Below are 252,207 nucleotides of genomic sequence, written 5' to 3'. Positions count from 1 at the left end.
AAACAAGAAACAAAAAACTTCGCTTTTTATTATTGTTTTTAAACTTTCATATATGATAATATATTACCTTGAGAAAACGTAGAGCTACTTAGTCAGTATGCCTCAAGTGTCTGTAGTTTGGGAAATGCTAGGCGCTAGATTACTCCCCAGAGAGCCCTGCCTTAAAGCAAAGTCCTCAAAATGCCACTGTGACAGTCATTGTATATGTGAATGCTGGTAACCATTCTCCTTTCTTTGGTCAAACTGATTTTTACCATAGATGTCATTCAAATATATGTAGGCCTTTCCTGTTTTTGCTGCAAGGACTCTAGTCTGCATTTAGACTTTATGTGCTTGTTTTAGTTTTCCTTTTCTGGGACCTTTCAGTCCCAGTGACTGATTTAAATATCTCAATTATTCCCAAGTCTGGCTTCCAATAGGAGTAAAATTTCCTTCCCCACTTCCCAGGCCCTGTATGCAGATTGCTTGTAAACACTCAGATGCAATCTGCTTAAAGTTATGGAATACCAAGTAGTTTGTTTTTTCAAGCAGCTCTGCAACCTGGAGTCAAAAGGAAGGAAAATCTCGGACTAACAGAAAAGATGAAAGTGGGAGAAGTGTCAAGGGGTGAGGGAATCTAGAGTACAGACAAGAGTAGGGCCCTAGGATCCAGGGAGGTCAGGGAGGCAAGAGAAACCAAAATGGCTTGACTGGGAAAGGGTGGGTAGATGAAGCAGAAACACTTTGTCTGATTATAGTGTTACATAACTTAGTATTTTTTTGTCTAGTCTCCTTAATGGAAGTACCATCTACTAGAGAATGCAATCTTCACCTTACAATTAATTGTATCCGTATAGGGCATCATATTGTCTTAGTCATGAAGAAGGATCTTATTAAGTAGTTTTCTGCTTGTTTGGGTTTTTTTTTTTGGCGGGGGGGGGGGGAGGAGTTGGCTGCACTGGCAGCATATGGAGATTCCCTGGCCAGGGACAGAATCTGAGCCTCAGCTGTGACCTATGCCACAGCTGCAACAACAGGGGATCCTTAACCCCCTGTGCCACTGTGCCCACTCTATTAAGTAGTCTTAAACTTTAAATGAATGAAAGTTTACTTATATATAGTTAATTCTTTTCCTTATATCCAAATCTTGCATCCTTTCATCAAAGAGAAATGAAACTCCTTATTCAATGAGAAACATCTTTACTGTAGCATCTTCTAGAAGCTGTCTTTGCACATTGCCATTTATATAATCTGCTCAGTGATGCATCGTCGGGTTCAGAGTTGCCTCTGATTTTGGATTTGGATGTTGGCCAAATACAGTAATTGTCTGAAAATTCTGTTACAGGAGAAAGCAAGAGATTCAATAATTCACTAAACAACCTGCTAGGTCAAGGGCAGACAGTACAAAGCATGAGGAGAAGAATGTGGGAGAGCAGAGATATCCCAGAAAAAGGGCTTATAATTTTACTAGTGGCTTAATATGGTGAGATGACAAAATGAGAAACATGGTTCTTCTATTCTCTTCCCATTCCCAACCCCATCTTTGTCCTAGCTAGAATAAGCACCATGAAAATTCACTGCTGGATCCCTAGTACTAAGCTAGTATCTGGCATATAGTAGAGTCTCCGTAAATATGAATATTGAGTGGGTAAATGAATGACTGAAATTAATCAGGATCTGACTGTATCAAGGTGCTAATAGAGGCTCCAGGTACTTTTTGAGACCTATAGATAGATAGATAGATAGATAGATCTTTTTTTCTTTTTTCTTTTTGGCTTTTTAGGGCCGCACTTACGGCATATGGAGGTTCTCAGGCTAGGGATCTAATTAGAGCTACAGCTCAGGCCTACACCACAGCCACAGCAATGCTGAATCCTTAACCCACTGAGCCAGGCTAGGGATCAAACCTGAAACCTCATGGTTCCTAGTCAGATTTGTTTCTGCTGTACCGCAATGGGAACTCCAAGACCTACTGATATTAGCAAAAGATATCTTTTGCCCTGAGACCTCCTTTGTCCCTTATAACAGGACGGAGCTATTCTAGATCTTTTATGTAATTCATGAAGTGAACATCTTTCATGTAGTCAAATATTTGAGTGATTACTCTCTGCCAGGCATTCTTATAGCCATTAAGGATACAGCAATAAACGCAACACATAAAAACCTCCATACTTCATGGAACTTATATTCTAGTAGGAGGAAAAAGAAAACACTTAACTATCTAGTATATTAGATTATATAGATGCTAAGAGAAAAATAAAGCAGGAGAGGGTGTTAAGATGTTTTAGGACAGGAAAGGCCTCATTGAGAAGGTGACATTTGAGTAAATGAAGATATTGAGAGGAAAAGAGGCAAAGAACTGTTTATTCAAGGACACCAAGGCAGGAGGGTGCCTGGTACGTTCTCAGAACAGTAGGACCAGTATTGGAGTGACTGTGAATGACCCCCTTTTTAAATTAATGAATTACAATTTTTACCAATGTGACAAGGAGTATGTTTGTTTGTTTTGGTGTCCATTATGTGATGAAATCCTCTCAAGAAACCTAGGCCATAAGTACTCTTATTGTAACCCTCATTTTCCTATTCAGAGAAGTTAGGTAATCCAAGTATTTCCCTTACGTGACCCCATGGGCCCTATGTAAATCCAAAGCATCCTTTTCAGTTGAGCTCCTGAATGTTTCTGTTAGGGTTTCCTGAACACTGAGATGTAAAACTCTGAAGGTTAGTCTATTCCAGAAAACACAGAGGTGATCTGTGTTTTGGTGACAAATCAGTTCAAGAAAGTCTCATCTGTGGCCACATTCCGTTCATCACATTCTTGTGAGCTTGGATCAAAAGATCATTCCCTCTAAACTAATAAATTTTGGATACATTGTCAAAATCGAGTTTCTTACTTGTAAAGCCGAAGTCCAGGTCCTGAACTACGTCATTGTAAGGGCCCGAGCGGACCATTAGCTGGCATCTACCTTTGGCATTATCATCTCTGCTTTCACTTCAACATTCCTTGCCTGCAGGGAGCTTAAGATCTTTTTCAACAATAAGATCCATGCATGTTAAACATTCTAAAGGATAGCGAATTTGTTTATATGCCTACTATGTACAAGGCCATATATTTTGTCTTGGTCATTCAGAGACATGCAATACACAATCTCTGCTGTCAAGAGCCAGTGATTGGTGGAGAAAGCAAATTAGTACAACACAATACAATGGAAGTGAGCAGGAGTTCAAACCTCAGTCTTTCCTCTTACTACTTATGGATCTTTGGGTCCTTGGGTAAATGATTTAATTTCTTTGGCACTTTCCTGTTTTGTAAAATAAGAGCAACATTTACCTCACAGAGTTATCATGATGATTAAATAAGATTATATATATATATATGTATATATATATATATAGGCCACAACAGCAGCATGTGGACATTCCTGGACCAGGGATCAAACTTGTGCTGCAGCTGTAACCAAAGTGACAGCAGTGACAACGCTGAATCTTTCTTTTTATTTTTTTGTCTTTTTGTCTTTTCTAGGGCCACACCTGCGGTATATGGAGGTTCCCATGCTGGGGATCTAATTGGAGCTGTAGCTGCCAGCCTATGTCAGAGCCACAGCAAAGCCAGATCCCAGCCGCGTCTGCAACCTACACCACAGCTCATGGCAACCCTGGATCCTTAACGCACTGAGTGAGGCCAGGGATTGAACCTGCAACCTCATGGTTCCTAGTTGGATTTGTTAAACACTGAGTCACGACGGGAACTGCAGGAAAATATTTTCATTTGACATAGCTTGAATGCTGAATAAATGGCCTTTGTTACCATGCAATTAAGTTACAGTAAAACAATAATCCACTTTCTGATTTAATTCACTTAGTATGAGAGTCTCTAGTTCCATCCATGTTGCTGCAAATGGTATTATTATTATTATTTTTTTTATGGCTGAGTAGTATTTCATTGTGCATATATACCACATCTTAACCCATTCATTTGTTAATGGACATTTAGGTAGTTTCCATGTCTTGGCTATTGTGAATAGTGCTGCAATGAACATATGGGTGCATGTATCTTTTTCAAGGAAATGTCTGTTCAGATCTTTTGCCCATTTTTCAATTGAGTTGTTGGTTTTTTTGCTGTTGAATTGTATAAGTTGCTTTTTATATTTTAGAAATTAAGCCTTTGTCAGTCGCATCTTTTGAAACTATTTTGTCCCATTCTGTAGGTTGTCTTTTTGGGTTTTGTTATGGTTTCCTTTGCTGTGCAAAAGCTTGTCAGTTTGATTAGGTCCCATATCAAATACCATATGATATCACTTATATCTGGAATCTAATATACAGCACAAATGAACCTTTCCACAGAAAAGAAACCCATGGACTTGGAGTACAGACTTGTGGTTTCCAAGGGGGAGGGGGAGGGAGAGGGATAGACTGGGTGTTTGGAGTTAATAGATGCAAACTATTGCATTTGGAGTGGATAAGCAATAGGATCCTGCTGTATAGCACAGGTAACTAGTCACTTGTGATGGAACATGATGGAGGATGATGTGAGAAAAAGTATATATATATATATATATATATATATATATATATGATTGGGTCACTTTGCTGTACAGTAGAAATTGACAGAACACTGTAAATCAGCTAAAATGGAAAAAATAAAAATCTTAAAAATAATAAATACCAAAAAAACCCAATAATTCAAATAGACTAGAGGACAGAGATGTCAAGAAGAAAACTAAAGAGTCATTTCCATCATGGCACAGAGGAAACGAATCCAACTGGGGAACCGTGGGGTTGCGGATTCTATCCCTGGCCTCGCTCAGTGGGTCAAGGATCTGGCATTGCCGTGAGCTGTGGTGTAGGTCGAAGGCGAGGCCCGTATCTGGTGTCGCTGTGGCTGTGGTGTAGGCCAGCGGCTACAGCTCTGATTAGACCCCTAGCCTGGGAACCTCCATATGCCATAGGTGTGGCCCTAAAAAGCAAAAAGCAAAAAAAAAAAAAAAGAAAACTAAAGAAATGTGGAACAAAACTGACACTGCCTGCTTCCCCTGAGGGTAAGCATGCATATCACATCCTACAGATGGGAAACAAACATGCACACGCACCACTCTGCGCACTGAAAAAAAAACAAAAACGAAACATGACAAGACCAGAGTTTAGTTCTAGATCCCAAATTAAATGAAACCTTGAGCCTTCCTGTAAATTACTGACTCTCAAGCAAAAACAATTCTATTTCTGACTTTTGTAATGCTTATATCTGAGGATATGTGGGGGGAAGCTTTACAGATAAGATAATTGTGTGAGAAATTGCTATTTTTCCCCTGTTAACAGACTGTTAACTTGGTAACTTTGTAGGTATTTTCCTTTTAATACATTTTTGTTTATTTATTCTATTTTTTTTTTGTAGTGATCAAGCCTTTTAAATATTGACCTCCTTAATAACTTTCTTGGCAATTAATTTTTTTTTTCTAAATTACTTCCTCGCTTGGTCTTCATTTGGCAGTTTTTTGTTTATTTTGGGATTTTATTTTGTTTTGTTTTTGTCTTTTAGGACCACACCCACCGCATGTGGAGGTTCCCAGGCTAGGGGTCGAATTGGAGCTGTAGCTGCCAGCCTACACCACAGACGAAGCAGCGGGGGTTCTGAGCTGAGTCTGTGACCTACACCACAGCTCAAAGCAATGCTGATCCTTAACCCACTGAGTGAGGCCAAGGATTGAACCTACGTCCTCATGGATGCTAGTCAGATTCGTTTCTGCTGAGCTACGATGGGAACTTCTTTTTTTGGAAGTTTTAGATTCCACTGAAAATTCCAGGTGGATTTTACTTATCAGATCTGAGTATACTGCATTGCCAGAGAGAGGGCTATTTTCACCTAGACATAATCTTTCTGGTTTCTGAGTTCACTCTCATCTGGCAACAGAGCTTTACTCTGACTAAATCTCCTTCTGTGTTTTTGGTACAATGTTTCCAGTTTAATGGCCAAATTGGGATGTAGTTCTGGTTTTGATTTGTGCACAACTGCTGGTGGCAGAAACATGGAATGTGACATTTATTTGTTTGTTTGTTTATGATATAACCATTTGGTCTATGCCAGATGGCAGACAGACACAGGGAATCTGGTTATGATTGGGTAGCAGAAGTCAAAGTATCTGTCTTTTTATGTTTGGTTTTTTAAAATTGTTTGTTGGTTTATCTTTCTGTTTGTTTGTCCTGGCACTCTGTGTTGTTTGTCTTGTCTGTAGGTCATTACGAATTAAAGAACTGAAAATATTTTATGTCTTTCAATAGAAAACAGCTTTTTGAGGTTTGGAACTGCTATAACCAACTGGTGAGTGTTGTGCTCTGTTTCCCCTCAACCCTTGGCTGACGTTAGAGCATTACAGCTACTGGTTTTCTGTCTGTGTGTGAATGAAAAAGACTTTTTCTTTCCTTGCAAAAGAAAGGTGGCTACGAGTCTGAATTGCCTGTTCTGTGGTCAGCGCAACGCCCAAGGCCAAGGGGAAGACCCGGAGGCAGAAGTTTTGTTGCAATATTAACCTGAAGCGCCTGAACAGGAATGCTCCACGGAGGGATCCAGTGCTCCCACATCCATTACGCCTGGGACCAAACCAAATCGGTGCGGCAGAACCTGGCCGAGATGGGTTTGACTATGGACCCCAACAGGGCAGTGCCCCTTATTAAGAGAAAGGTAAAAGCCATGGAGGTGGACGGAGAGGAGAGGCTGAAGGAGCTTGTGTGGAAGCCCTATGTGCTCAATGACCTAGAGGGAGAAGCCAGCCTTCCAGAAAAGAAAGGAAATATGCTGTCTCGGGACCTCATTAACTGCGTTTGCTATATGGTGGAGAACCATGGAGAGGACTACAAGGCTATGGCGCTGGAGGAGAAGAATTACTAAGACACCACAAAACAGATTCAAAATAAGATCAACGTCTATAAGTGTTTTTACCCAGCAAAGTGGCAAGCCTTTGTTGATTCTTTACAGAAGAATAAGATGGAAGTTGATTGACTGGCTTACCCCTGCCCCAGGTTGAGTCTTCCTCCTGGACCAGAGAAGTTGGAGCCAGAGTTTATTAAAGCAAGGAGGGGTATGCAGCTCCAGATGAGGCTGACCAGACCTCATGGGATCAAAACGTTACATGCACACATATACACACACAGTCTCTCTCACACTTCCCTTTGGGGAAGGTACTGTCTCCCAGAGGCTCCCATTTCTGTTCTTTTGGGGGCTCTGGGAAAAGCCAGAACTTGCTGTCCTCAGAGTGAGTAGTTTGGTTGCATGTAGTCTATAGACAATAAAATATTGTATTTTACGTCTCAAAAAAGAAAAAAAAGGAAGATAGCTTGTCTTTAAAAAGTTAATTTATATTTCTGTATCTGTGGCCACCTAATCTCTCTCTGAAAACTATTAGAAATCAATTGGCCATAAAAATCTGTCATTTGCTTGTGATCAGAAAGATCACCATCAAAAGGGAGAAAATGTATACAATGAAAAAAGTGGATTTTTTGGGGGGGGATTTTTAAGGCCGCACTTGTGGCATACGGAAGTTCCCAGGCTAGGGGTCTAATCAGAGCCTCAGCAACTTGGGATCTAAACCTCATGTGAGATCTACATGACAGCTTATGGCAACGCTGGATCCTTAACCCACTGGACAATGTGTTTCTTCCATTGGCTGATTTTGGTCCATATCCTTTCCCTGTAATAAATTGTAACCATAAGTATAACAATTTTCAATAAATTCTGTGAGCCCTTTTAGTAAACCATCAGATCTTAGAGTGGTTTGGAGAACTCTCTAAATTTACAGTTAGTGTCAGAAGTGAGGGCAGTCTTATGGAGGACTATGTGCTCTCTAAACATGACAGTTGGCTCTAAACTCTTTGGTTTGGCTAACTCCAGGCATATGGATTTAGAACAAAGAAAAGAGAATGTTAAAATGGATATACTTTAACAATATGTGGTTGTTACTATATGCAACTATACTCCAAAAAAATGGAAAATCTTGAAGTTCCCATTGTGGCTCAGTGGTTAGCAAGTCCGACTAGGAACCATGAGGTTGTAGGTTCGATCCCTGGCCTTGCTCAGTGGGTTAAGGATCCAGCGTTGCTGTCAGCTGTGGTGTAGGTCACATATTTGGCTCGGATCCTGCGTTGCTGTGGCTCTGGCGTAGGCCGGCAGCTACAGCTCCGATTCGACCCCTAGCCTGGGAACCCCCATATGCCGTGGGAGCAGCCCCAGAAAAGGAAAAAACAAAAACAAAAACAAAAACAAAAAAATGGAAAACCTAGAAGAAATGGACAAATTCTTAGAAAAGTACAATCTTCCAAGACTAAACCAAGATGAAATAGAAAAGATGAACGAACCAATCACAAGAACTGAAATTGAAGCTGTGATTTAAAAACTTCCAACAGACAAAAGCCCAGGACCAGATGGCATCACAGGCGAATTCTATCAAACGTTTAGAGAAGAGCTAACACCTATCCTTCTGAATCTATTCCAGAAAACCACAGAGGAAGGGACACTCCCAAACTCATTCTATGAGGCCACCATCACCCTGATACCAAAACCAGACAAAGACACCACAAAAAAAGAAAACTACAGGCCAATTTCACTGATGAACATCGAGGCAAAAATCCTCAACAAAATACTAGCAAACCACATCCAACAATACATTCAAAGGATTGTACATCATGATCAAGTGGGATTTATCCCAGGGATGCAAGGGTTCTTCCATATCTATAAATCCATCAGTGTGATACACCACATTAACAAACTGAAGAATAAAAACCATATGATCCTCTCAATAGATGCGGAAAAAGCTTTTGAAAAAATCCAACACCCATTTCTGATAAAAACCCTTCAGAAAGTGAGCATAACTGGAACCTACCTCAGCATGATAAAGGCCACATATGACAAACCCAGTGCTATCATCATTCTCAATGGTGAAGAGCTGAAAGAATTCCTGCTGAGACCAGGGACAAGACAAGGATGTCTGCTCTCACCACTACTATTCAACATAGTTTTGGAAGTCCTGGCCACAGCAATCAGAGAATTAAAAGAAATAAAAGGAATCCAAATTGGAAAGGAAGAAGTAAAACTATCCCTATTTGCAGATGACATGATCTTATACCTAGAGAATCCTAAAGACTCTACCAGAAAACTGTTAGAGCTCATCCACGAATTTGGCAAAGTCGCAGGATACAAAATCAATACACAGAAATCGACAGCGTTTCTATATACTAACAATGAAAAAGCAGAAAAAGAAATTAGGGAAGCAATCCTGTTTACCATCGCATCCAAAAGAATAAAATACCTAGGAGTAAACCTACCTAAAGAAACAAAAGACCTGTACTCTGAAAACTACAAGCCACTGATGAAAGAAATCAAAGATGACACAAATAGATGGAAAAACATACCATGCTCATGGATTGGAAGAGTCAATATTATCAAAATGACTATACTACCCAAGGCAATCTACAGATTCAATGCAATCCCTATCAAAATTACCAGGGACATTTTTCACAGAACTAGAACAAGATATTTTAAAGTTTGTTTGGAAATGCAAAAGACCCAGAATAGCCAAAGACATCCTGAAAAAGAAAAATGGAGCTGGAGGAATCAGGCTCCCGGACTTCAGACTATACTACAAAGCAACAGTCATCAAAACCATATGGTACTGGCACAAAGACAGAAATACAGATCAGTGGAACAGGATAGAAAGCCCAGAATTAAACCCACGCACCTACAGCCAACTAATCTATGACAAAGGAGGCAAGGATATACAATGGAGAAAAGACAGATTGTTCAATAAGTGGTGCTGGGAAAACTGGACAGCCACATGGAAAAGAATGAAATTAGGACACTCCCTAACACCATACACAAAAATAAACTCCAAATGGATTAAAGACCTAGATATAAGATCAGACACTATCAAACTCCTAGAGGAAAACAAAGGCCAAACACTCTCTGACATAAACGACAGCAACATCTTCTCAGATCCACCTCTTAGAGTGATGTTGGTAAAAACAAAAATAAACAAATGGGACTTAAACTTAAAAGTTTCTGCACATCAAAGGAAACCCTAAACAAAACCAAAAGACAACCCACAGAATGGGAGAAAATCTTTGCAAATGAAGCGACTGACAAGGGATTAATCTCCAAAATTTATAAACACCTCATACAGCTTAATAGCAAAAAAACAAACAACCCTATCAAAAAATGGGCAGAAGATCTAAACAAATAATTCTCCAAAGAAGACATACAGATGGCCAAGAAACACATGAAAAGATGTTCAATATCACTCATTATTAGAGAAATGCAAATCATTTCACTATGAGGTATCACCTTACACCAGCCAGAATGGCCATCATCCAAAAGTCTACAAACAATAAGTGCTGGAGAGGGTGTGGAGAAAAAGGAACACTAGTCCACTGTTGGTGGGATTGTACATTGGTGCAACCACTGTGGAAAACAGTGTGGAGATTCCTCAGAAAACTAAAAAGGGAATTAACATTTGATCCAGCAATCCCACTCCTGGGCATCTATCTACAGAAAACCACGACTGGCAAAGACACAGGTACTCCAATGTTCATTGCAGCACTATTTGCAATAGCCAAGACATGGAAACAACCTAAATGTCCATCGACAGAGGAGTGGATCAAGAAGAAGTGGTACATATACACAATGGAATATTACTCAGCCATTAAAAGGAAAGAAATACCGGCATTATTAGCAACATGGATGGACCTAGAAATTATCATGCTACATGAAGTTAGCCATACAATGAGACACCAACATCAAAAGCTGTCACTGACATGTGGAATCTAAAAAAAGGACACAATGAACTTCTTTGCAGAACAGATACTGACTCACAGACTTTGAAAAACTTATGGTTTTCAAATGAGACAGGTTGTGGGGTGGGGGAATGTGCTGGGGTTGTGGGATGGAAATCCCATAAAATTGGATTGTGGTGATCATTGTACAAGTATAAATGTAATAAATTCATTGAGTAATAAAAAAAGTTATAAAAGAAACCCAACATGTGGATGAGCCTGACTGTGTGATATAATGGAAATCTAAATAGAGCAGGACTTATTGTTTATGACTTGTCTGGAGCTTCATGATCTCCTGAGAAATCTAAAAGTTTCTGGAAGCATGACTTTTTCTCTCTCCTTTCTCTAAGGGAGAAAGAAAAGTCCCATAGAATATACAAATGAACTGAGTCAAGGTGTGAGGGAAAAACTCCATGTGTAGACAAAGTACTAATACATCCTAAAGAAGTGCCCCTAGATTAATCCATAATCTGATTGAACAAATATTACCAAACAGTGCGTAATGACTCAAGGAGAGATCTAATTACAAAATTCTTCAGAAATCCCTAACTTGCCCAGAATTTAAATTTTAAATAAGATTCTACCTTTGTTTGAGTGTGAAATATTGTCTGAGTAAATATATTGATATACTTTTGCCTATCTCCAGGAAAAAAGTAATAAAAATTATCTCAAGTTTAACAGAGCTCCTATATTGTCTCTTCTGGTAAGTTTTTTTTTTAATATTTTAATGCAGTACTTTATTTTTTTAAATTACTCAATGAATTTGTTACATTTATAGTTGTACAATGATCATCATAATCTTATTTTATAGGCTTTCCATATCACAACCCCAGCGCATTCCCCCACCCCCCAACCTGTCTCCTTTGGAAACCATAAGTTTTTCAAAGTCTGTGAGTCAGTATCTGTTCTGTAAAGAAGCTCATTGTGTCCTTTTTTCAGATTCTACATGTCAATGATAGCATTTGATGTGTCTCATTATCTGACTGACTTCACTTAGCAAAAATATGGAACGCTTCACGAATTTGCCTGTCATCCTTGCACAGGGGCCATGCTAATCTCTGTATCGTTCCAATTTTAGTGTATGTGTTTCAGAAGCGAGGCCTGGTAAGTTTTTAAATTATGATCTTTTTCAAATTCAAACAAATACAAAATAATACAACTGTTCAAATGTCTTTTACATCTAACCCTTGTTTGGAGTTTCCTAGACAGCAGTATACAATCACAAAGAAGTTTTCTTGGGAATTCCTGTTGAGGTGCAGCAGGTTAAGGATCTCTATGGCAGCTCGGGTTGCAGCTGGGGCTTGGATTTGATCCCTGCCAGGGAATGTCCATATGCCTCAGGTGTGGCCAAAAACAAAAAAAGTTCTCTTTCACCTGATAAAAGGAGATGATGCCAATTATAATTAAATATGTTTGGCATTCTCCAGATATTTAATTATTTCTTTCTTTCTTTTTTTTTGTCTTTTGCCATTTCTTGGGCCGCTCCTACGGCATATGGAGGTTCCCAGGCTAGGGGTCTAATCGGAGCTGTAGCCACTAGCCTATGCCAGAGCCACAGCAATGTGGGATCCGAGCTGCGTCTGCGACCTACACCACAGCTCACGGCAATGCTGGATCGTTAACCCACTGAGCAAGGGCAGGGATCGAACCCGCAACCTCATGGTTCCTAGTCGGATTCGTGAACCACTGCTCCATGATGGGAACTCCCAGATATTTAATTATTTCAACATTACTATCAAAGTTCTCTTACTTCTCAAGCTCAAAATTGGAGAACTGCTAAATAAAAAAGAAAAGCTCATCTTTTATAAGTATGTAAAATCAAAATAATATCAATTATTGGTATGATTATGATTCAGTAATTCCGTACTTTTAAGGTTATCTAGAAACACACTTATACAAAGACAGTGTATTAGTTTCCTATTGTTGCTGTAACAAATTACCACAAATTTAGTGGCTTAAAACAATACAAATTTCTTATAGTTTCAGAAGTCCAAAATGGGCTAAAATCAGAGTGTCAGCAGGGCGTCTAGAGTTCGAAGACTCCAGGGAGGAATCTATTTCCTTGCCTTTTCCAGCTTCTAGAGGTTTCCTACATTCATGGTCCTACTTCAATTGTCACATCTCTCGGATCCTGACTCTCTTGCCTCCCTCTTATTTACAGGGATTGTTGTGATAGTATTGGGCCCATCTGGAAAATTCAGCATAACTTCCCCATCTCAGGATGCATAGGAGTTCCCTGGTGGCTCAACAGATTAAGGACCTGGCATTGTCACTGCTGTGGCTCTGGTTACATTTGTGTTGCAGGTTTGATCCCTGGCCTGGGAACTTCCATGTGCTGAGGGCATGGCCAGGAGGTGTGCGTGTGTGGGGAAGATGCTTAACTTAATCACATCTGTGAAGTCCTTTTTGCCCTGTACATTCACAGGTTCTGGAGGTTAGAAATAGACATTTGGGAGAGGGGCATTATTTTTCCCCCACCACAGACAAGCATTTTATCTGTCAACAGATTGTTTACTCTTTTTAAAAGAAGAGTGATTTTATTTCCAGGTATCTAGAAATAATATAGTAACTTAAGAAAATATCCATTTTTTTAAAAAAAGCACTGCATTCTGAAGTATATAGGAGTGAGACGACATGTCTGGGTTGCCTTAAGAGAATTCAGCAGAGAAAGAAAGAAGGTGAGAGAGGGGGACAGGAAGGAACTGTTCAAATTCTTGATGATGTTTGAGACTGGATGATATACATTTGGGGAAGAGAAAAGGTGACCGAAGGAGCTATCATTTGAGTCCTGCTAAATATAGAGGAATGATACAAGGGAAGTGAACTAGGAAGGAGATAGGACTGTCTCCTATAGTCAGGGAGTGTAGGTTTTTTTTTTTTTTTTTTTTCCTTTTTTTAGGGCTATACCTGAGACATAAGGAGGTTCCCAGGCTAGGGGTTGAATCAGAGCTACAGCTGCCAGCCTTTGCCACAGCCACAGCAACGCCAGATCCGAGGAGCGTCTGTGACCTACACCACAACCCTGGATCCTTAACCCACTGAGCGAGGCCAGGGATTGAACCTGCAACCTTGTTTCCACAGACTGTTTCCACTGCGCCACAATGGGAACTCCAGGGAGTGCAGTTTTATATTAATCATTTTTTTTTCTTTTCTTTTTTTTTTTTTGGCTGTGGCATGCAGTGGTTTGATGTGGCATCTCAGTTCCCAGATATGGAATGCAGGCCAGAGCACTGAAAGTGCTAAATCCTACCCATTAGACCACCAGGGAACTCCCAATATGAATCACTTTTTAAAAATGTTCTATATTTCATTTACTTATTTTTATGGCTGCACCTGTGGCATATGGAAGTTCCCAGGCCAGGGATCAAATCCAAGCCACAGAAGTGAACGATGCTGCAACTGTGGCAATGCTGGATCCTTAATCCACTGTGCTATAGTGGGAATACCAAAATGTTCTATATTTTATGATGCTTTGACACCTTAAGGGCCCAGGGAGGGATTATCTCTAATTCCTAGAGATAGTGAAGAATTTGCCTGGGAACAGGCCTTTACATATGTCTGTCGGCATATGCAAGTCAACCAATCCTGAGTTCACGCTTCCACTCACCTCCTTCTTTCAGGCTTTTGCAGTTTAGGATGCTATCTTCCTGCCCTATACCACCCCAGGATGAAGCACCTAGGGACCACCAGAATCAAACTATTCAATCCTTTTTTTTTTTTTTTTTTTTTTTTTTTTTTGCTTTTCAGGGCCACCCTCGTGACATGTTGAAGTTCCCAGGCTAGGGGTTGAATTGGAGCTACAGATGCTGGTCTTCGCCACAGCCACAGCAATGAGGGATCTAAGCTCCATCTGTGACCTACACCACAGCTCATGGCAACGCTGGATCCTTAACCCACTGATCGAGGTCAGGTATTGAACCCGCATCTTCATGTATACCAGTTGGATTTGTTTTCGGAACTCCTCGAATTATCCAATCCTAAACCTGCTCACCTTACATACCCTGCCTCATTCCTTCCTTCCTATGAAAAACACAATAAAGTCTTCACAGTTTCCCCTTACTCCCTGGCCTCATGGTGCTTCTCCAAGTGGCTCTGTGTGGTGTACCATACCTCTTGCTTCTAGGGATCTTCGAGGATAAAACCTTCTTCCTTTGGGAAAGTCATTTCCATGTCTGCATGTCTTAGTGACTAAAACATTTCCTGAGCATATATTAAAACAAGAATGTCCCTCTCAAGATAAAACCATATGAAGAGTTAGAAGAATACTATAGAGTGTAAGCTTGGGGAGAAGAGATGCTTTATCTTTTTTGTTCACTACTTGAAGTGGAATACTACTGTAAAGAAATATCAGAGTTCCCGTTGTGGTGCAGCGGAAATGACTCCAACTAGGAGCCATGAGGCTGTGGGTTCGATCCCTGGCCTTGTTCAGTGGGTCAAGGATCCAGCAGATGCTCCTTGGATCTGGCGTTGCTGTGGCTGTGGCATAGGCTGGCGGCTACAGCTCCGATTAGACCTCTAGCCTGGGAACCTCCGTATGCCATGGGTGTGGCCCTAAAAAGACAAAAAGACACACACACACAAATCTATGTATCTATGTGGCATTTATAGAGCAGGTGGGTAGTGGGCTGCAATGAACCTAGTGTCACTGGCTGAAAAGATGATTAACCATAAGATGCAGAGGCAAAACATTTGACAAAATTGTTGCCTGAGATTATCTGAGCAGCAGACCATGTGTCTACTGAGTCCTGGGGGATGGGAATAGAAAATAGAAACTTAATAAAGGTTATTTTTAGCAGTAGCAAGATATTATAAGAAAGAGATGAAATCAGGAAAGAATTCCCACATGGGATTGTAAGAAATAGAAGAGAATAGAGTCTAAAATTTGGGGTCTTTCAGGTAAAAACTCTGGCTGCTTCTTGACCTCAATAATAAGAGACAAGAAAGGCTTTAAGGAGTTCCCAGGTGGCACAGCTGGTTAAGGATCTGGTGTTGTCACTGCTGTGGCTGTGGTGCAGGTTCAAGCCCTGGCCTGGGAACTTCTGCATGTCTTGGTGCAGACCAAAAAAAAAAAAAAAAAAAAAAAAAAAAAAAAAAAAAAAGAAAGAAAAGAAAGGCTTTGAGGTTTTCTTTTCTTCTTCCTCTATCCCCTTCATTTTTATCTTCCTTTTTCCTCTCTTTTCCTTCCTGAACTACTCCATTCAAGTCATTGAGTGGAGTTGAGAAACTGTTAATCTGGTGTCACCTAAACAGGAATGTCAGAGCTTGGGGTGAGAATGGTGTCCTGTGGAAGGGAGACTTAGCAAGGGGTGTCAGAACTTGGGCAGGGAAAGGAAACATTCATGTGGATGGCTGCCCAGCACAGGATATTAGAGCTTGAGTGGAGTGAGGGCATCCCTGTGGGATAGCAGCCTGGGGTGAGGCATCAGAACCACCAGAGGGGTAGACCTACCCCATAAAAGGACACCTTCACAGTATTTACCTAGTGGAATTTCAGAATTGCTATGACCCAACAGTTTTTCCTTGTTCTGAATGGGAATGTTTTTCCATCTTCCTGTGGCTGTGTCTGGGCAGATTACTTGATTACTTTTTTTTGGACATGCCTGGAACATGTGGAAGTTCCCAGGTCAGGGACTAAACCCAAGTCACAGCAGTGACCCAAGCCACTATGGTGACAAAGCCAGATACTAACATGCTGCACCATAAGAGAACTTCAGATTACTTGTATTTTAGTTCATAGGTCACCAGGCCATAGAGAGTCATATCTGAGCCTGATGAAAACTGGAGAGTTCAGACTTTGAGCTGGATGTATTTACTGGGTGGGACTTTGGGATTCTCTTTGCAGATGGAGAAAGCATTTTCTGTTTTGTCTTTTCTAGGGCCGCACACGTGGCATATGGAGGTTCCCAGGCTAGGGGTCCAATTGGAGCTGTAGCCACTGGCCTACAACAGAGCCAGAGCAAAGCAGGATCTGAGCCACGTCTGTGACCTACACCACAGCTCACAGCAACGCCAGATCCTTAACCCTCTGAGTGAGGCCAGGGATCGAACTTGCAACCTCATGGTTAGTAGTCAAAGTTGTTAACCACTGAGCCACGACGGGAACTCTGAGAAAGCATTTTCTATACAAAGGAAAAATAGTGAATAGAATACATGGTGAGAAAAAGAGCTAATTGTGCCACAGGCTTGCCAGAGGGTCAGCAATCTCTTTTTCTTCCATTGAGTCATAAGAAAACTATATATTCTAGACTCATTTGGTTGAGGACATGTGACTGGGTTCTAGCCAACAGGATAAGAGTTGAAGTTCTATTTCTAGGCCTGCCTCATTCTTTCTTTTGGAACATGCGAATGCAGAGGATCCAGTTCAGGACTCTGAGAAGACCCTGCAACTAAGATTGGTAAACTATGGCCCATGGGTTAAATCTAGCCCACCATATGTTTTTGTAAATAAAGGTTGATTGGAACACACCCACGCCCATTCACTTATACATTATCTATGGCTGTTTTCATGCCACAATGGTAGCATTGAGTAGTTGTGACAATACATCCCACAAAGCCTAAAATATTTGCTATCTGTCCCATTATAGAAAATATTCACAGGAGCTCCTGTTGTGGCTCAGTGGTAACGAACCCAACTAGTATCCATGAGGTTGCACGTTTGATCCCTGGCCTTACTTAGTGGGTTAAGGATTCAGTGTTGCCATGAGCTGTGGTGTAGGTCACAGACAAGGCTCGGATCCCATGTTGCTGTGGCTGTGGTGTAGGCTGGCAGCTGAAGCTCCGATTTGGCCTCTAGCCTGGAAACCTCCATGTGAGGGTGTGGCCCTAAATTAAAAAAAAAGAAAAAAGAAAATATTTGGGGATCCCTGCCTGAGAAGATGGTGCCACCACTAGATGATTGGAGACAGAATCCTTAAATCAAAATATACTTGCTGAATACTCAATTTAGTCTGTGATGTGAATGAAAAATAAAGCTTCATTTTGTTAAGACATTGAGATCTTTGAGTTATTTGTTAGTAGCTAGTTACCTTATTACTAAAATACTGCTCTCACTGGTACCCAGAACAGTACCTGGCTCATGGCAGGAACTAAGTAATTATTATTGTTTGTTTGTTTGTTTGTTTGTCTTTTTGCCATTTCTTGGGCCACTCCCTCGGCATATGGAGGTTCCCAGGCTAGGGGTCCAATCGGAGCTGTAGCCACCGGCCTGCGCCAGAGCCACAGCAACGCAGGATCCAAGCCTCGTCTGTGACCTACACCACAGCTCATGGCAATGCTGGATCGTTAACCCACTGAGCAGGGCCAGGGATCGAACCCGCAACCTCATGGTTCCTAGTTGGATTCGTTAACCACTGTGCCACGACGGGAACTCCAAGTAATTATTTTTTTACAAAAGCAGTATATTCATGGAGTTCCCATCGTGGCGCAGTGGAAACGAACCTGACTAGGAACCACGATGTTTTGGGTTTGATCCCTGGCCTTGCTCAGTGGGTTAAGGATCTGGCATTGCCGTGAGCTGTGGTGTAGGTCGCAGATGCCCCTTCGATCCTGTGTTGCTGTGGCTGTGGAATAGGCTGGCGCCACAGCTCTGATTCAAACCCTAGCCTAGGAACCTCCATATGCTGCAAGTGTAGTCCTCAAAAGCGGGGTGGGGGGGGTGGGGGGAATGAATATGTTCATGTTTTAACAAAGAATCAAAATGTAACCCCCCAAAGTAACAGAATTTGGAAGTCCCTGTAATCCTTCATTGATAAAGTACCATTATTTGGGAATTTCCACCATAGCTCAACAGGTTAAGAACCTGACCTAGTGTCCATGAGGATGTGGGTTTGATCCATGGCCTCACTCAGTAGGTTAAGGATCCAGCATTGCCGCAAGTTGTGGCGTTAAGCCTGCAGCTGCAGCTCTGATTTGACCCCTAGCCTGGGCACTTTCACATGCCAAAGGCAAGGCCTTAAAAAAAAAAGAGTTTGATGTATATGATTGTACACTTTGTGTGTATATGATTACACACATATATCAGGTAACTTGGCATAGTGGGTTAATATGATGGATGCCAGAACCAGACTGCCTGGGTTCAATTTCCAGCTTTTCGTCTATGAGATCTTGGGCAAGTTAACTTGACCCATTGGTTCCCCATTTTGTTCATTTGCAAACAGTGTAATCTCATAGGGTCATTCTGAAGATTAAATGAAATAATTTATATACTTTGCTTAGGTCAGGGTCTTAACGAATGGCAAGTGTTTGCTATTATTAGTAATAGTACTACTTTAGTAGCAGGTTTTTTTCCCTACAGAAATGGAAATCGTAATAAACATACAAGTTTGTTTTTTTTTTTTTAAACACTAAATATACCTTGGACTTTTTTCCTCCTTACTTTTAAGAGCTGCATTTGAGGCATATGGAGTTCCCAGGCTAGGGGTTGAATCAGAGCCTATGCCACAGCCATAGCAATGCAGGATTCAAGCCCTATCTGCGAACTACACCACAGCTCAAGGCAATGCTGGATTCTTAACACACTGAGCAAGACCAAGGATCGAACCCACATCCTCATGGGTATTTGTTGGTTCATTACTGCTGAGCCACAATGGGAACTTCATAGCTTGGACATTTTTTTTTTTTTTTTGCTATTTCTTGGGCCGCTCCCGCGGCATATGGAGGTTCCCAGGCTAGGGGTCTAATCGGAGCTGTAGCCACCGGCCTACGCCAGAGCCACAGCAACTCGGGATCTGAGCCGCGTCTGCAACCTACACCACAGCTCACGGCAACGCCGGATTGTTAACCCACTGAGCAAGGGCAGGGACCGAACCTGCAACCTCATGGTTCCTAGTCGGATTCGTTAACCACTGTGCCACGACGGGAACTCCGCTTGGACATTTTTAACATGTCAATACCTATAGATTAATCTAATTTAAAAAAATGAGGGCATATAATTCTATTCTAAGGATGTAGTATAATTTATCTCATTCCCAATTGATAGACATAGAATTGAAAACAGTTTTTTAGCTATCACCACAATGCTACAAAGAACTTCTTTGAATATATATCCTATAAACAATCATGTCAGCATTACTAAAGGATAAATTCCTAGACTAGGAATTGCCACATCAAAGTTAGGTATGTAGGAGTTCTCTTCGTGGCTCAGTGGTTAATGAACCCAACCAGGATCCATGAGGAAGTGGGTTCGATCCCTGGCCTCAGTCAGTGAGTTAAGGACCTGGCATTGCCATGAGCTGTGGTATAGGTCGAAGATGTGGCTTAGATCTGGCATTGCTGTGATGTATGCCGGCAGCTGCAGCTCCAATTTGACCCCTGGTCTGGGAACTTCCATATGCCACAAGTGCGGCCCTAAAAAGCAAAAAAAAAAAAAGTATGTATAAAATATAGATGGATATTGTCAATTTGTCCTGCAATAAAACCATCATTTATACTCCTACCATCCATGATTGAAAGTATTCATTTTCCAACCCTCAGCAATACTGGGTATTATCTCATTTTAATCTTTGTGAAACAGGTAGGTGAAAGATTGTATCTCTCGCTCTTTTTTTTTTTTGGTCTTGTTTTTAGGGCCTTACCCACAGCAAATGGAAGATCCCAGGCTAAGGGTAGAATCCGAGCTACAGCTGCCACCCTACACCATAGCCACAGCAATGGGGGATCCAAGCCTCGTCTGCAACCTACACCACAGTCCACAGCAACACTGGATCCTTAATCCAGAGTGAGGCCAGATATCGAACCCACGACCTCATGGATACTAGTCGGATTTGTTACTGCTGAGCCACAAAGGGAACTCCCTGTATCTCATTTTAAGTGCATTTATTTTATTAGAGATGCTGACCTTCTTTTCATGCGGTTGGACATTAGGATAAAAAGAATCAGCTGTCTTTTTATCATATTTGGTTAGACTTATTGAGAACAAAGGAAGTCCACAATTCCTTCAGTTTTTGAGCAAGTGAACCAATAAAGATGCAACTGATACTCAGGAAAGATTATCAACATTTGTACCACAGCAAAAGTTAACATTCATTCATCCATACAGTGTTTTTTTATTTTTATTTTTTATATTTTTTACTTTTTAAGGGCTGCACCCGTGACAGATGGAAATTCCCAGGCGAGGGGTTGAATTGGAGCAACGGCTGCCAGACTGCAACACAGCCACAGTAACACCAGATCTGAGCTGTGTCTGTGACCTATACCACAGCTCACAGCAGTGCCAGATCCTTAACCCACTGAATGAGGTCAGGGATTGAAACAGCCTCCTCATGTACACTAGTCGGATTTGTTTCCATTATGCCACAACAGGAACTCCTTATACAGTGTTTTTTAAATGACAGTTTCACATTATTGCAAGGTATCTCCATTATAAATACCTTATCCAACATTCCCTGGTGGCCTAGTGTTTAAGGATTCATTGTTGTCACTGCTGTGGCATGGGTTTGATCCCTAGGCCAGGAACTTCTGAATGCTGTGGGTGCAGCCAGTAAACAAACAAACAAATAAATACCTTATCGAATCAATGATGTTCAAATCACTATGAGACACATCACATAGGGAAACTACAGATTCCTAACCTAGCAATCATGTTACATTAATTTTGTGATGGGCATTTGAATTCTTTCACCTCTCGGTTACTGTGGCTAATGCTGCTATATATACTCATGTACAAGTTTTTGTGGGGATATATGCTTTCATTTCTTTTGGAGTGGAATTGCTGGGTCATATATTAGTTCTACATTTAACTCTTTTTTTTTTTTTTTTTAGGGCTGCACCTGTGGCATATGGAAGTTCCCAGGCTAGGGGCTAAATTGGAACTGCAGCTGCAGGCCTACCCCACAGCCACAGCAATGCCAGATCTGAGCTACATCTGCAACCTATGCAGCAGCTTGTGGCAACATCTGATCCTTAACCCACGATGTGAGGCCAGGGATTGAACCTGTATCCTTGTGGACACTATGTCAGGTTCTTAACCTGATAAGCCATAGCAGGAACTCTGTAAAGTGGTATTTCACAGTGATTTTTACTTGCTCTTTTGTTTGTTTGTTTGTTTGTTTTTTGTATTTTCTAGCGCCGCACCCATGGCATATGGAGGTTTCCAGGCTAGGGGTCGAATCAGAGCTACAGCTGCCAGCCTATGCCAGAGCCACGGCAACGCCAGATCCGAGCTGCGTCTGTGACCTACACCACAGCTCATGGCAATGCCGGATCCTTAACTCGCTGAGAGAGGCCAGGTATCGAACCCGAAACCTCATCGTTCCTCGTTGGAATCATTAACCACTTAGCCATGACAGGAACTCCTTTATTTGCGCTTTTAATTTATTAAAATGATTACTTTCTCGGAGTTCCTGTTGTGGCTCAGCGGAAAAGAACTTGACAAGGAACCATGAGGTTGCAGGTTCCATCCTTGGCCTCACTCAGTAGGTTAAGGATCTGGCATTGCCGTGAGCTGTGGTGTAGGTTGCAGACATGGCTCAGGTGTAGGCCGGCAGTTGTAGCTCTAATTTGACCCCTAGCCTGGGAACCTCCATATGTCTTGGGTGTGCCCCTAAAAAGCGGAAAAAAAAAATTACTTTCGCCTGTAAAGAATCACATGAGCAGCACTTTTTGTATAAATGTAGGGTGAGTAGGTAATTATTGACTATAATTAGAATACAGTAGTAGGAAGTCATGATTTCCTTAAGACTGTTAGTCAGGATAGGCTAGATCATGCAGCAGTTAACTCCAAAATGTCAGTGGATTAAAACAATAGTGTTATTTCTTGCTCACATGATGTGTCTCTTGCGTCTTGGTGAGGGAAGGGTCTCTACTCAGTCACTTAAGCTCTTATGCTAATGGAGCAATCCTCATCTCCAAAGGAGCTGAACTTTGTACCAGAGGAAAACAGGGTTTTGTGCTTTGTAGATCATACATCCCAAGTTCTCCAATAAATGACATCTGTCACTTCCAATCACAACCTACTGGCCAATACTAGTCACATGACCTCACTAAAATAAAGGGGAGCCAGTAATCCTCTCATGTGCTTGAAAGGTTGGGAGTTCAAATATTTGGTGAATAACACTCAAATACCCAAATCTGCCTTTCTGGTTATAAAATCCTTGGCTCACTCTTCTTCCTGCAGGTAAAATACACTCACCGTCCCTCTAGGGAAACAAACCAAAGTGCCATCCAGTCACAGCACCAAGTTCACAACCCAGGACTTCTGGGTAATACACAGCAGTTTCTACATCAGGGAAGCTGTGGGGACATCTCTTGAGTATGTCCAGATCTAGGTCCCTTTTGATCTAGAGACTTATGAACTACTGGGGCAAAATACCTACACCCAGATACTCAGAATGCCAAGGTGGAGCAGGATAGGGGAAATTTATAAAATTCTCATTTGGAAAGGGGGAAGAATGAGAGGCACCCAGCAGTCACTTGTCTAAGGACCCCCTGATCTTTGTGGTGGAGAATGTGGTCTTTTTTTTTTTTTTTTTTTTTTTGCTTTTAGGGCTGCACTCATGGCACATGGAAATTCCCAGGCTACAGGTCTAATTGGAGCTACAGCTGCAAGCCTATGCCACAGCCATAGCAACTCAGGATCTGAGCCATGTCTGCAACCTACACCACAGCTCACGGCAATGCCAGATCCACAACGCACTGAGCAAGGCCAGGGATTGAACCTGCATCTTCATGGATACTAGTAGGATTCATTTCCACTGTACCACAGCTGGAACTCCAGGAATGTGATCTTATTTATGCCTTAGTTCTGGTCTTTGGGAGGGACTCCCTTGTCCACTGCTCCCAGGCCTCTTGCTGTTGCATTCTGGGAGGTTCTTTATGTTATTCTTCTTGGTCATTTGTGAAGTGATCACTGTAGAGCATGTATTTTGGGGGGGGTCTGCTCTGCCGTGTCAGTCTACTCTCTGCACACAAAATGTTGGGGCCCCCAGGTTTGTTTAAAGACTCCATAGCTGTAATTTTTTCAATCCAGGATTGTGGTTTCTTGGAGCAATACAACTCTCTCAAGAACCCAGGTCTCTTGGGAAATTCTACTTCTAGTAGTGAGAGTTTGGCTTGTTTGGACTAACTCATTTGTTAAAACCAACTAGAAAAGGTGTACCAAAAAGAAAAAAAAATTTAAAAAAGAAAAAAAGAAAGAAAAAGACACACTTTTTAGAAGGCATCTGAGGCTTACCAAGACAGTGAAGATTTTCAAGGAAAAGAAGTCAGAGAGGAGGGAAGTCTAGAGAAGTAAGCCCTACTTCGGTGCCACTTTTCATGGTGGAATTTGCTAACCCAAAGGTGATGACTAGGGGGATGAGAAACTGAACAGAAAGCAGTGGCTGAGAGATGGCAAAGCTAAACAGAGCTTTTGGAGGGGAGGGGGGACAAAAATTGGAATTCAGTTGAAAAGTAAGTATTTTTTTTTCCTAGCACATGTGTGTTAAGTAAGTGTACTAAAACTGACCATATGCTGGCTTTAAAGCAAGTCTTAATAAACTGCAAAAAACTGAAATTTTGCAGAGTGAGTGTATTCTCTGACCACAGTGAAATTAAGCTAGATAGTGATAACAAAGACACATACAAAATGCCCATACATTTTGAAATTAAGGAATACACGTTTAGGGAGTTCCCAGTGTGGATCAGTGGTAACAAACTGGACTAGTATCCACGAGGATTTGAGTTTGATCTCTGGCCTGGCTCAGTGGGTTAAGTGTGGTGAGCTGTGGTGTAGGTTGCAGATGCTGCTCAGATCTGGCGTTGCTATGGCTGTGATGTAGGCCAGCAGCTTCAGCTCCAATTTGACCGCAAGCCTGGAAACATTCATGCCACAGGTGTGGCCCTAAAAAGCCAAAAAAAAAAAAAGAATACATTTCTAAATAATCCATGAGTTAAAGAAGAAATTACAGTGAACATTATAAAATATTTTGAATTAAATAATAATGAAAATATTACTACAGTATGTCACATTTTATGGGATGAAGCTGAAGCTGTGTTTAGAAAGAAATATTTACCATTTATGGGAGGTAAAGAAGAAAAAGTCAGAGTTCCTGTTGTGGCTCAGTGGAAATGAATCTGACTAGTATCCAAAGAGGATGCAGGTTAGACCTCTGGCCTCGCTCAGTGGGCTAAGGATTCGGTGTTGCTGTGAGCTGTGGTGTAGGTTGCAGATGCAGCTCGGATCTGGCGTTGCTGTGGCTGTGGCATAGGCTGGCGGCTGCATGTCCGATTTGACTCCTAGCCTGGGAACTTCCATATGCTGAGGGTGCAGCCCTAAAAAGACAAAAAAAAAAAAAAAAAAGAAGAAGAAGATAAAGTTAAATCTCAGTATTAATTTCAAGAAGCTAGAAAAAGAAGAGCAAATTATACCCAAAGAAAGCAAAAGGAAGGAAACAGGATAGAAGCAAAAATAAAATAGCAATAAACTGGAAGTTCCCATTGTGACGCAGTGGAAACAAATCCGAGTAGTACACATGAGGATGTGGGTTCCATCCCTGGCCTCGCTCAGTGGGTTAAGGATCTGGCACTGCTGTGACCCAGCTCAGATTCTGAGCTGCTGTGGCTGTGTTGTAGGCTGGCACCTGTAGCTCCCATTTGACCCCTAGCCTGTGGACTTGCATATGCGGCTCGTGCAGCCCTAGAAAAAGCAAAATATAGTAAAATAAAACAAAAATAAAAAACAATAAACCTACAATAGAATCTTTTTTTGAAATAACTAATAAAATTAATACAATCCTGATGAGACTGTTCAAGAAAAAAGAGAAAGTGCAAATAATATCAGGAATAAAAAGAGGGGCATTTTATTGATTCTATTGACATTAAAAAGATAACAAAGGGAGTTCCCTGGTGGTCTAGTGGTTAGGATCTGGTACTTTCACCACTATGGCCCAGGTTCCATCCCTGGCCTGGAACTGAGATCCCACATCAAGATCCCATGCTGAGACCACACACAAAAAAAGATAAAATATTTATATGTTTTACTCTATACTAGATACAACAGTTTCAGAATAACGATGCTAACATTGTCATTACTATTAAATTCATTTAAGATTGTGCTTTTTGTCTTTTTTTTTTTTTTTTTTTTTTGCTATTTCTTGGGCCGCTCCTGCAGCATATGGAGGTTCCCAGGCTAGGGGTTGAATCGGAGCTGTAGCCACCGGCCTACGCCAGAGCCACAGCAACGCGGGATCCGAGCCGTGTCTGCAACCTACACCACAGCTCACGGCAACGCCGGATCGTTAACCCACTGAGCAAGGGCAGGGACCGAACCCACAACCTCATGGTTTCTAGTCGGATTCGTTAACCACTGCGCCACGACGGGAACTCCTAATTCCTCTTTTGATTAGGTCTGTGGCATGTAGAAGTTCCAGGGCCGGGGACTGAACCATTGCCCCAGCTGTAACCAGAGCAAGGGCAGTGACAATGCATAATCTTTAACCCAATGAGGAACTTTAGAATAATCCTTCACTAAACATTGGGTCATTGATTTCATACACAGTTTAGGTTGAACTGTTTTTTTTTTTTAAAGATGAAAAAAATAAGATATAGTCACTATGTCCCAATTTTTATGAGGTATAGTAACTTAGCTAAAATATTTTGTTTATATTTCCCCTTGTTAAATTTATCTGTTCTTTTCATCTGCATGGGCTATTTCCTTTTCGACTTCCAAAAAAATTTACTCTGACTTTAATCAATATTAAATACTTTTTAAGATGGATTTGTTGAGGAGTTCCCTTCGTGGCACAGAGGAAACAAATCCAACTAGGAACCATGAAGCTGCAGGTTCGATCCCTGGCTTTGCTCAGTGGGTTAAGGATCCAGTCTTGCTGTGAGCTGTGGTGTAGGTCGCAGATGAGGCTTGGATCTGGTATTGCTGCGGCTGTGGTGGAGGCCGGCAGCTACAGCTCCGATTGGACCCCTAGCCTGGGAACCTCCATATGCCGAGGGTGCGGCCCTAAAAAGACAAAAGACAAAAAAAAAAGATGGATTTGTTGAAATGAACGCAATATACTTAAAATTTTGAAATCAGAAAGAGAAAATAGATCGTCTCAAAATCACCATTCCAAAGAGCATTTAAGTCTTTTTTATCTTCCTTATCTGCTGCACATGGAAGTTCCCAGGCCAGGGGTTGAATCATTCAGAGCTGCAGCTGGGACCTAGGCCACAGCCACAGCCACACTGGATTCCTGCCACATCTGGGACCTATGCAGATCGTAACACACTGAGTGAGGCCAGGTTTTGAACCCACACCCTCATAGACAATGCCGGGTCCTTAACCCATTGAACCACAATGGGAAAACTCCACTAAATTGTATTTTGACTCTAAAAATCAAGTGGAAAAGAAGTCAAAATTTTCATTTGGTGTATTTTCCCCTTTCACCCAATTTTCTTTTTCTTCTTCTTTTTTTTTTTTTTTTTTAAAGCAAACTTCTTTTTCTGACTTCTTTTCTCTTCCCAGTGAGAAAATACGAGGGTGGGGATTGCAGGCTTCACTAGTTTCTAACTTTATGTACTGTTTCTATACATAGAAGACATATGTTAATGGCACATGTAGTTTTATTGAAAAGGCCTCTTCTTCAGAGCTACTGATAATATAATAGGGAAATTATTAGAAAAATTGAAATAGCTGAAGTTCTTCTGAGCCTGTTGAATGATCTGCCAATGGATGGGAAATGCTTCCATTTTTTTGCTTCTTTGCTTTTGAATGCACCTGAGACAAAAGGTGGGGGTGCCACCTCCCAAAAAAGGCAACTCTCTTTACTGCTTGCTACTATCCCTTATTTTTTAGCTTTTCCGCTTTTTCCAGCTCTTAAAAATGTCTCAACTACCAATGGCTTCCACAGACAGGGCTTACCTCCCTCAGATGGCAAAGAAGCTGTTTATCCCTCAAGGCAGGAATTTACACTTGGCTGGCTTGTCCACCAATTAACACAGCTATGGAATTGTGCCTTACCCACAGGGCCACCCTCGTGTAGGAAAAAACTGTCGTCATTCTTTTGACGGGAAGGGAAGGAGAGAGGAGACAAAGAACCGGTGATACAAAAAAGAGAAAAAAAAAAAAAAAAAAGCCCAGATGTGGAAGTAATGTTCATTTTTAATTTCTCCAAGAATTTTGCATGAGAAACCCTAGGAGATCGTTCAAAGTTCTTTGTATTCCCTGGTCTCTCTATTACTTTCAGACCAGCATTCTTCTGTTTGGTTTAAAAACTTGTTTTTCCTCTTTACTAACATATACTAAACTCATTTACTGGTGCACTGGCTTTCCTACAAGTACTGCTGTCATCTAGAGTGACTTCAATTTTTATGTTATAACTCATCCAACACACTAACCTTACATTCCTCTAGCTCCTCATTTCTCAGGACACCTTAGCCAGTCAATGCCAAGGCTACACCCTACCCCTTGTTATAGTCAGGAATTTCTCACCTTTGAAATCTTCAATTCAAGCCACTGTCTTATTGCCATAACACACCTGAGGAATGCAAGACCTCTGGCAATAACTGTGCTTTACCTTGACTGTTATTTTCAAGGTGAGGAGTGAGGAAGAAAGGAGTAAATTCCTTAGGGCATTCATCTGAATCTCAAAGGTTTGCCAAATTTGAAAACCCTCACAGATAATTTTGATAGGCATCCTATAGGTAGCATTTCTCCTGCCCCTTCTACCTGTTATAGATCATTAAAGGAACTGGAGTAAAGATCTGGATTCAAATACTGACTCCATCACTTATTTGGGTGAGTACAATCCCTCTTGCTTGTTTTCTCATCTGTAAGATGAGGATAGTATTATTACTTACTTTATAGGGTTATGTAAAATAATAATGTATAGTACTTGGAAGCGGGTCTGCAGCTCAATAAATGTAAGAATGATCATCACAATAACATTTATATGCCGTTGATTTCCAAATCTGTCTTTTTTTTTTTTTTTTTTTGTCTTTTTGTCTTTTTGTCTTTAGGGCCGCACCCTTGGCATATGGAGATTCCCAGGCTAGGGGTCCAACTGGAGTTGCAGCCACTGGCCTATACCACAGCCACAGCAACTCCAGATCTGAGCCGCATCTGTGACCTACACCACAGCTCACGGCAACGCCGAATCCTTAACCCACTGAGTAAGGCCAGGGATCAAACTCACGTCCTTATATGGATCCTAGTCTGGCTTGTTAACTGCTAAGCCACGACAGGAACTCCCCCAAATCTCTTAACTCAAGCTTAGATTTCTTTCAGTGCTCCAAATCATATCAACTGTCTGCTGGACAGGTTTCCTTGGGTGACTCTGGGCACCCTGCACACTTACAGCTAGAACTAATTACTTTTTTCTTTGCAAATCTGTTCCTCCTGTCCAAGGTTTTCTATTAAGTCTTAAAATGATATCGTCAAGTTATCCAAGTCAGAATCTAACAAATTTCTAAAACATGTTGATAGCATCATCTTCGTTTTCCAACTCTACTATCATTGATCTATTTTACTATCGTTCTCTTTTTTTCTTCTGGTCTACTCCTACAGCTTCCTAACTTATATCACTTCCAACCTAATGCCTTTCAGGATTAAGTCCAAATTTCAAATATGGTTTACTAGACTTTCTGTAAAGGAAGGACTCTTACTTTTCTTTTTGGTGTTTGTTCTAGCGTCTACTTTCCAAACCATGCTCCTACTTCACAGAACTTGTTATGCTTGCCTCTTTCCCTCTTGTCACTTGCCTAGGCCAGGAAAAGCTTTTACTTTTCTTCCTCTAGCTCGAAATACAGTCTGTAGACTACTGGAGGACCTCTTCAGGGGGTCTGCAAAGGCAGAAACTATTTTCATAATAGTATTAAGACATTATCTGCTTTTTTCATTGTGTGGACATTGGCACTGATAGTGCAAATGCAATGATTTGTTGACATTTTAGCATGAATCAAGGCAGTGACACCAATTGTACTGGTAGTTATTGTATTCCTCACTGAAATGCATTTAGAAAAAAAGTTTCATCTTCAAATGTCCTTGATGAAACAGTAAAAAATCAATTATGGTAGTCTAATTAAGGGCCTCTCAAAGATATCCACTTCCTAATCTCTGAAACTTTCGCTTGGCAAAAAGGATTTTGCTAATGTGATTTAAGTTAAGGATCTTGAGATGAGGTGGTTATCCTAGATTATCTGGGTAGTTTATTGTGACCACAAGAATCCTTTAAAGAGGAAGACAGAAGAGTCAGAGTCAGAGAAGGAGACATGACCACAGAAACTAAGGAAAGGGAGAGAGGAAGAGTAGGGAGAGGAGGGGGAAGGAAAGAGGGGAGTTATTAAAGATCCAGTAGGCCTTGAAGATAGTGGAAAGGGCCATGTACTAAAAAAATGCAAATGGTCTCTAGAAGCTGAAAGAAAATAAATTTTCCCCTAGAGCCTCCAGAAGAAATTTGGCCTGATAACACCTTGATTTTAGGATTTCTGACTTCCAGAGGTATAAGATAATAAATTTGTGTTGTAAGCCATGAAGTTTGCGGTAATTTGTTAGCATAAATAGGAAATTAAACCTTTTTTTTTTTTTTTTTTTTGTCTTTTTAGGGCCCCACCTGTGGCATATAGAGGTTCCCAGGCTAGGGGTCCAGTCAGAGCTGTAGCCGCTGGCCTATGCCACCGTCACTGCAGCTCAGGATCTGAGCCTCGTCTTCGACCTACACCACAGTTCACTGAAATACCAGATCCTTAACCCACTGAAAGGGATGAGGGATTGAACCTGCATCCTCATGGATGCTAGTCGGCTTCATTAACCGCTGAGCCACTAGGGAACTTCAGGAAACTAAAACATTTATTTTGCTAAATTTCAATGCTTGAGTAACATTTTTTTAATATCCTATGTGGAGAAAATCAGCCATTTGTGCTCTATAAAATGGCTATCTCCAGGAAAAGCTCATAAGAGATAGAATTATAAGCTTACATAGCTCTTTAAGAAAAGGAACACTATTTTTATGTGACAGAACAAATGGCAGGTCAATAGTGGTTATTCAGGAGTTCCTGCCATGGCTCAGTGGAAATGAATTTGACTAATATCCATGAGGACACAAGTTCAATCCCTGACCTTGCTCAGTGGGCTAAGGGTCATGCCATGGGCTGTGCTGTAGGTTGTAGATGCAGCTTGGATCTGGCGTTGCTGTGGCTGTGCCACAGGCCAGCAGCATAGCTCTGATGGGACCCCTAACCTGGGAACCTCTATATGCTGTGGGTGTGGCCCTAAAAAGAAAAAAACAAAAAGAAAAAATTAGTGGTTATTCAGACTTGGAAATATAGCAGATATTTTCTCAAAAAAAATTGAGCAGATGAGCCTCACACTTAAAGAAAACAACTATTTGTCAATGACAAAATTTGAGCTTTCACATAAAAATTAGCATTTTGGAAAAACTGGATTTATCACTATGAATTTGACAGTTCCCAATACTTAAAGACTTTTTCTGATAAGTCTGTGAAAACAAAGAATATGACTTAAAAACTTTTTTATTTTATTTTTTTATGTTGTACCCACAAGGCATATGAACGTTCCCAGGTCAGGGAGCCAATCCCAGCCACAGCTGCCACCTATGCCGTAATTGTGTCAATGCTGGATCCTTAACCCACTTCGCCAGGCAGGGGATTGAGCCCAGCTGCCACAGAGACAACATCAGATCCTTAACCTGCTGTGAAATAGCAGGAATTCCTGAATATGACTTTTTAGATATTGTATAATGAAATGTGTCAAGAGATCTGTATAACTCATGAATCAATGTTTTCTACATGATCAATCTATGATGTTACAAAATTATGCGTGGGTAAAAGATCTATTCAAAGTGCAAGACAGAACAATGGATTTTTAATGCAGCAGAGCATAAAAAGTTCATTGATATTGTTTCAAGTTTCACATTTCAATTAAGAAACTGGCGGCATCCCTGCAGTGCCAGGACACAGGCTCCGTCCCCAACCAGGTACAGTGGGTTAAAGGATCCGGCATTGCCAAAGTATAGCAGTGTTCATAACTCAACTTCATGTGCCATGGGATGGCCGAAAAAGAAACAAACAAGCAAACAAAAAAACTATATATGTCGAGGTTGTATGTGCTATGAAAGAAAATATTTACAGTTATCAACAAAGCCTATTAAAATAGTCCTCCTCTCCTGCTCCATTCACATGTCTGCATAAGGCTGGATTTTCATATCTTAACCAACTCCAACCAATATGGCAACAACTTAATGAAGAAGAAGGTATCCAGTGCTGTCACTCGACCCAGTGTTGTGACTACTGTGGCTCAGCCTGCTGCTGCGGTGTGGGGCCTGGGAATTTTTGTGTGCTGAGTGTGGTTTAAAAAAAAAAAAAAAAAAGGGACGGGGAGCTAAAAATTATGATGCATTTGTGAAAATTTTTTTTCTCATTTTTAATTTTTAAATGGTAAATGTCAATAGACACATAAACAAAAATAAATTAAAAAGTCTTCAATAGATTAAAAAGTTTAAAGGAGTCCTGAGACCAAAATGTTTAGAAAATTGCTGCTCTAGCTTATTTCAATTTCCCCTTTGGATTTCTTTTTTTTTTTTTTTGTCTTTTTGCCTTTTCTAGGGCCGCTCCCTCGGCATAAGGAGGTTCCCAGGCTAGGGGTCTAATTGGAGCTGTAGCCACTGGCCTACACCAGAGCCACAGCAACGCTGGATCTGAGTCGCGTCTGCAACCTACACCACAGCTCACAGCAACACCGGATCCTTGACCCACCGAGCAAGGCCAGGGATCGAACCTGCAACCTCATGGTTCCTAGTTGGATTTGTTAACCACTGTGCCATGACGGGAACTCCTCCCCTTTGGATTTCAATTTAGATTTTGTTTATTCTTTTGGAAGCTTTTCATGACCATGCTGGTTGGATGTGAGAGTCCTTATATGCACCCTTAATGATCAGTATACTTCACTCCAGTATACAGTATACTTTACCTATTAGCAGCTCTTCACTTATTAGCATTGCATTTTTGTTTTTGTTTTATATAATATTAGTTCCATTGAGATATAATAAGATACACCGTTCACCTATTTAAAGTGTACAATTTTTAGCTTTTTAGTATATTTATAGAGCTGTGCAATCTTCATTCAATTTTAAAGCACTTTCATCACCCTCAAAAGAAACTGTGCCTTTTTTTTTTTGGTCTTTTTAGGGCTGTACCCATGGCATATGGAGTTTCCCAGGATAGAGGCTGAACTGGAGATGTAGCCACTGCCCTACATCACAGCCACAGCAACGCCAGATTTGACCCGCATCTGGGACCTACACCACAGCTCACAGTAATGCCAGATCCTTAACCCACTGAGTGAGGCCAGGGATTGAACCTGTGTCCTCATGGACACTAGTCAGATTCGTTTCCGCTGAGCCACAACGGGAACTCCAAAACTGTGCCTCTTAATAGTCACTCCCTATTTCCCCCAAGTCTTCCAGCCCTAGTAGAATGCTGGAGCAGCAGCCCACTGATCTCTTTTCTGTCTCTACAGATATGCCTATTCTGGATACGTCATATAATAAACAGAATCATACCTTGTGACTGGCTCCTTCCATTTTGCATGATGTTTGCAAGTTTCATCCATGTTGTATGAGTACTTCATTCCTTTTTATAGACCAATCATAATCCTTTGTATGGATATACCACTTTTGTTTATCCACTTTTGTTGGTCCATCCATATTGATGGATAGTTGTGTTGTCTTCAGTTTTTTGCTATGGTGAATAATGCTGCTGTGAACATTTGTGTACATATTTTTGTGTGAACAGACGTCATCAATTCTCTTGGGCAAATTGGGTATATATCTAGGAGTAGAACTGCTGGGTCACTGTAACTGTATATTTACCAGTCTGAGGAACTGCCGGAATGTTTTTCAAATGAAATGTTTTCCAAAGTATTTTATGTTGCCACTATGTAGTATACAAGGGTTCCAATTATTCCATATCTTTTTCAGCACCTGCTATTTTTCTTTTCGATTATAAACATCCTAATGGGTCTGAAATGATACCTTATTGTGGCTTTAATTTGCATTTCCCAAATGGCTAATGATGCTGAGCATTTTTCAAATCCATTTGTATATCTTCTTGGGAGTAATTTCTATTCAGATCTTTGGTCCATTTAAAAATTGGATTATTTCTTTTTTTATAGTTGACTTATAATAGTCCTTTTTCATATTTTTAATATTAGACCTTTATCAGATATATTATTTGTAAACATTTTTTCCTATTCCTTAAGTTGTTTTTTCAACATAAAAGAAAGTTTTAATTTTGATGAAGTCTTATTTATGTTTCTTTGGCTGCCTGTGCTTTTGGTGTCATATCTAAGTAGCCTTTGCCTAATCCAAAGTCAAGAAGATTCATACCTACGTTTTCTTCTAAGCGTTTATAGTTTTAGCTCTTACATTTAGGACTTGATCCATTTTAAGCTAATTTTTCAAATGTTGGGAGATAGTGATCCAAATTCATTCTTTTGCATATGGATATCCAGTTGTCCCATTAACATTTGTTGAAAGACTTCTTTTACCATTGAATTATCCTGGCACTCTTGTCGAAAATTAATTGATGTGTGAAGATTTATTGATTTGTTCTGGAATCTCAATTCTATTCTATGCTTTTGCCAGTAGGGCCACGATATTTTGAAGACCTCATAGACAGACCATTCTTAAACTCAAAGCAACAAATTCAAGTATTGAAATTAGCTCCACCAGTTTAGAACTTTTCAGCAGCACCGTTTTCATCTATAGCCATCAAAATCGTGTCCAATGGGATGGTGTTTTATTTCGTTTAATGACGGTTCTGTGTTGGCCAGGGTTGGTTAACCAAAAATGACAGCTCTAGGGTAAGAAGTCCAATTGATTTTGGGAGGTTGTCAAACAAGGCCAGGGAGAGACAATAGAAGTATCTTGGCTCAGCCTTCAGAAACGCGCAAGGTGTCCGAGAGAGAGGGAGGAGTCGGGGCTGTCAGTACGGTTCCGAACGCTGACTTAGGCACCTGGAACTTTTCCCCGGGGGATGGGCTCGGGACCGAGGCACAGGGCCTGGTCTCAGGGCTGCTGAGGGGGCCTCGTTAATTCACTCGCGCGGCCACCACTAAAGCCGCCCTCAGCCCTCCCGCCTCCGGGAAGCCCCTCCACCCGTTTTCCCGCCTCGCCTTTCCTCTTTTCCCTATCCCTCCCCACAGCGCGTAGCGGAAGTGACGCGAGGCGTAGCGGAAGTCCCTCCAGCCGCGGTGTTGTGCTGTGGGGAAGAGAGACGGATTTGTAAACCCCGGAGCGAGGTTCTGCCTACCCGAGGCCGCTGCTGTGCGGAGACCCCGGGTGAAGTCACCGTCACCATGTCTGACCAGGTACTGGGCTGGGAGCAGTCCGATGGCGGTGGCGGAGGCCTTACTCCGTAGGTCCGTCTGCTGCTCGGCTGGGGCGGGGGGGGGGGGGATGGAGGCGCGGGGGAGGGGAGCGCGGAATGGGGGGAGGGGGTGGCCGGTGGGGACTTGGCTGGCAAGGGAGGGGAGTGGACTAGGGCTGGAGACGCCGGGGCCTGCCGCGGGCCTCTGGGAGCCGCCCTGTCCCTCACTGGGCTCACTCATCACCCCCTGTGCCCCAGCGCCTCTGGCCGCGGCCTCACTTAAGTCGTCCCCCTTCTTTCTCCGGGGCCGACCAGGTGCAGAGCCCAGCTTCCACTTCCCGGAGAGGGTCCCTGCGGAACCCGTCGTCTTGCCTCTCCAGAGGACTGGTTGCAGAAGCAGGGCCCTAGGCCCCAGTTATGTAACGGGAGAGAATCCCTGCCCAGGAAGCTCTGTGGCCCTGAAATGCGGGTGGACTCCACTTTCTGGTTCTTGGTCTTTAGATAGTCCCGGAGTGGGGGCGTGGGGGCCGGGGGAGGGAGACGCTGTCTCTCGTGTTGCTGGGAACCTAGAAAGCTCTGCTTTCCTTTGGGATTGCAGCTAGGGCCGGGCCGCCGCCGCTCTGCTCTGAGTCTTTTCCGTGTGGGGGTGCAGAGCTGTCGCCTCTTTTCTTGTACTTTCCCATTTCTTACTCGGGATTGGTTCAGCAGCTCTCCAGTTGCAAGAGAGCACTCAGAATAACCGAGAAACAAAGTAGAACAGAACTTCTAGAGCAACAGAAAGCATTTCATCTGGGCGTTAATCTGAAGATGACTGATACCTTTGAGGAAAGGGATAGGAAAACTTCTTGTATGTAGAGCAGTTGCAAACATTTGCAGAAAGGTACCTGTTACTGCAAAATGCTCTGTCTCATTAATATCAGGAGTTTATTTGGAATTTGCACTCAATCAGGAGTGTTCGATTTTCCGTGGTAAATTTTTCTTCCTCGTCCTTTTCTAGGTAACCATGTTTATGACCGATTTTTACATTTTAGAGTTTTTGGTCTGGACTTTGTTTTGTCGCTTAGATGACTTTGACTTTTTAGAGTAATTTTGGACCTTGCTTGTTTAGTGATAGTTACCTAGAAAATTGTTTTTCATTCAACAGTATAAGTTACTTGAACTTTTAAATTTAACACACTTATTCCCTTGGCTTTTAACCTAGTTCAGTTTTGTACCACTTGGTGATAGCAAGTGAAACTTTTGTGGATTTGTACTGTTGGGCAAAATGTACATTATTTTTTAAAGTTAAACCATAATTTAGATTGGTTTTGGGTCGATTTTCTTACTAACAGTCTAGATTAATTCTCAAATTGGTATAGGAATGGCATTATAACTATCTCCCTAGATAGTTGTTTACTTGGTTACCAGACAGGAAAGAACAGGTGTAAATGCCTAGTTTCATCAGCCTTTTATTTTGATGCGCAGAAGTAGCTAAGAATCATGTTGAAATTTTACTATAGTCTGATGAAAGAGCAATGTACAGAAGGAATTATAAAGTCAATTGTAGAATTTATTGCTCCAGTTTGAATTCCAGCCATTTAAAAGTGACACAAAGGAAGAAATAAAAGACCTAGGATACTAACAGGTGGCTCTAAGCCAGAGGTTCTTCAGATTCTTTTCAGGGGGTCCTTGAGGCCAAAACTATTTTCATGATAATACTAGAACATTGTTTGTCTTTTTCACTCTCATTCTTTGATGAGTGCCCAATGGAGTTTTCTAAAGATGGGCATGACCTGGAATACCACAGCAGATTGAACTGTAGAAGTAGATATGGAAATCCAGTTGCTTTCTATTAAGCCAGGCATTAAAGAGATTTGCAAAAATGCAGAACTTTGGCACTTTTCTTACTTTTGATTTTGAAAAATATTTTTAATAAAATATTATTTGCTAATATATTAAAATGAATTAACATGCATTTAAAACATTTCTCAGTTTCAGTGTCTAATACTTAAATCTCAATAGGTATAACCAACCTAACAAAAGCTTTATGAGGTTCTAAATAATTTTTAAGAGTGTAAAAGAGTCTTGAGTGCATAAAATTTGAGGACCGTTGCTCTAGGCTGATTGACCAGCATCATTATTAATAATCAGGACCCAGTACAATTTTAGTGTTGCAGTGCTAAGGATTTAAAGATGTATGAAGCTGAACACTTACTCTGACGAGGCTTATGAGTGAGAGTAAGACTCATATCAGCAGCATGAGTCTAAACCACTGTCCCCAAAGGACAATCTTATAAACCAAGTTGTTTTAGAATGACGTACTTTCTGAGACACCTCTCAGAAGTTTATGTGTGGTGCTAAAATAGTGAAATTGAGTAATAATTACAAGTTAAAATAGGTGGACATGAAAGTCACACAAGACTTGAATTGCTGGATTCTCCACTGATAAATGAAAAATGATTATTTTTGGAATTTGAGTGAAATACTTTAATTCTAACAATGCCAGCATTATCCAGTGGACTGTTATTGAATAATCCTCTAATACAGGTTCTAAACCAGAGGATTATGAACCCTAAGGGCTGAAAATCCATTGAAATCGTATGGAAGTTGTATTTGTGCCTGTGTATTTTTTTTAGGGAGAAAGAATCTGTTGCTTTTATTAGGGGTATATGATCCCTCAAAAAGGTTAAGGACTAGCCTTTGAGCAGTAATAGAGATTTGATTGAGTGCTCACTTTTAGCTATATCTCACCTTGGAGTAAATCTGAGCACTTATATAGAACCAGAAGCTTAATATCAAACTGATAAGGTAATTTTTACAGGTATTTTTCCTACCTTCTTCCCTGTGTTAATGTTTATAGTGTTTCTTCCCATACCAAATCATCAAAGGCAGCATGGACTGCCACTGTTCAATTCAGGTCTGTTAATATGTAATAATTGGATGGCTGATTTGCTTCAAATGCTGACTGAATCTGTTGTAGCAGGTTAACTCTCTTTACTCACACCTCAGAGAGAGGGAGAAAGGGGATGGGGAGAGAGAGATTGAATGAATCTTCAGTCAAGGATTTGGAAGCATTATGTAATTCCAGTTATCTGTTGGTACCTAACAAACTCCCTCAAAACTAGTAGCTTAAAACAACAGTCTTCTGTTTTGCTCATAAATCTGTAATTTGGGCAGGGTTCTAAGAGTTGGACTCATCACTGCTCCTTGGCGTGTGGAGCCTCTGCCAGGATTACTCACATGATTGTGGGCTGTAATAGATGGGTTCTCTAAGTGGTCTTGTCATCTATTCCCTTCAGCATGGGGACCTCAGGATATCCAGAGTTACGGCAGCTCAGGGCTCCCGAGAGAGTGTTCCAGAGAACCTTGGGTGGAAACCCCAAGCCTCCTAGCAACTAACCTTGGAAGTTACATCTGCATTCTGTTGGTTAGGCAGATCACTAAGTCCAGCCCAAATGCAAGGGAAAGGCATTTATTTATTTTTATTGAGATATATTTGACATGTAACATATGAGTTTCAAGTGTACAACATAATGATTTAACATTCATTATTCACATTCAATATTCAATATATCATGAAGTGATCACCACAGTAGGTCTAGTTAACATTTGTCCACATGTAATTACGTATTTTTCTTGTGATGAGAATTTCTTTTTTTTTTTTTTTTTTTCTTTTCCCACTGTACAGCAAGGGGGTCAGGTGATCCTTAGATGTATACATTGCAGTTACAGTTTTTTCCCCCACCCTTTCTTCTGTTGCGACATGAGTATCTAGACATAGTTCTCAATGCTATTCAGCAGGATCTCATAAATCTATTCTAGGTTGTGTAGAGAATTTCTAAGATCTACTCTCAGCAACTTTCAAATATATAATACAGAATTATTAGCTATAGCTACCAAGGGAAAAGCATGTCTACCCCTCCCCCCTTTTTTTGGCCATGCCCAAGGCATGAGAAAGTTCCTGGGCCATGGATTGAACCGTTCCACAGCAGCGACCTGGGCTGCTGCAGTGACAACACCGAATCCTTAACCTGCTGCTCCACAAGAACACTTCTGTAATTATCTTTAATATACTGCATTAATTGTATTTCATTTGTTGGGATAGCATCATTCCCAGGTGTAGCATTCTTTTTTTTGGAAGTGCCCAAGACGGTGATTGAACCCACACCATAGATCCTTAACCCACTGCACCACAAGAGAGCTCCCCCTGCAGCATACTTTACATCTCCTTGTTGATGTTACTGATCTTCCTGTTAGCTTGAGATAGGAGGAGAAAATGATAAACTGGGTGTATGTTAAAATTCATAATAATGTATACTGTTCATATATAGAATAAGTGTGTTAAACTGGACTTGAGCATGTAGTTAGTGATACACATACTAAGCATTCCATGCCCTAGGAGAGGAATGATGTATTCTTTTTTTTTTTTTTTTTGTCTTTTTTTTGCCATTTCTTGGGCCACTCCCTCGGCACATGGAGGTTCCCAGGCTAGGGGTCTAATTGGAGCTGTAGCCGGTGGCCTACACCAGAGCCACAGCAACACCAGATCTGAGCCGCGTCTGCAACCACAGCTCACGGCAACGACGGATCTTTAACCCACTGAGCAAGGGCAGGGATTGAAGCCACAACCTCAGGGTTCCTAGTTGGATTCGTTAACCATTGCGCCACAACGGGAACTCCCTGGAATGATGTATTCTGACCTCTCTGGTAGGTATATGTATTAGGTACTGCTAGTAGATGTTGCAGACATGTAGATTATAATACAGCATTTCAGATAAAATGTTACCTGAACATTATTTAATAGTGTTTTAAAAACTGAGTATGGTTGTTATGGTTAGAATAATCATGAGGTTTAGTGGAGTAGATCAGATTTGAGAACTTTAAAGCAGTTGTCAAATATCTCTTGACACTCATTAGTCCCCCACCCCCCCACCAGTTAGAATGTTTCTGTTGTAGTGTTTATATATAGTGTTGCAATTATTTATTTAAATCCCTTTATCAGGAGTTCCCATCGTGGCTCAATGGTTAACGAATCTGACTAGGAACCATGAAGTTCAGTCCCTGGCCTTGCTCAGTGGGTTAACGATCCGGCGCTGCCACAAGCTGTGGTGTAGGTCGCAGACATGACTTGGATCCTGCGTTGCTGTGGCTCTGGTATAGGTCAGTGGCTACAGCTCCAATTAGACCCCTAGCCTGGGAATCTCCATATGCTGCAGGAGCGGCCCTAGAAAAGGCAGAAAGATTAAAAAAAAAAAAAAAAAGAAGAAGAAGAAAGAAAAAAGCCTTTGTCAGAGAATATGACTAAGAACCATGAGGTTGTGGGTTTGATCCCTGGCCTTGCTCAGTGGGTTAGAGATCTGTGGTGTAGGTCGAAGATGTGGCTCGGATCCTGCATTGCTGTGGTGTAGGCTGGCAGCTGTAGCTCCAATTTGACCCCTAGCCTGGGAACCTCCATATACTGTGGTGTGCCCCCCCCAACCAGAAAATAAAAAATAAATGCCTTTTTCTATTAGACTGCTTTCCAGGATCTGGAATCAGGCTTTATTCACCCTTTTTTTCCTGAAGTGCCCAGCACAGTGACTGAATACGCAGTAAAAGTTTTTGAAGAAATGAATGGTTAGATTCATTCATTTAACAAGTATTTATTGAATGTCAGTATGTTTTAGGCACCATTCTAGGCCCTAGAATTGGAAGGTTGCCTCAGAAATGTGAAATCAGGTATTTACTTCCTCCTCTTTAAATTCCCATGATGTCTTCTTATTGAGAAGGGGTTGGTTGTCATACAGTAGTTTTCCTTTTATAATGCGTTGTTGTATCTTCTTGATCTTTACTTCTATTAGCAATAGACCTAGTAACTTCATGTTCAGTGCTGAATCATTTGCTTCTTCCAGGACACTGGGATTGTTATGGGTAATTTTCTCTAAGTCATGTTTGGTATCCTGTTTTGGAATTTATTGAGTGTGGTTTTTTTGGTAGATAATTCTCTGATATTCTATTAAAAGGTCATGTGAGTAAATTCACACAGATCCTGTTATTGAGCACCTTAGTTTTACAGTTTAAAATTTGGAATTCCTGCAGCATGACTTAAGCTTATTTATGTTGTATATGTTATCATTTTACATGTTGATCATTCTTTTTGCATTTGATTGCCTTAACTGAGTAATCGAGACTATTACTCAGAAGAAGAAGACCCGAAGGAAGAAAGGGTGGAGTCCTGTTTGCTGGACTCACTGTTCTCAACATCTAGGGCCAGTTATTTTTAATGGTTTTATTGAAGATTAATGTATGTATGAAAAAGTATATGTGTATAGTTTGCTGTATTTTCACAAACTAGTCACATCCATGCAGCCAGCACCCAGATTAAGAACCACTGTCCTGGAGTTCCTCTTGTGGCGCAATGGAAACGAATCTGACTAGTATCCATGAGGATGCGGGTTTGATCGCTGGCCTTGCTCAGTGGGTCAGGGATTGGTGCCTTGAGCTGTGGTGTAGGTCACAGACGCAGCGCAGATCCTGAATTGCTGTGGCTGTGGCATGCGCTGTAGCTCCGATTCTGCTCCTAGCCTGGGAGCTTCCATATGCAATGGATGCAGCCTTTACTAAAAAGCAAAAACAAGCAAACAAAACCCACTGTCCTGATGCTAACACGTTTTAGTTTTGCCTATTTTTATACATTATAAAATTATGTAGTGGAATCATGCAGAATGTACCTCTCTGTAGAGCTTCTTTTGCTTAACATTGTTTTGAGATTTGTCCATATTGTGTGTAGTTGTTATGTGTTAAATCTCACGCTATATTGCATTCCATTGTGTAACTGTACCACAATTTAGCTGTTCTTCTTTTGATGCAAACTGAGGTGGTCTTCTAAGAACTGTTTATTTATTTATATTTGTTTATTATTAGCCTTACCCATGGAATATGGAAGTTCCCAGGCCAGGGATCAAAGCCGTGCAACAGCGGCAGCCCAAGTTGGTGCAGGGACAATGCTGGATCTTTAACCCACTGAGCCATAAGAGAGCTAGGAACTGTTTTTTGTTTTTGTTTTTTTAACATAATCCAAATGCTACCTATTTAAAGCATCTCCTTTGTCAATTTGGATTGCTTTTGGACTACCAGAAAATCTGAACTATAGTACATTAAACAAATATTCAGTTTATTTTTCTTGTGAAACAGGAAGTTCAGGGATTATAAGACAGCTCCACTGTGCCTTCATACTCATTTCTCCCTCTGCCCTTAGCAGATGTCTTCACTCTGATGCTTGTGTCCTTTTAGGCACAAAGATTTTTGTGTCTTGTTCCATGAAGAAGAAAGGGATGGAGCAAAGGGAAAAAGTATTCCAAAAAGTATGTCACGTTTTATCTCGATGGCCAGAAATGCATCACGTGCTGCTGTTGTTTGTTTTTACTGCAGTTTGTTTTGTTTTTGGGGGGCTGGCAAATTTAGGCTTCCCTTTGTAAAACAAGAAGGGTAAAATGGACACTGGTTAGGTAGATGACAATGCCTCTAAAATCTGTCTCCTAGTACTTTTGGATATAGTGAAGCCAGTGTGTTCTGGGCTTTGCATAGGTCCACATTGTATCTGCAGAAAGTTGGATTTGTACAACCAGTGGGATTTTCAGTTTTAATTTTTAGTTCTTGAGAAGTTGTCTGTGTATATCTAGCATATTTTTTTTTTTTTTTTGGCTTTTTAGGACCACACTTGTGGCACATGGAGGTTCCCAGATGAGGGGTCAAATTGGAGCTATAGCTGCTGGCCTCCACCATAGCAACGCAGGATCCAAGCCACGTCTGTGACCTATACCACAGCTCACAGCAACGCCGAATCCTTAACCCACTGAGCTAGGCCAGGGATCAAACCTGTGTCCTCAAGGATGCTAGTCAGATTTGTTAACTACTGAGCCATGATGGGAACTCCTCTATCTAGTATTAACTGCAGTTCTGGGGTTGAATGTAAATTTACAGAAGTCCCAGTGTCTTGACAGCTTGACTTAAATCTTGAAGTTACGGAGCTAAGTCTGGTCCCTTTTTTTGTTTTGTTTTGTTTTGTTTTGCTTTATAGGGCTGCACGCAAGGCCTATGGAGGTTCCCAGGCTAGGGGTCAAGTAGAAGCTACATCTGCCAGCCTATGCCACAGCAACATCAGATCCGAGCTGCATTTGCAACCTACACCACAGCTCATGGCAGTGCCGGATCCTTAACCCACTGAGCAAGGCAAGGGATCAAACCTGCAACCTCATGGTTCCTAGTCAGATTCATTTCTGGTGTGCCACAATGCAAACTCAAAGTCTGGTCACTTTAATTCCAAATGTCTAGTACTGTCTTATTAAGTTTGAACATATGTATCATGAGCTGAAAATATATGCGTATGTTTGTGTTTTTAGAATTGTAGTAAATCTGGGAGTTCCCTTGTGGCACAGTGGGTTAAGGATCTGGCATTGTTACTGCTCTGGCTTGTGTTACCGCTGGTTCTATCCCTGGCCTGGGAACTTCTGTATGCTACAGGTGTGGCTAAAAATTCTTTTTTTTTAAATTTAGAATTATAGTAAATCTATTTGAAATATTAGAGAAATTATGTTATTGTAATGGGGGGGTTGTATCTTTTTTTTTTTTTTTTTTTTTTGTCTTTTTGCCTTTTCTGGGGCTGCTCCTGCGGCATATGGAGATTCCCAGGATAGGGGTCTAATTGGAGCTGTAGCCACCGGCCTATGCCAGAGCCACAGCAACGCAGGATCCAAGCCATGTCTGCAACCTACACCACAGCTCATGCAACGCCGGATCCTTAACCCACTGAGCAAGGCCAGGGCTCGAACCCGCAACCTCATGGTTCCCAGTCAGATTTGTTAACCACTGAGCCACGACGGGAACTCCTCTTTTTTTTTTTTAAGGGCTGTACCCGCAGCATGCAAAATTCCAAGGCTAGGGGTTGAATTGAAGCTGCAGCTGCCGGCCTACATCACAGCCACGGCAATGCCAAATCTGAGCCGAGTCTGACCTACGCCATAGCTCATGGCAACAACAGATTCTTTGGGGTTTTTTTTTTTTTGTCTTTTTGCCTTTTCTAGGGCCAGTTCCCGTGGCATATGGAGGTTCCCAGGCTAGGGGTCTAATTGGAGCTGTAGCCACCGGCCTATGCCAGAGCTACAGCAACTCGGGATCGAGCCGCATCTGCGACCTATACCACAGCTCACGGCAACACCAGATCCTTAACCCACTGAGCAAGGGCAGGGATTGAACCCGCAACCTCATGGTTCCTAGTCGGATTCGTTAACCACTGTGCCACGACGGGAACTCCTCTGGGGGTTTTTTGTTTGTTTGTTTTCTAGGGCTGCACCCATGGCATATGGAGGTTCCCAGGCTAGGAGTCAAATTGAAGCTACACCTGAGGCCTATGCCACAGCCACACCAACTCCGGATTCTTAACCCACTGAATGAGGCCACGGATCAAACCTTCGCCCTCATGGGTGCTAGTCAGATTTGTTTCTACTGAGCCACGATGGGAACTCCCGGTTTGTATGTTTTAATAATGGATATAATAATTAGAATTATCCAGTGTAATTCTTGTTGAGCTGTATCATTAGGAAATGAAATAAGCTGATGTATAGTAAGACCTATGGTTAACAGAATTTTTGGAAAGTTTTCATTTTTCATAAAATATTTTATGAAAAAATTTAATGTATATGTAATTATACCTATACACCCATCTCTTGGCCTATCTTATTTCGTCTACATGACCACACTCCATTACTTCATATTATTTTGAAACCAATCTCAGACATTGTATCATTTCACCCATAAATATTTCAATATGTGTTTCTGAAAGACAAGGACATTTTCTTTTAACCTAATTAGGATACTGTTATCAGACCTTTAAAATCTAACAGGTTCATTAATGTCATCAAATAAGAGTAAAGGAGTTCCTGGTGTAGTGCAGCGGGATTTGTGGTGTCTCTGCAGCATTGGAATGGTAGGTTCGCTCCTTGGCCTGGCACAGTGAGTTAAGGATCTGGCATTGCCATAGCTGTGGTGTAGGCTTTAACTGTGGCTTCAGTCTGATTCCTGGCCTGGGAACTTCATATTCTGTGGGGTGGCCAAAGAAAAGAGTAAATAACTTCTTTATTTTTGGTTTTCTCCACAATTCCCCCTCTTCCAGAATAATGCATAATCCTTGTATAACTGAAAGGGTCAGTGACAGATTGAGGGTAGTTAAGTGTGCTGCTCTTTCCCTGTGATTGAATTGTCAACGTACCGATTGCCGTAGTGGTTTTTAGCAGTGTTTTGTTTTTTTTTTGCCTGCATCTGTGATATTTGGAAGTTCCTAGGCAATGGAATGAACCTGTGCCACAGCAGCCTCTTAAGCTGTTGCAGTGACAACACCAGATACTTAACCTGCTGAGCTACAGGGAAACTCCAATTCTTATTCTTTTGACTTGGAAATGGCACCAAAAAATGATTCTCTTGAAATTTGTACATTTGTAAATTGTGTTTTCTGTCCTTTCTTGTCTAGTTCTCTTTTCAGATCAAGCCATCTACTATTTCTAAGCTGTTTCATTTATATCTTGGCAAGAAGAACTGGTAGTGCCTGGTACTTGATAAATTGCTTTTACCATTTCCAGTTACTATGATTTAATCTCCATATGACACACACCTGAAAATTTGGAGGTTTCTAGTTCTGTCTTTGATCGTGTACATACATTTACTTTTCTTTACTAGTTTTTTCTGTTCTGGGGCTGTGTAACCTTTCCAGCCAAACCAACTAGCCCTCTTTGGGATTGTCTTTTCTGTGATGACCTACTGTTCCAGACCAAGTGCTGAATGCTTTCACTGTTTGGTGACTAGTGTGCCATACCATTCTGTATTGGCTGCTCTTTTACGGGGGAGAGAAGGAAAGAAGGCATACAAAAGACACTGAGGTCACTGGAGACAAACTTTGGCCTTTTTTGCCCAAGATCTCATTTTCCAGACTAGTTTGTCAAAGGAAAAAAAAAGACAGCATGTGAAAGGTTGAATGACTGCGTTAGGCGAGCATGAGGCTATTAAACAAGAGGGTACAGATGTCATTGCTCTAGTGCTTCAGGGTTGGGGAGAGATCACCCGAATTAAGTGACTAGAGAAAGTGGCAGCTTATTTTTGGAAATTTCAAATCCTAGGGTTGTTCACATGTTCTTATGAAATTGAATTGAATTGCCCGTTATTCCCAACTGTAAATATAAAACACAGAAAGGATTTTTGTTTGGACTGACTATTCTGTACAGTAGAAGTAGAAGTATGAAGCATTGGTAAGATCTGTGGTATGATGCAGAAAATAGTGCTTTCAGCTTAATTCAGCAAGCAATAAAAAGTTATCTGGCATTTGACACTACAGAGATTATTATAAAGATGAAAAACCTTGATCCTCTCCCTGTAAACTGTAGGGAAGAGCATACCAAGCTTGCCCTTTCCTGCAGTTCTCAGTGAGAATTGAACTTGGACATGGAGGAACCGAATGTGGTGCTGTGGTGTTTGGTTCTAGGCCTGAAAGTACTGGAGGCTGTGAATACTTTTAATGGGCAGTTCCTCGGTCAGAGAAGCTGTGCTTTAGAGAGTTCTGAAGCAATGTGGACAATGGATCGGAGATGGGGGAAGAACTCTTTTGTTCTCAGTATCCTCTGTAGCTACTCTGTCTAGGAAACACTGGAGCAAAATCACTCCCATCATGCTGATGTATTGCTGCTCTAGTTGTGCAAACTCAAATAAAGCTTCTTAACCCCTTTCAGTTAAAGAGGACTCAAGGTTTCTTTGCTCTTTATTCTTCAGTGCGTGGGATAAGCTGCCCCTGTCCTCTCTGGATATTTAAAGGAAGAAGCAACTGTGTACTTTTAATATAAATTCATAGAAATATGGTGGTGAGACTGTGTTTGAAAACAGTCTTCTAGTTTTCAGATGAAATATTGTCTCACTAAAGAAAGTTAATTTTGCCTGCTGCTGTAATATGGAGTAGTCAGCAAATGTTGAAAGTACTGCAGAATGATAAATAGGTAAGCATTCACTCTAATGAGGTCAATTCTGTTATCTAAGCATATCCCTGGACTCTAGCCTGTATTTTAAAGTTAAAAGCTACTTCTGGTTTAATATGGTCTGTTAAATTTTGAATGTTAAATAGTTTGTTAGTTCTAAGTTATGGCATGAAGTGATCAGGTAATTGCCTCGTTAATTCTGAAGTGCAGTGTAGTTGGTTATATTCTTATCAAGTGTGGATTAACAGTTTGAAATTGCTATGAATAATCAAAAAGTATATATTTAAATAAGTGGATATTTACACATCTGCAGCATAGGTTGAAAATGCAGCTTGGATCTGGTTTTGCTCTGACTGTGGCATAGGCCTGCAGCTACAGCTCTGATTCTGCCTCCAGCCAGGGACTTCCATATGGCGTAGGTGCAGTGGTGAAAAGAAAAGGAAAAAAAAGGGTATACAGCTTCTGCTAGTCTGAAATGATAGCTGGCAGTTCCTGTCATGGCTCAGTGGTGACGAATCTGACTAGTGTACGGGAGAGTGTGGGTTCAATCCCTGGCTTCTCTCAGTGGGTTGGGGATCCAGCGTTGCTGTGGGCTGTGGTGTAGTTGGCAGACGTGGCTCACATCTGGCTTCGCTGTGGCTGTGGTGTAGCCTGGCGGCTACAGCTCTAATTTGACCCCTAGCCTGGAAACTTCCATATGCCACGGGTGCAGCCCTAAAAGAGACAGTAAATAAATAAATAAATAGATAAAATGATAGCTGATATAAAACTGATTTGTTTTGACTCAGAGTACAGTAGGCCAATACTTTGCTGTTTAATTTTCTCTTCCTAAGTAGACTTTGCTTATGTTTATATGATTAATTTATGTTTCTTAGTAGTTTTGTAGTTAAAGTTCTCCCAATAGGCTATGAGAAAATAATCTTGGATTCAAAATATTTGATTAGGAATTTATGGACAACAAGCTTTCTTTGACTTCATAGGCGTTGACTGCAAAGATAATGGTTTCCACGTTGTTCCTTTGCCCAGCAGCATTAGCACCACCTGGTAACTAGTTAGAAAAGCGTATTACAGCCCTACCCTGGACATACTGAATGAAAATCTGGGTATATGAGGCTTAGCAGTCTTTTAACAAGTCCTTCAATGATTCTGACGCACAATGAGGTTTTAGAAGCATTCTTGTAGGATTATGATAAAAAAGAATTTTTCCTTGATTTTATGTAAACTGGTGTTTGAAATAGTAATTGACTTAGGACCTTTTTTGTGTAATTGGCTGTCAGAGAAAAATAATGCAATTTTCAGGTACAAATTTTGTACCCTAAGCGAAAGTAATGGCCACTCATAAGTGAGTAATTAAAATAGCATATAGGAACTTGTAACTTTATATGTACTTTTCTTTCAGGAGGCAAAACCTTCAACTGAGGACTTGGGTGATAAGAAGGAAGGAGAGTACATTAAACTCAAAGTCATTGGACAGGTGAGTTTCATTATTTTTCTCCTTTGTACTGTATGAGTAATTTTTGACACAGGAAAAATGATTTAAGTAAAGCAAGTTATTTAAAAATGGCATTTTATTTACCATGTCTATTGGAGGTAGAAAAGAGTGATGCTGTTTTTTAATTTTTTTTATTTTTTATTTTTTTTGTCTTTTGTTGTTGTTGTTGTTGCTATCTCTTGGGCCGCTCCTGCGGCATATGGAGGTTCCCAGGCTAGGGGTTGAATCGGAGCTGTAGCCACCAGCCTACGCCAGAGCCACAGCAACGCGGGATCCGAGCCGAGTCTGCAACCTACACCACAGCTCACGGCAACGCCGGATTGTTAACCCACTGAGCAAGGGCAGGGACCGAACCCGCGACCTCATGGTTCCTAGTCGGATTCGTTAACCACTGCGCCACGACGGGAACTCCGATGCTGTTTTTTTAAATTGCTCTGTTAGGCAGATTTAGATCATCTTAATTTCTCCAAATAAAACCTTTTTCTTGGTTAGCGTGCTTGAGTGGCAAATACAGTGATAATGAGTGATAAAATTAGAGCCCTTTAAAAGGGCCTCTCAGGCCTTTTTCTGACTCCTTTTTCTTTCTTGGCACCTTATTTCTTCGGCTTCTGGCCTGTATCTTATTGACCCTTTTGGAGATGTGTAAGTTAAATTAAGGTTAGCTGAAAGTTACTAGAGGAATGAGTCTTCATAGTTGTTTTTTAAGGAACAAAAGACAGAATTGGTAGACTTATCATCAAAGTGTGAGAGCAGCATTTCTCCACATTCTCTGAAACATGAAATATTAAGTCTTTCAATTTTGGGTAGTATAGTAGCTAAAAATTTTAGCTTGCATTTCTCTAATTATCAATGAGGTGAAATTTTTTGGTGTTAATCATGTGTTTGTATCCTCCCATTTTCTGTGATCATTTTATTTTGAAGATTCGTATTAAGATATAATTCACATACCATAAAATTCATCATTTAGGAGTTCCCATTGTGGCGCACTGGAAACAAATCCGACTAGTATCCATGAGGGTGCGGGTTCTATCCTTGGCCTTGCTCAGTGGGTCGGGGATCCGGCGTTGCCATGAACTGTGGTGTAGGTTGTAGAGATGGCTTGGATCCTGAGTTGCTGTGGCTGTGACGTAGGGTGGCGGCTGTAGCTCTGATCTGATCTCTAGCCTGGAAACTTCCATATGCTGAGGGTGCAGCCCTAAAAAGCAAAAAAAAAAAAAAAAAATTTAAAATTATAATTACAGTGGCTTTAGTGTGTTCACAGGCTATGTAACCATTATCATTATTTTTTTAGTTTTTTTTAAGTTTTATTTTTATTAAAGTATAATTGATTTACAGTGTTGTGTCAATTTCTCCTGTACAGCATAGTGACCCAGTCATATATATATATATTCTTTTTCTCATACTTTTTCCGTCATGTTCTATTCCAAGAGATTGGATGTAATTCCCTGTACTATATAGTAGGACCTCATTACTTAATCATTATCATTATATAATTCCAGAATATTTTCATCACCTCAAAAGAGGTGCACACTATTCATTAGCAATAACTCCCCATGTTCCTTTCTCCCCCAGGCTTTAGTAACCACTAATCTACTTTCTGTGTTTTGTTTTTTTTGTTTTTTTTTTTGTCTTTTGTCTTTTTGTCTATTGTTGTTGTTGTTGTTGCTATTTCTTGGGCCGCTCCCGCGGCATATGGAGGTTCCCAGGCTAGGGGTTAAATCGGAGCTGTAGCCACCGGCCTACGCCAGAGCCACAGCAACGCAGGATCCGAGCCGCGTCTGCAACCTACACCACAGCTCACGGCAACGCCGGATCGTTAACCCACTGAGCAAGGGCAGGGACCGAACCCGCAACCTCATGGTTCCTAGTCGGATTCGTTAACCACTGCGCCACGACGGGAACTCCTACTTTCTGTGTTTATGGATTTGCCTATTCTGTATATTTCATGTAAATGAATCATACGATATGTGACTTTTTGTGTCTGGCTTCTTTCATGTGGCATAATATTTTCAAGGTTCATCCAAGTTGTAGCATGTTTCAGTATTCTATTCCTTTTTATGGCTGAATAATATTTCTTTGTTCGGATATACCAAGTTTGTTATCTGTTCATGGGTTGTTTCCATATTTTGGTCATTATGAATAATGTTGCTGTGAACACTCATTACAGGTTTTATGTGGGTATGTTTTCAGTTCTCTATATATCTAGGAGTGGGCTTGTTGGATCTAATATAGTAGTAACTATGTTTAATTTTTTTGAGGAGCCTCCAAACTGCTTTTAGCAATGGCTATACCATTTTACATTTCCAACAATAATAAATGAAGGTTTGCTTTTCTACATTCTTTTTTTTTTTTAAATTCTTTCTTTTACTTGCTTTTCTACATTTTAGGTAGTTAATCAATATTTGCTGTCATCTGTCTTGTTATTTTAATAGTCATCCTAGTGAATGTGAAGTCGTTATCTCATTATTTTTGATTTTCATTTCCCTGATAGCTATTAATGAGTATCTTTTCATGTTCTTACTGGCCACTCTACATCTTCTTTGGAGAAATACCTATACAGATCATCTGTCCATTTTTAGATTGGATTATTAGTCTTTATTTTTGAGTTGTAAACTCTTCATATATATTTTGGATGTTAGATCCTTATCTGGTAGATGGTTTGCAAATGTCTTCTCCCACCTTTGTGTTGTCTTTTCACTTTTTTGGTTGTGTACTTTGCAGTAGAATTTTTAATTTCAGTGAATTGAATTTATTTTTTGTTTTGTTGCAGTCATTTTGGTGTCATATCTAAGAAACTTCTACCTAATCCAGGGTCACAAAGATTTATACTTATAGATTCTTTTGAGGTTTTTATAGTTTTAGTTCTTTTTTTTTTTTTTTTTGTCTTTTTGCCTTCTGTAGGACCGCTCCCGCGGCATATGGAGGTTCCCAGGCTAGGGGTCTAATCGGAGCTGTAGCCTCTAGCCTACACCAGAGCCACAGCAACTCAGGATCGAGCTGCGTCTGCAACCTACACCATAGCTCACGGCAATGCCGGATCCCTAACCCACTGAGCAAGGCCAGGGACCGAACCTGCAACCTCATGGTTCCTAGTTGGATTCGGTAACCACTGCGCCACGACGGGAACTCCTAGTTCTTAAAATTAAGTTTTTGATCATTTTGACTACTTTCTGTGTACTTTTTATATGGGGTTTGAAAGTACATTCTAACTTCCTTCTTTTACATGTGGCTATCTGTTCCAGACCTATGATTAAAAATCTGTCCTTTTCACATTGAATTACTGGGCTGCTTTTTTTTTTTTTTTTTTTTTTTTTTTTTTTTTTTTTTTTTTGTCTTTTTGCTATTTCTTTGGGCTGCTCCCGCGGCATATGGAGGTTCCCAGGGTAGGGGTCCAATCGGAGCTGTAGCCGCTGGCCTATGCCAGAGCCACAGCAATGCGGGATCCCAGCCGCGTCTGCAACCTACACCACAGCTCATGGCAATGCTGGATCGTTAACCCACTGAGCAAGGGCAGGGACGGAACCCGCAACCTCATGGTTCCTAGTTGAATTCGTTAACCACTGCGCCACGATGGGAACTCCTACTGGGCATTTTTATTGAAATCAGTTGACCATAGGTATATATGAGTTTATTTCTGGGCTTTCAATTTTCTTCCATTGATTTTATAGGCATACCTCAGAAATATTGTGGGTTTGGTTCCAAACTACACAGTAAAGTGAGTCACGTTTCATTTTTTTTTTTTTTTATTTTAAAAATTTTATTGGCATATAGTTGACCTACAAAGCTGTCTTAGTTGCAGGTGTACAGCAAAGTGAACCAGTTATACATATAAATATATCCATTCTTTTTTTCCCTTATAGGTTATTATGAACTATTGAGTAGATTTTCCTGTACTATCCAGTAGGTTCTTGTTAATCATCTATTTTATACAATAGTATGTATATGTTATACCCATCTTCCCAATTCTTCTTTCCCCCAGTGGTTTCACCTATGATAACCATAAGATTGGTTTTGAAATCTGAGTTAGTTTCTGTTTTGTAAATATGTTCTTTTGTATCATTTTTTTTATTAAGCTCCACATATAAGTGATATCATAGGATATTTGTCTTTGTCTGATTTCACTCACTTCACTCTGGGTCCAGCTCCATTGGTTGCAAATAATATTACTTCGCTCTTTCTAATGGCTGAATAATATTCCGTTGTATGTGTGTACCACATCTTCTTTATCCATTCCTCAGTCGATGGACATTTAGGTTGCTTCCATGTCTTAGTTATTGTAAATAGTACTGCAGTGAACATTGGGGTGCATGTGTCTTTTTGAATTATGGTTTTCTCTGAATATATGCCCAGGAGTTGATTGTTGGATCATATGGTAGTTCTGTATTTAGTTTTTTAAGGAAACTCCATACTGTCCTCCATAGTGGTTGTACCAATTTACATTCCTGCCAGCAGCATAGGAAGCTTCTCTTCTCCACATCCTCTCCAGCTTTCATTGTTCGTAGATTTTTTTTTTTTGTCTTTTGTCCTTTTTTTTAGGGCTGCACCTGCAGCATATGGAGGTTCCCAGGCCAGGGTTCTCCGAGTCATGTCTGCAACCTACACCACAGCTCCTGGCAACGCTGGATCCTTAACCCACTGAGCAAGGCCAGGAATCAAACCTGCAACCTCATGGTTCCTAGTCGGATTCGTTTCCACTGCAACATGATGGGAACTCCACTTGTAGACTTTTTGATGCTTGGCCATTCTGACTGATGTGAGGTGCTATCTTGTTGTAGTTTTGACTTGCATTTCTCTAATTATTAGTGATGTTGAGCATCTTCTCATGTGTTTTTTGGCCATCCGTCTTCTTTAATTAAGTGATTCCCATGAATTTTTTTGTTTCCCAGCACATACAGAAGTTGTATTTACTCTATTATGTAGGTTAAATATGCAATAGCGTTATGTCTAAAACACCAATGTATATACCTTAATTAATTAATTTATTTATTTATTTGGTCTTTTTTGTTGTTGTTGTTGCTATTTCTTGGGCCGCTCCCGCGGCATATGGAGGTTCCCAGGCTAGGGGTCGAATCGGAGCTGTAGCCACTGGCCTACGCCAGAGCCACAGCAACGCTGGATCCGAGCCGCGTCTGCAACCTACACCACAGCTCACGGCAACGCCGGATTGTTAACCCACTGAGCAAGGGCAGGGACCGAACCCGCAACCTCATGGTTCCTAGTCGGATTCGTTAACCACTGCGCCACGACGGGAACTCCTATATACCTTAATTTAGAAATATGTTATTGCTAAAAGGCAGACCATAATCTGAGTCTTCAGGAAGTGTTTTTTGCTGGTGGAGGGTTTGAAATATTGCGAGAATTAGCAAAATGTAAACATAAAGAGACATGAAGTGAGCAAATGCTATTGGGAAAATGGTGCCAATGGATTTGCTCAATGTAGATTTGTCACAAACTTTCAATTTGTAAAATACACAGTATCTGCAAAGTGCAATAAAGCATAGTGCAATAAAATGAGGTATACTTGTGTATGTCTGTCCTATGCCATGGATTACCTTTTTTAAGAATTACTGATTTGTAGGAATTTTTTTTTTTTTAGGGTCGCACCTGTGGCCTATGGAAGTTCCCAGGTTAAGGGTCAAATAGGGCCTGCAGCTCTGGCCTACTCCACAGCCATAGCAACCCCAGATCCAAGCTGCATTTGCAAAACTACACCAGATCCTTAACCCACTGAGAGAGGCCGGCAATTGAACCCACATCCTCATGGATGCTAGTCAGGTTCTCTCTCTCTCTCTTTTTTTTTTTTTTTTTGTCTTTTTGCCATTTCTTGGGCCACTCCCGTGGCATATGGAGGTTCCCAGGCTAGGGGTCCAGTCAGAGCTGTAGCTGCTGGCCTACGCCACAGCCACAGCAACACAGGATCCGAGCCGCCTCTGCAACCTACACCACAGCTCATGGCAACGCCGGATCCTTAACCCACTGAGCAAGGCTAGGGATCAAACCTGCAACCTCATGGTTCCTAGTCGGATTCATTAACCACTGTGCCACAATAGGAACTGCTCTAGTCAGGTTCTTAAAACACCAAGCCACAACAGGAACTCTGATGTGAAGGAATTCTTAATATTTGTTTGATTTTTCTTGTCTGCTATGTATATTGTGACTATTTTCTTCAGGGTCTCAACATTTTTGGTACTTCTTACTGTATAGATGGTTTTATGTTTTTATTAAGTCACATTTATGAATCTCATTATTTATTTATTTATTTTTGTCTTTTTCCCTTTTCTAGGGCCATTCCCGCCGTATATGGAGGGTCCCAGGGTAGGGGCCTAATTGGAGCTGTAGACACTGCCCTATGCCAGAGCCACAGCAATGTGGAATTCAAGCCTCGTCTGCAACCTACACCACAGCGCATGGCAATGCCGGATCCCTAACCCACTGAGCAAGGCCAGGGACCAAGCCTACAACCTCATGGTTCCTAGTCGGATTCATTAACCACTGTGCCACAACAGGAACTCGTGAATCTCCTTTTTTAAAAAGTGGTTTCTAAGTTACAATTTTGCTTGGAGTTCCTGTCATGGCCTAGTGGTAACAAACCTGACCAGTATCCATGAAGACATGGGGTTTGATCCCTGGCCTTGCTCAGTTGGTTAAGGATCTGGTGTTGCCACAAGCTGTGGTGTAGGTCACAGACGTGGTTTGGATCTGGCGTTGCTGTAACTATGGCTTAGGCCAGTAGCTGTAGTTCTGATTCTACCCCTAGCCTGGGAACCTCCGTGTATTGAGGGTGTGGCCCTAAAAAGACCCCCTAAAAAATTTTTTTTTGCTTTATTTTTATTTATTTATTTATTTGTATTTTGCCATTTCTTGGGCCTCTCCTGCAGCATATGAAAGTTCCCAGGCTAGGGGTCTAATCGGAGCTGAAGCCGCCGGCCTACACCAGGGCCACAGCAACGCTGGATCTGAGCCACGTCTGCAACCTACACCACAGCTCACGGCAACACTGGATCGTTAACCCACTGAGCAAGGGCAGGGATCGAACCTGAAACCTCATGGTTCCTAGTCGGATTCGTTAACCACTGTGCCATGATGGGAACTCCCAAAATTTGCTTTAAAATAAGGTTTCCCCCAATTTCAAGATTAGGGAAAAAAATTCTCTCCCTAAGAAGAGAAAATATTTAAAAAAAATTTTAATGTTAGCTCTTAAATTCATTTGGAAATGATTTCAAGCTTGTGGTGTGAGATACTGCTGATAAAATTTTCTCTGTCATGAAATCCACAGGACAAGAATTTTTTTTTTTTAAATAAAAGCTACAAACAAAAATACTGTGAATGTGCAACTCCCACTAAAATAATGTGTGTGGATGTGATATGTAATCATAAGGATTGGTTTTGAAATTTTTATGCAAGTGCCAGTATTTTTTTCTGATGGTCTCCTGATAAGTTTGCTTGGTAGTCTGGGTAGAAGAAAACTCTCGGTGAGCCCTTATATCAGTTTGACTAACTCAGGTTATTGCTCATTTAACTCATGCAAGAGTATCAGACTGTGGGATGACTTTTTATGGCAGGAGTGTCTCAGTCTGTTATTTTATGGTATATGTCTCTCTTGTAGGTTTGACCACCCTCAGTGACACTTCAGTTACTGTATCTTTTGTTTTGAGTTGCTTTTGGAGTTTGTGATAGTTTCAGCTTTTTGTTTTGAAATAGGAGATATGCAATTCTGAAGGAATGCATTCTTTAACACACATACTGCTGATTTTAATACCCCAAATAGATTGTTTGCTTTATTAGATTTATTTTGAAATGGATATAAAGCAACTTTGAGGATAATTAGAGTATTTTAATAAAACTTGTTAGGAATGCTTAAAAGAGTATTTTGGTGGGAAAATACATGTGACAAGGTATATGTTTCTCTTTATAGTATAAGTGTAATTAAATAATTTGTCTCAAGCAAAGCAAATAGTTTACACAAAGAGTGATGATTTTTTTCTTCTTATCTCCTTAGGATAGCAGTGAGATTCACTTCAAAGTGAAAATGACGACACATCTCAAGAAACTCAAAGAATCATACTGTCAAAGACAGGTTTGTATGTTATGGTATTAAATTCAGTGCCGTATGTATCATTAATTTTTCTTTTAAGAAAGCTTGTCAAAAAAAAAAAAAGTAATCTTGGGATTTCTGCTGTGGCGCAATGGGATCAGTGATGTCTTAGGGGCATTGGGACATGGGTTTGATTCCCTGGTCCAGCACAGTGGGTTGGGGATCCAGTGTTGCTGCTGGTGACTGTGGCTCAGATCTAATCCCTGGCCCAGGAAGTCCATGTGCCACAGTGCAGCCAAAAAGGAGAAAAAAAGTTATCTTTATAAATTTTCATTATTAAGCAGCTCAAGGAAAAAACTCTTTATACTCTATGTAATTGTCTTTTCCCCCTTGTGGCCCATTCCAAAATTTGAACTTATAAGATATGTGGAACTAATTTGAAAAATAACTTGGAGTAGTTGTAAAGATGGCTTTATGAATATTTTTATCTTAATGGCTTAACTGATGTTTATAACAAGAAAGGCAAGGAAGTTCCCTTGTGGTACAGTGTGTTAAGGATCTGGTTGCTACACCTGTGGCACAGGAGGCAGCTGTGGTGTAGGTTCAATCCCTGGCCTCTGGCCCAGGAACTTCCACATGCCCTGGGTACAGCCAAAACAAATAAGCAAACAAAATAATAAAGGCAAGTAATTTTGGGTGGTTACTATGAAATTTCCTGTTGCTAACCATGGATGTTTAGCCATATGTTAAATTTAAGTACTAATATTATTAGTTTCATATCTTTATACATAGTGTTGTAAATTACTGCTAATCATATTCTATATTTTTTAACATCAAGGAAGTTTTCCCCTTTTTAAAAAAAAATCATAAAGAGGTCTGATTAATTTATTGATGCCAGATGCTTAGATTCTGACCTTCATGAACTAGATTATTAGATAAATAATTCCTTTAGCCTACTGGATTCCAATTCAAACTCCACCAGTGTTGGACTGTGAGACCTTGGACAAGTTATGTGCCTTCTCTCCCTCTTAGTAAAATGAGAATATTATGGTACCTACCTCATGAGGATGAAATAAGGTGACCTACATAAAGCTCTTAACATGATGCCTAGAAATAATAAATGTTATCCATTGTTATTATTGCTAATAAAAGACTTTTGAAATAAGTCTAATTGGAATTAGATTAATATGTAGGAGACAACTAAAATACATTGTAATAATTGAATTCTATGACTCTTAACTCAGATATTATAGGTTTTAGTTTTAGAAGATTTGCTTTTTACAATTGGAATTTGTAACTTACCTAAAATCACTTTTGCCAGAAGAAAAAGAGATCACTTAGATGTTAGGATAAGTAAAATGCAAACATTAGTCTCTGTTTTTTATGTTAATTGTTACACTTAGTAAAGTCTTACTAATAGGGGCTAATTAGTTAATTATTGAGGAAAAAATAGTGCATGGTGAAAACTAAACTGATCCAGAATTGAAGGTGCTGGATTTGGGGATATAATATAACATCAAGTTAGAATCATTTCTAGCTTTTTTTTTGCCCCCTGCTTTTTATTTATTTATTTATTTTTAGGGCCACGCCCGTGGCATATGGAAGTTTATGTTAGCTTACAGATTTGAGAGAAAACTATATAGTCTAGTGGTTAAGAATATTGGAGTTTCCGTTGTGGCTCAGCTGTAGTGAACCTGACTAGTATCCGTGAGGATTCGGGTTCAATCCCTAGCCTCGCTCAGTGGGTTAAAGATCCTGCATTGCTGTGGTCATGGCATAGGCTGGCAGCTGCAGCCCCAGTTCGATCCGTAGCAGAGAATGCACACAGGCTTAAGAGTAGATTTGGCAGTTCCCGTCGTGGCGCAGTGGTTAACGAATCTGACTAGGAACCATGAGGTTTCGGGTTCGATCCCTGCCCTTGCTCAGTGGGTTAATGATCCAGCGTTGCCGTGAGCTGGCTGCAGACGCAGCTCGGATCCCGCGTTGCTGTGGCTCTGGCGTAGGCCAGTGGCTATAGCTCCGATTCAACCCCTAGCCTGGGTACCTCCATATGCCGCAGGAGCGGACCAAAGAAATAGCAAAAAGACAAAAAAAAAAAAAAAGAGTAGATTTGTCCTTAAATTCTTGGCTAGCTTGTGTGCCCTCTTCATGTTTAGATTCCCTAACTATAAAATGAAGATAAGCTGATAATACTTACCTTCTAGGGTTGTTGTTACGAAAATTTATTATTATGTATATTAAGTATTCAAGTACAGTATACTTGAAGTCCCTAGCAAAATAATTGGTACTTGATACATGGTAATTATGATAGAATTAGCTGGGTAGTTTTATGTTCCATGTATTCTGTTGAAGTTTTCATACTTGCTTTTTTTGTAAAAATTCATATTATCTGTTCCAAGATTTTTATATTTTTATGTTTTTTACCTTTTCAGGGCGTTCCAATGAATTCACTCAGGTTTCTCTTTGAAGGTCAGAGAATTGCTGATAATCACACTCCAAAAGAAGTGAGTATAATTTCTTCTCTAAATCAAGATAGATTTAAAATTTGCATTCAGCGATTTGGTTCACTGGTATTAAACTGCCCTTTTCTTGGATATTCTCCTGATTTAAGTGGTATATCATTTGTCAGAAAAATAATCTTTTTTTTTTTTTTTTGGTCTTTTTAGGGCCACAGCATATGGAGGTTCCCAGGTTAGAGGTCAAATCAGAGCAACAGCTGCCAGCCTAAGCCACAGCCATAGCAATGTGGGATCCAAGCCAGGTCTGTGACGTGCACCATGGCTCACCGAAACGCCAGATCCTTAACCCACTGATCGAGGCCAGGGATTGAATCTGTGTCCTCATGGGTGCTAGTCAGATTCATTTCCGATGAGCCATGATGGAAACTCTGGAGAAAAATAATCTTTTGAGTTGAACTTCCCTTATATTGCCTTCAAAGGTGCTAGTAAAAAGAGTGGGAATGGAGTACTGAAATTGTAATAAAGCATATATTATGTCTTTCTGAAGATAGACAGATGGTCCTCAGATTTGGCACATTTCTGGTATACTTTCATGGTAATGATGACCTTTACAGTTTGATTTTGACTTCTGACCCATTTTGAGAATTTAATACAGAAGTTTAGTGTATGTTAATATATTTGGCTCTGTCATCTTGGTTCATGTGTTTAAATACCTCTGTGCCTTTGTTTTATTGTATGCATGTATAGACTGTTTTTTTAAATATATTTCACCCTCCCTAATCCCACTGCCACCCACCCCCCAGGCATCTGAAAGTATTAAAGTGTGAGAGAATATGTATATATGTATTTATATTTATACAGACCCCCTCTTTTTAACTTGACCTGGGATCCCATCTGGGATATACATTCTAACTAGTCTTTTTTTTTTTTTTTGCTTTTTAGGGCCGCATCCATGGCATACAGAGGTTCCCAGGCTAGGGGTCAAATCGGAGCTACAGCAATGCAGGGTCTGAGCCGCATCTGCAACCTATGCCACAGCTCATGGCAGTGCCAGATTCTTAACCCACTGAGCAAGGCCAGGGATCGAACCCACAACCTCATGGTTCCTAGTCGGATTCGTTTCCTCTGAGCCATGACAGGAACTCCATACATTCTAACTAGTTATCACGCTTCTTAGCTTCCTTTAATGTGTAGTTATGCTGCAAGCCACACGGGAGTCCTGCTTCCTTTAATGTGGAATAGTCTTTGTTTTTCATCACACTGACATTTCTTTCTTTTTTTTTTTTTTTTTAAAGAATTCAGGCCAGCTACCTTTTAAAATGTCCTTCAATTTGGGTTTGTCTGTTATTTGCTCATAATTAGATTCAGTTTTGCATGTTTGGTAGGAATAGCACAGAGTGAATCTTTGAAATTCTGAGCGCATCTCATCAGGCACTATATGATGTCCATTGGTCCTGCTATGGGTAGTATTAACTTTGGTTCCTTAGTTAATAGGGTAACTGCCAGATTTTTTATCCATTGTAAAGTTATCATTTTCCTTTGTAATTAATAAGTAATTTGTGGGGAGATACTTTGAAACAGTGTGAATGATGTTCTTTGGATAATGGCCAATAGAGGCCCCTTCAAGTTGGCATCTGTTCTTTTTGACATCTCTTCATCTTTTAAAAAGTATTTTGGGGAGTTCCCGTCGTGGCTCAGTGGTAAATGAATCCGACTAGGAACCATGTGGTTGCGGGTTCGATCCCTGGCCTTGCTCAGTGGGTTAAGGATCCAGCGTTGCTGTGAGCTGTGGTGTAGGTCCCAGACGCAGCTTGAATCTGGCGTTGCTGTGGCTCTGGTGTAGGCCAGCGGCTACAGCTCCAATTAGACCCCTAGCCTAGACACCTCCATATGCTGCAGGTGCAGCCATAAAAAGCAAAAATAAAATAAAGTAAAATAAGTAAAAATAAAAATATTTTCTTTTGAAATAATTTTCAGCTTATAGAAAAGTTACAAGAATAGTACAAAAAATTGTACCCTCTTCCAGCTAGATTCACCAGTTTTTAACCTTTTGCTACCTATGCTTTATTATTTCCCTCCCCTCTATATTTGTGTGTGTATATATATATCACCCAAACCACTTGGGAGTAGGTTGTGTACACCACAGCCATTTACTAAATATTTTAGTGTGTATTTTTTCTTTTTTCTTTTTTTTTGCTTTTTACGGCCGTACCCATGGCATATGGAGGTGCCCAGGCCGGGGTCCAATTGGAGCTACAGCTGCCAGCCTATGCCACAGCCATAGTAACACAGGGTCTGAGCCGTGTCTGTGACCTACCCCACAGCTCACGGCAACACCGGATCCTTAACCCACCGAGCGAGGCCAGGGATCGAATCCGAATCCTTATGGATACTAGTTGGGTTCATTACCACTGAGCCATAATGAAAACGCCTAGAATACTCTATAATCTACAACCTAATTTTGTCATTTGTCCCAATTAGGTTTTTTATAATAAATTTTCTCCCGTCACCAGATCCAGTTCAGTGTCAACATTTTATTTAGATGTCTCTTTAGTTACCTTTGATTTGGAACAGTTTCTCAGCCTTTCTTTGTCTTAAGGACATTTTCATTTTTGAAGAATACAGACCTATTATTTTCCATAAAATCTCTCAATTTGGGCAGTTCTATTTCCTCATGACTCTATTCGGATTATGAATTTTGGGTGGAATACTACATAGATGGAGATGTGTCTTTCTCAGGTTGTTCTGTCTGGAATACCTGAAGCCCCTTCTGAGTTTATATCTTTTTTCTGTGCTTTCTAGTTACTATTTTTTGTGTGGTAATTGAATAATTTGTGGGCACTTACTTTGAAACTATGTGATTATCCTTTCTCATCAGACTTTTCCTTGAAGGTTTAGTATCTATCCACTTTTCTTGAGTACTTCCTTACTGTCTAGCATAAGATATTCCAAACTCATCTTGTATTTTCCCTGTCCTAGGTTGGCATAATCTCTACAACACAGGAGATACTGAATATATTTTAGTGACAGCTCCTTCACTATCAATAAGAGATCATCTTTTTAGAAGAATAATGGGGCAGTAGGACAGAGTAGGTATTTAGGGAGCAACCTCTCTGCATTGCTGTGTACTCATCTTTACTGATGTACTACTTTTAAAGTTGATAGCTTCATATTCTCCATAGTTTGAGGACATGTGCTGCCTTCCTGATTTAAAGTTTCCTTAGAATGTTTGGAATTTTAATCTCTGCAGTATTTACAAGGCTGTATGTGCAATTAATATTAACTTTTAGGGAGTTCCTGTTGTGGCTTAATGGTAATGAACCCAACTAGTATTCATGAGGATATGGGTTTGGTCCCTGTTCTCGCTCAGTGGCTTAAGGGTCCGGTGTTCCCATGAGTGGTGGTGTAGATTGCAGACGTGGCTTGGATCCCACGTTGCTGTGGCTGTGGTGTAGGCTGGAGGCTGCAGCTCCAATTCAACCCCTAGCCTGGGAACTGGGAACCTTCATGTATCGCGGGTGTGGCCCTAAAAAGCAAAAAAAAAAAAAAAAAAAAAAAAGCAAAAAAAAAGGTATTAACTTTTTATAGCATCTTTAACAATTATTTTAATATTTAAATATTTAATAACTATTTTAATATTCACATATGTATCACAACCAAGATATCGTAACACTAAGAAATTCTAAATCCACGTAAGTCTGTGTTTTATTTTTACATTTCTTAGTATATTTTAATTTTCACATTTTGTAATTCTGCACACATTTGTCACCTATAAAATGTAAAACTTTTCTTATTAGAGATTACTGAACTTGGACTTTCCTTTAAAATGTTACTTTTCATTTGTTTCTTGATTCATTATAGTTCACTGGAAACAATGCTAGTTTTGTTTTCAGTCTGCCTGTTACAGTGCTTCTTAACCCTGGCTGTAAACCAGAATCAACAGATTTATGGTTCTTTACAAGCCCAAGGGCAACACCTGGGTTTCTGTGTGACACCAAGCCCTTTATGTACTGTTCTGTTTTTTAATTAAAGAATCCTTGTGGTTAAAAATAAAAGTATTAAAAAAACCAACTACCAAAGTGCATAAAATGGAAAATAAATACACTCTGGGTATCTGCATTCCCATTTCTCAAAGGCAACCATTATTAATAGTGTCTTTTTTTTTTTTTCTTTTTTTGCCATTTCTTGGGCTGCTCCCACTGCATATGGAGGTTCCCAGGCTCGGGGTCGAATCAGAGCTGTAGCTGCCGGCCTACGCCAGAGCCACAGCAACACGGGATCTGAGCCGAGTCTGCGACCCACACCACAGCTCACGGCAACACCGGATCCCTAACCCGCTGAGCAAGGCCAAGGATCGAACCTGCAACCTCATGGTTCCTAGTTGTATTCGTTAACCACTGAGCCACGACGGGAACTCCAATAGTGTCTTTAAGAAAAAAAAATCCAGGAGTTCCTATTGTGGCTCAGTGAGTTAAGAACCTGACATAGTATCCCTGGGGATGTGGGTTCAGTCCCTGGCCTCGCTCAGTGGGTTAAGGATCCGTTGTTGCTGTGAATTGTGTAGGTCACAGACGTGGCCCAGATCTGGCATTGCTATGGCTGTGGTGTAGACTGGCTGATGTAGCTCTGATTCCAACTCCTAGCCTGGGAACTTGTATATGCCTCAGGTGCAGCCCTAAAAAGACCAAAAAAAAAAAAAAAAAGATTGGAGGTGTCAAATAAGAGTAGATGCATAGTAACTCTTTTGCATTGAGAGTGGTCACTATCAAAGAAAATAATAGTTATATGCCAGAAGGAATTGGAGATGGCAAAGCACACCACTTAGAAATGAATCCTTGGGCAGTATTTTTCTAACTAAAATATTTCAGAGCAAGATCAGGTTTTTTGAAAGAGATGAAAGATTCTATTAAGTGATTACATCTAGAATTAAAATTCTTTTTAGAAACTATGCCATCAAACTATTAAATACATGTTTCGTTAGATTTAAACTTTTAAGGTACTTTTCAAAAACACTTAAATTTTATTATTATTATTATTATTATTATTATTATTTGGTCTTTTTAGGGCCCCACTTGTCTATGTAAGTTCCCAGGCTAGGGCTTGAAATGGAGCTGCAGCTGCCGGCCTAGGCCACAGCCATGGCAACTCCAGATCTGTGCCACATCTGCGACCTACATCACAGGTCACAGCAATGCCAGATGCTTAACTCACTGAGCGAGGCCAGGGATCGAACCCACATCCTCATGGATCCTAGTCAGGTTCGTTAGCGCTCAGCCACAATGGGAACTCTATAAAACATTTAGATTTTATATGGCGAATAACCTGGGAAGTGGAATTGGCTCAGCAGAGTGACATGAATGACTTTGTAGACATTGTCAGGAGAGATATACCTACTGCTCTTTTCTTTATTTTGTCTTTTTGCCTTTTCTAGGGCCGAGCCCATGGCATATGGAGGTTCCCAGGCTAAGGGTCCAATTGGAGCTGCAGTTGCCAGCCTACGCCAGAGCCAGAGCAACATGGGATCCAAGCCACGTCTTTGACCTACACCACAGCTCATGGCAATGCTGGATCCTTAACCCACTGAGTGAGGCCAGGGATGAACCCGCAACCTCATGGTTCCTAGTTGGATTCTTTAACCACTGAGCCACAGTGGAAACTCCTGCTCCTTTCTTTAGAATAAAGGAAACAGTGCCTAATTTTAGAACAGGATAACTGTGGATCACTTTTATATCTCTTTGCACTTTAAAACAGCGACCACATAATTGCAGCCAGTTAAAAATAGTACTTTTTTATTCTGCTACTAACACTTTTCATTCTTTTTACAGCTGGGAATGGAGGAAGAAGATGTGATTGAAGTTTATCAGGAACAAACAGGGGGTCACTCAACGGTTTAGATATTCTTTTTATTTTTTTCTTTTCCCTTAATCCTTTTTTATTTTTAAAAAATAGTTCTTTTGTAATGTGGTGTTCAAAACAGAATTGAAAACTGGCACCCCATCTCTTTAAGACATCTGGTAATTTGAATTCTAGTGCCCATTATTCATTATTGTTTGTTTTCATTGTGCTGATTTTTGGTGATCAAACCTCAGCCCCCTTCATATTGCCCTCTCCTTTTTAAAAATTACATGTGTGCACAGAGAGGCCACCTTTTCCAGGACTGTGCATTTGCAGGCTTGTGATAAATAGGATCGACTGATTTGAGTGTTCAATTGACTTTCCAACTGGCCCTGAAGTTCTAGCATGTGATTGCTTCACTCCTGGACTATGACTTTCAGTGGGAGATGGAAGTTTTTCAGAGAACTGAACTGTGGAAAAATGACCTTTCCTTAACTCGAAGCTACTTTTAATATCTGAGGGTCTGGACCAAAAGAAGAAGAGTATCAAGTTGGAGTCAAAAATGACAGAGATCGTGAGAATAATGACTAACTCCAAAGATGGCTTCACTGAAGAGAAAGCATTTTAAGGTGAAAGAGAAACCTTGTCAGAAGATCCCAGAAAAGTTCTAACTTTCATTAGCAGTTAAAAGTTATTCATGCAGAAGTGTATACAACAGAACACTGCTCTTTTTGATTTTATTTGTACTTTTTGGCCTGGGATATGGGTTTTAAATGGACGTTGTCTGTACCAGCTTCATTAAAATAAACAAAATATTTGTAAAAACCGTACAAATGTTCATTTTATTTTTAATTGTATAGAAAAGAAATTGCTTAAAAACATAAGGTTTTCTTGCATAATACTGGAAATTACTGTTTGTACATAGTACAAATGTTTTCTTCAGTACTGTACAGTGATGATCATGACTTTGAAGCACTGAAAGTTACTGAAGTGCCTTCTGCATTAAGGATTTAATTAAGGCCACAATACCTTCTTAAATACTCAGTGTTCTGTTTTTTTTTTATTTAAAAAAAACTTGGTATTCCTGTATGGTGCATATATATATGATACAGTTACCCAATCTGTTGAATAAACGGGCACGCCAAAAATTCTTAAGTGATTGACATTGATAATTTCAGTTTTTCCCGTAACAATTTATAAAATGTTCTCTGTTTAAGGTTTGATGCAGTTTATTTTTTTTTATTTCTTTATTCTATTTAAACTGTAAAATATCAAATTAGTTCCTTAATTAGAGGGTTTAACATTTTCTTTTAATTCTTTAATGAATCACAGAAATCAGTATACATGCATATGCATAATCCAATTTCATGTTATCCCAAATTGAATGTCATCTAACTACTTTAGAAGAGCAAATAAAAGCCTCTCACTAATGCATTTTATAAACTGTTATACTTTGAATACATTCTCAAGTTACCTATTGAAAAATAATTGGCTTGCCTTATAAATTTATATTTGACCCTAAATGAAAAAGTATTTGTATTGTACATGGGTATTCTGGGTAAATTAGAGCTTTTAGACCATCACTTGGTATTTATCATTAGATTGAACAGTAATTAGGAATTAAGCCCATTTCTAAAAAGTCCCCATTGAGTTACACACTTCTGTCTGGTCTGGGTGACAAACCTGATAGGCTATTTGAGCTATCCAGAATGTGTGAATGTGTAGTTTGCTATCTTACTTTTGTTTACATCTCTCTCTGAAGGCTCTCAGCATTTAGGTTTTGAAGCTTAGCTATTAGGGATATAATTTTCTTAATTTTAGTTTATTGGATTCTTCTAAATCTTTGCATCTTCCTCGTCAACTGAAAAATGTGCTTATCTGGTTAGCAGTGCTGATAAAAATAGGCCTTTCACAGCAACAATTTAATAAGAATATCAGATTTGGAAGGGATCTCGAATAACATTTAGTGTAGCCACTCTACCTGGTGCTTGACTACAACATCCTAAATTTGTAAAAGACAGAAAATAAAACAGTAATGGCAATTTCCCCTACAAGGATGTTTTCCTTGAGTGTTTTCTTTTCTTGGTTGAACTACTTGAGATGCTCCTTTTTCATTTAAGTATCATTGAATGAATTGAATGTATGAATGAATGTGCAAGTACTGTTGACAAGTTCAAGAAAAGTTTTAAGAGACATATTTAAATTCACTATCATAGCCAGTGTTTGGGCCATTTTATTTCTATTTTACATAAAGCAAGGAGAAAATGAACAAATCTAAGCAAGTCCAATAACACAGCAATACAGACTAAAAGTTAAGCTTGACTTCTGGATTATGGTGTGGAACTGCAGTTTCTATAGGAAGCAAATACCTTACAAGCATCAGTGGGAAATATGAGAGAATCATCTGGAAATATTAAGTTTTTTAGCTGCAGACTGAAGTATAGGGTATGGCCAAAGGAGATGTGTGGGAAAATTCAGGTTCAGATACTGCTTACTTTAATATCCTTTTATATGCCTTGTTTGCTGAAGGTCTTTCATCCACTTTAATGATCATTCTATGATAAAGATACTTATTGGTACTAAAGAAATATTAAAGACAAATTGTCTTTTTTTTTTTTTTTTTGGCCATGACCGAGGCAGGCAGTGGTCCAGGGCTAGGGTTTGAACCCACACCCCAGCAGTGACCTGAGCTACAGCAGTGACAGCGCTAGGTCCATAACCCGCCAAGCTACCAAGGAACTCCTTAAAGACAAATTATTTAATCAGGACTCTTCCACGATAGAGTCAGTGTGATTTTAAAGATGAGGAAATTATGCGACTGGTTCTTCAAGGCACAGGAGCAAAACCTCAAGACTGGTTGGTTTTCAGGGCTCTAGAATAAAGTGTTGTCCAATAGAACTTTCTGTGATGATGAAAATATTCTATGTCTGTGCTGTCCAATACAGTAGCCAGTAGCCACATCTGGTTATTGAACACTTGAAATGTGCTAGTGTGACTGGAGAACTGAATGTTTTGGGGGCTTTTTTGGCTGCATCCATGGCATGTAGATGTTCCCAGGCCAGGGATTGAACCTGCGGTGACCAGAGACAGAGCAGTGACAACCCGGGTCCTTAATCTGCTGTGCCACCAGGGAATGCCTGAATGTTTTAATTTATACTTAAATAGCTACATGTGGCTACTTACTGGACACTGCAGCTCTTAATCTATGCTTTGAGGATATGAGAATCCCCACACAGAACAGCTTATTTTGCTCAAATGAACATTTCTCAAGAAATTACCTTGTTTGAAATAGACATTAAATTTTAGAGTCTTAGAAAATGGATGTGGTTTATGAATTAGCTCTTAGCTGATTCAGACTTACTGCATTACAGAATTTACATTTACCTGCAACTCTCAACATATTGACTGAAATGAAATACTTCAACTACCATAAGATTATGTTAATATCTTTTTTATTTTTTTAGGGCCACAGGTGCAGCATGTGGAAGTTTGCAGGCTAGGGGCCAAATTAGAGCTACAGCTGCCAGCCTACCCCACAGCCACAGCAATGCAGGCTCCGAGCCGCATCAACAACCTAGACCACAGCTCATGGCAACTCCGGATCCTTAACCCACTGAGCAAGGCCAGGGATCGAACCCACATCCTCATGGATAATAGATTTGTTTCTGCTACACCACAATGGGAAATTTGTATGTTAATATCTTATTAACTGAAATTAAACTGAAATTTACTAAAATTCAACCAAATTATGAAGTCACTGGCCAATTTTAGGCACCAAAGCTTCTGGATTTTAAGTGGTTCTAGGAAACGTAACGGATTTAGGTGAGTGAAGAGTTTAACTGGGTGGAGTAATGATCGTGTGGTGGGGGGGGGTGAGGGGGATGGAAGAGCCAGAGGGAAGTTAGCTGTGGGGTGAGGTGAGCCAGATGAAATGGAACTGGGCTTGGTATGGAACTTCATTATAGAAGGAAGTTTCTTCTTCTGTTACCACCTCCCAACTTTGAGTTTTCTTCTGGTCTTAAGGTCTGGGTATTTGTAGGAACTGGAAGTAAGAGTAGACCCATGGTCTAGAAATGTTCTGTGTCCACTGTAGGCCGCTGGCTTCCTTATGGAGTTCTTGATGGAAATGAAGATGTTTCTTCAAAGCAGCTTTTTGCCTAAGGAAACAACCCCACCCACAATCACAATACTGATTAAGCATCCTAGAAATTGCTTATGAGCCACTGGAAGAATTTGGGATTTGAATAATCATCAGTTAGACTTAGGGCTATTGATCTTACATTTTAGTGGAAGATCATACTCTGTTCCTTTAGTAACTTTACTGGTGTGATTTAGAGTATCATGAGCTTCCTACTAGAACAGTAAAAGGAAAGGTGTACTAGTTCTTAAAACTATTACTGGAAGGGTCTCCCTTGTTTTAGAGGTGAAGAAGCAAGCCAGAGAAGTTAAAGTACCTGGGTCAAGGTCACACAAGTGAAAATGTAATGAAACCACGTGGCATCAGGTTCTCGTAATCCCTGGAATGAGGCTCTACCCCTCACACACCTGATTAATTACTTGTTTTTTTGCTTTCAGCTACTTGGATTGGTGTTACCTAATTGCTCAACTTCCCTCTTACTACTTGCCGGTTTTCTTTTTGTGGAAAATTGCAACTCCAATAGCTTGCTTTTGGTTTCAGTATTTATGACCCAGCCCTACTGATATGATACATGGAAGACATAATTTTGAAATTGAAATTTGAAATTGAAGACTTCTTCTAATGATCTGTTTTGTAATTCATGTCACAGCAGGGATGTTCAGGAGAGGAACAACTCAAAGTTGGGTGGAAAACCTTGAAATAGAGTTGTTCTGGCTTCCTTCTTTTTCTGATCCTCTAAAGACTTTATTAGCTTAGATTCAGCTTAAGTTATAGGAAATAAATTCAAAGGGTAAACGATTTACAGTTAAGATTGGAATCACATGGCTTTCTGGGAGTTCCCGTCATGGTGCAGTGGTTAAGGAATCCGACTAGGAACCATGAGGTTGCGGGTTTGGTCCCTGGCCTTGCTCAGTGAGTTAGGGATCCGGCGTTGCCGTGAGCTGTGGTGTAGGTTGCAGACGCGGCTCGGATCCCGCGTTGCTGTGGCTCTGGTGTAGGCCGGCGGCTACAGCTCCAATTAGACCCCTAGCCTGGGAACTTCCATATGCTGTAGGAGCGGCCCTAGAAATGGCAAAAAGACAAAAAGACAAAAAAAAAAAAAAAAAAGATTGGAATCACATGGCTTTCTGTGTTGGGCTTTACCCTTCAATTTTGATGCTTCTAAAGGGGAGTGACTATTTGTTGCTTTGATTAAGGAGGGAAAGACATGATAGAGCAACTACAGAGGACCTAGTTTTTTTAAAAAAGAGTTGATTGAAACCACATTACTCAAGAGATTCTATTATTAGAAAGATGCAATGATCATTGCTACTGTAAGAGAATAAAGGGAATGCTGTTGACCCCTGATGGCTAAATCTATGCTGTTTCTCCTGACAATGCCTACCTCTCTGCCTACTTCATCTGGAAGTATTCTTTGTGCCTTATTCATTCCAGCCATGCTGACTTATTCTTACACCATGCCAGCCTCATTCCTTTCTTTGAACTTTTTTTTTTTCCCCTTTTAGAGCAAAATGGATGTTTTTTTCCCTTTTAGGGCAAAATGGAGCCACATCTGCGACCCACACCACAGCTCACAGCAGTGCCAGATCCTTAACTCACTAAGCAAGGCCAGGGATCGAACCCAAATCCTCATGGATTCTAGTTGGGTTCTTAATCTGCTGAGCCAAAAAGGGAATTCCTTTCTTTGCATTTGCTGTTTACCTACTAGAATATTTTTTCTTCCAAACGTTTACATGGCTAACACCTTGTCATTCAGATTTCATTCTGAGAGGATTTGCCCTGGCCAACCTGTCTAAACTAAGCCTCTTGCAATCCTATCACATCTTTTAAAGTTTTTTTTGAATAACATTTATTTCCAGCTTAAAAAATCTATTTGTTTAGAGTCTGTTTCTAAATCCCCCATCCCTAGAATTTAAAGGCCATGGGAAGAGAGACATCTGTGTTGCTTACTTCTGAATTCCCAGTGTCCAGAACAGTGTTTAGCATATAATAGGTACCCACTAAATACTTATTGAGAAAGGCAGTGGTTCAGAATCAGGGGTCTTACATCTGGTCCTGGCACTGCCCCTAACTCACTGCTAGCCTTGATCAATGGAACTTGCTTTTCTCATCTATAAACCGGAAGGCTGAGACAGACAATCTCTAAACTCCCTTCTTTTTTTTTTGTTTATTTTATTTTATTTTCCCACTGTACAGCAAGGGGGTCAAGTTATCCTTACATGTATACATTTTTCCTCCCACCCTTTGTTCTGTTGCAACATGAGTATCTAGACAAAGTTCTCAATGCTATTCAGCAGGATCTCCTTGTAAATCTATTCTAAGTTGTGTCTGATAACCCCAAGCTCCCGATCCCTCCCACTCCCTCCCTCTTTTAAACTCCCTTCTAATTCCTTCCTTCCTTCCTCCCTCCCATCTTTTTAGGGCCACAGCATATGGAAGTTCCCAAGCTAGGGGTAAAATCAGTGTTGTAGCTGCCAGCCTACACCACAGCCACTGCAATGCCAGATCCGAGCTGTCTTCGACCTACACTGAAGCTCGTGGCCATGCTGGATCCTTAACCCATGAGGGAGGCCAGGGATTGAACCCATGTCCTCACGGATATTAGCTGGGTTCTTAATCCGCTGAGCCGCATGAACTCCCTTCTAATTTCAATATGAGTTCTATAAGCCATGAAGAAATTCTGTGACATTTGCAGCAGCAAAATTTCTATTTGCTTTTTATTTATGTATTTATTTTGTCTTTTTGCTATTTCTTGGGCCGCTCCCACAGCATATGGAGGTTCCCAGGCTAGGGGTCTAATCGGAGCTGTAGCCACCAGCCTACGCCAGAGCCACAGCAACTCGGGATCCGGGTTTATAGATGAGAAAAGCAAGTTCCACGTCTGCAACCTACACCACAGCTCACGGCAATGCCGGATTGTTAACCCACTGAGCAAGGCCAGGGACTGAACTCGCAACCTCATGGTTCCTAGTTGGATTCGTTAACCACTGCGCCACGACAGGAACTCCCCTATTTGCTTTTTAGTTCTTCCAAACCATGCTTGTGCGAAGTGGGAAAACTTCTCTAGCAGTGCAAGGCTAGTGCCAGAAGCAGGCAGTCAAGGCTTTGAACAATCCCCCTATAGCAGCTGTTGCCCAAATATCAAGTACCTGGCTTGTTCCTGGGCTTGCTTCATGGCTTCCTCCAGAGCCAGCCTTGCTGCTTCCTCTTCCTTTTGCCGTCTCTCCTCTGCTTCCAACCGAGCCTGCTCTTCTGCTTCCTGTTTCCGTCGCTGGTACTCTAGCCGGTCTTCTTCAGCCATTTCCATCAGGCGCTTTTGTTCTTCTGCTAATAGCATTTCCAATTCCTTCTGCCTTTGCTTCTCTGCCTCTGCAGAACAGAAAAGCAGGTAGGGCTCAGCAGGCATCTCACTATCAGGGAGAACATTTCTCTGATCCGACTCTCAATTCTGATTCTCAGGGACTCCCAATGACATATTCTCTAGCTTACCTGACAGCCATTTGCCAGGTCCTCTGTAGGGATTACTTTGGGTTAATTTACCATCTTGAGTCCTTTATCAAGCACCTACTATGTGCAGGGCACCCTACAATTAACATAAAACCTGGGGGGAGAGTTTTCCAGAACCTGGTATTCTCATGGGTAGTATCAGATAGGTCAGGGACAGGTGTCAGAGCAGGGTCTGGAGAAACTTGCTGCTAATGCAGCTGGACTGACGAGTCTCAAAGGTGCCCTCTGAATGTCTTTCCTATTCCTCAAACATGAGGCTGTAGGGAATCCACACATCGGCACCTGCAAGGCTGCCCTGAAGCTCTAGGTGTCTGTCTGTTTCCATCTGCTAGGGAAGGAAGGGAGGAGCAGGGCTGTCTCCAATTTAGGCAGCCCCTGAGCAACGCTGGAAGGGCAATGAGAGGGGCAAGATCCCACTTGGGAGATTACTGAACTGGGAGTGGGACCAAAGAGTCTTTCATTTCCACAAGAAAGTCTTTGGTATTTTGATCTTTTATCTCAATTCACTAGAGTCACACATATTAATCACTTTGAAAAAAAAAATTATCTTATCCATTTATTGTTTCACACTGAGACCTGGGATAGGAATAACTGGGATGAATCAAAGAAACACCCACAGTGGAATAACGGTATTTCTGTCCCAGGCAGACAGGAGATGCAGAGAGTTCCCGAGTCCCCCTCACCAGCCCTCTGGGCTTCCTCCTGCTGCTTCTTTCTCTGCAGTTCCTGCAGTTTCCTCTGGAACTCCTCCTGCTGCTGCCGAGCTCTCTCCTGGGCCATCTGCACCTGAAGCCACTGCTTTCTCTCCTCCTCCTCCTGCCGCTGCCGTTCTTCTTCGAGTCTCTGTTTCCTCAAGCTGAGAAAACCCACAGATTGGTCAGGGAAATGTCAGCAAACACTGAAACGTCTTTGTGGGACAAGCTGTGCCTCCGGTGGAGGCTTTGCAGGCCACACATTTCCAAGGGAAGCCTGATTGAAGAGCAAGAACACAGCAGGCCTGGAACTAGCAGCCTGGAAGTTAAGTTCTGTGCTCTGGGGTGTGGGCCTTAAGTTCTCAGAGCTTCATTTTCCATGCTTACCAAAGGATTTTGAAATTCCTGTCTCATGGACTGTTGTGCAGAATTAATAAGTCCAGAGGCTTATGAAAAGGCCTAGTGCAAGGCAGAAAACGCCGCAAGGGGTGCACCAAATATTTGCTGGACTGGATCACAAAGCCCTCCTGGGAAGATCCCGTGAGCATCTTTCTGGAGGAACCTAACGATTTAAGCTGCTACATCTTATCTTTGGTCCAGGTTGTTCCTTGGATAAGGAGACAGGCTGTTTTATTCAGGACACGAGCCTCAGAACCGACTCAGCCCCTAGTGGAGGTCAATGCTTGCCTTGTCTTCTGCTTCCTACCGAGGCCTTGGCCTCTGTGGCTGCCCCACCCACCGGATCTCCTCGGCGCGGTTCCGCTGCTCCAGCTCCAGCTCCTCCTTCATCTTCTCGGCCCTCTCCAGCTGCTCCTGCTGGAGCCGCCTCTGCTCCTCCTGCTCCCTTCTCTTCCTCTCCACCTGCAGCCGTCTCATCTCCGCCTTCTCTGCACGCAGCCTGTCCTGGGAAGCTTTCTCTTGCTCCCTCTTAGCGAGGAGGACCTAAGGAACCAGAGTGTTTTTTTTTTTTTGTTTTTTTTTTTGTCTTTTTGTCTTTTAGGGCCGCACCCGTGGCATATAGAGGTTTTCAGGCTAGGGGTCTAATCTGAGCTGTAGCTGCTGGCCACAGCCATAGCAACTCAGGACCTGAGCCATGACCTACACCACAGCTCACGGCAACGCCGGATCCTTAACCCACTGAACAAGGCCAGGGATTGAACCTGAGTCCTCACGGATGCTGGTCGGGTTTGTTAACCACTGAGCCATGACAGGAACTTCCAGAGTGTTCTTAATGCAAAGGACAACGCAGTGATCCCAGCTGACCTTGTCTCAGCAGCAAGCCCTCCTCCATCCACACAATGTAACCTCTAATCAGAGATTACGCGGTTTCCACACCCTGAGCCCAGCTAAATAAACTGCTACTGTGGGCCTGGGCTCTGGTGTCTGACTGACCTGGATCTAAGTCTCTCTTGCTTCAGGATTGGGGGATAACGACTTAATTTCTCTGATATTGTCTTCCTCTTGGCTGGCTGTTAACCAGAATTAACTGACACGATGAAAGTGCCAACATAAGGTCTCACACATCATTTGTCTTGACACATTTTAGAATCGCCCAAGAAACTTTTAAAAATTACGTGAGGCCACAGCCCCACTCAAACCAATTAAACGAGAATACCTATGTGGGAAGCCTGGGGAGTTTTAAAAAGCATCTTCCTGTGGTTCTAACAGGAAACCAGTGTTCAGAAACAGAAGTTCCAGATAAAGGACAATCTTAGGTATAGATGTGTCAGACTCATAGTTCATCCTCTGAAAATCCCCCTTTGCAATCAAAAGTTCTCTCAGTTTATGTGAAGGGTGTCTTAGCTTTCTTTTTCTCCATGATGCCTCCCCTCAGATAGAAATATGCCCATGTGGGGAACCCAGAATGGCAACTCTTCTACAGGAACTCTGTGTCCAACTTGGGGCAGGTACGTCCTTGCTTTTTAGCCTTTACAGAAGCAGCCCAGTACTGTGGATTGACAATAAATCTAAAAATTGTGACTCCCGGGAGTTCCACTGTGGCTCAGTGGTAAGGAACCCAACCAGTGTTCATGAGAGCTGGTGTTTGATCCCTGGTGTTGTTCAGTGGGTTAAGGATCTGGCATTGCCGTGAGCTGTGGTGTAGGTCCAGACACAGCTCAGATCTGGTCTTGCTGTGGCTGTGGCTGTGGCTGTGGCTGTGACCAGCAGCTGCAGTTCCAAACATTGACCCCTAGATTGGGAACTTCCATAGGCCTCGGAACAAGACAAAAAAAAAAAAAAAAAAAAAAAAAAAAAAAAAAAATTCTGACTCTCTAGCAGGTTCAGAAAAGTTCTGCCCACAGCTCAAAATTTTCATCCGCTGCACAGAGCAGAATTCTGCAGTCTAGGCAGCTGGGAAGATTGAGAACTAGAAAGGAAAAACTTTCTGAAACTCGTTTGAAGACCATGGTGCTATAAAATAAATACATGGTAATTTATTATTATTACTATTTTCTTTTTTTGGCCACCCCACAGCATATAGAGTTCCTGGGCCAGGGTTCAGATCTGAGCTGCAGTTGCTGCAGCTGCAGCAATGCAAGATCCAGGCTGGGAATGGAACCTGCGTCCTGGCACCACAGAGATGCCGCCAATCCCGTTGCACCACAGTGGGACCTCCCACATAATAATATAAAACAGAGACAAAAGCTTTAATTTTGGAGTCAAAAGTTCTGAGTTTAGGTTTTTTAAAAAAATTAATTATTGTCTTTTTGTCTTTTTAGGGCTGCACCCTCGGCACATGGAGGTTCCCAGGCTAGGGGTCTAATTGGAGCTACAGCTGCCAGCCTACACCACAGCCACAGCAATGCCAGATCCGAGCCGCATCTGCGACATACACCACAGTTTATGGCAACACCAGTCCTCATGGATGCTAGTCAGATTCGTTTCTGCTGTGCCACGATGGGAACTCTGAGTTTAGGTCTTGACTCTACCACTTGATGGTTGTGTAACTTCTGACAACAAACATCTAACTTCTTTAAGCATTAGCTTCTAGGTCTATAAAATGAGACTAGTTATACCTGGCTCACGAGTGTGTCTGTAAAGATTAAATGAAATTCAGCAGGTTTGTACCATATGTGCATGTAACTTATGCAAGTTTAACCATAGTGCTTTAGCTGTGGGTACATTTGTAGTTTTAAAAGATATTCCTTTTTTAGGGCCGCACCCATGGCATATGGAATTCCCAGGCTAGGGGTTGAATCAGAGCTGCAGCTGCCAACCTACGCCACAGCTCACGGCAATGCCAGATCCTTAACCCACTGAGCAAGGCCAGGGATCGAACCCAAGTCCACATGGATACTAGTTGGGTTCTTTACTGTTGAGCCACAATGGGAACTCCCTAAAGGTATTCTTTTTTTTTGGTACAACAAGATCTCTAAATTCAGTTCAGCACCTTCATTGTAATAGAAGAAATAGTGACTTATTCCAACAACAAGAGGAAAAATTGGCTGTGTTGGTCTTATCGAGTGATGTATCCATATGGTATTTTTTGTTAATTGCAAGGATTTTTCAAGAGCAATTTTCCTTACACTCACTTAGTTTTTCTCTTAAATCCTTGACATTAGAATCAAAGTCCCATGGAACCAAATGACTCTTACATGCAAAACACCTTGTAAAGGCAGATGTGTGTGTATTAGTTGCCTGCGGCCCAGCCGTGTGCCACAGAAAAGCAGATTCGGAATGGAGGCATTTCTACAGCCTCTGGGAGGCAAGCAATGCGTGAGCTTCAGACCAAGTCAAAGATATGCACTTTGGAGTTCCTGCTGTGGCCCAGTGGTAACGAATCAGACGAGTATCCATGAGAATGCAGGTTCGATCCCTGGCCCATCTCACTGGGTTAAGGATCCAACATTCTGTGAGCTGTGGCTGTGGTGTAGGTTGCAGATGTGACTTGGATCTGGCGTTGCTGTGGCTGTGGTGTAGGCTAGCAGCTGCAGTTCCAGTTCAACCCGTAGCATGGGACTTCCATATGCCTTGCGTGTGGCCCTAAAAAGCAAAAAAAAAAAAAAAAAAAGCTTTGAGGCCAGAATCCATCTTTCCCTGAAACTGTGAGGCCTGTATCTCTCACAAATGAGTGTTGTGCCAACTTCCTGCCCTTTAAGGAAGGGATGAGTACATGATCTGGCAGTTTGGGAGCCACACAGAATGCATCATTTCAGAGGGGCTTTGCTACCCTGGGTTTTTGATCAGGTCTGGCTTCTTAAAGGGTCAGAAGGTACTAAAGCAGAACAAATAAAACCATTATGTAAGAAGAGCTGTTTCAGGAACTGCGCTATTATCTGGGGCAGATTTTCCCACCTCTGCAGTTGCACCCGTGAGGACAGAAATCCCTCTGGCCAAGGTGAGGATTCTGGACCTACCTTGGAAGGGTCCTCATGGCTTTTCTTTTCTTCAGATTCCAAGTTTCCAGTGATGGTTGTAGTCTGGGTGGGCGATGACCTTCCATCTAGAGAGACTTGGCTCTCGGGTGCATCAAGTTTGGAAGAAAGCCAAGGGTCCTCTTCAGTGGAGCCCGAAGGAGAGAAACCTCCATCTGAGGTGCCTTTCATTTCCTTAGAGTTAAGTTCTGCTTCCTTCTGTGTCCTTTTCCTTTTGGCGCCTTGTTTTTTTTCTCTAGGAATAAGTTCTGATTTCCTTTCAGCCTTTGATTCCTTTGACTTTCCTGGGGGAGAACAATTGGGGGATAGAAGAACAGCTAAGTAAACACAATCCTTGCATCTTTTCAGTAACTTTAGAACTTCCATATGCAGTGCAATCACTTGGGTGCAGATTCCTGAGCCCTGGCCCTAGAGACCAATTCTGTAGGAATCTGCATTTTAACAGCCACTCCAAGGGTTTTGACAAGAATAGTCCATAGACCACCTTTGAGAAACTGCCTTATCCCACTCGGATCAACTATAATTCAGCAGTCTTGCTGCTAAAAAAGTTCTGATTCACCCTGACCTATGAAGGGGGCAAGACTTTCCAGAGGAAGACCTGTAGACACAGCTGGAAAGTCATGCCTTAAAGTCTAGCTGGATCATGTAGCTTTATAACTTGGCAAAGTTTAAGTCTTCCTTACTCTAAGGCCTCTTCCTCAATCCACCTCTGGGGGCTACAAGTATTTCCTTTTCCAGTCCTGCCAAGGCTCCCCGAATCATGGGCTACAACAATGTAAATTCAGCAAGACTTTAAAAAGCAAATCTTGGAGTTCCTGTTGTGGCTCAGCGGGTTAAGAACCAGGCTAGTATCCCTGAGGATTTGGGTTTGATCCCTGGCCTTGCTCAGTGCGTTTAGGATCTAGTGTTGCCATGAGCTGTGGTATAGGTTGTAGATGTGGCTTGGATCTGGCATTGCTGTGGCTGTGGCACAGGCCAGCAGCTGCAGCTCTGATTGGACCCGTAGCCTGGGAACCCCTATATGCCGTGGATGTGGCCCTAAAAAAAAGAAGAAAAAAAAAAGCAAACCTCAAAAATAAATCTGGCCCAGGAGACTATCCAATATCCTCCTTTCTAACAGCCTTTGATTTGTTTCAAGGGTTTTCTGCATCATGTGGCCGGGGAAGATCGGGTGTAGGTTTTAGGTTAGAGAAAGTCTTCAGAGGCATAGGAACCTAAATTCTTTGTAAGATGCAACACAAGGAACCAAGAAGAAAGATGGTAGCTGGGGTCCCCACTCAGAGCACATTGTAACCTTCCCCTTCCCAAATGCTCTCACGGCCCAATGCTCAGATGATGATATAGTTATTATTTATAGGGGCGGTGTTTGTTTGAGAGGGATGAGTTTGGAATCAAATGGTAGGTCCAGACCCTGGGTCCACCACTTGACTGTTTGATCTGTTTGATGTTATGCAAGTCACTCAACCTCTCTCAGCCTCAACTGCTACATGATATTCTAACAGTGCTTACTTTATGGAGACGTTGTGGGGATATCATGATGTCATAAATGCAGAGCTCCTAATATAGTGGGTGTTCACTAAATAGGTGCTAGTGTTATTATCATAATTTTCTTTCTTTTGCTCACAGATCTAGGCACTACGGGTTTCTTCCATCCCTGTCTCCTAAAATACGGACATGAAGTAAGGCTGTAATACTATCTTAGCTGTGATAGTCAAGGAGACTCCAAACAGATATTTCATTCCACTGGATCCATGCTGATTCCCTTGGACATTTCCTGCCCCTGCCCCCCTACCCCCGAAGGTGTCTTCTCCTGAGTGGTCCCTTACCCACAGCAGCCTCTGCTTCCCTGCGGAGCTTTCCTTTTCTCTCCCCCATGGGTGCCTTGGACTTATCTGTCTTGGTCCTTTTCTTTCTCTTGGCTTTGTCCATCAATTCCATTTCCTAGGGGTGAAAAATTAATGAAAGGGCCTGTGATACATATAGAAAGCAACAGAAAAAAACCAAAAAACAGGAGTTCTCATCGTGGCTCAGTGGTCAACGAATCCGACTAGGAACCATGAGGTTTCAGGTTCGATCCCTGGCCTCGCTCAGTGGGTTAGGGATCTGGTGTTGCCGTGAGCTATGGTGTAGGTCACAGACACGGCTTGGATCTGTCACTGCTGTGGCTGTGGTGTAGGTCAGCAGCTACAGCTCCATTTAGACCCCTAGCCTGGGAACCTCCACATGCCGCAGGTGCAGCCCTAGAAAAGACAAAAAAAAAAAAAACAAACAAAAAAAAAACCCAAAAAACAAAAAAACAGCTGATCAAAGTAAGATTATGTTGAACAAGACAGAATGGCTTAGGATGGAATTCATGTGGTTTTCCAGATGAAGCAGAAGAGTGAGACTTAGAGAGTGTGCAGCTGAGGGGGCGATGCTAAGGTTCAGCCTTTTTTGTAGTTTCAGTAACTTCATGGGAGAAAAAAGAAAGATAATATACTTTATGATCTGTTCGCCTTTATTATTTTATTTATTTATTTGTCTTTTTAGGGCCACACCCACGGCATATGGATGTTCCCAAGCTAGGGGTCAAATATGGAGCTACAGCCACCCACCTACACCACAGCCACAGCCACGCCAGATCCGAGCCGTGTCTGAGACCTACACCACAGCTCATGGCGACGCTGGGTCTTTAACCCACTGGGCGAGGCCAGAGATTGAACCCGTAACCTCATGGTTTCTAGTCGGATTTGTTTCCACTGTGCCATGATGGGAATTCCTCCTGTTTCCCTTTATTTTTGATGCTAAACTATGATCTACAGAGCTGGATCAAAGTGAAAGCAGTTTTCACCTTTGATAGATTGCTGTCGCCACAAGTAATGCTTAGCTAATTTAGGTCAAAGTCAGCTTTATTCACCGTTGCATCATTTGCTGACTTTTGGGAACCTTCAAGCACATGACAACAAGTCATGTCAGTCTTCACCTTTCCCCAAGGGCTGGGGACAATGTGAGTTTCTTCCTAAGAGAGGATGGCAGAGTGGGGCCATGAGTACTCAGGACCTGTGATCGTCTGACACAACAAGAAGTATCTGTGGTCTTCATCCCTAGCGTCCAACCCAGAGCTCCTGAGACCCTTGTACAGGCATATGTCAGAGATCTTGTGAATTTGGTTCCAGACAACTCTGATAATGTGAATATTGAAATAAAGTAACAAGAATATTTTTGCTTTCAGGGCATATGTTTACTTATATGGTCTATTAACTGTGCAATAGCATTTTATCTAAGGAAAACAATAACATACTTGAATTTAAAAATGCTTTATTACTGAAAAATGCTAACCATCCTCTCAACCTTCAGTGAGTTGTAATCTTTGCGCAGCGGAGCGTCTTGCCTTGATGGCTGCTGACTGATCATGGTGGTGGCTGCTGAAGGTTGCAGTGGCTGTGGCAATTTCGTAAAATAAGACAATTTGCCACATTGATTGACATTTTCTTTCATGAATGATTTCTCTGTAGCATGCAGGGCTGTTTGATTACATTTACCCACAATGGAAATTTCAAAATTGCAGTCAATCCTCTCAAAACCTGCTGCTGTTTTATCAACTCAGTTTAAGTAATATTCTGCATCCTTTGCCATTTCAACAATCTTGGGAGTTCCCATCGTGGCATAGCAGAAACAAATCCAACTAGGAACATGAGGTTGTGGGTTCGATCCCTGGCCTTGCTCAGTGGGTTAAGGATCTGGTGTTGTCATGAGCTGTGGTGTAGGTCGCAGACATGGCTCAGATCCTGCGTTGCTGTGGCTCTGGCAAAGGCCAGCGGCTACAGCTCCGATTCGACCCCCTAGCCTGGGAACCTCCGTATGCCATGGGTGTGGCCCTAAAAAGACAAAAAAGAAAAAAAAAAAGACTTGAAAATCTAAATGACTCCTTCATCTGTGGGCTGCAGGGTCTTGTGTTAGCAGGGATGAAAACAACATTAGTCTTGTTATGCATCTCCATCAGAGCTCTTGGGTGACCAGGTGCATTGTCAATGAGCAGTGATGTTTTGAAAGGAATCCTTTTTTCTGAGCAGTATATCTCAACAATGGGCTTAAAATATTCAGTAAACTATTAATGTCAACAGATGTGCTGTCATCCAGGCTTTGTTGTTCCATTTATAGACCACAAGCAGAGTAGATTTAGCATAATTCTTAAGGGCCCCGGGAATTTTGGAATGGTAAAGGAGCACTGGCCTCAATTTCAAGTCATCAGCTGCACTGGCCCTGAATAAGAGAGTCAGCCTCCTTCTGCCTCCGCTGCCGCCATGGCGCTTGTGAAAAAGCTTGTGGCGAAGGGGGGGCAAAAAAAAAGAAGCAGGTTCTTAAGTTCACTCTTGATTGCACACGCACCCAGTGGAAGATGGAATCATGGATGCGGCCAATTTTGAACAGTTTCTTCAGGAAAGAATCAAAGTGAATGGAAAAGCTGGAAACCTTGGAGGAGGGGTTGTAACAATCGAAAGAAGCAAAAGCAAGATCATTGTAACTTCCGAGGTGCCTTTTTCCAAAAGGTATTTGAAATATCTCACCAAAAAATATTTGAAGAAGAATAACCTACGTGATTGGTTATGTGTCGTTGCTAACAGCAAAGAGAGTTATGAATTACGTTACTTCCAGATTAATCAAGATGAAGAGGAGGAAGAAGATGAGGATTGAAATTCCTTTATCTGTAACATTTTGTATGAATTCTTGAATTAAAGTAAGGAATCAAAAAAAAAAAAGAGTCAGCCTGTCCTTTGAAGCCAGGCACTATGAAAGTTCTAGATGGCATCTTCTTTCAATATAAGACTGTTTCATTGACATTGAAAACATGTTGGAATTCTCCCTGTGGCACAACATGATTGGTGGCATTTTGGGAGCACTGGGACACGGGTTTGATTCCCTGCCAGACACAGGGGGTTAGGATCCAGCATTGCCACAGCTGTGGCTCAGGTTGTAACTGTGGCTCAGATCTGATTTCTGGCCTGGGAGCTCCATATGCCTCGGGGCGGCCAAAAAAGAAAAAAAAATGTTGTTTAGGGTAACCACCTTCATTAATTATCTTATTGCATCTCCTGGAAAAACTGTTGCAGCTTCTACATCAGCCAGCTGTTAGGGAGCTGCTTCTTTCCTTAAACCTTGAGAATCAGCCTCTGCTAGTTTCAACCTCTTCTTCTGCAGCTTCTTCACTTCTCTCAGCCTTCAAAGAATTGAAAAGGGTTAGGGCCTTGCCCTGGATCAGGCTTTTGTTTAAAGGACTGTTGTGGCTGGTTTGATCTTTTTTGTTTTGTTTTGTTATCATCATTATTTGAGTTTTTATTTTTAAAATTTTTTATTCAAATTATTTTAATTTTTTCCACTACAGTTGGTTTACAGTGTTCTGCCAATTTTCTACTGTGACCCAGTCACACATACATACATGTACATTCTTTTTCTCACATTCTTCTTCTCCATCATGCTCCATCACAAGGGACTAGATATAGTTTCCACAGCTATACAGCAAGCGGTTTGATCTTCTATCCAGACCACTCAAACTTTCTCCATAACAGCAATAAGACATCATTCGAGTGCTCATGGGAGTAGCACTTTTAATTTCCTTCAAGAACTTTTTCTTGGAGTTCCCATAATGTAGCATTGGAAATACATCTGATTAGGAACTGTGAGGTTGCAGGTTTGATCCCTGGCCTCAGTCAGTGGGTTGAGGATCCGGTGTTTCTGTGAGTTGTGGTGTAGGTCGAAGACGTGGCTTGGATCCAGCATTGCTTCGGCTGTGGTGTAGACCGGCAGCTGTAGCCCCTATTAGACCCCTATCCTGGGAAACTCCATATGCCATGGGTGCAGTCCTAAAAAGCAAAACATAAAAATTAAAAAAAAAAAAAAGAAACTTTGCATTCACAACATGGCTGTCTGGCACAAGAGGATAGCTTTATTATTTTTTTAAAATTACTTAATGAATTTTATTACACTTATAGGTGTACAACAATCATCACAACCAAATTTTAAGCATTTCCATCCCAAACCCTCAGTACATCCCCCCACCCCACAACCTGTCTCATTTGAAAACCATAAGTTTTTCAAAGTTTGTGAGTCAGTATCTGTTCTGCAAAGAAGTTCATTGTGTCCTTTTTTTAGATTCTACATGTCAGTGATAGCATTTGATGTTGGTGTCTCATTGTATGGCTGACTTCATGTAGCATGATAATTTCTAGGTCCATCCATGTTGCTAATAATGCCAGTATTCCTTTCCTTTTAATGGCTGAGTAATAGTCCATTGTGTATATGTACCACTTCTTCTTGATCCTCTCCTCTGTCGATGGACATTTAGGTTGTTTCCATGTCTTGGCTATTGCAAATAGTGCTGCAATGAACATTGGAGTACCTGTGTCTTTTTGAGTCATGGTTTTCTCTAGATAGATGCCCAGGAGTGGGACTGCTGGATCAAATGTTAATTCCCTTTTTAGTTTTCTGAGGAATCTCCACACTGTTTTCCACAGTGGTTGCACTAACTTACATTCCCACCAACAGTGTAATAGGGTTCCTTTTTCTCCACACCCTCTCCAGCACTTATTGTTTGTAGACTTTTGGATGATGGCCATTCTGGCCGGTGTAAGGTGATACCTCATAGTGGTTTTGATTTGCATCTCTCTAATAATGAGTGATATTGAACATCTTTTCATGTGTTTTTTGGCCATCTGTATGTCTTCTTTGGAGAACTGTCTGTTTAGATCTTCTGCCCATTTTTTGATAGGGTTGTTTGGTTTTTTGCTATTAAGCTGTATGAGGTGTTTATAAATTTTGGAGACTAATCCCTTGTCAGTCGCTTCATTTGCAAAGATTTTCTCCCATTCTGTGGGTTTTCTTTTCGTTTTGTTTAGGGTTTCCTTTGCTGTGCAGAAACTTCAAAGTTTGATTAGATCCCATTTGCTTATTTTTGTTTTTGCTGCTATTACTCTAGGAGGTGGATCTGAGAAGATGTTGCTGTCGTTTATGTCAGAGAGTGTTTGGCCTGTGTTTTCCTCTAAGAGTTTTATGGTATCTGGTCTTATATCTAGGTCTTTAATCCATTTGGAGTTTATTTTTGTGTATGGTGTTAGGGAGTGTTCTAATTTCATTCTTTTCCATGTGGCTATCTGGTTTCCCCAGCACCACTTATTGAACAAGCTGTCTTTTCTCCATTGTATATTCTTGCCTCTTTTGTCATAGATTAGTTGGCTGTAGGTGCGTGGGTTTAATTCTGGGCTTTCTATCCTGTTCCACTGATCTGTATTTCTGTCTTTGTGCCAGTACCATATGGTTTTGATGACTGTTGCTTTGTAGTATAGTCTGAAGTCCGGGAGCCTGATTCCTCCAGCTCCATTTTTCTTTTTCAGGATGTCTTTGGCTATTCTGGGTCTTTTGCATTTACAAACAAACTTTAAAATATCTTGTTCTAGTTCTGTGAAAAATGTCCCTGGTAATTTTGATAGGGATTGCATTGAATCTGTAGATTGCCTTGGGTAGTATAGTCATTTTGATAATAATTTTGACTCTTCCAATCCAAGAGCATGGTATGTTTTTCCATCTATTTTTGTCATCTTTGATTTCTTTCATCAGTGTCTTAGAGTTTTCAGAGTATAGGTCTTTTGTTTCTTTAGGTAGGTTTACTCCTAAGTATTTTATTCTTTTGGATGCGATGGTAAACAGGATTGCTTCCCTAATTTCTTTTTCTGCTTTTTCATTGTTAGTATATAGAAACGCTGTCGATTTCTGTGTATTGATTTTGTATCCTGCGACTTTGCTAAATTCGTGGATGAGCTCTAACAGTTTTCTGGTAGAGTCTTTAGGATTGTCTAGGTATAAGATCATGTCATCTGCAAATAGGGATAGTTTTACTTCTTCCTTTCCAATTTGGATTCCTTTTATTTCTTTTAATTCTCTGATTGCTGTGGCCAGGACTTCCAAAACTATGTTGAATAGTAGTGGTGAGAGCAGACATCCTTGTCTTGTCCCTGGTCTCAGCAGGAATTCTTTCAGCTCTTCACCATTGAGAATGATGATAGCACTGGGTTTGTCATATGTGGCCTTTATCATGCTGAGGTAGGTTCCAGTTATGCTCACTTTCTGAAGGGTTTTTATCAGAAATGGGTGTTGGATTTTTTCAAAAGCTTTTTCCGCATCTATTGAGAGGATCATATGGTTTTTATTCTTTAGTTTGTTAATGTGGTGTATCACACTGATGGATTTGTAGATATGGAAGAACCCTGTATCCCTGGGATAAATCCCACTTGATCATGATGTACAATCCTTTGAATGTATTGTTGGATGTGGTTTGCTAGTATTTTGTTGAGGATTTTTGCTTCGATGTTCATCAGTGAAATTGGCCTGTAGTTTTCTTTTTTTGTGGTGTCTTTGTCTGGTTTTGGTATCAGAGTGATGGTGGCTTCATAGAATGAGTTTGGGAGTATCCCTTCCTCTGTGGTTTTCTGGAATAGTTTCAGAAGAATAGGTGTTAGCTCTTCTCTAAATGTTGGATAGAATTCACCTGTGAAGCCATCTGGTCCTGGACTTTTGTTTGTTGGATGTTTTTAAATCACAGTTTCAATTTCAGTTCTTGTGATTGGTCTGTTCATCTTTTCTATTTCATCTTGGTTTAGTCTTGGAAGATTGTACTTTTCTAAGAATTTGTGCATTTCTTCTAGGTTTTCTGTTTATTGGCATATAGTTGCATATAGTAGTCTCTTATGATCCTTTGTATTTCTGTGATGTCTGTTGTTACCTCTCCTTTTTCATTTCTAATTTTATTGATTTGAGTCCTCTCTCTTTTTTTCTTGATAAGTCTGGCTATGGGTATATCAATTTTGTTGGCCTTTTCAAAGAACCAGCTTTTCGTTTCATTGATCTTTTCTATGGTTTTCTTCGTTTCTATTTCATTGATTTCTGCTCTGATCTTTATGATTTCTTTCCTTCTACTAACTTTAGGTCTTGTCTGTTCTTCTCTCTCGAGCTGCTTTAGATGTAAAGTTAGCTTGCTTATTTGGGCTTTCTCTTGTTTCCTGAGGTGGGGCTTGCATTGCTATAAACTTTCCTCTTAGAACAGCTTTTGCTGCATCCCATAGGTTTTGGAGTGTCGTATCTTCATTGTCATTTGTGTCTAGGTATTTTTTTTTTGTCTTTTTTTTTTTGTCGTTGTTGTTGTTGTTGTTGTTGCTATTTCTTGGGCCGCTCCCGCGGCATATGGAGGTTCCCAGGCTAGGGGTTGAATCGGAGCTGTAGCCACCGGCCTACGCCAGAGCCACAGCAACGTGGGATCCGAGCCGCATCTGCAACCTACACCACAGCTCACGGCAACGCCGGATCGTTAACCCACTGAGCAAGGGCAGGGACCGAACCCGCAACCTCATGGTTCCTAGTTGGATTCGTTAACCACTGCGCCACGACGGGAACTCCTAGGTATTTTTTTAATTTCCTCTTTGATTTCTTCAGTGATCCATTGGTTGTTTGGTATCATGTTGTTTAGTCTCCACGTGTTTGTGTTTTTTGCAGTTTTTTTCTTGTTGTTGATTTCCAGTTGTACAGTGTTGTGGTTGGAAAAGATGCTTGATATGATTTCAGTTTTCTTAAAATTACTAAGGTTGGATTTGTAGCCCAGGATATGATCAATCTTAGAGAATGTTCCATGTGCACTTGAGAAGAATGGGTATTCTGTTGCTTTGGGATGAAATGTCCTATAAATATCTATTAAGTCCATCTTGTCCAATGCTTCATTCAGGGCCTGTGTTTCCTTATTGATTTTCTGTCTGTTTGATCTGTCCATTGCTGTAAGTGGGGTGTTAATGTCCCCCATATGATTGTGTTATTGTTGATTTGTCCTTTTAAGGTTGTTAGCAGTTGTCTTATATACTGTGGTGAACCTATGTTGGGTGCGTAGATATTTAAAATTGTTATATCTTCTTCTTGGATTGATCCTTTGATCATTATGTAATGTCCTTCTTTGTCCCTTAAAATATTCTTCATTTTAAAGTCTATTTTGTCTGATATGAGTATTGCTACTCCATCTTTCTTTTGATTTCCATTTGCAGGGAATGTTTTGTTCCATCCTCTCACTCTCAATTTGTGTGTGTCCCTAGAAGTGAAGTGGGTCTCTTGAAGACAGCATATATATGGGTCTTGTTTTTGTATCCATTCAGCCAGTCTATGTCTTTTGGTTGGGGCATTTAGTCCATTCACATTTAAGGTAATTATTGATATGTATGTTCTTATTGACATTTAATTAATTGCTTTGGATTTGTTTTTGCTGCTCTTTTTCCTTTCCTTCTTCTCTTGTTCTTTTCTGCCTATAGAAGTTCCTTTAGTATTTGTTGTAAGGCTGGTTTAGTGTTGCTGAATTCTCTCAGCTTTTGCTTATCTGTGAAGGTTTTGATTTCTCCTTCAAATCTGAACGACAGCCTTGCTGGGTAGAGTAATCTTGGTTGGAGTTTTTTCCTTTCATCACGTTGAGTATATCATGCCACTCCCTTCTGGCTTGCAGAGTTTCTGTTGAAAAATCTGCCGATAGCCTTATCGGGGTTCCCTTGTATGTTATTTGTTTCTTTTCCCTAGCTGCTTTCGATATTTTCTCTTTGTCTTTAATTTTGGTCAGTTTGATTAGTATGTGTCTTGGGGTGTTCCTCCTTGGGTTTATTTTGTATGGTACTTGCACTTCCTGGATTTGAGTGAGTGATTCCTTCCCCATATTAGGGAAGTTTTCGGCTATTATCTCTTGGAATATTTTTTCTGTCTCCTTCTCTCTGTCTTCTCCTTCTGGCACCCATATAATACGGATGTTGGTGCGTTTCACGTTGTCCCAGAGTTCTGTGATACTCTCCATTTGTTTTCAATCTTTTTTCTCTTTTCTTTTCCGCATGAGTGATTTCTACTAATCTGTCCTCCACCTCGCTTATTTGTTCTTCTGCCTCCTATATTCTGCTGTTGGCTGCTTCTAATGAATTTTTTATTTCAGTGATTGGATTTTGCATCTCTTCTTTCTTAAGTTTCATATCTTGTATCTCTTTGCTCAGTGTTTCCTGTAAGTTATCCATTTTGCCTCCAGTTTATTTCCAATGTCTTGCATCATCTTCAGCATCAACAGTCTATAAAGTCTTTTTCCTGGAGGCTGAGACTCTCTTGATCACTTAGCTGTTTTTCTGGGTTTTTTTTCTTTCTCTCTTATCTGAGTTACAGTTATCTGTCTTTTCATTTTTATAGCTTTTTGGTGTGGTGACCTTTTTGCAGACAATAGAGTCATAGCCCCTCTTCCTTCTGGTGTCTGCCCCCCTTGTTGCTGAAGCTAGTATGGGGGCTTGCTATAGGCTTCCTGATGGGAGGGACTGGTGCCTGTCCACTGGTAGGTGGAGCTGATTCCTATCCCTCTGGTGGGTGGGGCTTTGTCTCTAGGTGAGTTTGGAGGTGGCTGTGTGTCTGAGGGGGGGGGAGTCTTTAGGCAGCCTGTTTCCTAGTGGGTGGGGCTGTGATCCCACCTGGATTTTTGTTTGGCCTGGGGTTCTCAGTGCTGATAGGCAGGGCCAGATTTTCCCAAAATGGCTACCTCCAGAGAAATACATGCTAATGAATATTCCCAAGAGCTTTGGTTCCAATGCCCTTCCCCTGTAACAAGCCACATTCACCCCCGGTTTTCCAAGGAGATCCTCTAAGAACTGCAGTCAGATTTGACCCAGATTCCTCTGGAGACTTTGCTTTGCACAGGGATCCAGTGCACGTGTATGTCTGTGTGTGCCTTTCAAGAATGGGGTTTCCATTTCCCCCAGTCCCATGGAGCTCTTGCTCACAAGCCCCAATGGCCTTCATTGCCAAATGCTCTGGGGGCTTTCTCCCAATGCCAGATCCTCAGGCATGAGTCCTTGATGTGGGGCTCAGAACTCTCACTCCTGTAGGTGATTCTCTGTGATACAGTTACTTTCCAGTTTGTGGGGATTCCCAGCTGGGAGGTATGGGGTTGCTTATATCACATAATCACCCCTCCTACCTCTTCATGTGGCCTCCTCTTTGTCTTCTGGAGTAGGATATCTTTTTTTTTTTTTTGCAATATACAAGAGACATTAGGATATCTTTTTGAAAGTTTACAGTACATTTGGTTGAAGATTGCTCAGCATTTGGTTGTAATTTCATTGTTTTTAGGAGAGAAGTTGAGCTCCAGTCCTTCTATTCTGCTATCTTAATCCCATCTTGAGACTAGCTTTTTGGCCTCTCTCAGCTTTCAACATGCCTTCCTCACTAAGCTTAATCATTTTGAAACAGGAGGGAGAGGGCAGGGCACAACATTTAAAAAAAATTTGACGAAGGCCCTGAGGACACAACTAGGTCCAAGATGGTGGATGCTTTGACTTCCAGGAGACCCTGAGCCTCATTATAGCTCATTTCAATACAGCAGCTAAATGACACACCTGCCCTGTGGCCGCTGCACAGCAACCCTGTGGCTGCAGTGTATCAGCTCTTTAACCCAGCGAGAAACCAAGTGAGCATTTGGCGAGTTGGAGAACTCAGGTTTATTATGCTCAGAGGAGGTCACTCTCTGGAGTCTGAGCCTTGAAGAAGGGTTTCACAAGGCTTTTATGGGCTAGCTCTTCTGGGTCGGTTCTTGGCAGGATGGCCCAGAATGAGAACAGGCAGAGTCCTGGCTGTGGCTGCAGAAGCAACTTTACAGAAGCTGATGTGTGGAGGAGGGGATAGTTAGCTGGATTCTGCTTAGTCATCATGGCCAGGGTGGCTCCTCCCTAGCTTTTATCCCAGGAGAGTTCCTCCTTCACACCCTCAGGCACCATGACAGTTCCGAGGACAACCACAAAAGGACAAAAAGTGCGTGGGTGGCCCAATTCCTGGAAATCCCTACTTCTTCCCTGAAATAATTGGAATAATCCTCCCACTTATTAGCCTGTGAAATTATCCAGCCCATAAAATCCCAACACCCCATATTTCAGAACTTCTCGCCTTCTATCTCTCTCAATAAATCTACTTCTTACTCGTCACTTTGCTTCTCACTGAATTCCTTTGCACTGAAACATAAAGAACCTGAATTTCAGTAAGTCCCGAGGCCAGGTGTGTGTTTTTAATTTTTTTTTTTGCTGTTTTAGGGCCATACCTGTGGCATATGGAAGTTCCCAGGCTAGGGGTTGAATCGGAGCTACAGCTGCTGGCCTAAGCCACAGCCACTGCAACACAGGATCCCAGCCACGTCTGCAAGCTACACCACAGCTCATAGCAATGCTGGATCCTTAACCCACTGAGCAAGGCCAGGGACCAAACCTGCATCCTCATGGATCCTAGTCGGGTTCGTTAACTGCTGAGCCGTGACGGGAACTCCTGATTTTAATTAAAAATTGTGCGTTCAAGTCCCAATCTGGGTTTTGGCAGGGTTCAAGTCCCAGCCCGTGGGTTCCAGTCTGAGTCTTGGCTGGGTTAGAGTCCCAGCACATGGGTTCAAAGTCCCAATCTGAGTTGTGTGGTTTCAATTTCTAGCTTTTGATTTAAAGCGAGAGACATGAGACAGTTCCTTTTGAACTTGAACACTTGGAGGCCACTGTAGGGTTATTAACTGGCCTGCTTTCAATATTGTTGTGTCTTAGGGAAGAGGGAGGTTTGAGGAGGGGAACAGGGACTGGGAATGGTGGGCCGATAGAGCAGTCAGAACACACGTATTTACTGATTAAGTTCACCATCATATGGGCACGGTTCATAGTGCCCCAAAACAATTATAATGGTAACATCGAAGATCACTGATCACAGATCAACATAAGAAATAACAATGAAAAAATTGTAGATATTGTGAGAATTACCAAAACGTGACACAGAAACAAGAAGTGAGATGATGCTGTTGGAAAAATGGTGCCGACAGACTTACCTGAGGCAGGGCTGCCACAAACCTTCAATCGGTAAAAACATATTATCTGCCACATGCAATATAAAGTGAAGCGCAATAAAATGAGGCGTGCTAGTAATTTCTGGAGCAGAGGCGTGTCTTTGGTTATTTATTAACAAGCCCCTTTCAACCATACCTGAATTATGTTAATGAGGTTATTTTGCAAAGTCCTTAATAGGGAGGACTTGTTGCCAGAGAAACCAACCAGCGCTTCGAGGGCTGGACCTTTCAGTCCCTCCCCTTCCCCTCCCCCCCCACCTCAGAGGAAAGGACAAGGCCTAGAAGTTGCATTAATCACCATTTGCCAGTGTAATAAAGCCTCCATAAAAGCCCTAAGCAAAGGAGTTCAAGTTGCTTCTGGGTTGGTGAACTCATCCGTGTGGGAGGAGGGAGGCACACCCCAAACTCCATGGGGGCAGAAACTTAGGACACTTCCGGGCCTTGCCCCAGGTATCTCTTCATTTCGCTTTTCATTTGTTTCCTTTAAAATATCCTTTGTAGGAGTTCCCGTTGTGGCTCAGTGGTTAACGAATCTGACTAGGAACCATGAGGGTGCGGGTTCGATCTCTGGCCTTGCTCAGTGGGTTAAGGATCTGGCGTTGCCATGAGCTGTGGTGTAAGTTGCAGATGCGGCTTGGATCCTTTGTTGATGTGGCTGTGGCGTGGGCTGGTGGCAACAACTCCAATTGGACCCCTAGCCTGGGAACCTTCATATGCCATAGGTGTGGCCCTAGAAAATACCAAAAAATAAAAAAATTCCTTTGTAGGAGTTCCTGCCATGGCTCAGCAGTTAACAAACCCAACTAGTATCCTTGAGGACATGGGTTTGATCTCTGGCCTCACTCAGGATCCTTCACTGCAGTGGCTGGGGTGTAGGCAGGCAGCTGCAGCTCCAATTTGACCCCTAGCCTGGGAATATCCATATGCCTTGATTGAGGCCCTAAAAAAAAAAAAAAAAAAAAAAAAAAAAAAAGACAAAAAATAAAATAAAATATCCTTGTAACAAATCTGTAGTAGTAAGTAAATGTTTCCTAAATTTTGTGAGCTGTCCTAGCAAATTATTGAACCTGGGGATGGGTGGTAGGAACCCGTTATTTACAGCTTGTTGGTCAGAAGTACAGGTGATTACCTGGGACTTGAGGCTGGTGTCCGGTGTGGAGCAGGGGTGTGGGACTGAGCCCTTAACCTGTGGGGTCTGTGCTAACTCCATGCAGTTCATGTCACACCTGAACTGTAGGATACTCTGCCGATGTCCAGAGAGCTGGAGAGTTGGTTGATGTTGAGAAAACTTTCACACATTTGGGGTCAGAAGTCATATGAGTGTAGGAAAGCTGGGTTTCCTTTTAGTACCTTTGTGCCTTTAGTACCTTATAGTACTTTTGAAATTAGAAATGGGTACCCCAATCCTTCAGAAGGAGCCAACCCAATGGTGGTGTGCGGGGCATGGTGAATGGACCACAGAGCGAATTTCAGCTCCCACATCCCCCCTTTGCAGGTGCCCTTGTATAGTGAGCAATCTATACAACTGTACACGGTAACCCTGATGGAAGCACCTTCCAGGTAGGCTCCTAGGACCAAGCTTCTAGGTGTTTATACTCACATGGGTGATGTTGGCTGGTGTCTGCTGGTTGAACAGTCTTGGTTCAGTCTTCTCTTCTTTTCCTTTTGTCAGAAGAGATGTGTGTACAGGACCCAACCTCTCTGGGGACTTAGACTCCTGTCCTGAGAGTTCTCGGTGCAGACAGTGCACATTATCATCTCTGCCCCTTCGAAGAAAGAAAACCAACAGGACCAAACTAAAGAAAAACTCTGGGAGTTCCTGCTGTGACTCAGTGGATTAAAAACATGACTAGTATCCATGAGGATGCAGGTTTGATCCCTGGCCTCTCTCAGTGGGTAGGTTGCACATGCAGCTCGGATCTGGTGTTGCTGTGGCTGTGGTGTAGGCCGGTAACTACAGCTCCGATTCAACCCCTAGCCTGGGAACCTCCATATGCCACAAGTGTGGCCCTAAAAAGAAAAAAAAAAAAAAGAAAAAAGAAAAACTCTGGAGTACACACCACTATATATTAACTCGATAAACAGCAAGGATTTACTATATTGCACAGGGGACTACATTTAATATCTCATTACAACCTACAATGGAAAAAACCAGGAAAAAAAGATGTATAACGGAACCATTTTGTTGTACACCTGAGACTGCTGCCATATTGTAAATCAACTATACTTCAATTAAAAAGAAAAAACAAAAAGCTCCGGTGGACCAGGAAGAGGGCAGATGAACCAACATTAACTGAGCACCTGTTTTTTCCGAGGCGCCGCACTGTGGGCATTTCCAACGCTTAGTCCGCCCTCTTTCTGTCACCACTTCCCAGAATAAAGGAGATTAGACGGTTTAGTCTTCATTTGGGGGGGTTCTCTTAGGCTAAGTTCTAAACTTGAGGGAGAAGGAGAACTAGCTTGCCTCTTTGAAGTTGCGTACTTATGCTGCTAATCAAGTGACATAGGATTATCTAACTGAAATTTCTTCTATCAAAGGCTTAGATGAAAAAAAAAAAAGACCTTTAAGAAAGATTGCCTTAGGGACATTCACCTATATATTCATTTCTTTATGCCTCTGAATTCTGTTCTGGATCAAATTTAGCTACCAAAAGGTCATGTGCTGTGGAAGTGTGACCCACTGTAGAACTGCTGTCACTAGCATGTGCCTTGAGGCTGACTTATGTTCTCTGGGTAAAAAGGTCACCAAGAGAGAACTGCATGGGTTTTGGGAACAGCTGCAGCAGCGGCTACTGTGTGCCAGGCCTGGGCCTGGATATTTTATGTTTTAGCTAAATCAGCATTATATTTACTGTGCTGTGCTATGGCAGGCCTTACTATAGAAACTTGAGAAATATTTGTCGAATGAGGTAAACGGAACTTCCTGTAAATATATGAGTCTTTAAATCACTCCATGTCACTCTATAAAAACCCACAGAAGTATTCTTTAGAATTCAGTGCTGGGAAAACCTTTATTTCCCCTGAGGAACAGGCATGCTGCAAATGAGAACCACAAACCTGATCGTGTTGCTCCTTTTTTTCTTTTTCTTTTCTTTTTTTCATATTCAGTTGGAAAGTTTGAACTTTAATCGCCATGACTATAATGATATTTTGGGGAGGGTTAGGTGTTCTTTGTTCTTTTCTTCCAGGTTTTTTAAAAAAATTCTTTTTGATACTCTATTTTTTTGGCTTGGGGGTTGTGGTTGTAAGTAGTTTAAATCCATTTGGGAAAAGATGAGATATAAAAGTTAAAAGTGGAATTCTTTGGATAGCTGCCTTACCACCCAAGTGTCCTTCTCCTTTTGTTCTTAGGGGGCACCTAGTCTTTCTTTTCTTTTCTTTTTTTTGTCTTTTTGTCTTTTTTTAGGGCTGAAACCATAGCACATGGAGGTTCCCAGGCTAGGGGTCTAATTGGAGCTGTAGCTGCCAGCCTATGCCACAGCCAAAGCAACGTGGGATCCGAGCCCCATCTGCGACCACAACTTATGGCAACACCAGATCCTTAACCCACTAAGCGAGACCAGGGTTCGAACTTGAGTCCTCATGGATGCTAGTCGGGTTCGTTAACCACTGAGCCATGATGGGAACTCCACACCTAGCCTTTCTGACCCAGGAAGGAATCTTTATACCAGGAGGCAGGTAAGGGCAGGTTCTCAAGTCACTGAGGCTCATGGAATGTCACAAGAGCCTATTGTTCCAGCTTCCACTGCCAAATGGGGCTTCGTCAAATGACGGGGCCCAACTGGCCAAGCTCCTCAGTTAGCACAACGTGAGCACATAGGAAGCACTTAAACATGTTAGCAATTGGCATTTTTATTTTCCCAGAGCTGAGTGAATGCTAAGAGGCGAAACCAAGCTTGAGTTTTCGGACTTCAATTTTCCTTCTTTTTTTTTTCAGGGCCACTCCCATGGCATATGGAAGTTCCCAGGCTAGGGGTGGAATATGAGCTACAGCTACAGGCCTACTCCACAGCCACAGCAACGCAGGATCCGAGCTGCATCTGTGTCCTACACCACAGCTCACGGCAATGCCAGATCCTTAACCCACTGATCAAGGCCAGGGATTGAACCCGCATCCTCATGGTTCCTAGTCAGGTTCATTAGCCACTGAGCCACAAAGGGAACGCCTCTTTTTTTTTTTTTTTTTCGGCTTTGCCCATGCCATGCAAAAGTTCCCAAGCCATGGACTGAACCCACGCCACAGCAGCAACCGGAGCCACAGCAGTGACAACGCCAGATCCTTAACCCACTGTGTCACCAGGGGGCTCCTGACAGACCTCAACTTTCTAGGCAGGTTTGCAGAGCTCAGATATGTGGCCAAATGGAGAAAGCTGCTTCCACACTGTTAGAGTTCAAGTTTACTCTTCACTCACCCAACCAAAGAAATACGTTTAAGTAGGAAACACATCTCAATATAATGCTCCCCAAGAATCTTTGTTTCTTAGACAATAATTTAATTCTGGCTGTGAGAGCAAGGGGTCGGTTAGCTGAGAATCTTCATGCCTCTTAGAAAAAAACAGACACAAAGTTAATTCAAAACAAAGAAAAACAAAAGTAGAAAAGTCCATGTCATGACGGCTTTGAATACTTACGCCTTTTGGACAGTGTCTGCCTCAGGGGTCGGGATGTCCTCAGCCAGGGAAGCACTAAGACAGTCAAGGGTCATACTCCTGAGCTCTGGGTCTGTGAAGATAAATAGCATCCTTAATCAGCAAAGGACAGCAGGCAGTGATCCCAGACATGGGAAAACGTCTACCTGGTGAGTAGTCAACAGCATGCAAATTAGTGAAGCAAGGTATGTTATACCTAGGAAATTAGCAAATTCTGCAGAAACTAGTGCTGATGCATGGCAAGTGACATTAAAATCAGTAAGCCCCTTTGGGAAAGCGATATGACAGTACATATCAAGACTAAGAAAAACGTTCTTGTCTTTGATCAGGAATCTTGCTCCCGAGTATGATCATAAGGAAATAATTCAAACGAAGAAACAGGCTTTTTGTACAAAGTTACTTATTACAACATTATCATTAATAATAAAAAATTAGAAACAGCCAAACAATGGGAGATTGGGGAAGTTATTTATGATGCATTAATTTGACATTTAAAATTATGGTTGAAAAGATAAATCAGCAATATGGAAAGTATGGCATAATGACAGTGAAAGGAGTTCCCGTCGTGGCGCAGTGGTTAACGAATCCGACTAGGAACCATGAGGTCGCGGGTTCGGTCCCTGCCCTTGCTCAGTGGGTTAACAATCCGGCGTTGCCGTGAGCTGTGGTGTAGGTTGCAGACGTGGCTCGGATCCCGCGTTGCTGTGGCTCTGGCGTAGGCCGGTGGCTACAGCTCCGATTCGACCCCTAGCCTGGGAACCTCCATATGCCGCGGAAGCGGCCCAAGAGATAGCAACAACAACAACAAAAGACAAAAAAGACAAAAAAAAAAAAAAAATAATAATAATAATGACAGTGAAAATGTAAACTATAGCACTGTGTTAAAACCCTGTAAAATATGTCTGTTGATGAATAAGAGCTAGAAGAGAAAACAGAAAAAGGAAATAATATGTTAGATTGAGACATTTATATGTGTTTAAATTTTTTCTTAAAACCCCTCTGTGGTTATAACATTGAAAAGAAAATTAAGAAAAACAAATGTTATAGTATGAGGAAAGCTTATGCAGCTACACAGCTACCCCTTTGCTGGGTGCTCTGAAGACCATAGTGGGTAGTTTTAAGAATGAGAAGAGTCTCCAGACTAAAACTTCTTATTAGACTAGGCTACTTTTTTAGTTACTTTTTTTTTTTTTTCTTTTTTCTTTTAGGGCTGCACCTGTGGCATGTGGAAGTTCCTGGGCTAGGGGTTGAAACGGAGCTACAGCTGCCAGCCACAGCCACAGCCACGGCAACGAGGGACCAAGCTGCATCTGCAGACTACACCATGGCAATGCCGAATCCTTAACTCAATGAGCAAGGCCAGGGACTGAACCCATGTCCTCATGGATACTAGTTGGATTTGTTACTATTGAGCCACAATGGGAACCTTCATACTTTTGTAGTTACTTTTAACACTTCAATTATGAAAGATATATTTCATTGCAAAAAATTTGGAAAACACAAGCATACAGAGGAAAAAAAGCCCCACAGTCAACACATAATTATTAAAATGACTAAAAAGACTGACTATACTAAGAGTTGACAAGGATGCAAAGGAACTGGAGCTCTCATTCAGCACTGGCTGGAATGTAAAATGGTATAACCACTTAGGAAAAGAGTTTAACAGTTTCTTAAAAAATTAAATATTAAATATAACATATCCTCCAACCATTACACTCCTAGGTGTTTTGCTTAAGAGGAATGAAAGCATATGCCCATATAAGGACTTATACACAAATGGTCATGGCAGCTTTATTTATAAGTCAAAAACTTGAAACAGCCCAAATGCCCAACAACAGGTGAATGGATAAACAGTCTAGCATATATATATAATGCAATACTACTCGGTATTAAGTAGAAAGGAAGTACTGATATGCTCAGCAACATGGATTAATCTCTAAAGGATTATGTGGAGTAAAAGTAACCTGCCAAAGGAAGAGTATATATGGTATATGTTCATTATAAAATTCTGGAAAGCGCAAACTAGTTTATAATTACAGAAAGCAGACTGGTGTTTGTCTAGAGATGAGGCAGACTGGAGTTGGAGGTGGGAGGCATGAGGAAATGCTGAGGAAAGATTCAATGTTTTTTTTTTTTTTTTTGATTCTGGTGATAGTTTCATGGGTGTATTCATATAACAGAACTTACCTAGTGGATCTTTTTTTTGCTATTTCTTGGGCCGCTCCCATGGCATATGGAGGTTCCCAGGTTGGGGGTCCAATCGGAGCTGTAGCCACCGGCCTACTCCAGAGCCACAGCAACACGGGATCCGAGCCGCGTCTGCAACCTACACCACAGCTCACAGCAACACCGGATCATTAACCCACTGAGCAAGGGCAGGGACTGAACCCGCAACCTCATGGTTCCTAGTTGGATTCGTTAACCACTGCGCCACGACGGGAACTCCCCTAGTAGATCTTAAAAGTTCTCATCACAAGGAAAAAAATTGTAACTATGTGCGCTGATGTTAACTAAGTTTATTGTGGTAACCATCTTGAAATATATACATATATCAAGTCATTGTTATATATCTTAAACTAATACTATATCATATACCAACTATATCTCAATAAAACTAGGACCCCCCCCCCCAGCCATAGCAATGTTTAATGTTGCAATGATAGAAAACTGCTGGTTGAATAATTTTATATTCTACCAAATAATTACACATAATTAAAATCTAAGGAAAAGTGAAGTTGATTGCATTCAAATCTTTACAGAAAGAATAGTAATATTTAACACTTAAAGAAAACTTATCTAGAAGTTCCTGTGTGGCTCAGCGGGTTAAGGATCTGGCATTGTCACTGCAGTGGCTCTGATCCCTGGCCTTGGAACTTCTGCCTGCTGTGAGCATGACCCAAAAAGAGATGTTAAGAATAGCATAATATTTCATCATACATATGGATATACCATAATTGGCTTAACTAAAAATGTAACTTTTGTCTTTTTTTAAGGCTGCACCTTTGACATATGGAGGTTCCCAGGCTAGGGGTTGAATCAAGCTGTAGCTGCTGGACTACACCACAGCCACAGCAACATGCGATCTGAGCCATGTCTGCGACCTACATCACTGTTCACAGCAACGCCGGATCCTTAAACCCACTGAGCGAGGCCAGGGATCGAACCCTCAACCTCATGGTTCCTAGTCAGATTCGTTTCTGCTGCGCCACAGGGGGAACTCCCCAAAATGCAACTTTTAAAGTTCAAATTCTTTCAAATTTTTTATAACTAAAAAGAACTTTGCATAGCATATCCTTGAAGGAATGCTTTTGATATTCAAAGACTTAATGGAGTTCCTGTCGTGACTCCACTGTCATGAGCCTGATTGGCATCCATGAGGAAGTGGGTTCGACCCTGGGCCTCACTCCAGTGGGTTAAGGATCTGGTGTTGCTGTGAGCTGTGGTGTAGGTTGAAGACACTGCTCGGATCTGGCATTGCTGTGGCTGTGGTGTAGGTTGGTGGCTACAGCTCCGATTCAAACTATAGCCTGGGAACCTCCATATGCTGAGGGTGCTGCCCTAAAAAGACAATAAATAAATGAATAAATAAATAAATTAAAAAAGACTTACTTTTTATCTATGGCTATGATTACTGAAGAATATAGAGTCTTTTTTTTTTTTTAACTTCCGAGCCGTGATGGGAACTCCAAGTTTTTTTTTTCTTTTGATGTACCCATGACTTCCTGAAATTCCTAGGCCAGGGATCACACCCATGCCACAGGAGTGACTCCAGCCATAACCCATAACATTGACAATGCTGGATCCTTGACCCACTGAGCTAGGGAACTCCAGGATGTAGTCTTAAACGCACAATGTCTACTGCTGAACTACTCCCCAGAAAATCTGTACTAATTTATACTCCAAGGAAATGATTATTCATTCCTTCATTTATCACATGTTTACTAAATGCTACATGATGGTCATTGTGTTAGGTGCTGGGGATACAGCGGTGAGTAGGACAGATACACGGCCTAGTATCAGGCGGCTAACATTTTAGTGGGGAAGATGGGTATTAGCACAGAGCAAAACCAAATAATTTTAAAAAATAAAGGAATTCCCACTGTGGCTCAGCGGAAACAAATCTGAATAGCATCCATGAGGATGCAGGTTTGATCCCTGGCCTTGCTCAGTGGGTTACAGATCTTGCATTGCCGTGAGCTTTGGTGTAGGTCGAAGATCTGGTGCTGGTGTGGCTGTGGCATAGGCTGGAGGCTACAGCTCCTAATGGACCCCTTGCCTGGGAACCTCCATATGCCACAGTGAGGCCCTAAAAAGCAAAAACAAAACAAAAAAAACAAACAAAAACCAACTTCTTGGGTGTTCCTGCTGTGGTTCAGCGGGTTAAGAATCTGACTGTGGGTTGCTTTTGAGGCTTGGGTTCAGTTCCTGGCCGGGCATAGTAGATTAAATGGATTTGGTGGTGTTGTGGCCATATGCACCAGGTGTAGCCATAAAATTAAAAAAAAAAAAAAAAGAAACAAGAAAACTTTTTGAAAGGAAGACTCTAATAGTCAATCTATGTCTCTTTGAGCAGTAGCTTCTTGCATGAATTAATTTATTTTATTTTCTCTCAATTTTGTTTCTTCAGGTGGTATTAGAATGTTAAAGAAAGATCCGAAAGAAAAAATTTACCTGTTATCCCACCAGCCTCATTTCCTTAATTCTAGGGTATCCATTTTTCAGTGTTCAGTGGTGTCCGCACCACCACCCAGAGGAACCTGAATTCCCTCCTGCTATTCCCAGATGATAAAGGTGGCATCTACTGCCTCACACATCAACCTCTAGACCTTGGAGGGAGGACAAAATTGCTAATGTACACGGTGGTTGAGGAAACTTGGAACGGGTGATTGGGGTGGTGCTCTGGATTTTATTTTGTCTTGGATAATATGTGATCTTAGCAGAGAATGGAAGCTGATTTTAAGTATTTTTGTGACTAAGAGGAATTCTGGGAGGGTTTCTTTCCCTCACACAAAAGCTGTCTCCCTGAAGATACCCACTGCTTGTTCTTCACTGCTGTTTGGAACTTTGGAACAGGGCACCCTAGGACCAGCAGAGGGCGCGTGTGTACTGCCCAAAAGCTGGCAATGGTGTCATTTCACCCTTTTGATTAGAATTGAAACCCTGTCACTGGGAATGTGGACCAGAGAAGGGTGTTTTGTTTTGTTTTGTTTAGTTAAATGACCTCATATTTAGGAAGTAAATCAAGGCAGTACTTTGTATAATGTCCTACAACTTTTAACTGCTTTTTTAAAAAAAATCTGTAAAATATTTTAGGAATGCAGGGTATAGAAAAACTTATATATAATGATTACCAGTGTACCTACCACCTAGCATTGTGAAATCTTAATTTTTGGCACTTTTTTTGGGGTCTTTTTAGGGACAGACCTATGGCACATGGAGGTTCCCAGGCTAGGGGTAGAATCGGAGCCACAGCTGCCGACCTGCACCACAGCTGATGGCAATGCTGGATCCTTAACCCACTGAGCGAGACCAGGGATTGAACCTGCCTTCTCATGGATGATAGTCAGATTCATTTCCGATGAGCCAGGATGGGAATTCCTGCCACATTTGATCCAGATTTTTTCTAAAGAAATAAAACATTTCAGATGTAGTCTAAGACTTCACAGAATCACATATAATTCTATTTCCCTCATTCCCTCCCCAGAGGTAACCATTCTCTTAAATTTGGCATTTTTCAACTGACTGGTTTCTGAACATGCTACTCCAAACACAGCACCTTGGCATATTGAATATTTTAAGATGAAGGAATCTGAGAAAGGACAGGTGCAGGTTATAAGACCTGCTACTCAGGTGAGAGGTACCTCTTAGAGGAAAGGGAAGCCCTTATCTCTGAAGACAGAGGGACTCTGAGAAGAATCCAAAGAAACAGGACTTGCTCTGTTTCCCCCAGTTTATTATCCTTCTCTCATACCCTTTTGTCTATGATATTTTCCACAGTTTTCCACTCTTTATCAAACCTATAAAAACTCAGGCTTAACCATTTCTTTGAGTCTTCATTTCCTTATGAAAGTTCCTGTGTCACCTAAAGCTTATATTAGTACATACCTTTTTTTTTTTTTTTTGGCTTTTTAGGGCCACACCCTTGGCATATGGAGGTTCCCAGGCTAGGGGTCCAGTTGGAGCTACAGCCGCCGGCCTACACAATAGCCACAGCAACACGGGATCCGAGCCGCTTCTGCAACCTACACCACAGCTCAGGGCAACGCCGGATCCTCAATCCACTGAGCGAGGCCAGGGATGGAACCTGCAACCTCATGGTTCCTAGTTGGATTCGTTAACCACTGAGCCACGACGGGAACTCCCTAAAGCTTATATTAAATCAATTTGTGTGCTTTTCTCTTGTTAGTCTGTCTCCGTCAGCTTTAATTTTCAGGCCCAACAAGGGACTCTAAAAAAGCGGGAGAAATTTTTTCATCTCCTACACAGTCCTCATGTATATTTTTATATCTTTGCTACATATAAATGTACCTATAAACATTAAATATTATAATTTTGTATCAATGTATTATTTATAATGCTTTTCCAAGTTGCTTTAGTTTGCTTAACATCTTGCTTTTGAGATTAATGCCTGTGAATACGTATAGCTTCCATTCGTTTATTTTAAGCTGCTATACATTATTCTGTTGTGTAAATATACCATAATTTATTTGTCCATTTTGCTATTGAGGGCTGTTTTGACTATTTCCAATTTTTTTCTGATGACATAAAATGCTGCAATGAGCCTTCCTGAATGAGTCACTGTTCATACATGAAAAAGTTTCTCTCAAGTACACTTGGAAATGGACTTGTTGGGTTGCAAGGTATATGCATCTTCAGTTTATTGGGGATTTCCAAATTACACCGAATTTCTAAAATTCCATAGGCTCATCAATAATGGGTGTTTACAGACTTTAATTTTTTTGTTAATCTGATATATATGAAATGATCTTTTGTTTTGCTTTGTTTTAATTTGAATTTCCCTGATTAGCAGCAAATTTGACTAATAAATACATGGTCATTTATTCAGGTTTTCCCTTCTGTTAATTGCCTGTTAATATATTTTACCCACTTTTCATTTGGGGTGATTGTCTCTTTCTTTTCCTTTTGTAGCAGTTTTTGATGCATTTTGGGTACTAATATTTTGTTGGTTATATGCACTACAGATAGCATCTTCTAATCTGTATTTCTCTTTTTTTTTATGGCCACACCCATGGTATATGGAAATTCCTGGGCCAAAGATGGAACCAGTGCCTCCGAAGTGACCAGAGCCACTGCAGTCGGATTCATAATCCACTGCGCCACAGCAGGAACTCATTTTTGAACTTTGTTTAACATGCCAAAAACTTTAATTCTAATGTAATTGGGTTTGTCAATAACTTTCTTTATGGTTTGTGTTTTGAATCATGGGTAAGAAAATTTTCCCTGTCTCAAATTCATATAGATATTATCGTCTATTTTCTTCTAAAAGTTAAAAAATTTTTCTTTTTCACATTTAGATCCTGAAGACATCTGATATTTTGTGAGGTAAGGATTTCAAAAGCGGATAACCAGTTATCTCAAAAATATGTAGTGAATAATAGCTCATTCTTTCCCCTCTGTTTCATAATACCACTTTGCCACATATCATTTCTATATATGGGTGCATTTATTTCTGGATTCTCTATTCTGTCTGTCCTTAAGTCAATATCACACAGCCTTAAAGTAATTGTGTTGTTGTTGTTGCCTTTTGTCTTTTTCGGGCTGCACCTTCGGCGTATGGATGTACCCAGGTTAGGATTTGAATCAGAGCTATAGCTGCCAGCCTATGCCACAGCCACAGCAACATGGGATTGGAGCCACATGTGTGATGTACACCACAGCTCATGGCAATGCCAGATCCTTAACTCACTGATCAAAGCCAGGGATCAAATCTTCATCCTTATGGATGCTAGTCAGATTTGTTTGTGCTGAGCCATGATGGGAACTCCTGAAAACTGGAGTTGAGTTCTTCTTGTGGCACAGCAATGGGTTAAGGATCTGGCATCGTCACTGCAGTGGCTGGGGTTGCTGATGTAGTGTCAGTTTGATTCCTGGTCCGGGAACTTTCAGATGCTGTGGTGCAGCCAAAAAAAAAAAGGAGTTGAAACGAATTTTTAGATTAATTTATGGAGAATTGTCATCTTCCTGTCTATGAAAATTATACAAGCCATTATATAGAACATTGTATTTATTCAGACCTACTTATTTTTTTGTTTGTTTGTTTTTTAGGGCCATACCTGTGGTTCCCAGGGTAGGGGTCAAATCAGAGCTACAGCTGCTGGCCTGCACTACAGCCATAGTGATGCCAGATCTGAGCCATGTCTGCAACCTACACCACAGCTCACGGCAACACCGGATCCTTAACCCACTGAGCGAGGCAGGGATCAAACCCGCAACCTCATGGGTCCTAGTCGGATTTGTTTCCACTGAGCCGTGACAGGAACTCCGGGCCTATTTTTTTTTTTTTTTTGGTGAAAGCAAGTTTATTTAGAGCGATACATTTTCCATAGGCAGAATGCAGACCTTCTCAGAAAGTGACTGTGGCCCAGGCCTACACTGATTTAGTAAAATTTTATAATTTCTTCATGAAAGTCTCACAATATTCTTTTATTTATTTATTTTTTATTTTATTTTTTTTATTTTTTGTCTTTTTTTTTTTTTAGCTATTTCTTGGGCCGCTCCCGCGGCATATGGAGGTTCCTAGGCTAGGGGTCGAATTGGAGCTGTAGCCGCCGGCCTACACCAGGGCCACAGCAACGCGGGATCCGAGCCACGTCTGCAACCTACACCACAGCTCACGGCAACGCCAGATCCTTAACCCACTGAGCAAGGGCAGGGACCGAACCCGCAACCTCATGGTTCCTAGTCGGATTCGTTAACCACTGCGCCACGACGGGAACTCCTCACAATATTCTTTTAGATTTAATATATATTTTACAATTATACTTCTCCTGCCTCCCTGTATAAGTGTACCACTAGATAACTAAATAGCAGAAGATAAAACTTTTTTGGTGGAGGGTGGGGAGTAGGGGTTTTACAAATTAATGAGTGAAGAATGAATGATAGAATTTCAATATCATTATTTAGCAACCTCTAATGAATTAGTGGATCTGTAGCTGCTGGCAAGGTGAAGAGACTTTCAAATATTATGTCTCCTGATGGAAGAACACAGTGCCCTCCCTACAGTGCTCCTGACAAAAGGAAAAATCAAACCTGAATCCGATCAAGTCTCTAGATCTGAGTACTACCTTACAGAAAGTACTGAAGACAGAGAAACATGTTAAACTATGCAATAGGAAAAATTAGCAAAATCTAGATCGTGGGAAACTATAGGACAAGTGACCTCCAATTTCTTAAAAGTAAACTAAATGAGGGGAAAAAAAAAGGAGTAAAACCTGTAAATTAAAGCACACTTAAAGGCCATATCAACCAATTGCAAACAAACTAAAAAAATTACAATTATGAGAATATTGAAAAAACAGATTGGATATTCAATTAAAGAATAGTCCTGGAGTTTCCGTCATAGCTCAGTGGCAACAAACCTCAAACAGTATTCACGAGGACTCGGGTTTGATCCCTGGCCTTGCTCAGTGGGTTAAGGATCCGTTGTTGCTATGAGCTGTGGGTAGGTTGCAGATTTGGCACGGCTCCCGTGTTGCTGTGGCTGTGGTGAAGACTGGCAGCTGTAGCTCTGATTTGACCCCTAACCTGGGAACTTCCATATGCCCTGGGTGTGGCCCTAAAAGACCAAAAAAAAAAAAAAAAAGAATAGTTCTAATTTTTAGGTACAACAGTGGTATTACAGTTATGTCAAAAGAGTCTTTTCTTGTCTTTTAGAGACATACTCAAGTGTAATGGGTAAAATGATGTGAACTTGGAATTTGTTTCAAAATAATATGGAAGGGAGGAAGGAACAGGGGATGCAGGTGAACAATGTCAGCCAGGAGATGGCTGCGTGGGATGTGTGCTGTTTCATTCACCTTTTGTATGTTTGCAGTTTTCCATAACAATTGTTTTAATATTGCATTATAAATCATGGGGTTTTTTTTGGTCTTTTGTCTTTTTAGGGCCACACCCCTGGCATACGGAGATTCCCAGGCTAGGAGTCCAATCAGAGCTGCTGTAGCTGCCACCTACGCCACAGCCACAGCAACTCGGGATTGGAGCCACATCTTCGAGCTACACCACAGCTCCACAGCCTCCTGAGCAAGGCCAGGGATTGAACCCACGTCCTCATGGATAATAGTTGGGTTCCTTAACCACTGAGCCACGACGGGAACTCCCTAAATCATGCTTTATGTTTTCAAACACTATTTTTTCCACGTTGATTTTTGTGTATTGATCTCTATTTATTTAGTAATCTCGTTGAATTCTTTTGTTTGTCTTTGAATAGCTTGCCTGTAGGGGCCCTCGGGATTTTCCACGTAAGTAATACTATTGTCTGAGAATAATGACAGTGTAATTTCCTCCTTTTTATCCTCACCTGTTCCTTTCTTCAGCATTCCCTACTGTGCCGGCACAATGTTGAAATAGAAGCAATGATAGAGGGCACTTTATACCTAGTCCTGCCTCTAAAGAGAAGTTTTACCATGAAAGAGTGATGGTACTGGAGGTTTTGGTAGCTACTCTGTACCAAAATCAGGAAGTCCTCTCTGTTCCTTCTTTGATCATTTTAAATCATGAATGGGTAAAATTTAAAACTGATTTTTCCTTTTGCATGTGTTCAGGTGATCCTAAGTACGTACACAGATTTTTAGAATGTTAGGGCATTTTAAATTCCTGGGGGCAAGCTGAATTCAATCATGGTGTAAAAGCCTAAGGACGCGATTGGCTCATATTTCATTTAGGAGTTTTGCATCTTGGATCATAAGTGAGACTGATCTATAAAATCTGCTCTTATCTCTACTTGCAATTGCTTTTTGGTTTTGATGAATTTGGGTCTCAAGATAGAAATGAGCTTTACTTCCTTGAAGGTGAAGAGAATTTTCAGGATCAAAAAGCAACAGCTAGGCATTCCCGTTGCGGCTCAGTGGTAATGAACTCAACTCATATCCAGGAGGATGTGGGTTCCATCCCTGGACTTGCTCAGGGTTGCTCTGGGGTAAGGATCCAGTGTTGCCATGAGCTGTGGTGTAGGTCGCAGACGCAGCTCAGATCCCTTGTTGCTGTGGCTGGCTATGGGAGGAGGCCAGCAGCTGCAGCTCAGATTTGACCCTCAGCCTGGGAACTCCCATATGCTGCAGGTGGCTCCCCCCCTCCTCAAAAAAAAGGGTAAAAAAAAGCAGCAGCTGTATTTGGGGGTTCTGGGGACTTTCCTGGGGTTTCCATCCTGAACAGTCTTAAGGATTTGCCACTTCCCTCTATAGAGGAGAACTCTGAAATACTCCCCAGAAGAAAAAATATTAGAGCGTGTAGGTCATCTAGGCTGCTAAGAACTAGCAGACTATTCTGAACCCAAGACCTGGGCTTCAGATAGCAGGGCCTGCAGTGTTCATTAACTGTACAGGCCTCTCTCAGAGCAACTCTGGGAAAGAGGGGCCCCTTTGCAGGTACCACCTTCCAGGCTGTGAATTCTGGTGTGGTGGTACCTCCTCAACTCCTGGGCGCACACTTCTAGTCTATTTTCTCCACAGCATGAAGAAAAACTTTTGCATCACTGGCGGCTCTTCACGTCTTGGCACCGATTGGGCCGTCATTATATTTGCTCCTTTTGGAGCTGTTTATTCCTGGAGTCAGGAACTGCCTCTGAGGAAATGCCTTCAAAACCAAAACTAAACGAAACACCTACAGACACTGAGCTGAGAGAGACTCGGGTTACCTTTTTTTTTTTTTTTTTTTTTTTGCTGTGCTGGTGCCACAGCAGTGACAATGCCAGATCCTAAACCACTAGGCCACTAAGGAACTTCCAAGGGTTACCTTGGTTTTAATAATTAGCCACAATTTTGTATAATTATCTTAACTTCTAGACCTCAGGTTCCTTTATCTACAATATAAAAGGACTTCTAGAGATTCTAAATAATAATTCCCAAGTTTCACGCTGGCTTTAAAAAATTGCTGCCATAATTGTGTGGTGTTTCTCTGATAATGTAACTTTTTCTTAATCAGAAACACATGGGTGGTTTTACAACTCTTAAAGAGCTAGGGGCATGGAGGCACCACAGAAACCTGAGTTCCTATCTCAGCTCCTCCACTTACAGGCTGTGTGACCTTGGGCTAGTTACTTAAATTCTCTGAGCCTCATTTGTCTTATCTGTGAAATAACAATAGTTTACTTTATCTCATAAGGTTGTGGTGAGGATAAAAGTGAGATAAAGGAATACGTATATATATATGGCACTTAGCAAAGTGTCTTGCTTCAGAAGAAGTGCCAAAGATTCCTTCCCTTTTTTTTCCACCCAAGCGACCATGTGTGGGAACACTAGCCAAAAGATAACCTTTATCAATTGAAAAGTTTAAATTGTTTGGCTGGCACTTCAGGGTGTTTCCCGTTTGCCTGCCTCCCACCTCGTCCCCAGCGTCGACATCGGCCAGTTTGGCGGATTTTGAGACCGTCTAGCTCGGCGAGTCTCCACCCAGGCCTGGGATCCGCAGGAGATCCCAGCGGGTAGAGACATCACAAGCTACCGCAGAGAGGGGAAGAAAAGACTGACAGATGGGCCCGGGAACGGACCGTTTGGGGCGGGCCGAGCCTGCAGTCTCGAGCTCCCTGCAAGGAGCTCCGTTTGCAAGGAGGTCAGAGGCGACAGGTGGGGACGCCTCACGCCGGCGGAGCGGCGGCGCCGGGCGGGTACCAGCGAGGGAGCGGGCGCCGCGGGGCCCCAGGAGCCGCCGGTTGGAGGGGGGCGAAGGGGGGAGGGGGCGGTGTTTGGGGGCAGGGTGCGGGGGAGGTGTGTGTGGGGGGACGAGGGCAGCCGCGCCCCGCCACCGCGCGGGCAGATACCCTGCTGATGGGCCCTTTCGTCATCTCCTGGCTCTCTGATTAGCGCCCCCCCCATTTTTTTTTTTTTTTGAAACTCTGCTTGAAGATTCTCTTCTTTCCGATTTCTCCATTTCATGTGTGTGTGGCGCATTTCTTCTCTATTTCCTCTTGGCCTTTCTAATTTCTCCCTCTCTACCTACTAGCACTCCGCACTCCAGGATCAACAAACATAGTAAGGTTAACAACCGGGAGAACTGATCTTTACAAAGTCTGGAGAGGTCAGTCAGATCTGCAGCCTCACTTCTGCCCAGCTCTGTAACCTCGCTATGCCTCAGTTTTCTTTTCTGGGAAATGGAGATAATAAGAGCTGCTTCTTTATGGGATTGTAATAAAAGTTAATGAAATGATTTACAGAAAATGCCTCGCACACAGTGAGTGTAAACCACTGCCCTGTGTTTTTGGGGTTTTGTTTGTTTGTTTTTTGTTTTTGTTTTTGCTTTTTAGGGCTGCAGGTATGGCATATGGAAGTTTCCAGGCTAGGGGCTGAATCAGAGCCACAGCTGCTGGCCTATACCACATCCACCACAACTTGGGATCCGAGCCGTGTCTGCAACCTACGTCACAGCTCACAGCAACGCTAGATCCTTAACCCACTGAGCGAGATCAGGGTTCGAACCTTCATCCTCATGGATACTTAGATTCATTTCTGCTGCTCCACAGCAGGAACTCCCTGCTGCCCCTCTCTTGATGGCTACATTGCAAATGGGTAAATGCACTCTGGGTTCGGTACACTTCTTCTAGTATGTCCAGCATCACCTCCTCCAGGGAGCCCTCCCTGACCTCTTCTGGGTGCTAGTCTGGATCAGTTTTCCTTCCTGTGTTCTCTTGCAGCCCTAAACACACAGATGGTTGGAACCATCTGTACCATGTCTGGCTCCTCCACTAGAGTAGCAGTTCCATAATGAGTGTGTCTTGTCCAATCTCAGAGGGCCTGGCACTTGGTAGAGGATCACCAAATGGTTGCTAAGTAAATGAAGGACATTTCCCTTCATGCAATGAGGGGTTAAAGACTTAAGGCCCGAACCTGGTGGCTGAACCTTGGCGCCATCTTAGTGGGTTCTGCTTTTTCCCTTACAGAAGCAACTGCAAGGTCGCTGGGTCACCAAAAAAGAGAAGTAGATGGGAAGGTCAGTTTTGCTCTTTTCAGATGAGGAAGCGGAAGTGGGTTTATTGAGGGCTTGGGCTGGTACAGGAGGACCGCAGTGAAGCCATTGTTCTCATTCCTGACCCTATGCCTTCTCACCCACGTGCTGCCTGGGGACCGCTGGTCTCCTTCCAGATTTTCTTGGTCAGAGCGCACCCAAAGGTGACTGGGAGGCAGACTTGTGTGTGACACAGTGAAAAGGCAGCTGGCTTTCCCTGGGAGCATTTATAGTGGAAAGAGCTTGGGAGGGAGAGGCCCAGCCCTAGGCCTGCCTCTGCTGCTGACCACTTATCCCTGTGCAAGCTGTAGGGGTGGGGGTGGGGGGGCCTGAGAGATTATCCAATCCAACCTTTGTAGTTTATGGAAAAGGAATCCATGGCCCAGAGAAGTGATGTGTCCTAGGCGATGGGCCTAATCAAAAGCTGAGCTGGTAACTGAACACATGCCTTTCTAATTTGAAACCCAGTGTCCTCAATGAGTCTCTTCTAGGATTTCTCAATAACGGACATGCAAGCCACTTGAAGATCTTGTTAAAGTATAGGTAGGTCTGGGGTGAGACCCCCCAGATTCTGCATTTTTTTTTGTTTTTTTGCCTTTTTTAGGGCCACTCCTGTGGCATATGGAGGTTCCCAGGCTAGGGGTCAAATCGGAGCTGTAGCTGCCAAGCCTACGCCAGAGCCACAGCAATGGGGGATGCGAGCCACATCTGCAACCTACACCACAGCTCACGGCAACGCCGGATCATTAACCCACTGAGCAAGGGCAGAGATTGAACCCGAAACCTCATGGTTCCTAGTTGGATTCGTTAACCACTGAGCCACGACAGGAACTCCAGATTCTGCATTTCTAAAAGGCTCCCAGGTTCTAGCTTGAAAGAGTCTAGACCAGTGAGTCTCACAAAAAATAGGGTGAGACCTAGCTCTTCTATGACGTACCCACTTAGTGACATAACTACTCATCTTCAACTCCAAATGGAAGTTCCTGGGCCAGGGCTTGAACCTGCGCCACAGCAGCAGCCCAAGCTCCTGCAGTGACAATGCCGGATCTTTAATTCACTGAGACACCAAGGAACTCCAGTTTTGGCATCTTTGAATCTCCTGAATACCAAGACATCCATTTTTCCATTCATTTGATTCATTCACTTAAGGAACACCTGCTAGGCCTAGCTGACTGAGGCACAGTCCTTGCCTTCAAGAAACATACAGAACATAGAACATGTGGGCTATAACGTGGTACTTCGTAGTTGCCCAATAAATATGTGTGAAATTGAATCAGGCTTCAGTACTCTGGGGGAAGTGGTAGAGAGTGCAAGAGAAAGCAGCTGGTGTGGGCCACTTTCTCGTAAGGGGCTTGCTTTCAAAGAAGAGAGCTTTGGAGTTCCCGTCATGGCGCAGTGGTTAACGAATCCGACTAGGAACCATGAAGTTTCAGGTTTGATCCCTGGCCTTGCTCAGTGGGTTAAGGATCTGGCATTGCCGTGAGCTGTGGTGTAGGTCGCAGATGTGGCTCGGATCCCGCGTTGCTGTGGCTGTGGCATAGGTTGGAGGCTATAGCTCTGATTAGACCCTTAGCCTGGGAACCTCCATATGCCGCGGGAGCGGCCCAAGAAATGGCAAAAAGCCAAAAAGCCAAAAAAAAAAAAAAAAAAAAGAAAATGAAGAGAGCTTGGCTCCCTAGGCAGTTCCCATCAGGGGAGGAGGAAATGACACCACTCAAGCTTCACAGAAGTTCTTCCCACTTTTAAAAGTTATCAGGCAAATTCACAAATATGTAATTTTTAGCCCCCCCCCCTTTTTTTTTGCCAAACCCATGGCATGTGGAAAATGCCCAGACCAGGGCTTGAATTTGTGCCACAGGAGTAACCAGAGGCAGGGTGACAATGCCAGATCCTTAATCTGCTGAGCCACTAGGGAACTCCCTTTAGGTCTTCCTTTGATGCTAAAGACCAAGGGAGGAAACAGGGATATTCTAGCTCCTCTTCTCAGGCCAGTCACAAAGGGGGCGGCTGAAAATGCACAGGGTTTGTAGCAAAGCGAGAAATGACCCACAGTGGTGACTCTCAGTCCACAAGGTCGGAAAGTGGTAGCATCTGCAAGACAGGGTCATGTACCCACATGTGGCAGAGATGCTCACTGCCACCTAATGACCATTCCCCTCTGCTCAGGTGGCAGATCCCCTCAAGTGTTAGTGCGGCACATGGACACCAGGCAAGAGACTATCCCCTGACCTCGCTTATAGCCGGGTGGGTCCGTGGGATGGGAGGTGGGAGAGGTGCAGTTCCTGAGTCGGGCCCTGAATAGGCAGCTGTGGGCCCCACACTGTCTTTTTCTGTCCTGTCCTGCAGGGCGAGGAAGATGCTGAGCCAGCTTTGAGCATGCAGACAAGGGTGATGGCAACGGAGGTGGCAGAGAGATAGTAAGAGAGGAGAAGCCTGGGTCCCTGGGCAGCCTTGTGGAGCGGAGCTGTCCTACCTTCTGCCCTCCAGCTTGGACTCCTCTGTGAGAGAGAAATAAACCTTCCATCTCGTTTGAAGTCACTTTATTTTGGTCTTTGTTAGAACTGACATCCTAATCACTACGCCTGTGTCTCTTGAATAAAGCAGTAATGCTCTGAGCCTTTTTTTCCTGGTCAAATAGAAATGGCTCATTTGTTTCCAAGGTTTTCTGTAAGATTTTCTTTCTTCTTTTGTCCCCATACCCCATTGCTTCAGGCTGCTCACGAGGGACCCCCTGCACCTCCTGTGGGCCTCCCCCAAATCCCTCAAAGTTCCTCAGAATGTCTTCAGTTCTGCCACATTCCAAGGGAAGGCTTGTAAAAATAACCTTGCAACATAACCTTGTTCAGAGTCTGCTGCCCACGCCTGGACTTGAGCAAAAGAAGGACTCACACCAAGGCCCCCTTTAGACCCCCAGGAGCAAGCAGCCAACTCCCCTTCCTGCAGTTGAGACTGATTTGAAAAGAAATGATTTTATATCATGTTATCACCTTGGAACAAATATCTCCTTATCAAGGTGCAAATTATGGCTACAAAGTTAAGGGTTTTAAGAAACAGACTAGGAGTTCCTGGTATTGCTGCAGGTGTGGTGTAGGCTGCAGCTGTGACTCGGATTTGATTCCCTTGCCCAGGAACTTCCATATGCCACAGGCGTGGCCAAAAAAATAAAAAAATAAAATAAAGAAGAAGAAAAGAAATAGACTAATTGCTAACCTTTAGTGAGCACTTACTCTGTGCCCGGCACTCTAATAAGCATATCACCTGTATTAACTCCTTTATGTCATAACCATCTCATGAGATAAATACTATTAGTATTCCCATTTTACAGATGTAGAAAAAAGATGCCTAGAGAAGATTAATAACTTACTTAAGGATACACAGTTAGTAAGCGGTGGAACCAGGATTGGAACCCAGGGACTCAGACAGGATAAAAGATGCTCTTGATCACTGTGATGCTGCCTATCTTCCTACCTGTTTATGTTTAAAAGAACAAATTAGGGAGTTCCCTGGTGGTCTAGTGGTTAGGATTTGGTGCTTTTACTGCTGCAGCCTGGATTCAATCCCTGGGCTATGAACTGAGATAAAAAACACGTCAAGCCACTATATGCCACAGCCAAAAAGAAAAAAAAAAAAAGAAAGAAAGAAAAAAAAGAACAGATTAAATTGAGTCATTACCAAATTCAGAGAAGCATATCTGTGAAGCAACGCAGCAAAGTCCAGGGCAGTGTTTCTCGAGGTGTCATCCCTGGACCACTGCATCGGAACTGCTGAGAAACTTAGTAACATCACAAATTCTATACAGAGTTCCCACTGTGGCTTAGCGATAACGAACCTGACTAGTATCCATGAGGACTTGGGTTTGATCCTGGGCCTCGCTCACTGGGTTAAGGATCTGGTTTCCGTGAGCTGTGGTGTGAGTTGCAGACACAGCTCAGATCTGGTGTTGCGGTGGCTGTGGTGTAGGCCAGCAGCTATAGCTCCGATTTGACCCCTAACCTGGGAATTTCCATATGCCACAGGCGCAGCCCTAAAAATTCAAAAAAAAAAAAAAAAAAAAAAATCCTACTACCTCAGCCCAAATCTGGGTATCAGAAATTTTAAGGCAAGGCCCAGGCGTCTTTATTTTTACAAGGCTTCCAAGTGGTTCTGCTACACACTCAAGTTTAGAATCACTGGACTAAGAAATGAATAAGAATGGATATTTTATTCTTTCCTTGGACTTGGAGGGTGTGAGAGATAAAAAGAAAAGTTTTGTGTTTAAAACAAGAGCAATTTCCCAAACCTTCTTTGATTTGGAGGTTGCTCATTTTACCTATTTTGTGAAAACTTGCATGCTGTATTCTCACCAAGTCCAAGAGTCATGGTATTCTCATTGGACGTGGCCCCAGCTCACTGCTTATAATCAACCTTGTAGATCACTGTTTAGTTTAGAGCAGGAAAAGAATCCTGATAGTCAGTTGTAAGGCCTATGAGGGGAAAATTGATCCTTAAATAGTTTTAAAAAATTTGTTGGCATACCCTCATTTTTTTCCTGCAAAGATTTGAAATCCTTTGTAAACATTAGCATTTATCATTCAGGACAGGCAAATGCCTTCTTTAATTTTCTGCAATGATATTTCACTGCATTAAAGACTATTTGAATAACCTTTATGGAACTCAGCTGGGGCTTGTCCCTCTGTCAGGAGACAGAAAATATGTTTTGACTAAGTTGGTCATTGCTTAGATTTGGCCATGTTCTGTGCTGCCTAAAACCTCCACTGCACTTGGCCAAGACCTTGGAGACTTGTCAGCATTCACAATCTGGATACGTGATTTACATTATGGAAGATCTGAAGACTGGAATGAATTTCCCTGGCTGTTGTCACTCAGCTTCGGAAATGGAGGTGGCAGGAGATTTATGTTAGCAGAAACCTTGTTTAGATGCTTAACTGGACACAAAGATCAGGCTACCAGAGTATTTTATGGTCTGATATCCAGAAGCAGTGAAAATTTTTAAAATGAGTATAAAAATTAATTATAATGAATGCACAAATTAATTTTTTTTGGCTTGTCAATGGAAAGAAATAATAAAAGATATAAATAAAAAGATCAGGGAGTTCCCATCATGGCTCAGCAGAAACAAAGCTGACTAGTATCCATGAGGACGCAGGTTTGATCCCTGGCCTTGCTCAGTGGGTTAACGATCTGGCATTACTGTGGGCTGTGGTGTAGGTCACAGATGCGGCTGAGATCTGGTGTTGCTGTGGCTGTGGTGTTGGTTGGTGGCTATAGCTCCCATTTGACCCCTAGCCTGGGAAACTCTATATGCCATGGGTGTGGCCCTAAAAAGCAAAGAAAAAAAAAAAAAAGATCAAGTTAGGGTGAAATCTCAAACCGTGACTGCACATTTATCTCCATTGAGCACTCTGGTGCCTCTCATCCAATGGGGGTCCAGCTGGGATAGGAAGAATCGTGGTATCATTTCACAGATTGATAAACTGTGACCATGAGAGGGTAGGTTCTTATTCATTGTGATGTCCAAGTTGAGATTAATATTTATTAAAGGGTTGCAGTACATGAATTACTTCCTTTGTGGCTCATGCAACCTTGTAAGGGCAGTACTGTTTTCAACCTCAGTTAAAGCAGAGGTATTTCAACTGCAGAGCCTATGCTCCCCACTCAGCTGCTCGGATCTGCTGCTGCTAGCCTATATAGAGCACCTTGCATGATGTCCAGAAAAGCACCTCAGTAGAAGGGCCAGGTGGGAAAAGGAGCCTTCTCTGGCTGGATGCACCCTGTGCTGGATCGCAGGGCTCAGGGAGCAGAGCCCAGGCTGGATGTCAGCCCCCACTTGCTCCCTCTGCTGGGTGCCTCTGTACAGCAAACAAGAAGCACAATTCTGGCAGGCAGGCCCTGCATCCAGTCCTTGAGAACACAAGTCTCTCACACATGTGTTCCCATTCCTGGAAGAAGCAGTGAGAATAAAGACCAGCTCTGCTACCTGGTCCTAGCTAACTGAGGCACCACGTAGCATGCCCAGGTGCCCCCAGGGAGGAGCTTAGAGTCAAATTCATGGTATCAGAATATGAACAAAAAGCCCAGTTCTGGGCCCACGCTTTCCAAGAATCTCATCATTATTAAATTGAGCATTATTTTTGGAGGAGGCCACAAACAGCCCTGGCTGCTCAGAGCTGTGGGTGACAGGGACTGGGTCTCTAATGATGCTGGCCCCTCCTCAGTTGGACTGTATCCCTCTAGGCAGGAAACCTCAGCTCCCCCACCTGCATATCCAAGCCCCTGTGAAAGCAGGAGAAACCAGAGATAGAGCTGCTTTTGGGGTCTTTCTGTAATGCCCCCCAAGTCTCCACTGTCTTCTATCAACTTGTGGCTTCTGGCAGGAAATAAATCTTTCAATAAGTCCACGGACATAAAAGCATGTTTATGATGCATTAGGAGCACATAGGGTCTGTATTCTGACTCCCAACCCATGATCTGAGAGGAAATGGAAGGTCATTCCTCATTAACACCTTTGAACATGCAAAATTCATCCCACAATGAGCACAAACAGATTATAAACCCAGTTCAGCCATCTCTACCTTGAGCATCTGGATGATTTTCGTGGTGGGGTCCTCCTTGTTCTTCATGACAGTCCGGTTCATCTCCACTTCCCTGTTAGGTTGACAACAACAAATAAAGCATAAGACAAAATAAATGCAAGCACTCCTAGGGCCCATGCCTTTTGGTAAAAGGGAATCCAGTTTTCTTTCTTTTCTTTTTTTTTTTTAATTTTATTTTTTGCCTTTTCTAGGGCCACTTCCCACAGCATATGGAGGTTTCCAGGCTAGGGGTCTAATCAGAGATGTAGCCACTGGCCTGTGCCACAGCCACAGCCACTCAGGATCTGAGCCGCATCTGCGACCTACACCACAGCTCACAGCTGTGCTGTGCTGGATCCTTAACCCACTGAGCAAGGCCAGGGATCGAACCTGAAACCTCATGGTTCCTAGTCGGATTCATTAACCACTGCACCACGACAGGAACTCCGGGAATCCAGTTTTCTTAGGTGTCTCTTCTTCTTTATCAACTATGTTAACTTAAATGCCCAAGAAGTCTGCTGCCAGTGGGAAGGGGCTGAAGGGCCAAGTGGGCTTAGCAGTGGCCTTGAAAACTTAGCTGTCCTCCTCTGTGGGAGGCTTGTCTCATCTATCTGAGCAGTGCTCCATGCCTGCCATATAGTGGGAAAAGAATGTCACAGGCAAAGGCCAGCCGGCAGAAGGCAGCAGGATACCTCTGGGGACTTGAGGGAGGTGACCAGAGCAGAGTTTGGGAGAAGAAGGAAGGGTGTACAGGAGTCAGAACCTCAGGGTCTTGGAGGTAGGTTAAGGATTTTGGTCTTTACCTTGGAAACAAATGAAGGCACTGGGGGTTTAAAGCAGGGAAGCAAAAGGATCAGCTTGGCCTGTTGGGGGCGTTTCAAGGATTACTATGGATTGGGTTTTCTATCACATGGAATCCCCTCTCCCTTCTTTCTCTGAGTCACACAAGCTGCTTGCAATCCCACCACCCAGGAATCTCCAAAATGATGGTCCTCAACCCCGGCTCATCTTAGAATGATTTGCAAAGCTTTAAAAAAAAAAAAGATTGTTAGGACCTAACCCCAAATATCAAAACCAGGCTTTCTGGAGCTGGGGAATTTTTAGGTCTTCTTGGGTGATTCCAATATCCAGCCAGGATTGAGAGAATCATGGATCTTCTCTAGAGGGTTGGAAGGGCAGCTCTTTAGTTGCCAAGGAAAGAATTGCTGACCCAAATAAAGCCTCTGGTGTCTGATGAGGCCAGCTCTTGGCCTTTGTCACCTGGATTTCTGCTTAATCCACAGCTTCATTTCGGTCAGGGAAGGAATCTGAGGGCCCTAGAAACCTCTCCTGGGACTAAAATTCCTCAGCCTTTAGTGACAATCAAATACCCAAGCTATTTTAGGGAGAGACAATTATCTGCTAATTTATTCTCTCTCCTTTGGTGACTTTTTACTCTGTGTTTCTCACTTGTTAGTTTAGTGTTCATGGCTGATGAGATACTCTGAGGTTAAAAAAAGCTAAAGCAGGTAAGAAATTTTGTTTCTTTTGTATTTCTCCTTTTGGAGACAAAGCAGATTTGGCATGATGCAATAAAAAAATTTCATCCCTGAATAAATGGAAAAGCTTTTAAAAACAGATTGTAGGAAAAACCTGCCTTTCTAGTAAACTCCTAAATTAAAAGACTAGAAAAGAGATAAATTTAAAAAATCTTGTTTATAAATCCTTTTAGTCTAACAGGAAATGGGGATTAAAAGGGAGAAAATAGCTTCCTCCTTTGGAAGAATTTTAATGCCCGGAAGACTAAACCTTCTGTCTTTTTTTTTTTCTTAGGGCTGCATCCACAGCATATGGAGGTTCCCAGGCTAGGGGCTGAACCTGAGCTGTAGCTCCCAGCCTACGCCACTGCCACAGCAATGGGGGATCTGAGCCGCATCTGCAATCTACACCACAGCTCGCAGCAACCAGATCCTTAACCCACTGAGTGAGGCCAGGGATTGAACCTGCATCCTCATGGATGCTAGTCAGATTGGTTTCCGCTGAGCCATAACAGGAACATTCAATCTTAACAACATGTAGCTATGAGCCTTCAGGGGCAAGGACTATTCCTCTCATTCCACAGATGGGGAGACAGAGGCAGACTCAGGGATTTGGAAAGAATCTTTTGAGGAGTCCCTGTTATAAAAAGACGTAGTCTTAATTTGAAATTCTGCCTGTTGCTTAGAAAAGTGTCAAAAAGCTATCATATATGAACATACATGTGAAAAGACATATACCTAAATCATTCCTTGCAATAGATTGGAAACAACCTACATATTCAATCAATTGGGGACATATTGCATACATTATGGTAATTCGTACAACAGAATACTATGCAATCATTAAAAAGCATCTCAACACAGAATTTCAAGATACATTGAGTAAAAAAAGTAAGACTGTGAGCAATGTGTAAGAGATGTAGAAACATGTATAAAATACTTCTCTGTCTGTGTTTCTATCTTGTATTGGCCTCTATTTGCATACTGCAACTCAGGAAGGGCACACAGAAAACTAGCAACAGTGTGGTCCAAGGGGAAGGGAACCCAGCTGCTGGGAGACATACCTTTTTATACTTAAATTTTAAAAAACTCCTGAGTATATTTTGGATTCAAAATTTGAATTAAAAAAAGTAAAACTAGGAGTTCCCATTGTGACTTAGAAGGTTAAGAACCTGACTAGTATCGATGAGGATGAGGATGTGGGCTTGAACCCTGGCCTCGATCAGTGGGTTAAAGATCTGGCGTGGCATGGATCACAGATGCAGTTCGGATCTGGTGTTGCTGTGGCTGTGGTGTAGGCAGCTGCAGGTCTGATTCGACTCCTAGCGTGGGAACTGCCGTATGCTATGGATTCGGCCCTAAAAATACCAAAAAAAAAAAAAAAAGTAAAAAGTAAAACTAAAAAAAATGCTGTCACTTTTAATATCAGTTACAAAGGCGATGACTGAAACATAGGCAATAATACTTGGTGAGCAATATACACAGAAGGACTGAAAATTCAAATCCCAGCTCTGTTATTCTGGCCAAATCATTTGCTCTTTATCTGTTCCTTCTGCTTAGGAATATTTATTATTGAGTGTCTGTCGTGTGTCAGGTACTGTGCTGGGTACTGAGGCACAAGGCCGAGAGATCTATTTGTAGAGAATCCCTGTAGAGAAATGACTAGAAATCTCACGTTGCCATGCAGTGTGATAAATCTTGTGACAGATTATGACAGGTTTCTGCAGGACCTCGCGGGAGGTGAAGCTAAATTAGGCCAGGAAGGTTTGTTTACCAGTGGACACGGTGTTAAGTCTTGCAGAGAAGGGGAGGTAGGGCAGTTCCCACAGAGGAAACCGCAGGTACTGGTTTGTGGGGGAGGCTGGCGGGGCTGCAGAGCCTGGGCCGTGTGAATCAGACACCAGCCAGATCTTGAATGTTGCAGTCTGGAATTTTTTTTTTTTAATTCATTTGTTATATTTTTCTATTTATAAAAGCAATATATTTTTGATGCCAAGATTTAACAGGAAGGCCACTGGAGACGTGGTAGGAGTGTCCAGCAACCCAGTGGTATGACCCAGCTGTATTTAGAAAGGGCACTGGCAGCAGTGCGGTATTAGAGGGCTGGGGGGGTGGGGGTGGGCGCAGAGAGTAACAAACACGTTGTAAACACAAACAGCCACACTCAAACGAGACAGAAGACATAGCTGCCCCAGCTGTCAGGGTGCAGGTCCTGGCGTCAGACTGCCTGCTGTCTGCACTGAAGCCCTGACGCCCACACCTCATGCCTTTCAGCTCGTGTGAGATACTTAACCCCTAGCCTCAGGTTCTTTGTTCGACAGAGGCTGGGCCAGGTTGCCTGAAGTTCTCATCTGTTTTTGGAGAACCTTCCACCGGTCCTGCCCTCTACTCTCACCCACAGCCCCCCATCTGAGCGTGGTACTTCTAGGCCCACAGCCGGCTTTGATAAGGAACTATCAAAGCTCCCCATAGGATGGGGGAGCAGGGGCTGCAGGAGCCAGAGTTCGGCCATGTGCCGCATGACCTATCATTGAAGCTCAGCCTCTCCATCTGTGAAATGGGAATAAAAATAAATTTGGGAAATTCCCGTCGTGGCGCAGTGGTTAACGAATCCGACTAGGAACCATGAGGTTGCGGGTTCGGTCCCTGCCCTTGCTCAGTGGGTTAACGATCCGGCGTTGTCGTGAGCTGTGGTGTAGGTCACAGACGCGGCTCGGATCCCATGTTGCTGTGGCTCTGGTGTAGGCCGGCGGCTACAGCTCCGATTGGACCCCTAGCCTGGGAACCTCCATATGCCGCGGGAGCAGCCCAAAGAAATAGCAAAAAGACAAAAATTTAAAAAAAAAAAAAAATTTGTAGGGAGTTCTTAAAAGGCTTAATAAGGAAAATACATTTGGCAATTCCATGTAGCATATCATGTAATGTAATTTCAATGCCTTCCTAATGCTTGAAGGAAATCAGTATCTCGTGAGTTTCAACTTCAAGGGTGTACAAGTTTTCTTGTGTAGTAAAAAGATCTCACACTTATTCTTTCTTTCTTTTTGGCTTTTTAGGGCTGCACCTGCGGCATATGGAGGTTCCCAGGCTAGGAGTCGAATCAGGAGCTGTAGCTTCTGGCCTATACCACAGACACAGCAACGCGGGATCTGGGCCGCGTCTGCAACCTGCACCATGGCTCACAGCAACACCAGATCCTTAACCCACTGAGTGAGGTGAGGGATCCAACCTGCATCCTTATGGAGGCTAGTCAGATTCGTTTCCCTGAGCCACCATGGGAACTCCTCATACTCATTCTTAATAAAGAAAACTGAAATCATAAGGTATCTAATGTTATTAAGATTAAAATATATTATTATTTTTTTTTTGTCTTTTTTTTTGCCTTTTCTTGAGCCACTCCTGCGGGATATGGAGGTTCCCAGGCTAGGGGTCTAATTGGAGCCGTAGCCACCGGCCTATGCCACAGCCACAGCAACGCAGGATCTGAGCCGGGTCTGCAACCTACACCACAGCTCATGGCAACGCCGGTTCCTCAACCCACTGAGCAAGGCCAGGGATCGAACCCACAACCTCATGGTTCCTAGTCAGATTCGTTAACCACTGTGCTACGACGGGAACTCCTAAAATATATTATTAAGTTTCCACTCCTCTCTCAGATTCTGAAGCCAGAACAGGTATGTACAATTAAATTTTTCTCAGGAACAGACTAGATAGACATCAATATCAGGGATTGTGGGTTTGGTGGCTTTGAATCCTAGCTCCTTCTGCTGCCAGCCACATTACCCTTCATCATCTCATCTCACCAATCCTCTGTTTCCTCATCTGCAGCGTGGCAAACAGCACACTTAACAGGAAGGGTAGTGGGGAAATCAAATAAGGTTTAACATGTGAGAGACCTGGCTCTTAACAGGGATCGGCAAATGTTTTTTCCTGTCTCGTTTGTGAATTGACTCCTTTAGAGACGTGAAGATTCTTTGAACAGTATTATTTCATGTAATTCTCGCCTCACTGTTGAGAGGCAGGTGTGGAGGTCCCAGCATTATTATCTCCATTTAACTAAAGAGGAAGCAGAGTCCCAGAAGCATTACAAGTCACTCAGAGTCAGAGAACACCCAGGGCTTCCCAATTACTGGTCAGATACTTTGATATTGATAATAGTCCACCTAATCCTGGGCTTCTTTCTCTGGGAACTGGAACAGACTCAATGTCCCGAATATTTTTCCTGGCAAAATTGATTCAAGGGTTCTGGAATCACTGCATCTCGAAACCAGCCTGCAATCCCTCGGCACTTCTTTTGCCAGTGGTCAACAAAGCAGGTTTCAGTGACTCTGGGCACCAGAACTTGCCTCCTAGGGGACCTGCTCCATCTTTAGACAATGTCTTTTTTTTTTTTTTTTTCCTTTTGGGGCACACCCAAGGCATATGGAGGTTTGCGGGCTAGGGGTCAAATTGGGGCTGCAGCAGCTGGCTTACGCCCAGTCACAGCAATGCCAGATCTGAGCCACATCTGTGACCTACATTGCAGCTTACAGCAATAATGGATCCTTAACCCACTGAGCAAAGCCAGGGATCAAACCCGAATGCTCATGGACACAGTATCGGGGTTCTTAACCTGCTGAGCCTTGATGGGAACTCCTGGACAGTGTCTTTTTTTTTTTTTTTTTAGTTGTATAATGATCATAACAATCTAATTTCACAGGATTTCCATCCCACAGCCCAGGCAACTGGACAGTGTCTTGAGTGAAGTGTTGTTGCTCTGTTACTTCCCCTCATGGAAATCCGGGCTGTCCCTCCGCCACAGGACCACAGGGTTCAGGGGCAGTGATAGTCATCTTCTGCTTGGTGGGATGTGCCCAGAACTGCCTGCATAAGTAGAACCTGGGGCTGGCCCCAAACCAGGGTGGGGGGTAGGGGTGGGCCGCTCAAAGTACCTGATTTCAGGCCGGTTCCTCTGCCTTGATTTTTTTTTTTTTTTGTCTTTTTGCCTTTTCTAGGGCCACTCCCGAGGCATATGGAGGTTCCCAGGCTAGGGGTCAAATGGGAGCTGTAGCCACCGGCCTACACCAGAGCCACAGCAACACCAGATCCGAGCTGCGTCTGCAACCCACACCACAGCTCACGGCAACGCCAGATCCTTAACCCACTGAGCAAGGCCAGGGATCGAACTCTCAACCTCATGGTTCCTAGTCGGATTCGTTAACCATTGTGCCACGACGGGAACTCCTTACCTCTGCCTTGATTTGAGGGCACCAAGTGATAACTGCCTGTGTGATGGCTGTGAGGTGGAAGCTTATTTCTCATTCTTCACATCTTCTGGGCATAACACACATACCGTTTGATGTCAGTGTTGCATATAAGCATATTCAATGCTGTATCCAGCATTAATTGGCATTATTGCTATTTTCCTTCCCTGCTACAACCTAACCCTGATAATTTATTAAAGTTCCCTGGAAAAAAATCTCTATCCTAATTTATTCTTCAATTACCATTTCTTTTTCAAAGGCAGATTTTTAAAAAAAAACACGGCTCAATTTTTATATGAACTGAAGTGCGTCTCTGGATCAATCATATGTCCCCAAATCTAAACCTGATACAGATCATCCTATGAAATGGGCTAATAGTGTTGCCTGTGGTGTTATAAAGAGGCTCGTAAATTTGAGGAGGATTTCGCGGGTGATAACAGGAATGAATGATCCTCTCCCATAGCAACCTGGGCCTGCCTCTGCCACAACATTGTGCTGATATCATCTGCTTGTTTAGCCTCCTCTTAGGGGATAGGCTCTGTGGAAGGCCCGGGATGGAGATGATGCATCTCTGTCTTCTCAGTGCCCAGCACAGCATCTGATGCACAGTGGATGCTCAATATATGCTAGAAGGGAAGTGAACGATCACCAGGAGAGAAAGCTTTATGTCGGCTCCACAGAACGCAGGTGAGGGGAAGAGCAGAGTCCTGTAGGGTCAGAAAATCTTTCTGCAGCAGACAGAATGCATGCTCAGGGCTGAAATCTCTTTCTTTCTTCCTTCCTTCCTTCCTTCCTTCCTTCCTTCTTTTTTCTCTCTCTTTCTTTCTTTGTCTTTTTAGGGCTGCACCCAGGGCATATGGAGGGTTCCAGGCTAGGGGTTAAATCAGAGCTACATATAGCTGCCAGTCTACACCACAGCCACAGCAATGGGGAATTCTAGCCGAATCTGCGATCTACACCACAGCTCATGGCAATGCCAGATCCTTAACCCACTGAGCAAGGCCAGGGGTAGAACCTGTGTCGTCATGGATGCTAGTCAGATTCGTTTCCACGAGCCACTACAGGAACTCCAGGGCTGGAATTTTCTAGGAGTTGTGCTGGATGCTTAGCTAACAGGGGAGGCAGTGCTTTTGACTGGATAGGACTCAACTGGCATCTGCAGGGAAGCTTTATAGCAGATGGTTAAAAACATGAGCTCTGGAGCAGGGCTGCCTGACTTTGAATTTTGTTTCTGCCACATAGCAATTGTATGACATTTGAGAAATGACTTCACCTCTTAAGACCTTACTTTTCTCATCTGTAAAATGGGATAATGCTATCTACTTCCTAGATTCGTTTTGTGACTTAAATGAGTTCTTGCATGTAAAACTTAGAACAGAGCCTGGTGCAGAGTAAGTGTTCATTAATGCTAGCAACTGTGCTTATTTATGTCTTTTTCTATTTCCCTTTCCTGCCTCAATATTTTTATTTCTTTTTTTCTTACCCTTATTCTCTGAAATATGCAATGCTTCCTACATGCACTATGTAAAAATGAATAAAATGCCCTGCGATTAGACAGGAAATGCACAAATGAAATGTGTAGACTAAGTTGGACAGCCGCTGTGCCTTTCTTGGTCTGAACTTTCTTTTCTTCTTTGCTTTTTAGGGCTGCACCTGCAACATATTGAGGTTCCCAGGCTAGGGGTCCAATCGGAGCTGTAGCTGTTGGCCACAGCTACAGCAATGCCAGATCCGAGCCACATCTGTGACCTATACCACACCTCATGGCAACGCCGGATCCTTAACCTACCGAGTGAGGTCAGGGATCATACCTGCAACCTCATGGTTCCTAGTTGGAATCGTTTCCCCTCCCCTGTGCTACAACGGGAACTCCCTGAACTTTCCATCCTTTACTGTGCAATCCTGAGACTTGTGTCTTTCTACAAGGCAAATCCCTAAGAACCCAGGAGCTACCATGTCAACAAGATCTATCCAGGGAGTGTTGTTAACACTGAATATTTGAAAGAAAAGATATAGTCTTTGGGGCAAGGACTGGCCTGGGGGTCAGAAAGCCTACTGTGTCCCTGTGAGTCTCATGCAGAAGCAGGCTGAGTCACAATTTCTATAAGTCTGGAAAAGGGTGGACTGGAAAACAGCCCTGAGGGATGCAAATGCCTTTCCTTCAATAATGATACCAATTGGCTGAACAAAGAAAAGTACCACAAAAACATGGTGGATGTGAAATACATGAAATTATTGTAAAATTCCTCACTTGCAGCTTCTGGAGACTCCATAAATATGTTCTTATCTCATTTCCACAGCAATTCTTTTTTTTTTTTTTTTTTTTGTCTTTTGTTGTTGTTGTTATTTCTTGGGCCGCTCCCTCGGCATATGGAGGTTCCCAGGCTAGGGGTTGAATTGGAGCTGTAGCCACCGGCCACAGCAACGCAGGATCCAAGCCGCGTCTGCAACCTACACCACAGCTCACGGCAACGCCGGATCGTTAACCCACTGAGCAAGGGCAGGGACCGAACCCGCAACCTCATGGTTCCTAGTCGGATTCGTTAACCACTGCACCACGACGGGAACTCCCTCCATAGCAATTCTTGACTGAATTTACTACACATGTTGCCTGGAGCAGGACAAGGATCTCAGTCTGTTTTGTTTGCTGATGTATATCAAATGCCCAGAAAGTGCCAGACACAAAGTAGAGAGTAGATGCTCATTATGGGTTGAAAGAATGAATACTGGCGATGATGATATCTCATCTCAGGAAATACCAACCATCATTCTTTAAGCCCTACGTAAGGGAACAACTAAACTGTAGCTAAGGAAAATGGTAATTTCATTAACATAAGTGTTTTGGGGTGAACTGTGTTCCTCCAAAATTCATATGTTGATGTCCACCTTCGATACCTCAGAATGTGACTATATTTGGAGACAGGATCTTTAAAGAGGTAAAACGGGGTCCTTAGGATGGGTCCTAATATGCCTGGTGTCTTTGTAGGAAGAGCCGATTAGGACGCAGGTGCACAGAGAGGGAAGACCACGTGCAAATGACGACGAGAAAGGCCTTGGAAGAAACTGACTCTACTGACACCTTGGGTTTGGAACTCCAGCCTCCAGAACTGTGAGAAAATACATTTCTGTTGTTTAAGCCACCCAGTCTGTGGCAGCTTGTGTTGGTGGCCCTGGAAAACTAATATGAGTCATGAAACAAGGTAATTATTTTGAATACTTGCGGCAAAAATCTTTTGTCTTGCTGCCCAGCACCATTCTTTTAGTCTGTTTTTAAGTTTTCCTCTTCTCCTTTCTGAGATGCTCCTCCCCTCCCTGCTCTTAGTTCCTGAGGCTCCAGGCTGGGAAAATCCATGTCTTTCATTCCCCTGGCTGTGGTGATTCATTTGTGCATGGACATGTGACCCAAGTTGGGCCAATGATCAGGAGGAGAGAAGCTGGTGGCTATCTTGCCACCACAGGGAAAGAGCCTAATCAAGAGGAAACAGGCAAGCAGAGCCCAGCCCAACAAAGTGACAGATTTGGGGCAAAGACATGACTCTTAATCAAAGCCCCACCTTGCAGAGCTGGGATTGGGGTCGGCCGAAGGAGATATAGTCTAAGAACTCTGGATCAGTAGTTCCTGTCGTGGCACAGCGGAAATGAATCCAACTAGGAACCATGAGGTTGCAGGTTCCATCCCTGGCCTTGCTCAGTGGGTTAAGGATCCAGCGTTGCCGTGAGTTGTGGTGTAGGTTGCAGACTTGGCTCAGATCCCAAGTTGCTGTGGCTGTGGTGCAGGCCCACAGACCTAGCCTGGGAACCTCCATATGCCATGGGTACAGCCCTAAAAAAGCAAAAAAAGAACTCTGGATCAGATGAGCTTGGAGGGTGACCCTCATGATCTTGGAGGTCCCTGCCAGTCTCCAGCTCATGACTCATGCCACCATCATGAGCCCCATGAATATCTGTCTTTCTCAGTCACTTCTTATCAAGGACCTGGGATGTTGCCCTCTAGGGTAATTTGAAGGATCTGAGATCCTTTCAGGCCAAGACTTGCTTTGTTCCTCATCAGTTTCTTTTACCCCATGGTCTCTTATTTCCTGTGCATTCTCCTCTGAGGGGGGCAAAGAAGGGGTAGGAGGAGACCCTTAAGCTAGAGGGCTGTGGGATGGAAAGGGAGGTCAATTTATGGAGCATTTAGTAAGTGCCTTCCACATGCCAGGCATTGTATTAGGTGCTGGGGCAGGAGGATGAAGTGCAAAGATGGACAAATGCCATCCCCACCACAGGACCTCTCAGTACTCTTAGCTGGACATGAATCTGAGCGTGGGAGAGTAATGAACTCGAGAGCAGACAGCAGGGCCAGGCATCCAGAAGAGTTGCCTTCTAAATCAAGAATCAGGTAGATGGAGTTCCCGTCATGGCGCAGTGGTTAACGAATCCGACTAGGAACCATGAGGTTGCGGGTTCGATCCCTGCCCTTGCTCAGTGGGTTAACGATCCAGCGTTGCTGTGGTGTAGGTCGCAGACGTGGCTCGGATCCCGCATTGCTGTGGCTCTGGTGTAGGCCGATGGCTACAGCTCCGATTGGACCCCTAGCCTGGGAACCTCCATATGCCGCAGGAGCGGCCCAAAGAAATAGCAAAAAGACCAAAAAAAAAAAAAAGAAAAAAAAAAAAAGAATCAGGTAGAATCTTCAGCTCTACCAAGTTAAGGTGGTAAAAACAGTAACAATGATTTCAGCTACTGTCAAGACAAAATGAATCATATTTGCCTGTTTTGTGAGTGGCTCAAGGTGATCCCTTCTCCTCTCTGTCCTCCACCACCCAGACCAGACACCCAACTGATTCGTCCCCGATGGCGGCCTGTGATTACTGTCCTAATTTGTTCTTTCTTCATCTCCTACAAACTGCCTATTTTCTGTCCCTTCTGATAAAGCAGGAACTCTGAGGGACTTCTGAAGCTGTTTTTGTACCAGGCAGGAGTGTATTAACTGGAATTCCTGTGTGTGTGTCTATAAAACCCCTCGTCTTCTCAGTGTGAGATCACCTTCAGGAACGGCGTCACGTCGATGTGCAGCTTGCGTGTGTAAAATCCTCTTCTGTTTGAACATATCAGCCCTTTATTTATACAACTTTGAGGCTCTCCTGTCTTCTGAGCTGCTGCCTCCAAGGACTGCTGGGCTCCCTGTGAAGAGAAGCAGAAAGCCCAACTTTCACAGAAACGATACACAGTGTGACAAGAGCTAGTTCAAATCCCCAAATATTTATAGAAAGTAATTCTTCATCGTTGGAACACTAATAGTAACACCTATTTTTACCATGGAAGACACAGGGGGCCCGTATGTATAGAGAATAACCCAAGACTGGTTATTAAGTCATACCCGGGGTCAGCATAATGGGAAAGTGGGAATTGGGGGGGGGTCTTATTATGTTTCAGGGTTGTAATTATTTCAGTTAATCCTCATGACAACCCTGTGAGGTAGGTATTGTTGTTCCCATTTCATAGATGAGGAACTGGAGGCTCTGGGAGGTTAACTTGCCCAGCTGCCATATAGCTGGTAAGTGGCAGAGCTGAAATCATGGATTTCCCCAAACTCTTTTTTTTTTTTGGTCTTTTTAGGGCTGCACCTGAGGCATATGGAGGTTCCCAGGCTGGGGGTCCAATCGGAGCTGTAGCTGTAGGCCTACACCACAGCCACAGCAACACGGGATCCAAGCTACATCTGCGACCTACACCACAGCTCACGGCAATGCCGGATCCTTAACCCACTGAGCAAGGCCAGGGATCAAACCTGAGTTCTCATGGATACTGGCTGGGTTTGTTAACTGCTGAGCCACGAAGGGAACTCCCCCAAACTCTTTTTTAAAATGAGCTCTTTCTGATACTTCTACAGCTTCCATGAATGGTTACCAAATCTGCCTTGCAGCAAACAAAGTTATATCAAGATTCCAGTTTATTTCCAAATTTAAAATGTATTTGATGTGTCATAAGGAATCATGTGAACAAATCTAACAGAGAGGGAGGGAAGAATGGGTGGATGGAGGAGTCCTGCAAGCCCCGGGGACCCTGTTGCTAAAACATGCAGGTGGGGTCACGGCTCAGAGCATTACAGTTTGGTCTGAAGTTGTTTTCCAGCCCGTGCCCCATACTGCAACCTATGGGGTCTCTCCAGGATGCAAACTGACCACATCACTCTCCTTTTGAAAACCTTCAAAGGCCTTTACCTTTAGGATGAAGGCCAGCCTGCTTAAAAGGTTTTCAAGATCCTTCCTGCCTGGCCCTGACTGTCTCTCTTGCCTCATTCAGTCACTCAACAAACATTTATTGAGTGCTTGGTCTACGCCCGGTGGAGTAGATACGGTAGTGCAAGAAGCAGGCAGAAGTCTTTACTCTCAGAGAAACTGCACAAATGTTCCACTGAGAGGGAAGAGATAATAAGCAAATAAGTGGAACATAAGTTGTGTTGGAAGGTGATTCATGACATATGGAAAAATAAAGAGAGTGAGGAGTAGCTGGGGATGGTGGTAGAGGTTGGAGTTTTCTTTTTTCTTTTTAAGGCTGCACATGCAGCACACGGAAGTTCCCGGGTTAGGTGTCAAATTGGAGCTGCAGCTGAGGCCTACACCACAGCCACAGCAACGCCAGATTCGAGCTGCCTCTGTGACCTACACTGGCAGTTTATGGCAACAATGGCTCCTTAACACACTGAGTGAGGCCAGGGATCGAACCTACATCTTCTCAGAGAAAACACTGGGTCCTTAACCCACTGAGCTACAAGGGGAACTCCTGAGACTGCAGTTTTAAGCAAAGAAGGCCTTCACAAGCCTCCCCACCCTCTTCCCCTTCTGAGAAAACAATGTTTGAGCAAAGCTCTGAAGAAGGTGGGAAGTAAAGCTCTGAAGGAAGTTTCTGCGGGGCTCTCTGAAGAAGATGTTGACCTTGCTGTGGGAAGAGCAAAGCCACAGGGCCACCATCAGGACTGACCCTTCAGTTCCTGAAGCAAGGCTGTCCACATGCTCTTCCCTCTCCAGGGAGCACACCTCTCCCTGCTAACTCCTCTGCATCCTTCAGGTCTGGCTCATCTGTGCCTCCTACAACACCCCAGAGAACTGAGCGCTCCCCGCCGTGGCCCAGAGTGATGCTCAAGCTTGTACAGCCACCTCTCCTTCCCGTTGGATTATAAACTCTATGAGGGCAAGAACGGCAACTGTCTTATTCCCAGGTAACCGCAGCGCTCCCTGCAGGGTCTGGAGATGAATGCACCTTGATACATATTTGCCGAAGAAAAGGCTAATGATAACACTGGGGCAAGCTACGTGTTATGGCCCAACTTGGTTAAAATGCGGAGGGCACGAAAGACACCTTTCCAGGAAGCAGGTCTGACCTCCAGAGGCCTGTCCTCTGCTTAGCTCAGGCTCCTCACTCCCAAGGAGGAAAGTCACTTGCTATTTTTCAGGGCCGATTTTCTGGGGTCACAGACATTAGTGTGCCATGAGATCACCCTGGGCGTGGATTTGATCATTTCCATATTTTCTAGGAGACTAACTCTGGGATGGCTGTCTCTCTGGGCATAACTCCCTCCCATAACCTTTATATTACATTTTTAAGTGTTAATGATGAATTAACAGCTGGTGAGTCCCCACAAGCAGCCATCATTCCGATAAACGCCCACACCCTTTCCCTTTGTTTTGAAATGTGGCTAGAGATAAAGATTTTTCTGGACAAGAACATAGCCAAATTTTTGTCGTCTCAGCTATATATCTGATTAGCTTCTCAGAGCAAGACCTCCCCTCCCTGTTTGTAGATCAAATGAAAGCATTTGGGCCAAGTGAGAATCAGACAAAGCACTTAAAGCTTTCCAGCTTCCAAAATCATGTATGAATCACTGGGTGGAATAATCGAAATCAGACAATAGTGATTTTGAGGGAAGTTTCTCCATTATCTCCAAGAGAAGGTTTTGGGTTAGGTTGGGGGACAAAAGGCAGAGCCAAGATGAGTTCCAATGGCTGGAATTACTTTAACTCCTTATGCGGGGCTCAGATTGAAGAGTGGGGAGTTGAGAGGCTCTGAGAAAAGTCTCTCCAAATCACTTGACCTATAAATCTTTTTGATGAAACAATTCTCTTGACTGTATGGCTCATCATCCCCCTCACGTTTAGGGGCCATCAATTCTGGCTTGATGGAATGTTTTCAGGGAAGGCTCTAGAGTCACTGGAATGTGCTTATTATGCTTATTACGCTCAAGTATTCTAACAAATAGAAGACAGTGAAAGGGGGTTTGGGAGATGGGAGGAAAGAAGATTAAATACATAAAGAGGGTTCTGGGAGGCCAGAAGAGGAAAAGTCAGAAAGTTGAAAGCAGGAAAAAGAGCTATGCGTTGGGGTGGTGTTTCATTTCACTTTACTCATTTAATTGGATATGTATGGCGTGGTCCTGTGTGTGTCAGACAAACCCATCAATAAGCAGGGTGAGTTGAGGTGGTGAGAAATCTCTGAGGACAGGGACGTGGTGAGGGGATGGAGGCTGCTGCGGGAGGGGGTGGGGCTTGCCTTTGGGTGATCAGGGAAGAGCTCTCTGGGGAAGTGACATTCGAGCAGCAAGCTGGGTGACAAGGAGCCGGGCCTGGAAGGAGCTATCTTTGGCCATCAGGGTAGCCTGTATCCGATTAATTGGAGGGGTTCTTTGGAAAGGAAAGTAGAATTCCTTGCTATCTAGGCCTGTTCTGCCCCAGCTTTCTGACTCTGTTCCTGACCCTGTGAGGCCCTCCTCTGTCTTCTGGGTAGTAGAGCCACCCTAACAGACATTTGTGGCTCTTGAAGATGGCAGAATACATAGTAAACGGGAGTCATGGTCTCAGGGAGGAGATGGGAGAAGAAAACACAAGGAAAGGGAAGGAGGAAGGGCAAAGCGGAAGAAAGCAGAGATGCCCGAAGAGATTTTTTTTTTTTTTTTTATGTGTACACTTCAGTGGGAATGATTACTGAACGGATGGAAAGGGTAGCAGGTTAACTGATGAAATGGTTAGCAGAAAATCAAACCCCGCTCCCTCACCTATATTGTCCTGTAAATGATTTAAGATTTTTATGTTCTGCTAAAAACACCTGGAAGCCTTTCTCTTCGGCAAATGAAACAATAAAGATTAATGAGTTAATTTGCTAAAGCTGATTTGAATTGCACAGAAGCCGTGGTGTAAATGCTTGGCATTTAAAAAGTTATCTGACATTTAAAAGGAGATGACTGTTAATGAATTCAAGAGCTAATCTTATGCTGTGACAGACTGAGCCAAGGAAAATCCAGGATTATTATCTTGCTGTAAACACAATGTGATTCACTTGAAAGCCAGAACAAAAGAAAGCTATCGGCTCCGTACAAATATCCATTTGCACACATATAAAAGGTAGCAAAACTAACATATGATGTCCATTAAATAGGATAAATGGCATTTCCTTGCTTAGTCTTGGATTATAATGACAAGAGTTACAAACTCAAGAAGAATAATTTTCCTAATAATATTATTTCTCCAATAATTTTTCCTCTTCTTTTTTCTTTTTAGGGCCACACCTGCAGCATTTGGAAGTTCTCAGGCTAGGGGTCCAGTTGGCGCTGTGGCTGCCGACCTACGCCACAGCCACCACATCTTTGACCTACACCACTGCTCGCGGCAGTGCTGGATCCTTAACCCACTGAGCAAGGCCAGGGTTTGAACCCACATCCTCATGGATACTATGTGAGGTTCTTAACCTGTTGAGCCACAACAGGAACTCCCCCTCTTCTTTTCGAGTTGTATATTTTAAAGGGCCATCACCAGGAGTTGGCTCTACAGTCCCTGGTGCGTCTTATTTTGAGAAGGAAAGGAGATTCTAAACCCAACCAGCTAGCTCTCCACCCATAGGTCCCACAGAGCCACCTCAGATACAGATCTGTGCTGCAGGCGTCTCTTTACCTCTCCCACTCCTTTCTAATTGGGGTTCCCCATCTCTGTAGCTGCCGCTTTGTGGCTCCAAGAAGAGCTATTGTCCCTCATTAAGGAGGCTGCAGTGCTCTTGCTGTCTAACTGCCTCCCACGCAGCTCACAACTTCATTTTGCCTGAGAGCAAGCTGCCAAGAGTCTCTGGGAACCTGTGGGCAAGCTGAGCTGGAGGAGAAAAACAGAAGGAAGGAGGGCCTTTGTAGCCAAGCTCTGAAATGCGCTACACACCCCACCATTATCTTAATGCATGGAGAGCGGGGTCGGGAGGCCTTTGCTGAAACCCTTATGTGGTCTAACAAGTTTTCACATCAAACCTCAGTGCACACAGGGCGTTTGTCCCCTTCTGTGAGCAAACAAAAGGAAAAGAGTCACTTGCTCCTTTGGACCACCAGGCCCCCCTTCCTGGCTGAGAGTCTGTCCCTCCACTTCCCCAGAAGGTGGTGGGGAGGGAAGGGGGTGACTCTGAATCCCGGTGGGGATGGATACGTCACTGGGGTTGGGAATCAAATCCTGGAAAAGGTCACTCCTGCCTGGAATTGTGAGCTGAAGGCGTGGCAAGCTCCCCTGTGCTTGGCCTTTTCAGGCCCTGTTGTTTCTTGCCCTTTGAAGCCTGTGGAACTAAAAGTGGGCAGTAGGAATGGGGACCTGTATGGGGCCGAGTGGGGCATGGACCTCTGCTGGGGTCCCTATGACTGGGCTGCCTGGGGAGGGATCTGAGTGGGCCAGGGGCTCTGTATACACTGTCAACGCAGGTTAACATGGAAGGGATCTAGTCTATGCAAGGCTGGCCACACTCAGGTCCCACTCTGAGGTCTTGTCTCTGTCTAGGTTTCCTGGCCTGGAGAGGCAGGAGACTTCTAGTCTTCTCTTCAGGAGGCCAGATGGAACACGGGATGTCCATTCAACAGCCTGGCCTCCTGCACGGCCTCTTCCTGAGAAGCCGACAGGACCCGAAACCACGGGGTGGTTCCCTCTACCCCAAGTGTGCCCAGGGGTCCATATGCCTGTTGCTCGTTTTGGCCACCTGACATCCTGGCCCCCGTTTTGTTTTTGTTTTTGCCACACCCGTGGCATACGGAAGTTCCCAGGCCAGAGATCAAATCCAAGCCACAGCTGTAACCCAAGCCACTGCAGTCAGATCCTTAGCCCACTGAGCCACAGCGGGAACTCCCTCCGTTTATGTTCTAAAGGCAATTTGGTGCTGGTGACACAGTCTGAGTGGACAGTCTTAGGAGGGCCCCACAAGGAGGCACGGTGGAGATACGGTTTTGGTGGAAGCCAGAGAAAAGCTTTCTTGTTTCCCTCCCATCAGGAATTTTTGCCTTCATTCACTTTTTTCTATACTTCAACTCTATGGAAGGAGATTTTATATCCTTCTAAGCATTTAGCAAGCTAGCCCAACAGCTAGCAAACATTAGGTCAGGAAGAGAAACACAGCAATCTCTAGTCTCTGCTTCTGTGTGAGACTCATGTGGTGACTTTAGCCAATTCGCTAAGCCTTCTGTGCCTCAGTTTCCCTACCTCAGGGTTCTCCTCAGGGAGCTTTGGGATAATGAAACCCAGGACACTTTAATTCCAGGGCTTCTACTATCTGGAAGTAAATCTTATCCGTGAGTTCTAATTGATATTGTCCTTGGTTTAATTAAGTGCTTTGTTGACACAACAGAATCATTGTTTATCTGGCTTAGCAGGAGCTGGAAGAGAAAATTTTAAAGCCCAAATAGCAAGCTCCTGCCCCAGGGGAGATAGCAACTCGCTTTTTCTGTGAGGGGGTGTGTGGCTGCATTCAGGCTGGAACTCTGCCTGCATCTGAGAGATGACACATCCTATTTTAGACTTAGACGAGGAGGTGGGAGGTGGTGGGGTGCAGGGTGGGAAATATGAACAAGTCCCTAGCTCCATCTAACCCCAAACTTTAACCCCGGACTGTGTGACTTCTTTGTTATGTTGGCTCTGGTGTGACTTTTCCGACCTAACACCCGAGAGACAGGGAATCTCAACTTGCAAACTAATTTCAGTGCAAAAAGTGAAATTTTTCCTAGAAAAAGAAAGGCTACCTGTGGTGCTTTGATTCCTACATTGACCCACAGAAACGTATCTAACCCATAATTCGGCTGGGCTAAGGAGGTGAACTAGCCCTGGTAGTGCTGGAGTAGCCCAGGGCTGAAGAGGAGAAAGAAAGATGTCTTTTCCTTTTCTTCCCTGCCCCCTTCCCTTCCACTGCCCTCTTGTCCTCTGACCTCTCAGTGCTCCTGGGCAGCCATGTGCCATGGGAATTGGGGGCTGGGGGATAACAGGTCCCCTCTGTGCCCCTCCCCCGACAAAATTCTCTGCTTCCCTCCCCCTGGCCTTCAGCTGTGTTCCCTTAGGTGCAGGGAGGAAAACAATTAAAAAACAATCCCCGGAGTTCCCGTTGTGGTGCAGTGGTTAACGAATCTGACTAGGAACCATGAGGTTGCGGGTTCGGTCCCTGCCCTTGCTCAGTGGGTTAACGATCTGGCATTGCCGTGAGCTGCGGTGTAGGTTGCAAACATGGCTCGGATCTCGCGTTGCTGTGGCTCTGGTGTAGGCCGGTGGCTACAGCTCCAATTCAACCCCTAGCCTGGGAACCTCCATATGCCGACGGAGCGGCCCAAAGAAATGGCAAAAAGACAAAAAAAAAAAAAAAAAAAAAAAAAAAAAATCCCCAATGAGATATGAGAAACCCAAAGGCATCTGTAATAGGTAGGGTTACATAAAGTAGACAAACAAAATTCCAGACAGCATGGAGGATATTTTGGGGGGGCGGATGGTCTGGGCTTGGAGGGAGGGTGGAGTCGCGGGGGGGGGGCAGTAGGTAGATTGACTTATAGACCTTTAGGTTATTCCTGCCAGTCAAGCTTCTCCTTTCCGACATCTCAACCCTTAGACTGCGTACAAACTCCAAGTTCTCTTTCTTTTTTTTATTTTTTTTTAAGTTTTTTTTTTTTTTTTTGTCTTTGTTGTTGTTGTTGTTGTTGTTGCCATTTCTTGGGCCGCTCCCGCGGCATATGGAGGTTCCCAGGCTAGGGGTTGAATCGGAGCTGTAGCCACCGGCCTACGCCAGAGCCACAGCAACACGGGATCCGAGCTGCGTCTGCAACCTACACCACAGCTCACGGCAACGCCGGATCGTTAACCTACTGAGCAAGGGCAGGGACGAACCGCAACCTCATGGTTCCTAGTCGGATTCGTTAACCACTGCGCCACTACGGGAACTCCTTTTTTTTTTTTTTTAAAGTTTTTTTTTTTTTTTGGTCTTTTTTTTTGGTTGTTGTTGTTGTTGTTGTTGCTATTTCTTCAAGTTCTGTTTCTAATGGCTTTTAAGCAGAGGGCGGAGAACAGAATACTAATTACTATTGTAATTTACGGGATCGCCTAGTGACAAGCATTGTGTTCATTCTTTTCCATATGTAGTTTCATCTGATCCTTGTCATGACCTCAGGAGGGAAATATCATTGTCCTTTACAGGTGAGGAAGTGGAGCCTCAGAGATGGGGACACAGCCCGGCTGAAAGAACCCCACAGTCAGTATGGCCGAAGCTGGGACCTAACAGCAGCAGCTTTGTGGGGTTCCCAAACCAGCAGGCCTTTTGGCAAAGTGCAGATTGTGTGTTAAATGGGGTCCAGTCTGTTGTGACATTTGTTTCTTCATCTGTAAAGTGGGGAGAATAACCGTATCTCACAGGGCTGTTGTAAGGATTCAGGGAGAGAATCCTAAACCCTGTACATTGTAAACCTCAAAAGCACTGGCTGTTGTTACCATTTACAAAGACCCCCTCAAGATAATGGAGGGATAAGTGTTAAAGCTTATGATACATGGAGGGTCATGATGCTATTCTCTCTGCATTTGAAATTTTTCATAAGAAAAAGAAAAAAAAAAAAAAAAACCAGGCACGTATCATGTGTCTGCTTGGAACTAGTAGCCAGCAGATCAAGAAATGCAGACTTACTGGCATAAATAATAGTTGCAGTGAAAATTCAACAAATAAAAGCCTCAGTTTTGTAATTAAAAACAAGCTGCTCTCTGTAAATTATCCTTAAATTGTCAATGGAGTTTTGGGGCTGACAAAGCAATCCTGTGAGTAAGATTGAATCAGAAGATGAAGCTCGCTTAGATCTTCAAAAAACCCCTTTGAATTAACTTCCCCAACCAAAGCTATTTACAAAAACCTGGGAGAGAGAAAGGGGGAGGGAAAGGGAGGGGAGGAGGCTGCTTGGAGCATAGAGCTGGGGGTGGGGGGAATGCTAGGCCAGGCCTCTCGAAATGACAAACAGGAGGTGAGGAGTAGGGGGGATTTCTCTAGATGGAGAGGCAGGCAGTTAACTCTCCCAGGCAGCCCTGCTAGGCACACTCTGACTTATCAGCCTCAAAAAACCATCTCCAAGAAGAATGCCTGGCGATGCTGCACAAGACCCAAAGCTTTTCCAGAGAGACAAACATCAAATCATGGCAACCAACAGCAGGCAGTGTTCTGAGCTGATGTGAGTTGTTAGAGAAATGTCAGCTGAACTTCCACATCATTTCACTGGAAATAGAACAAGTGCCGTGTCCAAATTCTACTTAGAGGCGTTTTCTAGCCAGGGCAGATTTGTCTAGAAATTGTTTTTGAGGAGTCACCATGTGCCAGGAACTGTGCTCAACATGTGGGGGACTAGGTTGGGTAAAGCAGAATAAGAAAAAAAAAAAAATCTGTCCTAAAAGATGAATAACTTGTTCCGTTAAATAACAGCTAAAAGTTCAACAAAAGGCAGGGTATGGTTCAGAAGGACACTGAAACAAAGGGTTACCTTTGTATCCCAGCACAAAAACTTAGTGTGTCTACAGGTGTTCTTTTTTTCTCTTGAAAGAGGAAGACTGAAAGGGGATACGAACACCATCTGTGAAACCACCAAGGAAACAGATGGGGTAAACATAGGTTTATTCAACCTAAATCCTTAGCGTGATAGAATTACAGCCTACTCTTTGAAATCTGAAAGAGATAAATTTGGGACACATAAGATCAAATATGAATTTATACTGTTGTAAACTCACAAAACCTGAACTCAAGAGATAGTACAGGTCGAAATAGAAGTGGCTTTGTCAAATGGGAAAAAAGGACATCATTCTTGTTTAGCAGGATTTTTAGGATGCTACCAAAGTTCTGATCCCTGCAAAGCAACAAGACAAAACCCAAGATAAAAGCAAGTGAGAAAGGATGTTTGCTCTCCCTAACAAAGGAAGAGAAAATGGACAATGTCAAAACTAGTGAGATGGTTTCTTTCTTATTTTAAACAAAGAGACACAATGATTCTTGGGAATCTAATTAAGGTTTGAGCTTGTACTTTGATACTTTGTATTGACAGCCTCTCTGCCCTGACAACTCCATTAAGGAGTGGGCTCAGGGTCCATCTCCTCCCAAGCTTGCATAGATAGATTTGGATGGATTAGAGGGCTTCATATTTTGAGATCCAGACTTTTCAGAAAAATAGGTGATTTGCCCCTCACCTCCTTAAAGCCTAGGATCAGAGGCATAAAATGCTGAAAAGGGGTTGTTGAATTCTTACAAGAGAATTCTGATGGCCCTATCCAATAATCTAATACAAACCTAATTAAGGTTAAATAATTTAAACAGCAGTTAAAAAAAATAATGACACTGTGGTGTTGACCCTTGTTTCACTTGCTGTATACCTGCTGTTTGCTCCTGGTCATTTTAAGCCAGCTCTCCTCATGATCCATTATTCCTCTTTACAGGGAGAATTTTGGAAAGAAAAGAAAAACAATGAAAAATGAAGCAGATAAAATAAAAACCAAAAATGTAGCCCAACATAGCCATCATTTCAAACACTATTATTTGCAGGTCTTTAAAGACACAGCAATTTTTTTGCACAGTTGAGGTCACAGTTGACATCACTTTGATTTCCACTTTTAAAATGGAATCGGTAGTTCTCAACGTGGGGTTGGGGCTGGGATGTGTGTGATTTTTGCCTTCCAGGGGACATTTGGCATGGACTGGAGACACTTTTTGACTGTCACTAGTGGCCGTGTGTGTGTGTGTGTGTGTGTGTGTGTGTGTGTGCGCGCGCGCGCGCGCGCCACGTGCGCGCTCGCGCTACTGGCATCTAGTGGGTAGAGAGTTGGGATGCTGCTTAGCATCCTACAATGCATGAGAAAGCTCCCACAACAAAGACTATCTGGCAATGGTGTTGAAGTTGAAAAACTCTGTGTTAAACCTTTTGTATTAAATCAAAGCTTCTAGGAAAAACAAACATTATTTTTTAATGCCTGAATTAAATCCCACACAATTAATTTAATAACGTCTCTGGCTGTTTCCAATTTTTTTGTATTACAGATAGTGCTGCAATGGCCACCTTCACCCATTTTTTTTTTTTTTTCTGCTCAGCTATTTCCTTAGGATAAATCCCCAGAAGTCAGAAATACTGAATCAATGGATATGAAAATTTTCCATGTTTCACAAGTCATACTGCCATTTTGATTTACAAGCGAATTGAACCAAACTACAACCCATTGGAAGTGTGTTAAGTGTATCAGTTTTACCAATACCTCAGCAGTACTGAGTGTTACCATTAAAAAAAAGGTGAGAGAAGGCACAAATCTCAAATCTCAAATAAAAATGGCACCTCCAGTTTGCCTCAATTTATTTATTTATTTATTTTTTCAGTTTGCCTCAATTTAAACTGCTACTCAGACAAAAAATTTGCTATTCAGGATGAATCTTGTTTGTTCTCTATTATTTTTGACATGAATTGTTTATGTCTCCTGCTTCTTTTTCTAACTGGTTTTCAATGTTTTCCTTTTAAAATCGCTCATAATCTTTACCGAGCATAGCTAGTCATGCTGTTGCAGTTAATGCAATTATTTTTCTTCCTTTTTTAAAAGTTTTACTTTCTCCTCACTCACGATAGATATATTAACACTCCTGCTGGAATTTTCATTTACAATTTTAATGCTCTTTTTAGGTGCTAGTAACCTCACGCAACCTTTGGCCTCTACATAGAGAGGCCCTGGGGAAGAGGAAAAGCTTCTCTAGTGATTGATGTCAGCCACCGAGCTAAGAGCAGGGCTTGGACTCTGACCGTATCCCGGGAACTAATTTCCCTTAATCAAATGAAAGACCTTAGGAGGAGCCACAAGGCAAAAAGGAAAATCTATGTGAAGGAGAATACCAAATTCTGTGAGGAGCGTGGAGGACCTGCATTCAAAAAAGGGCACCATACCTTTAGGACTTCAGAACTGGCAAAGCTCCACATGCAGCTATTAATATGCAAAAAATGCCTTCATAAATACTTGATTCTGTTCACAGTGGGGAGGCAGTTCATTTGAAAGAGGAAATGGGAGCTTGGAGTTGAAACACGTCTGCTTGTCTCCTTTTTCTTTTTTCATTTCTCTTTTCATCTCCTCGTTTCTCCTAGTAGGTTTCTTCCCCCTCTTTCCCCAACTCAACCCCCTCCTGCGACTCCTAGGACGTTGTCGCCAGTCGCTACTCATTTCTGGTTTTGGTTTTACCGCCCAGGTCCGCATTCTCCACCAGGGGTGGAGGAGGTGCCTCGGCGGCGAGTCCCACCGGTTGCCCGCCCGCGTGCCGGAGGCGGAAGACGGGATCCCTCCTGCTCGCGGCCCCGGCGCGGACCGCGGCTCGGGAAACGCACAGCCGAGGGTTTAAAAACTCCAACCAGTAGGGGGCACCAGAGGCAGCCTCCAGAACTGGGTAAATCCGGGAACCCGGTCACGTCTGCAAAGCACCCGCTGGCTTTCACTCTCACCCGCCCGTCAGAAATTGCTTTCCAAATCGAGGTATGTGACTTCTCGTGAAAGCGTGGTGATGCCAAAATAGTCCACCCTTGGTGGGGGGTAGTTGCTATTTTGGTTTTGTGTTTTCACTCGAAGCTAACACACTGATAAAAAAAAAAAAGTAAAAGTATTTTGTGACTAAACTCCTAATGTGGTCCGACCCCAGGGAAGGGAGGGAGGGGGTGAATTAGGGGGCAGTTAAAGGCCAGGCGAGCAGAAACCCCTGATGCTGATAGAGATCAATTTTGTGTGACCCCCTAGCCTGCCGCAGAGTGGAAAGGCGACAGAGGGAGGGATTCACTGAATTTGCCAGTGGCTCATCAAGGTACGTAACCGAAATCTGCTGGGCAGAAATTTGTCTCTAAATCTTTTCCAGATGATTTATAGTAAACATGAAATTAGTCATTTACATAGAGTAGGTTGAGGAAGTAGTTAAAATTGAAGTGATTAATAAAGAGCCATTAGCCTCCAAAAGTACGGGGGTGGGGGAGGCGCAGAAGACACTCCCCTCCCCTAAGGCGCCCCACCCTCATTTTCTTCGCGTTTGGGGGCTAGTGGGGCGTCCGAGACTTTTCCTCAAATAACTTTCCTTTAGTGGGGCGTCTTCTTTTTTTTCCTTTTTCCTTTGGCCGGGCCAGAGGCATGTGGCAGTTCCGCGGCTGGGGATTCCCACCCGCGCAGCGGCAAAACGCCAGCAACTGCAGTGACAACGCGGGATCCTTAACCCACTGTGCCACAGGGGGACTCACAGGGGGACTCACAGGGGGCTACTTCTAAAGGAAATAAAACTTGCTTGAACAAATCAGCTGGTTCTGGTGGGAACAGCCCCCTCCTCTCACAAAGGAGGCACAGGCAATTCTCTCTCTCTCTCTCTTTTTTTTTTTTTTTTGCTTTTTAGGGTCACACCCATGGCATATGGAGGTTCCCAGGCTAGGGGTCTAATCGGAGCTACAGCTGCTGGCCTACACCACAGCCACAGTAAGGCCAGATCCCAGCCGCATCTTTGACTTACACCACAGCTCACCACAATGTGGGATCCTTCACCCACTGAGCAAGGCCAGGGATCGAACCTGCCACCTCATGGTTCCTAGGTGGGATTCGTTTTCACTGCACCCAGATGGGAACTCCCAGGCACAGGCAATTCTCAGAGCGAGCTGGTTTGTGCAGCCTCACAGGGGAAATGAGGAGACTAGAGTTTAGGACCCTCGGTCTAGTGGTCCTGTTTTTGACTGCAAGGGTAATAATTCAGTCTAGGACTTAATTTGACATGACGGAGCCACTCTTTCATTGCAGGTGATATGAGGTCTCTTAAAATACAACCATGAGGCTGTGTGAATTTGGAGTGTTTAGGGTATAGGAGGTATTCTCAAGGCCTTTGGAGTTGTGGAATTATTGAAATATAGCACAGTGTATTTTCCTCAGTCACAGACTCTCTTGAAAAAGAAAACCTTCTAGATCCCTTAGAAAGAGTGTCTTCAAAGCAGGTATGTTAAAAAAAAAAATTGTAAATATTGCTTCTGTGGTTCCTCAGTGGCAGGAAGTGTGGGCTCTGCCATGTTTTACCTCAGGGGAGGCCTGACCCTGGCCAGGGATTCAACAGTGAGAGTTCAGGTACTTCCTCAGAACTTCTCTAGGCGCATACGGGAAAACAAAACTGCTTATAATATTATTGTTTTTTAATGAGTGTGAGGGAAGAGGAGAAAGCCAGGAAGTTGGAGATTAGGGAGACATAGAGACCATGCCTGTCCCTCCTGCACAGCCCCGCTCTGCATCCAGGCTGTGGCAGGGCAGGGAGAGCCCTGGGCTGTGCTGCTTCTGCCCCAGCTTCTCTGAGACCTGGGAAGCTCTAGAAATTCCCCTAAGTTATCTCTCTAGAGTGAATCTGAGGACAGTGCCAGCCTCAAAGCTTCAACTAAAGAAACATGTTTATAAATATTTGTGAACATATGTCCTTGAACCACTAATAGATATTCTTAATCCATCCAGATAAGGCATTTTTCTCCTTTCTTTCTTCTTTTTTAGGGCTGAGCCAGAGGCATATGGAGGTTCCCAGGCTAGGGGTTGAATCCAGGCCACATCTGCTGGCCTACACCACAGCCACAGCAATGCAGGATCCAAGCCACATCTTCAACCTGCACCACAGCCCACGGCCACGCTGGATCCTTAACCCACTGAGTGAGGCCAGGGATCGAACCCGAAACCTCATGGTTTCTAGTCGGATTCGTTTCCGCTGGGCTACAACAGGAACTCTGGCATTTTTCTCCTTTTTTCACAGTATCTTTGTTTTTTGTTTTCTTTTTTTTCTCTTGCTAGTTACTTTTTCCTCCCCAATAGGAATCAGAATTGGAGTGGAAAAAATGGGCCCATTGGCACAAAATCTTAGTCCCTACTGCCTGGATGGAAGATGTTTTCTGTGTTCCCTTGTTCCCTTTTTGACTTTACAGGAGTCAAGGAAGGGCCTATTCAGCTTATCCACGCACATGGAGAGCTAGACAAAACAGTCCAAGTTGAGTTAGGACATTCCAAGTCTATGAGTTAAGGAACCTCTGTGATTTTATAGTCTACTTGTCTCATGTAATTGATGAAGTAAATGAGACCCAGAGAGGTGAAGAATCTCACCCAGGGTCACACAGCAAGCCAGGACAAGAACCCAAAAGTCCTGACTCCCAGTCTTATGTTCATGCAGAGTCAGTACTGTACCTGCTTCTCTGGTTTTTGGCTCAAAGGTGAGGCTTCATTAAGATTCATGTGAAGATCAGGTCCAGTTTCATTGTTTGCTGTGATGAAAATGAGAGAAAAGGGTCAAGCTTGTCAGGTCTAGGTCTCATGAATTTTGTATATATACCATACACATACATGCTAGTTTATATGTATAAGATTATAAATGCACACGTGTCTATGGCATTCGTATTTACTCACCAAGTAACACCTCTAACCTCTACAGGCACAGTCTAAATGCTGTGTTAGCTATAGGGTTGCAACCTTATATTCAAATTTCTATTTTTCTTGTCTTGGTTGCTCTTTAAAAGAACAAAACTAAATTCTTTGTGCTTCTAAAATTCAGATAAAGCTGAAATTAAAAAGGAAATATTGATGGAAAAAAATCTGCTGATACTGTTGAATATAAATTTTGTATGATCCTATTTCACTGAAGTAGAAAAATGCTCCGGCAACCTTCCAGATAGGGAGATCAGAGACTTCCCTTTTCCCTCATGAGGTGGAGGGGCAACAGGAGGGGTGGAAACGTGAAGCGAACAAAGGCAAAGGCGGACTAACGGAAATCGTGGCGCTCCCCTGGAGCGGGCACCACAGACACTGAGGTGGCGCTGGCGTGTAATCTGCACCCCTCTCCTCCGTGGTTGTGTTATCATACGCTCCATGGGTGTGGAAGCCGAGGCTCAAAGGTAAAGTAACCCGCCCAAAGGTGTACATCTAATGAGGTTTCGAGTAAGAATTTGAGTCTAAGGCTGCATGACTCAGCCTTAAGAAAAGCTGAAGAAACTGACTAACCTATGGGACCAACCTCATGCTGCAAAAGGATAGGATTTATTTTGGTCTTCTTTTTTTTTTTTTTTGCCCCCAAGAAAGTAAATTTAATGTTTGTAAAGGAATGTTTATTTGAGGAACAGATTTAGCTAAGCGCCTGGCTTCTCTGACAAGGATTTAGTCTCTCTCGCGTAGGACCAGTGTGCAAAAAAAAGCCCTTTCCATACTTGCTCCTAAGTAGCTCTGTTAAGAATCTATGGCCATGGAGTTCCTGTTGTGGCTCAGTGGTTGATGAATCCGACTAGGAACCATGAAGTTACGGGTTCGATCGTAACCATGAAGTTACGAAGTTACGCCTTGCTCAGTGGGTTAAGGATCTGGCATTGCTGTGGCTGTGGTGTAGGCCAGCAGCTGTAGCTCTAATCAGACCCCTAGTCTGGGAACCTCCATATGCCGCGGGAGCAGCTCAAGAAAGGGCAAAAAGACAAAAAAAAAAAAAAAGAATCTATGGCCATATGGGACTCTGTATCTTTGCCTCTTTGACCCCGAAGCCTCTCCTCATTCCTCGTGGGCTGACCTTCTCTTTTCTGTTGTTTCTCAGCTCTTCTCTTCAGTCTTCTTTGAAAATGGCTTCTGCACAGATTTCAAACATATCTTAAGACACGTGGGGAAACTGAGGCCTAGAGAGTGGTTTCATGTGATTGGCTCAAGGCCATACCTTGAAATAGCCCAAGACCACAACCCGAACCCAGATCTCCTGACTTAGCATCCACTTTCCCCTCCACCTTACACTGCCTCCTGTTAGCCTCCCTTGGTCTTGCCACATCACAGCTGCTTGGCCCTGATCCATCTTTGGACAAATCCAGCCCGGCAGAATTGCGTTGTGATGAGGTTCACTTCCCTGTGGCTTGGAAGGAACCATAGGTCTCTTAGAAATGGAACTTATAAATTCTAATGCATAAGGAAAGTTCTTGCAACACCAGGAGAATGAATCAGTCAGCCAGAGTTCAAGAAATGTAAACACATTTTTAGATAGGAGACTGAAAAATTGCTTAAGACTTCTCCATCTCTTGGGTCAAGACCCTGGTAATTTACTGAGGTCCAAGCTGTCAAGGAGGAGACACAACTCAAACTGCATTCCTGGGAGATAAAGCAAGGGGGGTGGTAAAACTTCCTCTCTGAACCATGTGGCAGGATCTACCCCTCTTATCAAACTGAAGAAACTGACTAACCTATGGAGCAACGCAGGCAACTGGCTGTGAACACAGGCCTGATTCTTTCCTGTTATTCTGGAGCTGGTGTGCACATTCACAGACTACAGACTACACCACTTCCAGGCTTGCCTGAAACTGGGAGCTCAGAGTCTTTCTGTGATGAACATTTCTGCCATCGAAGAGATAAACAGAAAACACATTCCTTCCCTGGCTGCCCACCATCAGGCCCGAGTAGGTTTTCAAATGCTAGCATTAATCTAGCCACAGGCTTTTAGCAAGGAGATAGCGTTCCCACCAGATAATCAGGCGGTTTCAGAGATGACCCTTAGGAGATGGGGGTCTTGCCCCAAACCTCTGCTGCCTTCTTCAAGTCATGGGATCCTTCAGCAGACACTCAAAACTTGAGAAGCAGGAAAGAGCATCTGATGCTAGCATGGAATATGGGTGCCTTAAAATTTCCTTCTCTCTCAACCTATGCTGGCCATGTTTAATTCCCAAGTGGTTTGTTCTTTTAAATAAAAATGAAAGGTAGTCATATTTATTCCCATTTTTTCAGAATACTTATTTCCCTTGATATGGGATGCTTTGGTGTGTCCCATCTAATATCAAAATAGAAACTGTACTCCAACAAGTTATCTTATCAGGCAAAGTGGGCCACCTGGCTTCCTCCTAGATGTTGTGTCAAGGCTCGGGAGAGAATGTTAGACCTGCAGGCTCCAAAGTGGCCAAACATTCGGTGGGCACAAGGGCGGGAGCTCTTGAAAGTGCTGGCAGGAGCCTCTTCAAATACGGGTAGGGCCTTTTCCACACATATCATTTCTGAGGCCTGAGTACCCTCTGATTGCTGTGTGCACTTATGGAACTTCCCCCATAATTGCAGTAGTTCATCATCAAGGAAGGGATGTACCCACTGCCAAAACAGATCTCAGAAAGTACCTTTGCCTTCTCACAGCTTTGCATGTGGACTTGCAGCAGAAACCAATGGAAGAGACCTAAAAGCCAGCCCTAGTATCTTCTTGGTTTTGTACTTTTGGTCAAAAATGGAAAGTGTAAAGGCAAATTCCATATCATTAAAAAAAATCTTCTCAGTATAAACTAAACCATAAAAGGAAGGATAATTCTGGTCCCTTTACATAGCCCTGCTGACCTTTCCTTAAGAATAATATCTAAAAATACTTTATTTTATATGATATGACTCAAGATGCCTATGACCTGAGAGCTTTTGTCGTGTTATAATAAATCTTGAGCCTGTTTGTTTAATGCAGAAGATCAGGACCCAAGATGGCCTTTTGGTATTGTCATTATCAAATTCTTGGAACAAGATTTAAGATCTTGTTTATGCTACACATTTTCACTTTAAATCTTCCTGGATGAGGAGGAGGGTGAGATGGGCATATCAAACAGTTGCTTAAGACCTGAGAAAGTCTCCAGTCTAGAGACATACCCCAGGGAGCTCTATTACCGGAGCCAAGTAGACAGATCTAGAAGATATGAGTCAGTCTGAATTTTAATATGGAAGTGCCTAGTAAATGCAAGGACAATATTTTTCTTCCGACTTGGAATAACAGTTCTTTTATTTACTTATATCTTCTTAGACCAAGGCTAGCTCAATCTCAAGGGTCTGGCTTTAGCTTTGGGAACACCAACTTCTCTCAAAAGTCCATAAATTACTTTTTATGGCGAAGTCTAAAGATCCGTGGCTTTTTACTAAGCCCCAAATGGAAGGAAAGCAAGATGATGGAATTGAAATTCAAGCTGTGTAGCAATAAAATATCAATTACGCAAGGAACCCTCCAATTGATGATAAGGCTTAATAGGGGATAATATGATTAATAAGGATATCTGTGGTGGAAAGTGGTATGGAAGAAGGGAATTTAAAAAGAGGCTGAAGGTAGAGCTACCTGCAAAGTAGCAACCAATCTAATTCAATATTCTTCAGAAAATATTGTTCTTGGTCATTTGCTCTCAAACAAGTAGAGACATCTGGTATCCTGGCCTCTAGTCTTACCTTATTTCGGTCCATTCTCTATGTAGTTGGGAGACTCATTTCTCTAAAATAAAAATCTGGTTATGTCAATTCCTGTGTAAATAGGATCTCACAGACTTTGGGATAAATTCCTTAGTTGCTGCCTATGGGCCTTTGTGATCTGGTTCCTGCCCACCCCACCAGCTACATTTCTCCCCACTTCCTCCCCTACAAGTACCTTGGGGTCCAGACATTACAAGTTGCTTACGTTTCTCCCATGCTGCCATGTTCTCTAGACTTCATGTGGTTTCTTTCCCTGGGTTTTTTTTTTTTTTTTTTTTTTTTTTTTTGGTCTTTTTAGGGTCACACCCATGGCATAGGGAGGTTCCCAGATTAGGGTTGAATCAGAGCTACAGCTGCTGGCCTACACCACAGCCGCAGCAATGCAGGATCCAAGCCGGGTCTGCAACCTACACCACAGCAAATGGCAATGCTGCATCCTTGACCCACTGAGTGAGGCCAGGGATTGAATCTGTGTCCTCATGGATACTAGTTGGGTTTGTTACTGATGAGCCACTATGGGAACTCTTCCCTGGAACATTCTTAACTCTTTTATACTTGACTGGTTTCTGCATATATCCTTAGAAATTCAGCTTAAATGTCCTCTCCCTTCAAAAGCCTTCCCAGCTTCCAGAATGAGTTAACCTGTGCTCATTCATAGCTCTCAGCACTCTACTACTGTGGATGACTCTAAGGCATGGACTTTATCTCTCAACTGCATTCTTTTTTTTTTTTTTTTTTGTCTTTTTAGGGCCATACCTGCGGTTTATGAAGGTTCCCAGGCCAGGGGTCGAATTGGAGTTGTGACCGATGACCTACACCACAGCCACAGCAATGCCAGATCTGAGCCACGTCTGTGACCTACACCACAGGTCATGGCAACACTGGATCCTTAACCCACTGAGCGAGGTCAGGGATCGAACCTGCATCTTCATGGATGCTAGTCAGATTCGTTTCTGCTGAGCCACAATGGGAACTCCTCTCAACTGTATTCTTATACCCAGCACTTTATTTGGCATTAGTAGATGGTCAGTTAGTGTTTGTTAAATGAATGAATGAATGAGCAGGCTTTATGTCCAGTGTAAAACAGACTCAGTAGTTGTTTCTATTGGACATGTAGTAATGCTGGTGTCTTCATTAATTTCCAAGTGAGGAATGGCTAGGAACTGAGACAAAATCCTTAGGCTGTAGGGAGATGTGTGAAAGAAGCAAAAGAGAAAACAGGAGGAAAAAAAGTCCTTAGGAAAAGCCTTATGCTTCTCATGGTCTTTTTCATGAGAAGATAACACAAATGTCTGAAGAGTGATGAAATAGAGAACAGTGCTTATGGATTACTAGTTAATAAAAGTTATTTTTTGATCATTGTGACAGAACAAAACTTAATATACTCAAATTTATTACAGGCTGAGAAATATAACCGATATACACACTGAAACATCTTGAAATCCATACCAGCCTGAAAATGCATTGTGCTAAGCATGACTCCACTGCTTGAGCAAGGCCCTGATCCCTCGTGCATATCACACACTATGAGTGGCAGACCCCATGCTTTAGGAAGGACATCCTGAGAGTTTCAAGAGTCCTTAGATTTGTGACTATCCCTCATGCATATCATATCCCCAGTAAAGCGAAAGTAGAAATGAAAAAAGGGGGAGAGTTCTTCAGACTCTTAAGGTAAATAAATAAATAATTAGAGTGATTTATAAAACTATTTCTTGATAGAGAAACATAGAATTGTTAGACTACTTCACTTTCTCCTAATTCTATTGCCAATCCCAGAAGTTTGCCTGCTTTATAAGGCCATTACAAAGATCAGTGTTTGTAAGGAAACAAACTTCCTTTTTTAAGGAAAAAAACTTCACAAGAGCTCTTGCAGATGTTACAATGAATGGACACAGGTTGGCTTAGAGGTTGGCTGCCTTAAGGATGGTCTGTTGTCTCCCAGCCTTGTGATGTGTATGATTTGACTTCTTGCCTCAGTAAAATGACAACCTGTATGTGTCCCTGACTTCTGAATTCATTTGCAAATAGCCAAAACCAGTTTCAAGTGCAAAAGTACCCAAAGTCTGCCATCTATGTAATTTTTTATTTTATTATTACTATTATTAGTAGTAGTATTTTGTCTTTTTGCCTTTTCTAGGGCCGTGACCGCGGCATGTGGAGGTTCCCAGGCTAGGGGTCTAATCGGAGCTGTAGCCACCGGCCTACACCACAGCCGGAGCAACACGGGATCCAAGCCACATCTGCGACCTACACCACAGCTCATGGCAGCACCGGATCCCTAACCCACTGAACAAGGCCAGGGGTTGAACCCGCAAGCTCATGGTTCCTAGTCTGGTTCATTAACCACTGCGCCATGAGGGGGAACTCCTATATAATTTTTTAAACTGTAATTTTTATCTGAAAATATTCTTTGAGGCAGAGATCAAGATGGTAGAATAGAAGGATGCGGAGCTCACCTCCTTCCATGGATACATCAAAGGTACATCTTCATGTAGAGCAATTCTCACTGAATACCTACTGAAAATATTCCTTTAAACCAATCAACCGAAAAGAAACCAAAAAGTTGTAAAAGCTCTAGATTCCAATGATTAGATGTTTTAAATTGCCTTCTGAACTCCATCCCAGGGGGGCATCCAGTGTTTTCAGAGGAGTGTTATATCCATTTTCTTAAAAACAAATGGGGAGTGTTAAGCTCAAAGAGATGTAACAATTAGTTCTTTGAGCACATCAAGGGAGCAAATAAGTTTCCTGTATAATAAGCCCTGAAGCAGGCATACTTATATCCTCTATGCTCATACGGGCGGTCCCATTGGAATGGAGTTGTCATTTAATGGATATAGACGTTCCGTTTTGCAAGATGAAAAGAGTTTTTGGAGATTGGTTACAGAACAGCATGAATTTACTAAACTGTACACTTAAAAATGGTTACGATGGCAAGTTTTATGTTATGTATATTTTACCACAATTTGAAAAATGTCAAGAGATAGGAGGGTTGAGGAATTATGCTCCAGGCAAAGGGAACAATATGTTCAAAGCTTGGAAATAAGAAAAAATTTGCATTAGCCTAAGGTCTTTTAGTTACTAGGAGTAGAGAAGGAATAAAAGTTTTCTTTCCCTTCCCTGCATATAGAACTTGCTCTGGAGCAGTTCTGAAATAGCTCGAGTTTGTCTTTGGCACTTTACCATTTCCCTTTCTGTACTTTTCTCTGTGGGCCTCATTTTCCATATAGCTAATATTTTCCTGTTCATCCAGGCCCTCCAAGATACCCCAACAGGTATCACCTCTTAAAACTCTACATACCCCTCCCAAATTATCCACCTCTGTGTACATGCTGTTGGAATTTTTAGACTCTTGGAGCAGCTGTTCTCAGCTAAGTTGCAAGAGGACAACCATTTGATTAAAACATTTTTACTAAAGTGTGAATGACTGTTTGCTTTTCAGAAGTATCAGCCTTTTAAGAGACTACTTCAGAATTCAAAGTAAATCTCTTATTAGTGAGATTTTAATCACAATGAAGTGAGATTGTAACACTTTCAGACATATTTGGAAGACTATTTTTGGTCTGGAGAGCTACTCTGAATGGGACTATCTGGGTTGATAATCTGTTTTAAGAGTTTGGTTCTCCCCAATGGTTCTTCCTTTTTTTTCAGCAACTCCCCATATCTCTAAAAATTGCAATACTTTTCAGTATTACTCACAAAAGGGTGTCTGATGCCGAGTAAGAGGAACTGGAAAGAGAAAAGGATGTACAATAGAAAGTCATTTATTGGAGTTCCTGTTGTGGCACAGCAGAAACAAATCCGACTAGGAACCATGAGGTTGTGGATTCCATCCCTGGCCTCGCTCAGTGGGTTAAGGATTCTGCGTTGCTGTGAGCTGTGGTGTAGTTTCCCGAGTGGTGTAAGGATCCCGAGTTGCTGTGGCTGTGGTGTAGGCCGGGGGCTACAGCTCCGATTCAACCCCTACCTTGGGAACCTCCATATGCCACACCTGCGGCCCTAAACAGCTAAAAAAAAAAAAAAAAAAAAGAAGTCATTTATTAGTATGAGTCATTATTAAGTCAGAAACTTCCTCAACTCTCACACATTATCAGATGGAAATGTGCCTGTTTAAATTGACATCACTACTAACCATGCATAGTGGTAAACATACAGCTTCCTATAGTTCAAATCCCATCTTCACCACATAGTTGTGTGACCTTGGGCAAGTCACTTAACCTCTCTGAGCCATATTGTCTTAGATGAAAAGGGAGGATAATAATAGAATTTACCTCATATCATTGCTATGAGGATGAAGTAAAAAAAATGAATGTAAAATACTCAGCACAGTGTTTGGCGCATCAGAAAGATCATCAGTGGTTGTCCTTTTGTCATCATTGCCATCATCACCCTTCATCAGAGGGCTCGTATTTAAGAGCTGCCCTGGCCCAGTTCCAACCAAAAAGTGAGAATGCACAGTCTGATCCTGAAACTCTACCCACTATGGTCAGGATGTCCAGCCAAGAATGGCAAGAGAGGTGATGCCGAATGCTGGGCTCCCATGTAGTTCTCTGCTTACAGATTTTCAGCCGGCATATGGTTGTGCCCTTTCTCCTTCTAGTTTTGCAGTTTCTAGCAAAAACAAAGCCTTCCACCCAGCTCTGGCTCCAGCCCTTGCTCTGGGGCATTGCTGCCTGTTGCTAGAGCAGGTCCTTCTTGAGGATTCATCTCTGCTTGCCCCCAAAGAAGCAGTGAGGAAGACCACACACATTTCTCTATTAATCAAAGACTATTTTTAGGAGCGAGAGAAAGTCTTTCCATAATCATCCTTTCCCCCTGGTCTGAAGCAGAAGCAGCAATGGCAGTGGGTGGAGGATGAGCTACAGAGTCACCTGCACTCCTGGTTTTTGCTTATTTCTCCATGGGGGAAATGAAATAGAGAAGAAAACTTGCAAGAGGCACAACTGGCCTCAGCCCTCTGTTTGGCATGCAAGCCCGAGAGTCTTCTGGGTAGTTTTCTAGGTTGTGGATGTGCAGGTTGAGCTGTGAGCAATTCTGGGAGGCAATGCCCATCTCATTTTAGTGTGAATTGTGCAGCGTATGACCTGCCAACCCCACAGGACATCCCTGCAAAAATCTCCTTCGCGGGCCAGCTCAGCACAAGCATCTGGTTTGACTTTTCTTCTCCCTTCATATTTACACTCAGACCACAGCACACAGGCTGCCCATGTTTAATGCTTAAGGATATGCCATTTCTTAGACTCTCCAAGAAATGAATCTTCTTTCCTACTTATTGCTATATTTGTGAAGAAACAATGTGTTTCCGGAGGTCTGGGTATGAAATAATATGCGCAAGAGTCAAATGACATAGAGGAGAAGTACAAGTGACTTGTTCGGGGAAAATCTTACCTTTGAGAAGTTGTTGAATACTAGACTCTTCCTCTCCATGGCTGGTGTTTGAATGGACAGACTCATAGGCTGAAAAACAATACAGGGTTTTATATAAGAGTGTGAAAAAGTCTTGGAAAAAGGGCTATTTCCTTACCCCAAGATAGGGACAACAGTGGATGCCTTGATGCCTAAGCCTCATAATGAATTAGATGGTTTTGAAAACCTTTAGATGCTATCATGGAAGGAAGGTTGACCTAGGATTTAAAAAGCATTGAAGAAAACAATATTTTTATTTAAGATGTTTGAGTGTGAAACCCTGCAGGTACTGCGATGCTTAAATTTTGAGAGGAGAACTTTTGACAGGGCAAGGGCATGAAGCAGTTAATGCCTGACACCCGCTGTGGGGAAGGTGCCCAGATTCGAACAGCAGATGTGCTACGGGGCCCCAGTGCGTGCAGGGATGGGGGGATGACAGGCGAGCGTGAGGAGCCCCAGCCTCCAGCTGTAGCATAAATTGAAGGGCTGGACCAGGAGGGATTCTAACCCATCTGATTCCAGCCAAAAAGATAGACAGGTTTTTTGAATAGCCCTGATGATTTTTTTTTTTTTTTGATCTCTTACAGTCACCTTGGGTGAGAATTATTCTCCTAGCTGTCTCTGTCAGTCAAATGAAAGCTAGTTAAAACAATGCTGTTTTAGGGAATTCCATCGTGTCTCAGCGGAAATGAATGACTATAGTTAGTATCCATGAGATTGCAGGTTTGATCCCTGGCCTTGCTCAGTGCGTTAAGGATCTGGCGCTGCCTTGAGCCGTGGGGTAGGTCACAGATGCAGCTTGGATCCTGTGTTGCTGTGGCTGTGGTGTAGGCGGGCAGCTATAGCTCCGATTTGACCCCTAGCCTGGGAACCTCTATATGCTGTGGGTGCGGCCCTAAAAAAATGCTGTTTTAATGGCTGGAAGGAATTAAGATGACAGACCAGAGGAAGGCAGTTAGGGGAGAGGTGATAGATAGCAAGGGGGTCAATTGAGAGGATCCGAAATGGAGGAGTGGCTTTAAAGGGAAATTCCGTGTGTGTGTGTGTGTGTGTGTGTGTGTGTGTGTGTGTGTGTGTGTGTGTGATGAGAAAGAGGTGTGAGACATCAAGGAGATAGAAATAGGGAGGAAAAAGATCAGAGGGAATCAAATACATCTGAACAAGATTTTGAGATCTATTTAACTAACCCCCCACTCATTTCCAGATGCATGTATGTACGTATGTATTTATGCTTCGTCGTCTCATTACTGATAACTATACCAGAGACATTGCCAAAAACGCATGTTTGGTTTTTACTGATCTGCTAAATGGTGGTGAGGCTTGGGAAAGCCTGCCCCTGGGTGCTTTCCACCTCGGCATGTGCTTACAGTCACATGCACACACATAACTTAGGTTGGGGAGGGCAACTTGGGATTCCGAGAACCAACACTAGAGAGAGAAAAAGCCATAATTAGTGTTAATTGTTGACCCTGCAGTTCAAGAATAGATGCTCTGGAGAATGGGAAATGAGAACAAACATTAATTATTGAGTAGGGACCTTGGAGACAGACACTCTGGATTAAAAGGAGAGAGATAAATTGCATAATGAATGTTAATTTTCCCTCAAAGAATTGAGTGGTCGGTGGTTGGAAGGGAAAAAGAGGCTAAAACAATCATGAAAGAGAAAGCTCAATGGGTGTCAGGGCGAGAGGGTACAGGAGGGTTACGCAAACATTCTCCATCACTGCTTACTGCTCTGCTTCTTCCTTACAGCTTCCAAGAAATTCGCCATCAGGGTGTTCCTTGGAACTCTTATTATTTACCACAATTGTCTGCTGGGAAGCTCAGCCACTTCCCCAAGAGCACATAAGCCTGAAAACAGCCACGAGGCATGGCAAACTGGGAGGCACACAACACTGGAATTTCTTCTTTATGTGCCTTGCTGGGAGTATGACTTAAATCAACAGAGGTACCAGAGTTGAGTACCACGCTGGAGAGGGCTGAGGTCCTGTGTGAGCCACCATGGAGAGACTTGGGCTCCAAGGCCTTGACTGTTGTTTTGTCTTTTTCTGTTTTGTTTTGTTTTAAAGATACAAACATGGTAAAGTTTAATAAGGCATTGCTTAGAACATTGAAAAATCCACACTTCTTAAAAAGTCATTGATGCCTATTTAAAATACAATGACATTATTATTATTATTATTATTTCGTCTTTTTAGGGCTGCATTCACGGCATATGGAAGTTCCCAGGCTAGGGGGCCAGTTGGAGCTGTAGCTGCCAGCCTACACCACAGCCACAGTAACGTGGGATCCGAGCTGCATCTGCGACCTACACCACAGCTCATGGCAATCCCGTAACCTTAACCCACTGAGCAAGGCCAGGGATCGAACCCACAACCTCATGGTTCCTAGTCGGATTCGTTTCCACTGTGCCATGATGGGAACTCCCAAAATACAATGATATTATTAAAAGGAATAAAATAAGAATACATATCCTCACACGGGAAGATCTCCAAGATATATCATTAGGTAAAAACTCCCAGTTGCAGAACAGTGCATTTAACCCCATTTCTGTAAAACTATGTGTCTATTCATGTAAAACAGAAACACGAGAATATTTTTGAACTGTTCCAGAGCAAATTAGAAACATCAGACTCCTTTTGCCCTTAAGTATATCTCTAGCAGTAGAATTTTATAGAACAAAATCCTGTCCTTACATCATCTATCTTAAATCATTTCATATTTAATCCACAGCCCCATTCAGATTTCATCAGTTTTTCCCAAAATGCCCCCCCACAATCATTTTTGTTGTTTTATCTTAATTACAGTACACAAGGCACATAGGTACCCCCCCGCAAGTAATCCTCTTAGCTGAAGGTGAAAACAGAAAAATGGTGTAGAAAATCAGCGATGAGAATTGCAGCGATTTTGTAAAGAGCTCCTGCAAACGGGCTTGTCACTGGCTGCTCAGACTCAGAGTGCTAATCGGGAATCCCACATCCAGTCTCCTGCGTCTGCTCGCTGCTTTCCATCCAGGCTCTCATGAGCTGTTGTCTGGATGACGCTGCAGTAGCTGGAGCACTTGGCTTTTTTTTTCTTGCCTGTTCCTGGCACACAGAGTGGGTTGCATGACATCCCTCCTCAAGCATCTGTGATTTCTTGTTGCCTAAAAAGCAGCATTTCAGCTTGATGCTGGCATGCAAGACCTTCGTGGCCTGGCCCTGGCCTGCCTTTCAGCCCCATCTTCCCCCATGAAGCCCCTCCACCGGGCCTTCCTACAGGCTACTCATCATTTCCCTCATGGACCCTGCTTTCCTATCTCTTTGCCATTGTTCATGCTGGTCCCTCAGCTGGTCGTGGCTTTCTCTCATCTCTGTTTATCCGCTTCTGCCAGTTTCTTAAAGGTCAGTACAAATGGGTCAATGCAAACATCCTTCCTTACCCTCCAGGTTAGAATTAATCGCTCCCTCCTCAGACGCCCCTGCACCGTGTTGGTTAGGCCTCTGTTACAATGCTCATCTCATATGCCTTGTGAAAGAGTCAGTTACTTGTGGATCTGGTCTTACATGGGCTGTGAGGTCTTTGAGGGCGGCAGTCACAGGACCTGGTGTTGAGCCCTGGGAATTGGGAAGAGCACAGCCTTTGGGACTGAGGGAATAAATAAGCTCAGCCGTTCATCAGGTATGATCACTGTGCACGGGGGTTAACCGCTTGTGTTTTGGTTTCCTTGCCTATGACATATGAATGGAAATACTCCCGTCATAGAATTATTGGGATGATGAAATGAGATGACAGATGTGCCTGAGCATGTTTGCTCTTGATCTTAACATCCTTCTCTGTCCCTTGAACATGGGAGGCATCCCGTTCATTTGATCAAAGGAGTTGGGCACAATGTAACGGGTCTTTGCTCTTTTAGATCCAATGATATTTTACACTGGAGTTTTACTCAGTACTTTACAGGATGTCCTGCAATTATGGTCTGGTTTGGTCGTCACAAAGCAATGCCCAGTTAGGATGGCAGATATTATTATAGTTTCATTATGTTAGTTAAAGAACATGGTAAGCTGCTGTAACTAAGAGACTCTAAAAGATAAGCATTTATTTCTCTTTCAGGTAGGAGTCCAGAGGGAGGTGGGTAGACCAGGGTAGCCCTGCTCCACGAAGTTATCTGGGTCTTGAGGTTCCTTATATCTTATGGCTTCATCATCTCATAGAGTATCACCCTCTCTCACATGGTTGAAGCTAATTCATCCCTACAACCACGTCCAAGGGGAAAGAGGAAGAGGAGAACAAGTGGTTTCCTTTTAAGGAAATGACTTGGAAGTTGCACACATTACTTTTGTTCACATTTCATCAGCTGCATCAATCACATGGCCATACCTAGCTGCAAGGGAGGCTGGGAAAAATAATTCCTAGCCAGGCAGCCATGTGTGTCCACGTAAATTTCAGGGTAGGGGAGTCTATTAATAAAAAAATAATAATGGAGGTGTTCCCATTGTGGCACAGTGGAAACGAATCCAGTTGGTATCCATGAGGATGCAGGTTAAATTCATGCCCTTGCTCAGTGGGTGTGGGATCTGGCGTTGCTGTGAGCTGTGGTGTAGCTTGTAGATGTGGCTCAGATCCTGCCTTGCTGTGGCTGTGGCATAGGCCAGCAACTGTAGCTCTGAGTCAACTCCTGGCCTGGGAACCTCCATATGCCACGTGTGCGGCCCTAAAGAAAGGAAAAAAAATAATGGGGAAAATGGATATTGGGGAACAATTAAAGTGTTTAGTACTCCCAGTTTCAGACAATATTTATGGGCAGTGTTCTGGAATATTCAGAAGTAGATCAGGGGGATCTATCCCTAGGAGTTTTAAATCTTGGAAAAAGAGTTAAAAGAGTAAAAAAAGATGAAGTAAGGGAATGCCTGATAAGAGACCCAGGTGGTATGAATTAGTGGAAACTAAGCTAGTAGCCATCAGTGTGGGCCGAGGGGGCAGGTGAGGGGTTCCAATGAAGGCAGGACTTCAGTTAGTCCTTGAAGCCTAGAAACTTAGACAAGAGGGATTAGAGGCAGTGAGATTTAGTGAGAAGCGCTTTGGCTTAAGTAGTTGCAGGAAGATCTGGGTTTGAGCCTTAGATGTGCCATGTAAAAGCTATGTGACTTGGTGCAAATCACCATGCCTTTCTGGGCCTGTTTCCTTATCCATAAAATGAGAGTTTTCAAACTGCAGTCTCACTGTTTTGGTGGCTCTGCATAGACCCCACACCCAGGAACCATTTTAGGAGGGAAAGAATTAGCTGGGCTGTGAGGAAGTTGGTGAGAGGACATAGTCCGACCATCCCCACTTCAACCGGGCAGCTCTGCTTTTATCCATTTTCTTTATAGGTGTCCTCAGAAAGTCTGCTTTTTTTTTTTTAATGTCTCTTGGGGACTGCACCTGTGGCATATGGAGGTTCCCAGGCTAGGGGTCAAATAGGAGCTATAGCTGCCGACCTACACCACAGTCACAGCAGCTCCAGATCTGAGCCACGTCTGTGACCTACACCACAGCACATGGCAACGCCGGATCCTTAACCCACTGCGAGAGGCCAGGGATCAAACCTGTGTCCTCATGGATACTAGTTGGGCTTTTTAACCACTGAGCCACGACGGGAGCTCAGAAAGTCTGTTCGATAAAATGCTTCCCCTGCTTAAACACTGATGAAGGTGATGCCCGAATTCCCTCTAGACTCTAAGGTTCTCTGAAACAGAAAAAATGCAAAGCAGGTAGAATTCACAGCTCACAAGTGCTGTAAGAAAAAAATATAGGTACATATGCAAAAAATAAAGAGAAATTAAATATTCTTTAGCACTTCATATTTTTTTTCTTAAAAGAATTTCCAGCGGATTCAGAGAGAGCTATTATTTTTGACATTTTTCTCCTTTGGAAGGCATCAAGGGGTGATAACATCACATTTTCAGCCAAATTCGAGGGAGGGGAGTCTTTGTACTTCTAGGAATCATGAGAGGTTTTTGTCAAAGGCAAGGAGACTCCCCAGTGGTTTTTAGTGACTCTCTGCAGGTGGCCATCAGAACACCTTCAGTGTGGGCTGCTGAAGCTGTGGGGTTTCACCGTGGTGAGAGAAAGATCCCTGCTTCTCTCTGAAGTCCCAACAAACACAGCTATCCATGACCTGTGGTCCAGGTACATGACAGATCCAAATTAGCCCCATGCTAAGCCTCATGGGAATCACCCATAATTTCTGCAAAGAGAGGGGAATATATGGGCCAGGACTCAGTGGCGAACAGAAACCACCAAGGTATTTTAAGAAGAAATGGAACTGCTCTAGAGGACTCAGTGCTTACAAAGTTGCTGCAGTAACTGCCTGTTAACGCAGTCTTCGTGAGCTCGCTTGCCAGCCTAAGTAGCCAGAGTGCCTCTGCCTCGCTTCTGCCCTTCACATCTCAGGCAAGTGCATCTCTTTGGCAGAACCTAGTTTGCAGCCAGCCCCCTGACTGCAAAGGTTATCTGGGAAATGTGATTTTTAGCTTTCTGGCCTCTGCAGTACAGGAAGGCCTCTGGAAGGAAATGCTGGGTGCCAAGCGACCATCTCCAACCACATTTTCCTTTATGTCAACGTCTGAGAACTGGTAAATCCACTAACATGATTGCTTATGGATTATAAACAAACACGGATGGGGCAAAAGGACCTTAATGCCACCCAGGCTTCCTCCTACCTTCCTCTACTTCTTTTCACCCAGAGCTGGAGGCATTGTGGACTCAATGATTCAGAACTGATGTTTGGAAAATGAAAACAAGAACAGTCATGAATTATTGAATGACTGTTGAGATCCTGCTTCAGGATTTAGACAAAAGAACTACCCCGTGGAGAGAGTTTCCTTGGGAAAGGGGTTTATTTAGGAACATACAGCATTACAGCTGGAGGGAACCTTGGAAATCATCAGTTTAGCAATTTCCAAAGTGGGTTCCAAAAACTACTTAGGTGGACATGATGCTTTGCTAAAAACAAGGAAGAATTCAGTGGTTAATTAAGTTTGGAAAACATTGCATAGCCTATCCTGAAGAGCCATAATCCACAATAGCATAGAAGAGGCTCCCACAATAAGGAATCTGCTCAACTTTAGCTCACTGCTTTCCAACTTATTTGGTCTCAGAACTTGTTTTTCTTTCTTTCTTCTTCCCTTCCTCCCTCCCTTCCTTCCGTCTTTCTTTCTTTCTCTCTCTCTGTCTGTCTGTCTGTCTCTGTCTCTGTCTTTCTTATTTTTTAATAAAATGCCTGGTAACCTTCTGAGGAATTGGAGTTCTGTGGAACCTACACTAGGAGGACTGGATCTAATCCCAGTCCCTCTTTTTCCAAATGGAGAAGCTGAATTCCAAAGCAGTGAATTTATTTGCCAGTGATCACAGAAATCACGGGTGGTAGAACTGAGAATAAAACCTAAAACTTGGGACATTTAGGCCTGAGTTCTTCCTTCTTCCTCATGCTGTCTCATCTAGTGGATTTCTCCACTTTTAAATCTCTGGGCATCTTCACTAAAGCACGAACTGCTAAGAGAAAGGCCACTCTAGGAAAATCATGCTTTGTCAAATATCCTACAAGCATGGAAGGGTCCTTTTCCCCATGGGTCCCCACAACCCACATTATCACAAATGACAAATGGGGGGAACAGAGAGAAAGTCAACCACTTAGCATATGTTTGTCCCCAAATAATCAGTGTTTTGAGACCAACTGGGATATTCTCAGACCCTTCATCTTTCTGTTTACCAAACTGCAGACCATCAGGAAATGACACCAAGTATATTGTCTCAGACTACCCCCAAATCTAATGACTTAAATTGATAAATCTTTATTCTAGCTCACAGTTTCTGTGGGCATCTGGGAGAGGCTTAGCCCTGTGATTCTGGTGCAGTCTCTTGTGAGGCTGCAGGTACAATGTCAATCAGGGATGCAGTCATCTGGGGATTTTATTCCGCCTGGACCATCTCCTCTTATCATAGCTCATCAGTCTTAGAAGTCACACACTATCACTTCTGTCATATTCTATATTTATTAGAAGTAAATATAGAGCTGCTATGTCCAGCCCATATTCCAGAGGAGGAGAATTGGGCTTCTCCCTTTGAAGGAATGAAAGTCAGAGAGTTCATAGACACATTTTAAAACCAGCACACCTCAGAGTTCCCATCGTGGCGCAGTGGCTAACGAATCTGGCTAGGAACCATGAGGTTTCGGGTTCGATCTCTGGCCTTGCTCAGTGGGTTGAGGATCTGGCCTTGCTGTGAGCTATGGTGTGGGTTGCAGACATGGTTTGGATCCTGCATTGCTGTGGCTGTGGTGTAGGCCGGCGGCTACAGCTCCAATTAGACCCCTAGCCTGGGAACCTCCATATGCTTCGGCCCTAGAAAAGGCAAAAAGACAAAAAACAAACAGACGAACAAACAAACAAAACCACCACACCAAGAAAGAGTTGCAAGAGAGAATGATGCCAATAAATGACTAAAAAGCAAGACATATTTTGGGAGTAAAAATCCATGTAGGAAAGAGCAAGGGTCAACTGGAAACTCTGAAAGAGGTGAAGAATTTAAATTCGCATGGGACCTGGAGTCCCACAATTGGCACAGACATCCTTGAACTTGTTGCAGTAATAAACTTGTGAATAAAAGAACTTCTGAAAGAGAACTTCTGTTGCTGCCACCATGACTAGGAGAGTAGGTAAAGGATTTGAATCAAGGATAAGCAATTTGGGAGTTCCTGTTGTGGCTCAGTGGTTAATGAACCCCACCCGCATCCATGAGGACGTGGGCTTGATCCCTGGCCTCGATCAGTGGGTTAAGGATCTGGTGTTGCTGTGAGCTGTGCTGTAGGTCGCAGACATGGCTTGGATCCTGAGTTGCTGTGGCTCCGGCTTAGGCCAGCGGCTACAGCTCCATTTGGACCCCTAGCCTGGGAACCTCCATATGCCACAGGTGCGGCCCTAAAAGACAAAAAAAAAAAAAAAAAAAAAAAAAAAAAAAGAAAAAGAAAAAAGAAAAAAAAGGATAAGCAATTTGGAGAGCATATAAATGTTTTGACTTGTATCCTCCCAGGTTAAGTTTTTTGAATTTTCTAAGTGTTGCAATATCCCAACACAACCAAGAGGGTCAAATTCCAGCTTAAGTCTTCACATCTTTTTTTTTTTTCCCTTCTGAAGGTTTATACTCATTTCTCTATGCTATCTGAAAGCAAGATATCATGATCTAATTGCTTAAGAATTTATTTCCAAATAGATGTTGACAGAGTCTGAAAGTCTCAGAAGGATCAGACAGATCATATTCCTTCCTTTACCAAGGTTTTTTTTAAATTAAAAAAAAAAAAAAAAAACTATGATCCTCAAAAAGCTTTCCTTTGTAGCAGCTGGGGTATTCTGTCAATCAACACTCATTTCTTGGACATATGACAAAGATAAGAGGCTCTCCGGGGCTCTTCTAATATATTTTGGAACTGAACAGAAAACAGATGCAGATAAACATAATAATCATAAAAGTGGGATTGAGAGAGAGGAATGGGCGGAAGCTACATGGGGCAGTGAGATGAGGTGGATTTATTAGGAAAATGTCCCAGAAAAGATGAGCTTTCCCCTGGAACTTAAAACCATTCTAAATATTTGAGGGCAATGTGGGCAAAGTCTGGGAGATAAGAGAAGGAAGACTGGAGGTTTCCTCGTCAAATAAATAGCTGCAAAGATTCTGGTGTGGTTGCAGCAAATGCTTTGCAGGAGTTGAAATTTTTTTTTTTTTCCAGTATACTGCTTCTCAAAACAAAACAAGCCTTTCCCATTAGTAGAGACCTTAGGAAGCTGGATCTGTTCTATGGGCCCTTGTAGGGAGATGTGGGTTTAAGACTGTCTGCCTTCTAGGGTCCCATCCAATTATCATCAAGACTGGAGGTCCAGCAGCTGTATATGGCAGTCCAGCAGCTGTAAATGGAGGGCAGCCTAGAGAGAGGCCAGTTGCTGGCAGACTGAATGACTGAAGATTCAGTTATTCGTTTATTCAACAAGCTCACAGTGAATGTGAGTGGGATTCAAAACATTGCTCATGGGACTAGGCAAGTCTCAATTTATTCAGCATGAATTTCATTTTTTGCTTTTTCTTCCTTTTGTTTGGAAATTATTGAAAGAGTTTTCAGTGAACATTTATTGTGATCCTGCTACGTATGTGTCAGGGACTCTGCTGAGCGCTGGGGACACTGAAATGACCGAAACATGACACTGACGACAATGACAACAAACTTAAATATGTAACCTAAATATTTCCTTTTCTGCTTCTGGCTTTTACTTTGCCAAAAGGGGAGCTACTTCTCTAGAAACAGAACGGACAAATGTGCAGCAGGTGAACAGAATCATATTTGTGTTCCAGCTGTTGGACCAGCTGTGTTGCGCTGACAGTGGCCTCCACCTGTCTATCTCCTGCTTCCCCCAGTTCAGAACCGAGTTATTTTTAGACTCCTATCACAGAACAGCCCGAGTGGAGATAGGAGTTCTTTAATGCTGACTTTGGAGCCGAAGGCATTCTAGTTTCTGGAAACCCATGTGCTAGGTGGCTACTTCCACAGCAACGGACACAACACATAAAAGGCAGCAATGTGGAACCTGCCAGCTGCTGGTGGGGGAGCTGATCCCCTTAGGAACCTTGGATACAGGGGAGGATTGACCCAAAGTCATCTGACAGCATAGGGCAAGGACAAGCCAGGGCTACTCAGATCTCCTGGCTCCGAATCCATGCTCTTTTTGTTAAGGCAGTCATGACATAACCCACCACACCAGCGCAGATTTTAATCTCCCTCGTCAAGAGGTCTGCTGGCTGTACGGCTCACACACACCTCATGACGGTACCTGGGTGGTTGACATTCATTGCCCTCTGACTTCATTTTTTTTTCTCTTCTTTTGCAAGATGGTTATTGCCCAGAGCCAGCATCTCTTTTCTGAAAAGTGAACATGCCAGAAGGGTTTTTGGAAACTGCCTTGATAGCTGTCAGGAGCCAGAGGATTCGCAGCAATGAACCAACGCACATAACAAGGAGACCTGATTGGATTACCAATTAGCCACCTCCACCTCTGGAGGGTGGTTGGAAAGAAGAGAAAAGGCAGTGTTTAGTTTGGGCAAATACCAAAAGGGCTTTATCATCCTCATCAAGGCATCAACACAGCACATTAGGCCTTCTCCAAGCTATTCCACGGGAACGTCTCTCCCCAGATGCTCCAGCAAGAGCAAACTTGTTATGCAAACATTGGGTTATTGTATCTGAGCTACAGAAGCACCTCTGTGTCAGCAAGAGGGGAGAAACTGGCTGACTTGTGTCTGTTTTTAATGATGTCTCTGCTGCTGGGAAGTTTTGGAAGCTGCAGGTAAAAGCTTCCCCTAAGAAAAGGAGGCTGACCTGGGGTGTATCATCTTACCTTTACCCAACAGAAGCTGCTCAGTTTGGGAAGGCCCTGGGGGGGACAGGTAGATGCTTTCTCCATCTGGGCCCAGCAAGAAGTGTCCGGAATTTTCTTGAAAAGAAGCACAAGCATGGGCAGTGTTAGCACGATTTTAGGGGACTGTGCCCCTGAAACCCCAGAGGGCAGATGCAGATGTGCTCAGGTACCAGCTGGGGTACAGGGTCAGCCTGACCTCTGGGGTTGGGGAGCTCCTAGCCATCATTTAGGCCTCATCACCTGGAGTCAGTGTGGGGTAAACAAGGTGGGATCGGCACTAGCCTATGTTATGCCTTTTGTGAATCTAGGAAAGGGGGATCTGTGGGCCTCAGGCAGCCCTACAGGGACATGGTGAGGCTGGCGGGGACACCTTGTGTGAAGGAGAGGGAGTCCTGTCCTCCAGGTGTATGCAGTCTGGCCCTTGAGCGCAGGGCTCGGTGATTCCAGCCTCTGCTTCCCGCTTGGTCACAGGCCTGTGTGCGGTACGCAGTGGCACAGCCACGCCACGTGGATCAAATGCTGGGCCTGCTTAGCGACCCCAGGGGGCTCAGGGCAAGGAGGAGAAGAAAGCTGTATTTCCCCCACTTGCTTAGAGAGATTGAAGGTGTTTCTATAACTGTACCTTCCCCATTTCCAAGGCAAAAGGGTCAGGAATAGAGCTGACCATTGGCCACAGTGGATGCTTACAAGTATGTAAACACACAATACACAGGGGTGTGCTGCACACACAGAAACACACTCACACGTACTTACACCAAGGTGGACACACACACAAGCACATACATACACTCACAAGGCATACATGCAGAAGGACACACATGTACCACACAGGAACAGGGACATACAGCAACACGTGCATACTTGTTTTCAGGCAGGCATGTATGCCTACATAATCACACATACATACACAAGTGTGCATGCGTGCACACAAGCACACACATGCACTCACATAGCTATGCAAGCACACACATGTGCCTCACACACACACATTCATCTACACACATTCAACCCACGCACCTGAGGCGTCAGGCTCTTGTCATAGTCACATCACAGCCCTGGCATTCACTCCTATCAGATTCTCCCTTTATAAGAATGTTCAAGTAGGGGTGTGTGTGTGTCTGTGTGTGTGTATTTGGTATGAGGAAATTGTAAGAGAAAGGTTCCATCTTGAAATAGTTTGTAAGTTTCTTTGGTGGGGGAGAGAGGATTTGATTTTGACCATTTCAGTCTTAAGTGGAGAAGCTGCAAACACACTTTGGAGTTACTGATCCATATGTTGAATTTATGCTTACAAGACTTCAAATAGACATGCTTGGGTGGAGGCGGCGGCGGGGGGGGGGGGGGCGTGAAGGGAGGGGGAGCAAGAGGGATTTAAATAGCGAGGCATCTGTCTCTGAGTGACCGTGAGCTGAGAGGAAAGCTGTGCTTCTTGGGAGCTCTCAGGTCCTCTCAGAGTGATCCTGCTGTTAACAGAGACGCTTTCTTCACATTGTCTGGCATCCAAACACACCCCATCTCCTTCGTCTGGTGCTCAGACCAGGACCCGGGAAAGCCGTCCCTCCTCCGAGGAGGGAAGAACAGCTGGTTGGCCTGCACTTTCTAGAAGATGGCTTGTCAGTCTCTGGCAAGGCCCCTCCCTAAGAGATCTTCCAGGGTAACTTGGACTTTCAGCAGTTTTTACTTTATGTGCTGTCTTTAGATCAAAGCCCCCGTGGAAGCGGTTGTTGTGCTGTCTTAGTCTCCTCTAGACAGTTGGCTCTTGAGAATAAGAACTCTGAGTGGGGCTAGATCACAGCGGGTGTGGCCCTGCCTACCTCACTGTTCAGTAGAAAGCCAGCATCCTTCTCTCTCTGCACAGACCTCAGGCTCTGTGGTGACTCCCTCCCCCCACCCCACCCCGGGACTCTTCCTGTTGGCAGGGTCCCCAGGTTCCCTGGCCCCGGGCAGGATAATGGCTCGGTGTTGAGAATGCCTAGTAAATGCAGCAGTGACTCTCCCTGATGAGCGCAGGGAGCTGTGTCATCAACCGCTGCTGCCAGGAGTGAGGAAAGCACAGGACAGCTTGGCAGTGCGTGTTGGTGCAGAAAACCCTTAAAACATGTACTGACTCTTGAGGAATATGCGTGGTGAACATTAATCCCACTGACATCGTTGGAAACACTGCTGATTTCCCCTTTTCACTGGGGTGGCTTTCAGAGAGCTTACGTGTGGCTTTGGGAGATGATTAGAAGGAGCCCAGAGCCACAGATGAGCAGGGGTGCATCTTGTCTCTCTGCTGGGAGGGAGTTACCTTGTCTCTCTGCTGGGAGTGCCGCCCCGGCCTGTCTCACAACTGGGGGGGCTGTGAGGCAGCTGTGGCCTGATGTCCTGGGGCTGTCCAGGCTCCTCTGGCTCTTTGGACTTTTTCTTCCTTTAACCAGGGACGGTGGTGGGGTCCCATTCTCGGGTCGGGCATCATCGTCTTCAAAAGCAAAAGGAGAAAGAGCGTGAGTGAGAATCTGGATCAGCAAGAAGGAGAGGGAACCTCGTTTCTAAATCTGTGGATGGCTCCTAGTGTTTAGGATCATTTGTTCCCCTCATTCTCAAGTTTGTCTCAATTTTCCAGCTCTGCTAAGGAGCAGGGGCCAGTGTCTCCCACAGCCAAGATGGGATGAGTCTTGGGTAGAGTAGTGGCCCTTCGTTGGGGCATCAAGAACTGGGAGGAATGGAACGTGGCTGCTGTTATTTTCATCTTATCGATGGGCTCCTGAGATAGAAGAAAGACTAGGGAGTCTGCAGTGTCCTTCCCTAACTAGGGAGACCTCAGCTTTAAAGCTCACAGGACTATTGGCTACAAAGTTCCAACCACAAAGCAATTTTTCTAAACAGAATCAATGATCCCGTGGCTCTTCCAGCTCATGAAGTACAAAGCAGCCTCCTCCTGATGTACTGAGAGGGTGAAGGGCTGGATGAGAATGGTCCACCAAGCATGCCCTGGCCTCCATCTCTGTTATCTATTTCTTTCACTCTTTCTCAAAATTGGCAGGGACTGCTGGGGGGGGGGTGAAACCCAGTGATCTAAGTGATTGAGACCTTGCCTTAGGCTCAGAGAGAGTGGTCTCTGTTTCACGTTCAACACACACTTGCTGTTTGTGTTTGAGAGCTGACTTCACACATGGCCTCAAAGTATCACAAGCTACTTATTTACAAAGGGAAGAGTTGTCTTTACAATGGAGAAATCTGGCAGACACTTCTTTAACCAAATAGTGTAATTTAATATCACTTATAATGGAACAAGTTATAGCGTGTGGAATAAATATAAAGGGCTATTTTGTGTCCCTTGATGTGATGCTCTGAGAAGATCACAATATCACCTATATGCTATTCTTGCCAAAAATGTTTGATCTGAATCTAATCCTGAGGAAACAGACAAATCCAAATTGAAGGTAATTCTGTAAAGCAACTAGCCTATCCTCTTCAAAAAACGTCAGTGTCACGAGGAGCTCCCTTGTGGTGCCGTGGGTTAAGGACCCAGCATTGTCACTGCAGCGTCTTGGATTGCTCCATGGCACGGGTTTGATCCTTGGCCCAGGAACTTCTATATGTCACTGGTGCAGACAAAAAAAGTCAGTGTCATGAAAAATGAAACTAAGGAAGTGTTCTAAAGAGTCTAAAGTGATGTGACAACTAAATCTGATGTATGATTCTGAGTTGAATTCTGGATTAATTGGGGAAAAAAACTCTAAGGAATATTATTAGTATAATTAGAGAAATTTGAATATGGTCTGCATATTAGAAAACAGTATTACGCCAATGTTGATTTTCTTGAATGTGATAATTGTACTGTGGTTATGAGAGAGGATATCCTTGCACTTTGGAGATGTGGGTTGATAAAGGATGAAATGTACAAAGACTGCAATTTAGTCTTGGGTGGTTCAGCAATAAAATAAAATATGCTTGTGTGTATGTGCATATATAAATTCTGGCTTCATTTTTATGATAGTAGAAGTGAAATGATCCAGGGCTAAGCAAGTAAATGGGGCAGTGAGGCAGTCTTACTTGCTCTAAATACCCTTGTCCCTGTGTGAGAATGATAGCCAGGAAAATCTTGCCTCTTTGGACTCTTAAATTTATTATTGTTGGGAGTTCCTGTTGTGGTGCAGCGGCAATGACTAATATCCACAAGGATGCCTGTTCTATCCCTGGCCTTGCTCAGTGAGTCAGGGATCTGGTGTTGCCATGAGCTGTGGTGTAGGCTGCAGACTCAGCTCAGATCCCTGTGTTTCTGTGGCTGTGGTATAGGCTGGCAGCTGCAGCTCTGATTCGACCCCTAGCCTGGGAACTTCCATAAGCCACAGGTGCAGCCCTAAAAAGCAAAAAAAAATTTTTCGTTTGTGCTTTTTAGGGCTGCACTTGCAGAATTAGGCTAGGGGTCTAATCAGAACTACAGCTGCCTGGACAGGATCTGAGCCATGTCTGCACCCTACACCACAGCTCACGGCAATGCTGGATCCTTAACCCACTGAGCGAGGCCAGGGATCAAACCTGCAACCTCATGGTTACTAGTCGGTTTCGTTTCCACTGTGCCACAATGGGAACTCACCCCCACCCCCCAATTTTATTATTGTTTTTTTTTGTTTTATTTTTGGCTACACCCATGGCATGTGGGAGTTTGGATTGAACCTGAGTCACAGCAGCAACCTGATCTGCTGCAGCGGCAATGCCAGATCCTTAACCCAAAGCATCACAAGGGAACTCCTGGACTCTTATTAAATGCATCTACTACCAGGCTGAGTCACATACTGAATATACTGAACTAACTAACATACTGAATAACCAGGGGATCAGAGATGTAGACCAGCTTCCTCCTGGCAGAGGATGGACAAGTTCTAGACACTCGGTCCCCAGTGGACATGGCAGCTCAAAACAAGAGGAGGGCAGTGTGAGGAAAGCCGCACCAAAGACCAAATTCCCAGGTGTCGCCATCCCTCCTGGTGGCTCAGGCTGTGCCCCGACCTAGGGGTGCACAGGCGGGAAGCTGCTTTCTTACCTGTCTGCACACAGGGTGACCCTTGCCCATATCTGGATTTTTTGCAAAAAGAAAACTTCAAGGTCTTTAGGATGATTAACTCTCACTTGTGGTAAACAAGTCCCTGTCTCAATAATCAAAAGACATTCTCCAAACCGAAATATCCCAAGAACGCCCTGATCTGGGTTCATTGTTTTGTTGATTCTGAGGGCAGTGCAGTGGAATTGTTAAGAGGACTGATTCTGGCACTGAAGGCCTCAGCTCCAATCCCAGTGAGGCCATTTGTAGTTGTGTGACCTCAAACAAGGTGCCCATCTCCCAGGGCTTCCAATTTCTGATCTGAAATGTGGGTAGGACTGTCGTGAGGAGTAAATGAGAGAAATGCAGAGGAAGAACTCCGTAACTATTAATGTCGGAGTTCCCATCGTGGCTCAGTGGTTAACGAATCCGACTAGGAACCATGAGGTTGCGGGTTCGATCCCTGGCCTTTCTTAGTGGGTTAAGGATCCGGTGTTGCCGTGAGCTGTGGTGTAGGTTGTAGACGTGGCTCGGATCCCGAGTTGCTGTGGCTCTGGAGTAGGCTGGAGGCTACAGCTCCAATTAGACCTCTAGCCTGGGAATCTCCATGTGCTGCAGGAGCGGCCCTAGAAAAGGCAAAAAGATAAAACAAAACAAAACAAAACAAAAAACAAACTATTAATGTCATCCTTCTACTTCTGATTACCGCTTGTCAGAGATCACTTAGCATTTGTGATACTGTCATCTTGCCCTTGGGGAAGGAGGTTCTGTTTTCTGAAAATGAAGAGCTTTCTACATATGGCCCATTATTTCCAACCTATTAACACATAAAAATATACACTTTGATGCACTCATGTGTATGACTTCAGAAGTCCATATGATGTTTTAAAAACTCCCGTCATGACTCAGTGGCCAATAAACCTGACTAGTATCCATGAGGATTTGGGTTCCATCCCTGGCCTTGCTCTGTGGGTTAGGGTTCCGGCATTGCGGTGAGCTGTGGTGTAGGTCACAGACGTGGCTTGGATCTGGCATTGCTGTGGCTGTGGTGTAGGCCGGCAGCTACAGCTCCGATTAGACCCCTAGCCTGGGAACTTCCATATGCCATGAGTGTGGCCCTAAAAAGACATAAGACAAAAAATTGGGGTGAAGATTTTTCTGGATATTACGAACTACTAATGAATAAATACATAGTCCTACATAGATTAGAAATGATATTTCATTGGTTAAAAACATAGGAAAAACTATAGAGCATGTAACAAACATTTAGTAAGTTTGGTACTGTTTTATATCTGCAACCAGGAAATCTTAGTCGAGGAGTTCCTGTTGTGGCTCAGTGGTCACGAATCTGAGTAGCAACCATGAGGATGCAGGTTCGATCCTGGCCTTGCTCAGTGGGTTGAGGATCTGGCGTTGCTGTGAGCTGTGGTGTAGGTCACAGACACGGCTTGGATCTGGCATTGCTGTGGCTGTGGTTTAGGCTGGAAGCTTCGGCTCTAATTTGACCCCTAGCCTGGACTTCCATATGCCACATGTGTGGCTCCCCCCAAAGCAAGCAAACAAACGAACAAAACTTAGGGGTTGATTTAGTAAATAATTTGTGAGCTAGATGCATAGTTGGTTTCGCAGCAGCACTTTGGTTAAGGCAGCTGCTGTCTGAACAGAAGCCATCTTCAAGTGGCTGGGGAGGAGCTGCCTCCCTTCTAGCCTCCTTTTTTGAGGCTGAGGACTCTTATGTGTCTTGCCTTGCCCCTTTTGGAGTGAGATCCCTGTGGGATGTTGGAGGGAAGGAACAGCTACCTTGAGGTGAGAGTGTGTCCCTGCCTGTGTCCCCTGGAAGATGCACTGTTAACTCCCTTGGCTTTTTCAGGAACATCTGCTTCAGGGGAGGCCTCCATAAAGGCTTGGAGTCTTCTTCTGTTTCTAGTGTTGACTCAGAGTGTGGAGCACCTAGAAGAAGAAAGAAAGCCAACTTGTAGGAGACATCTGTGGTTTTGTGCCAGCTGTCTTTTCTTTTGGGGGACCCCTTTCTCTCTCCCTCACACCATGTGGTTTGGGTGGTAAGTCCCTTGATCCAGGCATGGGCACATGACTGCAGCTGCCTCAGCCACAGTGATTGGGTGCAGAGTAGGCACATAGCTCAAGTCTGGTCAGTTAAAGACAATTTTGGTAATTTCTGCAAGAGATTTTAAGAGTCAAATCCTTTCTTTTTCCTTTTTGGCTGTGCCTGTGGCATGTGGAGGTTCCTGGGTCAGGGATCAAACCTGCTCCACAGTAGTGACCTGAGCTGCAGCAGCAGCAGTGCTGGATCCTTAACCTCCTGTGCCACGAGGGAACTTCAAGGCACATCTTTTCTACTGGGGTTAAGAGGTTATCATGGATTCACAGAAGGCCATTTTTACCACCACGTGGGGACAACCTTCTTGAGAGGAGACGCTATCAGAGCTGAGAGACTTAGACAAATAGTGCCCAGGTGACTTTTTCTGAAGCCTGGATCCAACTGAGCTACTTAATTACATGAGCGAATTCATTTCTTTTTTTGCTTAAAAGAATTTGAGTTAGGCTTCAAACACTTGTTCCTGAAAGAGTCCTCACTGATATACAAAAGGAGGAAGGACTCAGTGGATTCACTTTCTCTGTATTTTATTCCTACTTTTCATTTAGTAGTGTGTCGGCAAGCTCAATGGATCTAATAGGTTTAAGAATCTGGTTCACGATGGCCTGAGGACCTTCCTCCCAGGGCCATCATGGAAGATAATTGGGATTTCACTGAATCTTGCTAGTAGTCCTGTCTTCATGTGTATTAAGCATGTCTTTTCATTCTAGTGTTTTGATATCTGGAAGCTTACTGATCCTGGAGAGACTATCCCTCCCAGGGCTAGCCAATTCCTAGAGACTGTAAAGGGCCACCTGCAAGTGCACATTTCATATGAAAGCCAACCAACCTAGAGACTGACCCCGCCATGACCTCCTTTATTCAGCTCTTACACTGGGCCAGGGCCAGGCACCAGACAACAGGGATAGAGCCTTGATGCACAGAGCCTGCCCAAACTATTCAAACTAGCCAATCCCAAACCTGCTTAACCTGCTTGTCCTGCCTCACCCATTCCTTCCTGCAAAAAGTACAATAAAGACTCTTGCCCATTCTCCACCCCCTGCAGTCCTTCTGCCTCCTAACTGACCCTGGTTCTTCTCCATGTGGCCCTGCAGGGCATGGCATGCCCCTTCCTCTTGGGAACTGTGAGTATCAGACTGTCTTTTCTGTTCTTTTCCCTTTTTTTGGCCACACCCGTGGAAGTCCCCCAGCTAGGGATTGAATCCGAGCTGTAGCTGCGACCCATACCACAGCTATGGCAATGCCGGATCCTCAACCCGCTGTGTCACAGTGGGAATCCCCAGACTGTCTTTTCAATGGCAGTTGTCTCCTGAGCTGTTGGCCTTATCATATCTGAATATTAAAAAAAAACAAAACCCGGAGTTCCCGTCGTGGCGCAGTGGTTAACGAATCCGACTAGGAACCATGAGGTTGCGGGTTTGGTCCCTGCCCTTGCTCAGTGGGTTAACGATCCGGCGTTGCCGTGAGCTGTGGTGTAGGTTGCAGATGCGGCTTGGATCCTGCGTTGCTGTGGCTCTGGCGTAGGCCAGTGGCTACAGCTCCGATTCAACCCCTAGCCTGGGAACCTCCATATGCCGCGGGAGCAGCCCAAAGAAGTAGCAAAAAGACGAAAAAAAAAAAAAAAAAAAAAAAACCCTACATTTAAGAACAAGGTTTTTTTTTTTTAAAGGAGCTAAATAATTTTTTTGAAAGGTTAACTCAACACACAGTGACATGCACAGATCTTAAATGTACAGTTTTTGACAAATGTATTTATCCATGAGTTTTGACAAATGTATATATCCATGCAACCAACCAAGATTTAGAACGTTTTCATCACCTCAGAAAGTTCTCTTATGTCCCCTTCCATCGACTGGTCATTTCAGCTCAACACTTGGACATTCTTCTTCATAGTGAGAATTTAGAACAGCCGTAGAACAAATACTGAGATGTCAGTGGCAATCATGAGGCGGGTCAGCCGTGATTTAGGAGAGGGTTGCCTTAGGGGGACCCACCCCCAGTCCTTTCTGGCCTGCCTGGGTTCCCTCAGGAGACCCCTTTACCAGGACCTACCTCTTCTTCCTGCTTTTCCCTTTGGGGGATGTTGGGTGTGGAAATGAATCTCCACGGGGAAGATGAAGAGCTCTGCTGGGGGCTCATTGGCTTTAAGTTGACTCCCCAGGGGGTCCAGGACTCTGGGTGGTTCTTCTGAGATAGGAGGTAATTTCAAAGCTTTTGGAGCCTGGAGAAAAATTTAAAAACAAACACCCCAATATGGCAGCTATCTAAATCCTGTTGCCAGCAGGGGACAAATGACACGTTATATCTTATCGAATCTCACTGGGAGCCACCAGGTGTGATGTGGCTTCTGTACCCAGGGCTGAGAAGTAAAGCAGACCAACCTGGAAGCTGGTCACTAGAGTGGGGCTGCTTTGCATCTTGGGAATGTGGTTATGCACACACACCCCACCCACCAGTAACACAGCCTCGGATTCCTCTAAGAAATATAAATGTAGATTTCCCATTGTGGCTCAGCGGTAATGAACCTGACTAGTATCCATGAGGATATGGGTTCGAGTCCTGGCCCTGCTTGGTGGGTTGAGGATCTGGTGTTACCATGAGCTGTGATGTAGGCTGCAGACTTGACTTGGATCTGGCATTGCTGTGGTTGTGACAAAGGCTGGCTGCTACGGCTCTGATTTGACTCCTGGAAATGTCCATATCCATGGGTGCACCACCACCCCCAGAAATAAATAAAGTAAAATAAACATGCTAAATTCAAGGGCCTTTGTGAGCAAATATTGTCTTTCTTTCTCTTGCCGTTGGGGAAACTGATCCAGATGGAAATGACAGAGCTGAGATTTCTGTGTCTGGAGAGGGAGAAATCTTAGCTTGTGTTTTTATGGGAAAAAAGCAAGGCTTAGAATGTGGACTATGCAGTCTTTTAGGTAAGAAAGGGCAGAAAATAGGAATATACATTTGTATTTGCTTACCTCATGTAATCTCTCTAAACCTCAATTTCTTCCTCTGTAAAATAGGGGTAACCTTACTGCCCACCTCATAAAGTTGCCCTGAGGATTAAATGAGCTAATTATATGTAGTTACTATAGTGTTTGTAACTAGGCTTATTTCTATGATATTTACTTGAGAGAGGACACTTCTCTCCAGGTTTTGCCATTAGCAGAATATCTAGGTGTCTCTACATGTGTGCTATAAGAACATAACTTTAGGAGTTCCTGTTGTGGCTCAGTGGTTAACGAAGCCGACTAGTATCCGTGAGGACTTGGGTTCGATCCCTGGCCTCACTCAGTGGGTGAAGGATCCGGTGTTGCCATCAACTGTGGTGCAGGTTGCAGACATAGCTTGGATCCCCTGTTGCTGTGGTTGTGGTGTAGGCCGGCAGCTATAGCTCCCATTCGACCCCTAGCCTGGGAACCTCCATATGCCACAGGAGCAGCCCTAGAAAGGGCAAAAAAAGACTCTCCCCCCTCAAAAAGAACATAACTTTAAAAAAAATCACTATGTGTCATAACTTTAGCCCAGTTTTTTTTTGTTTTTGTTTTTTTTTTTTGTTTTTTTAATGTCCAAAAAGCCCAAAACATGTGAGTGTGCATACACACAGAGAGAGACACTAGGGGTGCCTCCTGCTTCCAATTATTCAGAAGTTGCTGAAAATTTCTACTCTACTTTTAGTTTAGATATTTTCTTTTTTTTAGAGCTGCACCTGTAGCATATGGAAGTTCCCAGGCTAGGGGTTGAATTGGAGCTATAGCTGCCAGCCTATACCACAACCACAGCAACTCGGGATCTGAGCCATGTCTGTGACCTACACCATAGCTCGCGGCAATGCTGGATCCTTAACCCAAACCTACCTAGTATCCATGAGGACATGGGTTCAAACTCTGGCCCCGATCCTTATGATCCTTATGATCGGGGCCAGAGTTTGAACCCAGGTCCTCATGAACACCAGGTAGGTTTGTTATTGCTGAGCCACAACGGGAATGCCCAGATTTTTTTTTTTTTTTTTTTTTTTTGCACTAGCAGCATGCAGAAGTTCCTGGGCCAGGGATTGAACTTGCACCAGTGTAGTGACCAGAGCCATTGCAGTGACAATGCCAGATCCTTCATCTGCTGAAAAAGGGAACCCCCCACCCCCTTTTTCTTCCCTTTTGGTTGCTGTCGTGGCATGTGGAAGTTCCTGGGCCAGGGATCAAGTTCCAACCAGAGCTCCGACCTACAACTGCAGCAATGGCAAATCTTTAACCCACTGCACCAGGCTGGGGATCGAACTGGCACCTCCACAGAGACGAGCCAGATCATTCGCCCACTGTGCCGTAGCAAGAACTCTGACAAGGGAACGCCTTAGTTTGCCTTTTAACGTGTGAACTTGGATCTATGAAATGTATATGTGTGCTGAGTTTCAGGGAGTTCAGTTTCACAGGAGGAAAAATAAAAATGTTTCTCACTTTTTAGTGTTCAAAAAAAAAAAAAAGATCAGAAACACACACAAGCATCCTATGTGTTTAGAGTTGATTGAGGAAGGAAATTCAACCAAATGTATTCAGGGTGATATTATAATTTTGTGACGTTAAGAACATGATTAACCCAATGCACGCACATAGGAAATTTATGTTCCTGGAGATCTTCGCTGTCTAGGTGCCAGCTGCCCACCAACTGCCCTTTTCTGAATACTGACCTTGTATATTTTGTTTGACAAGGTTTGCACTGGGAAATCTATGTGGAAACTCAAATGGTTTGTGTGTGGTATGACTGACAAGCCAAGCCTTAATTTCTCTATTGTAGTTAAACATTTACAGAGTTTTAATATAGTGGAAAACACTGCTTTCTTGTGCTAAATCATAGATGTAGGTTAAGGGAAGGGATTCCTGTCTCCTGAGCCTGGTTCAGTTCTGGGTTGACCTGGGTGTGAGAGTGGTCTTGGGCCTGAGTGACCCTGGAAGGTCAGGTCTGCTGTTTACTCCTGGTCCAGGGGAGCCTGGGAGGACAGAGGCCCTTCTGTTACAGATGGAAAAGTTTAAATCACTTAGACACGGGAAATCTGAGAAAATCCTGAACAGACGGAAAGAGACCTCCCTCACTGGCAACCGGGACCAGCTGACGTGCCCATGGCTCCTCAGGGCCACCTCAGATGGCACAAATGCCCGCCACGAACTAACATTGCTGTAGTTCCCAATCAGACACAAGATGCTTTCACAGAAATGCACCATCGCCTTTCACCTTCCCATCAGCCCTGTGAGGTCGGCATCATTATCTGTGTACACAGAGGAGGTCCCTGTGTTCAAGTCACACGGCTGCCAGGGGGCAGAGCATTCTGAAGCCCCTGCTCGTCCTACTCAGCACAGGTGGCTCCCAACCACCACGACCCATATAGAACCGCAAGGCAGGATCAGGCCAGAGAGAGCTGAGGACATTTCTAAGGAAGGTGAACTGACTTCTGAAGGGGTTGATAAACCTGCAGAATTCATCCTACATTTTTAAAGGTGACAGCCCTTCCATTAAGCAAAACCATTGCCGGGTTCCAGCATTTTGAGTTCAAAGTGGGTCAGCTACTCACAAACTCAAATTCTGTCTGTACATGTTTACAGATGACTCTCAGCCCCTTAATAGAAGAAGGATTCTGTTGCCACCAGAGAGTGTGGTAACATCATATCCTTGAAGGTAAAATCAAGGGCCGCTGAAATTCCATGTATTTCACTATTTTCAAATTTCAATAAATTACCAAAGCTCTAGTCCAGCTGCATCTGGTGAGCTCAGAAGCAAGTAAGGCCAGTTCTCGGAGACATCCCTTTGTGTTACGTCATTCCTAAATTGAGATTAACTTTTTAAAAATTATTTATTTATTTATTTTTGTCTTTTTGCCATTTCTTGGACTGCTCCCACGGCATATGGAGGTTCCCAGGCTAGGGGTCGAATCGGAGCTACAGCTGCTGGCCTACACCACAGCCACAGCAATGTGGGATCCAAGCTGCCTCTGTGACCTACACCACAGCTCACCGCAACACTGGATCCTTAACCCACTGAGCAAGGCCAGGGATCGAACCTGCAACCCCATGGTTCCCGGTCAGATTCGTTAACCACTGCGTCACGATGGGAACTCCGAGATTAACCTTTTAAGTACAAATGTGTGTGCATGCACACAGATGCACACACATACACACACACATACACAACCTTCTTCTTCGCTTCCCCAGGTGTGTTTTTTTCTGAGCCAGTGGCAGATGCTACAGGAGGGAAAAGACATCTTTCCGCAGGGGGCCCCTGGAACAAGTGGCTGCTTCTGTCCTGGTGGAGTTTCATATTCCCTTCTTTGTCTGTGGAAACAGGATGGGAACAAGAACTTATTAGTTGCAGGTGTCGAATGGACACTTGACTTTCAACTTTGATCACTTTTGGGTTAATGGGAAGAGAGGCAAGGAGGATTCCGAGGCCCCGCCCCCAGACAGTCACGGCTTTGGCTGAGGCAGCTTCAGGGAGCCCTAATCTCATTATCTGTGTTGGGTTCTTGCTGGCTGAGTCAGGTGATAAATGGAAAGAATGATAACGATCATAATAATAAGTACCAACTATGGGACAAGAGTGGTGCAGAGTATTTTATATGCATGAACTGAGCCCCCATAGTCGCCTTATGGAGGTATTATTGTTATTCCCATTCTACAGATGAGGAAATAGAGCCTCAGTAAGACTAACTAGCCTGCCCAAGATCACAGTGAGTAAGTGGGGGTAATATGAGTGCAGACAGTCTGATTGCAGAATGTGTGTGGTTGAGGACTAGTCTCATTCCCACCTCCAGCTGGACTTAGGTGGCTGTTTTCTAAGGTGAGTGGCATGAGGAAGTGACACTTGGCATGTCTCGGGCTTCTTACCGTTGAGATCTGCCTTCCTGTTGGGGAAGGCACCTCCATAGAATGTAGTGTGGGATTTGTCACTCGGGAGCCAAGAGTGATCAAGGCGGGCATGCCCAGGGGCCCTCCTGGAGGTTTGCTGTGTTTTTTCATGGTGGCTTTCCTTTGAAGCGTGGATACAATGACGACGATTCTTTGTTGATGTGTCCTAGGGAACGACAGATGTGCATTCCTGTAAACAGGTTTTGTAAAGGAACTGAGCAGGTTCTTTTAACAGTCAGGCCTTGTGGCTAGACCTGTGGTTCCAAGAATGAAATCCCCTCTGCAGTCTGGGAAGAAAAACATGGTTATAATGGCAAGATCTCTAATGGTGTTTATTACAATAAAAGGTTTTATTATTGGTGATCAAAAGAATGGCCTTTAACCATGCCTGACATATAGTGCTCTCTTGCAAAAAAAAATTAAAAATCAAAAGGAAATGTTAGTAGCATTGTCTTTATCCATCATAATATGTCTCTCCCTTTCCACTGGGTGGTACTTCTCTTCTTCCCCTTCCCTGCCTCATTGGCACATGATGTTCTTGTAAGTCATACATGTTTATTCAAGATAGGAGTGTGTGTTGTCTGCCTTTCTCTGAACCACTGTCATATTGTACACACACACACACACACACACACACACACACACACACACACACACACACGAGCCTTAGCATTTAGAAAGCATTTTTTTTTTTTTCCAGCTGTGTCCACGGCATGTGGATATTCCTGGGCCAGGAATTGAATCCAAGCCACAGCTGTAACCAGAGCTACAGCAGTGACAACACTGGATCCTTAACCCTCTGAGCCACAAGGAAACTCCCAGAAAGCATTTTTACATTTTAACTTATCTAATTCTCATAGCAGCCTTGGGAAGTGCATATGATAACAGCTCCATAATACAGAAGAAGTAATTCAGGCTTAAAGTTAGTAAAGTTTCTTGGGCCTGCTCACCACAGCTAGCAAGATGCAGGACTCAAGCCAAGGCTTTTCTAACTCTAAAAGAGAGCCAAAAGCTCTATTTTCTAGAGAAGACTAGAGCTGCCTAGTTGGGGTATAGGGAGGACCTATAAGTTAAGTAAGATTAAGTAAGATTGGAAAACCATAAGTTAAAGTTAAACCAGCTGCTTTACCTATAGAACTTCTCAAAACGGTCCATGGTCAGATGTGCACTGTGACTCTCTGGGAGGAGAACATGGGGTGCGGCATTTCCCAAATGTACTTGGCCATGAAACTCCCCTTTTTTTTCGTGGAGCATCTAGCAATGCTGGGGTTCCACAGATGACACTTTGGGAAACAATAGGCATCAAGAGGCTTAAAGCACTCTTCTCTGCTTCAGAGCCTCACCTCTGAAGTCAAGAACAATAACAGGAGTTCCCGTCGTGGCGCAGTTGTTAACGAATCCGACTAGGAACCATGAGGTTGCGGGTTCGGTCCCTGCCCTTGCTCAGTGGGTTAAGGATCCGGCGTTGCCGTGAGCTGTGGTGTAGGTTGCAGACGCGGCTCGGATCCCGTGTTGCTGTGACTCTGGCGTAGGCCGGCGGCTACAGCTCCGATTCGACCCCTAGCCTGGGAACTCCATATGCCGCGGGAGCGGCCCAAAGAAATAGCAAAAAGACAAAAAAAAAAAAAAAAAAAAAGAAAAAAAAGAACAATAACAGAAGGGACTCCATTAAAAATGGTACCTCTGCCTGGGTTTCATCTTCCTGCCAGGGCTGTTTCCCGAGTGGTGGCAAGTGGGTCCCATGGCTGCCATGGTCCATGTGTCCACCAGCCCCAGCTTCCCCTTCATCCAGGCCCTGCTGACCTGCAAAGGTGAAGAGTGGGTCAGCCTGACACATTCAGAGATGGGTATGATGCTGTTTGTTGCTTCCAAATGGCCTCCTTTCTTGCCTTTGGATTAAGGCCCTTGTTCCTCATCCCTTCTTATTTCTTTTTTTTCTTTTTCTTTTTTTTTCTTTTTTTGTCTTTTCTAGGGCTGCACCTGAGGCATATGGAGGTTCCCAGGCTAGGGGTCTAATTGGAGCTGTAGCCGCTGGCCTACACCACAGCCACAGCAACACAGGGTCCGAGCTGTATATGCGACCTACACCACAACTCACGGCAACGCCAGATCCTTAACTCACTGAGCGAGGTCAAGAATCGAACCCGAAACCTTATGGTTACTAGTTGGGTTCGTTAACCATTGAGCCACGACGAGAACTCCTTCATCCCTTCTTGTTTCTGTACTTCTGCTAGTGCCTCCACAGAAGTGGCAGCCAGGTCAGTGGAAAAGAACTGCTCTGGGAGTCAGAAAGCTCAAGGTTGAGTCCTCATTTCTTGGATTCTGTTTCCTCATCTATAAAATGGGGATACTAATTTCTTGCCCCGTGCTTCCTTGCAGAATTGTCTGGAGCTCAAATAAAATTATGAATGTGACAGCGCTTTGTAAATTGTGAGGAGCTAGAGGATGACAGAGGTGTGATGACAGTGGGACGACCCACAGCCCTGCTCCGTTGTCACTGAGATACTCTAAAGCACTTGATTTCCTGGACTGTCTGCTGGCTGTTTACTTGTGGAAAAACTCACTGTGAGGGGATGGCTGCTTAGCCATCTGCACTTAACCCTGTCTGTGCAGCTCTCAGGAAGGATCTGAGTCAACAGATGACTCCAGCATAGTTAACAAATCTTTCATCGACGGTTTAAAGGATCCTGCAGCTATTTTCATCACTTACTCAAGGTAGATTTATTGCTGAAACAAGTCTGGCAAACCTTCCTTGTTAGGAGCTGCTTTAGCAACACCTCCACTGTCTGCTCACAGCTCCGTGGAAAAATGTGGGGTTGTTTTTCAACCAGGGGCTCTGGCAGCCCTCAGGGGCTCTGTGTATGTTGGAGTATGGGCTTCTGGAGGCTCCCAGCCAGGCTCACCTTTCCTCTGTGCTCCCCAACCCTCATCACCCCTACGTCACTCTCATCCTCGGTGTCACTGGGTCAAGAGCCAAGTGCCCACCTGTGGGCCACTCCCTCTCTGCAGCTCCCTTTCCTCTACGCTTTGGCTCCTGAAGGTTACTTTAGGTCTGAGCTGGTGCTAAGAGTGTTGGTGGAGCAGATGCAGACTCAGACTCAGGCTTAGAGGTCTGCTCAGGTGTTAGTGGCCCAGGGAACCCCTCTACCTGAGGCCACATTAGGCTTGCCCCCAGGAAGACCTCAATTTCATATAAGGTGCAGGACTAAAGACCTTTTTTTTTTTTTTTTTTCTTTTTATGGCTGCACCTATGGCATATGGAAGTTCCTGGGCTAGGGGTCGAATTGGAGCTGCAGCTGAGGCCTGTGCCACAGCCACAGCAACACCATATCTGAGCTGCATCCTTGACCTATGTGGCACTTCATGGCAACGCCAGATCCTTAACCCACTGAGTGAGGCTGGAGATAGGACCTGCATCCTCACAGAAACATTAGGTTCTTAACCTGCTGAGCCACAATGGGAACTCTCTAAAGACTTTTATGTGTTCTCAAATGATCCTTAGGGCTCAAGCCAGATGTTGGGGCCATCCTTCCTGGTCAGATTCACCTGGGAGCCAAATGCATTTCTGAGGGTCGAGGAAGTGACACTCTGGCCAAATGGCCATTCACCTGTTGAATGGTCTTATAGGCAGATTGTCTAATAAGTCGGGGCAGGGGCTTGTGGGTGGGAGGATAGAGAGAAGCATTCCCTTTGGCTGTATCCCAGGTGATATTGAAAATAGACTCAATCTATGTGAGGAGACCAAGATTTTTCTCAGTAACTGGCATCTCTGGCTCATTTGTTCATGCTTAATAGAAACAGGTTTGCCAGCATAATTCAGAGATCTTAGCTTTTTTTCTTTTTCCTTTTTCTGTCTCTCAGGGCTGTATGGTGGTATATGGAGGTTCCCAGGCTAAGAGTCGAATCGGAGCTGTAGCCGCTGGCCTACGCCACAGCCACAGCAATACCAGATCTGAGCCGTGTCTGCGACCTACACCACAGCTCATGGAAACACCGGATCCTTAACCCACTGAGTGAGGCCAGGGATTGAACCTGCATCCTTGTGGATACCAGTCGGGTTTGTTAACCACTGAGCCACGATGTGAACTCGTTTTCCTTTTGTTTTAAATCTCTGTCCTCTCTTGTGATTTTTTTTTTTTTACAACAACCTAGAGAGGGTGGAATGCAGGTATCATTACTTCCATTTTACAGAAGAGCAAAGTGAGGATGCAGGGCGCATAAGTAACTTGGCCAACTTTACATTGCTGGAGGATCTGGGCTTTGCAAGCAGGACTTTTGCTACTTTCCCCAGTACAGTATCTGGCAAGGAGAGGGAGATCAAGGGGAGATAAAGTGAAAACCAATAAAACCGTCAGTCAGGGTTCAAATTATAGCCTCCGAGTTGTTTTTCTTTCTTTACAAATTGATTTTTGGTTCTCGTGATCATGGGCAATTGGGCATTACAATTAGTGACTCATCATGCTTAAAACACAAGATAGGGAGGTCTGTAACTAACATTTATTGAGCACTTGCTATGTGCCAGATATTACCCTGCTTAACTCTCACATCCCACTCCATGAGGTAAAAGTGGGTATGGTCATCTCCATTTTATAGATGAGGAAACTGAGGCCCAGAAGAGGTCACCTGGCTTGGAATCTGGTGCTAATGGCAGGGTGTTTAATCACTATTCTATATTGCCTCTGTTTCTACCTGATTATGATAACCCCTTGGCATAGGGCATCAGTTAGGGGAAATCACTTGATCCCTTAGGTATGCAGTGTTGATCCACCCCCAGAATGGAAGTACTGCAGTCCACTGCCCAGTATTTTTAGATCCTAGGGTGTCAAAGTCTAAGGATATTAACTGGAGACAGTAGAATTTTTGAAGCGAAAGGGCATAAGGCAGTGGTGAGGTGGGGGGCCACCTGGGGAAGCGCAGAAGGTTCCAACACAGGAGCATATGACTGGGTGAATTCACCACTCTTAGGACATGGATGGCCCAGAAATGTAATCTATTCAGTGCCTCAGAATCAATTGGTCTCAGGGATGTTGATTCACATTAGCCAAGTGCATAGAGACTGATGTATAGACTAGGGTATCAACTTCAAAGAGAAATACAGGAGTGCCTGTTGTGGCTCAGTGGGTTAAGAACCCAACATAGTATCCGTGAGGATTCAGGTTCAATCCCTGGCCTGGCTCAGTGGGTTAAGGATTGGTGTTGCCACAAGCTGTAGCAGAGGTCGCAGATGCAGCTCTGATAGGGTGTTGCTGTGGCTGTGGCGAAGGCCTGCAGCTGTAGCTCTGATTTGAGCCCTAGCCTCGAACTTCCTCCATATGCTGCAGGTGCAGTCGTTAAAAAAAAAAAAAAAAAGAAGAAGAATTATAATTACCTGACCAGCATGTAGTTCTTAGATGAACTACATATGGGCCTAGTTATGACTACAGTTCCCTGGTGTTGGAGGCAAGAGTCAAGGGAGGTGTATGGCAGGCACGTTAATGGCACCGAGCTCTGAGGACCTCATTTGATAGACTGGATTCTCTACTTGACCAGATCCTTTTCCCCGTCCAGGGCTTGGTTAGGTACTACTCTTGTTTCTGGAAAACTCCTTTTTCATTTCAGAAAAATTAACTTTATGTTAGCCTCTTGTTCTTTTCTTCTCTTTTCTTGAAAACCCTGGTACTAATCAAGACCCTGTTCTTTGCCCATTAATGCCATCCAGTCATCTTTCCCCATCTCCCTTAGCAAGGTAATAATCCTGGCTCTTTTTTTTTTTCTTCCTTTTTAGGGCTGCACCTGTGGCATATGGAAATTCCCAGGCTAGGGGTCGAATCAGAGCTATAGCTGCTGGCCTACACTACAGCCACAGCAATGACGGATCCGAGCCATATCTATGACCTACACTGCAGCTCATGGCAACACTGGATCCTTAACCCACTGAGCGAGGCCCAGGATTGAACCTGCATCCTCATGGATACTAGTCAGGTTTGTTACCGCTGAGCCACAATGGGAACTCCCGGTTCTTTAAATAATTCAAGTTCCCAGGAATAATATTGACAGGTAAAATCCCCATAGTACTGAACAGCTTACAAAACAGCTCACAATAACTTTCTGGGCAGTAATAAGGTAGGTCTCATTAAGTCCATTACAGAGATGAGTGAACAGAAGCTCAAAGGGGTCAAGCCATTTGCTCAAGATCTTCCATCTGGTAAGACAAAGAATAGCCATTGAAATCCACATTTATGACCCCAAAGTCTATGTTTTTTCTTTTGATATTGTCACAAAACCACAGGATTAAAGACTGTTAATGGAAAAGACTTAAGAAAATATCTAATATCTGGAGTCTAGACATGCAATGTTCAATATAGTAGCCACTAGCCACATGAGGCTATTTAGATACAAATTAATAAAAGCAATAAAATTTAAAAACTATTTTCATAGTCACACTACCTCCATTTCAAGTGCTCAATAGCTACATGTGGCTAATGGCTACTATCTTGGACAGCACATGTTCTAGAACATTCCATTATTGCAGAAAGTACTGTTGAACAGTGCTGGTCCAGACTAACTCCCTCGTTTTACAGATGAGGACAATGAAACCCAGAATCCCTAGACTTTATGTTGGCAAATGCCATTTTAAGCTGTTAAAAATCCAAATATTTTAGATCTGGTTGGATAAAATCAATATGTACCTTGTTCAAAAGACTTTCCTTGTTGAATCCAAAATGGAGGGAAGACAGGCAGGAGGTGGTATTTTGGGGGTACACCTGAAAGATCCTGCTGTGGTCTGAGATTCTTTGATACATTAAGTTGACTGTCCTGGAGCAGCACAGAATCCTTGATGCATCCTGAAGAGTAGGTCAGGAGTTATTGGTAGTAATCATGGTTGCCAGTCTAGAGGTCTTGGAGATACTACCAGGGTCCCCACTTGCATTCGTCTTGGCTTTGGACATAGCCCATTAAGGGAGACAATTAGAAGATGGGAGGGATTAAAAAATCAGGTAGAGCCCTTAGAGAATTCTTTATCCAGTGCCTTAGCTATCTCCGGTCCCATGCCAAATATGTTACTTCTTCCATTCCACAACTCCTCACGACGAGGGCTCCCTAGTGGAAGGAACACGGCTACTTCTTTGGGCTTGGGTACAAGACTCCTTCTGCCTCAGGGGGAAATCTAAAAGTTTCTTCTGGATGAATCCTGCTTGCTTCTGTAGCCCTCTTGATTCTTTCTCAGTGCATTCTATAAGAGTTTATTGAGGGCTTACCGATGGGCCCGCCTCTCTGCTAGGCCGTGGGGTAGCCCCAGACAGGAGCTCTTTTTAAAGCTACCAATAGTCTGTTGGAAAGACAAAGCTCTCCTGCGCTCAGCTGTGCAGCCCCCAAGTGTCAGTGCTGTATAAGGACAGGAAATGAGGAGCTCAATATTGGCTGGATTTATCAGGGTAGCCTTTGTAGAAGATGTGGGCCTGAAGAGTGGGGAGGATTTGTCACAGGAGTGGAAGGATGGGACCAGAGAACATACCAGCATCACAAGGGTGGTGAGCTCTGAGGTGTGAAGGAAGGGGGTAGCTGAGGCCATGGGGCCAGTGATCTCATATCACAGGATTGTCATTTTTCCTCCAGTTGAGGGTCTCACGCCTCAAGAGGGGCTTTGGTGATGAATTAGGGCAAGAGGCCCCCAGATGCATGTACACATGGACCTTCCCTTAAACCACACCTTGTAGCCACATGACTTTCATAGAAGGGTCTGGGACACTTTTGGTTGTTAAGAGAGGCTCTCCTCCTTGAAGATACTGGGCCTGGGCTGTGGGGCAGTGGCCTGTTTTGCCCTGTGCTCAATCCAACAATAAACATGTCTTTGGTTAAGAGGCTCTTTCTCACAAGTGTTTGATAAATAGAACTGCCTGGAACTGTGGGCCTGCTGTGAAGGTAAAACCTGTTACTGGACAAGCCCACATCTCTCATTTTCCTTCAAGTCACCACGTACTGGGGAGGGAGTTGTTTTCTGTTCTTTCCCAGAGTAAACCTATAAAGCGAGAAGAAAGTCAGTCTTCCTCGGGTCCTGTCTGTGCGTTGGTTCTGAAGAAATGGCAACTAGCCGAGTAAGCATTGGCAAATCCTACTGCTCACCCCTCTCTTCCCCAATAGGTTTGCCAAATAAAATATGGGATGTCCAGTTAAAATTGAATTTCAGATAAACAACGAATTCTTTTTAGTAGAAATATGTACCAAGCATTGCAAGTTTAACTGTTTTTGTGCATGTGTTGTATGAGCTAAATCTAGCAACTTTAATTCCCAACCATTGCCTCCTTTTATTTTTAGGCCTCTGCAAAGTGCATCTGGGGTCTCTGAGGGTAGCGGGGTGTCCATCTCACTCTTAGCCTCAGAACGGCCGTCTTTGAGGAGGATCTGAAGTCACCTCTGAAGGGGCAGTGGGAATGCTGGGAAGAGTGTGGAGCTGGGGGTGTGGGGAAGATCCGGCCTCTGGTCCCAGCTCTGCTTTTGGCCAAATGGCCTTGGACAAATTACTTTGCCTCTCTGGCCTCTTTTTCCTGCTCCTGTAAAAGGTAGGGATTGAACTGGAGGATCTGGAGTCTCTGAGTGGGGAAGGTTGGGAAGCACGATCTGCTTGGGACGCGGAGTATGAGGCTGTTGAGGGGGCCGAGTGTGAAGGCCGGGCTTTAGCCTGCAGTCCCTCTGTGAGTTTGGAGGTGGCAAAGGGCGAAAGGTATTATGGAGGCTGGTGGGCCATGAAGACTGAGCACCTTTAACACAAAACGGGGCCAGAAATTCTGGTGTTTCAGGCCTTGGTGGAAAACACACTCTCACACCAGAATGCAAGGCAGGGCAGCTCAGGGTCACCTCCTCCCATGTCCCCACTGACCTGCACACTGGAGCCTGTACATGGTGTCAGGGGGCCATGCCCTCAAGAGGCCACGGAGGTATCTCTTGGCTGAATACCCAGGCTGGATCTGCCGGAGGCCCTGGCTCTCTGGTTGGCTTCGGAAGTGGAGGTATGGCTGCCAGGCTCTGTCCTGCTCTCTCTGTGGGGACACCAATCAGGAAGCGGCATGGCTGCTGAGCCCTGAGCCTCCCAGTGATACAGGCTGGTTAGCGCAATCCTCAGCAGTAATCTGGGAGACTCCCAGAAAGTACAGGAAGGCACCAGAAACAGATGCCTCGGCCAACAGACATAAACCAAGAGCCCACAGAGCAGAGCTCTGAAAGGCCCCTGTGGATTTGGAGCTGGAAGGAGAAGGAGAAATGAGAAATACCAGACCCCATCTTGAGATAGAGCATCAGAGAAGGATAAAGAGCCTCAAAAGAAAACACATTACTTAGTTCAGCCTGTGGAAATCATTTTAGTACCTTGAAAAGTGGCCCTGCATGAGAGTGGGAAAGTCAGCTTCACAAATCAGGATCAGCATTCAATGTTTATAAGGTGAATAATGCGACAGACACACTCGGTCCATGTTCATGGGGAACACGGCGTTTTGAAAATATCTGGCTCTGCTGCACTTCATTTCAGCCTGGGCACCTACCTGCCAAAGTTGCTATGCAAGACAACATAGGAAATAAATGTGAATAATAACACTTTTCACTTGGCTAGGGCTTTATATTACACAAATAACTTTCATCTCATTATAATCCTTTAAGGTGTACAAGTTAATACCATAACCACTTAAATGATTTAGAAACTCTCTAAGAATGATCAGTTAAACCCAAGAATGGCAAACAGTACGGTACTTGTGTTGACATGTTTCAACATCCCCAATGGCAGACATCACCAATCGATCACAGCATTCTTGACTGATGAACCGATTTTGATCTCAGACTCTTTCCCTTTTAAAATTTTTTTAAAAATGGAGGCATAGTTTATATTTACTATTTTGTTAAATATTCAGTGTAACAAAATCTGACAATTTAATTATACACCATTGTAACCACCACACCAAACGAAATATTGAACATTTTCATCATCTCAGTCAATTCCCTCATGACACTTTCTAGTCAAGGTCTCCACACCCACCAGGTAATCACCATTCTTAGGTGAGGTCAGTAAGCCACTGGCGTGTTTCTTTACCATATCCTGTCCGAATTTACCAAGGAAGGTTTATGGTAAAAAAAAAAAAAAAAAAAAAAAAAAAAAAAAAAAAGGAGGGAGTTCTTTGATGGCCTTGCTAGTTAAGGCTCCTGAGTTCTCATCATTATGGCTCTGGTCACTACTGTGTGTACAGGTTTGATCCCCTAGCCCAGGAACTTCCACATACTGCCTGTGTGGCAAAAGAGAAAAAAAAAATACAAAAAACCCACCCAAAACCAAAAAGCAGGAGAGAACCTGAAATAAATGTGGCAACTCTCATTTAAAAAAAAAAAAAAGTAAAAAGAAAAATATGGTGGTAATATAAAACCTGCTTGATGGGGGAGAGGAAGGCCTTAGGGTTTGGGCCCTTGCCCTGCTATGCCAAGCTGTGATTTGCTCCCCTTCTGATATATTAAAGAGATGGAAAAATGCCACAGAAGGGCAGCCCATCGCTGTCACTGAGGATTCAAGACCACCAGAGACTCCTCTTTAGCTAAAGAGACTGCAGAACTCCAAAGTCCATAAAGTGAAGGGATTCCTCTCCTGGACATTCATTCACTCATCAAACAACTCCATTGCCAGGGACTGGAGAAAAATTGATGAATAAGGCAGATTGATAACTAATAAATAAATTGACTAACAGGTAAAAGAAATCATGGCTTATTATTCAGTTGTCTCTACTCTCTCAGAATTTAATTAAATGAATGCTTGGAATCCAAGCACAGAGCATTAACTGGTCCTTGGTGGCTGGACATCTTATGTGGCAAGTGCTTCAAGTGCAAAAAGAACCTGAAAAATTCAGCGCCACATAAATCTTGAGGCTTTTTCCAGAGGACATGAGAGAGAGAATTGTGGGGAGGGCAGTCGGTGCAAAATGACTTTCTTGAGTTCTCTCACTCCCTCCATTTTTTCATTTGGTCATGAAATAAATATTTGTTGAGCACCTTCTATGTGCCAGGCACTGTGCTAGACCCCGAAAAATGGAACCATTGGATCCAAGACCTTTTCTGGATGAACTGAAACTTCATTTCCTCCTGTAAATCTTTGTTTCCCATGACTTCCCTCTGAATGTGATAAGGCCAAGCCTCCTCTGAAATGCCATGGCCCTTGGGCAGGTGGTCGATCCACAGTCTGCTCTGGACAAGAGCCCCTTGTTGTTTCTCAGTAGCGCATTCCTGAAGCATCTGCTTGGTTCTGGAGGTTTACTGGGCCACTTGCTCAATGGGGCAGGGAGTTGCTGGGGAGAGTTAGGGAATTCCTTATCCTGGAATTTGGCATATCTAAACACATTTTTGCTTCAAGTTTGAAAGCTGATGTTGGCCTCTGTATTTGTTTCCTACTGCTGCTGTGACAGATTATCACACACTGAATGGCTTCAAACAATATGAATTTGCTGTTTAATAGTTGTGGAGGTCATAAGGTTGAAATGGGTCTCACTGGGCTAAAATCAAGGTGTGGCAGGGCTTTCTGGAAGCTCTAGAGAAGAATCTGTTCCTTTGCTTCTTCCAGGTTCTAGAGGCTGCCTGCATTTTTTGGCTGGTGACCCTTTCCTCTATCTTCAAAGCCAACAATACTGGGCTGAGTCCTTCTCAGGGTTACCGTCTTTCTGAGTCCTTCTCAGGGCTACCGTCTCTTGATTCCTACTTCCACATTTAAGGATCCCTGTAATTATACTGGGTCTGCCCAGAAAATTCAGGATAACCTCCCTGTCCTGAGGCCATCTGGTTAGCAACCTTAATTCTATCTGCAACCTTAATTTCCCTTTACCACATAACCTAATACATTCATCAATTCCAAGGATTAGACATAGGTGTCTTTGGAAGGGGTCATTATTCTGCCTACCACAGCTTCTTCTTCTTCTCTTTTTTTTTTTTTTTTTTTTTTTGTCTTTTTAGGGCCGCACCCACGGCATATGGAGGTTCCCAGGCTAGGGTCGAATCAGAGCTGAAGCCACAGGCCTACACCACAGCCACAGCAACAAGGGATCCAAGCCACATCTGCAACCTACACTACAGCTTACAGCAACGCTGGATCCTTAGCCCACTGAGCAAGGCCAGGGATCGAACTCGTGTCCTCATGGATGCTAGTCCGGTTCGCTAACTGCAGAGCCACGACGAACTCTATCTTCTTTAAATTTTTTCTGGTTTCTGGTTTCTTTGAGTAATTTTGCAAATTGCCTGAGAAGTTGGTTGATAAAGTTCTCATCTCGTTGGATAAACTGAAGGACTGAGGGAGGCCTGAGACCTGCTTAGATTACCAGAAAGATCAGTCAGGGTTAAATCTGTTCACTCATTTCCAACATGTGGAATAATAAGTGGAAAATAATAAGATACAAGAGAGAATGAATACTATTATAACTGTAATCTCATCAAAGTTTATAAGTTTATAGTCATGGCCAAAAAACTGGAAGAAAATACGTTAAAATTCTAATAACAATGGTATCGGGGCGTTGGGCATTAGATTACAGATAGTTTTTTCTTCTCTCTCTTTTTTTATAGAATCAAGATTTCAGTAAATTGGTTAGATTATATTTATAAATGGAAACATACCAAAAATTATTTTATTGCACCCACTGTCCTCATATACATTCTCCATATTTCTCTATTCCTTCTCCAAAATTATCCTGGACCTCTAACCACTGAAAGTTATATAAAAGGAGACAGAAGGGAGCCAGGAAGGGAGTTTCTGGAACAGAGAAATAAATGACAGCAGGAAGCTGGCTGTGGATGTTTCCAGACTTCTCAGTCCTGCCTTAGCCTTGCTAATCAACCCCAGCTTTTGGTTTCTTCTGAAAAGAGTAATTGGTGTGCACAGAGCAGGTCTCTTAGCCACACTCCACCAAGGGACTTGCTCTGGCCTGGTGCCTTCCCGCCGCCCACCGGGCCTCCATGTGCGGAGGGGCAAAGGGGCAGCCCTGCACCTGTCCCCACCCGCACACTGGCTGTCATGGCCACACCACCCTGGGGCTGGCAGGCGAAGGTTTTCTGAGGATGGAAGGAGCCGGTGTGGGCAGTGCTCCTGCGCAGCAGAGATAGGGTGGCAAGGTGCCCGGATCGCCAGCTGCCATTGTACCACACAGGGTGGTCAGCCTTTGTGTGCAGGAGTCAGCAGAGAGGTGAAGAGAGAAGTCCACATATCCCAGGGCTGGCCAGCAAAGCCCTCTGTAATTTGACCCCACCCACTTATCCAGGTAAGAGCCACACCTGTCTGATAACCCTGACTTTGCCCACTCGCCCCTCTGGGCCTTCACTCCCCTCTGCCTAGAGGCTCTCTCTGCACTTATTTTTCCTGCAGGACTCAGCACAAATCTTATCTTCCCAGGGTCCCTGTTGCGGCTCAGCGGAAACGAGCCCAACTAGTATCCATGAAGATGCAGGTTCGATCCCTGACCCCAATCACTGGGCTACGGATCCTGTGTTGCTGTGAGCTGTGGTGTAGGTTGCAGATGCAGCTTGGATCTGGCATTGCTGTGGCTCTGGCGTAGGCCAGCAGCTATAGCTCCAAATTGACCCCTGGCCTGGAAACTTCCATACGCCGTGGGTGCAGTCCTTAGGAGAAACAAAGAGAAACAAACAAAAAAAATCTACCTTCTTCAGGATGCCACTCTAGATTTTCCCAGTAAAAAGCAATCACAGTCTCTACTGTCTTTATATTTGACAGCATATTAATAAATTATAGTTCGGTTCCTCTCATAGGCTACCTTGTATCACGTATCACAGGGGCACAAACCTGCCTCCCTGACCAAACTGTATATCCCACTGGGGAGAGGTTACAGCCTCCCCCTCACTCTGGCAACTAGCATGTTCACCTAACAACTATTCGTTGAGAACTTGTTGTGTGTCAGGCACTATTCTAGGCACTGATTATTTAATAATTACTCAAGATTTTAGCTCAATGGAATGAAAATCCCCCAAATGTCTGTACTTTCCTGCTGCCAACCTGTGACTTGAGCTGCTCCCTCCAGTTAGAAGTCCTTCTCTATGGAGAAGCATAGTTGTGTCTTCTGCCCCTTGGTTGGGCTTGCTGGGGTCAGTGTGCTCTAGGACCGAGCCCTAGGACAGAGGGTGACCTCTACTGTTATTGCACTTGTGCATGTGTGTCTGGAGCCAGGCTTGGGGCTGCCAGGTGAGTGCACCTGGAGTCAAAGTGGGGGTAAGGTGGGAGGGGAGAGATGTGTGTCCATTTGCAGCTGTGCCTGGAAAGTCTTCTCAACCCCAGCCTGACTTTAAAAAGCCTTGTATAAGCATTGCTACTTTCAACCAGCTCTTTTCTCTGCAGGTTCAACTTCTGAGAATCTGTGCAAATGATGCTATCTCTCCCAAATATCTTTGATGGTATGTGTTCCTGGGTATCAGGCCATTAAGAAGAGAATGCTAAAGTGGTCTGATTGTCCCATAGTTGCAATGTTGTAACAGGGTTTGATTCCTGACTAAAGGATTTAGCATAAAGATTTGACCAGCCACATGTCACAAAAGCAAAGATACAACAACTAGAATTGAAAACAGAAGAAATTATCAGTTCATGTATCAGTCTGCCTCAGACTGAATCCTGGCTCATCATTTGCTAGCTGTGTGGCTTTGGGACAATTACTTGACCCATCTGTGCCTCAGTTTCCTTGTCTGTTGAATGAAGATAATAAAAGTACATATCCTACCTGCCTACCTTGCACCATATATAAAGCTTAACTCGAAATGAATCAGACTTAAACATAACAGCTAAAATTATACAACTCTTAGAAGAAACAGTAGACATTGGATTCAGGATTCACATCCAATTTATGACACTGGATTTGGTGATAATTTCTTGGATATGATACTAAAAGAACAGGCAACAAGAGAATAATGGCTAAGTTGGACTTCATGAAAATGTAAAACTTTTGTGTATCAAAGGACACTATCAGGAGTGAAAAGACAACCCACAGAATGGGAGAAGTTATTTGCAAATCATATATCTGGTAAGGGATTAATATCCAGAATGTTTAAAGAACTCTTACAACTCAAAAACATAAAACAAAACTTGTTTTTAAAATGGGCAAAGAACTTGAATAGACAATTCTCCAAAGAAAATATACAAATGGCCAAGAAGAACATGAAAAGATGCTCAGTATGTCTTATCTTTAAGGAATGCAAATCAAGACCACAATGAGATACTACTTCATACCCATTAAGACAACTATTTTTTTTTTTAAATGCGGAAAATAGAAGTATTACTTAGGATTTGAAGAAATTTAAGTCCTTGGGCATTGCTAATGGGAATGTAAAATGATGCAGTGACTGATGTGGGAAAGAGTGTGGCAAGTCCTCAAAACACAAAAAAGAGAATTACATATAATCCAGCAATTCCACTTCTGGGGACACGCTCAAAAGAATTAAAAGCAGGGACACTAATAGGTGTTTGTACACCCACGTTTATATTAACGTTATTCACAATAACCAAAACACGGAAGCAATCTAAGTGTCCATCAACTGCGGAATGAATAAACAAAATGCGGTATGTGCATATAATAAACTATTATCCAGCTTTAAAAAGAAAGGAAATTCTGATACTTGCTACAACATGAATGAACCTCGAAGACATTATGCTAAAAGAAATAAGCTAATCACAATACTTAAAGGATACTACTGGATGATTTCACTCATATGAGCTACTTCCAGTGGTCAAATTCATAGACACAAAAAGTAGATTGATGGAAAATTGTTAATTATTGTCTAATTTGTATAGAATTTTAGTTCTGCAAGATGAAAAACATTGAGGATGGATGGTGGTAATGGTTGTATAACAGTGTGAATGTACTTACTGCCACTCAACTGTATGCTATATATATTTTATAACAATAAAAGTATACATCTTATGAAGTTGTGAGGATTAGATGAGATAATAAGTATAAAGTGCTTAGAATGGCCTTGGGTATAATAGTATTACCTAAGTTCTAAGCTGTTATTATAAATATTCTCTATCTAATGGTTATACCTGGGAACCAATGGATGAAATACAAAAAGCCTAGGAAAATAGAAGTCTACTGGATCATATATATGGCTTGCTATGAACATGTTACCTACAACCTAAATTAATTTTAATGAAAATCTGATTTGTGTTCCTAGAATTGTAATAAAGGTGTTTATTTTTTTAAAGCATTAACAAATGTTTTTAAAACTGGAAAAATGCTCTTTTTTTTTTTTTTCGTCAAAGCCAGGCCCTCTAGGGGCTAAGAGGGGGGCTTTGGAATGAGTCGTCTGGCTCCAATTCTAGTTCTACCACTTAGATATGTAACTTTGGGGAAGTTAATTACTTTCAAGGCTCAGATTTTCCTCCAACAAAATGGAGGTAATGCTAGCACCCAGCTCACAAGCTTGTGCAGATTGAGTGAGGTTATAGAGATTCAATGCCTGGCATACACCAAGCACTCAACAAGTGTTCGCTCTTATTGACAATACCTCGGCCCTCATCATTATGGATGACCCATGATTCTCTCCGCATCTTTCCTACTTCTAGGTTTATTAAAGTCTCCAAGTACATCTGCTTATGAGCTGCTCAGACGGAGACAGTTGGCAAAAGTTCTCCCCTTTGTTGCTTTGGTGCCCCCTTGACACCTTTTTCTTGGCCATGAGAGCACTTCTTAGGGACACCATCAGACCTGTAGCAGGTAAGGATTTGCAAAGGGAACTTTGTCCTCCTCCTGATCTTTGGCTGAAAGGATAATTTATTATTCTTCCTATTTTTTCTATATTGTTCTATTTTGTGTACTGAGCTCACATTGTGTTTAGGGTGGAAAAATACCTCTATTCAAAAAACATTATTTATCATAATATCCCTTGATAAAATAGTAGCCCAAAGGAAGCTACCTTTGTGGGTTGAATATTGACTGAAACACCAACTAAAGAGTTAATGAAGTGCCTCAAGTCCTGAGATGTGAGGCGAGTAGGCAATATGGAATCAGTAGAACAAGACTGACAATACCTTTGAGTGTAACCATATTTATAAGGGAAATGGCAGAAACACTACAACCTTGGTGGAAACCAGTTATAGTAAACGAAATCTTGTTTCTCCTTCAATGGGATAAAATAATGGGATGCTCTGTGAATTGAATTTTTAAAACAGATTATTTTTTTTTTTATTTTTTATTTTTTTTGTCTTTTTGCTATTTCTTTGGGCCGCTCTCACGGCATATGGAGTTCCCAGGCTAGGGGTCTAATCGGAGCTGTAGCCACCAGCCTACGCCAGAGCCATAGCAACACGGGATCTGAGCCGCGTCTGCGACCTACACCACAGCTCACGGCAACGCCAGATCGTTAACCCACTGAGCAAGGGCAGGGACCGAACCCGCAACCTCATGGTTCCTAGTTGGATTCGTTAACCACTGCGCCATGACGGGAACTCCTAAAACAGATTATTTTTAATACACTATTTAATCACTGTACCGTGTTGGACATTTAAAAAAATATCACCCGATTTACCAAATTCTAAAAATATGGGAATAAGAAATGCTAAAACAATGTAAGAATTATTTAAAATTTCTGATGACTTGAGAGGTACTTGAGGTTTCTGCTATGCTTCAAAAGCATCGTTATGCTTATTATGTAGATACTACCCCAAATTATGGTTATTTAGATTTCATAGCTATTTGATTTTTATTTACTTATTTATTTTTATTTGTCTTTTTAGGGCTGAACCTATGACATATGGAAGTTCACAGGCTCAAGCTAGGGGTTGAATCAGAGCTGTAGCTGCCAGCCTACACCACAGCCACAACAACTGCGAGATCAGAGCCACCTCTGTGACCTACCCTACAGCTCATGGTAACGCCTGATCCTTAACCCACTGAGTGAGGCCAGTGTTCTCATGGATCCTGGTTGGGTTTCTAAACCACTGAGTCATGAGGGGAACTCCCACTATTTGATTTTTAAATACGTGATGGGAAGCAGAACGAATTAGAGGCCTCAAGAAGAATGGCTTTAACCTCGGGGATGTTTGAATAGTATTTCCTTCGGTTTAAGAAAACCAAGCAACATATCTGTATGTATCTACAAGAATAAGAACTCAGACATCTAATCTCGACTGAGCATTTATCATTGCTCATTAGGAAGCTGGGCCATCAAGAAAGCTAAAGAGAAGGTGAGTGTTGAGCTATAGAACCCGCACGTATTTCCACATGCATTTCATTAGATTCATGTATCCAACTGGAGATGATGTGAGATGCTTTAAAAATTTAATTGCACCTCCCTGCGACAGCCTGGATTCTCACAGGCCTGAGTGGAGGTTTCCTGATTCACAGCTCAGCCAGGAGAGATCCTTCCGTGAGCACCACTACTCTGTGGCTACCCATCCTTGCTTTTATCCTCCTCTCCATTTTGGCTCTTTTATTTTGAGGGTGGTGTTTTTAACTCTTGAACTATACTATTTGGATGAAGAAATAGTGACCCCGAGGAACAGATGGTGTGGTCATTCTGCTTCCCTGCCTGGTCCCATTGGGCTCTCTAGGGCCACCCTGGCTCCCCCTTTCATTGTCTACCTCCTTCAGAGTCATCAATTTTTATTTGACTTTAGAAATCCATGACTTAAAAAATGTTTGGTGAAAGGATAAGTATAAATAGAAATATGGCTGATAATCCAACCACCCACGGTTAACTGTTGATGTGTATCCTTCAGCTTGCATAACTAATTTTTAAAAATTGGAAGTATACTAGAGAGGTGATGTTTCCTACACTGTCTAGTCTGGTGCAGTGATCTACGTGGCTATGTAATCTTGAGTGAATTACTCAAACTCTCTGTGCTTCAATTTCCTTAATTTAAAAAGGGATAATATTAGTACCTACCCCTACAGTTGATAGCAAGCATACTTGGATTTTGCAGCGGAAAGCACTTAGAACAGTGGCAGGAACATGGTAAATACTAAACAAGTGTTAATGTATATTGGTATTTTTGTTATATAAATACTATTTTATAGCTTGCTTTAAAAAAATACTCTGTATTTTCTCACATTATTCATGAGTAATACATGACTTTAGTGTCTGACCCCAGATTCATTGTATGACTGTACTTTATTTAATCAATGTTCCATTGTTGGACATTTATTATTTTCAATATTTTGTATGGTAATAAATAACCCTGTAGTAAACATTCTTGTGCATAAAGCTTTGGCCACATTTCTGATTATTTCCCAAGGCAAATTCCTAAAAATGGAATGCCAAATCAAAGAGTATTAGACCTTTGTAGGTTTTTGCCAAATGCCCTCCAGAAATTTCACATGAATTTATGCTCCTACTATATGAAACAGCTCATTTCCCCATAGCCTTCCCAGCACCGGATATTAGGATTTTAAAAGTTTCTTGCCAGGCTATAGTTTTCACAATCAGATGGTGCTCTGTAGTTTCCAAAACTCTTCTCTGAGGTGTTCATTGTCTTTAATCCCAAGTCCCTCGTGAGTTGCTTTTCCTCTTATTTTAATCTACCATGTCCTCTAATGTTATAATTCCTGCCTGATTACTATTCCAAACCCTTTCTTTCCCTGGTTTCCTCATACCACTTCCCTTCTACTTGTTTGGGGTTCTCTTTGTATCATTTTATATGTTGTAAATCTAGTAGATGGATACCTCAAGAAGATAGGAACTTCTTTTTTTTCTTTTTCCATTGAGCCCAAGTCTCAGTAAAAATGAAGCCATCCCCAAACAGACCCATAAAGAAAAAATATCTCTGTTGCTGGAAATATTTAAGCCATATAGACAAGTATCTGAAAGCTGTGGAAGATATTCTTGCTCTGGGTAGTAAGTTAGCATGCATATCAGTGTCCCACCAGGAAAACAGAAACCACTAAATATTTTTTTCTTTGTATATACATGTTATTTATTTCCTATGTTTTATCTGTTCAACTAGCATCATTTTTGCCCATGATTAGAATTTCTTTGTTATCCATTTAGACTTTCTAGTTTTCCTCATTATATTAAATATCCTCAATATTTATTAGCAGACTATTATTTTTCAGATCTTTTTAAAAATATTTTTATTACAGTTGGTTTATGTATTTTTCTGATCTTTTATTTAGATGCAAAATGATAAAAGAATAATAGAGCTGAGCTCCTGCATTCATGGGCTCATAATCTCTGAGAAGAAGCGAACATCAGCATGATAAATGGTGTCCTATAGAAATAATCAAGACAGTATAGATTCCAGGAGCTCTCCAGGCAGAGAAGAGGGGGGGGAAGAAAATTCTAGGTGGAAAGGATAGTATGTGAAATTGGCTGTAATGAGTTATGGAAACTGGGATGGTCAGAAACCACTATTTAAACACAGAAGGAATTTAATTCAGGGCTTTGGCTTCACAGGTGATTAGAAAACTCAGAAGCCAAAAAAGATGATGAGGCAACACTGAGATTAGTAACATCTGGAAGCCAGCCCCACCTCTAGGCTAAAAGATGGGGCAAGGAGCTGGTAGTATCACCGAGAGGAACCTGGAGCCACAGTGAGCCTGCCTGTCTGTTGGGAGCTGGACTGCAGAGGTGAGGCAGGTGCTTCTCACCACCATTCATCTCACCAGGTAGAATGGGAGAAATACCTGGGCTTTTCTTTTCTTCCTCTCTAATCTCCTTCCAAAGTCTTCCATTCGTAAAATCAATTAGAAGCCAGCTGACACAGAATTATGTGCATCATGTGGTCAACCCCACCATGAAGCAGAGCAGAGGAAGGTAAGGGTGAGGAATGGATATGAGGGCAAACAGGCCAAGGCCTGGTACAGTGACTTCTGGAGGCCCTTCCAGGTCCACAGACAATAGGGTGAAGGGCATAGCATGCTGGCTCTGGAGAGGTAGGCAGTCATGGGTTTGAATCCTGGCTCTGTCATTTATTAGCTCTGAGACCTTGGCCAAGTCCCTTAATGCCTCAGTTTTCTCATCTGCAAAAGGGGGCAAGAAAAACCATATCTCACAGGTCATTGTGAAGATTTAATAAATGAACAGTTATAATATAGTAGTAACTATTCAACAATAGTTGGTTTCCTTTCACCCAAGAATTTATTATTTTTAAGACAAAGGACAACTGGGCATTTGGTCAAGGTCATTAAGCTTCTTTGTGTTTTGGAAGGACAAGGGGCAAAGGGACGTTCCTTTTGGAAGCATCACCCTGGTGGGGTAGGTGATAAAATGCACAATAATGATACTGGGAGATAATCTAAGAAACACTGAAGCTATTGAGCATGATCGATTCATTCGTTCCACAATCATTTATGGGTACTCATTTTTTTCCCCTGGAAACCAAGATTTAAACATGGTCCCTGCCCTCGAGGAGGGGGTAACCAATGGACAGGGAGTTGAATTGCAGTGGATAACGGCATGGGAATCTTCACAGAGGAAGGAGCGATGGGATAGTGCTGCCTAGGGAAGTGGAAGACGCTTCGGTGGGGTGATGACATTGGCGTTGTAGTTAAAAGGGGGAACAGGAGTTTTCCAACTGTAGAAGCATGTGAAAAAGTGTAGTCACAAAAGGGCACAGGGTGTTTGTGGAATGGTAAGCTATTGACATGAGTGGGCCTTGAAGGGTCCCAGTCATGGCAATGGTGAGAACACAAGGCAGATAGGACTAGAAATGCAAGAGAAGGCAGAGTATGAAGAATCTGCAAGAGGAAGTTAAAGGATTTATTCTGTGGGGAATGAGAAGCCAACAGAGACTTTTAAACTCTAGAGTAACCTAGAATTTCATAAAGTGAGATCTTCCCAGCCTCTCTCATGACCTCAATCAAAGGGCTGATGCATGCAGTTCTATAAAGCAGAGGCCATGTATATATCTCATAAAACATTAGAAAGTATGAATCACAATAATGAGCACCAGGGTTTTCCCTTAATATTAAATCCAGAATGGAAAAAGTCGTTAACTTATCATGCAGACACTGAAGGGCTGAAGGTAAATGTTGAAAATGTTCTCCCTCTCATTTCCGCAAAGCCAAGAACGTCAGAGGTGTGATGATGGTGCGTGTGGCTATGAGACAGGATTTCAAGGATTCTGATGAAACATCTGCTGGCCTGGATCTGTCAGAATGCTGAAAAGCACTGTATGTTACTCTCAGGGAAAGGAAAACACACCATGATAATAATAGAGCCCTTTATGCTTTTCAGAGCCCTTTTGTATAGATTATTTATTTCATTGAAGCTTTGTGATGATTGTGTGCTGTGAGTACAGTCCCATTTTAGAGATGAAGAAATGGAGGTCTGAGGGGTTCAGACCTTCCTAGGGTCTGAGAAGTTATACCCAAAGCTACAACTGGGTTTCTAGATACACAGGCCAGGACCTTCCCTGAGCCTGGGACACAGCTCTGCCTACCTGTCTCCTTCCATATGCCAGGATGGCTTCTGTGAGGTCCTGAAGGGTGTGCAGTTTAAGATCCAGCTTCTTCCTGTGGCCTTTGGAGTGGTAGGGGCCTTTTCTCCTCTCATCGGGGGTCCATGCTGATATGGCTAAACCTTCTGAGTAGAGGATCAGGGCACCCTTTCTAGTGCTGAATGTTTTAGGAAGAAAGAGACTCCACATGTGCTGGTCGGCTTTGCCCTCATCCTGTGGTTTGCTGACCAGGATGTAATCTTCTGGGGACTTCCAGTTCAGGTAATCCTGCAATGGAAAGAAAGCACTTTGATGGGTCCACAGTGGAAGGCTTTGCTTTTTTTTTTTTTAAGGGCCTCACCCGCGGCATATGGAGGTTCCCAGGCTAGGGGTCAAATCGGACCTGTGGCCACTGAACTACACCACAGCCACAGCAATGCCAGATCTGAGCCACGTCTGTGACCTACACCACAGCTCATGAAAACACCGGATCCTTAACCCACTGAGCCAGGCCAGGGATCGAACCTGCGTCCTTATGGATACTAGTCAGATTTGTTTCCACTGAGCCATGATGGGAACTCCTAGAAGCCCTTTTTATAGAAGCTACTGCTTTGGCATTTGTTTGACATGTTTTGAAAGACTGGTTCTCTCTGGATTGCTCACATGGCATCATGGAACACACTCTTCTTAGGAAACACACTCACTCTTCTTAGCAATTGATTTTGTTCTTCCCATTTCAGAGTTAGTAGAACCCAGTTCTGTTTTATCCCATGTAATGTTCAGGAGAGCCATTCATGCCTGGGGGTTTAAATAGGGTAGAGTGTAGCTTCCAGGCCAGTTAAAATTTCCTGGTATGCAACTAAGTAGTCAGCATTTACAAGGGCAGCAGATAACTTTGAATTTAGATTTAGACTGGCTGGCAGTTTAAATAGGAGAAAACCATCCCAACCCACCGCCGTAGCTGTACACAGGGAGAATTTCTATACATTCCAGATGCTATGTAACATTACCTAATTTGGCTCTTTAGGAGCCCATAAAGTAGTTACATATCTTGTAAGTAAGTAAATGCCACTGGCCACAGAGGTCCTTTGAAACTTTATACGTCTTTTAATACAGCAAAGGTCAAATATCATGACAAACTACCATGACAATGAAAATCTCTGTGTGATCCAAAAATTTTCAAAGTACCCCCGCTGGATTTCTTATTCCTGGCAGGATTCAATGAAATAAAATTCTAGTACAGGAGTTCCCGTCGTGGCGCAGTGGTTAACGAATCCGACTAGGAACCATGAGGTCGCGGGTTCAGTCCCTGCCCTTGCTCAGTGGGTTGACGATCCGGCGTTGCCGTGAGCTGTGGTGTAGGTTGCAGACGCGGCTCGGATCCCGCGTTGCTGTGGCTCTGGCGTAGGCCGGTGGCTACAGCTCCGATTCAACCCCTAGCCTGGGAACCTCCATATGCCACGGAAGCGGCCCAAGAGATAGCAACAACAACAACAACAACAACAAAAGACAAAAAGACAAAAAAAAAAAAAAAAAAAAAAAAAAAAAAAAAAAATTCTAGTACAACAGGGGAATTTTGCCACCTCTTTGAAAAAATCTTATAAAATGAGGGTGGGGTTTTTTTGTTTTTTGTTTTTTTTGCCTCTATTAAATGTGAGTCCTATGGGTTGAATTCCAGAAGGTTCAAGGAAGCCATTGAACTGGCACGAACATCCTCAACATTTAGACCACAGAGCTAAACACCAAATAGCCACTACCAGCTTGCCTAGAACCCAGGTGGAAATTCTGGTCTTGAACCAACCGTCCCAATTCTAGACAGTCTGGGATCTCCTCCAATCTAAAGCAACTGAAGGCCGTAAGGGGGAGGAGGAGGACCCCTGTGGCATCTCCAAGTGTCAAGCACACTCTCTTATTTTCTTGAATTTCCCCAAGGAAGAGGGAAGCGCGCCCACTGACCCCTGCCCCGCCTCCCCAACACAACAAACCAGAACAGACAGGGCTCAGCCCCAAATGAAGAAATAGAGCCTTCCTCCCCCACCCCCCACCTCTGCCTTTATTCAGCTGTCAGACTCACCTCGGGTTCAAAATAGACTTCTAACTTCTGTTTGTTCTGGACCAACTTCCCGTGTCCCCGGCTCAGGAGAGAGAGGGTGAACATGTTTTGCTTCTGACCACCCTCCTTCAAGGGCAGTTCATCTTGGTTTTGAAGACTGAAAACGGGTCACACCTCAAGATTTCCTGAGCTCAGCAGGGAGCCCAAAAAGCCCACAAACACTGGGCCTTTTATTAAGCACATTTTCCCCTCGTACAGCAGCTTCTTAATAACAACCAGCCCCACAGTTTAGACAGTGTGTGTCTTTGTCGGGAGAGAAAATAAACCGCAAACCCAGACTCCTCAAGCCCTGGATTGTCCACGCTCTGGGCAACCTCTCTCTCCCCTTTGCCCGCACCCTCGTTGTCCCCTGGTTCTGTTGCTCTGTTACCGGCCGTGTGCATCGGCAGGTCTGGGCCCCAGCACCATCCGTCTCATTGTGAGCGGTGGTTGTTTCCTGGTTGCTATGGAAGCACAGGGACGTGAAGTCCCTTCCGCAGGACAGGCAAGGCAGGGACTGCAGAGGGCAGGGTGCACACCCTGCGGGGAGGGAGGGTCAAATGGACATGGAAGGGACCAGGCTCAGATTCCACGTCCTGATTGCAAGGGTATGGGGGCGGGGTGGGGGGGACGGCGGGATGTTTTTCTTTTATGGTACTCATCTTGTTTTAGAGAGTATCTTCCCCCTTCTCCTGACATGTGAGCCTTTCACTGTCAACTAACCATTAACAGACTCAGAGGAGTTGTCTAGGTCACCTAACGCCACCAGTGACGTTTTCCTTGGCTGAGCTCCAGAGGCTCCTCAGCAGGACAGGAGGCGTCTTTCTGGTGGTTGCTGCTTTGCACGAGCGAGTGTGCTTCACTGGGAATCTCCAGAGGCCTTTGCATACCTGGATCTCACTTGGGCAACTTCCATTCCCAGAGGGAGGGGTACTTTCGAGATGTGAGTTGGGGGGCATTTTGATTGTCACTACGACTGTCCCGCTGTCCCGACTAATGAAGAATGGTTCCACTCTGAATGCCAATAGCACCCCTTTTCAGAAACACTGCTATGGCCTGGACTATGGTTCTCCTTGATAATGGCAGTGAGGAGGACAGGACCTGGGGAAGAGGGTCGGGGAATAAAAAGACCCATTTGCTGGTGAGCTAGGACCCTGCTTTGGTCTGGAAAAGCTACCTGCCCTGTCCTCTGTCATTGGAGCCTCCAGAGCCGTCCTATGGGAGTGCCCCCTGCTGATCTGCATGAACCACAGGCCTTTATGGCCCCAACTTTCTTAGGACACTGGCTCAAGAAATAGAGGTGATGGGGTATCATTTGATTGGAGTTTATCATGAGGACTCAATGTAGAGGCTCAAAACTGAATTTAGTCAAAACCGTGATGGATACCACTTCAACACCCATCAGAATGACTATTAACAAAAATTAAAACAAACAAAAACCCCAGAAAATAACAAGTGTTGCTGAGGACATGGAGAAATTGGGACCCTTGTGCATTTTTAGTGGGAATGTCAAACGGTACAATAGCTGTGGAAAACAGTAGAGCAGCTCCTCAAAAAATTAAACACAGAATTACCATAAGATCTCGTAACTCCACTTCTGGGTATATGACCCAAAAGAAGTGAAAACAAGGACTCAAAAAGATATTTGAGCATCCATGTTTATAGCAGCATTATTCACAACAACCAAAATGTGGAAACAATTCAAATGTCTGCTTAGCAGATGACAGATGACTGGATAAACAAAATGTGACTTACACATACAGTAGAATATTATTCAGTCTTGAAAAGGAAAGAAATTTGGATACATTCTACAATATGCACGAACTTTTAAAACATGCTAAATGAAATAACACCCGTCACAAAGGGACAAATGTTGTATGATTCCAATTATATGAGATACGTAGAGTAGTCACATTCATAGAGACAGACAGTAAGACAGTGTTTCCCAGGGGGCGTGGGTGAGGGAATGGAAAGTTTGTGTTTAATAGGTACAGAGTTTCAGTTTTAGAAGATAAAAGAGTTCTGGAGTTGGGTGGTGGTGATAACTGGACAACAATGTGAATGTACGTAGTGCCAATGAATGGCACATTCTAAAATTATTAAAATAATAAATTATATGTTATGCTTCTTTTAGGTTTTGACTTAAAATTTTTAAAAAATATAGAGGAGAGAAAACCCCAAAACACTGAATTTAGCATTTTATAATCTGAAAGCATTTTGTAGGATGAACTTACAGCAGATGAGACCAAATCCTATGAAATGAGGGTTCCAAATAGTTGACAGGGGTCTTAAGCCTTTGCTGCTCTCTTCCTTTCCCTTCTCTGTCCCTTTAAAGTGCCAAAAGGACCCTTCAACAAGACTTTACTGGGAGATTACTTTATATGAGACATGGTTTCTGCTCTCAAGAAGCACCAGCAGAGTGAGAAGACCAGTGTGCGTGAACTTTGAGTGTCTGAAAGCTGATGGGTTGGAGTTCCCATTGTGGCACAGTGGAAACAAGTCTGACTAGGATCCATGAGGATGTGGGTTTGGTCCCTGGCCTTGTTTGGTGGGTTAAGGATCCAACAATGCTGTGAGTTGTGATTTGGTTCGCAGAGGTGGCTTGGATCCTGCATTGGTGTGGCTGTGGTGTAGGCCAGCAGCTGTCGTTCCGGTGTGACCCCCTAGCCTGGGAAGCTCCATATGCCATGGGTGCGGTGCTAAAAAGCAAAAAAAAAAAAAAAAAAAAGAAAGAAAGAAAGAAAGAAAAAAGAAAAGAAAGCTGCTGATATGACATGATGTGACAGAGGTGATACAGAGGTAGAAATGAGGGGGTGCTCTAGGAAGAGAAGTGAGGGTAGGGGTGATACATGATGGTGGACCTGTGGAAGGCCTTGAAGATGAGGGATATTAGAGGTGGGCTTTGATGGACAGTAGTGGATGGGCAGGAGGGAAGACGAGAGAGCATATTGCAGAAAGAATGGACAGAAAAGTTGGAGATCTCTGACGAAGGGGCAACTTCTTTGCTGTAGCCACAGCCTCAAGTCCTGTAGGCAGAGATGAAGCTGGAGAGAGGGGCCAGCGGGCCAAGGCCATGAAGGCCGCATGTACCCTGCAAAGGCACTTTGGACTTTAGTCTTCAGGTAGGGTTCTTAAAGCAGGGTGGTGGTGGCGGTGGTGATGATGATGTGATTCCATCTAGATTCTAGAAATATAACTCTGAGAACTGCATAAAGGATGGAGAGAATGAGGGATGTTTGCTTATCTCATAAACTTCTGGGTGAACTCTTAGGGCCTTGCAACCCAGGCGAACTTTCCCTTGGATTTGAATGAATTTGTCAAATAGACCAGGAAGAGTCACTTGCTAATGGCCTTTGAGACCAAATGGGAACTCCATACCAGTAAAGTATAAATGTTGTCATTTTGAAAATTTCTTTGCTCACAAAAAGAGGAAGGTATCATCAGAGGCAAGTGACAGAGCGACTGGAACCAGAATTGAGCCCCTGTTTTTAGCCAAGGAATAACTCCGAGTTTCTCCATTGGAAATTCTTCCTCTGAACTCACCTGACTTGGAAATGTGAACTCATCCATCAGTGGTGGTGTAGGTCTGCAGGAAGTGATCTTTCGGAGTCTAGGCTGAGTGAGCATCTCACCTGGGAAATACCCAGGTGCCCATCTGGCCCTCCCAATGCTGTGCAGCACGGCTGTCAGGTCCCTCTGGAGTTATAGTCTGGGAGCAGTCAGACCACAGCCCAGAGAGGGCCTCTCCTAACTGTCGTGTTTACATCCATGCTGTTTAATATGGACAATGAACAGATGTACAGATCAATTAATAGACATTTAAAAGCATTTACTCCGTCCCCACAGCAGTTTATGGAAAGTGCATTTAGAAAGCAATCGAGGTTATTGCTATTCTAAAGTGCTGGGGGATCCCAGATGAAAGGCCCTTGTAACTGGAAAGTATTTATAACTCAAGAAGAAACCCTCCACACCCATGTTATATAACACCAACACCATCTCCTGGCATGCCCGACCTGTCAGCCCATGCATCCTGTCTGTTTAAACTATACTGTAAATTCTATAGGGTGGAGACTTTGTTTTTATGGTTTGTAAAGCATCACGAATAACCATGGCACACTGTAAATAAATAGAAACCACATGAAACAAAGAAAAGAGATGTTATTCGATGGCCGTGTTCCCAATGCATCCAGGAATTTGTCCCTTGCACCACAGTGCTTTGGGGTAAATGGATCCATCTGGGGGAATTAGCCTCTAGGATGGTGCGGGGGTCCTCATCCGCCTTCAAAGGGCAGTGAGAGTGTTGTCCAGGAATTGTAGTCACCTGTACAGGCAGCCTACAAGAGGAGTCATTGCTGATGTCCTTTTTTACCCCAAGAAGGAGGACCAGGACACAGAGAGGTGAAATGCTGGGCACAAAGTCACAGAGCAAACCAGAGGTGAAATGAGACCTTGTCCAAATTTCATCCTAATCCCAGCCTCTTTATCATCCCGCTGCTGCAACCAAGTAGCAGCAGTTATTCCTAAGAAGCTACCTTATATCATGGCTAAAACCCACCAGTCAGGAAGCTGCTGACTGAAGCCATCACAGCGCCCTCTTCAGCCACAAAGCTGACGACTGGACCCTAGTTCTATGTCCAGTTGCTGTGATGGCCTCGACTCACTCACACCTCCCCAACCTTGTTTCTCTTCACTTTACCTTGCAAGTCTGGTTGCAGAGGAGTCTAGAAAACCATGTTTTTTGCTTTCTAGCCTCCTACACTGGAGGGAAGGGGGAATGCAGGTTAGTAGAGCCATTTGCTGTTATCTGCCATAAGCACTAAAGATGAGTGATGTGAGGAAATCCAAACAAGGAATTAAAAAAATATATGGGCTGTGTATATGACAATTGTCATGGTCTGGCATTACTAAAGCTCTTTCCATTTGCTTGTGTTTTATACTCCCAACTAGACTGGAAGTTTTTTTTTTGTTGTTTTTTGTTTTTTGTTTTTTTTGGCCTCTTTTAGGGCTGCACCTGTGGCATACAGAGGTTCCCAGGCTAGGGGTCAAATCAGAGCTGTAGTCACTGGCCTACGCCACAGCCGCAGCAACGCAGGATCTGAGCCATTTCTGATACCTATACCACATCTCATGGCAACCAGATCCTTAACCCACCGAGCACAGCCAGAGATTAAACCCACGTCCTCATGGATACTAGTTGGGTTTGTTAACCCCTGAGCCACGATGGGAACTCCTAGACTGGAAATCTTTGAAAGGTAGGGACCACATCTTATAATTCTTAGTACTCCCTGTAGCACCCTTTACATATAGTAACCAGTGAATAAGTATTTGTTACTTGCTCTTTAACATGCACAGAGAGATGTGTAATGAGCCAGTCTGAGGGAAATATGAAAGAAGAGAATTAGGTCAAAGTTGGTTTTAGTAATTAGTAGTTGGCTTGGAGTATAAAGTTTAGAGTCATAGGGTGAAGACACGGACCAACAAAAACGTGGTATTTAGAGGCTGCAAAGACACCAAGAGAATCAATACGGAAGATGCATAGCTCTCAACTTGTTGGAAGAAGCACAGGCTTGCTGAGGATAAGTTACTTGGCGTGTTCAGAGGTTAGGGTTAATTTCTCCTGGGGCCCAGGTCAGGTTTGGAAGAAGAGGGTTCAGAAGACAATAGAGAATACTCTAGAATCATAGCAAGGGAGAAAGCATTGGTGATGACTCCCTGTTCCCTTCCTCTCCTTAGGTATAAATTATGACCACATGGTCCTCCTAGTTGAGGAGCAAAGGGCCGGAGCTCTATTTGCTTTAGATCTTTCTGAAGAGTTTGCTTAGGGAGTCTAAAATATTTAGTCATGCTTTTGCTCAGGGCTTCATTTTATTAGTAGGAGGGCTCACAGTAATTTCAAGCTTTTACATTTATGGTGGGTCGATAGTAAGGTTGGAGAAGAAATAAAAATCACACATTCTTGGTTCTTTTGTAACACGGGGGAAATCAATCACTCTTCTGGCTAGCTGCTCAGTCACCAGGGACAAATGTAACACCCCTTCGTAGAAGCCAATTTGTGAAGGGTGACAAGAACAGTGGTGATATTCATTCTAAGGGGAGAATCCCTGAGCAGATGCCATTCATCAAAAGTACATGGGAGCTGATAATTTAGAACCATTGAGTATTAGAGTGAGAAGGTGAAATGCTTTATTTATGTCATTAGCATCGTGACATAAATAAAGCATTTTTCTTTTGATCTTTGTTAAACATTGTTACAGTGTTGCTTATTTAATTAACAAATAAGATGACTTATGTAAGGCATTGAGGGTACTGACTGCCACACAGTATGGGCTCAATAAATAGAAAAAAAAATTAGCAAATAATTCCATCACGCAGTTGAGAATACACGTGGATTCTCTCCCCATTGTTAGTACACAGTGGTAAAGTTTTGTCATACAAATTATGCTCTGGAGCTATTTTCTTACACTAGAGAATTTCAAGCGTAGGAGACTAGATTTGGGCTGCATAACCTGGCTTCCAGTTCACTCTTTAAACTCTATGATGAACACAGTTTTTATACAAACTACTGCAGAGTGAAAATTGTAAGCTGTCTGCTAATCATTTTAGAGAAATGTTAATTTGATGTACAAGAGGTCTGTCTTTTCAGGGACGTATGTGTTGTCTAATGCAAAGTACACAAATACATACCTACTCTTTGTCCATATGAGTGAGGTTTCCCTCTTTTTTTGTTGCCGTTTGTTTTGTTTTGGCTGTGCTCAAGGCATGTGGAAGTTCCAGGGCCAGGGATCGAACCCTTGCCACAGCAGTGATCCAAGCCTCAGCAGTGAAAATGCTGGGTCCTTAACCCTCCGAGCCACAGGGGAACTCCAGCTGACATTTTAATGTGTAGATCATTGTCCTCACTCAAGGGCCCAGGAAGGGAGCAGCCAGGGAGCTGGAGCTGACAGTCTGAGGCAGAGGAAGGGGCATCGGGGCGCCTGTGTTCCAGGAGAGCTTCCCCAGAAGGCCCACATCGCTAGAGTTCATCTTGTGAACCCAGGAGCCCCTGGCCCACAGGTAACCTCACTGCCTGTTATTCAGCCTTTACAGTTGCCTTTGGGAAAGCATTCAGATCTTCCTGAGAACTGAGTTGAGATGCAAGTCTCTCTGCGGAGACTGAATTAACCAGGCTGTGTAGGAATAGGACCCAGGGTGGATGCCTAGGCTTGGGATGGATGAGGGAGAAATGAGAGAGAGGCAGAAGTGGGGCAAGACGGAGGATGATCTCTCGTGGGAGGTAGGTCGGAGGCCCATCCACCATGGCTTTGCCCGTTTCCCCGTTTTCCCAGAGAGCCAGCCTGTGCCCATGTCTCTCCAGGCAATAATCTTAAAATGGAGCCGAGTTTCCTAATGTCTTGCTGGCCCTGGGAAGCTCTGCGTTTAAGGAAGAAGGGGAAGCATTTCCTTCTTATCTCACAGAGCAGACCCACCCCCAGGCAGCAGGGTCCCTTCTCCAGGAACCAAAGACTGGATACAACTCTATCACAAGTTGTGAGGAATCAACAGTGATTCCTTTGCAGCCAGCTCTCGTCCATGCCCACCTCTGAGGCCAACTCTCTCTGAAGCAAGGGTTCGGGGCAGTTATTAGTCAACCACCGGAGAACGTCTTTGAAATGGTGCAGTCCTTAGTAGGAGGTGTGGATAGCAGGGGTAGCTTTTCAGATTTTATCATAATCCTCCTCTTGATTCACTGTCTAGACATGGTTAGGTGCACAAAGAGTTAACAGGCCTTGTAGGACTCGGCTGCCAAGTACACTTAATGCTCCATCCAGCACTCCCGGCTTGTATTCTTACGCTGCTGGAGTGGCCTGTTCATGGCATCTGGTTCCCTGGCAACAGCTTTCATTGGCTCAATCAAAGCCCTTTCTTCTTAAGAAAGCTCCTACTGAGACGCCCACCACCACCACTAATCACCATCTTAACTCAGGGCTTAGGATGCAGCTGGTATGAAAAATAGCATTTGTGGATGTGAGACGATAAAGCAACGATGGGGCAGAATACACCTGCCTTGCATGATCCTTGCGCTGGTTTTCTACAAGACCAGTTGGAAATTACCTGCTTTTCCACTGGGACAGAGAGAAAGGCTGGGCCGGAAAGTTTCCCAGAGCTGGCTTTCTTTGTTCGGCAGAAATCCATGAGCCTCTGTGATTCATGACTAGCTGTTTCCTGGGCTGATCAGTGCTATAACTTCGGGCTCTGTGCTCTGACAAGGGGCGTTGCTGAGCTGAGGGAGTTCAGACAACGAGATCCATATTGCGGAAGGCTTGTCCCCAGTCAGCCACAAGCTGGGGAAAGACGTCTGCCTCCAATAGGACCCAGGGAGCCTGGCGGCTGCTCCACCCGCCCCAAGAAGTCTCAGCAGCTCCAGATTTGCTAAGAATAACAGGAAAAGTGGCTCTTCGTGCAGCATTTGGGGGGAAAAAAGTTGCTGAGATTCTCTAACTAATAAAGATGGGCATTTTAAGGGGAATTCTTATTCTTACTGAGAATCACTGAGTTTTCTTGTTTTGTCTAGGGAATGAATAAAATGAAAGCAAGGAGGTAGAGAAGAGGAAGAAGGCAGACAGTTCTCACTTTCAGGTGACTCCGATCAATCCATTCAATTCCTCTGATCTTTAAAAATCAAATTCCCTCCCATATATGTATTATACACACTGAACTCTAGACACATAGCATCATTCACGAATTAAAGTCTTCAAAATTCTCAGTAATATTAAGAAAAAGTCTTGACTTTTTGGCCTGACCATCCATCCTCATATTTGTGCTGCCCTAACCTTCTGCTTCCTCAAGAGAAAACAGTCCTCCTGGCCACGGTGCCAAGATGCAATGGGACAGTTGACAATTCAGAGACAGTTAGGGTTTGTGGCTGCTCTTCTTGGCAAGTGAAGTTTCTCTCCTGCAGCTGTGCGTGTGGATGAATGGCTCTCTGTGTCCGCTCCCAGGCTGTCTGCGGCTTAGCAGGGTAAGGGCTCTGGGTGGTACTACCTCACAAGTTGTTAAAATATGTTATTGAGGTCACTTAACAAAAACAACACACATTTGAGAGTTATTTGGGACTAGGCTTGTTCCAGCTCTTATTGGATATGTCATGGAAAATTTCTTCACCTCTCTGAGCCTCAGTGTCCTCATCTGGAAAATGGGGATGATGGCATCTATCACGGGGGGCTGCGGCAAGGACTGGGAGAAATAGTGTGCCTGGGCCCCACCCCCACAGATCCCCATTAAATTACTCTGAAGTAGGGCCCTGATATTGATCATTTTAGGCTATTTCCAGGTGAGTCTACGGTTCGCCCAGCATAACCTCAGATGCAGCAGGTGGAAGGCTCTTTATGATTATTTATCATTTAGGCTGAGGAATTCCTTGAATATCAGGGATTCTAAAGGATGGAGATGCGAGGAGGTAGTACTAGAAACAATTCCTTAACTCTTCAGATCCAGGCGTTCCAACAGATTGGAATGGAGGTGTGGCCCATTGCAGTGGAAGTGTTCTCTGTCTTTGAACCCTTTCCAGATAGGCCTTTATTTTTATTTTTGTATTTTTGGGCTGCACCTGTGGCATATGGAAGTTCCATGCCTAGGGGTCGAATTGGAGCTGTAGCTGCCAGCCTACACCACAGCTCACAGCAATGCTGGGTCCTTAACTCACTGAGTGAGGCCAGGGATCAAACCTGTGTCCTTGTGGGTGCTAGTCGGGTTCGTTACCACTGAGCCACAATAGGAACTCCCCAGATAGGTCTTAATCAAATAGTTTTTACATTCAAAAGAAAAGGAAAACATTATTGAGCATCTGTATGAATATTTTGATAAGAGATAGTATAATAGAGATAAATAGAAATATATAGTCCCTGGGGTCAGGAAGCTCACAACCTAGTGATGGTAAGAGACGTGCTACACTGATCCTGCATGTCATTGGACTTGGCCTGATTAAATAGTAAGACCTGGAGCTGCTTTTCCTGGGGAAAGCTTGATGCTGTGACATAGGAAGTTTCAAGACGCTTTGAAATGGGGAACATATTTTCAGTTCGGATTCTAAGCAGGAAGTGATTCTTATCCTTGCTAACAAAGGATAGCACATTTTGATTAAAGACCAAGAGAGTGGTTAGAGTGTTCGACCTCATGAAATACTACACCATCATTTTTGTTAGATAGACAGCAAGCATTTATGGGGCATATTTTTAGGAAGAATCTTTGGGGTGCATCGATAGAAAGATGCTTGGTATTTAGAAGCTGTATAAGAGTAAATATGTAAATGAAGAAAACTTTTTTTTTTTTTTGGTCTGTTTAGGGCCGCACCCATGGCATAGGAGGTTCCCAGGCTAGGGGTCGAATCAGAGCTGCAGCCACTGGCCTACACCACAGCCACAGCGACGCAGGATCTGAGCCACGTCTGTGAACTACGCCACAGCTCACAGCAATGCTGGATCCTTAACCCACTGAGCAAGGCCAGGGATCGAACCCACATCCTCATGGATAATAGTCGGGTTCGTTACCACAGAGCCACGATGGGAACTCCTGAAGAAAACATTTGTGGTTACTAACAAGGTGTGCCAGCCCACAGCAACGTGGGACATGAGGTCTAGAGATTCCAGAACCTGGAAGAAGATTCTAAGCTGATCCCCAGATGGTTCTTTTGGCCACCGTTGTAGGTTTTCACTAATTCTTTAGGATGGAGAAAGAAGAGACTGGGGTTAGAACACCTTGGGTATTATTCTTTGGCGTTAATTCCATAAAAAAACATAGACAGGTATGGCACGTAGGTTTCCTGTTACATAATAGAATCAGTTGGCAGTGGCTGCCTAGAACTCTTGATTGAGAATAATTCTGCAAAATCCTAACCTTGCAAAAAAAAGAGTTCCATCGCTGATTACGTATGTCTTTCATAGGCAATGGAGAGAGAGTGAATTGTGATGCATATACTGAGCTCTTGCCAATTCATTGTTGTAAACGGCACAGATGCTCATTACAGGGTATGGATTTAATTATTCTGAACAAATCCTTTTGGCGTTAACCTAAAGCCCAAAGTTAAAAGATCATTCCACTTATTAGTATATTAAACCTGGTTTTTCAGTTCTGAGATGCCATATATTGTAAGCTAAATGGCTGATTTAATAACAAGTTTTAAGGGGAAAAGGCACTACCATAAATACGAACACTAAAAACAACATTTATCCAGACATTTTCCTCCCAGTCCTTCACTCAGCGTTTGAGAATAAACCTCTTTCAAGTTCAGCGTTTGGCCTCTTCCGGAATTAGTTTTGACCATTGGCAGCTGTAGGATTCTTTGCTCTTCCTCACCTGGCCTGGTGATCTTGACCCTCTTCGCAAATGTAGGCTCATCTAATTGTTTGTCATATTGTAGACTACGAGGGTTTCTTTGTGGGGGTGCACGTGCGTGGGCCAGAGCTTGAACTCCAGCCACAGCAGTGACTACCCTGAATCCTTAACCGCTAGGCCACCAGGGAACTCAGGGATTCATTTGCATTTCCCGCTTAGTTAGACTCGTAGTTTTGTCCTACCCTTAATTAAATTATTCCTTTCTGGAAGGTAAACAGCTTGTCTTGAAAGTCATCCAGAAGGTTCTGAAAGGTATTTGGCACCTGCGGGTGACTTTGCAATGAGTTAAGTTGATCGTTCCAACCTCCTTTAACTTTAAAAATTCTATTTCTCCTGAGAGATCTGTCAATTTTTATCGTATGTAATTACAGTACCCATTGTGTAGACTGGCAGTCCCCTTCCTGTGTCCTCTGAAGTGCTTGGCTGTTGTTTTGTTAGAAAACATGAAAGTGTAGTCATGCCTTCAGCAATAAATATTTGCTTCACTTATGGTAAATATGCCTCGCTAAGCTCTCCCATGGGTGGACAATGACACTCTGTCTCAACTCACTCTCCTGCCAGCAGGTGGCAAATTTCTTTTGACATGATATAAGTGGCATCCCCATTTTAGAAATGTTAAGATGTGAACAAATAAGGGTCTGAGAATAAAGGGAATAAAGCGCATATCTAAATGAGGTAAACTCAGTATTCAGGTCAAGATTCCAGTGCCCAGGAGTTCTCCTCGTGGCTCAGTGGGAATGAAACTGTGAGATTGAAGGTTTGATCCCTGGCCTCGCTCAGTGGGTTAAGGATCCAGTGTTGCCGTGAGCTGTGGTGCAGGTCACAGATACAGCTCAGATCTGGCGTTGCCATGGCTGTGGGGTAGGTCACAGATGTGGCTTGGATCTGGTGTTGCTGTGGCTGTGGTGTAGGTTGGCAACTACAGCTCCAATTCAACCCCTAGCCTGGGAACTTCCATATGCCACAAGTGTGGCCCTAAAAAAGACAAACAAACAAAGATTCCAGTGCCCAGTATAAGCAAATAAGGTAAGCAGCCTCCTCCCCCACCTGGATCCCCTTACAGAAACCTGTTTCATAGGGGTTATTATATCAGGCGGAGCTGCAGATAACACACACAAAAACAAAAGCAAAAGGGTTACAGGAAAGTAATACAAAGTAGAAAATACTAAGCTGGGTAAGAGAGGAGTGGAGAAAATGCTATGGGAATTCAGAGGGCAGGGCACCTCTGCTTGCATAAATCAGGGCAGAGGAAGCAATGGATGTTGTGGATGTTCAAATGGACATTAAGGAAACAGGTATGGGGTGGGGTCATGGGGAGAGAAAGGGCAGATTGTGGTGGCCATGAAAAGGCACCTCTCCCATCTCCAGCTGCAAGGAGCATAACTGAGCCAGGGCTCACGTATGCACTCTGAAATGAATCCACCACTGCATTTGCTCTGAAGCCAAGCTTCCCGTGGGCTGCTCCCAGCCCATGACTGAGTAGGACAGAGGTACCACTGCAGGCAGGCTTGCTCTCGGGGGGCACTGCCGATGGGGGGCTCTTTGGGGTGACTTTGCCTCAAGGACTCCCTGGCAGCCCTGCTTCTTTAGAACTGCACAGAGCCTAAGAGACTTCCATCCAAATTTTCTTTCCTCTTCACATGGTCAGACCTGGCCCTGGCAGTTCTCCTGGCTCTCTTCCCATTTTCCCTCACAGGTGCTTTTTGTAAAAAATCTCTTGCACCTCTGATTCTCTTTTGGTGTCTGATTCTTGGAGGACCCAGACCGGCACCTGATCTTTGTGGAGGTGCCAGGTAAGTGTCCTCAGTGCCTCCCAAATCTACTGCTTCATTTGCTTTGTTATTTTCCACCCCTTTTCCAGTTACCACTATGTTTTAGAAGTTGGCACCATTGGATATTCTACAGAGTGAGAGATCCAGGCAGGAAGACGTGCATATAGGAAAGTCTTGCAGAGAAAAGAAAGCAGATCTAGAGGAGATGAGAAAGACATCCCAATTTTTCTTTCCTTTTTTTGTCTTTTTGCCTTTTCTAGGGCTGCTTCCCACGGCATATGGAGGTTCCCAGGCCAGGGGTCAAATCAGAGCTATAGCCACCGGCCTACACCACAGTCACAGCAACGTGGGATCCAAGCCGGGTCTGCCACCCACACTACAGCTCACGGCAATGCCAGATCCTTAACCCACTGAGCAAGGCCAGGGATTGAACCTGCAGCCTCATGGTTCCTAGTCAGATTCGTTAACCACTGCGCCGTGACAGGAACTCCCAACCTAATTTTTCTTATATTATGCTAATTATTTCTTTAAGTGGAATTTGTTTTTTTAAGGAAAGGTTTGGTTTTTTTGTTTTTGGCCATTCCCTTGGCATGTGGAAATTTCCGGGTCAGGGACCAAACATGCACCACAGCAGCAACCCAAGCAGCTGTAGGGACAACGCCAGACCCTTAACCTGCCTAGCCACATGGGGAGTCCAAGAAAGGTTTATTAGTTGGGGCTCTTTTGGTTACAAATGACAGAAACCTAATGCCAACTCGATTAAGCAGAAAAGGCTAACTGTGATAATGATAGCGAGTGCCTGTGTCTCAGGAACAAGCAGAATCTGAGATCTGAATGACATCAGAATGCTAGTGCTGCCTCTCGTTTCTGAGGCCCATGAGATGGCCACTAATAGCTTCAGGACTTCACATCCTACAACCCAGGGACCCTGGAAGAGACCCCCCCCTTTTTTTCTTTTGTCCTTTTAGGGCCACACCCGCGGTATATGGAGGTTCCCAGGCTAGGGGTCTAATGGGAGCTGTTGTTGCTGGCCTACACCAGAGTCACAGCAACGCCAGATCCGAGCTGCATCTGTGACCTACACCACAGCTCACCGCAATGCCGGAGCCTTAACCCACTGAGTGAGGCCAGGGATGGAACTTGAAACCTCATGGTTCCTATTCGGATTGGTTTCCATTATGCCACGACAGGAACTCCCCTTTTTAATTCTGTTTCTGATTCCCAGGGCAAAGCTCAACGTGGGCCAGCTTGGGTCAGATGCCCACCCTCATCGCTCTGATCAGCTGTGTTCAGGGAGACTGGGTCAGGGAAGAGGCTGTGATTGGTCCATGTTATACCAGCATGACGGGGTTCATGGTCACTCTGTGCATGTTGGCCATTCTCAGAAGAAGGAAGGAGGGTTGCTGAGAAGACAAAATCATATTGATACTACACAGACTATGTTTGCAATACATGTTTCTGCATCCATGCTTACTCCGACCTTGTGTAGGGAGCTTGACAACCTCTTAGGAGCAGACTGAGCAGGGGCAAACCTGTGTCAGTGTACACAGCTCTTGGATTTGACCTGGGCAGATTTTCAGAGCTTCAGGGAGTGGCTCCAGCTCCTTTAGGGACTGCAACCTCAAAGTTACTAGAAACCCTTTCCCACCCACGCCAAATCATCAAATTTTCAGAAATATCTTTGTGGGTGCCTTTTATTTCTTTCACCAGAAGGAATTAGCATGACATAGTTGAAAAAGCCCTAGATTTAGAGTCAAGAGTTCTGAATTCTTATCTTGGTTATGCCTTTAACTCACTATGTGCCGCTTGGTCTATCTGCATTGAAGTTTCTTCAGCTGGGGATTTAGACAAGTGAAGGTGGCTCCCACCTCAAAGATCCTATGACTTAACACATCATCAGTCTGTTAAAACTCTGTGGGGGGAGTTCTTGTTGTGGCTCAGGGGTTAACGAACCCTGCTAGCATCCATGAGGACTCGGGTTCGATCCCTGGCTTTGCTCATTGGGTTAAGGATCCGGCGTTGCTGCGAGCTGTGGTGTAGGTCGGAGACACTGCTCGGATCCTGCAATTCTATGGCTATGGTGTAGGCCAGCAGCTATAGTTCCAATTCGACCCCTAGCCTGGGAACCTCCATATGCCCGGGTGCGGCCCTAAAAAGACAAAAAGACCAAAAAAAACCCCAAAACCAAAACAAACCTCTGTGGGGGCACTTCTTAGGCTTAGCATGATAATAAATGATAATGCATGCTAATGCTTGGTCATGAGTGAGGATATTTCTAAGTTCTTCTCTCTTGCACCTATCGAGTTTTTTCTTTTATGTGATTACATATTGATGTTTCTGCAGGAAATAGCATCTTCTTGTTCTTCTTGAAAGACTATATTGGATACAATGCTTTAGTTTTTATAGCCATTCTGACAAGAATAATAAAACAGTTTTTGGAGCTAGCACCATGTTCATTTAACACATATTTTTTGAACATCTAATGTGTGCCAGGCTCAGTTGCTAGGAGTCCAGATGTAGTGACAGATAATAACTACACAAAGAAAAAAATTATGTAATTATAAGTTGTTTTAATAAGTTCCAAAAAGGAATTGATGACGGAATTTAGATGGAGCATGAATGATGAGATGGGGAGGTGCCTAATTAGATAGAGGAGTTGGTGAAATCCTCTCCGTGGGGACATTTCCTTTGAGAACCTTAGCGAGAAAAGGAGCCTGAGGGCTGAGGGGAGTCAGTGGCTGGCACAGCATTCTCACGCTGAGAGCCTGGAAGTCAGAGGCCTTGGTGGGTCCAACCAACTGAAAGGAGGCCAATGTGGCCGGGGCAGGGGGGCATTCAGCAAGGGGGGAGGGTAGTAAATAATGAGGATCGAGGAGGTAGAGGCCAGACCAAGTGGGGTCTTGTGAGCCAGCGTTAAGTGGTTCAGCAAGGGAAACCATTGAAAGTTTTGAAGCAGCAGAGTGACTTGTAATTTGTGCTTTAACACATGGTTCTGACTGGAGTTCCTGTAGTGGCTCAGTGGGTTAAGAACCCAACGAGCATCCATGAGGATGTGGGTTCGATCCCTGGCCTCACTCAGTGGGTTAAGGATCCAGTATTGCCACAAGCTGCGGTGTTGGTCACAGACGTGTTTCGGATTCATTGTTGCTGTGGCTGTGCTGTGGCCTGCCACTCCGATTTAACCCCTAGCCTGGGAACTTCCAAATGCCCCAGGTGTGGCCCTAAAAAGAAAAAAAAAAAAAAAAAAAAAAAAAAAAAAAAAAAAAGAAAGGTGGTTCTGACTATTGGGAGTGATCCATCTTTGGCCTGATGGAAGTGGGACCCTCTTGTATACCCACGGAGGATTGTGTTTTTTTGAGTGTTGTTTGGCAGGTGCTAGGAAAGATGGAGGAGGGAAGAGAAGATGCTCTTCCCCTGTCCTGGCTCAGCCTGGTCCAGCACAGTCTTCAGCTTCAAGCGAACCTGATGGAGAAGTGGGGGTAGCTTTCTTTTCTGCTTTGGCTCATGGCTCTCCATTTAATGGAAAGGTGAAGCCAACATTGCAAAAGAGAGGAAACTGGGATATAAATGCACAGTCCCAGAGTTCCCGTCGTGGTGCAGTGGTTAACGAACCCGACTAGGAACCATGAGGTTGCAGGTTCGGTCCCTGCCCTTGCTCAGTGGGTTAACGATCCGGCGTTGCCGTAAGCTGTGCAGTAGGTTGCAGATGTGGCTTGGATCCCGCGTTGCTGTGGCTCTGGCATAGGCGGCTACAGCTCCAATTAGACCCCTAGCCTGGGAACCTCCATATGCCTCGGGAGCGGCCCAAGAAATAGCAAAAAGACCAAAATAAATAAATAAATAAATAAATAAAATTAAAAATAAATAAAATAAATAAATGCACAGTCCCCTCCAGAGAGGGTGAGAGGAAATAAGAGAATGATTTAGAGAGCAAAACATCCTATGACCTCATGTGTTTTCCCCAGTCGTCTTGGCCAATCCGTGGGGATTTGGGGAGAGTGAAGCCAGGCACCCTGGAAGGCAGTGGATGATGGACCGTGGCTCTTGCTTTTTTTTTTTTTTTTTTTCTATTTAGGGCCGCACCTGAGGCATATGGAGTCTAATTGGAGCTACAGCTGCCAGCCTATGCCACAGCCATAGCCACGGCAACACGGGATCCTTAACCCATTGAACGAGGCCAGGGATCGAACCCACAATCTCATGGTTCCTAGTTGGATTCGTTTCTGCTGCACCATGACGGGAACTCCTGGACTGTGGATTTTGGAGTCAGACAGGTTTTTAGACTCAAATACTGGCTAAACTTAGCCGTATGAACCAGGACCAGTTACTCAATCTCTTTGAACCTCACTGTCCGAGTCTGTGAAGTTGGAATAATACCGTTAACCTTGCAAGGTTGTTCTAAGGATGAACCGAGGTCCGTGTGCTGCAGGTGTGCCGAGTAAAAGGCGGCTGCTATGATTGTGTCTAGAGCTGGTCGTTTGTTAGGCCTTCGGGATCATACCACGCTTTGGAAACTTTGCTTCCTCTTTCAGGCTCCCCAGTCTCTACCTTCCTTCTCACCTAAAACTCCCAGTAAAGAAAACGTCAGTTTACTAGAGCTTAGGGCAGGGAGGGACTTCAAAACGTGCCTTTGCTTTCAAGTAGGTTATGGATTATTTTTATTTTGCACTTTATTAAATTCCTGTGGAAGGTACTCATTTTTAGCACCTGGAAACACTGCTTTTGGGAATTTGGGAGCACTGGGAGGGGAAAGATCTGGGGCTCTCCTCCCCCACTTCATTGCAGCTCCATCAGGCTGACTTCATGGTAGAATGTTGATGCTGTCTCCCTGTCCTCACTGTCCGCTCCTAAGGTCACAGTCTTTGGTGCCTTTAGTGTTTTTCAGTGCTTTGGACACGGGGAAGGTACGACTTAGGAAATGCCCTCCACTAGATTGCTGGCCCCACTCAGTGCTGGGCTCCTTGTCCAGCCCCTGGCACAGCTGCAGAGACTGCACCTGGCGAGGCTGCCTTTTTGAAAGCTGGCGTGTCGTTGCGAGGAACTCAAGCCCCAATGGCAGACTTGGGTTGCAATGGAAAGTAGATTCCAAAGCTGCCCCTGGAATGCGAACTTTTCCTGGAAACTTTCCATGCTGCCTCTTAGAGAACAGCGGGCATCAACATATTCACACCAGGAGTCAATTAAAGAAACCCAAATTATTGCCATTCCAGTAAACAATGATCTCTCTTCCTTTTCAAATAAACTTGTTAGGATGGCCTAAAAGCCAGGTCTAATTATACGATCAGATGGCACAAATCTGATTAGAAGCTTTTCATTTACTTTAATTAATTTTCTCCTGCCATCGGAGCTATTTTTAGTACATGTTAAATATGTATTTAAACAACTTCAATGTATATCTCTTCTAAAACCTTCTCGGGTTCCCTTTCATTCATCCTTTCTCCTTTTTAATGAAGCATGAATGTTCCTGGGACACTATTCAGAGAGAGTTCTCAAAAGAGTTAAGAGAATCTCATGCCTTCATAATGTAGCCTGTGAGACATAAATACATGTATCTGGGGTACAAACATATATATCATAGGTTTTTTGAAGGGTCCTTTACAGTGATTCTGAGTTAACTGTTTGATCCACTGGCGGGAAAGGAGAGGAAGTGAAATAGTGGGGATATTAGCGGTAGATCATAACCGCGCCTTTCAAACTTGTCTGAAATAGGACCTTCCAAGGGCAATCATTCTTATCAATTATCTGTCTCCTGCTCGTCCAACTCCCTGCTCCTCCCCCATCAATGACAATTTCCTCTTCCCAGGGTGTGTCTGTCTATCCAAATTTGTGGGACCTGCCATCCCAGTGGTTTAAATACTGATCTTATAGGACTGGAATGTATGTCGTTCACGTTTGCTTAACACAGTGCCTGATACATGATAAGAAGGAGGGAAAGATGGCGAGAGGGAGGGAAGAAGGAAGGAGAGAAGAAGCTCACACTCTGCAGGGTTAGGATGCAGTAATCCCTTTGAAAGGTCATCCTTCTGGTTGAATCCCATGGCTGGTGAAGTTTGGTAAAATGTATTTTGACCACATGCAGAGCAGTGGCTAATGTTATGTGTCAGGTAGCCTTAGTATGAGACATGAGGAGTGGGTAATTATGGGTGAAACCTTTTCCCTTTGTAGTGGTATTTCTTAAGGGTCTGAGTTAAGATTCTATGTCATCTTCACGTTGATGAAAATTACTGCTGTCATTTTAGGTTTCTCTTATTTCACTATGTCCTTGTCAATTCCGATGATGAAAAAAGCTCCCTTGAGATTTTTTTTAAAACAAATTCCCATAGAAATCAAGTGATTGCTCCCCCCCACCTTTTTGAGTATAAAAATGTTAGTTGGAAACACTGGAGTTTAATTGCAATTTACTATTTGTAGAAATTACCCTTTCCTCTTTGCTACGTTTAATAAGTTCTAAAACCAGTGTGGCCGAAACCAATGATCATCATGTTTTTCTTCTTGTTTCAAATTGTCCAAGAACAGCAGAAATAAAGGGGGGACTATTTTGTTCCTCAGAGGTAATAAAGAAAATCGCAACCACCAAACCTGAAATAACATTTATTTTCCTATTAATATATTTGATTAATTTGCACTGAAGTTAACATACACAGGAAAGGAAGAATTGCCTAAAGATTATGGCTTTAGTGTGTATGCACGAAGAGATTTAGGGCTAACTGTTAGGAAAGGATGAAGCCTTTAATCAAATGTAGTCAAATGAGCTGTTTTCACTGCTCAAGGGGAGGTGATAGGGTCCGCTTATCAGAGTCCCTAACACTAGCCATGGGAGACCTCCCACACTCTCTGCCTCAGAGAAAGAACCCAATTTGGCCAAACAGTAGATAAGAAAGAGAACTCACTGCTGGCTGGGTCAATGCTGGCAAAGCTGAAGTTAGATAATGTCTAATAATATCTCATGTTTACATAGGAACCTTTCCCGGGGCAAAGTGCTTTACCAGCATTATCTCATTAACCTGTCCTCTGACCCCCAAAACATCCACATTTTACTGGGGCTGGGTGTGAACAGAAGAGAGAAAGAAGAGTTAAATGGTGAGGATGGATTTAGAATTCAGGTCTCTACATTTCCAGGCTGGGTTGCTCTTCTGTAACCTGTCTTTACTCTTCCATGAGCCACTGAAGCCCATTCTAAATGATGGGGGCCTTGTGATTGGGCAAAGTCTTCTTTTATTTTTTATTTTATTTTTTGTCCTTTTAAGGCTGCACACGTGGCATATGGAAGTTCCCAGGCTAGGGGTCAAATCTGAGCTGTAGCTGCTGGTCTACACCACAGCCACAGCAACTCAAGATCCAAGCTGTGTCTGCAGCCTATGCCATAGTTCGAGGCAACACTGGATCCTTAACCCACTGAGCAAGGTCAGGGATCGAACCTGCAACCTAATGGATGCTAGTCGGATTCGTTAACCACTGAACCACGATGGGAACTCCTAGGCAAAGTCTTTTAAAAAGGAGATACAACTCTGTTGCCTTTCTCTGTTTTCAGTGTGTCCAAAGAATTGGAGAAAAATGCTAAATATTCTACCTGTATCCTCTAATTCAGGAGTTCTTAATCTTGGTTCAGTGGGTTTGGAGGAAATAGTCTGCAGTCTTGGGCATTTTTGACCATATATGCATTTTGTGGGGGACTGAGCCTATAGTTTCCATCAGATTTTCAAAAGGGTCTATGATTCCTCGAGAAAACCTCTCGGTTCTTAGTTTTATTCTCTAGCTATAGTGAGGAATTGTAGCCAGTCCATAGCAAAACTAGTACTTTTGAGGGAGTTCCCATTGTGGCCCAGTGGGTTAAGGACCTAATGTTGTCTCCATAAGGATGTGGGTTCGATCCCTGGCCTTGCTCAGTGGGTTAAGGATCTGGCGTTGCCACAAGCTGTAGCATAGGTTGCAGATGCAGCTTGAATCCCGCACTGCTGTGGCTGTGGCGTAGGCCTTTAGCTACAGCTCTGATTGGTCCTGTAGCCTGGGAACTTCCATATGCAGAGGGTATGGCCCTAAAAAGAAAAAAAATTAGAAAAAAACCCAGCTGCTGCTTAGAGTTCCAACTATATGTTCAGCTCTATCTAGTTATGGGGTTATGGAGCAGGAGAAATGGACTTTTCTTGATAACCTATAAATCATATTTCCAAGGGTGCCAATATTTTATTTTGCTCAGGATAGTCTTCCACATATATGATCCATTCATTCATTCTTTTATTTATTGATCCAACAACATTCACTGAATGTACTAATTTCCCAGGGCGGCCGTAACAAAAACCCACAAAATATGTGGCTTAAAACAACAGAAGTTTATTCTCTCACAGTTCTGGAGGGTAGAAGTCTGAAATGACATGTCAGCAGAACCATGCTCTCTGGTCTCCACGGGAGGGAGCTTCCTTGCCTCTTCCAGCTCCTGGTGGTTGCCAGCGATCCTTGGCACTTGTCTTGTAGACACAGCTCTCCAGTCACTGGTTTTGTCATGACAGTCTCTCCATCTGTCTCTCTTCTTCTTCATGAAAGGACAACGGTCATATTGGATTAAGGGCTCACCGTACTCCAGTATAACCTCATCCTAACTCAGTTAACTCCATCTCAACGACCCCATTTGCAAATAAGGTCACATTCTGATGTTCCGGAAAGGACATGACTCTGGGGGGACATTATCCAACCCAGTACCCTGAGCATCTCTAAGTACTGGGTATTATGCTGGGCACTGGAGACTAAATAGAAGACACATCACTGCATAGGCACTAATAATACTTAACAACCTTGCTTGACTTTTTTTTTCTTTTTTCTTTTTTTTTTTTTTTTTGTCTTTTCTAGGGCCCCTCCCACGGCACACAGAAGTTCCCAGGCTAGGGGTCTAATTGGAGCTGTAGCTGCCGGCCTATGCCAGAGCCACAGCAACACAGGATCCGAGCCGCATCTGCGACCTATGCCACAGCTCATGACAACACTGAATCCTTAACCCACTGAGCAAGGCCAGGGATCGAACCGGCAACCTCATGGTTCCTAATCGGATTCGTTAACCACTGAGCCACGATGGGAACCCCGACATTTTTTTTTTTTTTTCAGTCCAGTAGTGTCCCTTCTTCTTGGAATTCCTTTAGTTGTTCCAGGGTGATGCAGGGGTGTCCCAGGGTGATGATGGAGACATTTAGGTCTCTGCTCTGATTTTCTTCTGATCTACATTCCCGTCCATTTTTGCAGGGAGCAAAAGAACTACAGTGCATCCAGTTAGGGGCCTGATTAGCTTTTGATGGTCAAAATAACTACAAATTTTTCCTTTTCATCAAAAAATGAATTCCAGGAGTTCCTGTCATGGCACAGTGGAAATGAATCTGACTAGGAACCATAGGGTTGTGGATTTGATCCCTGGCCTTGCTCTGTGGGTTAAGGATCCAGCGTTGCCGTGAGCTGTGGTGTAGGTTGCAGACGCGGCTTGGATCTAGCTTTGCTGTGGCTGTGGTATAGAGTGGCAGCTGCAGCTCCCATTCAACCCCTAACCTGGGAACGTACATATGCCTCGGGTGCGGCCCTAAAAAGCCAAAAAAAAAAAAAAAGAATTCCCAATAGATAAGCAACAGGGATTTACTGTATAGCACAGGGAATCATACTCAATATCTTATCATAACTTATTATGGAATATAAGCTGAAAAATAATGGAAACACTTTGCTGTACACCTGAAATGAACCAAAAATTGTAAATCAACTACAGCTAAAAAAAAAAATTCATATGATTCATGAGTATGTAGGGCAAGCGTACACAGACCAGCATTCCCAGAGTGCAGTCTGCAGTGCGGGAATGGTGGGGGGTGAGGCTGGAGAGCGAGGCAAAGACCACAGAAGGCCTTGCATGCTGTGCTGGGCTTTTCAAGAAGCAAGAGACATAGTTATAGTTGCGGAGTGGGAACAACTTGGAGGGGGGAACGAAATGAAGGCAAGGAGCCCAGTTAGAGGACATTACAATGTTCTAATCAGCAAAAGATGGTGTTTGTGGGGGACCTGGGATCCAAGTTGGTTGGCTGTTTGTAGGGGTTAAGGGAGAGGACAGAGCCAGGGATCAATTGCAGTTGCTGGCAGAGTGAAATATGTGGCACGAGCTGCTGGATCTCAAACCATTGACATTGTCCTGACAGGCCACGATGCCTCAAACACCAAGAGCCTGCAGGACTGCAGGGGAAGAGAGTCAGAGCAAGCCAACCCCTGACAGCCACAGGGGGAGCATGATTTCCTTGTAACCAGCTCCTCTCCCCTGAGGCAAGTCTCTTAGAGGAGCTACAGTAACTGGTTCTCTAGTAGAGAGATGCCTGCTTGGCTTTATTCTTCCAACATTGCAGTCTTACCCAGGAAGCCTATGGTAGAGAAACAGGACATCTCAGGCTGGGGGGAGGGGGTGGAGCCCGGGTTGGCTTTGAGACATTCTTTTGTTCCTTGAGCATCTTAGCACCATGCACTCAGCAACTGAGCAGAAGTTATTTCCCCAAACTTATAACAGCAGTGACCCCCTCCCCTTTTTTTTAATGCTTGGAGGGAGCCATTAACTCATTTTCCCAAACAATTCCCAACCTCCTTAAGGAACCTGTCATTATCTCTCAAATCCCACACCGTCATAGGAGTTTTGGAGACTGCAAGTAGAGTGGACTCTTGGGAAGCACATGCAGTTGAGACGTGGACTTGACTGTTGATCTTCTGGAGTCACTTAGCCCAAGGGGGAGCTCTTATTGGGCTCGCCTACAACCTCTTTTATGTAAGAACACAATGAGATGAGCTAAATCCAAATCCACTTTGGCTCCACTCATCATCAGCTCCCCCCCCCGCCGGTGGCCCTGATCCTCCTGTGATACCCTGCCATGTGGAGTGAAGTCATTAAACATAGATCATGGAAAAATGGGGTCTCATACTCTGCTAACAAGTAACACATGACTTGGAGTAAATATGTTTCACAATCCTGAGAAAAGTTAATCACAGTTTCAGAGATATTTCAAAGAAACCGAGTCTATTCTACGGATACCAACAATTCAGTAGTCAGAGTAGGAAAGAGGCAGGAAGAGGGATGCAGTAAAGCATGGGAATCATGGAATCATGGGTTCTTGGCAATAACTTAACCCTTTGGTGACTCAGCTTTCCCTATCTTTAATTTGGGATAATAAAATCTACCTCAGAGAGTTGATGAGAGAATGAAATGGGATAAGATGTGCCTGGTACACTCTGCAAATGTGCCTGATGCATCAAAACCCTCAATTAATGTTACCACGCGTTATAACTCTGGGCCACAGGGAATGAGAGTAATGATGGAGAGGCCACGAATAGTTGTCAAAGGAATGACTGAATCGAAGTGTCAGGGGCTCAGAAGCAGGGCTGTGTTCAGAATTTTCTCTTGCTCTCTCTTGCCTTCCTGGGTTTTCCCTTTGATCTTTTTTTTTTTTTTTTTTTTTCTTTTTAAAACTCATTCCATCGTTGTGTTTCCTTTTTCTTGGTTCAGAGTGACAGGTAAGAAAGATCTCTAGGTTAAAAGAAGTGTCCCTGGGGAAAATGAGGCTAACTCCACTCTACTTTTTCTTGAAGGCTGGTCCTACGAAGAAGACTTACCCTGGGTTCAGCTCTTTCATTTTTTTAAATCAAATAGCCAGGACTAAGAGACACTGTACTGATTACCCTACTCAGGCCATACCTGTCTTGGAGGTGAACCCACTGAGTATTTCTGTTCGTAAGCAGAGTCCAAACTTGGTGTTCTGACTAGCAGAAAATGGTGTTTTGTGATTGAAAAAGAAGAAAAAGCAGTTTAGGTGGATTCTGATTGGACAGCAGAGATTGAATTTAGATTTTTTTTCAGCTGCCACTTTGACTCATGAGACCGATTTGGGCAGTGCTGAGAGACGAGCACAGAGCAGTTATAAATGCATAATAGTGGGGGTGTGCCCTGAAAGGCGACTTAGTTATCTGGAGTAAACATTTTGTACAACCTGTAGACCCCAAACCGCTCGGTGAATGGAGCAATTGTATGCCACATTCCTCTCATCAGAGGTGAACTAGCTGAATTTTCTTGCTGTTTCCCTTAACTCTTATAGTGAGATCAATTCCCACCTTACTTGAAATATGAATCCACTTTGGAGGAAGGAGTTCTCCTAAGTGACCCACAAATGGAAACCTTGAAAGGTTAATTTTTAGCTTTCCTTTTTGTCAGCCACTTGTGCTAGCAGTAAAATAAAATATCTTTGTGTCTTGAGAGGATGATTTGGTCTGAACATTTGTTCTCATTTTCTGGGGCTCTTCGGACTTTATCAAGCCTTTTGGCTTTTTAAGAAATCTGTAAGAAGCACTGGCAAATGTATGCCGGAAATACTGAGGACAAATTAATACGGTATTGACTTTTTCCTAAAGAAAGCGTGCTATTTAGTCATTTAATGCCTTGGAAATGCTAAGTGCCAATGGTGATGAAAATGGCAACAAATCATCCTTAGAATAAATTCTTTACTAAAAATTAAAAAGTCTCCTTCCAGGCTGGTACATGTCTTTTTGCGAGGGTGTCAAATGCCATCCATTTGACATCCGTTTCAACCCTCGTGGAATGAGACCCAGAAGTTAACAATGAGAAATGCAGCTATAATTATGGTATTTCAGTGTTAATCATGAAGGATTGAGAAAGATGAAAAGACAAGCGGGGGCGGGATATGTGTAAGATACAGTCTGTTAATAACAGATTAAGTTTAAAAGCTCTGACTTTAATATTTAGATTTTTCCTCAAGTCTGCCTCCTGTTAGAGCATCAAAGTTCAGTTTGAACTACCTCACATGCCAGTTTCCTTTTATTTACAATAGTCTGCCACACACACACACACACCCCACCACCACCACTACCACCAATCTTTCATTTCTTTTATGCATGGCTTGATTTTCTGTGAGACTCTATAATTTCTAAGCAGCGTAAAGCGCACCTAGACCCCTAAACTAAAGAATGGGCTCTAGATCCCCCTTACATCTGACTGACGGGCTTTAAGTAGCAGATTCGTAGGCAATGGAACTGGGCAAAAGCTTTTGAGTTTCTTATTTACCAGTTTCTGCTATGAAGTCCCTATGCCTGGCCCCTTCTCCTGGTTGGAAATCCAATTATCTTGCTGGCAAATGCCGTAAGCCTACAGAAATGTGGCAGGGGGCGGGAGGAGGTGGAAGGTAGGTTGGTGGGGTAGGGGGTTGGTGGGAGTGTAGTGGGTCCACCCTGACATTCAGCATTGGGAGGGAGGCATTTCTTTTCCACTGCTTTCTCTGCAAATGCACTGGGTTTGTTGTTGCTGTTGCTGCAACTCTTGAAGTTATTTCATGTGTGTTCTTTTTTTTTTTTATATTAAGGAACAACAACAATAAAAAGAGTGTTGCCTCAGAATTCACACTTTCTGGGGCCAGCGATGGGAGGGAAGGGGAACTTAACTACAGTCACTGGAATTGTTTTTACTCTTTACCCCAAATCATTTCCTTTTGTTAAAAGAACATTTGGGGGTGGGGGGGGGAGATTGACTGAAAATAGTCCTCATTCTACATCCTTAAGGCCCAGATAAATTCGCTGTGCCTCAGTTGCCCCTTCTGTAAACCAGGGACAATACGAGGGTATTCAGGGTAGGATGCTTACACAAGCGCTCTCCTGAGCTTGCGTCCAACTCCAATGCTCAGTCAGGTTCCAGAATTCCATACGGAGAGCCTACAGAATGAATGAGAATAACTTCCATAATGAATAAGAGTCATCATGCTGTCGTGTGGAGGAAATGAATGAATGTAGGTGCTTAACACAGAACCTGCACAGAGTACGCGCTCATGGTATCAGTCCATCACGGAGACATTGATATATGTGATCACAGGACTCTGAAGGTTCCAGTGATTCTCTCGACAGGGCTTTAGGAAGGGGCCTTGCGCCATGGGAGGGCTTGTTTGTCTCATGCACCCCCGCCCCCACCCCGACTCCTGGTTAGCCAGGAGCAAGAGTTTCCCCTCTAACCCCCTGGCCCAGTGCTCAGGGAGGAATGGGCAGGAAAGGTAGCCCTAGCCATGGAGGAAACCTCTGGAGGGACTCCGACCAGCCCTCTGAGGGGTTCCAACCATCGGTGTCTGGGAAGCAAGTGCACAGGCTCACTCTCGCTGCCAGGTCCTTGATCTCCAGTGTGGAAACTCATGCGAGAAGGGGGAGCATCCAGTCCTCAGAATTTAAACAGCACTTACGAGTCTTCTGCTTCTCACTAAAAAACCAAAGCAAACAAAAACTTCCTGGGACTAGTGCTGAAAATGCCCTCCTGGATTCCATTCTGTCTTGATGTAAGTTATTTTCCTCACCGATCCTCACTTCAATCCTGGATTAAATTTAAAAGAATAACAGAGAATCGAAGACATTGAGATCTCTGTAAATATTTGTAGGTGGGTGACTAGCCAGTTTTGCTGCTCCGTAGCTCACCTTTCAGAGCCTGAATTTCCTCACGTGGAAAGTGGGGAGTGATAATAACGACCTCCTCGGGTTGCTGTGAAGAATAACTGAGATAATTATATATTAATACTAGTAATGCTGACATTTATTGATCATTTGTTAGATGTCAAATACTGTGGTTGGGCTTTGTGTGGATTAGCTACTATCCTGTGTTGTACCCAGGGCTTGGCATGTGGTCAATATTCAATACCTATTAGCAACTACAAAGATAATATCGTATCAGCAAAGTACAAAGAGCCAGTCTCCACTGCCTTTGGCAACGTGTTTGTACAATCATGCTCCCTCTCCCAAAGCTAGTCCAAATCACACATCACTCCCCTGTCCCCGCCAGGTCCCTCTCCTTCTGGCAACATCACGTCTTGAAACACACTGCTCTGGGGAAAGATGGCCAGGTTCAGAGTCTTTGGGAGTCCTGAGTGTGCCCTTTATGATGGCCTGGCCTCTGATTGCTCATGACACTGAACAAGCTGCTTTTAGCCTCTCTAGTGTCCCCATCCTAGGTCCTCAAGAAACAATTTGTTGGTGCTAATTCAAGGTCTAGTTCTCTATGTCTGCTGCATGAAGCAACACTGGGACCAGCTGCCACCCATTTCTCCTTCCAGCCATCCCAGATTTGGAAGCTGGAACTAAATGCTACACACCATTTGTTTTCCTTTGGGAATGAAAAAAATAGAGCTGGTGCTAGGTTATGCTGCACACGCTTTCATTGTTGGTTACTACATTTCCTGGTCACTGTCCTACCATACCCTCCCCAAGATGCTCTTCCCTTTGGATAAACTGTCCTCCGGAATCTGCAAGGCCACGCTGAAGTCTGGGGATTACATTTTAAGGATGAGTAGTATTAGGTGGTTGTCTTAAATCAATCGAGGAGCTTGTTTTCATTCATGGACCATGTGGCACTTTATCTCCTTATGCTTCCTCCCTTTGTTTCTGCCTTCTTAATGCCCTTTCTTGCTCCCGGTAGGCCCATCTCTCAGAGGCTGCTTCTTTTACTGCAAGCTGAACTGATGCCACATAAAGAGATTTGCAGGCGTAAAGCATTTTAAAGGAATCTGGACAGCAAAAGGGATGGGCTTGAGCTCCATAGAAGTTCCTTCCGAAGTGAAGTAGACCCCCAGCCACACTGGAATCCTTCACTGTAGCTTCAATATTGTTTAGTTAGTCTGAAGTTTCCTGAAAGAGGCTTTAGGGACAATGACCTAGAGAAGCATTGACGTTTTTGGCTGGTAGAACTGTTCAGAATCAAAAACCTTTGTCCTATTATTTCAGCCACATAAAATGTTGACTTGGCTCTGAAATACCCAGCAATGGGATTCCAAGATAAGGAGACTGCAGCCAACCTGGCTGTGATATGGATGTGGTTGGTCTTTGAGAGAAACCAGGAAGATCTGATGCAATCAACCTCTTTGGTATTGGGAAGGCAGACTCTCAGTGGCAGAAAGCCATTGCTTGTGAAGAGGGGTGAGGAGTGGCACAGCAGCCAGTTCAAGAGACCAGACAGCCTCCGCGAACTAGTATTTTGACTTCAGCGTACAACAATATAGTAATGATTTTACTTGTCGAATTGGGCTTGTAAAGGGCAACGTAAAGTTCGTTTTCCTTCACTGAGTACACGCTGGCTTGGTTGGCTGAGAGGTTGGCCACACTGGCCTACAGGAAGGAAAAACGACCATTCAGGGATTTCAAAATAGCCATGGATGGTCCACAAATAGACGAGCCAGTTCGTACTTCATCCTGGCCCCTTGGCATCACAGGATGCTGGAGGAAGGCCTTGGTCTCAAATGTCACCTTATTCAGTTGAGGAAAGCAAAGCTCACGGAGATGGAGGAACTGATCTAAGAGGATGAAAATTATGGAGAATCAGGGAATTCCTGTTGTGGCACAGCGGTAAACGAGTCCAACTAGTACCCATGAGGATGTGAGTTCCATCCCTGGTCTCACTCAGTGGGTTAAGGATCCTGAGATGCTATGGCCTTTGATGTAGGTCACGGACGCAGCTCGGATCCCAGATTGCTGGGGCTTTGGCTTTGGCCATGGGTGGCAGCTGCAGCTCCACTTGACTTGTAGCCTGGGAAATTCTGTATGCTGCAGGCGTGGCCCTAAAAAAACAAAACAAAGCAAAACAAAACAAAAATTATGGAGAATCGCATAATCTGGATTTTTGGGAAATGCATTCTTATTGGATATCTAGCTTGCAACTGGGTCACTTCCATGTCTGAACCTCCCCGTACTTTTAGAGAGAGGCTCTGTGGCATGTTATAGAAAGTGTGCTAAGCTTGGAATCTGAGGACATGAGACGATTCCTTCCTTTTCCTGTGTCATTTCGTCAAGACTCTCAGCGTCTTCATTTTTAAAATAGGAAGTATTCCATGTTACAAGATCGATACAATAATTGCAGGATAAAGCCAAATAATGGATGTGAAAGCAGCTTTTAGACAAGTAAATGCCACCAAATGTCAAGTAATATTATTCCAAATAGCATTTGGGCTTCTGTGACGACACCTGCCAAGTTCTGTCTGGAAAGATAATTAGCTGCTTGTTCCTCCATGGAGATGTGCTTACCCTAAACTCTGTTGCCGGTTACTTCAGGGGTGGGTGTGTATGTCTGTCTTACTTTTATCTGTAACCCCTCCAGTCCCTGTTTTAATACCTCTTCTGTAGTGGCTGCTTGATCAGTACTTCTTGAACTAGATCACTTATACAAACTATTGTCTTGGTCAAACTTCTGTTTTTCTACCACTGTGCTACTGAGAAAATTCTAATTAGAACTTTTTTTCTTTAGCCAGAGAGTAAGGGTCACAATATGTGTTTACCAAAGACCTGATATTTTAATGGTACCCTCTTATCTAGTTCAATTTTGTATGAAATGTGAGCAATTTGGAGTCAGAGTTAGGAAATGTCACAAATTGGAAAGTAAGAGTTGAAGAACCAATGTTTATGAAATCACCTTAATATCACCGAGAGTGAAATGAGAAAAATTGAACATATCTATGGAATGTTGTAGTCTACAATGGAGTGTTTTAGTCTCTTCTAGGATTTCCTGGAACCTTGTAGACTGTTATTCACTGTCCACATATGCATATATAAAAATATGCCATCTATAAATAGCCACCTGCCTTTTCAGTGAAATTAAAGATGGGAGAGTTAGAAGAGAATTTCCCAGTGTAATTACAGGGCTCAAACCTACAGCTGTTATACTCCTATAATTCTACCCAGAAAATTTCTGATATCATTATATGCTATCAGGCACATTTTAAAAAATCTACTTTTTCTTTCATGGCACAATGTTGTCAACAGGACACGTATGTGTATCTCACCAAGACTTCTCACAAACCTACTTTGAGAAATTGGGTGTTGCATAGGGTTATTGTACAGACTAATTTTGTTTTATAGATGGAAGACAATTTTCACAGGTGTTGCTGCTTCTTATCTAGGGATTAACACCAAACTCCTGCCAAAGTTTTTCCTGAACTCTGCCCATGCCCTTTCCCAAACACTCTCCCTCACTTATTTTCTGCTAGGATGCATAGACATCCTCCACAGACATCCCTGAGCTTCTCAGATTCTTAGGTAAGAATCTGCTACCTAAGGATGCCTCACGATGCGAGAGGAATTAAACTCCACGTTTTTATCTCTGCTTATAAAAAAGCAGGTAGAGATTTATTCATACACAGTCTCCATTCCCTCACTAAAGGCCAGTGCTCTTTAGTCTTTTCGAGCCCTGAAGGACTAGGCAGCGCTGACAAGAGGAAGGGGACACATTTACAGGAGCCGTCACATGGCTCGCCCCACAGAAGGGTCTAAGTGCCTTTAGCAGTTAATTTGTGAGCGGAAAAAACCCCATTGGGAGCCTTCCACCGACTCTAAAAGCAAACATTCCTAACTGGCAGTATTAGTGTGGTGTTAAAAGAAGCATGCTTTAACCTAAAAGGTGTCATTTTATGAGCAAAAACTGAATAAACCTTACGAGACTTGAAGTCGCGATTTTTTCCCTTCCTGGATGCCAAAATCCTCACAAGCTAAGATGACCTCACACCCATTGTGATGTTCAAAACCCAGGAGGATCTTAAAGCCGCTTTGCACAGGGAGCAGCCACAAGCCTTCCTCCTGGTGAGCACTGTCTGTCACTGGTTTTCATTCCATGTGTTTGCAAAATACACCAGCCATGTGTGTGAGCCCGTTAATTAAAACAAAAACAACGTTTCTGTTGAGCTTTGAGAAGTATAGAAACTAAAGCCGAAGCAGGGAAGGAGAAACAGCAGTGTCTTGGCTGCTGCTGTGATGGCTGCCAGAGAATGAGGGGACTCTGTTATGAAAAGCCCGCAAACAGGCACCTGAATTAAAGAGAGACCAGTGGGGGGAAAAAAAAAAAAGCTAGCGAGGCTTGGAATTGGGAGTATTTAGAATGCCTTTATCATTTCCCTGAGGGACTGTTTAATATCAAAGTGCCTGGATAGCGAAGCCTTCTCCGGTCTAATCTGATTCCAAAGTTAGCCTCTCTGACAAGAGGAGAGAATAGCTTCCGTGGCTTCTGAGGCCATCCTGGGGTCAGGCGTGGAGTCTATTCCTGCGGGAGCTGCTGAGTCACTGCCACCTCAGGGAATCACTTGACCTCTGGCTCAGTTGACCTAGAAGGTAGAGTGAGGCCTACAGCTGGGAAGGAGCCACGTGCAAGCCCTTGCTCTGATCTCTGGGATCAACTACAGACTTTCCCAGCCACCTGACGCCAAGGGATTTAGGTATTAACAATTTGGATAAAAGGTATTCGAATACAAAAACACCCATCGGTGATTAAAAAAAATTTTTCACAGACTTCTTCCCAAAGAAAACATCTTCAGAAAAGCAGACCAAAAATACCTCGTCTTCTTTCACATATAGACTCCATGTCTAAAGGGTGGTAAAAACACGGATCAGATAGCACTTCTCTAAGAGAGATACTCATTCTGTACCTTCAGTAAATTATCCAAAGCAGGACATGAAATAGCTTAGGGATGTGTGTAGTGGGGTGCGGTGGAGAGAGGTAGGAAGCAGCAATGACAGAACAAAAAATTGAAGGACAGTTGAGGCATTCATGACACTCTGTATTTTAAAAGGCAAAAAAAAAAAAAAAAAAAAAAGACCTCAATATATATATAACATCTTCTTCTCTGAGGGACACATCCGATGGTGTCCCTCCATAACATCTTTCCAGAATACAAAATTCTATTTTTTGGCTTATATAGGAACCATAAACTAAATAAACGTTCACTCTGTATTTTAAAAAAATTTATTTGTGATCTGTACATGTGATAAAGTGGGGCTTCCTTGTAGACTTTTAAAGGCAAAACAAAACAAAAATCCAAAGTAAAAATGTATAAATACAATATATATTTTCTTACAAAAACGGGAGATTTACAAAATATACATACTGCACTTGTCTCTATTTTACAAATTTCACATGCAAGAGATACAACACAAAAGATGCCGAAAACTGTGCAGTGGGAGTTTTAAAAATCTGACCAATGATACGGTTTGGGAGGTTTAAGAAACACAAGGTCAATGTTAATTTTAATATAAAAAGCAGCTCCACTCAACATTACATATATGAAGTAACTGGTACTCCTGACAGTCGCCTCTATGATTTAAAAACTGTTTAAAACAACATTTAGAAACTGTTTTGGGAACTAGGATAGTGTGGCCAGATAGGAGGGTGATGGCAAAGGTGGAGTAAAGGTTAGGGCCCGTGAGTCTCTGCTGAGCTTTTAGACCATTATGCAAAAAGAACTGGAGTCCTATTATGGGGGGGGGGGGGAGGTACATGACTTAAGATTAAGAAATTTAAGTCATCCAGCATATTTGAAAGAACTCCAGAATTACTTTGACGTCTACCTTCTTTCAATGACTTTCCTTAAAAATCGGGCCCATTGGTTGAACTGTCCTCTTCCCTCACTATCATTTCTGCAGGTCACCTCCCCACCCAGTCACACAAAGACAGGGTCAGCATATACATGCTCTTTTATAGACGGATTTATGGAACAAAGAAAATAGGACAAAATGCTTCTTTACTTTTTTATAAAAAATTTAACTTTCCTTTATTATGAGGCTAAAGGCATTATGCTTCTCCTTTATCATGAAGGATTCAAATTGGAGGGAAAAAAAAAAATAGAAAGAAAACCTAAATGCAGGTTTATGGGAAGAAAAGAAAAACGAAGGCAGAGATTTCCTTGAACATTTTAATAGAGCCTGTTGGATCATGTGTTCTGGATGAAATTTACTTAAAACAAACACGACAAAACCCCTGCGTTTCCTTTGCCCAAGTCAGAACCTCTGACGGAAAGGAGCAATGGAAGCACACTGCCTTTCACTTTTCCTTAAAAAGGAATGTTTATCTCAACCAAATTAACATCCAAAGGGAAACCTCAGATTTGCGCTGCTTTGCCTATAAAAGTTGCTGTCTTCACAGTTACGCCTTTCCACAGGGAGACACTTGTTTCCTCTTTTGTCTCTTACAACAAAGACAAGGGGGAAAATGCATTCCTGTTTTGAAAAGCAACAAGTCATCACTTCTTTTCAGGGTATTAAACCAAATAAAATACCCTCCTTTCTTCCTCCTGCCTTCTCCAGAACATAGAAAAGTAGCAGAAATACCTACTACTCGCCTCCTCCTTTTCCCCTTTGCAAAATGTTATCTTCATTTCTTTAGCATTCTCACATTAGGATTCTAGGAGGCAGGCCTCCCAAGACTTCAAAAATGCTTATTTTACAAGACTTGAAAGGAGTAGGGGAGGAAAAACAGGCAGGAGGAGGCAGGGGAGGAGAGACTGCAATGTCTGACCTTGGAAATTAACCCATCTGGGCTCCAGTTTGGCCCCAGTGAAAAGAGATTATGGTTTGACCACCGCTTGACAAGGACACTGCAGGGAGTTCTCCCCTTTTTTCAACAAAGAGGCCGCAGGCGGACAGCTGTACCTTTCACCCCGGCCTCACAGGAGTGAGGACAGGCCACTTGTCTTGCAGCAAGGGAATCGCTCACAGGCCCAGAGCCGGAAGAACTCAGAGCAACCATCGGATCTCAATCCTCTCCACTGGCCCGGGTCGGCCTGGACCGTTCAGGATTTACAGCGTTGTTATCATCATCACCATCATCATCATCACCCTGGAGTCTCGGCCACAAGTCTTTTCATCCAAACCGCCTTTCCACTCAGGCCTCCTTTCCAAACCCACGCCTCGTCCCAAATCTACACGTTATCGTCTCTCTTCCAGGTCACTTCTCACTGGAGGGGAGGGAGGTTACAGAAACAAGCCCCCCACCCGGCAATTCTGTCCCTACCGCGCCTTTCCCCCTGCGAGGGGGGTGGGGGTGGGAGAAGGAAGGGTGGGGGAGGGGCTGGGGCTCATACCGCCGTCTCCCCCTTGCTGCTGTGGCTGAGTCTGTGGTAGAAGCGGCGCCACGACTGCAGGGTCTTGCCGGACCAGATCCAGAAGCCCGTGGTGATGCCTACGATCATGGTCATCAGGTATTTGATCATGAAGACGGTGAAGTCAGGGCTCATGGGCGGGAAGTGGCCGGGCGGGCAGGGAACCGCGTAGCTCTTGCACGTCTGCAGGAGCCAGGTGCGCTCCCAGTGTTCGCGGAAGGCCTGCTCGTAGAAGTAACAGGCCAGGACGATGGTGGCGGGCACGGTGTAGAGCACGCTGAAGACGCCAATGCGCACCATGAGCTTCTCCAGCTTCTCCGTTTTGGTGCCGTCGTGCTTCATGATGGTGCGGATGCGGAAAAGCGACACGAAGCCGGCCAGCAGGAAGGACGTGCCGATGAAGAGGTAGACGAACAGGGGCGCCAGCACGAAGCCCCGCAGCGCGTCCACGCTGGACAGGCCCACGTAGCAAACCCCGCTGAGCAGGTCCCCGTCCACCTGGCCCATGGCCAGGATGGTGATGGTCTTGACAGCGGGCACCGCCCACGCAGCCAGGTGGAAGTACTGAGAGTTGGCCTCGATGGCCTCGTGGCCCCACTTCATGCCAGCGGCCAGGAACCAAGTGAGCGACAAGATGACCCACCAGATGGAACTGGCCATGCCGAAGAAGTAGAGCACCATGAAGAGGATGGTGCAGCCCTCCTTCTTGGTGCCCTGCGCCACCGTGCGGTAGCCGTCTTCTGAGAAGCGCTCCACGCACACGGCGCGGTCCTCCAGCAGGAAGCCGGCCACGTGCGCCACGGCCACCATGAAGTAGCAGCCCGACAGGAAGATGATGGGCCGCTCCGGGTAGCTGAAGCGCCGCATGTCCACTAGGTAGGTGAGCACCGTGAAGAGCGTCGAGGCGCAGCACAGCACTGACCACACGCCCACCCAGAGGCGGGCGAAGCGCCTCTCCTCCTCCTTAAAGTACATGAGGCCGTTGGCGCGGCCCGGCTCGCAGGGGGCGCCGCAGTCGCGCTCGCCCAGGAAGCGGTAGCCCAGGTAGGGGGGCACCTTGAGCTGGCGGGGGCACGAGAAGGGGAAGGCCGAGCGGCCCCTGCCGTCAGCGGCTCCCGGGGGCAGCGCGGTGAAGGGCAGGTCGGGCATGTAGGGCGCTGTAGGATAGGCGGTGGGCCCGCCGCCTGGGCCCCCGGAGCCGTCGGACGTGTTCTGGCCCACGCAGATCTCGCCGGCGCCGTGCACAGGGAAGTTCTCGCAACGCAGCCGCTCGGGCCATTGGAAGCCGAACTTGTTCATGAGCGCCTCACACCCCTGGCGGGCACGCTCGCACAGAGAACGGCACGGCGGGATGGCCTTATCGAGCACGGTGCACACGGGTGCGTACATGGAGCACAGGAAGAAGCGCAGCTCGGGAGAACACTGCACCTTCACCAGCGGGTAGAACTGGTGCACCTCGAGGCCCGCATCTTCTTGGTTCGTGTGACCCAGCAGGTTGGGCAGGATGGTCTGGTTGTAGGCGATGTCCGTGCACAGAGGGATGGAAATAGGCTGGCAGAAGCCGTGGTCCGGCACTGAGATGCCCTTCTCGCCGTGGTACGGCTGCGCCCCGGCGCCCGCGGGCAGTGCGCCCAGCACTGCAAGCACCATGGTGCACAGGCCCAGAGGCGAGGGCGACGCTGCCGTGCGGGGGCCCCGCATCGCCGGCCGCGGGTGCAGCGGCGCTCTCAGCCCAAGAAACGCGACAAGACAGCCAGGAGAGGCTGGGATCCCGGCAGGCGCCGCCGCGCCGGGCGCATGAGAGTCCTCCCGGCGCCGGGGCCGGGCCGTGGGCGGTGCGGAGCCGAGGGCGCTGTAGCTAGGGTGCTCGCGCCGCAAGGGCGCCGTCGCCGCCGCCGCCTCCGCCCAGCACTCGCGCAGCCGCCGGGGGCCCAAACACGTCTGCCTGGGCCGGGGGCGCCGATGGGGGGGAGACGCCTTTTCCTCGCGCCGGGACGTAACGGTGCGGCTCTTTCTGCGGCGAAGAGCAACAAGCGTCTCCGGTTACCCTTCAAAGTTTGCCCAAGTCTCTTGACTCACAGCGCACAGTAACGCGCGCGCCCCCCGCTTGCGTCTGGGCCCCCGGCGAGCGAGAGCCCGGCGCCGCGGCTTGCTAGCCAAGGCCGCCGCCTCTGCGGTGCTGCTCCGCCTCCTTGCCTCGAGGCTCAGTTCGCCGCCACCTCCTTCTCCGCCGCCTTCTTCTCCACTCCCTGCTCCTTTTTCAGCCCCAAAAGCTTGTCCCCAAGTTTCAGCCAAACGGTTGATTCTCGTTCTGAGTCCTATCGGCGTCTTGGAGCCAAGAGCTCTGCGAGTTCTTTGAAGAAATCCAGTCACACTGCGTCCAAAGCTATGAGGCCCCCGTGCTCGCGGCCTGGGCCTGGCCTCTCCAGTCCCGCGCAGCCCCGGCCGGTGAGTCGCGGCGCCCGCCGCCGCCGCCGCCCGCCGGGAGGGAGCGCAGAGTAACGTCTCGGAGCCCAGCAACTCCGCAGAAGAAGCGTCGCGCTCGCAGGATTCCGGGCCGCCCCGCCCTCTCCCCTCCCCCCATTCACAAACCACTCCGGGGGCGGGCCCTGGAGCTCCAAGACCGCCCAATGGCAGCCTTTGTTTTCTGTGTGGTCGCCTCCGGATTGGGTGGAAGTCGGAAGGGGCGGGCGAGGGAACCCGAGAGGCACAGTCTGCAGCGCTCTGGGCGGATTCCTGAGGGGAGGGGCGGGGGCTGGGAGGGAAAAGTTAAGAAAAACTTTTACCGTGAATTCGCTGGGGGGAGCGGAGGGGGGAACGCACCAGAAAGGGAATTTGCTTGAAAGATTTGTTCCTCTTCCGGGTACTCTAAAATACACATTCCTGAATAGAAGGGCGCACGGGGGAAGTTTACGGGGAGAAGCTGAGAATAGAGCAGCGCCACGGCAGATAGGGACGTGACTCGGAGTCACGTTAGCCCTCCCCGAGCTGAAAATGCTGGGCTTGGCGGGGGACTTTTGGGTAGCGGGGTCCTAAATGAAGGGTTCACTATGGGGCCAGAAAAGGGTGCGCATCGCGGATTGCTTTTCTCTCCCCCGACTCTAACAGACCACGTGAGGCCACAATCCCCTCTCATCCCCGCTCCCAGTTGTAAAAAGGAGGAGGGGCCGCGACCGCGAAGAAATTGGAGTCGGGCGAAGGGGCCGACGTAAGGCGGGAGGAAGTGCAGACCCCTTGGAGGGGAGAGGGTTGGGGAGCCGCGGGCGCTGGGGACCCCGACCCCAAGTCACCCTGCCCGCGAGCACGGCCCAGGGTCTAGCGATCTGGTATAGCTTTAATGGAGCCATAAGAAAACAGTGTTGGGGGAAATGGCTATTAAAAACAAAAAACCTGCGACCCGAGTGCCCAGGAACACTGTACGGTTTAGAGAGAGTATTTATCCTCTTTTTCTTAGTTCTGCGGCGTGTTGGGATCCCATCTTTGTCGCAGAAGCAATGATTTGATCCTTGGAATATGCGTTGAAAAGTTTAAATGGGTATTAGAAACCAAGGGCATTTGCTAATTAGTTTTCAAAACACAAAGAGAAGTTATCCTGTTTTCGGGTAGCGTTTTCCGATTGGCAAGCGTTCTTTTGTTCCCGGTCAAATCTTCGCCCTGCTGAAGGCAATGGGCGCTCGCGCGCGCGCCCTGCTTACTCCCGACGAGATCAGAAGTTAGGAGGGAGGGGGGCCGCTCTCCCTTCTCGCTGGACAGCGAGGAATATCCTGAATTCCCATGCAGGAAAATGACAATGTTGAGAAAGGAAAAATCTGCTTCTCCCTCTCTGTCTCCCTCTCTCTCTCACACACTCACGCACAAAGCAATCTTACGCCTTAGAAAACGTTACTCCTGGCGGAGCCCTTTCCTTCTGTCAGCTCAGTTCCAGGCGCTGGAGCCCTGAGGGATTTCTGATTGGGATGCATGTTTGCAAAAGTTGCTGCTTTTGCTGCTTCTGCTGCCCACGGTGAGCCTCTTCTCCAGCAAGAAAAAACAAAAACAAACAAACAAACAAACAAAAAAGCGATCCTGAAATCAAAGGCAGTTAATTGGGTTCCCTTTCAGGGAGACTTTGGCTTCCTCTGTTTTTCTTTTATTTATTTTCTATTACCGGTTTACTGGAAATCTGTCCCTCCACTTCACAGTTCTTTGTCCTTCTCCACTCTTGCTAATGGGTCTGGAGGGCTGGATCGTTTAATCCAAGGTAGGGTGTCAGACTGCTCACACTTTTTATCCGGCCTTCCACAGGAGTCCTCATCTTTTTCTTCCAAAGCATGTTTCCCCTTCACACTGGTTTTTGTTGTTGTTTTGGGTTTTGGGGGTTTTTTTTTTTGGAGGGGGGAGGGAGTTATCTGCCTCAAGATAATATAAAGGATTAATGATATTTTAAAAAATGTTTCATTCACTCCTTCTATTTTTTAAAGGGCTCCTTTTTTTTCTTTCTAAATTATTCTTCCCACCTAACATTGGGGAGCATTGATATTGATTGCACTGAAAGATGTTCTTTAAAGACAATGCTGTTGCTTTGCTTTGTCATTTAAAGTGTGTATGGTGGGGGGTTGGAGATCCTTTTTTCTCTCTGTGAGCTTCAGGATATTCTCCTTTTCTAAATCAAATTTTCATGCTTATTCATCAGGCCACTGATCTAAGTCATCTTTGCTTATTGAGGGAGAAATTGCAAGCACTGTCGAAAACCGACAGGATAAAATATGATCTTAAATACAACCAACACCAGTTTAGTTATGAGCTTCTTTGCCTCATGTTATAGCCCCAGACTATATTCTTCTCATCTTATAGCCCTGATGAGATAACTATGTAGAAAGACAAAAAGAAGAAAGCCCTTTAAAAAAAATTACAAGGAACAAATGAAACATTTTAAAAAGAATCTATGTATAAGATGCAGAAAACCCACCCCCGTTTATCTAGATGAAATGTGTCACACACAAGTGTCCCCTTGCTCTCACTCAGGCAGACAAGTGCGAAAAACAGAAGCAGAGACCAATTTTTGGGAGAGTATTTTGAGCTTTTTTAGGATAATTTTTTAAAAAACCACTCCAAAATAATTCTGAAAATTAAAAATTTGCTGTTTGGGAGAGGGGTTTGGTAGCTTTCTATGACCTGTTTGATATAGAATGTTGATTTCAAGGAGCTAAGTCATTAAAGGGAGTGGATCAGAAAAATGGGCTCAGAGTATAGAGGATAGATCATGTTTTAGGCTCTATGATGAATGTGGTAACATTGGTTCACATTCTGTTCAGAATCAGTGTAATTGTCTTTTCCAAGTAACACCTTCCACACCCAGCTCCCAAAGCTACCAACTGGTGTCTTCTTTGGAGAGCTAAGGGTGGAAAATTTTGTAACTGTCTCCTGTAAAACTTCCAATTGTCCCTGCCCTTTAAAACAACAAAGACTTTTATTTCTTCACATCACAGTCATATGGTTCCATAGAAAAGTGATGCTATTCATTGGCTCCAGTTATTTAAATGTTACTTATTTTGGCCACATCTCAGGTTTATCTAGTTGAATTACATTCTGATGTCAGGCCAGATTTAAAAATGGCCACCTTCGTGGTGCCACAATCCTGTGGTTGTAGTGAAACTCCAGCTGCAAGAATTACTCATGCAAGACCAGAAAGGGCGGCTTTTAGCATATACTTCCCCTTCTGGCCTCACTTTTACCGGACAGCCTGTGACTTTATAACATTGAGAACTGGGAATTTCTAGTTGCCAGGTTGCCATAGACTTCTTTTCATTTTACTTTAGGGTGTTGGATCATTCAAAAAATGGAAACAGTCTTGTCCCTAAAGCAGGCTTTCAAGTGTTATGAAAGTTGGAGGTCTCTATGTTGATTTAGAAGAGGGCCATGCCAAAATCCTTTCAGGGATGCTAGGTAGGCTCTACCATGTAGAGTGGTTTGTATGGTAGATTGAGGGACTGAATCCATTTGACCATTTTCCTTGTTGGCTGAGGATCCTACTAGTTATCTGTCACTTTATAACAAATTACCTCAAAAAGTAGCAGCTTAAAACAACAAATATTTACTATCTCACAGTCTTCGTGTGTCAGGAATCTGAGGACACTTAGCTGGGTTCTCCGGCTTGGGGTCTCCCACAAGACTGCAGTCAAGGCATTGGACAGGGCTCCAGTTACCTCAAGGCTCAACTGGAGGCAGATCCATTCAAGTTCATCTCGTGGCTATTGGCAGGTCTCAGGTTCTTGCTAGCTGTTTGCCAGAGACATTAGTTCCTTGCTATGTGTACCCTCTCATGGCCTACAACCACTTATAACATGGCACCTTGCTCCCCCAGAGATGAAAGTCATGGTCTTTAATAACCCACTCTTAGAAGTGACATCCTGTCACTTTTGCCTTCCTCTCTTCTTTGGAAGCACATCACTAGGTCTACTGGCAATTAAGGGGTAGTAGGGATTACTCTAGTGTGTGAAAATCTATTGGAGGGTGAGCCATTTTAGAGATGGTTCACCACCAGGTTACTGATTCATTCCCAAAGTATTATGGAGATAAGGCCTCAGAGAGCAACTCTTAGGTCTTGCCCTTGGGGTGTCCAGAGAAAGGGTCACAAAAAACAACACATGTGGTTGGTTATAATGCCATTTGCATCTGCTAGAGTCAGAACAGAGCCCCCAACTCAAGCCAACTTTTTTTTTTTTTTCAAACGCATATTGTCATTGGACCAGAAGGAGAAAGAATGTGGGAAAGCTGATTAATATAAGACCATCAGCAGCCCAGGGGACATAGCCTCCAAGTGCCGAAGGCAGCAATTCTGGGGAATCAGAAATGTACTCAAAGGACCAAGCATTTGAACCAAATCTGTAGAGGGACTTTGGCTATTTGGGTTATGAGGTAAAAAGCACCGTTGGTAATCACTACCATTGTCTTTATGCCAGTCTGGATGATAATGATGTGTAGGAGGGGTGGCAAAGGTGGTTAGTACACCGGTTAGGCTCTGCTTTTCACCGCTGATTTCCTGTCCTGCCTCAGGCAAGTCAAGCTTTCTCTAGCTCTCAGGGTGTTGTGAGAATTAATGAGATACTATTTATAAAATACTTTGTGATCTATGGGCAAACAGTCATGAGGGCAGAATCCTGGCTTCGTTACATGGTTGCAAATCATAGAGATAAAATGAAAGACTAAGGTAGGTGCATATTTTATGGTGCTGGCTGGCTCTTTGCTGAGATTGTGATTTTTTTACAGAGGTATGCTGGTAAATGTTTAATGACTCTAGCTCTCCAGGAAAAAACTCTGATCTATACGTGTGCCAATTTCCATGGTGTAAATACTGATACCAGGGCTGATTTCAAGCCACATGTTAGCACTGAACTTGGAGTCTGCCAAAGGTGCACATAATCAACTCTCACAAGCCCCTAAGTGCTGATACTAGCACACCACTGGGCTTATAGGACTTATTCGTTTCAGATGATTTTGAGCATCAAAAATCATTATTTTTTAAATAGAATGACTACCATGTATAAGATACCAGGTGCTTTATGTACACTAACTAATTTTATAACAATCCTTCAAAGTTCCAAGTATAAGCAAAAAGCTCCTTGTTATAGTAGCAAAGCCTGGGCTAAAACCTGATCTATATAACATTTTTCACTTCAGACTGCACTGCTCTTTGATGTCTCCATGGTAAATATCACCGATTTGGGTCCTTTTAAATGTCCGATTAAAAGCCATTGCAAAATTTAGAGAAGCCTCAGAATTTCTAGGCTTGGGCTCTCAAGCCCACATTGGTGATCATCCCTTGAATACTCTATCTATGTAGATTTCAGACCCACTTGGTAATGACCACTGATTCCCCCCACCACCCCCAATTTCCCAAGGAATCATTTAATTCCCATTGCTAAAACTGCAGCAGTGAGTTTCTAGATGAGGAGTTGTGAGTACTCTATGCCAGCCCACCAGGGCAGATGGGAAATTTAGCAGGGTACCAGACCCTCCCCATCTTGGCAGTCCAGGGCAGTTGGCAGAGAGCTAGGAGAAGCTGTAGGAACAAGACCCACAGTCCTAATGAAAGCCCCCAGAACCTTCTAGAAGACTGAAGATGGGAGTTAAGGCAGAATCTCTCAAACCTGGCTGGTCATTGGAATCACCTAGGGAGTAGAAAAAAATTTTTTTTTCTTCAGAAGTTTGGGCCCTACCTCAGACATGTGGAGTCAGAATCTCTGGCATTGGACTTGGGGATTTCATTTTTAAAAGCTCACTGAGTGATTCTTTGGAATTTCAGGTTTGAGAACCGCTGACCCAGACTTGTATTCCAAGGTGATGTATTGTGTTACTGATCCCTCAGAGAAGGCCTTTGGTCTTGCATAAAGTCCCCACTCTAATTGATTATGTTTTGAACCAAAGGATGGAATAATGAGAACATAAGGGACGGTGAGGTGTGTGAGGGATGCGTGTATGTGAGTGTGTGTGTGTGTGTCTCTGTGTGTGTCTGTGTGTGAGAGAGAGAATAAGAGAGAGAAAAAGAGAAGGCGGGGAGCAAGGTGGTTGGATAAATATCTGGTTGCAGGGTGTGATGTTGGGTCTGAGCCCTTACTTATGAATCTCAGCAAGTTCACAGCGGCTATTCTAAAATGCAACAGCTGCTGCTCCCACAGTTCATTCAGAGCATTTCCTCAGACTGCTGTTGCCATTCTTGCACCTGTACCACATGACCCCTCACCCCAGATGACGGAGCCAGGAATAGGCAAGCATCTGACCCAGCTATGAGGTTGTTTGGCATGAGACTTCTGCCCAACAGGTGTGTCCCCTGGATGTACAATAGCCACCCAATCAGGTCTTTTCATGTGCGGGGTCTGAGTGTAAAATATTTTGTCAAGAAGCTGAGAAGTATTCAATAAGAAAGGAACAAGCAGAAACCTGGGAGCCATAGAAGCTTGGGGGAAGCAAGAGCTGTGAGGTAGGGATGGGAGTAGGGAGAATAATTGGTGCAATGGGCGCATGGATGGAAAGACAGGATAGTAGAGACCTTTCATGATGGAATGCTGCGGGAGGAAGGGAGGAAGGATGGAGGGAAGGAAGAAAGGAAGGGACAAAGGAAGGATGAAAGGACAGAAGGAATACCTGTTTTAAAAGGAGAAGACAGGAGCTCCCGTCGTGGCTCAGTGGTTAACCAACCCAACTAGCATCCTCGAGGACATGGGTTCAATCCCTGGCCTCGCTCAATGGGTTAAGGATCCAGTGTTGCCGTGAACTGTAGTATAGGTTGCAGATGTGGCTCGGATCCCGAGTTGTTCTGGCTGTGGTGTAGGCTGGCGGCTACAGCTCCGATTCCACCCCTAGCCTGGAAACTTTCATATGCCTCAGGTATGGCCCTAAAAAAGACAAAAAAAAAAAAAAAAAAAAAAAAGGTGAAGACAGGAGTTCCCACTGTGGCACAATAGGGTCAGTGCACCTCTGCTGCAACCAGCACACAGGTTCTATACAGTGGGTTAAAGGATCTGGTGTTGCTGTAACTGCAATATAGGTTGCAGCTGTGGCTCGAATCTGATCCCTGGCCTGAGAGCTCCACATGCTGCAAGGCAGCCAAAAATGAAAAGAAAAAAAAGGAGAAGCCAAGACCAGGTCACAGAAGCTATTTCCTAGCTCCTTTCTTTGGAATCCCACCATCCCCACTAAAGAAGCCTCCTGCCTGTCTGCTCTAGTTAACTAGAGAGACCCTCACTAATCACAGTGCTGGGGCCTGCAAAAGGGTGAAAACACAAGTTTCTTCTGACTTTCTTCTGGGGCATGGGCCCATAGTTGCAGAAGGCTGACTTCCAGGATCAATGCCAGCCCAGAAGAGGCATCCATTCAGAGTTGACTAACTAGGTTCTGTCTTGCAGCCACCTTCATCTCGCTCAGTGGCCGGGATACAAGAAGATTCTTCCTAGGGCTGCAACTGATACTGAGTTGACTCAACTGAGTAATTGCAAAAGCGTGGCAAGATAGGAATCATTTATAAAGACCCAGGAGACCTCTTTCTTCTCAGCTGTTGTAAGAAAGACAGAAATGCTCTAAAGCATGTAAAGTCCTTAGCATGGTGCAGAAGCTGGTAGCTGCCCCTCAATATATATTTTCCCTTCTTTCATAGTAACGGAGCCCCCAATCTTTAGCCAGACATATGAACCACTTGGAAAAAGACTCCATATAAAACCTCCCCCTTTGTCTATCCCTTAAGTTCTGGCCAGTGGAACAGCAGCTGTGTTGTATGCACCATAAAGGAGGTAGACATGCTCTCTTTTCCCCCTCTGGATGGCTGGACCTCTGGAGGCTATTTTCTCAGAAAGGAGAAGAATAGAGAAGGAGCCTGGGCCCCTCACACTGTAGGGACTCCCTCTGAATTTCTCCATATGGGCTCAAAATAAACTTATGTCTTGTTTAAGCCAACATTATTTTAGGTTTTCTTTTGTCTCTCAGCTGAGCCTAACCCTAATTTCTCTTGTGAGGCCTGGCACATAGTAGGTATCACTCAAATGTCAGTTTCCTTCACCATCCTTCTTTGAAGGGTCTATAGCTCTTTTGATATGTCTTCTATTTCAGTGCCTACCTTATCCCATCTGTTCATCTCTGTCAGAGAGAGTAGGAACTCTGTCTCATTTTTCTCCCTTGCCTTTTGCAAAGTTCCGTTTGTTGAATCAAACTGTGCGATTTGTCAGCCCGGTGAAGTTCAGTGAAAAAATTTTTAAAAAAACCTATACTTGCAGAAATACAGGATGGTGAAAGACTAGCTAGGGGCACATGATTTGGGAGTCACAACAGAGCACAAGTTAATTATGGGTTGACAAAGAACTGTTTTAGATTGAACATACTTGGGGATATATGAACCAGATTAAGTGGTATGAAGGAACCAGTTGGAAGAGTAACCCAAATAAGTTAAAAAAGCCATCCTTGGAGTTCTCGTTGTGGTGTGGTGGAAATAAATCCAACTAGGAACCATGAGGTTGCAGGTTTGATCCCTGCCTTTGCTCAGGGGGTTAAGGATCTGGCATTGCCATGAGCCGTGGTGCGGCTCAAATCTGGCATTGCTGTGGCTGTGGTGTAGGCTGCAGCTACAGCTCTGATTCGACCCCTAGCCTGGGACTTCCATATGCTGTGAGTGTGGCCCTAAAAAGCAAACAAACAAACAAACAAACACCAAACCAAACCAAAAAAAACAAAACTAAACTAGTTCCTGGGTCCTACCCCAGAGAATCTACTTAGAATGTCTCCATGGGCATCGGATGTGCAGCCAGGATCCCAAATAGTGGATGAGAAGACAAGGAGAGACTCTTTGGTTGTTTCACTTGGAAAAATATAAGTGCTCATTTAACTGTCTTCCCAAGTATAGGGAAATTTAAAATGGATGTGGTGCATTTCTTTCTCCAGAGGATCAAACAGAGGAAAGGCTTCAGTCACAGCTAAGGAAATGAGAAGAATTCTCAGGGTCTTGGTCTAGCCACTAACCCCTTGGCCTTGGGCAAATCAGTTCACCTCTGTGGGTCTGTTTCTTCATGGATGAGGCCTGGAAGCCGGGCTTTGGGATCTGGCCCAAGGGGAGCCTTTGCCTTATTGGGCGGCGGGGGGGTTCTTCCCCTGGGCCAGGGCTTTCCACAGTAGGGGCTGTGTTGTGTGTTCCGTGTAAGTTACCCACACAGCTGAGCCCGTCTCTTCCCAGCTCCTGATGGCTGGCACAGCAGAGCCCCTTCACTCACCGACAGGGCCCGGCGTGTGCCGAGAAGGGGGGACACAGTAACCCTGAGAGCTCCCTTAAGGGCCACTTAGCCATGGCTTTTCTTCTCGTTCGTGTTTTCCCTTAGCCCCTCCCCTTCTCCCTGCCTCCCCCCTATTATTGTAAAATAGTACTTTAAGCTCTAGAGCCAGGCTCTTCAATTAAGGTGTAGACAAAGTGGTAGGACTCCACTTGATTAAAAACTGTGAATGGGACCGAACACAAACCTCAAAACATTTGCTTTTCAAAGCCCCAAGTGGGGGAGAGAGGGACTGTTATGGGTTCTCGAATTTGCCAGATGTCAGTTTAAAGGGGCCTAAAGAATTTCTAAGCCTTTGTTGACCAAATCCCCTCTCTCCTCGGTCAGAGCCTCACTGAGGCCGGGGCCTGTGGCTACCTTGCCAGCGAGGCCACCGAAAGGCCAGGTCTGGATGGCTAGGAGGCTGGGGGCATGCGGGAGATATTTAAATTTTTGTTTTTTCCTCTTAATTATCCAGGGCTGCCCTATGAGAACTCGTTCTCTTGGTGTGGAGAAATGAACTCTTAATCTCCACAAATGAGGGCAATCAACCCATTTACTAAATAAACACAGATCATTGCAGACGGGCTGTCCCTCTTTGTGATTTAATTTGAGAATGGCTTCACCTGAGGGAGGAGCTGAGGCGTGGCTGGGTCCGAGCCACCTGGCGGGGTCCCTAAGGGGAGGTGGCCCTTTGAAGAGGTGCTTGAGGGAGGGCGGAGGGAGCTGGGTAGAGGCTAGAGAGAGCGCTGAGATTTCCTTTTCACTTGTAAATCGGAGTCCCACCCTGGCTCCGGTCTTACCTTCTGAATTTATTTGGGGCCTTCCGTTGTATGGTGTTAACTTTGGCTTTGAAAGCGTGAAGCTGGTAAAAGCAACTTTTATTAGAATGCTGGCTATCAGAAGTCTCCGGGAGGGGAACAGAGAAGCCCTTTATTTCCTAGTTAAATCTCTCATTCGTATGTTGAGGAATCTCTGCTTGCTCTTTGTTTGTTGTTGTTGGGGGGTGGGTGCCGGGCCCACGGAATTCGGAAGTTCCCGGGCCAGGGATGGAACCCGCACCACAGCAGCGCCCCAGGCTGCTGCAATGACAGTGCTGGATACTTAACCCACTGCACCGCAGAACTCCTCTGCCTTGCTTCTTAATTCCCCTTCTCAGTCCCCAGTTACTTTATTTTTAAGAGGTCACAGAAGTTTATTCAAGGCCTGTGTAGTTACCCCCAGTGGGGTGCCACGCTTGGCACATAGCGGGTGCTTAATAAATGATTGAATGAATGAATAAGGCACATCTTGAGTTGAAAATGATGAAATAAAACCACATGGCCTTCATTTATTTAAAAAATACGTGTATTTACATGGAGTTCTTATTGTGGCTCCTGGTAACAAACCCGACTAGTATCCATGAGGATGCAGGTTCAATCCCTGGCCCTGCTCAGTGGGTTAAGGATCCGGCATTGCCATGAGCTATGGTGTAGGTTGCAGACATAGCTCAGATCTGGCGTTGCTGTAGCTGTGGTGTAGGCCAGAGGCTATGGTTCTGATTTGACCCCTAGTCTGGGAACGTCCATATGCCACAGGTGCAGCCCTCAAAAAAAAAAAAAAAAAAAAAATGCATTTACAGATTAAGGTGTGCTGGGCACTGCTGAGAATATAATAATCCTTGCCAACATGGAATTAGCAATCTTTTTAAATTTTTTTTATGGCTGCACCTGCAGCATATGGAAGTTCCCCGGGCCAGGGGTTGTAACAGAGCTGCAGCTGATGCCTATGCCACAGCCAGGCAACACGGGATCTGAGCTGCATCTGCAACCTCTTTTGCAGCTTTTGGCAATACCAGATCCTTAACCTATTGAGCAAGGTCAGGGAACATATGGAATTTCCCAGGCTAGGGGTCTAATCAGAGCTACAGCTGCCAGCCTACACCACAGCCACAGCAATGCCAGCTCTGAGCTGCATCTGAGACCTGCACCACAGCTC

The 252,207-nt window shown here is 43.7% G+C and overlaps 3 protein-coding genes, 1 long non-coding RNA gene and 2 pseudogenes across 8 annotated transcripts; 4 read left to right on the top strand and 2 right to left on the bottom strand.

Annotated features, from left to right (window-relative positions):
• On the top strand, positions 6,427–7,123 carry LOC102158706 (annotated as a pseudogene).
• On the top strand, positions 35,075–64,937 carry SUMO1 (SMT3 suppressor of mif two 3 homolog 1 (S. cerevisiae)). Its single transcript, NM_001112676.1, has 5 exons — positions 35,075–35,086; positions 48,457–48,531; positions 56,549–56,626; positions 59,017–59,088; positions 64,869–64,937. Exons 1-5 carry the CDS (start codon positions 35,075–35,077, stop codon positions 64,935–64,937), a joined length of 306 nt encoding a protein of 101 aa, NP_001106146.1.
• Positions 68,470–203,971, bottom strand: KIAA2012 (KIAA2012 ortholog). 4 transcript variants are annotated; one of them, XM_005672082.3, is made up of 23 exons: positions 203,416–203,971; positions 201,345–201,629; positions 187,839–187,998; positions 185,650–185,805; positions 180,663–180,784; positions 178,961–179,147; positions 178,269–178,408; positions 174,150–174,318; positions 171,782–171,931; positions 167,246–167,416; positions 164,935–165,030; positions 153,515–153,583; positions 144,098–144,174; positions 128,664–128,801; positions 116,879–116,951; positions 96,111–96,201; positions 93,080–93,245; positions 79,418–79,532; positions 77,574–77,875; positions 73,955–74,157; positions 73,207–73,379; positions 72,166–72,385; positions 68,470–69,035 (listed from the first exon to the last, which is right to left on the bottom strand). In XM_005672082.3, the coding sequence occupies exons 1-23, from the start codon at positions 203,497–203,499 to the stop codon at positions 68,897–68,899; spliced, it is 3,486 nt and encodes a 1,161-aa protein (XP_005672139.3). In that variant the 5' UTR covers positions 203,500–203,971; the 3' UTR covers positions 68,470–68,896. The 4 variants fall into 4 exon arrangements, with proteins under 4 accessions (XP_005672139.3, XP_020930851.1, XP_020930852.1 ...); XM_021075192.1 differs by lacking the exons at positions 180,663–180,784; positions 185,650–185,805; positions 187,839–187,998 and having other exon boundaries at positions 203,416–203,967; XM_021075193.1 differs by lacking the exons at positions 180,663–180,784; positions 201,345–201,629; positions 203,416–203,971 and having other exon boundaries at positions 187,839–187,976.
• LOC100153579 lies at positions 81,860–82,330 on the top strand (annotated as a pseudogene). The gene has a single exon (XR_002339092.1). The product of XR_002339092.1 is annotated as a 60S ribosomal protein L22 pseudogene (transcript).
• Positions 107,404–112,844, top strand: LOC102166121. The gene is made up of 2 exons (XR_308178.3): positions 107,404–108,931; positions 112,653–112,844. It is a non-coding gene; the product is annotated as an uncharacterized LOC102166121 (long non-coding RNA).
• On the bottom strand, positions 236,314–241,010 carry FZD7 (frizzled class receptor 7). Its single transcript, XM_013984388.2, has one exon. The coding sequence runs from the start codon at positions 240,161–240,163 to the stop codon at positions 238,439–238,441; it is 1,725 nt and encodes a 574-aa protein (XP_013839842.2). The 5' UTR covers positions 240,164–241,010; the 3' UTR covers positions 236,314–238,438.

This window comes from Sus scrofa, chromosome 15 (assembly GCF_000003025.6).
Source record: "Sus scrofa isolate TJ Tabasco breed Duroc chromosome 15, Sscrofa11.1, whole genome shotgun sequence".
NCBI classification, from domain to species: Eukaryota; Metazoa; Chordata; class Mammalia; order Artiodactyla; family Suidae; genus Sus; species Sus scrofa.
This window is presented reverse-complemented; position numbering and strand designations above follow the sequence as displayed.

Bases quoted from the DNA above. Each gene is read 5' to 3' on its own strand.
- SUMO1 (NM_001112676.1), top strand. The intron at 48,532-56,548 runs GTGAGTTTCATT...TTATCTCCTTAG, and splicing joins AACTCAAAGTCATTGGACAG to GATAGCAGTGAGATTCACTT. The intron at 59,089-64,868 runs GTGAGTATAATT...TTCTTTTTACAG, and splicing joins ATAATCACACTCCAAAAGAA to CTGGGAATGGAGGAAGAAGA.
- KIAA2012 (XM_005672082.3), bottom strand. From the start codon at position 203,499: ATGTTCACCCTCTCTCTCCTGAGCCGGGGACACGGGAAGTTGGTCCAG. The intron at 165,031-167,245 runs GTAACTCCCTCC...CTTCTTTTCAAG, and splicing joins ACTCCCAGCAGAGAGACAAG to AAAATTCCGGACACTTCTTG. The intron at 153,584-164,934 runs GTAAGATGATAC...ATTGTTTTTCAG, and splicing joins GCAGCTTCTGTTGGGTAAAG to CCTATGAGTCTGTCCATTCA.
- FZD7 (XM_013984388.2), bottom strand. From the start codon at position 240,163: ATGCGGGGCCCCCGCACGGCAGCGTCGCCCTCGCCTCTGGGCCTGTGC.